General features: G+C 42.5%; 4 protein-coding genes across 7 annotated transcripts in view; 3 read left to right on the top strand and 1 right to left on the bottom strand.

Moving 5' to 3' along the window:
- Nucleotides 1-53,901, top strand: part of LOC109871607 (voltage-gated potassium channel subunit beta-1) — a 92,877-nt gene extending 38,976 nt beyond the window's left edge. The window contains exons 2-14 of the mRNA XM_031807304.1: nucleotides 14,109-14,152; nucleotides 15,986-16,023; nucleotides 17,147-17,226; nucleotides 19,308-19,352; nucleotides 19,998-20,042; nucleotides 21,590-21,633; nucleotides 26,734-26,820; nucleotides 46,442-46,527; nucleotides 46,864-46,984; nucleotides 47,155-47,249; nucleotides 47,343-47,463; nucleotides 47,585-47,673; nucleotides 48,438-53,901. Coding sequence (XP_031663164.1) covers nucleotides 14,109-14,152; nucleotides 15,986-16,023; nucleotides 17,147-17,226; nucleotides 19,308-19,352; nucleotides 19,998-20,042; nucleotides 21,590-21,633; nucleotides 26,734-26,820; nucleotides 46,442-46,527; nucleotides 46,864-46,984; nucleotides 47,155-47,249; nucleotides 47,343-47,463; nucleotides 47,585-47,673; nucleotides 48,438-48,533 — 991 coding nt within the window. The 3' untranslated portion in view covers nucleotides 48,534-53,901. The remainder of the gene's footprint in view (nucleotides 1-14,108; nucleotides 14,153-15,985; nucleotides 16,024-17,146; nucleotides 17,227-19,307; nucleotides 19,353-19,997; nucleotides 20,043-21,589; nucleotides 21,634-26,733; nucleotides 26,821-46,441; nucleotides 46,528-46,863; nucleotides 46,985-47,154; nucleotides 47,250-47,342; nucleotides 47,464-47,584; nucleotides 47,674-48,437) is intronic.
- A 22,704-nt stretch (nucleotides 53,902-76,605) lies between these two features.
- On the top strand, nucleotides 76,606-153,710 carry LOC109871921 (kelch-like protein 24). 2 transcript variants are annotated; one of them, XM_031806799.1, is made up of 9 exons: nucleotides 76,606-76,651; nucleotides 76,933-76,977; nucleotides 80,950-81,053; nucleotides 95,273-96,117; nucleotides 101,395-101,579; nucleotides 112,152-112,270; nucleotides 132,440-132,628; nucleotides 148,179-148,367; nucleotides 149,261-153,710. In XM_031806799.1, the coding sequence occupies exons 3-9, from the start codon at nucleotides 80,979-80,981 to the stop codon at nucleotides 149,462-149,464; spliced, it is 1,806 nt and encodes a 601-aa protein (XP_031662659.1). In that variant the 5' UTR covers nucleotides 76,606-76,651; nucleotides 76,933-76,977; nucleotides 80,950-80,978; the 3' UTR covers nucleotides 149,465-153,710. The 2 variants fall into 2 exon arrangements, with proteins under 2 accessions (XP_031662659.1, XP_031662658.1); XM_031806798.1 differs by lacking the exon at nucleotides 76,606-76,651 and having other exon boundaries at nucleotides 76,714-76,977.
- A 5,511-nt stretch (nucleotides 153,711-159,221) lies between these two features.
- Nucleotides 159,222-237,194, top strand: yeats2 (YEATS domain containing 2). Of its 3 annotated transcripts, XM_020462711.2 has the most exons (30): nucleotides 159,222-159,502; nucleotides 160,333-160,438; nucleotides 160,607-160,704; nucleotides 165,453-165,545; nucleotides 165,641-165,874; nucleotides 166,148-166,281; nucleotides 170,903-171,064; nucleotides 175,577-175,688; nucleotides 176,077-176,121; nucleotides 176,310-176,508; nucleotides 177,210-177,452; nucleotides 177,847-178,008; nucleotides 183,026-183,120; nucleotides 188,498-188,692; nucleotides 189,378-189,606; nucleotides 189,748-189,909; nucleotides 212,938-213,056; nucleotides 214,159-214,308; nucleotides 220,054-220,239; nucleotides 220,741-221,182; nucleotides 221,368-221,502; nucleotides 222,172-222,327; nucleotides 227,985-228,159; nucleotides 228,516-228,592; nucleotides 229,065-229,144; nucleotides 230,422-230,632; nucleotides 231,503-231,741; nucleotides 233,802-233,876; nucleotides 234,089-234,162; nucleotides 234,285-237,193. In XM_020462711.2, exons 2-30 carry the CDS (start codon nucleotides 160,339-160,341, stop codon nucleotides 234,391-234,393), a joined length of 4,491 nt encoding a protein of 1,496 aa, XP_020318300.1. In that variant the 5' UTR covers nucleotides 159,222-159,502; nucleotides 160,333-160,338; the 3' UTR covers nucleotides 234,394-237,193. The 3 variants fall into 3 exon arrangements, with proteins under 3 accessions (XP_020318300.1, XP_031662592.1, XP_031662593.1); XM_031806732.1 differs by lacking the exon at nucleotides 159,222-159,502 and having other exon boundaries at nucleotides 160,339-160,438; nucleotides 234,285-237,194; XM_031806733.1 differs by lacking the exons at nucleotides 159,222-159,502; nucleotides 222,172-222,327 and having other exon boundaries at nucleotides 160,339-160,438; nucleotides 234,285-237,194.
- Nucleotides 237,195-239,503: 2,309 nt separating this feature from the next.
- LOC109872271 (microtubule-associated protein 6 homolog) lies at nucleotides 239,504-247,059 on the bottom strand. Its single transcript, XM_020463450.2, has 3 exons — nucleotides 246,185-247,059; nucleotides 244,901-245,255; nucleotides 239,504-240,241 (listed from the first exon to the last, which is right to left on the bottom strand). The coding sequence occupies exons 1-3, from the start codon at nucleotides 246,712-246,714 to the stop codon at nucleotides 240,164-240,166; spliced, it is 963 nt and encodes a 320-aa protein (XP_020319039.1). The 5' UTR covers nucleotides 246,715-247,059; the 3' UTR covers nucleotides 239,504-240,163.
- Between the last annotated feature and the right edge of the window lie 41,299 nt (nucleotides 247,060-288,358).

The raw sequence follows: 288,358 nt of genomic DNA, 5'->3' as shown, positions 1-288,358 counted from the left end.
CCCCTTATACTGGCGTTTTCCCCTTTATACTGGCGTTTCCCCTTACACTGGCGTTTTCCCTTATACTGGCGTTTTCCCCTTATACTGGCGTTTTGCCTTATACTGGCATTTTCCCCTTATACTGGCGTTTTGCCCTTATACTGGCATTTTCCCCTTACACTGGCGTTTTCCCCCCTTACACTGGCGTTTTCCCCTTATACTGGCGTTTTCCCCTTACACTGGCGTTTTCCCCTTATACTGGCGTTTCCCCCTTATACTGGCGTTTTCCCTTATACTGGCGTTTTCCCTTATACTGGCGTTTTCCCCTTATACTGGCGTTTTCCCCTTACACTGGGGTTTTCCCCTTATACTGGTGTTTGTTTTGCCCTTATACTGGCGTTTTCCCCTTACACTGGCGTTTTCCCCTTATACTGGTGTTTTCCCCTTACACTGGCGTTTTGCCCGTACACAGGCGCATTCCATTATACTGGCGTTTTCCCCTTATAGTGGCGTTTTGCCCTTATACTGGCGTTTTCCCCTTAACTGGCATTTTCCCCTTTATACTGTCTTTTTTCCCCTTAACTGGCATTTTCCCCTTTATACTGTCTTTTTTCCCCTTACACTGGCGTTTTCCCATTATACTGGTGTTTTCCCCTTACACTGTCTTTTTTCCCCTTACACTGGCATTTTCCCATTATACTGGCGTTTTGCCCTTATACTGGCATTTTCCCCTTACACTGGCGTTTTCCCCCTTACACTGGCGTTTTCCCCCTTATACTGGCGTTTTCCCCTTATACTGGCGTTTTGCCCTTATACTGGCGTTTTCCCCCTTATACTGGCGTTTTCCCTTATACTGGCGTTTTCCCCTTATACTGGCGTTTTCCCCTTATACTGGCGTTTTGCCCTTATACTGGCGTTTTCCCCTTATACTGGCGTTTTCCCCTTATACTGGCGTTTTCCCCTTACACTGGCGTTTTCCCCTTATACTGGCGTTTTGCCCTTATACTGGCGTTTTCCCTTATACTGGCGTTTTCCCCTTACACTGGCGTTTTCCCTTATACTGGCGTTTTCCCCTTATACTGGCGTTTTCCCCTTATACTGGCGTTTTCCCCTTACACTGATGTTCTTCCCTTTATACTGGCGTTTTCCCCTTATACTGGCGTTTTCCCCTTATACTGGCGTTTTCCCCTTACACTGATGTTTTGCCCTTATACTGGCATTTTCCCCTTACACTGGCGTTTTCCCCTTATACTGGTGTTTTCCCCTTATACTGGCGTTTTGCCCGTACACAGGCGCATTCCATTATACTGGCGTTTTCCCCTTATAGTGGCGTTTTGCCCTTATACTGGCGTTTTCCCCTTATACTGGCGTTTTGCCCTTATACTGGCGTTTTCCCCTTATACTGCCGTTTAGCCCCTTATACTGGCGTTTTCCCTTATACTGGCGTTTTCCCCTTATACTGGCGTTTTTCCCTTATACTGGCGTTTTCCCTTATTACTGGCGTTTTCCCCTTATACTGGCGTTTTTCCCTTATACTGGCGTTTTCCCCTTATACTGGCGTTTTGCCCTTATGCTGGCGTTTTCCCCTTATACTGGCGTTTTCCCCTTATACTGGCGTTTTCCCCTTATACTGGCGTTTTGCCCTTATACTGGGCGTTTTCCCTTATACTGGCGTTTCCCCCTTATACTGGCGTTTTCCCCTTATACTGGCGTTTTCCCCTTACACTGGCGTTTTCCCTTATACTGGCGTTTTCCCCTTATACTGGCGTTTTGCCCTTATACTGGCATTTTCCCCTTATACTGGCGTTTTGCCCTTATACTGGCGTTTTCTCCCTTCTACTGGCTTTTTGCCCTTATACTGGCGTTTAGCCCTTATACTGGCGTTTTTCCCTTATACTGGCGTTTTCCCCTTATACTGGCGTTTTGCCCTTATACTGGCGTTTTCCCCTTATACTGGCGTTTTGCCCTTATACTGGCGTTTTCCACTTATACTGGCATTTTCCCCTTATACTGGCGTTTTCCCGTTATACTGGCGTTTTCCCCTTATACTGGCGTTTTGCCCTTATACTGATGTTTTTCCCCTTACACTGGCGTTTTCCCCTTATACTGGCGTTTTCCCCTTATACTGGCGTTTTGCCCTTATACTGCCGTTTTCCCCTTTATACTGCCGTTTTCCCCTTATACTGGTGTTTGTTTGCCCTTATACTGGCGTTTTCCCCTTACACTGGCATTTTCCCCTTATACTTGGCGTTTTGCCCTTAAACTGGCGTTTTCCCCTTATACTGGCGTTTTCCCCTTATACTGGCGTTTTCCCCCCTTACACTGGCGTTTTCCCCCTTATACTGGCGTTTTCCCCCTTATACTGGCGTTTTCCCCTTACACTGGAGTTTTCCCTTACACTGTCTTTTTTCCCCTTACACTGGCGTTTTCCCATTATACTGGCGTTTTCCCCTTAACTGGCATTTTCCCCTTTATACTGTCTTTTTTCCCCTTACACTGGCGTTTTCCCATTATACTGGTGTTTTCCCCTTACACTGTCTTTTTTCCCCTTACACTGGCATTTTCCCATTATACTGGCGTTTTGCCCTTATACTGGCATTTTCCCCTTACACTGGCGTTTCCCCCTTACACTGGCGTTTTCCCCTTATACTGGCGTTTTCCCCTTACACTGGCGTTTTCCCCTTATACTGGCGTTTCCCCCTTATACTGGCGTTTTCCCTTATACTGGCGTTTTCCCTTATACTGGCGTTTTCCCCCTTATACTGGCGTTTTCCCCTTACACTGGGGTTTTCCCCTTATACTGGTGTTTGTTTTGCCCTTATACTGGCGTTTTCCCCTTACACTGGCGTTTTCCCCTTATACTGGTGTTTTCCCCTTACACTGGCGTTATGCCCGTACACAGGCGCATTCCATTATACTGGCGTTTTCCCCTTATAGTGGCGTTTTGCCCTTATACTGGCGTTTTCCCCTTAACTGGCATTTTCCCCTTTATACTGTCTTTTTTTCCCCTTAACTGGCATTTTCCCCTTTATACTGTCTTTTTTCCCCTTACACTGGCGTTTTCCCATTATACTGGTGTTTTCCCCTTACACTGTCTTTTTTCCCCTTACACTGGCATTTTCCCATTATACTGGCGTTTTGCCCTTATACTGGCATTTTCCCCTTACACTGGCGTTTTCCCCCTTACACTGGCGTTTTCCCCCTTATACTGGCGTTTTGCCCTTATACTGGCGTTTTGCCCTTATACTGGCGTTTTCCCCCTTATACTGGCGTTTTCCCTTATACTGGCGTTTTCCCCTTATACTGGCGTTTTCCCCTTATACTGGCGTTTTGCCCTTATACTGGCGTTTTCCCCTTATACTGGCGTTTTCCCCTTATACTGGCGTTTTCCCCTTACACTGGCGTTTTCCCCTTATACTGGCGTTTTGCCCTTATACTGGCGTTTTCCCTTATACTGGCGTTTTCCCCTTATACTGGCGTTTTCCCCTTATACTGGCGTTTTCCCCTTACACTGGCGTTTTCCCTTATACTGGCGTTTTCCCCTTATCCTGGCGTTTTCCCCTTATACTGTCGTTTTCCCCTTACACTGATGTTCTTCCCCTTATACTGGCGTTTTCCCCTTATACTGGCGTTTTCCCCTTATACTGGCGTTTTCCCCTTACACTGATGTTTTTCCCCTTATACTGGCGTTTTCCCCCTTATACTGGCGTTTTCCCCTTACACTGGGGTTTTCCCCTTATACTGGTGTTTGTTTTGCCCTTATACTGGCATTTTCCCCTTACACTGGCGTTTTCCCCTTATACTGGTGTTTTCCCCTTATACTGGCGTTTTGCCCGTACACAGGCGCATTCCATTATACTGGCGTTTTCCCCTTATAGTGGCGTTTTGCCCTTATACTGGCGTTTTCCCCTTAACTGGCATTTTCCCCTTTATACTGTCTTTTTTCCCCTTACAGTGGCGTTTTCCCATTATACTGGTGTTTTCCCCTTACACTGTCTTTTTTCCCCTTACACTGGCATTTTCCCATTATACTGGCGTTTTGCCCTTATACTGGCATTTTCCCCTTACACTGGCGTTTTCCCCCTTACACTGGCGTTTTCCCATTATACTGGTGTTTTTCCCTTACACTGTCTTTTTTCCCCTTACACTGGCATTTTCCCATTATACTGGCGTTTTGCCCTTATACTGGCATTTTCCCCTTACACTGGCGTTTTCCCCCTTACACTGGCGTTTTCCCCTTATACTGGCGTTTTCCCCTTACACTGGCGTTTTCCCCTTATACTGGCGTTTCCCCCTTATACTGGCGTTTTCCCTTATACTGGCGTTTTCCCTTATACTGGCGTTTTCCCCCTTATACTGGCGTTTTCCCCTTACACTGGGGTTTTCCCCTTATACTGGTGTTTGTTTTGCCCTTATACTGGCGTTTTCCCCTTACACTGGCGTTTTCCCCTTATACTGGTGTTTTCCCCTTACACTGGCGTTATGCCCGTACACAGGCGCATTCCATTATACTGGCGTTTTCCCCTTATAGTGGCGTTTGCCCTTATACTGGCGTTTTCCCCTTAACTGGCATTTTCCCCTTTATACTGTCTTTTTTCCCCTTAACTGGCATTTTCCCCTTTATACTGTCTTTTTTCCCCTTACACTGGCGTTTTCCCATTATACTGGTGTTTTCCCCTTACACTGTCTTTTTTCCCCTTACACTGGCATTTTCCCATTATACTGGCGTTTTGCCCTTATACTGGCATTTTCCCCTTACACTGGCGTTTTCCCCCTTACACTGGCGTTTTCCCCCTTATACTGGCGTTTTGCCCTTATACTGGCGTTTTGCCCTTATACTGGCGTTTTCCCCCTTATACTGGCGTTTTCCCTTATACTGGCGTTTTCCCCTTATACTGGCGTTTTCCCCTTATACTGGCGTTTTGCCCTTATACTGGCGTTTTCCCCTTATACTGGCGTTTTCCCCTTATACTGGCGTTTTCCCCTTACACTGGCGTTTTCCCCTTATACTGGCGTTTTGCCCTTATACTGGCGTTTTCCCTTATACTGGCGTTTTCCCCTTATACTGGCGTTTTCCCCTTATACTGGCGTTTTCCCCTTACACTGGCGTTTTCCCTTATTCTGGCGTTTTCCCCTTATACTGGCATTTTCCCCTTATACTGGCGTTTTCCCCTTACACTGATGTTCTTCCCCTTATACTGGCGTTTTCCCCTTATACTGGCCTTTTCCCCTTATACTGGCGTTTTCCCCTTACACTGATGTTTTTCCCCTTATACTGGCGTTTTCCCCCTTATACTGGCGTTTTCCCCTTACACTGGGGTTTTCCCCTTATACTGGTGTTTGTTTTGCCCTTATACTGGCATTTTCCCCTTACACTGGCGTTTTCCCCTTATACTGGTGTTTTCCCCTTATACTGGCGTTTTGCCCGTACACAGGCGCATTCATTCCATTATACTGGCGTTTTCCCCTTATAGTGGCGTTTTGCCCTTATACTGGCGTTTTCCCCTTAACTGGCATTTTCCCCTTTATACTGTCTTTTTTCCCCTTACAGTGGCGTTTTCCCATTATACTGGTGTTTTCCCCTTACACTGTCTTTTTTCCCCTTACACTGGCATTTTCCCATTATACTGGCGTTTTGCCCTTATACTGGCATTTTCCCCTTACACTGGCGTTTTCCCCCTTACACTGGCGTTTTCCCCCTTATACTGGCGTTTTCCACTTATACTGGCGTTTTGCCCTTATACTGGCATTTTCCCCCTTATACTGGCGTTTCCCCTTATACTGGCGTTTTGCCCTTATACTGGCGTTTTCCCCCTTATACTGGCGTTTTGCCCTTATACTGGCGTTTTCCCCTTATACTGGCGTTTTCCCCTTATACTGCCGTTTAGCCCCTTATACTGGCGTTTTCCCTTATACTGGCGTTTTCCCCTTATACTGGCGTTTTTCCCTTATACTGGCGTTTTCCCCTTATACTGGCGTTTTGCCCTTATGCTGGCGTTTTCCCCTTATACTGGCGTTTTCCCCTTATACTGGCGTTTTCCCCTTATACTGGCGTTTTGCCCTTATACTGGCGTTTTCCCTTATACTGGCGTTTCCCCCTTATACTGGCGTTTTCCCCTTATACTGGCGTTTTCCCCTTACACTGGCGTTTTCCCTTATACTGGCGTTTTCCCCTTATACTGGCGTTTTGCCCTTATACTGGCATTTTCCCCTTATACTGGCGTTTTGCCCTTATACTGGCGTTTCTCCCTTCTACTGGCTTTTTGCCCTTATACTGGCGTTTAGCCCTTATACTGGCGTTTTTCCCTTATACTGGCGTTTTCCCCTTATACTGGCGTTTTCCCCTTATACTGGCGTTTTCCCCTTATACTGGCGTTTTGCCCTTATACTGGCGTTTTCCCCTTATACTGGCGTTTTGCCCTTATGCTGGCATTTTCCCCCAGAATGAGCCATTTATCATTCCATGCCTGGATGCCCCTCTGTATGTGTGAGTGAGTCTGAGTGTGCCTTTTTGTATGTCTGTGTTTCGTGCGTTACTGTTTGTGACTCTTGCGTATTCTGTGTGTGTGTGTGTGCATGCACCAGTGTGTGTGTGGTTGTATATCCTACTGTACTGATTTATCACTATTGGCCACTTTTACCATTTCACATCAGAGGCTCTCATAAACCTTCAATCACAGGAACTCCACTACTTACACCATTTAGTACAGTTTCCTACTCTGACTGGTAAATAGCACCAGGGTGATGTATTGGATAGGCCACTACACTTCAGGGTACCAGGGATGGACAGCTCAGTTCTTATTCGACAGACAGATAAACCAAATAGCCTGCCTCTATTGGCCAAAAACAGAATGCAATGCAATACTGCTGAATTGTGTGACCACTAACTTCTTAGAGGCAGAGACATACGTTTCCCATCATCTAAAAGTGTTAGTAAATCATGCATCATATATTTGTCTGCATTAGACTATACAAACCTATGTACACTACTGGACAAACATTTTTAGAACACCTACTCATTCAAGGGCTTTTCTTTATTTGTACTATTTTCTACGTTGTGAATAATAATGAAGACAAGTAGCTACCCTTTGTCTTGATGATAGCTTTGCACACTCTTGGCATTCTCTCAACCAGCTTCATGAGGTAGTCACCTGCAATGCATTTCAATTAACAGTAGTGCCTTGTTAAAAGTTTATTTGTGGAACTTCTTTCCTTAATGCGTTTGAACCAATCAGTTGTGTTGTGACTTTTTACAGAAGATAGCTTGATTTGGTAAAAGACCAAGTCCCTATTATGGCAAGAACAGCTCCATCATTACTTTAAGACATGAAAGTCAGTCAACATGTAAAATTTCAAGAACTTTGAAAGTTTCTTCAAGTGCAGTTTCAAAAACCATCCAGGGCTATGATGAAACTGGCTCTCATGAGGACCGCCACAGGAATGGAAGACCCAGAACTCTGCTGCAGAGGATACGTTCATTAGAGTTACCAGCCTTAGAAATTGCAGCCCAAATAAATGCTTCACAGAGTTCAATTAAAAGACACATCTCAACCTCAACTGTTCAGAAGGGACTGCGTGATTCAGGCCTTCATGGTCAAATTGCTGCAAAGAAACTACTACTAAAGGACACCAATAACAAAAAGAGACTTGCTTGGGCCAAGAAACATGAAAAATGGACATTAGACCGGTGGAAATTTGTCCTTTGGTCTGGAGTCCAAATTTTAGATTTTGGTACCAACCGCTCTGTCTTTATGAGATGTGTGGGTGAACGGATTATCTCCACATGTGTGTTTCCCCACCGTAAAGCATGGAGGAGGAGGTGTTATGGTGTGGGAGTGCTTTGCTGGTGACACTATCTGTGATTCATTTAGAATTCAAGGCACACTTAACCAGCATGGCTACCACAGCATTCTGGAGCGATACGCCATCCCATCTGGTTTGGGCTTAGTGGGACTATCATTTGTTTTTCAACAGGACAATGACCAAACACACCCCCAGGCTGTGTAAGGGCTATTTTTACCAAGAAGGAGAGTGATGGAGTGCTGCATCAGATGACCTGGCCTCCACAATCCCCTGACCTCAACCAAATTGAGATGATTTGGGATGAGTCGGACCGCAGAGTGAAGGAAAAGCAGCCAACAAGTGCTCAGCATATGTGGGAACTCCTTCAAGATTGTTGTAAAAGCATTCCAGGTGAAAGTTGGTTGAGAGAATGCCAAGAGTGTGAAAAGCTCTCATCAAGGCAAAAGGTTGCTATTTGAAGAATCTGCAATATATATACAATATATTTAGATTTGTTTAACACTTTTTTGCTTACTACATGATTCCATATGTGCTATTTCATAGTTTTGATGTATTCACTATTATTCTACAATGTAGAAAATAGAGAAAAAAAACTTGAATGAGTGGGTGTTCTAAATATTTTGATCGGTAGTGTATGTACAGTTGAAGTCGAAGGTTTACATACACGTAGGTCATTAAAACTTGTTTTTCAACCACTCCACAAATTTCTTGTTAATTAACAAACTATAGATTTGGCAAGTTGGGAAGGACATCTACTTTGTGCATGACAAAACACATTTAAAAAAAAATTGTTTACAGACAGGTTATTTCAGTTATAATTCACTGTATCACAATTCCAGTGGGTCAGAAGTTTACATACACTAAATTGACTGTGCCTTTAAACAGCTTAGAAAATTCCAGAAAATAATGTCATGGCTTTAGAAGCTTCTGATAGGCTAATTGACATAATTTGAGTCACTTGGAGGTGTACCTATGGATGTATTTCAAGGCCTACCTTCAAACTCAGTGCCTCTTTGCTGAAATCAGCCAAGACCTTGTAGAATTGTAGACCTCCACAAAAATTAAAAATTAAAATTTCCAAATGCCTGAAGGTACCACGTTCATCTGTACAAACAATAGTATGGAAGTATAAACACCATGGGACCATGCAGCCGTCATACCGCTCAGGAAGAAGGCGCATTCTGTCTTCTAGAGATGAACGTATTTTGGTGTGAAAAGTGCAAATCAATCCCAGAACAACAGCAAAGGACCTTGTGAAGATGCTGGAGGAAACAGGTACAAAAGTATCTATATCCACAGTAAAACGAGTCCTATATCGACATAACCTGAAAGGCCGCTCAGCAAGGAAGAAGCCACTGCTCTAAAACCACCATAAAAAAGCCAGACTACGGTTTGCAACTGCACATGGGAACAAAGATCATCCTTTTTGGAGAAATATCCTCTGATCTGATGAAACGAAAATCGAACTGTTGGCCATAATGACCATTGTTATGTTTGGAGGAAAAGGGGGAGGCTTGCAAGCCAAAGAACACCATCCCAACCGTGAAGCACCGGGGTGGCAGCATCATGTTGTGGGGGTGCTTTGCTGCAGGAGGGACTGGTGCACAAAATAGATGGCATCATGAGGGAGGGAAAATTATGTGGATATATTGAAGCAACATCTCAAGACATCAGTCAGGAAGTCAAAGCTTGGCCGCAAATGGGTCTTCCAAATGGACAATGACACCAAGCATACTTCCAATGTTGTGGCAAAATGGTTTAAGGAAAACAAAGTCAAGATTTTGGAGTGGCCATCACAAAGCCCAGACCTCAATCCCATAGAAGATTTGTGGGCAGAACTGAAAAAGCATGTGCGAGCAAGGAGGCCTACAAACCTGACTCAGTTATACTAGCTCTGGTAGAATAAATGGGCCAAGATTCACCCAACTTGTTGTGGGAAGCTTGTGGAAGGCTACCCAAAATGTTTGACCCAAGTTAAACAATTTAAAGGCAATGCTACCAAATACTAATTGAGTGAATGTAAACTTCTGACTCACTGAGAATGTGATAAATGAAAACTGAAATAAATCATTCTCTCTACTATTATTCTGACATTTCACATTTTTTAAATAAAGTGGTGATCCTTACTGGCCTTAGACAGGTCATTTTTACTAGCATTAAATGTCAGGAATTGTGAAAAACTGAGTTTAAATGTTTTTGTATGTCTTCAGCAAACCTATGTATTAAACACTAGCTCTATAATACAGTAAATTGCCCACCGATGTAATTAGTGACCAATTCCATACACAAGTTCCAAAGTGGCTGTGCTGAGTATGTGACCCATCTCCCTCCCCATTCAGTACCTTTGATGTCCAGTCAATTCCAGGGGTCCAGTATTAAAGTTTAATTGGGTCCCATAATATGCACAGATCATTTACTCACACACACATGGTATGCACGCACGCACACACGCAAGCACACAGACAGACACACACACACTGAGCCCTGTGGGGAACCAGCTGTCATTTCACATTTCACATGCACTAACGAAAGCATGCACACACGCACGCACACACACACTCACACACGCGTGCGTGCGCGCACACACACACACACTGACTGAACCCTGTGGGGGACCAGCTGTCATTTCACATTTCTCATTCTGTGTCATTTAGCGAAGTGTGTTTGATCTGCATAGACTTTTGGATTTTTAGATTCTCCCCTCTGTGACTATCTACATGTTGGACTCTCTCTCTCTCTCTTTTTCCCTTTCCCTTTCTCTTTCTCATTCCCTCTCATTCTCCCTCCCTCCTTCCCTCCCTCCCTCTCTCTCTCTCTCTCTCTCTCTCTCTCTCTCTCTCTCTCTCTCTCTCTCGCTCTCTCATTCTCGCTCTCATCCCCTATCACTCCAATTCCCTCCAATTCCCTCTGTACCAATTCCTTCCTCCATCTACTTCCTTCCTTCCCTCCCTCCCTCCCTCCCTCCCTCCCTCCCTCCCTCCCTCCCTCCCTCCCTCCCTCCCTCCCTCCCTCCCTCCCTCCCTCCCTCCCTCCCTCCCTCCCTCCCTCCCTCCCTCCCTCCCTCCCTCCCTCCCTCCCTCCCTCCCTCATTCTCTCATTCTCGCTCTCATCCCCTATCACTCCAATTCCCTCTGTACCAATTCCTTCCTCCATCTACTTGTCTGTCTCCCTCCCCTCTGTCTCTCTCCCTATTCTTCCTCACCCTCTTTTCTCGGTCCACCAAGTGTCAGTCAAGGCCAATTGCAGGCTATCCCTGAGCAACGGCCGCCGGCTTAGTTTATCATTTCCTCTCTCTGCTTCATAGCTTTTCTCTGGCAGCCCCTAATATCCCAACTTTCCCTCAAAGTTATTTTCCATAGTCTAAGTTTGATGAGATAGCTATGAAACAGCTTCTCAGGGATTCATTATATCTCTCCTGGAGTGTAAGTGGTGACTATTCCACTATTTTCAGGGTGTGATTTAATAAGTCTCACTAGATGTTAATTTGATCATCTATTTAAACAGAGGATGTGGGAATATGGGATAAAAATAGCGCTAGCGAGTAGCTATAGCGACATAGCAGCAGATGTTTATGTGGCGTGACAGGACGGTTTGTATGATTGGGGTGTCTTCATGTGGCTCATTTGACATTTCACTTTAAGGCTTTTTCCCATTTAGACATCCCCCATGCATAAGAAACTGTGTTTAATGTACTATATGTTTTGCATGTTGACTGTACTGAATGTGTTATACTATGTAAATGGCCTAGTCTAGAACAATTGTCTTCTGCAAAATAAACAGGCACACAGGCAAGCAGACAAGCACGCACGCATGCGCACCCACATACAAACAAACAAACAACTCTCAAGGTTAAATCTTCCCACTCCTCTCTCTCCACTTCTAGACTTGAGTAAAGTCTAATCTCTGGAATCATTGGTGTCTCCACCCCCTGCCCTGATGCCCCGTAGCTCGTTACATAACGAGAGACACCTTGCCTGAGTTCAGCCATTAGAGATTATAGCTACCTTCCCAAACGATGCACATATCTCTCGGTCTACAGGAAGAGCTCTGCAGGGTAATCTAGAACACTTTCAGATGTGATCCCAGGTGCACTTATCACTCTGCAGGATTTATTAGAAAGAAGTGATTTTTGAATGTGTATAAGAAGCTTCCCTAGTGGCACAGCAGTCTAAGGCACTGCACCACAGTGTTGCGGCGTCACTACAGCCTGGGGTTCCATAGGGCGGCCCACAATAGGCTCAGCGTTGTCCGGGTTAGGGGAGAGTTTGGCCGGGGGAGGCTTTACTTGGCTCATCGCACTCCAGTGACTCCTTGTGGCGGGCTGGGCGCCTGCAAGCTGATTTCAGTCAGCAGTTGAACAGTGTTCCCTCTGACAAATTGGTGCAGCTGGTTAAGCGAGTGGGTGTTAAGAAGTGCGGCTTGGGGGCCTCCTGAGTGGCGCAATGGTCTAAGGCATGACATCACAGTTTTGCCAGTGGTTGTGAGTGATTTAGCCTTATGTTGTACATGTCCAATTGTATTGGTCTGAAGTGATGTTTGATAGCATGGGGTTCGATTCAAATGGCCATGTCTTGCCCTGTAAGGCCCATTAGTTGTTTGCTTAGCCGTTAACAGTGTCATTAATGGTGTTGGTAGTCTTAATGGAGTATGGAGTCAGTGAAAACGTCTCTTTGCCTGAGAGCAGCGGCATATTTCTTACAGATAGACGTTGCTGCTTTCTCTGATTCAGGAATATGTAAGGACGTTTAGTCCTGCATTACAGTGAGTAATGGGGTGTGTGCGTGCATATTCATGCTAGTGTGTTTGTGTGCGTGCGTGCACATTCATGCTAGCGTGCATGAGTGTGTTTGTGTGCATGCGTGCACATTCATGCTAGCGTGCATGAGTGTGTTTGTGTGCGTGCGTGCACATTCATGCTAGCGTGCATGAGTGAAAATCAATGGCCTTGGGTTTTTCTCCAGTCGTTACTTATTTCTCCTACTCCATGAGAGGAACTCTATCTCTCTCTCTCTCGCTCCCTCTCTTTTTGTATTAGCGTGGATCAGCTAGGAGGAAATTGAGAATTAGCTTGGAATAAATTAGGCTTTAGAAGAGAGCCATAGATCAGAGGTATACTGTGAGAGAGTTAATGGTCAGGGGGACAGCAAGAAAGAGAGAGAGCGAGAGAGGGGGGGGGCGAGAGAGAGAGAGGGAGGGAGGGAGGGAGGGAGGGAGGGAGGGAGGGAGGGAGGGAGGGAGGGAGGGAGGGAGGGAGGGAGGGAGGGAGGGAGGGAGGGAGGGAGGGTAGAGAGAGAGAGAGAGAGATAAAGGTGAAAGTGTTTGCAATTGCAGTCGTATTAGAGTAATAAAATAGCACTGCAGTGGTGATGGTGGGAGATGCTACAGATAGTCGTGTTGTGTTCCTGAGGCAGACAATAACAATGTAATGTTTTAGGGTAGAATTGTCTGTTATCTCTGTTGTGTGTGCGAGATTGTGTGCATGTGAGCGTGCGTGCGTGCGTGCATGTGTGTATACTGTATGTGAGTAAGAGCTCCCGAGTGGCGCAGCAGTCTAAGGCACTGCATCTCAGTGCTCGAGGCGTCACTACAGACCCTGGTTCAATCCTGGGCGGCGTACAATTGGCACAGCATTGTCTGGGTTACGGGAGGTTTGCCGGGTGTAGAACACTATTGTAAAATAAAATAAAAATTTTAACTGACTTTCCTAGTTAAATTAAGGTTAAATTAAAAAAATATCTGTATGTATTTCTTTAAGTGTCTCATTTAGGGAAAAAAACATCTTAGACTGAAAAAAGATTGATGGCTTACTAAACAACAAAAAATAGTTATTGTTTTGTACAAAATCACACATATAATTTCAAACCCCACAGAGGTACAGTATGAAGTAATGAAACAAGTCCAACCCGAGAAAATCCAATGTGAGAGTGTAGTGTGTGATAGATGGGCTAAATCAACTCTCTTCTCCCAGTAATTTCTCTGATTCACGATTGGACCAGCGACAGAGGTGACCCCGTGTTCCAATGATTCTCCCTGATCAAATATGAGGAGGTCAATAGGTCACAATGAACCATTATTAAACGCTCCGGCAGCAACTACAATTGATTTTCAGTTCCTTTTCAATTGTTTGGTGCAAAACGGAGCAAATGGCTGCCAGTGAATTGTGTACATGTCTCATGTGTTTACATCCCATCTAATAGCATGCCATTGTTAGATTGTCAAGAGACAAGAGGATGTGTGTGTATGTGTGTGTGTGTGTTTCTAGTATCATGAACACGCAACACTAGTTTTCTTCATCTCAATAACATTATGGGATGTGTTTTCCACAGGAACCTGGGGAAATCAGGCCTGCGTGTTTCCTGTTTGGGCCTCGGTGAGTATGTTTAATTAGCATTAGTGACAAATCGCTAATGATTTGATTAGCATCCATGTGTAACCTCTGTATTCAGCTCAACTCTTTCCAGATACTAATGCTTCATTATGTCCTGTGTGTGTGTGTGTGTGTGTGTGTGTGTGTGTGTGTGTGTGTGTGTGTGTGTGTGTGTGTGTGTGTGTGTGTGTGTGTGTGTGTGTGTGTGTGTGTGTGTGTGTGTGTGTGTGTGTGTGTGTGTGTGTGTGTGTGTGACATAGATACAGAGAGGCAAAGTTTTGCATCTTCTATACTCTGAGTGTGGAGGGACAGTGTGCAGCTATTTACAGTAATTTAATCTTATTCTTGTTAATATTTAATCAGTGCTCCTGGTTTCAGAAAACAAGCTGCTCAATTATCACCCATATCTAATGCACACCAGGGGGTAAACTTTGATAGGATTGATTTAATTCATCTGCTTTATGAATACTTAAGCAACTATACCATACAGGGATTGGTTGTTTAGCAACAGAATCGACTAGTGCACAACTACGGGGCAAAACAGACAGAGCTTGCTTAGAAAAAGGAGCACATGTTGTCTCTCAAATACACTGTTGCAGTTGTTGTTTAGCTAGCTGCCGAATTTGAACCATATTAACATTGACATGAAATTAGTCAAAACACTTCAAAACGAGACATGGTATCAAGAACAAGAAAAAAATTAAACGAGCCACCTATGATTGCCCACATGGGAGCTTCTTGGCATTGTTGCTAGCTATTTGACCGTTCAGAATCATAACAAGCACGGCTTCTGGCCCCATTGATGCATACGCATCATTTTCATGATGTTGTCAGGCAACCCGACAGATAAACACTCTCTTTGTGCTTGTCTTCTGTGTGTGTGTGTGTGTGTGTGTGTGTGTGTGTGTGTGTGTGTGTGTGTGTGTGTGTGTGTGTGTGTGTGTGTGTGTGTGTGTGTGTGTGTGTGTTGTGTGTGCAGTAATAGTACAATATAAAGTCATCCTTGTGCTTTTGAGCAAGGCAAATAAGTCATACTCGCCTATTGCCTTGTACAGCAACTCTAATGACCCTGCTGAAACACTGAGGGGGTAATTGAGGGTAAAGGGAGAAGTCAACAAACAGTAAACACACAGTAACTGAATTATTTTGGGGTGATGCTAGGCAATTCTGACAAGGACAGAGGGGCTGTAGCTTTACCATGCAAAGACCGGGAGCAAAGTTAGCATCATAACACACACACACATGAAAGGACTCACACGTACACACACACACACACATGCAGCTCCACCCAGGGTGGGTTTAGCAGTGGTGAATCATGGGTAAGTATAGTCGAGGCCAGGGTTGTGACAGGAAGAGAAACAAGAGGAGGAGTACTGAACCTGCCAGAACTTATCCTACTGTGCCCTCTGACCTTTCACATTTTTTGTTAGATGTTGGATTTGAGAGTGTTAATCATATTTCTGTGTCCAAAGTTAGCAATTGGGTGACTTGTGGTGACACTTTCTATCACTATCAACATATAAGGGTTTAAAGTATAGATTAGAATGTTCCATTTTGGGTGACTTGTGGTGACACTTTCTATCACTATCAACATATAGGGGTTTAAAGTATAGATTAGAATGTTCCATTTTGGGTGACTTATGGTGACACTTTCTATCACTATCAACATATAGGGGTTTAAAGTATAGATTAGAATGTTCCATTTTGGGTGACTTGTGGTGACACTTTCTATCACTATCAACATATAGGGGTTTAAAGTATAGATTAGAATGTTCCATTTTGCACAAATGTTTTTTTTTGTTCCAGAATTATGACTTTGACATGTATTTTTCCTAGGTACTTGGGTAACGTTTGGAGGTCAGATTTCAGATGAGGTAAGTCAGGATTCAAATTACAAGCTATGCATGAGACCGTTAAAAGGAATTGCACCCACAACACTGGTGTTACCAGCGCAGCATTTCAACCAACTGAGCTATCCCGGACCCCTGGTTAGTGTGGTCGTCCCAAAACAGATCTCCTTCCCAGTCAGCTCCTGTTAGCACCAAGACCTCCTCTGCCTTATCACTCCCTCACCCTGATGCCTCTCAGATCCATGGGCCAAAACCCCAGAGGCTTTCTGGCTCACATGTGGACAGTTCACACACAGTTGAACAAACACACACACAAACATTTACATACATGACACATGCATACACGTGCATGCCATGCACACACACACACACACACACACACACACACACACACACACACACACACACACACACACACACACACACACACACACACACACACACACACACACACACACACACACACACACACTAGTGGAGTGAGGGCATTGAACTGTGACATTTGTCTACTGGAGACGCTGATACGGGTAGACTGCATTGTCCTTGTGAAAGTGGCCTGCAGGTACAAAAAGTAGAATGATGTTGACAAAGTTGACAAAGAAATTACAGGATGTTGATATTGTGTATTTTATGTATAGTAACAGGGAGATCCCACAGACTAGATAACAAGACAACATTCATTTAGCACCTAAAACATTGAAATAGTACAAAAAGGGATAGTTCACCCAAATGACACGTTGGTTTCCTTACCCTATAAGCAGTCTATGAACAACGTCTGACAACAATCCATGCTTTAGTTTAGTTTCCCTGTCACTGTTTCCACATGTTAACGTTTTAGCATTCATGGCACAAATCCCCACCAAAATGTATTTCTCTCATTTGTTTTTGCTGAATTCTACCCAGTACAATATATGCTATTTAGCAGATGATTTGATCTGAAAAGATTTACAGTCATGTGTGCATACATGCAGTCCAGGAATCAAACCCATTATTCTGGCGTTGCAAGTGCCCTTGCTCTACCAACTGAGCTACAGAGAACTGTTTCATTTTGAGTTTCAAAAATATTTTCTCTTGTTTTGTCTCTGCCGAATGCCTTTCAGCTGCCAGCTCTCTGTTCTCTCCTTGGTTGATATCTTGTGTTTCTCAGGTGGCTGAGCAGCTGATGACCATCGCCTACGAGAACGGGGTCAATCTCTTCGACACAGCCGAAGTTTACGCTGGGGGGAAGTGAGTGTGATCTGAATACCTATTACCTACCTCCCTGAAACCAGAGGACACGAACGGCTATTTTATTTGTTTAACCTTTATTTAACCAGGTAGGCTAGTTGAGAACAAGTTCTCATTTACAACTGCGACCTGGCCAAGATAAAGCAAAGCATTGTAGGGGTCAGCCAAGCTGACAGTGGTGTGAATCAACCATATGGAATGGGATTAGTTCTAAAGCAAGTAGGTTTACAGCGTGGGTGGATGCCAGACTGTTTGTGTATTCAACATAGTTGCCTTGCCAAGACAACGAGAATTCAGCTGAGGCTGAAACAAGCTGGCACCCACACTAGTACATTTACACTTCCATGCACACATGATTGAACGTAGTACAGGATGCATACAGGGTATATGGAGAGCATTGATAATGCAATGGTTCATTTGATCAAGTTCTAATAGTAGTTCCTGTTATACAGTATGAAACGTGCCATCTTCCCGAAACGTGCCATCTTCCCGAAACGTGCCATCTTCCCGAAACATGCCATCTTCCCGAAACGTGCCATCTTCCCGAAACGTGCCATCTTCCCGAAACGTGCCATCTTCCCGAAACGTGCCATCTTCCCGAAACGTGCCATCTTCCCGAAACGTGCCATCTTCCCGAAACGTGCCATCTTCCCGAAACGTGCCATCTTCCCGAAACGTGCCATCTTCCCGAAACCTGGCATCTTCCCGAAACATGCCATCTTCCCGAATGAGTTCTGACGCAGCGTTCTGGGGCTTCGGTTTCATCCTCAACTGAATTCCACAGTAATGGGTTGGTTGGATTTAGCAACAGATTGGAACGCTTTATCAATGCTCAAGCACTTTACATTGTAAAGTCACCTACCAATGTGTAGCACCACTAGCGTAGCACAGTTTCCCTGTGGTCCCGCTCTCCTCCAAAAAATCTAATGCGTCGGCCACTCACAAAGAACAGACAATCGCTGTCCATGGTTCTGAGATTTCGAGATCTATGCGGCTGCCTATCAGATTATGTTTTTATTTATTTAACTAGGCAAGTTGGTTAAGAACAAATTCTTATTTACAATGACTTCCTACCCCAGCCAAACCCTCACCCGGACGATGCTGGACCAATTGTGCGCCACCCTATGGGACTCTCAATCACAGCTGGTTGTGATACAGCCTGGAATCAGTGTCCATAGGGACGCCTCTAGCACTAAGATGCAGTGCCTTAGACCGCTGTGCCAGTCAGGTGCTAGTGCTTGTAGTAGCCTATGGATTTCCTTTAATGGATACATGTTTATTTGTATTTGGTCGCCATTTCCTCATGTTAAGCCTAATGTTGATGTTTCACGAAGCTATCTGCCTACGGTGTCGCAATGCTGTTATTCAGAATGCTGGCCTGCGGCAATAATGCACAGTATTTACTTGTTCAGTAATTAAAGGGGAAAATTCAAACATTGCAGATTGTAAAACAAATTGTCAATGCAACAGCATACTAATCAGTAACCAAAATATTTTTGGGACTATAGAACTGTCCTGTAGGCCAAAAGCCCACCTTAGCCGACTTCTGCTCTCGCGCAACTTTGAAATAAAGTCTGTGTTGCGTAAAACCAGTCCACTAGCCGCTGGGTCTCTGGCAGTCATCAGCTTGGTTTTCTGGGAGAGGAGGAGGAGAAGGAGGTCTTCACTAGTCACTATTCTCCAGGGGAGGAAGTAGAGGTGGAGCAAGGCCACTGTCATTGTCGGGCCCGGACAGTGAGTTCTCTGTCGGGACTGGGAGGTTGCTAGTGCTAGCTGATGCATAAGTATGACTACTAGCTTCCACCTGCGATGGTGTTTCATCAGTCGAGGATGATGTGGTAGCTTTGCTGATGTGGTTCCGTAATTTGGCGCTTGATCAGAAAAAGCTTATTTTGCAGCTTTCTGTGCACCACTTGGTCTTGGCCTTTTGTTTATTCACCTGCACCGCTGACAAACAGGCTACTTAAATGACAACTGTATTGTCTGTCTGTCTCAGCTACTACCATGTAGACACACACACACACACACACACACACACACACACACACGCCCTTAGAGTTAATCTCCCTGCTTTATTACAGAGCTGAGATAATCCTGGGGAACATCATCAAGAAAAAGTGCTGGAGGTATGTATCATCTTTAAACTGTGTGTATCTGACTGTCTGACTGAGAGAGAGAGAGAGAGAGAGAGAGAGACGGGGCCAGCTAACAAACGTTAATCTACCGTTAGTCTACCGTTAATCAAACCACAGATTTATCTCAATTCCATCACCAATATAACTCATCCACCCATCTGCTAAATAGGTCTGCAGCAGTAACCATGGCAATCAGAGGAAAGTTATGTGTTCTTGGCTATGCAAAGGCTGGTAGGCTGGTAGGCTGGTAGGTGGTCAGGCCTCAGCTATCAGCACATACTGATCTCATACATCTTTGCTGCTTCATTTTTCCAATCTACATTTCCAATCATAACGTCTTCACTCTCCAGTTCTTCAGTTCATGTCGGTTCACTGCCTCCGATTGAAACATTAAACAGCCAAGCGATGGGGATTTGACTTTACTTTGAGGAGATACACTGTATCCTATCAAAGTTCAGAGAACGTGTCCCAGAATACTTTTCTTCATACTTGAATACTATGTATAAAAAGCTGAAGGATCCATATTGTTGACTCCCCTACAGTATTAAGACATTACATAAGGCTATATTCATCAGGATGTCCATGTCTTTCCCTCTGTTTTGTCTGGCTGATCTCTCTCCCTTTGTCTTCATGTAGGAGGTCGAGTCTGGTGATCACCACCAAGCTCTACTGGGGAGGAAAGTAAGTATGTTCCTCCTCAGACATTCTGAGCACCACGCCAATGTGATTCTGAGGTGCGTGAAGTAGGAATAGATCTTTGAACGGTCTGTACTGAGGCTCTCCTATACCGTATACTGTCTGAATTCTGTCTGAGTTCTGTCTGAGATCTGTCTTGACAGAAGTTGAACAGGATCATCCATCAGTGAGCTCTAACCTGTTCATCTTCTCTTTATTAGACATATCCTGTCTATTTGAGGTTCCTAATGAGGATCTAGATAATTGGTCAGGTCGGAGTTCCTGCTACTGACTCTGCCGTGTCTGCAGGTTAAATCTCAACTAAAACTCTCTTCCTTTTACAGTGCACTAGAGCCACAAAGGGCTGGATTTGCACTATGATGAAGGAGGGTGTCTAAGATCTGTGCACATACTCAGGCCAAAAGTAGCGCAGAGAGAGAGAGAGAGGAGAGAGAGAGAGAGAGAGAGAGAGAGAGAGAGAGAGAGAGAGAGAGAGAGAGAGAGAGAGAGAGAGAGAGAGAGAGAGAGAGAGAGAGAGAGAGAGAGAGAGAGAGAGAGAGAGAGAGAGAGAGAGAGAGAGAGAGAGAGAGAGAGAGAGAGAGAGAGAGAGAGAGAGAGAGAGAGAGAGAGAGAGAGAGAGAGAGAGAGAGAGAGACAGAGAGAGAGACAGAGACAGAGACAGAGACAGAGAGAGAGAGAGAGACAGAGAGAGAGAGAGAGAGAGAGAGAGAGAGAGAGAGAGAGAGAGAGAGAGAGAGAGAGAGAGAGATGATTAACAACCAGCCTGGCAGTCTGTTTGGGGCCTGACGAGGCTCTCTGCATCTCTGAACAGACTCGCACACACAGCTGGGGGAGCCGATAACATAACAGAGAATAACACAGCCAGAGATCCAGGATGACTCAGCCCCACGCTACAGTTCTCTGTGTGCCTGGAATATCAGTCCCCAACTCTCAGAGCAAGAAAGAGAGTCTGTGTGGCTCTGTCAGTAGAGCATGTCAGTAGAGCATGTCACCACCAGGTTGTGGGTTTGAGTCCTGCTGGGGCCACCCATGTTAAAATATATTCAAGCGGTATTGTAAGTTCCTTTGCCTGAAAGTGTCTGTTAACTGGCATATATTATAAAAAGAGAGGGGGGGGGGGGGGGTGAGCATGAAGAAACAAATAAGGAGAGAAAGACAAAGAAAGGACTGAAGAAAGAGAGAAGATGGATAGTAATGGGGGAGGGCTGGGTAGATGAGGATGATGTTGCTGACGGTTTCTCATTGACTCAGACATCCACTATGATAATAGCATTTTTCAGTGCTGTCAGACCATAAACGTTGTTTTGTCGCTACCAACACTTCCCAGGGCCTGTTGTGTCTCTTGTCTATTCATCGATTTGTAGACAGCTCATTAGAGGCTTGTGGGACAAGTTCAATGCTCTAGTCACTGTAAATCTGTGCGTCTGTGTGTCTCTCTCTCTCTCTCTGTGTGTTTGTTTGTGCATGCACTGGTGTGTGCCCTTTTGTGTATACTTTTCTGTGTGTATATTTACTTCTGTGTTCTTTTCCAGAGCGGAGACAGAGAGAGGACTCAACAGAAAGCACATAATTGAAGGTAAAGTGGCTGATTTCCTCTCCTCCTCTTTCCTTATGTCTTGTCCTCCACATCACTCCATGCCCCGGTTCACCTCTATAATCCCCTCCTTTTCATATCCACATCACTTTTTATTTTCTCTCTTCTCCCTCTCTCTTGTGATTGATTGCTGCAAGAATGCTGTTCATTGACTACAGCTCAACACCATAGTACCCTCCAAACTCATCATTAAGCTTGAGACCCTGGGTCTCGACCCCGCCCTGTGCAACTGGGTCCTGGACTTCCTGACGGGCGCCCCCAGGTGGTGAAGGTAGGAAACAACATCTCCACTCCGCTGAATCTCAACATTGGGGCCCCACAAGGGTGCGTTCTCATCCCCCTCCTGTACTCCCTGTTCACTCACGACTGCGTGGCCATGCACGCCTTCAACTCAATCATCAAGTTTGCAGATGACACAACAGTAGTAGGCTTGATCACCAACAACGACGAGACAGTCTACAGGGAGGAGGACAGGGCCCTCGGAGTGTGGTGTCAGGAAAATAACCTCTCACTCAATGTCAGCAAAACAAAAGAGATGATCGTGGACTTCAGGAAACAGCAAAGGGAGCAGCCCCCTATCCACATCGAAGGGACAGCAGTGGAGAAGGTGGAAAGTTTTAAGTTCCTCGGGGTACATATCACCGACAAACTGAAATGGTCCACACAGACAGCGTGGTGAAGAAAGCGCAACAGCGCCTCTTCAAATCAAAATCAAATCAAATGTATTTATATAGCCCTTCGTACATCAGCTGATATCTCAAAGTGTTGTACAGAAACCCAGCCTAAAACCCCAACCAGCAAGCAATGCATGTGTAGAAGCACGGTGGCTAGGAAAAACTCCCTAGAAAGGCCAAAACCTAGGAAGAAACCTAGAGAGGAACCAGGCTATGTGGGGTGGCCAGTCCTCTTCTGGCTGTGCCGGGTGGAGATTGTAACAGAACATGGCCAAGATGTTCAAATGTTCATAAATAACCAGCATGGTCAAATAATAATAATCACAGGCAGAACAGTTGAAACTGGAGCAGCAGCACGGCCAGGTGAACTGGGGACAGCAAGGAGTCGTCATGTCAGTTAGTCCTGAGGCATGGTCCTAGGGCTCAGGTCCTCCGAGAGAGAGAAAGAAAGAGAGAAAGAGAGAATTAGAGAGAGCATACTTAAATTCACACAGGACACCGGATAGGACAGGAGAAGTACTCCAGATATAACAAACTGACTCTAGCCCCCCAACACATAAACTACTGCAGCATAAATACTGGAGGCTGAGACAGGAGCGGTCAGGAGACACTGTGGCCCCATCTGATATAACCCCACACACTTTGCCAAAGCACAGCCCCCACACCACTAGAGGGATATCTTCAACCACCAACTTCCCATCCTGAGACAAGGCCGAGTATAGCCCACAAAGATCTCCGCCACGGCACAACCCAAGTGGGGGTGTCAACCCAGACAGGAAGATCACATCAGTGACTCAACCCACTCAAGTGACGCACCCCTCCTAGGGACGGTATGAAAGAGCCATATAACAATGGGTAGGCAGACCATTCCAGACCATTCCATAAAAATTGAGCTCTCAACCTCAGGAGGCTGAGAAAATATGGCTTGTCACCGAAAACCCTCACTAACTTTTACAGGTGCACAATTGAGAGCATCCTGTCGGGCTGTATCACCGCCTGGTACGGCAACTGCACTGTCCACAACCGCAAGGCTCTCCAGAGGGTGGTGCGGTATGCACAACGCATCACCGGGGGCAAACTACCTGCCATCCAGGACACCCACAGCACCCGATGTCACCGGAAGGCAAAAAAGATCATCAAGGACAATAACCATCCGAACCACTGCCTGTTCACCCCGCTACCATCCAGAAGGCAAAGTCAGTACAGGTGCGTCAATGCTGGAACAGAGAGATTGAAAACAGCTTCTATCTCAAGGCTATCAGAATGTTAAACAGCCACCACTAGCACAGAGAGGTGGCTGCCTACCTACAGACTTGATACCATTGGCCACTTTAATAAATGGAACACTAACCACTTAATAATGTTTACATATCTCGCATTACTCATCTCATATATACAGTATATAATGGATATTGTATCCTTCACTATCTATTATTTACTATCTATTGCATCTTAGCTGCTCTGTCACTGCTAATCCATATATTTTATACTTCTTATCACATTCCTTTACTAGATTGTGTGTATTAGGTTTTGTTGTGAAATGGTTAGATACTGCTGCACTGTCGGATCTAGATGCATAAGCATTTCACTACATTCGCAATAACATCTGCTAACCATGGGCATGTGGCCAATACAATTGTATTTTATTTCCTCCTGTGTGCTCAGTTGAACTTAACCTCCTCTTTTGAAGTACCTGTATGTCTCTACTACCGTTCAGGGTCGGATGTCTCTGGGTCTTGAGTTGGTCCATTTGTAATATGACATGAGCACCCCTCTATCCATATCGTCCTGTAGTGTCCTCACCTGTTATCTTCTCTCCTAGCATCTCCTTTCCTCTCCTCTCCTCCCCTGTTATTTTCTGTCCTCTCCTAACCTTTCCTCTCCTCCCGTTATTTTCTGTCCTTTCCTCTCCTCTCCTCTCATGTTATTTTCTGTCCTCTCCTAACCTTTCCTCTCCTCCCCTGTTATTTTCTGTCCTTTCCTCTCCTCTCCTCCCCTGTTATTTTCTGTCCTTTCCTCTCCTCTCCTCTCATGTTATTTTCTGTCCTCTCCTAACCTTTCCTCTCCTCCCCTGTTATTTTCTGTCCTTTCCTCTCCTCTCCTCCCATGTTATTTTCTGTCCTTTCCTCTCCTCTCCTCCCCTGTTATTTTCTGTCCTTTCCTGTCCTCTCCTCCCGTTATTTTCTGTCCTTTCCTCTCCTCTCCTCCCCTGTTATTTTCTGTCCTTTCCTGTCCTCTCCTCCCGTTATTTTCTGTCCTTTCCTCTCCTCTCCTCCCATGTTATTTTCTGTCCTCTCCTAACCTTTCCTCTCCTCCCGTTATTTTCTGTCCTTTCCTCTCCTAACCTTTCCTCTCCTCTCCTCTCCTGTTATTTTCTGTCCTCTCCTAACCTTTCCTCTCCTCTCCTCCCATGTTATTTTCTGTCCTCTCCTAACCTTTCCTCTCCTCCCGTTATTTTCTGTCCTTTCCTCTCCTAACCTCTCCTCTCCTCTCCTGTTATTTTCTGTCCTCTCCTAACCTTTCCTCTCCTCTCCTGTTATTTTCTGTCCTCTCCTAACCTTTCCTCTCCTCTCCTGTTATTTTCTGTCCTCTCCTAACCTTTCCTCTCCTCTCCTCTCCTGTTATTTTCTGTCCTCTCCTAACCTTTCCTCTCCTCCCGTTATTTTCTGTCCTTTCCTTTCCTCTCCTCCCCTGTTATTTTCTGTCCTCTCCTTTCATCTCCCACCTTTCCATGTTTCCCCTTTCAGTCCCTCCAGTTTTTAGGGTATTACACATCTAAACCTGACACCCAGGTTACCCCCATCCGCACGCTACCCCAAACCAATTCCCTGATCCAGCCCAACAATGTCCCGTCCACAGCAGTGGCTGCACCTCCTGCAGCACTCTCATATAGTATTAACATTCATATCAGCTTCTAACTTTCCCCCCAAAGAAAAACAGAATCATATGTTTAGCATGAGAGATAAAGGATGGGGAGAAGGTGGGGGGGGGGACAGAGAGAGAGAGAGGGAGAGAGGAGAGAGAGGAAGAGAGCGGGCAAGATAAATTGAGAGAAAGTAAGAAAACTTAGGGAGGGAGAGAAAGAGAGCATAGCAAATTAGTTGGGCTCAGCTGTCCTGTCTGGAGGATAGATAACAATACTGAGGCACAGCGCCTGTGTCACCATAATGTGGTGGATGTCACCGCAGGCTAACTGATGAAGCACACGATTGGCTGAGAGACACAGTTGTTGGCAACCTATTTAAACTGTTGATGTGGATGTCACTGCTGGCCAATCGATGCAGCATCTGTCTAAAAGACACAGCTGTTCACAGCATTTTTTGAAGGGCATTGGCGGGTGTGGTGGTGTCACCTCAAGATAATCGATGTTGGGCCAAGAAAGACAGTTGATGACCGTATTCATATCTCTGAGTGATGTCTAAACTGGTTTCTATAGTAAAGAGTAGAGGACTAGTGAGGCAAACTGGTGTTGGACAGGGATGTTTTTTGGTGGTTTTATCTACTGATTGACAGGATATTTAAAGATATTTTTAAGCAGGACTTCGTTCATGACCTTGCTTGATTCCTCCTTTATCCAATATCCACCAATGGAATTAATTTGCTGTATTACCCTTCTATCCACGTCTCGCTAATCTCCACAAATAGAGGCACGTAGAGGCCTTAAGACTGCTTGATCAGTGCAAGTCGTGTGAGTGTGTGTGAGTCACTTCAAAATAGAGTCCCTTCAGAGTCTTATAAAAATCATGGCAGAGCAGGCTCAGATTAGTGTGTGTGTGCACGTGCACATGCGTGTGTGCGCGCATGTGTGTAATGCTCCTGGGATTACCGGGTTGTAGATGACAGGACATGGATTAAAATGTGTGAATGGTGACAGGGGAGAGCATGACTCCCTCACAGGATTAACTCTAAGGACTGGCATTCATCTGTCACAGAAATGTACACATGTATACACACACACACATGCACAGACACTCATACAGTATACATGTAAACACACTTTTACAAACACTCATATGTACACACTCAGGTACACACCGCCTTTCTTTTTCTGTCTTATTGTGTCCCATCCTCTCCTCTCTCCATCCTTTCATCCGTCTGCTCTCCTATTAGTTTTTGTGAATGGAGCTGAGCTGACAGACACAATACCTCATTCATCTCTACCCCTCATCCCTCTTCCCCTCTCCTCTCCTCTCCTCTCCTCTCCTCTCGGGATTCAAACAGCAAAGCCTTCATCTGACAGGATGAGAGAGACAGAGAAGGAAAGGTCTCCCTCACCTTCCCTCAGATCCTCTGCGTTCTGTAGCTGCAGGTTTCTAACAGGTGTTTACCTCTCTCTTTCATTTCCTTTTCTCTCTCTCACCCTCCCGCTCCCTCTCTACCCACCTCTCTCTCTCTCTCTCTCTCGCAGGTCTGAGGAGCTCTCTACAGAGGATGCAGCTGGAGTATGTGGATGTGGTGTTTGCCAACCGGCCCGACAGCAACACCCCCATGGAGGGTGAGTGACCACGGGGGAGAAGGGAGGGAGAGGATGACTCTCAGGGATGGGAATGATTGATGGTAGTTGTTGTTGGTTTACTTTGGCACTCGTTTGTTTCACATGCACACACAGTCATGTGCATCCACAAACACACACGCACATACACACAAACAAACAAACACAAATAAACACACTCACACAGGCATATACACACTGACCCCCCCCCACCACTCTGTGTTCAGTAAGTTTCAACAAGGCCTCTGTGTGTGTTGCTCCCCTCCCCTCCCCTCATTCTATTGGAACAGGATTAGAGTCCCCCTCGAGGGTAGCTGGTGTATTTTGGGGTTAGTCTCCATGGCGATAGAAGCCCTACTGTGCTCTCTCTTTCTTTTCCTCTTCTTTTATTTCTCTTTCTCTCATTTGTGTCTCTTTGCTCTTTTTTTTCTCTGCCTTTTCCTCGGCTTACTTACTTCCGCTCTTTCATGGCTCTCCTATAACAGAGTGGGTCACAACACTAACTTGCTAGTGATTTCTTGTCTCTAAACCCCTTCTCTCTCTCCATCACCCTCCTCTATTTCTTGAAGTGGATAGACAGCCCCTACTGTTCTCTCTAAGCTCGGATCCCTCTTACTCCCTCAGCCCAAAACAAGCCACCGGGGGTCCAGACTGTACACAACCTGAGCCTGTCACCCAGAGCTGCTGATGTCTGTCACACATGCCAATTGGCAGACATTTTCAAAGAAAGATTGCTAGATCGTCTTTGCCCCACGGCCAACAACAGACAATGTTGACTCTTCTGATGTGCCCATCACTACCAAATACGATACTGATTGGCCGATTGACAGACACAGAAAGCAAAGCAGATGGATAGATGGACAGACAGATGGACTGACAGACAGACACGCGCACACACACACACAAACTCTATCTCACACGCACACACCCAGCTGTGATCCTATCCCAGCTAACAATTTTAGGGAAAGTGAACGTTTTTGTAATGTTACCCAGATATTTGAGTGTCTAGTTTTCTGTTAGTTAGGAGAACATTGTATGCTAGCAAAAACCTCATGAGAACCTATTTAGTATGTCCTGGTGTTAGAGTAGAAATGTCCTTGAAGACAAACAGAGTACCAGAACGTGGTTGCCATGTTCTCAGAATATAACATATTCATGTTCTAGACACGTTTCATTGGAATGTTGCAAAAACAGTCCCGTGTGCAGCTTTCTGAGCGTTTGGACAATATTCTATCAACGTCCCACCAAACATAAACAGAACAGGGTTACCGTGTTCTCAGAATAAAATATGTTAATGTTCTAAATACGTTTCATGGGAACGTTGCATGAACATTTCTGTGTATCATTTGTCAGGACGTCACCTGATGGTCCCAAAGAAATGTTCTGCCCAAAATAAAAGGGTTTCATTACCCACCACCCGTTGTTACTGTTGCCGAGCCCATCAAGGCCATAATTGGTGAACCACTGATCTTTGGCATATATATATATATTTCTGTATCGTGGTCTAATGTTGATGGGTCATTTCACCCTGTTTTAATGTTACTCCTGATCAATAAAACTGTTTTTCTTGAGTACTTTTAACAGAGCTGAGATTCACTTCAAAGTACATTTCAAGCAGACGATGGAGAGATGTCCAGCTACATAGAATTAATAAGTACTAACAATTTATGAGAGGTAGTGGAAATGTGGTCATCAATCAATTATAAAGCTCCTCTCACATCAGCTGATGTCACATAGTGCTGTACAGAAACCCAGCCTAAAACCCCAAACAGCAAGCAATGCAGGTGTAGAAGCATGGTGGCAAGGAAAAACTCTCTAGAAAGGCCAGAACCTAGGAAGAAACGTAGAGAGGAACCAGGCTATGAGGGGTGTCCAGTCCTATTCTGGCTGTGCAGGGTGGAGATTATAACAGAACGTGGCCAAGATGTTCAAATGTTCATAAATGACCAGCATGGTCAAATAATAATAATCACAGTAGTTGTTGAGGGTGCAACAGGTCAGCACCTCATTGGTAAATGTCAGTTGGCTTTTCATAGCCGATCATTCAGAGTATGTCTACCGCTCCTGCTTTCTCTAGAGAGTTGAAAACAGCAGGTCTTGGACAAGTTAGTATGTCCGGTGAACAGGTCAAGGTTCCATAGTCGCAGGCAGAACAGTTGAAACTGGTGCAGCAGCACGACCAGGTGGACTGGGGAGTCATCAGGCCAGATAGTCCTGAGGCATGGTCCTAGGGCTCAGGTCCCCCGAGAGAGAGAGAGAAAGCAAAATATTATAGAATATTGTCCAAACGCTCAGAAATATATATATATATAAAATTAAAAGTGACATTAAAGTTTGGCTACATTTTCAAGCTCTTCTCTCATGTCAGTATAGGTCTGACCATCAACTGCAATTCGATATGTAGGCTTATTTTAATCATTTATCTACATTTACATATACTTGTTTTTTTCATAACAGAATAGCTGCGATATTTCGGTTTTCAAAGCAATTTAATTGGCTATTTTGGTTAATGGCCTTGTTGCCCTTGTAGATTGGGCATCTCTTGAAGGCCAATTGGCCTTTCCTCTAAAATCATGAAATTACAGGCCTGGTCCACACAAGACATGAAACAACATAACACAATACAGAACATTAATAGTCAGAACAGCTAAAGGTCAGAACTAAATACATTTTAAAGCAGCACACATAGCCTTCATATCAATATATCCACACAAAATATCTAGGTCCAATAGGGAATGTGCAGTGAGGTGTTGCTTTATCTGTATATTTAAACCAGGTTTGCTGTTCATTTGAGCAATATGAGATGAAATGGAGTTCCATGCAATAATAGCTCTATATAATACCGTACACTTTCTTGAATTTGTTCTAGATTTGGGGACTGTGAAAAGACCCCTGGTGGCATGTCTGGTGGGGAAGGTGTGTGTGTCAGAGCTGTATGTAAGTTGACTGCGCAAACAATTTGTAATGTTCCATACATTAATGGTTCTTGTAAAAATAAGAAGTGATGCAGTCAGTCTCTCAACTTTTAGCCAAGAGAGATTATTATTATGTATATTAGCCCTCTGATTACAATGAAGAGCAAGACATGCCCTGACATGCACAGCTGAACTAGGTCTTTCTTTTCAGCACTTGACAACATGACTGGATAATAGTACAAAGAAAACAAAACTAGAGCCTGGAGGACTTGCTTTTTGGAGTGTGGTGTCAAAGAATCTGAGCATCTCTTTATTATGGACAGACCTCCTTCCATCTTTACAACCATTGATTCTATATGTTAACCATGACAGTTTACAATTTAAGGTAACACCAAGTAATTTAGTATCCTTAACTTGTTCAACAGCAAGTGGCGCAGTGGTCTAAGGCACTGCAGCTTAGTGCTTGAGGTGTCACTATAGACACCCTGGTTTGATTCCAGGCTGTATCACAAGCAGCCATGATTGGGAGTCCCATAGGGCGGCGCACAATTGGCCCAGCGTCGTCCAGGTTTGGCTGGTGTAGGCTGTCATTGTAAATAAGAATTTGTTTTTAACTGACTTGCCTAGTTAAATAAAGGTTAAATTAATAAATAAAATAAAAAACAGCCACACCATACCAGATTCAGCTGAGATTTAGAGTTTAGGGAATGATTTGTACCAAATACAATGCTCTTAGTTTTAGAGATGTTCAGGACCAGTTTATTACTGGCCACCCATTCCAAAACTGACTGCAACTCCTTGTTAAGGGTTTCAGTAACTTCACTAGCTGTGAATTCCGACACGTATATGATTTAATCGTCAGCATACATGGACACACAGTCTTTGTTTAATGCCAGTGGCAGATCATTGGTAAAAATAAAAAAGGGTAGCAGGGCCTGGAGAGCTGCCCTGTGGTACACCACATCCTACATGTTTGACAATAGAGAAGTTCCCATTAAAGAAAACCGAGGTTATGGTCAATAATATCAAAGGCTGCTGATCCATTTCTTTCAACCAATCATCATCCATTTGTGTCAGTACATGTTGAGGGCTCTTTTCTATAAGCATGCTGAAAGTCTGTTGTCAATTTGTTTACAGAGAAAAGGCATTGTATTTGTTCAAACACAATTTATTCCAATAGTTTGCTGATAGCTGGAAACAAGCTGATAGGTCTGCTGTTAGAACCAGTAAAGTCCACTTTACCACTCTTGGGTAGCGGAATTACTTTGTCTTCCCTCCAGCCCTGAGGACAAACACCTTCCTCTAGATTCAGATTAAATGTATGACAGGCAGAAGTGGCCTTAATCGCTCACTGTTCCTGGTTGCCATTTCCTGCCTAAGTTTGCCCACTTTGCCAATAAAGTAATCATTAGAATAATTGGCAACATAAAATGGTTTTGTGATGAATACGCAATCTGATTTGATGAAAGGGTGGAGTTGAATTTGTCTTTCTCCCAATAATTTAATTTAAAATACTCCAAAGTTTTCATCCTTTATATCATTGATCTTGGCTTCGTTTATTTTATTTTTGTTGAGTTTAGTCACATAATTTCTTAAATCTGCAATAAATCAGCCACAGATGTGCAGCCAGACTTATTAGCCACTCCTTTTACCCCATCACGTTCAACCATAGTTTTTCAATTCCTCATTAACACATTAATATTTCTAAATGTGATTTTCTAACAGGTGCATGTTTATCAATAATTGGAAGAAGCAATTTCACAAATTAAACAAGTGCACCCGTCTGGATGCTCTTCATTAATCACATCAGACCAACAAATATTCTTTTGATCATCCCACATAAGAGCCAAAGCAAAAAAAGTGATCACTACATGTGGCTGATCTTGTTCCTGTCCTGGAGGTTGATTAATTAATTTTTTTTTTATCTATATTTTACTAGGCAAGTCAGTTAAGAACAAATTCTTATTTTCAATGACGGCCTAGGAACAGTGGGTTAACTGCCTGTTCAGGGGCAGAACGACAGATTTGTACCTTGTCAGCTCGGGGATTCGAACTTGCAACCTTTCGGTTACTAGTCCAACACTCTAACCACTAGGCTACCTTGCCGCCCTAATAACCTGAACCAGATTACAGTCACTGGTTACAGTGGGAAGCTTCCTTTGATGAAAACCAGTCAATATTGAGGTCCCAGGAAAGTTGACCTCTCTGTTAACATTGTTAGTTTTACTCTGGTTATTTAGAACGTAATGGACAACTAGGAAAAGCTCAAACCAAGTTTATTCACCCACTGGGTCAAACAGCTGCAAAGACAAAGACCTCTTTACACAAACACATATTTATACCCTCATTTAGGCAGAGTCTCATCCTTTTCTCTAAACACTACATTATTGTTGCTAGGCAGGAAGTTTAGTGATGTGGGTAATACACTGTGCCTTCTCCCTTCATGTGACCTGACCACAAACTAATCAACACCTCTCCACCCTTATCAGTGACCGCAACCATGTGATTCCCTTTACCCTTTTCAGGGCGCTGGCTCTTATACAACCTCCATTGACCCAACCATATACATTCCTCATACATGTCAAATCAAATCAAATTTATTTATATAGCCCTTCGTACATCAGCTGATATCTCAAAGTGCTGTACAGAAACCCAGCCTAAAACCCCAAACAGCAAGCAATGCAGGTGTAGAAGCACGGTGGCTAGGAAAAACTCCCTAGAAAGGCCAAAACCTAGGAAGAAACCTAGAGAGGAACCAGGCTATGTGGGGTGGCCAGTCCTCTTCTGGCTGTGCCGGGTGGAGATTATAACAGAACATGGCCAAGATGTTCAAATGTTCATAAATGACCAGCATGGTTGAATAATAATAAGGCAGAACAGTTGAAACTGGAGCAGCAGCATGGTCAGGTGGACTGAGGACAGCAAGGAGTCATCATGTCAGGTAGTCCTGGGGCATGTTCCTAGGGCTCAGGTCCTCCGAGAGAGAGAAAGAAAGAGAGAAGGAGAGAATTAGAGAACGCACACTTAGATTCACACAGGACACCGAATAGGACAGGAGAAGTACTCCAGATATAACAAACTGACCCTAGCCCACGACACATAAACTACTGCAGCATAAATACTGGAGGCTGAGACAGGAGGGGTCAGGAGACACTGTGGCCCCATCCGAGGACACCCCCAGACAGGGCCAAACAGGAAGGATATAACCCCACCCACTTTGCCAAAGCACAGCCCCCACACCACTAGAGGGATATCTTCAACCACCAACTTACCATCCTGAGACAAGGCTGAGTATAGCCCACAAAGATCTCCGCCATGGCACAACCCAAGGGGGGGCGCCAACCCAGACAGGATGACCACATCAGTGAATCAACCCACTCAGGTGACGCACCCCTTCCAGGGTGCAGGGTGTAACCATTAACTTCTAGTAAAGAAAGTATTTCAAACTAGAATTCAACAACATCACATACACTATCAAGCATTTCACACACATTATTTAGATACTGACTGTTAGCACTTGGTGGCCTATAGCAACACCCCAAAATAATAGGCTTTAGATGAGGCAGGTGAACCTGCAACCACAGCACTTCAATAACACTTGACATGAGATCTTCTCTAAGCATTACAAGAATATGTCTCCTAATATATATATAGAAACACCTCCCCCATAAGCATTCCTGTCTCTTCTATAGATGTTATATCCTTGTATTGCTACTGCTGTATCATTAAAGGAATTATCTAAATGAGTCTCAGAAATGGCTAATATATGAATGTTATCTGATGTTAGTAAGTTATTTCATTAACCTTATTTCTAAGGCTACATATATTAATATAGGCCTTTCCTGTGTAGCTTCTCAGAGATTGACATAATATGGAAAATAACAAACTAAGCAAGACAAAAAAATATAATTCCGTGGTCCATTAATCAGTTGGTGTGTGTGTGTGAGTCTGTGGGGTTGAATCTACGAACCCATAGGCTTGGCTCTCTCATCCCTTCCAGGCTTTTGGGAATGAGGGTGGGCACTGGCCTGTCATAGCAGATGTAAGCATTGTCCCCACGCGCTCTGGCAGCTTTCATGGACGGGATAAGTTATTTTCTCTTCTGGTGCACAGCTTCAGGATAATCCTCATTGAGGAAAATGTATGTTCCTCTCAAGTTGTTGGCTCTTTCCAGAACAGCTACCTTGTCCTTGAACATCAGGAACTTGATTGGCCTGGGCCTGGGCCTGTCACGTGGGCCGGTGGTGGGTTTTCCAATCCTGTGGGAATGCTCCACCTCAATCTTCCTGTGGTCCATCTTCCCTCACTTTGTTCTCAGACTCTGTCCAGGTCTTATGTGGAGATTCTGCAATTCCGTCCACAACAATGTTGTTCTGCCTTGATTGTCCCTCGAGATAATCTGATTTGTCCGTCATTGTTATCATGGATTCACATAATTAAAGTCCTCTCTCAATGACTTACAGATTGCTGTCATCTTGCCATTTTCCTGTTTAAACTCATCGAGCTGACTCTGGGAGAACTGCAAACCGTTCTTCGGGTCCTGGACCAGTCTGATCACGTCGTCCATTATTTTATTAGTTGACTCCACCAGTATTTGTACACAATTCTTGAAGATATTTTCTTGATGTTGTAACAACGGCTTATAGAAATATTTTTGTTTGTCTAAAATATCCCTCAACTGTGATAGACAGACACCACTATCCTCAAAGGTACTCCCACCGCCTTTGGTCTTTCTCATGGTAGCAACGTAGGCCACGCTGTTACTCTTCGCAGTTCCAGACAGGTCAGCTCGCAGGGAAGTTGGAAACAGCAACAAAAAGCAGGGATCACATGGAAACCATGGGTTTGATGTATTTTATACCATTCCACTTATTCCGCTTTAGCCATTACCACGAGCCTATCCACCCCAATTAAGGTACCACCAATCTTCTGTGATGTTAACATATTTTAATTATACTCCTGAATCACAATGATCAATAAATGTGTTTCTTGAGTGTACTTTTAACAGAGTTGAGATTTACTTCAAAGTGCGTTCACCCTATTTCTTACAGCCTTACACCTATAAAGTTGTTTCAGATTCACACAAGTACCTAGGGAGGAAGGGTTAGGCTTTTTTCAGTACTGGACAGGGCCTAACTATACCGACCCAATAAGCACATGTCCTAGAGATATCCTTTATTGGGACAGTGGTTATTGTGTTTGTCATTGGTGCTGATGGCCTGGATTTGAGACCCGCTAAGACAGGTGTGTCAAAGTCCTAACATGGAGGGCCTAGTGTCTGCTGTTTTATTTATTATTATTTGCAATTAAGATCAAGACAACCAGGCGAGAAGAGTTCCTTCCTAATTAGTGACCTTACTTCATCAATCAATTACAAGGGAGGAAGACACTCGGCCCTCTGTGGAATGAGTTTGAGAAACGAGCAAAGGGAATCACCCTCACATCTCACATTCTTATCAAAACATGTTAATGTCCAAGTTAAAATACCTATCTGATATAGTTCAAATGAGTTTTTCACTCAAATATGGGAATCTGTAGGATTTCTTCTTGAGCACGAATTTTGACCACTTTCCACATATTCAACTACAAAGAGGTTTTCCAATGCTCCGCTAAGAAGGGTACTCATTGGTAGATGGGTAAAACAAAAAAAAAGTAGACATTGAATATCCTTTTGAGCATGGTGAAGTTATTAATTACACTTTGGATGTTGTATCAATACACCCAGTCAGTACAAAGATACAGGCGTCCTTCCTAACTAAGTTAGAGAGGAAGGAAACTGCTCAGGGATTTCAACATGATGACTTTAAAACTTCGATTTGACAACATCCGGTGAAATGGCAGAGCACCAAATTCAAATAAACTTATTAGAAATATTTAACTTTCATAAAATCACAAGTGCAATACACCAAAATAAAGCTTAACTTCTTGTTAATCCAGACACCGTGTCAGATTTCAAAAAGGCTTTACGGCGAAAGCAAACCATGCGATTATCTGAGGACAACATCCCATCATACAAACACATGACAATCATATTTCAACCTGCCAGGTGTGACACAAAACTCAGAAATAACGATATAATTCATGCCTTACCCTTGAAGATCTTCTTCTGTTGGCACTCCAAAATGTCCCACAAACATCACAAATGGTTCTTTTGTTCTATAAATTCCATCGTTATATCCCCAAAATGTCCATTTATTTGGCACGCTTGATTCAGAAAAACACTGGTTCCAACTCGCCCAACATGGCTACAAAGTATCTAATAAGTTACCTGTAAACTTGGTCCAAACATTTCAAACAACTTTCCTAATCCAACTTTAGGTATTTTAAAACGTAAATAATTGAGACAATTTAAGATGGAATATATTGTGTTCAATAGCAGATAAAATTAAATTGGTCGCACGCCCCAAACAAAACAGTCAACTTGGCTCGACACTCAGAAAGGAAAGGGCTACTTCTTCATTATTCAAAAGAAAAACATCAAACATTTCTAAAGACTGTTGACATCTAGTGGAAGCCATAGGAACTGTAATCTAGATTCCCATAGAAAACCAATTGAAAACACAGTGAACTCAAAAAGAAAAATCCTGGATGGTTTGTCCTCCGGGTTTCGCCTGCCAAATAAGTTCTGTTATACACAGACATTATTTTAACAGTTTTAGAAACTTTAGAGTGTTTTCTATCCAAATCTACCAATTATATGCATATCCTAGCTTCTGGGCCTGAGTAACGGGCAGTTTACTTTGGGCACGCTTTTCATCCAGATGTGAAAATAGTGACCCCTATCCCAATGAAGTTAAACAGTTACAGAGTTTAATAGCTGTGACAGGAGAAAACTGAGGATGTATCAACAACGTTGTAGTTACTCTACAATACTAGCCTAATTGACAGAGTGAAAATTTGTACAGAATACAAGTATATTTTTTAAAATCCATCCTGTTTGCAACTAGGCACTATAGTAATATTGCAAAAAAGGTGGCAAAGCAATTCACTTTTGTTCTGAATACAAAGTGTTGTGTTTGGGGCAAATCCAATACGTTACACATTACTGAGTACCACTTTCCATATTTTCAAGCATAGTGGTGGCTGCATCACTTTATGGGTAGGCTTGCAATCATTAAGGACTGGGAGTATCATTTCAGCCCTTACATTTCTGAAATAAGTCAATCAAATCAATGATGAGAATAGTCAGATGAACTGATACCTGACATGAACACGGTGGCGTAGTGAGGTTGTGCGTTTAAATCCCAGGTGAGGACATGTTGAATATTAATGACGCTGTACATACACAATGTGACCATCTATTGTATGTCAAATATGTGTGTGAGTATCTCTACCCTTGCTAACAGACAACGAGCTATGAATGGATCCGTGGTTCACCAATCAGGGCATTGATTGGCTCGGCAACAGTAACAAGAAGTGATGTGTAAAGATTTTTTTCGGGGGGAGAGCAATTCTTTAGAACTATAAAGCGACGTCCTGACAATTGATACACATAAATGTTCCTGCAACGTTCCCATGAAACGTGTCTAGAACATGAATGGCTTATATTCTGAGAACACGACAACCATGTTCTGTGTATGTTTGGTGTGATGATGATGGATTATTTTCCTAACACAGGAAACTGTGCACATGCATATTCTTGCAATGTTCCCATGAAACATGTCTGTAACATGAATATCTTATGTTCTGAGAACATGATAACTATGTTCTGTGTATGTTTGGTGGGACGTAGATGGAATAATCTTCTTAGGCCCACAGAAAACTGGACAGATAAATGTTCTTGCAACGTTCCCATGAAACATGTCTAGAACATTAATATCTTATGTCCTGAGAACATGGCAACCATGGTCTGTGTATGTTTGGTGGGACATTGATGGAATATTCTCCTAACCCACAGAAACGGGACACATGAATGGTCTTGCAACGTTCCCGTGTGTAGAACATTCATATCTTAAGTGAGTTCATGGTAACCATGTTTTAGGTAAGTTCTATTTGACATTAAAGGGAATATTTTCTTGGAAATACTCCTAGCACATCCTGGGTCCGTTCCTATGAAAACATTAGTTAATGACCTATAGAGGGAAGGGAACATTCTCTAAAGTTGTGGGAACATTTTTTTGTTAGCTGGGTTACTACAGTACGTCCATTTTTGGACTTATAAAATGTTGATATGTACCCATTGATTCTTGAAGAATATAACTTAGAAATGCCCCATGAGTATAGTTCAACTGACTTGCTTCATCAGAACCCAAAATATAAGTATGTTTTACCCCAATGTTTGTAAACAAAGTAAATGTAAACCATGGTTAAAACTATAATTTTGTTATCATGGATGGTCAGTCCTTACATCCATAGCTCTGTCAAAGACAGTGCAGTATAAAGATAGAAACTGCTTCTCCAATAAAATCCCAGATCACACTCGTATGCCATGTCATGTCAATGTTGGCTAGCTAAGGTCATGCGCATCTGTTCTAACAGTTGCCTCACACCAAACTGCGCATATGCAGGGCATCAAATCAAAAGCACTTCTTCAATATATGAAAATGTTTTTGACAAAAATTAAAACGTGTCAGTTTGTCACTTTCACGAGGTTGGAGTAATCACATGTTCAGCTCTTTAAGATGTTGTCTCGAATCTGGGTTGTGCCTTTTAGATTTTGAGAAAATGAACAACAAATGAAGAATTTTTCACTTCTCTCATTGTCTTCTCAAACCCCAGCCTGGTCTGTTTGTTTTCACTTCTCTCATTGTCTTCTCAAACCCCAGCCTGGTCTGTTTGTTTTCACTTCTCTCATTGTCTTCTCCAACCCCAGCCTGGTCTGTTTGTTTTCACTTCTCTCATTGTCTTCTCCAACCCCAGCCTGGTCTGTTTGTTTTCACTTCTCTCATTGTCTTCTCAAACCCCAGCCTGGTCTGTTTGTTTTCACTTCTCTCATTGTCTTCTCCAACCCCAGCCTGGTCTGTTTGTTTTCACTTCTCTCATTGTCTTCTCCAACCCCAGCCTGGTCTGTTTGTTTTCACTTCTCTCATTGTCTTCTCAAACCCCAGCCTGGTCTGTTTGTTTTCACTTCTCTCATTGTCTTCTCCAACCCCAGCCTGGTCTGTTTGTTTTCACTTCTCTCATTGTCTTCTCCAACCCCAGCCTGGTCTGTTTGGCAAGCGTTTCCGGAATTCTTATGACGTTGCACCTCCAGTTTTAGAAACTCTGTGGGTCTGTCTATGAATTTGAGAGTGGTTGCAATTCTCCAGCCCCGTCCCTCAGTTTTTAGCAAAACAGTGGCAGCAAGAACACATTTAAAAAATGTTCAACTGCTGATTGCCTCTTTAAGAATTCATAGAATCTGATGAACAATGTACAGCTATCTCTTCCATTCTTTCTCCATTTCTCTCTTCCATCTCAGAACAGATGTATTGTTGTTCATGCCTGACATTTTCCCCTCTCCACTTCCCACCCGTTTCACCCACACACTCTGGCACTCTCCGCTGTTTGTAGGCTCACAGAATGAGTTGCTCATGAAAGGGAATCACTTTTTTTAATCACACTGACATAGGTTCATCTATCTTTTCCATCTCTCCCTGTTTTACATTTTGTTGTTCAGCATGATTGTAGTTATTTATGGAGAAATGCACCCAAACCCAATACATCCTGTTGCATTTCTTGATTAGACTACACATTTGTAAGGGTAAGGGGAAAGGGGGATACCTAGTCAGTTGTACAACTGAATGCATTCAACTGAAATGTGTCTTCCACATTTAACCCAACACCTCTGAATCAGAGACAGATTTTTACCTTGTCAGCTCTGGGTTTCAATCCAACAACCTTGTGGTTACTGGCCCAACGCTCTAACCACTAGGCTACCTGCCACACCGTAATTTTATCATTGAAGCTCTCTGTGTGAGATTTCACTTTTTTTTCTCTATATATATATATATGTATATACTGTACTGCATGTTGAGTTGTACTGTTATCATCTTACCAACGTTTTTTATTTTATTTTGTATAGCTACCAAATTGCACCGTTTGCCAAGCATATTTGCCCCTTGCGGGACATCTAAAGTATATGGAATTGAATTGAATGTTCTAGTTTCCTTACAATAGAGCTTCTGGTTAGTTAGACAACTTGAGTAGTAACATTTGATGTAGCAGAAGCCACCCGTAGTGGACCTTTGTCAGTTCTGTTTGTGCCTGAGGGTAGAGTGGTATTGCAGGGCCATTATGGTGTGAAGAGCCATACACAAACACTGTTTCAATGAGAGGAGAGAGGTTATTGAATTAGAGAGGGTCATAGGCAGCATTACAGAACTGACAAAGGTCCACTACGGGTGACTTCTGCTACATCAAATGTTATACTACTCTGATTAGAGCCTCTACAAGCTACCCACTGGGCACACGCACACCACACTATTTCAACATGTAAATGTGGGTCATATTTAGGAGAGACATCAATGAGATTGCAACCTTTTTTCACCAACTCTAAAAGTCAGCCAGAAGTTTGATGAATTCCTAATGTGTTATCACTATGCTTTCAGCCATCTAAATGGACAACCAAAGTCCGATCGAAAAACAAAGTCTGATTTCTTGTTTAGTTGTCATCTACAGTAAATGTATTATCACTGCGCTTTCAACCATTTTAAAAGACAACACAGTTTAAATGGGAATACAATGTCAGAATAGTTTTATTTTATACAACACAATGTTTGTGAGAAAGTTCCCACAGGGCACAAACTGGTTAATTAAATCAATGTTGTTTCAATGTATACTGAACAAAAATATAAACGCAACATGTTAAGCTTTGATCCTATGTTTCATGAGCAGAAATAAAAATTGCAAACATTTTCCATTTGCACAAAAAGCTTATTTTTCTCATTTTTTGTTGCACAAATTTGTTTACATCCCTGTTAGTGAGCATGTCTCCTTTGCCAAGATAATCAATCCACCTGACAGGTTTGGCATACCAAGAAGCTGAATAAACAGCATGATCATTACACAGGTGCACCTTGCGCTGGGGAAAATAAAAGGCAACTCTAAAATGTGAAGTTTTCTCACACAACACAATGCCACAGATGTCTCAAGTTTTGAGGGAGAGTGCAATTGGCATGCTGACGGAAGGAACACCCACTAGAGCTGTTGCCAGAGAATTCAATATACATTTCTCTACTGTAAGCCGTCGTCAAGGTCCTTAAAGAGAATTTGGCAGTACGTCCAACCGGCCTCACAACCACAGACCACATGTAACCACGCCAGCCAGCGTCCACATCCGGCTTCTTTTTTCTATATTTTATTTATTTAAACTTTATTTAACTAGGCAAGTCAGTTAAGAACAAATTCTTATTTACAGTGACGGCCTACCAAAAGGCAAAGAGGCCTCCTGTGGGGAAGGGGGCTGGGATTAAAAATAAAAATAAATAAAAAATATAGTACAAAACACACTTCACGACAAGAGAGACAACAGAACACTACATAAAGAGAGACAAAAGACAACAACATAGCATGGCAACAACACATGACAACACTGCATGGAAGCAACACAATGTGACAACAACATGGTAGCAACACAACATGGCAGCAGCACAAAACAGGGTGCAAACATTATTGGGCACAGACAACAGCACAAAGGGCAAGAAGGTAGAGACAATCAACAACAACAAAGCAGCCACAACTGTCAGTAAGAGTGTCCATGATTGAGTCTTTGAATGAAGAGATAGCGATAACTGTCCAGTTTGAGTGTTTGTTGCAGCTCGTTCCAGTCGCTAGCTGCAGTGAACTGAAAAGAGGAGCGATCCAGAGATGTGTGTGCTTTGGGAACCTTTAACAGAATGTGACTGGCAGAACGGGGGCTGTATGTGGAGGATGAGGGCTGCAGTAGATATCTCAGATAGGGGGGAATGAGGCATAAGAGGGTTTTATAAATAAGCATCAACCAGGATTAGGATTATAGAGTGCAGTGATGTGTCCTATAAGATGCATTGGTGGAAAATCTGATGGCCGAATGGTAAAGAACATCTAGCCGCTCGACAGCACCCTTACCTGCGGATCTATAAATGACATCTCCGTAATCTAGCGTGGGCAGGATGGTCATCTTAATCAGGGTTAGTTTGGCAGCTGGGGTGTAAAAGGAGCGATTACGATAGAGGAAACCAACTATTCTATATTTAACTTTAGCCTGCAGCTTTGATATGTGCTGAGAGAAGGACAGTGTACCGTCTAACCATACTTCTAAGTACTTGTATGAGGTGACTACCTCAAGCTCTAAACCCTCAGAGGCAGTAATCCCACCGGTGGGGAGAGGGGCATTCTTCTTACCAAACCACATGACCTTTGTTTTGGAGATGTTCAGAATAAGGTTAAGGGGCAGAGAAAGCTTGTTGGACACTAAGAAAGCTTTGTTGTAGCGCATTTAACACAGAATCCGGGGAGGGGCCTGCGGAGTATAAGACTATATCATCTGCATATAAATGGATGAGAGAGCATCCTACTACCTGAGCTATGTTGTTGATATAAATTGAGAAAAGCGTAGGATCGGGCCTTGGGGTACTCCCTTAGTGACAGGCAGTGGCTGAGACAGCAGATGTTCTGACCTTATACACTGCACTCTTTGAGAGAGCGATAGTTAGAAAACCAGGCCAAAGACCCCAAAGCCCCACAAGAATGGAATGGTCTACCGTATCAAAAGCTTTGGCCAAGTCAATAAAAACAGTTTCACATCATTGAGAACCTTTAAGTTTGCAGTGACACATCCATAACCTGAGCGGAAACCAGAAGACATACCAGAGAGAATACTATAGACATCAAGAAAGTTAGTCAGTTGATTATTGTTTTTTTGTTTTTGTTTTTTTCAACACTTTTGATAAACAGGGCAAAATAGAAATAGGCCTATAACAGTTAGGATCAGCTTGATCTCCCCCTTTAAAAAAGGATGAACCGTGGCTGCCTTCCAAGCAATGGGAACCTCCCCAGAATGGCTTGGTGATTATAGGGTCAGCAATCTTAAAAAAGAAAGGGTCTAAACCATCTGACCCAGATGTTTTTTGGGGGGTCAAGTTTATGGAGCTCCTTTAGCACCTCAGACTCTGTGACCGCCTGCAGGATTGTCTGATACCAGTCACCCGGACAGCTGATGAAACTGAGGAGTATTTCTGTCTGTAATAAAGCCCTGTTGTGGGGAAACATCCATTCTAATTGGCTGGGCCTGGTTCCCCAGTGGGTTGGCTTATGCCCAGTCATGTGAAATCCATACGTTAATATTTTTGTTCAGTAAAATTTGTCAAATTATTTTGATGTGGAATCTACGTGGAAAATACATAAGATTTGAGAAAAGTAATTTGTTTTGAGGGTAAAATGTCAACCAAAGGATTATGTTGTCATGGTAACCAATTTTCAACATAGACAAGCCTTGTATGAAATATATCAAATGTTTCCCTTTGAAACAACGTCAGATCTTCAATGTAATATTCACTATCAGAAAAAAACTGTCGGCTGGGCAAGACCACCTCCTGGAGAGCTATCCCTTTAGTCTCCCATCCAGAGTTTTAACATCATCCAGCCCTGCTTAGTTTTGATATTTGTCACTGACTATAACCATTGCGCTGTCATGAGAATGATTGCTGAGGAACCTCACCTTAAACTGTTACAGACCTATATCTATCCTATCCTGCCTTTCTAAAGTCAAGTTAACAAACAGATCACCTACCATTTTGAATCCCACTGTACCTTCTCCGCTACACAATTCTCCGAGCTGGTCATGGGTGGACCTCAGCCACGCTCAAGGTCCTAAACGATATCATAACCGCCATTGATAAAAGACAGTACTGTGCAGCCGTCTTCATCGACCTGGCAAAGGCTGTCGACTCTGTCAATCACCACATTCTTATCGGCAGACTCAATAGCCTTGGTTTCTCAAATGACTGCCTCGCCTGGTTCACCAACTACTTCTCAGATAAAGTTCAGTGTGTCAAATCGGAGGGCAGGTTTTCCGGACCTCTGGCAGTCTCTATAGGGGTGCCACAGGGTTATATTCTCGGGCCGTCTCTTTTCTCTGTTTACATCAATGATGTCGCTCTTGCTGCGGATGATTCTCTGATCCACCTCTACGCAGACGATACCATTATGTATACTTCTGGCCCTTCTTTGTACACTGTGTTAACAAACCTCCAGACAAGCTTCAATGCCAAACAACACTCCTTCCGTGGCCTCCAACTGCTCATAAATTCAAGTGAAACTAAATGCATGCTTTTCAATCGATCACTGCCCGCATCACTACTCTGGACAACTACAAATACCTAGGTGTCTGGTTAGGCTGTAAACTATCTTAAAGTTGGATTGGATTTGATTTAGCTCTATTCTTTAACTTAGATTTTTGGTGGAAATGGGGACTTAAAGCCAACATATCAATAATTAATTTGTAGACAAACTGGAATTAAAGCCAGGTTCAGTGGCACAGATGGAGCTATCCAAGCAGAAAAAACATCTCCTTCATGTCACGATCGTCGTATGAAGCGGACCAAAATGCAGCGTGGTATGTGTTCATGATGATTTTTTAATAAAAGAAAGCACTGAACACTGAATACAAACTATACAAAACAATATAACGACCGTGAAGCTATAATGAGAACTGTGCTGACACAAGCAACTAACATAGACAATCACCCACAAACAAACAGTGAAACCCAGGCTACCTAAGTATGATTCTCAATCAGAGACAACTAATGACACCTGCCTCTGATTGAGAACCATACTAGGCCGAAACATAGAAATCCCAAAATCATAGAAAAACAAACATAGACTGCCCACCCCAACTCACGCCCTGACCATTCTAAATAACGACAAAACAAAGGAAATAAAGGTCAGAACGTGACACTTCAAATGTTGATTTTGTTTGTGTTGACAACCTAGCACAATTCAACAACACACTAGCAATACGGTATATAGCCTATTAACTTGTCGACAACTTAACAAATGACAACAATTCACGTCTCCATCTTAACCAACAATACAAGCTAAATATATCAAATAATAGGATTAAGCCAGTGGCTCAGATCTAACTATCCAAGCAGTAGATACATCTCCATTAAATGTTCATATTTGGTTGTAAGACAGTAAATAGCGTAATGGTAAGGCTATCTTACAAGCTAATGTAACAGTATTTATTCATTTAAAAAATGAGTAACACATCCTTGGCCACAATTTGCGGTTACTGTAACAATAAATGTCTTCTTATGTAATCATAGAAAGTGTTCAAGTTCAGGGTCGCAGGTCTGTGGAAATCTTCACAGTTGCTTTTATAACCTACACAGAATCTCAGACGGCAATGATCACTTGCACCGTGTACTTGAATGTAATCTCAACTGCAATCCAGGTCATTTGGTTGTGCTATTAGATGAAGCACAGTGATAACACATTAAGTTGTTATAGAAATAAACAAAATATCTGTTACGGCTTTCTTCCGTCGAAGGAGAGTCGGACCAAAATGCAGCGTGGTTAGTTCGATACATGTTTAATGAATGAAAATACGAACAAATACAAAAACAACAAACGGAAATGTGAAAACCTAATACAGCCTATCTGGTGAATACAAACACACTGAGACAGGAACAATCACCCACAAACACACAGTGAAACACAGGCTACCTAAATATGGTTCCCAATCAGAGACAACGAGAATCACCTGACTCTGACTGAGAACCTCAGGCAGCCATAGACTATGCTTGACACCGCTACTCAGCCACAATCCCAATACCTACTAAAACCCCAATACCTACTAAAACCCCAATACCACAACACAACACAAAATAACCCCATGTCACACCCTGGCCTGACCAAAAGAAATACATAAACACAAAATACCAAGACCAGGGCGTGACAATATCTGACATTGTATTCCCATTTGATCTTTGTTTTGCTATTACATGGTTGAAAGCGCAGTGATAACACATTTAGCTGACAACTAAACCAAAAATCAGAATGAGATTTTCCATTGGAATGTGGTTGTGCTTTTAGATGGTTGGTCAACAAACTTTTAGGTCTTTTAGTGGTCTTTTTGAGAGGGTGAAAATAGGTTGGAATCTCATCTAACAAATATTACCCAATTCTCCACATTGAAATGACTTGGTGTGCCCAGTAGGATATTAAACAACAAAAGTCATTATTTGCCTTTAAGAAGATTGAACAGGATTTTAAGCACTTTCAAATTGCTAACACATTGTAGGAATTGGAATTCGTAACATATACAAATTTCAGGAATATTTTTGTATTTTATTTATTTACCAGAACGTTATTATAAAACATTATCGTGGACCCGTTTTGGCTTGTGAGCGCTACCTTCAAAACTACTGGCTGAAATGATACAAAGCCTTTATAATGCATCGTTTAGTAATGAGAAGTGATCTGTTGTAGGAGGAGGTGAGGCCCTCATATCTCACACCTGCTCCTTAACATTGGAGTGTCTTCATCGTATCAGTTTCCCTCTATGTATGTTCCACTTAAAACACAACCAGGCTTCCATTTACAGGTAAACGGACAATTCATGTATATTTTCAGGGGAACATCACTTTAAAACATAATGTATCTTATTTTGATATACTCTCCCAACTCCCTTTGTGCAGAAAGGGGCAGATGCCAACCTTCACCAATACCCACAACATCCCATTTGTCCAAAAAAGCCATGTTTCCCTCCTGTAGCTAGCAGGTGTTTGTTGTTTTTGTCTCTGCAGAGATTGTGAGGGCGATGACCCATGTGATCAACCAGGGTATGTCCATGTACTGGGGGACATCACGATGGTCTGCCATGGAGATCATGGTGAGTAGGAACACACTTCCTCACAACCTCACTATACATGGATTTCATACTCTAAATTTGCTGTTGACCTACTATCTAGATTCTGTCCACATAATTCACTAGCATGCTTGGGAAATGAATGCTTCTGAAGTCTGACATTAGGAAGTAAACAAACACTACAGGGGGTTGACAAGGTAAATGAAGTCTGAAAGTTCAGGTGATGTCTTGCAATATCAATGCTTTTGAAGATATTGAAGTTTGGTCTGACAAGAAATGCCAAGCTTTAAAAGATGAATGCAGTCAGTAAAGTTCAGATCCCACTTTCCTCACCATGTTTCTCATCCCTCATTCTTTTAGGAGGCGTACTCTGTGGCTAGGCAGTTTAACCTGATCCCTCCAGTGTGTGAGCAGGCCGAGTATAATTTCTTCCAGAGGGACAAGGTTGAGACACAGCTGCCTGAGCTCTATCACAAGATAGGCAAGTGACATCTATATTGGACTGTGCATGCTGTGGTCTTTGATATACCAGTCAATATTCCATGCCTCAAAAGGTAAACTGTAGATACCAGTTCTTTTGTCCTTCAGTACCATGGTCGTCTGATGAGTACCTTGCCTGTCATGTGGCCTGACTACCACGTGCCATTGCAGGTGTGGGTGTGGTATCCTGGTCGCCTCTAGCTTGTGGAATCATCACTGGGAAGTATGAGAATGGTATCCCAGAATGCTCCAGGGCCTCCATGAAGGTACTGCTCGTATCTTCTTGTCCCAACAACATCTGAGGGGTTTTATGAATGTCTGCTTGGTCCTCAGATCCTTCTCCATTCTCTCTCCTCCAGCCGTATGCCTGGTTGAAGGAGAAGATAGTGAGTGAGGATGGGAGGAAACAACAGGCCAAGCTGAAGGAGCTGACTACCATCTCTGAGAAGCTGGGTTGCACTCTGCCACAACTAGCCATCGGTAAGATATCGGTACAGACAGATAACCATGGTAAATGTAGAGGATTGCCCTATTTTGAGTCTTGGAAGGACTACCTCCACAAGGGACTTGTCCTGATTAACCTCTCTCTCTCTTTCTCTAGCCTGGTGCCTGAGGAATGAAGGAGTGAGCTCAGTGTTGCTGGGAACATCCAGCCCCATCCAGCTTGCAGAGAACCTGAGGGCCATGGAGGCAAGGAGCATCTCTCATATACTATCTACATTTAGGGGAGCAGGACCCCTTTGAAGAACACATTTCAAGCTTTAATATATAATAATAATAATAATAACAATAACAACAACACATGACATTTAGAACACACATTTATCCTCATCTGTGGATACAATTTTTACATATGAGTAATCCCAGGAATAAAATCAACTATCCTGGCATTGCAAACACCATTGTAACAGTTTTCTTCTGGTGAAAGAGAGGCAGACCAAAATGCAGCGTGGTTATTTTTGTACATCTTTAATAAAGATGAAAATACAACAATCTACAGAACAAGAAATGTGAAAAACTGAACCAGTCCTATCTGGTGCCACAAACACAAAGACAGGAACAATCACCCACAAAAACAGGCTACCTAAATATGGTTCCCAATCAGAGACAATGACTAACACCTGCCTCTGATTGAGAACCATTTCAGGCCAAACATAGAAATAGACAAACCAGACACACAACATAGAATGCCCACCCAGCTCACGTCCTGACCAACACTAAAACAAGGAAAACACACAGAACGATGGTCAGAACGTGACAACCATGCTCTACCAACTGAGCTAGACATGCTGTCTTAGTGACGACCAGGCCGGAACCTGGACCATGGATGTAGTAAATACATTTTTTTTAAATATATTATGTCATTTTTATTTTTATTTTTTTTACTATCTACTGCTATCAACTTTACAACTAACTGAATCAAATGTTTTCTTTCTCCTCTTCATATATTGTAGGTCATTCCAAAGATGACAGCAGGCATTGTCACAGAGATTGACCAAGTCTTGGGAAACCGACCGCACAGTAAGAAGGACTTTCATCAAGCACATTAGGATAGACCATTTTACAGAACTGTGATTGATAGGCCTAATCTGGACAAGATCTCATCAGTGGCACCTCCAGTGTGTGCCCAACCCTGCTCTTGTGTATGTGTGTGTGTTCTGCACAGCTCCTCCGCCTGCCTCGTCCGTATGAAGATCAGCCTGTACTCAATGTCGTTAACTGAGAGCTCTACTTGACAAAGCATGCATGCCACAGCTCTGCTACAGTGCAGACAGTTTAAACTTGCCTAAACAATCATTGTTATCAAGATGTGCTCATAAAAGAAAATCACACCATTTCTTGAATGGGGTCCATCTGTTTGTAAAAGTAGTCTTTCTCTTGATTTGAGAGCAACTTCCTCTGTCTCTGTAACATCAGAGGATAGTGTATAGTGCATCTCAAACAATAATTCATCCTCAGAGCCACCTATGAGCTTTAAAAGCATGTCTGTAATACATTTTTAGACATGCATGGATCAGGGGAGGTTAAACATAATTCCAAGCCACTAAATATCCCTTTGAGTATGGTCAAGTATGGTAATTCATCTCTGGATGGTGTATCATATCACCCAGACACTGCAAAGATCTGGCCACCCTTCCTAAATGTGCTGTGGCTGAGAATGGAAACTGCTCAGGGATATCACTATGAGGCTAAAGACGTACATGGATCAACAACATCCCATTCACTCCATATTACTGGCATGTATGACAAAGTAAAAAGAAGGAAGCCTGTGCTAAAAAAATCCATTCTAAATCATCCATCCAGTTTGCAACAAGGCCATTAAGTAATACTGCAATACATCATGGCAAAGAAATACACTTTTTGGACTAAATAAGGAAACAGGAAACGTTTGGGGCAAATCCAACGCAACACATCACAGAGTGAAAACCTCTGGATTTCCAAGTATTGTAGTGGCAGTATCATGTTATGGGTATGCATGTCACCGGCAATATCTGAGGAGTTTGTCCAGATCAAAATAAATATAAATGGAGCAAAGAAAATCTAACATTTTACAGGAAAACATGCCTCATTCCTCTGAAGACCTAACACTAGGATATAATTGTATTTTTCAGAGGGAAATTTATATGACTTTTAAGGCCAAAAACACTCCACAATGGCTTTCGAATAGATGTGTTCCTTAGTGGTCCAGTCTCAGTCCTGACTTGGCCTAAATCTGCTTTAAAATCAGAGACAAGATTTGAATCTTCCTATACATCAATAATTCCCAACCAAACTGACTGAGCTTGAGCAATTTTGACAAACACAATGTGTTTGAAACCCCTAAAACTTGTACAAAGTTGGGGGAATCTTATTCAAAATGAGTCATAGCAGTAACTGCTGCCAAAAGTGCATCCACCAAGAGCTATGCAATCAAGATATCTTTGCTTCTTATTTTTGAATCCGTTTAGACATTTTCTATGCATCTCCTTTCACTTTGAAAATGTGTGTTGATTGCCTAGATCAGCAGGAAAACAAAAATCCTATTTAATCCCATTTCAGATTTAAATTCAAGGCAGCAAAATCTGAAGACTGTACAAGCAGTGCGTAGGTTTTCACTAGGCACTGTACATGACTTAAGTGACAACGCATGCCAATATATCCTCCAAACACCGGCTTCGAGGACATTATCACTATCACTATTATCACATATTCCAGTAATGATTGACATATTTTCATAAAAATATATATTTGAATAATTTATTAATACTATTTCATCCTTCCACAAGATATAGTCCCGACACAAATTTAGAGTTGCTACCCAAGCCGGCTGGTCGTTCGTTCTATTGGTTCGGTTGCCAGAGACGCGACCCAGTCGTTCAGTCTTTTTGTTCTGTATCTATGGACGTGACCCAGTCGTTCGTTGTAAATGTTCCATTGCCATACTGGCTGGCACCGTTCTTATCCCTTGCTTGCTAGGTAGCCAACTACGGCTAACTTACAGTCACATCAAAAGTGCAGACAGAATAACAGCAAAGTAGCTGCATTTGCATTTGTTTAAGCTGTTTACATTTAATGACATTAAGTGACATTTAATTGGAAACATCCATAACAAGGAGCAAATGAGGCACGATTTTGCCTGGCATTGAAATTGTGCTCGCTCGTCAGGAAAATGTTGTTCAGAGGAGCTAACCAACAACACAGCTAACACAATGAAGCTGGAAAGACTGCAAACTAGCTGCACTTCGTTTCGTTTGACCGTTTTTCAATTGACATTTCTTTGTACATATACATAAATATTATTCCAGCTGATTCATGATTTCGACTGGCTGACATGCTGACCACACCACCCGCGTAGCGTGTGCGAGCTTTGCAAAATAAATCTACACATACATGTTATTCAATCATTGCATCCACACTGCTCGCACGCATCAACGAGCGTCTACGTAGCCAGGTGCTAAAATAGAACTTGGCTCTTTTTGTGATACTTGACGTGCTGTAAGTCCCGCCTTTCCCATTTCCTCATTGGTTTTTAGGAGCATATACACACGTGAGTGACTGAAAGATGAACTGAGGTCCACAATCCAGTCCAGTTGGTGCTGGTAATGCACCTTAAAGTTGGTGGTCAACCGCCAAAATCCAAAGAAGAAGACTGAAGGAGGAGAGATTACTAGAAACTAACTCAGTTTACCCTTTGATCTGTGGATTAATTGTTGGAGTAGAGGACCTTGTGCATTTCAGGTATAACAACAACCCAATGTTTATATCCCAGGACAAATTAGCTAGCAACAGCAAGCTAACTAGCTAAATTACCATAAATGTTTAATGCTTTAGGACCTGTCCCCAAATGAATATATTTGGTTCTGAGTTCAACATGCGTGTGATGGCACACACAGATGCATGTGCGCGAGCAGTGTGGTCAGCATGTAAGAATGTCTGTCTCGTCCCAGCTCCCGACACATTCATTACTATGGGACAGCTGGAGATCGAATTTGAATATTGAAACAATGTTGCAAATATTGGAGAGATAAACTGCAAGGTTTATATAAATCTCCGCTGTTGAAAACTAAATGTTAGTCTAAAAGAAATGTGAGAAAATGTCTAGATGCTTTTTATAGTGAAGATCAAGTTTATAAAGTGCCTGGCTGGGCTGATGAGACAGCGGATTGCGTAGTCAGATGGAACAGAGTAAATAATTGATTTAGCTGGTGGTAACTTGTGGAATAGACACTGGCTGGAATGCAGTTTTAACCAATCGGGATTAGACCCACCCATTGTATAAATGTCAACATTCTACGGCAGCCATGTTAGCACCTCATTAACATTGCATGGGGAATATTTAAATTAACTGAAGGTCTAGAATTAGAACAATATTCAAAAAAGTGTCCTAACTCTATATACAGTGGCAAGAAAAAGTATGTGAATCCTATGGAATGACCTGGATTCCTGCATAAATTGGTCATAAAATGCTATCTGATCTTCATCTAGGTCACAACAATAGACAAACGCCGTCTACTTAAACTAATAACACACAAACAATTATACGTTTTCATGTCTTTATTGAACACACCGTGTAAACATTCACAGTGCAGGGTGGAAAAGTATGTGAACCCTTGGATTTAATAACTGGTTGACCCTCCTTTGGCAGCAATAATCTCAACCAAACATGTTCTGTAGTTGCGGATCAGACCTGCACAACGGTCAGGAGGAATTTTGGACTATTCCTCTTTACAAAACTGTTTCAGTGTCTGGTGTGAACTGCTCTCGAGGTCATGCCACAGCATCTCAATGGGATTGAGGTCAGGACTCTGACTGGGCCACTCCAGAAGGCATATTTTCTTCTGTTGAAGCCATTCTGTTGTTGATTTACTTCTGTGTTTTGGGTCATTGTCCTGTCGCATCACCCAACTTTTGTTGAGCTTCAATTGCGGACAGATAGCCTAACATTCTCCTGCAAAATGTCTTGATAAACTTGGGAATTCATTTTTCTGTCGATGATAGCAAGCTGTCCAGGCTCTGAGGCAGGAAAGCAGCCCCAAACCATGATGATCCCTCCACCATACTTTACAGTGGGAATGAGGATTTGGTGTTGGTGTTGGTGTGCTGTGCCTTTTTTTCTCCACACATAGTGTTGTGTGTTCCTTCCAAACAACTCAACTGTAGTTTAATCTGTTCACAGAATATTTTGCCAGTAGCACTGTGGAACAGCCAGGTGCACCTTTGTAAACTTCAGACGTGCAGCAATGTTTTTTTGGACAGCAGTGGCTTCTTCCGTGGTATCCTCCCATGAACACCATTCTTGTTTAGTGTTTTATGTATCGTAAACTCGTCAACAGAGATGTTAGCATGTTCCATAGATTTCTGTAAGTCTTTAGCTGAAAATCTAGGATTCTTCTTAACCTCATTGAGCATTCTGTGCTTTCTTCTTGCAGTCATCTTTGCAGGACGGCCACTCCTAAGGAGTAGCAACAGTACTTGACTTTCTCCATTAATAGACCATTTGTCTTACCATGGACTGATGAACATCAAGGCTTTAAGAGTTACTTTTGTAACCCTTTCCAGGTTAATCTTAGGTCTTCTGAGATCTCTTTAGTTCGAGGCATGGTTCACATCAGGCAATGCTTCTTGTGAATAGCAAACCCACATTTTGCGAGTGTTTTTTATTGGGTAAGGCAGCTCTAAACCACATCCCCAATCTTGTCTCATTAATTATACTCCAGGTATAATATTAGCTGACTCCTGACTCCAATTAGCTTTTGGAGAAGTCATTAGCCTAGGGGTTCACATATTTTTCCAACCTACACTTTGAATGTTTAAATGATGTATTCAATATAGACAAGAAAATTACAATAATTTGTGTGTTAATAGTTTAAGCACACTGTTTGTGACCAATTTGATGACCAATTGATGCAGAAATCCAGGTAGTTCCAAAGGGTTCACATACTTTTTCTTGCCACTGTACATGGCTCTGGGTACACACAGCTGTCCTGCATTCTGTAGAAGCCAAAGTGAACCCTCTCTCTATCCATCCTGCTGACTTCTGTAGACTACAGTAGCACATTTTGAGGAAAAACTATTGGACTGTGTTCCTGTTTTCAAAGTGATTGACAGTGGCATACACTCATTATCTCTACTGTCCATGATGGTCAGTCATGGCTGAGCCCTTCCTACCCTACGACCTGAGTGCTTTCCCAGCCCTGCATTGTTGATGTGATAATGAACTCTCTGGTACATGATGACATCTTGAGGTGTTTTTTGCATCATGATGCTAAAATACCAACAGAGGTGTGTGTGTTGGGTTGAATATTTCAAATTCAAAACATTTGTAATGACTGATAACTCATTCACTTTTTTCAATGATGGACAGCAGAACACACTATTGGAATACTATTTTCATAGCATCTTCCCATTTCTCTCGATTGTCTCTTCTGCTGATAGATATTGAACTCATGTACATAGTTTTATCATTGTGTAAACAGCATTACCCACAAAGCACGTACAGAAACATTAAAACATATATATTAATATATATATATATATATATATATATATATATATATATATATTTATTTTTACCCCATTTTTGTCCACAATTTCGATCTTGTCACATCGCTGCAACTCCCCAACCTGCTTGGGAGGCGAAGGTCGAGTCCTCTGAAACATGACCCATCAAACCACGAGAAGCATTTTCATTTTGTCCAAGCTATTAGCTGTGCCCTTTATCATTGCAGCAGGGGTAAAACTGAATACAATGTCTGTTCAAATGTAAAATTGTATAATGAGATTTGGTTAGTGTTTGAGTTTTCAGTGAAGACTGTATTTGTTATTGTTGTTGTTAATTTGTACATATATGAATAAATATCCAGTGTGAACAATGGTATTCTCTGTTCAGAAAACACCTCATATTAAGCAGCACTGTAAATATGTAATCATTTTTTAAAGTAAAAGACAAGTTTCCAGGACTAAGGAACATGATTCATATTTGTGAAATTAATGGTCAGAGTAGCATTGATGACTTTATTGGGAAAATGTTTGTCTAAAGTTGAGGATGTAGGCTACCAATTTCATTATGTAGCTTTTTCCACCAGAACGCAGAAGTCAATAAGATATCTAAATTGTCTCGATGTTCTATCTGAACAACATTAAACCTTTTATTGATTTCAAAGGAATATTAACTTTTGCTCTGATGCACACAATGCACTGATTCATCACTTTCACCAATGCACTGTTTGGTACCTCTGCCAAAGCCGGTTTTGTCTGGAAGGGATACAGCTTCTGTCAAAATGGACTTTTCGTAGAAGGTATTGGAGAACCACACTCTCTATCAGGAGAGTTCTCATCTGTATTATTTGTAGCCGTCTATTTACCACCACAGACTGATGCAGGGACTAAGACCACTCTCAACCAACTCTATGAGGCCATAAGCAGACAAGAAAATGCTCCTCCAGACGCGGCCGGAAGTGGCTGGGGCCTTTAATGCAGGCAAACTTAAAGCAGTTTTTTAGAGGTACCCAGTGTCACGGCTTCATTGCTCCAGACCACCGCAAGGGGGAGTTAGAGCACTCATTATGCATTTGGGTCCCAAGTTTTTTTTATATGACCAATCATAGTGGGTCCAATGATGAATTTGACGAAGCTGGTGACTTTCTTCAGCAAAGATGGCTGACAAAACATTACGGTGGAAGCAAATGTAAGTAGTTCTAACGTCATAACCAGTCAAGCAAAAGATTTACAAATGAGAGGAATATGTTAGTTAATGTAGAGACAAACGTTTGTGCATATTCTTCTGTCATAAAGTTAATTTACGAAAATCGCTATTAAGCAGGTTAACTTGACTAGCTAACATTAGTTAGTCAGAAAAAAAATAAGTAAACATGTTTGGTGTTCACCAAAAGGCATGTGGGAGACTCCCCTAACATATGGAAGAAGGTACTCTGGTCAGATAAGACATAATGTTGCTTTTTGGCCATCAAGGACAACGCTATGTCTGCTGCAAACCCAACACCTCTCATCACCCTGAGAATAACATGATGTTTTTCATTGGCAGGGACTGGGAAACTGGACAGGGAAATTCTTGAGGGAAACCTGTTTCAGTCTTCCAGAGATTTGAGACTGGGGTGGAGATTCACCTTCCAGCAGGACAATGACCCTAAGCATACTGCTAAAGCAACACTTAAGTGGTTTAAGGAGAAACATTTAATATTGACTATGAAACAAATAGGTCATGGCCTGCTTCATGTTGCCATGAAAGAAAGTTAGATAAATTCAACTGAAAATGGCAAGAACAGGCGTTCGTAGCCAAATGTTTTTGGTTAGCTTGAGAATAATAATTGCATTATTTATCATTCTACTTTATGTATGTATCTATGTCACATTGTAGAATGTTATGAACCACCACTGCATCGTAGGAGCTAACTACTAGCTATGTAGAAGTTGGACGGAAGAACGCCCAGTGCTGCTTACCTGAGATGTCATCATCACACAGTCTTTTGCAGGTGTCCGCTATGACTTCCTTTGTGTCGGAAAGAAAGGCTGAACAGTATTGTTGTAGCCAAACTGACACTCAAAAAATTGACAAAATGGAGGGTGGTTGAAAGCAAATTTTTTGTTTTCAAATACATTTTTTGTTCTCTAAATATTTTGGGGGAATAAAATGCATAAAATGCATAAAATGCATAATGCACACTATTACAAAATATTTGAATGCAACAACTTCTTTTTTAAAAACTTTGAAGCCTCATTTTTGCTTTCAGAACAATTTGATTGAAAATAAAAAAGTTTTGCTCTCGACAAAAAGACATCCATTTGAAGCAAGTTGGGGAGGGGGGATAATAGCTGAACAATAGACTATTCAACCTTTACTAAAGAATAGTCCAATAGCCTGAGCTTGGTGTGAAAACCCCCCCGTCCTATCACAGACCAGATTTGGGTCCCAATGCACTGCTGTGTCTCTAGCTGACAATGAATGGGCAATATAAACCAAATAATAAACTGATAATTGTGCAGACTTCAAATGAAACAAGCAGGGAGCAGGTTTCGAACCCTTAACCTTCTTGCCCGGATGTCCAGCGCGCTATCGACTGTGCACCAAAAGCATGCTCAAGCCACAGAGTCGATAGAGCGCATCTTTTTTCAAATAAGTTACCTTACACGTTATGTTGACTGACAATTTGATTACTACTCTGTCCTTACGAACCAAATAGTATATCATTACAGCAGTATGTACCGGTATGTTAGCTATCTATCTAACATTAGTAGTTTTACATCAAACTTGCCAGTATATTAACTATAGGCTATCTAACTAACGACCCAACGTTTATTGACTTGATTATTCCCGCCATTCTTAGCTTAGCTAAATGGTATAGTCGTTGAGCGTTCTCAATGGACATTCTGGTGCATTCATAAATTCGCTCTGTCTCTCTACTCGGATTTCAGAGCACTCTCGTCTGAGTACCAGAGCAGAATAATGAATTTAAGAGTGCTCAACACCTGTTGAATATGGCGGTGTCAGTAAACGTCGGCAAAAAAAGCGTAATTAAATTGTTTCCAGCAGCACAGTTAGTCACCAACGCTCTGGTTAACACAGAAACGGCCTAACTAGCTCTGCTAGGGTGTGTAAAATGGTCAGAGTTGTCTCATTTGTGTCTGGAAGTAGCTAGCAAGCTAGCCAATGTTAGCTTGGGCGCTTGACCGCCGTTGTAAGGCTAGAACGCTCATATCAACTCCTCTACCCGAACATCCAGTGTGCGCTCCAAGAGCGAGAAGGTCTGAATTTAACCAGAGGGTTTTTTGTTTTTCATGGAATAGAAACACCATAATATTAATCAAATTAATTAAGCAAGTACCAGTCAAAAGTTTAGACACACCTACTCATTCCAGGATTTTCTATATTTTTACATTATATAATAATAGTGAAGACATCACAACTATGAAATAACACATCAGTTAAGAACACATTCTTATTTACAAGGACAGTCTACTCCTTCCTCCCTGTTATCAAAATGCTTCTCAAAGATGTCATCTGGTGGTCAAACTAGCAACAAATTCAATTAACAGAAAAAATGGCTAACAAATCGATAACATGCCACAAAATGCTGCAGCAGCCCGTAAGGTGTGCCGCAGTATGACACAACTTTTAAAGGAGGAAGCACTGTAGCAGACGAGCTAAATGCCTTTTATACTCTCTTCGAGTCAAGCAACTCTGAAGCATGCACGAGAGCACCAGCTGTTCTGGATGACTGTGATAACGCTCTCGGTAGCCGATGTGAGCAAGACCTTTAAACAGGTCAACATTCACAAAGCCCCCACGTGGGGCCAGATGGATTACCAGGACGTGTATTCAAAGCATGCGTGGACCATTTGGCAAGTGTCTTCACTGACATTTTCAACCTCTCCCTGACCGAGTCTGTTATACCTACATGTTTCAAGCAGACCACCATAGCCCCTGTGCACAAGGAAGCGAAGGTAACCTGCCTGAATGATTTCCGCCCCGTAGCACTCACGTCGGCAGCCATGAAGTGCTTTGAAAGGCTGGTAATGGCTCACTACAACACAATCATGCCAGAAACCCTAGACCCACTCCAAATCGCATACCGCCCCAACAGGTCCACAGATGACGCAATCTCAATCACACTCCACACTGCCCTTTCCCACCTGGACAAAAGGAACACCTATGTGAGAATGCTGTTCATTGACTACAGATCAGCATTCAACACCATAGTGCCCACAAAGCTCATCAGTAAGCTAAGGACCCTGGGACTAAACATCTCCCTCTGCAACTGAATCCTGGACTTCCTGACGGGCTGCCCCCAGGTGGTAAGGGTAGGCAACAACACGTCTGCCATGCTGATCCTCAACTCTGGGGCCCCTCAGAGGTTTGTACTTTGTCCCCTCCTGTACTCCCCGTGTCCAGTCGAAGCAGGGCGGGCACCTCCCTTCCCCTCTGTATTAAACCCCAGGGGGCGGTGGTATGTGGGAAACCCCAGCAGCTGAGGGATGGTCTGCTGAGAACCCAAAGACACCTTTGGAGGACTCAAGAACTAGCAGTGTTCCCCCCTCCTCTCCTTCCCAGTCTGCAGAGCACCAGAGCCCTCACAACACTGTGAGCAACCAAATGGAAAGGAACTGTCCTCTGGTAGGACAGAGTGGTATCTAATATACATTTTCATCTTTATCATAGTTATGAGTTCTGCACCCTTCATTGTATTTTGAGGTAATGGCTGAGGGAAACGAGACTCATTTTATGGACCTTTTGGATATAATAAGCTAAAGTAGCTTTTGTAGCTTTTTGTAGCTGTGTCCATATGCTGTAGTGGGCTCCCTAATGTAGCTCTATTGAATTGTCCTCAGTCAGTCTTTGGTCCCTACAGGATGTCACCTTCCTGATGCCTGCCTTCAATGAGTGTTCCTGTGGCTCGGAGAATGGTGCCAGTCCTCTACCCCATCATCCAAGGGGTGGGTTTCTACACACAGGCTCGTCCAGCCCCTCCACTAGCAACACGGTTGACTCTTCTAGTTCACTTTCTCTCTTCATTGTAGAGCAGTGTTCTTTCTCTCTTTGTTATAGGGGGCCGTAGTGTGTACAGGCTTTTGTTCCAGCCTAGCACTAACACACCTGATTCAGCTAATCAACAATTCATCAAGAAAGACTGATTGTCCCAGTTGTGTTAGTGCTGGGCTGGCACAAACGCCTGCACACACTGTCTCTCCAGAACCAGGAGTGAGGAACACTCACTGTTGTAGAGATTAACAATGTGTGTGTAGTGCCAGGGACACAAGGCATCTGAACCTCTATTGGTTTAGCATCAAGATTAGCACCTGGGATGGGATGCATCCTGTAATCCAATTTGGCGCTTTCCACTCCATGAAAACAAACACTGTTGGAGGGCAGCCAGCTTTGGGTGTTTGTCAGACTCCATATTTCCTACATCTCTAGTAGACAGAGCAGTAAGTGTCTGTTCCTCTCCATCTCACTCCTTCCAGACCCCTGTAGATGCTCTCGTCGTCCTAACCCTGTCCTAGAATGGTCACTCATCGCAGTCACACACTCCCAATGGGAAGCAAACTTCAGCAGGGAAAAGTTTGGCTCTCACTCATCACTAACTTTTCTGATGTTTCCCGTGCTCATGTTATTCATGATATCCATTTCCTTTTTGCATAGTCAAAGTGTGATCATCCTTCATACACACCAAAATGAACCTACCCTCCAAACCATTCTTCCTGATTTCAATTGTTGTGCTGATCACATCGCTGATTCTTCTTCATGGTGTCTCAAATCCCCAAATCACTTGTACTTTTATGTAATCAAAGTATGGCTGCCAAAGAACAATTCAATAGGGATTGTGCTTGTTATTCAAATAATGACTTTTTTTTTCTAGAACCCACCTCTCTACTGGCTGGTGACGTGGCCATGGCACAGCAGGCAGGACTGGGAAGAAACAGCTCCACTGGAAAGGGCAAGATCTTTACTGGGACCAGTACAAGAATGGAGCAGCAGGGCAGCACTCCCTCCACCATGGGCCCTTCTGATGTTACCTCCACACCCATGGTCAGGTGAGTCACCTCGTTACCTGTGGGCAAGTTAGTTCAGTCCCGAAATAACCACATAGCGTGGGTGCGTCATGCTCCCTTTGGTTTTCATACTGATTTTCATTTCCACTTTGGCTAGTAAATGGTACTGATACCTCCCACATATTAATCAAATACCAAATAAAATATAACGATAAATCAGCAGGTGTGAGGCCCTCAAGTAGGCGAATTGCATGTCTAATACAATCTTTGTAGATCTAAGTAAAGATCAATTGTAGGGGCTAAGGGTTGATATGGGACTAGGCCTAACTTTCTCAGTGTTTCTGTAGGGGCAGAGGGTTGATATTGGAAGGGGCCTAACTAGGTCTCTCCACAAGGCTGATGAAACTACAGAGCTGTAGAGGCTAGGTGGAAATATGGAACTGAGCTTAACTGTGCCTAGGGGTGAGGGGTTGATATGGGATGGTACCTAACTAGGTGTCTCTCCACAGGGCTGATGATAACGACACTACAGAGCTGATGGAGGAGGCAGCCCAGGTGGTCCTGTGTCCCAGGGGGCTGAGACACTCTACCTGTCACCCACTGACCCACGGGTGGGACCAGGTCTTAATGAAAAGTACATTTTACAGTGTTTTGGCCAGACAAGAAATATGATTTTGAAATCTTAAAATGTTATTAGGTCGATTGAGAGTCGTGTAGTAAATTCACATTCACTAAATATTTTCCTCTGAGAATGGAGTGGAAGTATAGAGATGCCTCGTGTTGGGGGACATGCTGATAATGACGAGTTCCTACTATACCTCAGATGATACCACCAAGCTCCTGCACACCCCTTCCCCGGGCTTGGTCCGACCCGCTTTTGAGTTTTTTCTCCTCCCTCCAGAGGTGCAGTGTGACATCCGTAGGGCTGAGCTCCATGGGGGCAGGTGTGTGTTTGGTGTGTGGCTGAGAAGGCCTGGCCAGCAGGATGCCATGTTGCATCATAGTGACATCTACAGCAACAGTGCTTCACTACAGGATGCATCCGCACTTAGTCTGGTAGAGGTCATACAGTATACAGACAATGGAAATTCCTGATTGATCTGGAAAAAAACTAGTTTTTATTAAATAAACAGGTAGTTGAAATATTTTTATTTCCAGTAAACATATGAGAGTATTCCACTTTGTAAAACAAACAATGACTCAGTAATTCATGCCTTCTGGGAATTGTATAAAGTCTAAAAGTTATCGGCAGAGTTAGGGCTGTGGCGGTCATGACATTTTGGCAGCCGGTGATTGTCAAGCAAATAACTAACTAACTAACTAATAAGTAATTGACCGTTAATTAACATAAACCAAATTCTCCTGGCTTCCACACATCCACTGATGCAGACCTTTGGAACATCTACATTTTAAAAAGTCTAATAAACCCATGTCATATAGCCTACACCTTCAAATAAATGCATTATTTGTTTTAGGTCTAAAGAAACATGTCGTGACTTTACTTTCATTAATCTGATGACTGCTATTTATCGAATCAACTAACTATGTTTAATTGTTACCTGGTTAAATTAATCAGGTAACAATTAACTCATTAGGAATTTGGGGCACCATGAGAGCAGTTGTTTAAAGTGTTACCGCCTCCCGAATTAAACTCTAAAGGTCTTTACCCATAACATCCATAAAACAGTCAACATATTAATAATAACCTCTTATCAAATCATAATTCTGAACAGTCGTGACCTCCCGCATCTGCAAAAAACAGCAATACTTATGATTCAGTACTACACAAATTGGTTTAATAATTTATTTCCTAGCTAACTAAATAATAACACAGGATAAACATACACACTTAATACATTAGAAACAGGTCCCTAGCGGACTGACAAGAATATGGCTGCTTCTTACACAATGACATGGAGAGAGAGATTGGGAGAGAGACTTATCGTTGATACATTTTAGAAACTATTCTCACCTTAATCATATACTTTGCACACAAACCACCACCCGTTTGAAATAAGAAATCATTCATGTGTATTTACATGTGAATGTCTTTGTCCGTTGTGTAGTCCTGAACAGAACTACAGAGTTCACTTTGTTCCTGAAGCTGCTTATTTGAAGATAGGCTAGCCTGCCGTGTCGATAGTTCACCTTTTGGTTATTAGAGTAGCGTACTATGGTGATTTGAGAAGAGTAGTTGAATGGTCCCACTTAAATTCACCTTTCTAGATACTTCAGTTAGGACAGCTACTCAGCCGTACCAGTGATTGTCTGAGAGGGGAGTTTTCTTCTCCACCTCTTGTTGGTATTCAGGGTTCAAACCACTTTACACAGCTGCAGCCTTGAGATGTTCTGGTCTATGAGATTCAGAGTTCAACCACTTTAGACGTGCGCTGCAACTCCCTGTCTTTCCTGGTCTAAATGTTAATTTCTTTACAAATCCTTTTATGCACTCTGGTCGACAGGGACGGTTCTGTCAGGCTAACATGCTCTCTGACCTCACTCTGGGTGTGGCTACTTACTATGCAAAGTTTATAGTAAACAATTATCTCTTATGGTGCCTAAAATCACTTTACTATCTTAACAAAAATACTTTCTGATGTTAGTATTGAAATATTGTTCCAGTATTCACTCTTTGAACGTGTTAGTCTGTTAACAAAGACCATTCCTTTGGTTAACACTGGAGTCTTCTTCTGCTTTAATTTACAACAGGGCATGAATTGTCATCCCGGCCCAGTTCCCTCCTCCTCCTCCTCTCTGTGGGTGAAAGGGGTCTGGTTGAGTTATTCATTGCAAACCTGATCTGACCCATTTGGATCCTCACAGGACAGTCATGACACATGATATGAAGAAAATGTAGTCTATTTCAGAAGAACAGAATGTCATACTCTGAGTTGTCCTTCTGTTAGGTCCTGATCTGGCAATGCCATATGGCTGTGGGCTACACTAGTTCATTTAGCGAGATTTGCTTCGATTTCCGTGGCGTCATTTTATATTATTTTATAGTATGAAGAATACAATTGAACAAGGCTGAATAAAATCTAAATCATATTTTCTCCAGGTGATTTGAGGGACTGCGCACATGCGGCTATTCAGTATTGAGCGGTTAACAAAGAAATAGGTACTCCTATTTAATTTAGAGTTGTCACGTGTGCTCCCTCTCCGGCCTCTAGGTCATCAGGCTGCTCGTTAGGGCACACACCTGTCACCAGCGGTACGTGCATAATGACACTCACCTGGTCGCCATCACCTCCTTGATTACCTGCCCTTTATATGTCACTCCCTTTGGTTTCTTCCCCAGTCGTCATTGTCTGCTTTGTTGCTTTTGCACAGGCTGTACACACTTGAGAGACACATCAGTCTCTCATTCACAATTTGACAAGCACTTAATGATGCCTTGAATTTCCCGGCGGCATCCCCTTTATGTGGAGGTAATGCCCTCAACAACAAAAAATCCATGCCTTTTGCGGCTAGTGGCCGTTGTGCCCCTGGGCTAAATATGATAATTATAATTCCCTTCTCCCTGAGTGCTGCGTACTCCGAAATACCTCTCACTCACATGGCTCTCCATCATGTGATTGGGTCTTTCTCACAGGCTGATTGCGTCCTTGTCCAATTCCGAGGTGCATATTGAAGATGTTGGAAGAACTGTCCACATTTGCTTTTTGTCAGCCAACAAGATGAGTAGGCCTAACAAACAGCAAAAGCACAAGCCTATATCAATCTACTATCCCCATAGTACAAAAGTTGACCTATTCTATTTCTGTGCCAGAAATAAATATTCCAAACATACTCTGGAACAGTTGTGGGATCCGATAGATCCCAAATGAATACAACGACTAGCATCACATTTTTTTTTTGATGCAGTGTTGATAAACTATTAGGCTATTTCTTCACATAAACACAGCAATGCACACAGAGCAGTAGGCTATAAGCGCGAATGTTCCGTGAGCGTAAAAAAAACATTATCAGAAATTTGATCATGCGGGTAATGCTTTTATTATGAGGTGCATTTTTATGGTGAAATCATACTTGCTTATGTCTGCCAGTTAGGCTCTACACCCTTGTAAAGCTCATTTAAAGAAGTTATTTGGCCACATTAGTTGTGATACCTACCTTATCAAAACATATAGGCCTATGGGCTAGGCTGCATGAGGTGTGCAACTATAATTAGAAAAAGTAGCCAAAAAAAGGCATTGCTTCTTGCCTTACGCTGGGCATCATTCACAAGTGATAATATATAGTTCATAAGTTATGGGCTGATATTGTTACCCATCAGACTATTTTTGATTTTGTCTTTACATATACTAAATAATGTGTGAAATGTATTTCATTTAGAATGGACCATTATCATGCACCTGTTTCGAAACTGGGGCAGTGGAAAAAATACATGGAATCTATGCACTTAAATAGCAAATGGAGAACACTTTTCCCGTGGTTAATGTTCATACCAGCCAGGTAGGCCATGCTACTCTTGTTAAGAAAAGCAATGTGCTTAATATTAGGAAAGTTGAGAAATAAATATAGTAGGCCAATCCTATAGAAAGATGATGGGATCCTCCTCAATTTAGTAGAAGCCATCACTATGTTTTCTCACACAATTGCATAGCCTATAGAAATGTTGCGCAACATTATCTCATGGGCTCTCATTAAGTGTTTGGTTAGATTTTTGATGACATTTGCATTGATGTCAGAGTGGTTAGAGGGACAATAGAGTGCGGAGTACCAGGCAGTTAGCAAGTATGGTAGGCTACTAAATGACCAACAGTAGCATCAGAGCTTGGAGAAGCCTAGTTACCGTGAGTAAACAGTCACATGGAATTTGACTACCTTCATGACTCATGACTGCCAGTTTGGCAGTAATACGGTCACCGTAACAGACCTAAGTGGAGTTAGAAAGTTAGGTGTCAGAACTTCTACAATGTAAATGTACTTTTAATCCATTTGTCTGCATATTTCAAGGCATGAGTGAGATACCCAATGGGTTGGACGATACTTTTCTCATCAATCTTGAAAAAACGTGTACTTAAGCTGGAAATCAACCATCCTCCATCGTTAACACAATGGAAAGGAATAGCATGCTTTATCATCTAAATGTTGAAAGTGTGTGGGCAATGGAGAAAAACAAACAAAGTGGTGCAGTTTGAGGCCATGTGGCGGAGAGTGATACGGTAGCTGGAGACTGAGGTTGAGCAAGCAGGTGGGTCTGGGCAGGGGTGATGTTTGTGTGCATCTGTATGTTGCCATGTTAATGTTTTGTATTGTAAAAAAATGACATAAACATAAAATCGTACAAAAAAATAAGAGTATTCCACTATTGAAATGTATAATATATTTGTATATTTTCACACACTCGACCATGGAGGTCAGACACAGCGGGGTCGGGGAGGTGTTGCACTCCATGGTGGACCTGGAGCACTCCCGTGTGTGCTAGGGCCAGTTCTCAGAGGAATACCAGCAACTCCACTCCATGGGGAAAGAGGCCTTCGGCTTCGTGTGGCAGGCCTGCAGACTCTCAGACGGACAGAAGGTGAGACTGACAATGTGCTTCTCTTTTACTAGTAAAGTTAAAGATGGACAGTACTCACGCATGTTGTGGGTACTGTAACATCATGTCAGTCCAGAGGAGACAGTGTTTTCTATACAGTACCAGTCAAAAGTTTAAACACACCTGCTCATCCCAGGGTTTTTCTTTATTGTTTTACTATTTTCTACATTATAGAATAATATTGAAGACATCAAAGCTATTAAATAACACATATGAATCATGTAGTAAAGTGTAAAACAAATCAAAATATATTTGAGATTTGAGATTCTTCAAAGTAGTCCCCCTTTGCCTTGATGACAGCTTTGCACACTCTTGGCATTCTCTCAACCTGCTTCATGAGGTTGACCTGGAATGCATTTCAATTAACAGGTTTGCCTTGTTAAAAGATCATTTGTGGGATTTCTTTCCTTTGAGCCAATCAGTTGTGTTGGTATACAGAAGATATGTCACGCCCTGACCTTAGACATCCTTTTTATACCTCTATTTTGGTTTGGTCAGGGCGTGAGTTGGGGTGGGCATTCGATGTTTTGTGTTTCTAAGATTTTCTATTTCTATGTTTTGGCCGGGTATGGTTCTCAATCAGTGACAGCTGTCTATCGTTGTCTTTGATTGGGAACCATACTTACTGTAGGTACCCTTTTTCCCCACCTGTGTTTGTGGGAAGTTAACTTTGTTTGATGGCACATAGCCTTGAGCTTCACGGTTTGTTTTGTATGGTTTATTGTTTGTTGTTGGCGTCATTCGTAAATAAAGCAAAATGTACGCTTAACCACGTTGCACCTTGGTCCTCATCCTTCAACAACCGTGACAAGATAGCCCTATTTGGCAAAAGACCAAGTCCATATTATGGCACGAACAGCTCAAATAATCAAAGAGAAATGACAGTCCATCATTACTTTAAGATATGAAGGTCAGTCGATGCGGAACATTTCTTCAAGTGCAGTCGCAGAAATCATCAAGCGCAATGATGAAACTGGCTCTCATGAGGACCGCCACAGTAAAGAAAGACCCAGATTTATCTCTGCTGCAGAGGATAAGATCCTTAGAGTTACCAGCCTCAGAAATTGCAGCCCAAATAAATGCTTCACAGAGTTCAAGTAACATACACATCTCTACATAAACTGTTCAGAGGAGACTGCGTGAATCAAGCCTTCATGTTCAAATTGCTGCAAAGAAACCACTACTAAAGGACACCAATAAGAAGAAAATACTTGCTTGGGCCAAGAAACACGAGCAATGGACATTAGACTGGTGGAAATCTGTCCTTTGGTCTTATGAGTCCAAATTTCAGATTTTTGGTTTCAACGGCCATGCATTTTTGAGACGCAGAGTAGGTGAACTGATGATCTCTACATGTGTTGCTCCCACCGTGAAGCATTGAGGGGAAGGTGTGATGGTGCTTTTCTGGTGACACTGTCTGTGATTCATTTAGAATTCAAGGCACACTTAACCAGCATGGCTACCACAGCAAACTGCAGCGATACGCCATCCCATCTGGTTTACGCTTAGTGGGACTATCATTTGTTTTTCAACAGGACACTGACCCAACACACCTCCAGGCTGTGTAAGGGCTGATTGACCAAGAAGGAGAGTGATGGAGTGATGCATCAGATGACCTGGCCTCCACAATCACCTGACCTCAACCAAATTGAGATGGTTTGGGATGAGTTGCACCACAGAGTTAAGTAAAAGCAGCCAACAAGTGCTCAGCATATGTGGGAAGTCATTCAAGACTGTTGGAAAATAATTTTGGGTAAAGCTGGTTGAGAGAATGCCAAGAGTGTGCAAAGCTGTCATCGGGGTAAAGGGTGGCTACTTTGAAGAATCTCAAATATAACAGATATTTTGATTTGTTGATACTTTTTTTGGTTACTACATGATTCCATGTTATTTCATCATTTTGATGTCTTCACTATTATTCTACAATGTAGAAAATAGTCAAATAAAGAAAAAACCTGGAATGAGTAGGTGTGTCCAAAGTTTAGAATGTTACTGTATATATGTATATATAATAATGACATTTTACAACATGTTTAGTGTGTGCCACCCTTGTGTGTGTGTGTGTGTGTGTCCGCTGTTCCTCAGTTTTTAAAATCTGATTTTACTGCTTGCATGAGTTACTTGATGTGGAGAAGAGTTCCATGTAGTCATGGTTTTATGTAGTACTGTGTGCCTCGCACAGTCTGTTCTGGACTTGCCACCAGAGGTCTCTTCACAGTCTATTTATTGTGGGGTATGCATTAGTGTCTGAGCTGTGTACTAGTAGTTTAAACAGACAGCGCGGTGCATTCAATATTTTCAATCCTTCTTACAAATACAAGTGGTGATGAAATCAATGTCTCCTCTACTTTGAGCCAGGAGAGCTTGACATGCATATTATTAATGCTAGCTCTCCATGTACATTTAAGGGCCAGCCGTGCTGTCATGATCTGGGTCCATTGTTATTTTCCTAAGTTCATCTTTGTGGTACCTGACCACATGATTGGACAGTAGTCCAGGTCCCACAATCATTTATTATCAATTTCTCTAATTTCTCAGGTGGTGATGGTGAAGTTCATCAGGGAGGGCAGGATAGTGAGTGACTGCTTGGTAGATGACCCCGTGCTGGGCCGTGTCTGCCAGGAGATCGCCATACTCACCCACCTACAACACCACAACATTGTCAAGGTAAAGAGGCAACATTTTAAAGGACTAGAGGGGATCACAACTTTTCTCTCATCCTCTTTGTGTTTTTCCTTCTCATTTCATACTTGCTTCTGTGGTAACCAACATCTACAAACACAAAATAACACAAACCTTATACACTAAAAACACAGATCGAAAATACTCTTTTCCCTTCGTTTATCAGTTCACCCTCTTTATCTCTATACATCTGTCTGTTTCTAGGTGTGGGAGGTGTTTGAGAACGAGAGTTACTTCCAGATGGTGATGGAAAAGCATGGAGAGGGCCTTCAGACAGGTAAGGGACAGGAGAGGGAGACATTCTCTCTGGTTGACAATCTCAGGAAGAATGGGTGCTTTAATCTCTTGGCACCTGAGTGTAGAAAGGAAACTGTGAATTATGGGCACAAAAATATAAGTGCTAATGATGGGTATTGTGTGAAATGCCATCTCTTTATCTCTCCTCTCTTTCTTTCTCTCCCGTTCTCTCTCCGGTTGGTGGCAGCAGTGGCGTATCTGAGGAACAAAGGCATCTTCCACAGGGACATAAAGGATAAGAACATCATCATCAACACAGAGTTCCACATCAGACTTATTGACTTTGGCTCTGCCACCCTGCTAGCACCAGGGAAGTATTTCTACACCTTCTGTGGCACACTGGAGGACTGCTCCCCAGAGGAACTGTAGGGCGTAAATACATACAGTTGAAGTCGGAAGTTTACATACACCAAAGCCAAATACATTTAAACTCAGTGTTTCACCATTCCTGACATTTAATCCTAGTAAGAATTCCCTGTCTTAGGTCAGTCAGAATCACCACTTTATTTTAAGAATATAAAATGTCAAAATAATAGTAGAGAGAATTATTTATTTCAGCTTTATTTCTTTCATCACATTCACAGTGGGTCAGAAGTTTACATACAGTCAATTAGTATTTGGTAGCATTGCCTTCAAATTGTTTAACTTGTTTCGGGTAGCCTTCCACAAGCTTCCCACAATAAGTTGGGTGAATTTTGGTCCATTCCTGGTGTAACTGAATCAGGATTGTACGCCTCCTTGCTCGCACACGCTTTTTCAGTTCTGCCCACAAATGTTCTATAGGATTGATGGCCACTCCAATAACTTGACTTTGTTGTCCTTAAGCCATTTTGCCACAACTTTGGAAGTATGCTTGGGGTCATTGTCCATTTGGAAGACCTATTTGCGACAAAGCTTTAACTTTCTCAAGACACCTGGTGTCTTGAGATGTTGCTTCAATATATCTGCATAATTTTCCTCCCTCATGATGCCATCTATTTTGTGAAGTGCACCAGTCCCTCCTGCAGCAAAGCACCCCCACAACATGATGCTGCCACCCCCGTGCTTCATGGTTGGGATGGTGTTCTTCGGCTTGCAAGCCTCCCCCTTTTCCTCCAAACATAACGATGGTCATTATGGCCAAACAGTTCTATTTTTGTTTCATCAGACCAGAGGACATTTCTCCAAAAAGTCCCCATGTGCAGTTGCAAACCATAGTCTGGCTTTTTTATGGCGGTTTTGGAGCAGTGACTTCTTCCTTGCTGAACGGCCATTCAGGTTATGTCGCTATAGGACTCGTATTACTGTGGATATAGATACTTTTGTACCCGTTTCCTTCAGCATCTTCACAAGGTCCTTTGCTGTTGGTCTGGGATTGATTTGCACTTTTCACACCAAAGTACCTTCATCTCTAGGAGACAGGCGTCTCCTCCTGAGTGGTATGTCGGCTGCATTGTCCCATGGTGTTTATACTTGCATACTATTGTTTGTACAGATGAACGTGGTACCTTCAGGCGTTTGGAAATTGCTTCCAAGGATGAACCAGACTTGTGGAGGTCTACCATTTCTTTCTTATTTTCCACCATAATTTGCAAATAAATTCATAAAAAATCCTGCAATGTGATTTTCTGGATTTCTTTTCTCCTTTTGTCTGTCATAGTTGAAGTGTACCTATGAGGAAAATTACAGGCCTCTCATCTTTTTAAGTGGGAGAACTTGCACAATTGGTGGCTGACTAAATACTTTTTTGCCCCAATGTATGTCTTGAGGTCGATATCAATTCTTACTGACAAACGGCAGTCAGACTCATTCTGAACAGTTTTCAGTCTACCAAGGTAAACCCACCAGAGGGGGACCGCTACGATGATCCACAAACCAGGACATCCCGTGTTCATTTTTATGGTGGGTTGTAACTTGCAGAATCCTTCCAAGGTTAAACCCACCAGAGGGGGACTGTCATGATACACGTGAGGATGCAAGGGCTCAAATCAGCTTGGCAATGGTTGTCAATAGCCAGGCCCTTTCTCAACCACAGAAGAGGAGAGGGGGGGCTGGGCCGGTTTCTGTCACCTCACAGCCGGTCGTAAATTAAACAGGAGACAACTACAATTGAAATCGGAAGTTTACATACACCTTAGCCAAATAGATTTAAACTCAGTTTTTCACAATTCCTGACATTTAATCCTAGTAAAAATGCCCTGTCTTAGGTTATTTTAAGAATGTGAAATGGCAGAATAATAGTAGAGAGAATTGTATATTTCAGCTTTTATTTATTTGATCACATTCCCAGTGGGTCAGAAGTTTACATACACTCAATTAGTATTTGGTATGTGGCAGACCAGGGGGTTTGGTCAAGACGTTTACACAGATCAGACACTGACAGAGTAGGATTAGCTCAATTTCCAGGGTGTTTATTTAAATAATAAATAAAAAAAGAAAAGGATAGGTCTCCCCCATGAGACTCTCTCCGGGATACCGTCTTCTTGGCTCCGGGTTTTGCTGTATCCTGTCGGGATCAAAACTGCACTCACTCCTGTTACCTCTGTAACCGTCCCCAACTATACAGTCTTTGCTGTTGTTCTGGGATTGATTTGCACTTTTCACACCAAAGTACCTTCATCTCTAGGAGACAGAACGCGTCTCCTTCCTGAGCGGTATGACGGCTGCGTGGTCCCATTGTGTTTATACTTGTGTACTATTGTTTGTACAGATGAACATGGTACCTTCAGGCGTTTGGAAATTGCTCCCAAGGATGAACCAGCCTTGTGGAGGTCTACAATTTGGCTGATTTCTATTGATTTTCTCATGGTGTCAAGAAAAGAGGCACTGAGTTTGAAGGTAGGCCTTGAAATACATCCACAGGTACACCTCTAATTGACTCAGATGATGTCAATTAGCCTATCAGAAGCTTCTAAAGCCATGACATCATTTTCTGGAATTTTCCAAGCTGTTTAAAGCCACAGTCAACTTAGTTTCTGACCCAATGGAATTGTGATACAGTGAATTATAAGTGAAATAATCTGTCTGTAAACAATTGTTGGAAATATTACTTGTGTCTTGCACAAAATAGATGTCCTACCTGACTTGCCGAAACTATAGTCTGTTAACAAGAAATGTGTGGAGTGGTTGAAAAACGAGTTTTAATGACTCCAACCTAAGTGTATGTAAACTTCCGACTTCACCTGTATCTCTTGGCTCTCTACTATCAACTAATGGAATGTCTTTGTCCCCAGAATACTTGTGCCAGCCCAAAACTCTAATGGGGAATGTGGGAAATGGTCAGTGGGTAGATGTAGAAAACTATTGTCATATTGTTCGTCATTTTTGATGTTATTAAAAACTGTATATACCACATATTGTAATTTAGGAAGGAAACCCTGTTTAACTGTCAAGTTCTCATCCAATCTGATTTGAATAATGATGAAGAAGAATGATGAAAGTATGCTTTTAAAGATAGGAATGTGATTTTGGTTTTCTTTGCACATTAAGTAGCAACGCCCCGAGCGAGGTCAGAAAGCTTGTCAGCTTGATGGAACCGCCCTTTTTGACCAGAGTGCTTAAAAGGACTGGCTAAGAATGAACATATCAGACCAGACCTCTTCCTGTTTTTCCCATGCTGGTGCTGCAGGCACTACTGCCACCATGATGCCCTGGACCTCCCTAGTGGTGTCATGCCCTAGAGAGAGGTTTTATTGCTCTATTTGGTTAGGTCAGGGTGTGATTTGGGGTGGGCATTCTATGTTTTTTATTTCTATGTTTTGGGCAGGTATGGTTCTCAATCAGGGACAGCTGTCTATCGTTGTCTCTGATTGGGAATCATACTTAGGCAGCCTGTTTTGCCACCTTAGGTTGTGGGATGTTGTTTCTTGTTAGCTCTGTAAAGCCTACAGAACGTGACGGTCGGTAATATTTTGTTGGTTTGTTTAGTGTTCTGAGAAAATAAAGAATCATGACCACGTACCAAGCTGCACCTTGGTCTACCTCGTACAACGAAAGTTACAAGTGGTGTGTAACATTTTCCTAGTGCTGCCCAAAGCTCTGGCACCGTACCTGTATGGCCTCAGGTACAGAGACCTGTGTGGGGCCCTGTTGTCCTTCTATGGACTGATGTGTCCACGGATGTCTCACCTGTCATGTGACAATTGAATGAAGGGGGCTATGGGAGCAAAAAGGACTGTAAGGTCCTTGAATAATTGGGAAATATTTGGTTGAGACGTTGATCGATGAGAGTGCAACCGACAGGTAACCAAATTAAAGGAAACTTTTGAGTAAATGAGGGATACAAAGTATATTGAAAGCAGGTGCTTCCACACAGGTTTGGTTCCTGAGTTAATTAAGCAATTGATCATCATGCTTAGGGGTCATTTATTTCCAGTTGCCCATTATTTTGGCTCCATGAAGAGATCTCTGTGACTTTAAAAGAGGGAGCAGAGGGGGTTTAAAGAGTGTGTCTGTGTATGACTCAATCTGGAGACAGCGTTTTCCACAACCATCAGCAAAATTCAAAATGATGGAATTTCTTCCGGAAGACTGGTGTCACATCCCTCCAATAGCGTTCCAGACACTTGAAGAATCAATGATGAGACACATTGAAGCTGTTCTGGTGGCTCATGGGGGCCTGTATATATTAATCCACTCAAAAAACTACCAAAAGTTAATTGAATTTGCAGTGTGTTATCACTATGCTTTCAATCATCTAAAAGCGCAATTACATTTATTTGGAAAAACAATGTACTGCTTGGGTAGTTCCATCTGAGCCACTGGCTTAATCCCGCTCTCTAACCTGTATTTTTGGTTGAGTCGGAGTCTTGAATTCAACATACAATTTGTTAACTTGTTGACAAGTTAATAGGCTATTTATTGTATTTCAAAAGTGATATTGGATTGTGTTTGGTTGTCAACGCAACCAAATATCAACATTTGAAGGAGGCGTATCTTCTGCTTGTATAGTTCCACCTCTGCCAGGGGCTTTAAATCCAGTTGGTCTAAAAATGTATAATTGATATGTTGTATTCAAGTCTCCATCTCAACCAAAAATCTAACTTAAAGAATAAGACTAAATCAAATCGAACTTTAAATGCACTTTTTAAATTACATTTGATTTAGTCCTATTCTTTAACTTCAATTTTTGGTAAAGATGGAGATGTGAATCCAACATATAAATTATTGCTTCAGAAGAGGAGGATGAGGCTCCCTCCCAGAATGGATTTACATTGATCTGGTTTGGCAGTCAGGGAGACCAAAGGGTAACTGTAGATAGATAGATATATACTCTAGCAGGAGGTGCTGACCAACCTATTATTTTTTTCTGATAGTGGATATAACGTTCAAGACCTGACGTTGTTTTAAAGGTACAAATGCAACATATTTAATATAAGGTTTGTCTATGTTGAAATTTGGTGACCATGATTACATAATCATGTGGTTGAAATTTGGTGACCATGATTACATAATCATGTGGTTGAAATTTGGTGACCATCATTACATAATCATGTGGTTGAAATTTCACCCCCTAAACAACAGTTGACTCAAAATCCAATGTATCTTCGATGTAGATTCCACATCACAGCACATATTTGAAAATGTCTAAACCCATCCACTTTCCAACGGGGCTATACATTTGGGCTATACAATGAGTATCCTCGTTTCGCTGCCAAAAATAAAATGAAACCACATCACGTTGACAAATTATGATGAAACAATGATGAAACCTAAATATTCTGATATAACTTTTTATTTTGTAGAAAGATAAGCTTGAAATGGTGATGGTCTAATCGATTTAACAAACTAAAAGACATATCTAAGTTTAGCTTTTAAAGTGAACCATAAAATGAGTGCTTATTTCTGGTTGCTCATCAAAGTTGGCCGGCTAAATCATTGACTCTGCTTTGTATTATGTCCCTCAGATAGTCAACAACATCTGGAATCCACATCTGTTGCAGGATGTTAAAGGTGTAGTACCACAGATCATGTGTATGTGACTACCTACTTATCTACTGTATCAACCATCATGTCAGTCTAAACTAAAGGCAAAATGTTTTTTTAGAAAATCATTTCATCAAGAATGCATGTGCACTGAATATCCACTAGAGGGTAATGGTGTTTCAAAACAGGCTTTTGACTTATGATGACACATTGCATCGACAGGTTGGGACAAAACATTGAAAATGGGCCAGAGACCCAAAAACAGAAGTGATTCAGAGACGTGAGGAAGTAGCTCTCTAAGTATAGCTCTCCTTATCCGAGTAGTATTGTACAACATAATAATGCAGCTATGAAATTATGCCATGATCCATTTAACCCCTCCCCTTGTCCTTTGTGGAGAGCTGCAGCAGCATGTTTTCCACCATTCTACCCAAATGCCCCATATCGGGTTACACCTGAAAAACATACCCTTTGTTTACCCCATGCCTGAAAGTTCCAAGTATCTTCATTGCTTTTATGTAGATTTACAATTATACATACCTTGCAAGTCAAAGGTTTAGACTCCTACTCATGTTTCTTCATTTGTACTATTTTCTACATTGTAGAATAATAGTGAAGACATCAAAACTATGAAATAACACATATGGAATCATGTAGTAACCAAAAAAGTGTTAAAGAAATCTAAATATATTTTATATATAGCCACCCTTTGTGTTGATGACAGCTTTGCACACTCTTCGTATTCTCTCAACCAGCTTCACCCGGAATGCTTTTACAACAGTCTTGAAGGAGTTCCCATGCATACTGAGCCCTCGTTGGCTACTTTTCCTTCACTCTGCGGTCCAACTCATTCCAAACCATCTCAATTGGGTTGAGGTTGGGGGATTGTAGAGGCCAGGTCATCTGATGTAGCACTCTATCACTCTCCTTCTTGGCCAAATAGCCGTACACAGCCTGGGGGTGTGTTTTGGGTCAGTGGCCTGTTGAAAAACAATGATAGTCCCACTAAGAGCAAACCAGATGGAATGGTGTATCGCTGCAGAATGCTGTGGTAACCATGCTGGTTAAGTGTGCCTAAAATTCTCAAGAAATCACCGACAGTGTCACCAGCAAAGCACCCCCACACCATCACACCTCCTCCTCCTTGCTTCACGGTGGGAACCAAACATGCAGAGATCATCACTTCACCTACTCGTCTCTCAAAGACACGGTGGTTGGAATCAAAAATCTTGAATTTGGACTCATCAGACCAAAGGACAGATTTCCACCGGCCTAATGTCCATTACTCGTGTTTCTTGGCCCAAGCAAGTCTCTTCTTATTATTGGTGTCCTTTAGTAGTGGTTTCTTTGCAGCAATTCGACCATGAAGGCCTGATTCATGCAGTCTCCTCTGAACAGTTGATGTTGAGATGTGTCTGTTACTTGAACTCTGTGACGCATTTATATGGGCTGAAATCTGAGGCTGGTAACTCTAATGAACATATCCTCTGCAGCAGAGGTAACTCTGGGTCTTCCTTTCCTGTGGCGGTCCTCATGAGAGCCAGTTTCATCATAGCACTTGATGGTTTTTGCGACTGCACTTGAATATTCAAAGTTCTTTACATTTTCCTGACCTTCATATTTTAAAGTAATGATGGACTGTTGTTTCTCTAACCTTCTTTCCATAATAAGGACCATTTTTAAAAACTAAATAAGGCTATCTTCTGTATACCACCCACTACCTTTTCACAACACAACTGATTGGATCAAATGCATTAAGAAGGAAAGAAATTACACACATTAGCTTTTATCAAGGCACACCTGTTAGTTGAAATGCATTCCATGTGACTACCTCATGAAGCTGGTTGAGAAAATGCCAAGAGTGTGCAAAGCTGTCATCAAGGCAAAGGGTGGCTACTTTGAAGAATCTCAAATCTCAATCTCTGATAGGATATAACACAACTATGTTATTGACCAGAGTGGGATTGTAAATCAAGTAAATTGTTATTTTTCAATTAAACTTTAAAACTCTTTGTCAGCATTCAGCAATATGGAAAGTTACTGAAGTATGTCTGATTTATAATTTACTAGTCTCCCAACTCATGCGCATACGTGACTCAATGAATAATCATTAGGCCTAGATTACTATTAGGCAATATCCTGTACATGATTACTCAATCGGTGTTGACAACAAAGTTTCAAGGGTTTTTGTGAGAAAGTGGACAACGTCAGGGGAGTGTTTGCAAACAAAGACCAGCCACGTGGAGGACAAAGGTACGTTGGGAAGTGCTGTTTCTGATTCCACAACTGAAATACACTACCCATAAGCACCAATATTCCTAGTTGACTAGGTCGGCATATCCCGAGGATGTGACATGTATCTCGGTGTGATGTTTACACTTTGTTACAGTTCTTTGTCTCGAGCATAATAAATCATGATGTCTGGGGCATAGATACATATATATTTTTGTATAAGAAACATTGCCATCATACCATTTTTGGATCAAGAATTTTCGGATCAACATTTTCAGAACTTTTTTCTTGTTTTTTTTCAGCACTCGAAATAGCCGAGGCGGCTCATACGAAAACTCCAGGATAAGGTAAGGTCTTTAGTCCTAACGTACTGTAAAAATAGTATTTAATACTTTACGTGTATTTCAATACGTTCTAGTATTCAATTGTGGCACTGTATAGTCGTATCCTGTTTAAGTGAATTTGGTGTGCCTTTGTTGAGCTAAGCATAATTAAGCACCGTTCAAGGTTGACGAGAAGAGGTCATCGACAATAAAAACAAAAGCTACCAGATAGGCTAATGTATAATTTATGAGATTATAATGCCTGCCATAAAGAGAACTCACGGGGTTTGAACTTTTTTGCAGTTGTTATTGTGCTTATGGCTACATGCATTTTATTAAAAACGATTTGACATTCACGTTCCATTAATTGCTGCATCAATATTGACATTTAATCATTATAATGGTCGATTCCACGATGCATAATATGTCAACCCTGATCAGAATTTCATCTGCTCAAAGATTTTGTGATTTGCTGGGGGGGGGGGGGGGGGGGGGGGGCTCGCAATGTATTATTGAGATTTCGAATAGTAGAATTCATCAGGTGCAACTTCGATATCTGGTTGTGCATCAGCTATTTTTCCCTTATGTCAGTCACTGACAGCTACTCAATTAGCCATTTCAGCTAACAATTTTTAGATTGGTAGTTAGTCCAGCCAGCAATCAATTTAAACTTGTAGTAATCATGGCCAAAATACGGACTGGCACCCAAGACACATGCCCAGGGTCCCTGACCTCCAGGGGGCCCCATTGATTTTGTTAGTCATTCTCACTCAGATATCATATTAACATGGCATAAGTCATGGCAAAATGTGTAGAATTTCAGGAAAGTAGCTTTAAAACTGCAAAAATGTATCTTCGCAGCATGGCAAAATGTGTAGAATTGCAGGAAATGTACTTTAAAACTCATGTTTCTCTCCGAAGTCAAGAGGGGGGGTCCACTAAAATGTTTTGTTTGCGAGGTGCCCTCCCCCCAACCAAATCCCGCTTAGGGCCCCCAAAAGGCTAGAGCCACTGGCAAAACCTGACTTTCTTTGTGTTGCTTGATTAGAAGGAGGTGCTACGGACAATGATAAGCACACGCTAACAGGTTCCGCTTGTGCGTCTGGCTGTGTGTGCCAGGTTAAATATAGCCTGGAGGGAGAATGGCCTAATTTATCAGTAAAGCCAGACGCATTCGCTTTATGAACGACCTCTGTCCAGTACGTGCTCATGGAGGGACGGGGCACATGCTGGTGCCTCCAAGACAATGCAAGCAAATGTCAACTTCTTTATCTTTACGAGAAAGCAGTTGTTATGAAGGATTCCATTTTTAGAAGTAATTAAACGTGTATGGTTTGAGATCGTCAGCATAGGATAACCCACGCCTGTGGGTGTGTGTGCGTGCCTTCCTGTGTTCCCGTTCCACTTTTACCATCTTACCAATGTCAGAAAACATTAGACAAAATGTGTGAGTTGATGAACAGACATGGTATACTTTATACCCGTTTAATATCCCTCCGCCTTGCCACTCTGTGGAGGTGAACAAAATATACTTCAGAAGAGGAGGACGAGGCTCCCTCCCAGAATGGATTGACATTGATCTGGTTTGGCAGTCAGTCTTTCCGTTCGGCCCACGCAGTTAGATGATCACCGCTGAAAAGACTGTAGGCCTGGTTTTAACCGGCTTCACAGATAGCTAGCCCACTGTTGAAAACATGATGACGTGATGCCTGTCTTTCCTTCACCTGGTTTCTTTCACAACAAACGCAATTGACATTTGGGGTGGGCCCCGCTACCGTTGCACAACAACCTCTCTCTCTCTATAGTCTCTGTGATTATGGCCTTGTCAACTGTTGCACTAAGGGGCACAACTGCTTCAGTACAGAGCCAGAGGAAGGGTTTAGGAGATATTTGAAAATGTCTAAACCCGTCCACTTTCCAACGGGGCTATACATTTGGGCTATACAACGAGTAGCCTCGTTTCGCTGCCAAAAATAAAATGAAACCATCTAGTATTAAGCGAAATAAGAATGTCAAATGTCAAATTCTGGTAGCCTAGTCAAATAATGAACATCCGATCACATTAACCGTTACTCTCTCGCGGGAATTCCACTAATGGTCCGTATGTAGCCAACGTGTTGGTATCTGTACTGATGGCGCAATAGCCATGACAGGGAGACACAGTGGAGTGGTAACACACGTGCAAGCAGTTGCTCCCTATGCCACTTGGGTACACTGCAGCATCCACGAGAGGCTCTCGCTGTAAAGTGAATGCCTGACAGCTTGAAAGATGTTTTGGACACTACCTTAGAAATGGTTGAATTTGTTAAAGCAAGGTTCCTAAACTCTTGTGTATTTTCTGCACTATGCACTGATATGGGCTGCGACAATGTAACGCTTTTACAACATACAGAAATGTGCTGGTTATCAAGGGGCAAAGTATTGACACTTTTTTTTTTAATAGAGAGACGAGCTTAAAGTTTTCTTTACTGACCATAATTTTCACTTGTCTTACCGCTTGCATGATGACTAGTTTCTCACACAACTGGTCTATCTGGGTGATGTTTTTCTCGCCTGAATGATCTGAATCTAAGATTACAGGGACTCTCCGCAACTACATTCAATGGGCGGGACAAAATTGAGGCTATGATTAAGAAGTTGGAGTTCTTCTCTGTCTGCATTAATAAGGACAACACACAGGTCTTTCCATCATTGTATGATTTTTGTGTGTCCAAATGAACTCAAGCTTACGGACAATGTCAAATGTGATATAGCGAAGCACCTGAGTGAGTTGGGTGTGCAATCCCGGATGACACAAACAACTTGATCCATTATCCCTTCCATGCCCTGCCTCCAGTCCACTTACCGATATCTGAACAAGAGAGCCTCATCGAAATTGCAACAAGCGGTTCTGTGAAAATTTAATTTAATCAGAAGCCACTGCCAGATTTCTGGATTGGGCTGCGCTCTGAGTATCCTGCTTTGGCAAATCGTGCTGTTAAGACACTGATGCCCTTTGCAACCATGTGCCTATGTGAGAGTGGATCCTCGGCCCTCACTAGCATGAACTAAATACAGGCACAGACTGTGTGTGGAAAATGATTTAAGACAGACTGTCTCCAATACAACCCAGCAATGCAGAGTTATGTGCATCCTTTCAAGAACACCCTTCTCATTAACCTGTGGTGAGTTATTCACCATTTTCGATGAACAAATACGGTTTTATATGTAAGATGGCTAAATAAAGAGCAAAATGATTGATTATTATTATATTATTATTTGTGCCCTGGTCCTATAAGAGCTCTTTGTCACTTCTTATGAGCCGGGTTGTGACAAAAACTCACACTCGTTCTTATGTTTAATACATTTATTGTACAGTGTGTGTGGGGGAGGCTTACAATGATGACAAAAAAACAACATTTGAGAGTGCGCTGACCCTGGTGCTGGAGGGGGTGCGCAGCTGGAGGTTGAATGTTTGAAGGGGTTCAGAACTATAAAAAGTTTGAGAACCACTGCTCTATTGTGATGCAAGATACTGTATATCTCTACCCTGAAGGCTTTGGAATTGTTTGTTCAACTCTTCTCCTCACTTCTTCTTCTCACTGAAGCGCAAAATAGGTTGTTTCCCTTATGACTCCTTTATATCTACTGCCTCTGTTGTGTACTTCTTTTCTCCAATTCATCACAGCAACAATGGTTCAAGTTAAGTAGTTAAGCTTAAGTTCATGTAGCTTGTATAACTTGATTTATACTTATATATTGTACGATTTGATCTCGAGTTACGCAGGCTTAAAACACATCTATAACACATGTATAATCAGATCTACAGTTCTATAGGGTATAACGCAAAACATATAAGCTGATTTACACTTATATAGGCTTATAACATTCTCTCTCTCTCTATAATGTATCGGGTATAATCTGATTTAAACATACAGGCCTGTAAAACCTGTAAATAGTAGCTTGAGCCACACATTCATTTACCAATTTATAAATGATTTTTTGTCTTTCTTCCAGGTATCCGGTAGTTCTACAGAGCAGCAGCCATGGTGTTGATCCTGGGCAGACGGCTGAACAGGGAGGACTCTGGGACCCGGGACTCCCCCGCTGTCAAACGAAAGGTGCACACCAAACCCACCCATTTCATCAGAATTCAGAGTACATCTTAGCTGTTTATTTTGTCCAAAAATTTAAACATTATACTGAAATTATACTGCGGTGCATTTGTGTTGATTTTAAATCCAATGTGAAGCAATCATTCCCCAGTGGCAAATAAAAACATAATAAAACATAATAAAAACAATAAAACATAATAAAAACACAATAAAAACATAATAAAAACATAGTAAAACATAATAAAAAATAATAAAACATAATAAAAACAATAAAACATAATAAAAACAATAAAACATAATAAAAACATAATAAAACATAATAAAACATAATAAACATAATAAAAACAATAAAACATAATAAAAACATAATAAAAACATAGTAAAACATTTAAAAATAATAATAATATAATAAAAACATAATAAAACAATAAAACATAATAAAAACAATAAAACATAATAAAAACATAATAAAAACATAGTAAAACATAATAAAAATAATAAAAACATAAAAAACATAATAAAAACAATAAAACATAATAAAACATAATAAAAACATAGTAAAACATAATAAAAAATAATAAAAACATAATAAAACATAATAAAAACAATAAACATAATAAAAACAATAAAACATAATAAAAACATAGTAAAACATAATAAAAAAATATAAAACATAATAAAACATAATAAAAACAATAAAACATAATAAAAACATAATAAAAACATAGTAAAACATAATAAAAACAATAAACATAATAAAAACAATAAAACATAATAAAAAACATAGTAAAACATACTAAAAACATAGTAAAACATAATAAAAACATAGTAAAACATAAAAAACAAATAAACATAATGAAAACATAGTAAAACATAATCAAAACCATAGTAAAACATAATAAAAAATAATAAAACATAATAAAAACAATAAAACATAATAAAAACAATAAAACATAATAAAAACATAATAAAAACATAATAAAACATAATAAAACATAATAAAAACAATAAAACATAATAAAAACATAATAAAAACATAGTAAAACATTAAAAAATAAACAAATAATAATAAAAACATAATAAAAACAATAAAACATAATAAAAACAATAAAACATAATAAAAACATAATAAAAACATAGTAAAACATAATAAAAACAATAAAACATAATAAAAACAATAAAACATAATAAAAACATAGTAAAACATAATAAAAACATAGTAAAACATAATAAAAACAATAAAACATAATAAAAACAATAAAACATAATAAAAACAATAAAACATAATAAAAACATAATAAAAACATAGTAAAACATAATAAAAAATAATAAAAACATAATAAAACATAATAAAAACAATAAAACATAATAAAAACATAATAAAAACATAGTAAAACATAAAACATAGTAAATCCAGTGTGTTCATCTTGTCTTGAAAAGCAATTAGAAGTGCAATGTGAAGCAATCATTCCCCAGTGGCAAATAAAAACATAGTAAAAACATAATAAAAACATAGTAAAACATAATAAAACATAATAAAAACATAGTAAAACATAGTAAAACATAATGAAAACTAGTAAAAACATAATAAAAAACAATAAACATAATAAAAACATAGTAAACATAATAAAAACATAATGAAAACATAGTAAAACATATTAAACATAGTAAAACATAATAAAAACATAATGAAAACATAGTAAAACAATAAAAACAATAAAACATAATAAAAACAAGTAAAGACAATAAAAACATAGTAAAACATAAAGAAAAACAATAAAACATAAATGAAAACATAGTAAAACATAATAAAACATAGTAAAACATAGAAACATAGTAAAACATAATAAAACAATAAAAAATAATAAAAACAATAACAAAAACAATAACATAATAAACATACTCAAACATAGTAAAACATAATAAAAATAATAAAAACCTATAAAACATAATAAAAACAATAAAACATAATAAAAACAATAAACATAATAAAAACATANAAACATAGTAAAACATAATAAAAACAATAAAACATAATGAAAACAATAACAAAAACATAGTTTAAAACATAATAAAAAAAATAAAACATAACAAAAACATAGTAAAACATAATAAAAACATAGTAAAACATAATAAAAAAACATAGTAAAACATAATATAAAAACATAGTAAAAACATAATAAAAACATAGTAAAACATATAAAAAACATTGTAAAACATAATAAAACATAGTAAAACATAATAAAAACATAGTAAAACATAATAAAAACATAGTAAAAACATAATAAAAACATAGTAAAACATAATAAAAACAATAAAACATAATAAAAACAAGTAAAACATAATAAAAAATAATAAAAACATAATAAAACATAATAAAAACAATAAAACATAATAAAACATAATAAAAAACATAGTAAAACATAAAACATAGTAAATCCAGTGTGTTCATCTTGTCTTGAAAAGCAATTAGAAGTGCAATGTGAAGCAATCATTCCCCAGTGGCAAATAAAAACATAGTAAAAAAATAATAAAAACATAGTAAAACATAATAAAACATAATAAAAACATAGTAAAACAGTAGTAAACATAATGAAAACATAGTAAAACATAATAAAAACAATAAAACATAATAAAAACATAGTAAAACATAATAAAAACATAATGAAAACATAGTAAAACATATTAAAACATAGTAAAACATAATAAAAACATAATGAAAACATAGTAAAACATAATAAAACAATAAACATAATAAAAAACATAGTAAAACATAATAAAAACATAGTAAAACATAAGAAAAACAATAAAACATAATGAAAACATAGTAAAAACATAATAAAAAACATAGTTAAAACATAAGAAACATAGTAAACATAAATAAAAAAACAATAAAACATAATAAAAACAAATACAAAATTTAATAAAAATAACAAACTATTAACAAATAAATTAAACATAAAAAATAATAAAAACATAATAAAACATAATAAAAACAATAAAAATAATAAAAAACAATAAACATAATAAAAACATAATAAAAACATAGTAAAACATAATAAAAATAATAAACATAATAAAAACATAATAAAACATAATAAAAACAATAAAACATAATAAAAACACAATAAAAACATAATAAAACATAGAAAACAAAAAAAATAATAAAACATAATAAAAACAATAAAACATAATAAAAACAATAAAACATAATAAAAACATAATAAAACATAATAAAACATAATAAACATAATAAAAACAATAAAACATAATAAACACTATAAAAACATAGTAAAACATTAAAATAAAAAATTATAATAATAAAAACATAATAAAACCAATAAAACATAATAAAAACAATAAAACATAATAAAAACATAATAAAACATAGTAAAACATAATAAAAAATAATAAAAACATAATAAAACATAATAAAAACAATAAAACATAATAAAACATAATAAAAACATAGTAAAACATAATAAAAATATACAAACATAATAAAACATAATAAAAACAATAAAACATAATAAAAACAATAAAACATAATAAAAACATAATAAACACATAGTAAAACATAATAAAAATAATAAAAACATAATATAAAACATAATAAAACAATAAAACATAATAAAACATAATAAAACATAGTAAAACATAATAAAAACAATAAAACATATAAAAACAATAAAACATAATAAAAACATAGTAAAACATAATAAAACATAGTAAAACATAATAAAAACATAGTAAAACATAATAAAAACAATAAAACATAATAAAAACAATAAAACATAATAAAAACAATAAAACATAATAAAAACATAATAAAAACATAATAAAAACAATAAAACATAATAAAAACATAATAAAAACATAGTAAAACATAAAACATAGTAAATCCAGTGTGTTCATCTTGTCTTGAAAAGCAATTAGAAGTGCAATGTGAAGCAATCATTCCCCAGTGGCAATATAAAAACATAGTAAAAACATAATAAAAACTAGTAAAACATAATAAAACATATAAAAACATAGTAAAACATAATGAAAACATAGTAAACTGATAAAACAATAAAACATAATAAAAACATAGTAAAACATAATAAAAACATAATGAAAAACATAGTAAAACATATTAAAACATAGTAAACATAATAAAAACATAATGAAACATAGTAAAACTAATAAAAACAATAAAACATAATAAAAACATAGTAAAACATAATAAAAACATAGTAAAACATAAGAAAAACAATAAAACATAATGAAAACATAGTAAAACATAATAAAAACATAGTAAAACATAAGAAACATAGTAAAACATAATAAAACAATAAACATAATGAAAACAATAACAAAAACATAGTAAAACATAATAAAAACAATAAAACATAACAAAAACATAGTAAAACATAATAAAAACATAGTAAAACATAATAAAAAACATAGTAAACATATATAAAAACATAGTAAAACATAATAAAAACATAGTAAAACATAATAAAAACATTGTAAAACATAATAAAACATAGTAAAACATAATAAAAACATAGTAAAACATAATAAAAACATAGTAAAACATAATAAAAACATAGTAAAACATAATAAAAACAATAAAACATAATAAAAACATAGTAAAACATAATAAAAAATAATAAAAACATAATAAAACATAATAAAAACAATAAAACATAATAAAAACATAATAAAAACATAGTAAAACATAAAACATAGTAAATCCAGTGTGTTCATCTTGTCTTGAAAAGCAATTAGAAGTGCAATGTGAAGCAATCATTCCCCAGTGGCAAATAAAAACATAGTAAAAACATAATAAAAACATAGTAAAACATAATAAAACATAATAAAAACATAGTAAAACATAGTAAAACATAATGAAAACATAGTAAAACATAATAAAAACAATAAAACATAATAAAAACATAGTAAAACATAATAAAAACATAATGAAAACATAGTAAAACATATTAAAACATAGTAAAACATAATAAAAACATAATGAAAACATAGTAAAACATAATAAAAACAATAAAACATAATAAAAACATAGTAAAACATAATAAAAACATAGTAAAAATAAGAAAAACAATAAAACATAATGAAAACATAGTAAAACATAATAAAAACATAGTAAAACATAAGAAACATAGTAAAACATAATAAAAACAATAAAACATAATAAAAACAATAACAAAAACAATAAAACATAATAAAAACATACTAAAAACATAGTAAAACATAATAAAAAATAATAAAAACATAATAAAACATAATAAAAACAATAAAACATAATAAAAACAATAAAACATAATAAAAACATAAATGAAAACATAGTAAACATAATAAAAAATAAAACATAATAAAAACATAGTAAAACATAATAAAAACATAGTAAAAACATAAGAAAACAATAAAACATAATGAAAACATAGTAAAACATAATAAAAATAGTAAAAACATAAGAAACATAGTAAACATAATTAAAACATAAAACATAATAAAAACAATAACAAAAACAATAAACATAATAAAACCATACTAAAAACATAGTAAAACATAATAAAAATAATAAAAACATAATAAACATAATAAAAACAATAAAACATAATAAAAACAATAAAACATAATAAAACATAGTAAAACATAATAAAAAATAATAAAACATAATAAAAACATAATAAACTAATAAACAATAAAACATAATAAAACACAATAAAAACATATAAAAACATAGTAAAACATAATAAAAAAGAATAAAACATAATAAAAACTAAACATATAAAACAATAAAACATAATAAAACATAATAAAAACAGAATAAAACATAATAAAACATAATAAAAACAATAAAACATAATAAAAACATAATAAAACATAGTAAAACATAAAAAAAAAAAAAATTATAATAATAAAAAACATAATAAAAACAATAACACATAAATAAAAACAATAAAAACAATATAAAAACATAATAAAAACATAGTAAAACATAATAAAAAAATAATAAAACATAATAAAACATAATAAAAACAATAAAACATAATAAAAACATAATAAAAACATAGTAAAACATAATAAAAATAATACCAAACATAATACAACCGATATAAAAACAATAAAACATCATAAAACAATAAAACATAATAAAAACATAATAACAACATAGTAAACATAATAAAAAATAATAAAAACATATAAAAACAGAATAAAAACAATAAAACATAATAAAAACATAAATAAAACACATAGTAAAACTAATACATATAATAAAAACAATAAACATAATAAAAACATAGTAAAACATAATAAAAACATAGTAAAACATAATAAAAACATAGTAAAACATAATAAAACAATAAAACATAATAAAAACAATAAAAACATAATAAAAACATAAAAACATAATAAAAACATAATAAAAACATAATAAAAACAATAAAACATAATAAAAACATAATAAAAACATAGTAAAACATAAACATAGTAAATCCAGTGTGTTCATCTTGTCTTGAAAAGCAATTAGAAGTGCAATGTGAAGCAATCATTCCCCAGTGGCAAATAAAAACATAGTAAAACATAATAAAAAATAGTAAAACATAATAAAACATAATAAAAACATAGTAAAACATAATGAAAACATAGTAAAACATGATAAAAACAATAAAACATAATAAAAACATAGTAAAACATAATAAAAACATAATGAAAACATAGTAAAAACATATTAAAACATAGTAAAACATAATAAAAACATAATGAAAACATAGTAAAACATATAAAAACAATAAAACATAATAAAAACATAGTAAAACATAATAAAAACATAGTAAAACATAAGAAAAACAATAAAACATAATGAAAACATAGTAAAACATAATAAAAACATAGTAAAACATAAGAAACATAGTAAAACATAATAAAAACAATAAAACATAATGAAAACAATAACAAAAACATAGTAAAACATAATAAAAACAATAAAACATAACAAAAACATAGTAAAACATAATAAAAACATAGTAAAACATAATAAAAAAACATAGTAAAACATAATATAAAAACATAGTAAAACATAATAAAAACATAGTAAAACATAATAAAAACATTGTAAAACATAATAAAACATAGTAAAACATAATAAAAACATAGTAAAACATAATAAAAACATAGTAAAACATAATAAAAACATAGTAAAACATAATAAAAACAATAAAACATAATAAAAACATAGTAAAACATAATAAAAAATAATAAAAACATAATAAAAAATAATAAAAACAATAAACATAATAAAAACATAATAAAAACATAGTAAAACATAAAACATAGTAATCCAGTGTGTTCATCTTGTCTTGAAAAGCATTAGAAGTGCAATGTGAAGCAATCATTCCCCAGTGGCAAATAAAAACATAGTAAAAACATAATAAAAACATAGTAAACATAATAAAACATAATAAAAACATAGTAAAACATAGTAAAAACATAATGAAAACATAGTAAAACATAATAAAAACAATAAAACATAATAAAAACATAGTAAAACATAATAAAAAACATAATGAAAACATAGTAAACATATTAAAACATAGTAAAACATATAAAAAACATAATGAAAACATAGTAAAACATAATAAAAACAATAAAACATAATAAAAACATAGTAAACATAATAAAAACATAGTAAAACATAAGAAAAACAATAAAACATAATGAAAACATAGTAAACATAATAAAAACATAGTAAAACATAAGAAACATAGTAAAACATAATAAAACAATAAAACATAATAAAAACAATAACAAAAACAATAAAACATAATAAAAAACATACTAAAAACCATAGTAAAACATAATAAAACATAATAAAAACATAATAAAACATAATAAAAACAATAAAACATAATAAAAACAATAAAACATAATAAAAACATAATAAAAACATAGTAAAACATAAAAAAAATAATAAACATAATAAAAACATAATAAACATAATAAAAACAATAAAACATAATAATAAACACAATAAAACATAATAAAAACATAGTAAAACATATAAAAATAATAAAAATAATAAAAACAATAAAACATAATAAAAACAATAAAACATAATAAAACATAATAAAAACAATAATAAACATAATAAAACATATAAAAAACAATAAAACATAATAAAACATAATAAAAACTAGTAAAACATAAAAGAAAAAAAATTATAATAATAAAAACATAATAAAACAATAAACATAATAAAAACAATAAACATAATAAAAACATAATAAAACATAGTAAAAACCATAATAAAAAATAATAAAACCATAATAAAACATAATAAAACAATAAAACATAATAAAACATAATAAAAACATAGTAAAACATAATAAAAAATAATACAACATAATAACAACATAATAAAACCAATAAAACATAATAAAACAATAAAACATAATAAAAACATAATAAAAACATAGTAAAACATAATAAAAAAAATATAAAAACATAATAAACATAATAAAAACAATAAAACATAATAAAACATAATAAAAACATAGTACAACATAATAAAACAATAAACATAATAAAAACAATAAAACATAATAAAAACATAGTAAAACATAATAAAAACATAGTAAAACATAATAAAACATAGTAAAACATAATAAAAACAATAAAAGCATATAAAACAATAAAACATAATAAAACAATAAAACATAATAAAAACATAATAAAAACATAATAAAACAATAAAACATAATAAAAACATAATAAAAACATAGTAAAACATAAAACATAGTAAATCCAGTGTGTTCATCTTGTCTTGAAAAGCAATTAGAAGTGCAATGTGAAGCAATCATTCCCCAGTGGCAAATAAAAACATAGTAAAAACATAATAAAAACATAGTAAAACATAATAAAACATAATAAAAACATAGTAAAACATAATGAAAACATAGTAAAACATGATAAAAACAATAAACATAATAAAAACATAGTAAAACATAATAAAAAATAATGAAAACATAGTAAAACATATTAAAACATAGTAAAACATAATAAAAACATAATGAAAACATAGTAAACATAATAAAACAATAAAACATAATAAAAACATAGTAAAACATAATAAAACTAGTAAAACATAAGAAAAACAATAAAACATAATGAAAACATAGTAAAAACATAATAAAAACATAGTAAAACATAAGAAAACATAGTAAACATAATAAAAACAATAAAACATAATGAAAACAATAACAAAAACATAGTAAAACATAATAAAACAATAAACATAACAAAACATAGTAAACATAATAAAAACATAGTAAAACATAATAAAAAAAAATAGTAAAACATAATATAAAAACATAGTAAAACATAATAAAACATAGTAAAACATAATAAAACATTGTAAAACATAATAACAACATAGTAAAACATAATAAAACATAGTAAAAACATAATAAAAACATAGTAAAACATAATAAAAACATAGTAAACATAATAAAAACAATAAACATAATAAAAACATAGTAAACATAATAAAAAATAATAAAAACATAATAAAACATAATAAAAACAATAAAACATAATAAAACATAATAAAAACATAGTAAAACATAAAACATAGTAAATCCAGTGTGTTCACTGTCTTGAAAAGCAATTAGAAGTGCAATGTGAAGCAATCATTCCCCAGTGGCAAATAAAAACATAGTAAAAACATAATAAAAACATAGTAAACATAATAAAACATAATAAAACATAGTTAAAAACCATAGTAAAACATAATGAAAACATAGTAAAACATAATAAAACAATAAAACATAATAAAAACATAGTAAAACATAATAAAAACATAATGAAAAACATAGTAAAACATATTAAAACATAGTAAAACATAATAAAAACATAATGAAAACATAGTAAAACATAATAAAAACAATAAAACATAATAAAAACATAGTAAAACATAATAAAAACATAGTAAAAACATAAGAAAAACAATAAAACATAATGAAAACATAGTAAAACATAATAAAAACATAGTAAAACATAAGAAACATAGTAAAACATAATAAAAACAATAAAACATAATAAAAACAATAACAAAAACAATAAAACATAATAAAAACATACTAAAAACATAGTAAAACATAATAAAAAATAATAAAAACATAATAAAACATAATAAAAACAATAAAACATAATAAAAACAATAAAACATAATAAAAACATAATAAAAACATAGTAAAACATAATAAAAAATAATAAAACATAATAAAAACATAATAAAACATAATAAAAACAATAAAACATAATAAAAACACAATAAAAACATAATAAAAACATAGTAAAACATAATAAAAAATAATAAAACATAATAAAAACAATAAAACATAATAAAAACAATAAAACATAATAAAAACATAATAAAAACATAATAAAACATAATAAAACATAATAAAAACAATAAAACATAATAAAAACATAATAAAAACATAGTAAAACATAGAAATAAAAAATTATAATAATAAAAACATAATAAAAACAATAAAACATAATAAAAACAATAAAACATAATAAAACATAATAAAAACATAGTAAAACATAATAAAAAATAATAAAAACATAATAAAACATAATAAAACAATAAAACATAATAAAAACATAATAAAAACATAGTAAAACATAATAAAAAATAATAAAAACATAATAAAACATAATAAAAACAATAAACATAATAAAAACAATAAAACATAATAAAAACATAATAAAAACATAGTAAAACATAATAAAAAATAATAAAACATAATAAAACATAATAAAAACAATAAAACATAATAAAAACATAATAAAAACATAGTAAAACATAATAAAAACAATAAAACATAATAAAAACAATAAAACATAATAAAAACATAGTAAAACATAATAAAAACATAATAAAACATAATAAAACATAATAAAAACAATAAAACATAATAAAAACATAATAAAAACATAGTAAAACATAGAAATAAAAAAATTATAATAATAAAAACATAATAAAAACAATAAACATAATAAAAACAATAAACATAATAAAAACATAATAAAAACATAGTAAAACATAATAAAAAATAATAAAACATAATAAAACATAATAAAAACAATAAAACATAATAAAAACATAATAAAACATAGTAAAACATAATAAAAAATAATAAAAACATAATAAAACATAATAAAAACAATAAAACATAATAAAAACAATAAAACATAATAAAAACATAATAAAACATAGTAAAACATAATAAAAAATAATAAAACATAATAAAACATAATAAAAACAATAAAACATAATAAAAACATAATAAAAACATAGTAAAACATAATAAAAACAATAAAACATAATAAAAACAATAAAACATAATAAAAACATAGTAAAACATAATAAAAACATAGTAAAACATAATAAAAACATAGTAAAACATAATAAAAACAATAAAACATAATAAAAACAATAAAACATAATAAAAACAATAAAACATAATAAAAACATAATAAAACATAATAAAAACAATAAAACATAATAAAAACATAATAAAAACATAGTAAAACATAAAACATAGTAAATCCAGTGTGTTCATCTTGTCTTGAAAAGCAATTAGAAGTGCAATGTGAAGCAATCATTCCCCAGTGGCAAATAAAAACATAGTAAAAACATAATAAAAACATAGTAAAACATAATAAAACATAATAAAAACATAGTAAACATAATGAAAACATAGTAAAACATGATAAAAACAATAAAACATAATAAAAACATAGTAAACATAATAAAAACATAATGAAAACATAGTAAAACATATTAAAACATAGTAAAACATAATAAAAACATAATGAAAACATAGTAAAACATAATAAAAACAATAAAACATAATAAAAACATAGTAAAACATAATAAAAACATAGTAAAACATAAGAAAAACAATAAAACATAATGAAAACATAGTAAAACATAATAAAAACATAGTAAAACATAAGAAACATAGTAAAACATAATAAAAACAATAAAACATAATGAAAACAATAACAAAAACATAGTAAAACATAATAAAAACAATAAAACATAACAAAAACATAGTTAAAACATAATAAAAACATAGTAAAACATAATAAAAAAACATAGTAAAACATAATATAAAAAACATAGTAAAACATAATAAAAACATAGTAAAACATAATAAAAACATTGTAAAACATAATAAAACATAGTAAAACATAATAAAAACATAGTAAAACATAATAAAAACATAGTAAAACATAATAAAAACATAGTAAACATAATAAAAACAATAAAACATAATAAAAACATAGTAAAACATAGTAAAACATAATAAAAACATAGTAAAACATAATGAAAAAACATAGTAAAACATAGTAAAACATAGTAAAACATAATAAAACATAGTAAACATAATAAAAACATAGTAAAACATAATAAAAACATAGTAAAACATAGTAAAACATATAAAACATAGTAAAACATAGTAAAACATAATAAAACATAGTAAAACATAATAAAACATAGTAAAACATAATGAAAAAACATAGTAAAACATAGTAAAACATAATAAAAAATAATAAAAACATAATAAAACATAATAAAAACAATAAAACATAATAAAAACATAGTAAAACATAATAAAAAATAATAAAAACATAATAAAACATAATAAAAACAATAAAACATAATAAAAACAATAAAACATAATAAAAACATAATAAAAACATAGTAAAACATAATAAAAAATAATAAAAACATAATAAAACATAATAAAACAATAAAACATAATAAAAACATAATAAAAACATAGTAAAACATAATAAAAACAATAAAACATAATAAAAACAATAAACATAATAAAAACATAATAAAAACATAGTAAAACATAATAAAAAATAATAAAACATAATAAAACATAATAAAAACAATAAAACATAATAAAAACATAATAAAAACATAGTAAAACATAAAACATAGTAAATCCAGTGTGTTCATCTTGTCTTGAAAAGCAATTAGAAGTGCAATGTGAAGCAATCATTCCCCAGTGGCAAATAAAAACATAGTAAAAACATAATAAAAACATAGTAAAACATAATAAAACATAATAAAAACATAGTAAAACATAATAAAAACAATAAAACATAATAAAAACATAGTAAAACATAATAAAAACATAGTAAAACATAAGAAAAACAATAAAACATAATGAAAACATAGTAAAACATAATAAAAACATAGTAAAACATAAGAAACATAGTAAAACATAATAAAAACATAGTAAAACATAATAAAAACATAGTAAAACATAAGAAAAACAATAAAACATAATGAAAACATAGTAAAACATAATAAAAACATAGTAAAACATAAGAAAAACAATAAAACATAATGAAAACAATAACAAAAACATAGTAAAACATAATAAAAAAACATAGTAAAACATAGTAAAACATTGTAAAACATTATAAAAACAATAAAACATAATAAAAACATAGTAAAACATAATAAAACATAGTAAAACATAATAAAACATAGTAAAACATAATAAAAAAACATAGTAAAACATAATAAAACATAGTAAAACATAATAAAAACATAGTAAAACATAATAAAACATAGTAAAACATAATAAAACATAGTAAAACATAATAAAAACATAGTAAAACATAATAAAACATAGTAAAACATAATAAAAACATAGTAAAACATAATAAAACATAGTAAAACATAATAAAACATAGTAAAACATAATAAAAAAACATAGTAAAACATAATAAAAACATAGTAAAACATAATAAAAAACATAGTAAAACATAATAAAAACATAGTAAAACATAATAAAAACATAGTAAAACATAATAAAACATAGTAAAACATTATAAAAACAATAAAACATAATACAAACATAGTAAAACATAATGAAAAAACATTGTAAATACATAGTAAAACATAATAAAACATAGTAAAACATAATAAAAACATAGTAAAACATAATAAAAACATAGTAAAACATAATGAAACATAGTAAAACATAATTGGCCTAGTAGCTAAACACACAGTTACATTCCCCCTTCCCCACCCCCTTAGTTTACTAGTCAATGCAGGAACACCACTTTGGACCATAAAATCAAACTCATCATCACAATTTTTCTCCTTCCCCAAGGTGTTCGAGGTGGACTCCAAGACGCTGACCGGTAATGAAGTGCTTGACTTCTCCTCCGGCTCCTCCCACTCAGAGGCCATTTTGCAGGTGTTCAATGAGTTCCGCGACAGCCGCCTCTTCACCGACGTGGTCATCAGCGTGCAGGGCCGCGAGTTCCCCTGCCACCGCGCTGTGCTCTCTGCCTGCTCCTCCTACTTCCGCGCTATGTTCTGCAACGACCACCGTGAGTCACGCGAGATGCTGGTGGAGATCAATGGCATTCTGGCCGAGGCCATGGACTCCTTCCTCAGCTACGTCTACACGGGCCGCGCCAAGATCACCACCGACAACGTGCAGTTCCTATTCGAGACCTCCAGCCTCTTCCAGATCTCCCCGCTGCGTGAAGCCTGTGCCAAGTTCCTAGAAGACCAACTAGACCCTTGCAACTGCTTGGGCATCCAGCGCTTCGCAGATGCCCACTCTCTGAAACAGCTAGCCAGCCGCTGCCGCTCGTACGCCCTGGCCAGCTTCCCTGATGTGGCCCAACACGAGGAGTTCCTGGACCTGAGGAGGGACGAGCTGGAGGAGTACATCTGCAGTGACGAACTGGCCATCGGGAAGGAGGAGGTAGTGTTTGAGGCAGTGATGCGCTGGGTGTACCACAGTGTGGAGCCCCGGAGGCCCGTGCTTAAAGAACTGTTACACCATGTCCGTCTGCCCCTGCTGCACCCCAACTACTTTGTCCAGACAGTGGAAGGAGATCAGATCATCCAGACAGCTCCAGAGTGCTACCAGCTCCTCCACGAGGCCCGACGGTACCACGTACTGGGCAACGAGATGATGTCACCCAGAACCCGCCCACGCAGGTATAGTGCAGGGGATGCTGGGAGGTGTAGTTCAGAGGGATCCACCTTAGTCACTCTCTTCTATTCAATTCCCTCAATTTTCCCCCAAGGATAAATTAATATGGAACATCTTTTGGGACCGAATGTTCTGATACATCGAAGTAGGGCTCGTTATCTGTATTGTGTATGTTTCTCTGGAGTGGTGCTGTGTTGTGCATTCAAATCAAGTCACATTTTATTTGTGACAGGGGCTGAATACAACATTACTCTGAAATGTTTACTTACAAGCCCTTTCCCAACAATGCAGAGTTAGAAACTACCACCAAAGAAAAGGAAATAGTATCACAATAAAATAACAATAACGAGGCTATATACAAGGAATACCGGCACCAAGTCACTTTGCAGGGATACAAGGTACAGTGCCTTGCGAAAGTATTCGGCCCCCTTGAACTTTGCGACCTTTTGCCACATTTCAGGCTTCAAACATTAAGATATAAAACTGTATTTTTTTGTGAAGAATCAACAACAAGTGGGACACAATCATGAAGTGGAACGACATTTATTGGATATTTCAAACTTTTTTAACAAATCAAAAACTGAAAAATTGGGCGTGCAAAATTATTCAGCCCCTTTACTTTCAGTGCAGCAAACTCTCTCCAGAAGTTCAGTGAGGATCTCTGAATGATCCAATGTTGACCTAAATGACTAATGATGATTAATACAATCCACCTGTGTGTAATCAAGTCTCCGTATAAATGCACCTGCACTGTGATAGTCTCAGAGGTCCGTTAAAAGCGCAGAGAGCATCATGAAGAACAAGGAACACACCAGGCAGGTCCGAGATACTGTTGTGAAGAAGCTTAAAGCCGGATTTGGATACAAAAAGATTTCCCAAGCTTTAAACATCCCAAGGAGCACTGTGTAAGCGATAATATTGAAATGGAAGGAGTATCAGACCACTGCAAATCTACCAAGACCTGGCCGTCCCTCTAAACTTTCAGCTCATACAAGGAGAAGACTGATCAGAGATGCAGCCAAGAGGCCCATGATCACTCTGGATGAACTGCAGAGATCTACAGCTGAGGTGGGAGACTCTGTCCATAGGACAACAATCAGTCGTATATTGCACAAATCTGGCCTTTATGGAAGAGTGGCAAGAAGAAATCCATTTCTTAAAGATATCCATAAAAAGTGTTGTTTAAAGTTTGCCACAAGCCACCTGGGAGACACACCAAACATGTGGAAGAAGGTGCTTTGGTCAGATGAAACCAAAATTGAACGTAAAAGCAACACAGCTCATCATCCTGAACACACCATCCCCACTGTCAAACATGGTGGTGGCAGCATCATGGTTTGGGCCTGCTTTTCTTCAGCAGGGACAGGGAAGATGGTTAAAATTGATGGGAAGATGGATGGAGCCAAATACAGGACCATTCTGGAAGAACCTGATGGAGTCTGCAAAAGACCTGAGACTGGGACGGAGATTTGTCTTCCAATAAGACAATGATCCAAAACATAAAGCAAAATCTACAATGGAATGGTTCAAAAATAAACATATCCAGGTGTTAGAATGGCCAAGTCAAAGTCCAGACCTGAATCCAATCGAGAATCTGTGGAAAGAACTGAAAACTGCTGTTCACAAATGCTCTCCATCCAACCTCACTGAGCTCGAGCTGTTTTGCAAGGAGGAATGGGAAAAAATGTCAGTCTCTCGATGTGCAAAACTGATAGAGACATACCCCAAGCGACTTACAGCTGTAATCGCAGCAAAAGGTGGTGCTACAAAGTATTAATTTAAGGGGGCTGAATAATTTTGCACGCCCAATTTTTCAGTTTTTGATTTGTTAAAAAAGTTTGAAATATCCAATAAATGTCGTTCCACTTCATGATTGTGTCCCACTTGTTGTTGATTCTTCACAAAAAAATACAGTTTTATATCTTTATGTTTGAAGCCTGAAATGTGGCAAAAGGTCGCAAAGTTCAAGGGGGCCGAATACTTTCGGAAGGCACTGTAGTTGAGGTAATGGATGTCATATGTACATGTAGGTCGGGGTAAAGTGACATTGTTGTTGCTCTGTGTAGTGTTTCTGTGTTGTTGTTGTATTTCTCCACAGCGTCTAGTGTTTAGTTTATTTGTTATTTGGCATATATGCTGAAACAGGAAGTGTTGTGACTGTGTACGGTACAGTTCCAGATCTATTTTCTTCCTCGCCAGAGAGCTGGAAAGCAGATTATGAGTCATTTCTATTTCCTCTTGGCTTGTCACTTATCTGACATTCATTTTATGGAGATTAACTCGGATCCCAAAGTATTAGAAATGTCTGTTTGCAAACGAAAACACCTGCCGTTTATCTTAGCTTTACTCTTAGTTCGGTCAAATAACCACCCACCTTTTCTTCTGTGAGGGAGAGAGAGAGAGAGATGAGACCGAGAGAGAGGTGAGGTAGAATGTCAGTGCCCGCTGTTCACTGTTTTCTCCTCCACACTAGACGGTTTGTTCATGAACTCATAACCCTTTGCTTGTGTGTTATTGTGCAGACAGAGACTCATTTAGTTTGTTCTGTAGTCCCATTTTGAAATGGAAATGTGTCATGAGGTGGAAAGCCATACACATTCCGGTTTGCTGACAGAATAGGTAGGTTGCAAGCATTCGTAGCCTGAACCACATGTGCGTTGGATCTTGTTTTAATAGCAGAAGTGAAGCAGTGTGTCACATACAGTCCTGTTTATTGTAATGTTGTTTGTTTGTGTACAATATACTGTAGATAGGTTCATGTGAGTGTGTGTGCCTCTGAGTTCATCCATATCATTTTCCATTGCTCTTAAAAAGCAACCTAGATACATACAGTATCTGCTGTTTAGACACCACTGGTTTAAACAGTGCTGTTCTCTTGTCTATGGAGTTAAGTATTATTTGACTCTGGGTGTCAGTTAGCTAGCCGGGAGGTGACGTGTCTCTCTCAGGCGTACCGTGTCAGTATCCAGGCAGATCACAACAGACCAGACATAGAGCCTCCTGTATGTTTGTCTTTGTCTGTGTGTGTAGCCTCGGGGGCCACAGGTTTCAGCTCCTGCCAACAGATGCATGCCATCTCCATTCTCCATTCTCCACCCTCCAAACCCCAAAATGGTCCCCATGGGGAAAGTCTGGGGGTCTGACTGCCCTCTATTGATCTCTCACATACATGTGTCTGACCTGAGCTAATCTTTACCAGACAGGTGGGGAATGTAGGACAATATAGGCTAATATAGGCAAAAGTGCACAAAACACGTTGTTAACTAGCATGTCATTGAGTTTGATTTCAAGTTAGCTTAGCATTTCATCCAGGTGGGGATGTTTTGAAGTTTAATTATAAAGATGAATGTTTCTTTGACAGTACCGTGCAGTTGAAGGGGATCATGCTATAGCCCTGGCATACACTTTCCAAACAGGCCCGATTGGGAAGCATTTGGATGTATTATTGAGGTCATTGATATTCAGTGGAGTAGAGCCTTTAGTAGGTAAATTCTATTCTTAAGAAGACTGTGCATTTTGCCAGGTAGACAAATACAATCATGTCAAGTATTACACATTACACGTTGTGAATTACCAATCTAAAGCTGTGCAGCATACTGCCTTCTCTCGTTCACTTTAGTCATGAATCAAAACTGACTCGCCTGTATTGTGGTGTTGCTGGGTTGTGTCTTGTTGCTGTCTCATTTTTCCACTATTACCTGTAGAGGTCGACCGATCATGATTTTTCAACGCCGATGCCGATACCGATTATTGGAGGACCAAGAAAGCCGATACCGATTATTCGGCCGATTTTTATTTATTTATTTGTAATAATGCCAATTACAACAATACTGAATGAACACTTATTTTAACTTAATATAATACATCAATAATATCAATTTAGCCTCAAGTAAATAATGAAACATGTTCAATTTGGTTTAAATAATGCAAAAACAAAGTGTTGGAGAAGAAAGTAAAAGTGCAATATGTGCTATGTAAGAAAGCTAACGTTTCAGTTCCTTGCTCAGAACCTGAGAACATATGAAAGCTGGTGGTTCCTTTTAACATGAATCTTCAATATTCCCAGGTAAGAAGTTTTAGGTTGTAGTTATTATTGGACTATTTCCCTCTATACCATTTGTATTTCATGAACCTTTGACTATTGGATGTTCTTATAGGCACTTTAGTATTGCCAGTGTAACAGTATAGCTTCCGTCCCTCTCCTCGCTCCTCCCTGGGCTCGAACCAGCAACACAACGACAACAGCCACCATCGAAGCAACGTTACCCATGCAGAGCAAGGGGAACAACTACTGGAAGGCTCAGAGCGAGTGACGTTTGAAACGCTATTAGCGCGCTAACTAGCTAGCCATTTCACTTCGGTTACACCAGCCTCATCTCGGGAGTTGATAGGCTTGAAGTTATAAACAGCGCAATGCTTGACGCACAACGAAGAGCTGCTGGCAAAGCGCACGGAAGTGCTGTTTGAATGAATGTTTACGCGCCTGCTTCTGCCTACCACCGCTTAGTCAGATAATTAGATACTTGTATGCTTGTATGCTCAGTCAAATTATATGCAACGCAGGACACACTAGATAATATCTAGGAATATCATCAACCATGTGTAGTTAACTAGTGATTATGATTGATTGTTTTTTACAAGATACGTTTAATGCTAGCTAGCAACTTACCTTGGCTTACTGCATTCGCGTAACAGGCAGTCTCCTTGTGGAGAGCAACGAGAGAGGCAGGTCATATTGCGTTGGACTAGTTTAACTGTAAGGTTGCAAGATTGGATCCCCCAAGCTGACAAGGTGAAAATCTGTCGTTCTGCCCCTGAACGAGGCAGTTAACCCACCGTTCCTAGGCAGTCATTGAAAATAAGAATGTGTTCTTAACTGACTTGCCTAGTTAAATAAAGGTATAAAAATAAAAAATACATTTAAAAAAAATGTTATTAAAATTATAATTTTAATCGGCAAATCAGCGCCCAAAAAATACCAATTTCCGATTGTTATGAAAACTTGAAATCGTCGCTAATTAATCGGCCATTCCGATTGATCGGTCGATCTCTAATTACCTGTATTGTGTATGTTCATCTGGAGTGGTGCTGTGTTGTGTATTGTTGCTCTGTGTAGTGTTTCTGTGTTGACTTATTTCTCCACAGCAACTAGTGTTTTGTTTATTTGTTATTTTGTTGTGTCTTGTCACTGTGCTGTTGTTTTATTACTGCCCCACCTCACCTGTATTGTGACCTTTTCTTTCCCTCTCCTATTATTGTTCTCTCTCTCTCCCTCTCTGCAGGTCTACAGGCTTCTCAGAGGTGATCGTGGTGGTGGGGGGCTGTGAGAGGGTGGGGGGGTTCAACCTGCCTTACACAGAGTGTTACGACCCTGTGACAGGAGAGTGGAAGTCCCTGGCCAAGCTCCCAGAGTTCACCAAGTCAGAGTACGCCGTCTGTGCCCTCCGCAACGACATCCTGGTCTCAGGTGAGCTCCTCACCCTTTGCTTGCCACCCTAAGGAGAGATCAACACGGATTAGTCATGGAAGAATGTCATATTGATTATTTAAAAAATGAATAGGTTATGTCATGACAGAGATCAGGAAGTACTTACTCCAATTGGTAAATTAGTATTAACCCTCTTTCATTGTTTAACTAGAAATACTGGTTAAGTCTGTACCATATAGCTGTCACTTAATCAGTTGTCTTGAAAATAAACGAGACGAGGAAAGGAACCACTTAACACTATTGGAGGAAAGGAGACTATAGCTCTATTAAGGGAAGAACTCTATTAAAGCCTATTAATACGCAGCCTTAAGAGTACCTCAGCTATGTGGTCCCTCACTGTGGAGTAAAGGAAAGGGAGTAATGTGATGGTCGTTTGCCACGTATTTGTTATACCCCAGCCCGTTTGAAAAAGAGGAAAATGTAAGAGCAACATCTGGACACACTCTGCAGGCGTGGTGCCCAGGGAGGCCCTTATTGGCCAGCTCACTCATCTCTTCCCATTGGCCAAGAGCCAGGGTCACATGGCTCTTTGCTCTTTATAGCTTTCAAGGATAAAGTTGCTTCTACAGTTTGATCTATGGTCAGTTTAAAATGTTTCCTCTAATGGTTGAGGTTAGTGTTTAGGGAAGGTTAGCTGATCCTAGATCTGTGTCAGTGGGCAACTTCTACCCAGAGTGTTTATAGCCTTTTGACCGGGCTGATTAATGCTGGGAGAAGTGTGCTGCCAAGTTTGGCACAAAATACCCTTTTTAAAGCCTCACTGGACCCAAATTGAACAGGGCAGCGGTATAATAACGTCATCTACACTCCCTAATGAAAACAGCATGGGTACTATTGAAATACCATACCCCGCTCGAATTAGCTGTAAACAAACATTTAAACATATATTTTGTCATGACAGCTAACACATTAGAGGAGTTGGCTCCAAACTGATCTGAAACTATAGGCTAATAAAGAACCATCATCACAGAAACATAGAAATCTATCCAACTTTGACAAAGGTTGTATTGGGTTTAATGTACATTGTGGGGTTTACATCATAGCATTGGTGCTAATTGGGATTGTTTTTGCTCAAAAGCAATTAATTAGCCTCAGATAACAAACATGCTAAAAGTACAAATCTGCCAAAGTACAGGGAGAAAAGAGACAAAGAATGAAAAGAGAGATCAACGGTTCATTTTATTGGACTCCTGAGTGACATGTTTTGTATGATAGGAAGATGTATGCAGTATCAAATGTCGACAGATAGCAACGTTAGCAATGACATGTGTGGAAGAACAGGGGAATGTGGCTCAGAATCAGCATCACACACAGCATCAACCCTAAACATGACCCTGGCCATGACTGTCTTTCCCACAGTGACTGCATACTTGAGCTCACAACACTCACTATCAATGATCAATATGACCAAACGGTTCACCTCTCCACTCACCATTGTGGGAATCCATACTTGAGCTGGTGTCAGTGGGACATTTGGGTGGCCATTTGACCACGTTAACCAGACCAACCATGTTTTGTATGATAGGAATATAACATTTCTTAGCTGAATTTGGCTGTATTCTCCCTGATTATATGAATGTATACTGTATGAAAAGTCGACAGTTAGCCACGTTTATCTGAAGCTGCTTGGTCTGTTAGCATAGCTGCTATCAAGCTGGCTAGGCTTCCTTGACAGCTTGAACACAGCCCGCGATATGGTTAACCCTTGTGGCTGGGACTGCGGATTGTTCTGGGCTTGTGGCTGTTTAAATCACTGCTGTTGTCCATCTGCCCTGCGACCTGTCCTGGTTTGAGCTGCATGGAGTACCAGCAGTAGCCAACGTTGCTACCATGCTGTCAAAAGCTAATGAAGAGGACAGTGTTTCTCTATCACAGGTGCGTGATCTTTTAAATCAACAAAAATATGTCTAAAAGCAGTTGTCACAGCAACAGGAAAATAGCTTCAAGAGCTTTATCCAAATAATTGTCCATTCAACTAACAAAAGAATGGACGATCTGACCAGAGATGTCCAGTACCTTAACAACAGTTTGTAGTTCTACCAGGAAGAGGTGGATGTCCTGAAAGAGGCTTGCAGCAAGATGACAACAAACTGTAAGTCTGTGAGAGATGACATCAGCAAAGTCTGTTAATCATTATTAACAATGACTGGGAAAACAGATGATCTATTCTAGAGGGACAGTCCAGATGGAATAATATTGTTGTGGATGGCATACCAGAGTCTCTACATGTCAACTGGACAGAGTCTGAGGTGAAATTGAGAAATATTATCACAGAAAAGCTGCAGACGGATCATAGGAAGATTGAGGTGGAGCACGCCCACGGGACTGGAAAACCTGTAACTAGCCCAGGTGGCTGGAAAACCTGTAACCAGCCCAGCTGACTGGAAAACCTGTAACCAGCCCAGGTGACAGACCCAGGCCAATAGTGGTCAAGTTCCTAAGGTTCAAGGATAAGATGGCTGCTCTGAAGAGAGCCAAGAACTTGAGAGGAACCAACATCTTCCTCAACAAGGACTACTCGTAAGCTGTGTGCCAGAGGCAAAAAATAACGGCCAGAGTAATTGTCAACCCTCCATCCCAAAAATCTGGGAGAAGTGAGAGGGCTACATCACACACACACACACACACACACACACACACACACACACACACTGTGCACCAACTGACACTCACAAGTGCCTGATTGACTGACTTTATCGTCCGAAAAAAGTTATTTTCATGCTTTTTTATTTATTCTTATATTATGTCTATCTCTGATAAGTTACCCAGGAAAGGGCTAAAAATAGCCCATATTAATATACTGTATGTAGCCTTAGAAATACGGTTAATGAAATCAATAACTTCCTAACAACAGATAACATTCATATACAGTTGAAGACGGAAGTTTACATACACCTTAGCCAAATACATTTAAACTCAGTTTTTCACAATTACTAACATTTATTCCTAGTAAAAAATCCCTGTCTTAGGTCATTTAGGATCACCACTTTATTTAAAAATGTGAAATGTCAGAATAATAGTAGAGAGAATGATTTCTTTCAGCTTTTATTTCTTTCATCACATTCCCAGTGGGTCAGTAGTTTGATATAAACTCAATTAGTATTTGGTAGGATTGCTTTTAAATTGTTTAACTTGGGTCAAATGTTTTGGATAGCCTTCCACAAGCTTCCCACAATACGTTGGGTGAAGTATGGCCCATTCCTCCTGACAGGGGTGGTGTAACTGGGATTGATTTGCAATTTTCACACCAAAGTACGTTCATCTCTAGGAGACAGAACGTATCTCTTCCTGAGTCAGTATGACGGCTGCGTGGTCCCAATGTGTTTATACTTGCGTACTATTGTTTGTACAGATGAACATGGTACCTTTTGGCTTTTGGAAATTGCTCCCAAGGATGAACCAGACTTGAACCAATTTTTTTTCTCAGGTCTTGGCTGATTTCTTTTGATTTTCCCATGATGTCAAGCATTGGGGCACCTAGTTTGAAGGTAGTCCTTGAAATACATCCACAGGTACACCTTCAATTGACTCGAATTGTTAATTAGCCTATCAGAAGCTTCTAAAGCCATGACATAATTTTCTAGAATCTTCCAAGCTGTTTGAAGGCCCAGTCAACTTATTTTATGTAAACTTCTGACCCACTGGAATTATGATACAGTGAAATAATCTGTCTGTAAACAATTGTTGGAAAAATGACTTGTGTCATGCACAAAGTAGATGTCCTAACCAACTTGCCAAAACTATAGTTTGTTAACAAGAAATGTGTAAAGTTGGTTGAAAAATGAGTTTTAATGACTCCAACCTTAGTGTATGTAAACTTCCGCCTTTAACTGTATAAGCCCTCTCTGAGACCCACTTAGATACTTCCTTTGATGATACAGCAGTAGCAATACAAGGATATAACATCTACAGAAGAGACGGGAATGGGAACATTTTTGCTTGTCATTTAGAGTTTTGTAAAGTTAGTGTGGGTGAGGTGGACAAATTATTGTTGTCCATCAATAATGAGAAACCACCTGGTATTGACAACTTAGATGGAAAGCTACTGAGGATGGTAGCAGACTATATTCCCACTATCTTTCATCTGGATATGGATGAATGTTTTTGTCCTCAGATCTGGAGGGAAGACAAAGTCATGCCACGACCCAAGAATGGTAAAGCACCCTTTACTGGTTCTAACAGCCGACCAATAGGCTTGTTGCCGATTCTTAGAAAACTTTGGGGAAAAAACTAATTAATTGCTATTTATCTGTAAACAAATTAATAACATACTTTACCTGCATTGCTTGCTGTTTGGGATTATAGGCTGGTGTCATGACGTTGGCCTGGGGGTAAGTTTATGACAGTCATAAATACCTCTTCCCCCTTTTTCCTCTCTCTACCCTACTGATGTGACATTTGAAAACCCCTTGGTTAACATAGAGAATCTGGGAACATCAGAAGGTGGGGGGAAATGAACTATATTCTGGTAATCTAACCAATTGAACATATGCGGTGGTACTTACTGAAAATGATGTCAGTTCGGTTGTCATCTGAGACAATGATAGGATGTCATCAATGATAGGATGACATAAACTCTACAGTGGAAAGTCTACACCAGAGTTATCGGATTCACATGGAATTGTTGTTCAATTTAAATGTTTGAATATAAAATGATTGGTGACGAGATTAAATGTAATTTTAGATGCCAAATGAGAGATTTGGGCTCTGCTCAGTCAGTGGCTGTGAAGAGACATGGGTTATACAACTTTTCAAACACACCCTTCTCGCTCCACTATATAAAGCCTTGACGAAAATGTAACCTCCTGTTCCGAGGATGTGAGGACAACGGTCCGATGTCAGAATGGTTCAGATAATAACTACAGAACGAAGCCAACCTCAGCGTGAGCTTTGGTTGCGAATGGTATGAACTTTGAACTCTTATTCACTACAGAAGTGATACCTCCTAGCCGTTGAGTTAGCAACAGCAGCTGCAAACGTAGGCTAGGAAAGAACAGACAGAGTATTCCGTCTACCACACAACGACGTTACTACAACGTATTCAATTTACCACCAGAGACATTCTTCAAAGGTCTCGGTTGGGCAACACGGCCTTCCATCTACCACCAACCTACCGATGCGCAGCTCAGAGTAAATATTCATTGCATTTTCCTTTTCCAAATGGGCGGTAATTTAGAATGCATAAGATACTGTATTTACGATAGCACAGCTTCGCCCTTTGTTCCTCAGTCTTCCCGCTCTTTCACTCAAACCCAGCCCCTTTTCTTTTGTGTAACCAACTGTCATATCTGTTCCGCCCGCTAGGGACAATTTCCTTTATGACTTAATTTGTAATCCAGATATAATTCATTCTGTGTTTATGTAATTCTGTGTGATTAGTTAAGTATTTAGTAAATAAATATTTAACCCAATTTTGTATTGCTGATTCAACTTGTTAGCCAGGGTTCGTTTACAAGGTTTACAAGAATTTACAACTTTCAGATGAGACTGAATTAAGGTGACCATTAATATTGACTGCTATTGATGTAAAATATTACTAGGTCTTTAAGAGTTTATTCGGAAGATAACAGCTCTATAAATATTATTTTGTGGTGCCTCTAGTTAATTACATTTTCATGATTAGCTCAATCAGGTAATATTAATTACGGAGAAAGGATTTTATAGAATAGCATGTCGTATCACTTAATCCGGCATAGCCAAAGACACGACACTGGGTTTCTGTACCGCACTTTGTGACATCAGCTGATGTAAGAAGGGCTTTATAAATACATTTGATTGACTTTCAGCATGCTTGATAACAACACAAATGACAGGACTGACACAAATGATTGCTGAATGGTTGAAAGAAAGAAATAACAATAAGATTGTGGGAGCGGTATTGATAGATTTTAGTGGTGCTTTTGATGTTATTGACCATAACTAGTTATTGGCTTTCAAACTCTGCCATATCACAGAAGCCTGTGTGTCTATGTATGCTAATGATTCAACATTATACACGTAAGCAACCACGTCTAGTGAAATCACTGCAACCCTAAACAAAAAGTTTACGTCTGTTTTAGAATGGATGGCCAGTAATAAACTAATCCTGAACATCTCTAAAACTAAAAGCATTGTATTTGGTACAAGTTTTCCCTAAGTTCTAAACCTCCACTAAATCTGATAGTGAATAATGTGGCTGTTGAGCATGTTGAGGAGACTAAATTACTTGGTGTTACGTTGGATACAAAAACTTTCATGGTAAAAACACATTGATTAAATGGTTAAAAAGATGGGGAGAGGTCTGTCCGTGATAAAGAGATGCTCTGGTGTTTTGGCACCCCACTCCACAAAACAAGTCCTGCAGTGCCAAGTTTGATCTTATCTTGATTACTGCCCAGTCATATGCTCAGGTGCTGCAAAGATGGGCCTAGAAAAACGTGTTCTTCACTGTAATCGGAGGGATAATATCAATAGTATCCATGCCGGTCTCTCTTGGCTAAAAGTAAAGGAGAGACTGATTGCATGGAACTACCTTTCATCTCGGATTGCTCAAGTGAACAGCAAACCTGGCTTTAAAAAACCTGTAAAAACCTTAAATGTAAGAGCAACACCTCATGGCACAACACCTCTTCCCTATTTGACGTATTTGATGAAGCTCCCGACAAACAGTTATTGTGCTGACGTTAATTCCTGAGGCAGTTTGGAATTCGTTAGTGAATGTTGCATCCTAGGACAGACAATTTTTACACGCTACGTGCTTCCGCACTCGGCAGTCCTGTTCTGTGAGCTTGTTTGGCCTACCACTTCACGGCTGAGCCGTTGTTGCTCCTAGACGTTTCCACTTCACAATAACAGCACTTATAGTTGACGTGGGCAGTTCTAGCAGGGCAGAAACTTGACAAACTGACTTGTTGGAAAGGTGGCATCCTATGACTGTGCCATGTTGAAAGTTACTGAGCTCTTCAGTAAGGCCATTCTACTGCCAATGATTGTCTATGGAGATTGCATGGCTGTGTGCTCAATTGTATATACCTGTCAGTAATGGGTGTTGCTGAAATAGCCAAATCCACAAATTGGAAGGGGTGTACACATAGTTTTGTACATATAGTGTATATACATGTAGGTAGGGGTAAAAGTGACTAGGCAATCAGGATAGATAATGAACAGAGTAGTGTGTGTGTCAGTGTAGTATGTGTGAGTTTGTGGGTAGAGTCCAGTGAGTATGTATAGAGCCAGTGCAAAAACAAGGTCAGTCAATGCAAATAGTCTGGGTAGCCATTTGATTAAGACAGGTTACCGTGGCGATGTTAGGCACAGGGGCTATGGTGGTCCGCTTGAAACAAGTAGGTATTACAGACTGGGTCAGGGAGAGGTTTAAAATGTCAGGCTGGTCCGCGCATGCGCTGAGTACGCGTCCTGGTAATTCACCTGGCCCTGCGGCCTTGTGAATGTTAACTTCGGCTAAGGAGAGCAGGATTACATAGTTGTCCGGAACATCTGGTGCTCTCATGCATGGTTCAGTGTTTAGGGCATTTCATCTTGTAGGCTCGCGTCACAGGGAAGCTCGCGGCTGGGTTCCCCTTTGTAATCCGCGATAGTCTGTAAACGCTGACACATCCGATGAGCATCAGAGCCGGTGTTGTGGGATTTGATCTTTGTCCTGTATTAATGCCAGAAGCTGTTTTCAATCATAGGAAATGGAGGAAACATTATGTACAAAAAAAGTTCAGATCAGCGCAAAAATGACAAAATAGCGCAAATTGTCATGAGCCCGTAAAACGGTTGCTATTCACTCCAGTTCCATTCTTTTCTTGATGCCCCTCTCCTTGACATTTCCTAAGGGGTATTTTTGGCGTGCAAGTTTGTTCCTCTCTACGATCTCATGATTAGGAGTATGTGACCAACACTTGCTTCCTGTGAGAACAGACCTGGTTTGAAAGGCTTATGAGTAGGTTCAATGTCATGAAGTATTTAAGGCTTTTTTTGTCTAGAAAACTGGTTCTTGTCATATGCTTTGTTTGTTTTTTGGAGACCGATAGGGGCCTATAGGGTAGTCATCAATACCTTGTGTTCTGAATGACAGACAGACACAACTATTAGAGGGTTATACAATAGTCCCATACCACTACCCACCAATAAAAAGTAACAATGGCTGTGTACTATTACTGATAACATGACTTCTTGTGTCCTTTCCTTAATCTTCACCTAAAATATGTGGCAGGTGGCAGCCACATATTATTATGTTTCAGACATAATTTTCACATATAGGAGGGATTTATCTCAATGGACATATGAACATAACTAGTTAACTGTCTTGGCGAGTCCCAAAAGATACCAACACATTTGTTTTTGCTGGCCAGCCTTGTATATGTTGCTGTTTACTGGAGTACACAGCCACCCTTTCTTAATTATGGTTAAACACCCATTCTAAGCCCAACAGACGGATTCAGAAATCATTTAATATTGTTGTTAGACGATAAGCCCAACTATTATACTATGTTAAGTCCTTTTATTAAATCAGCTGCTCCTCCTGTCAGTTGGGGCATCTCAGTTTAGAACTGGAGGGGGGAAATGTAGATGGGACTTCTGATCTTTTAAAGCTTAGCAATTAGTTTAAAAGCAATTATATTTTATGTATCATATATTGTAATTAAGACACATGATTATGCTATTGGATATGTTTTTATGTCACAATATGACTTATCTCCTGGTTTACTTGCTTATTGTTGTTCATCTTGTTGTTGTGTGATTTTGTTGATGCTGAGTCTGGCTAATATGCATGGCCATACTGGTAAGTCTTTTTTCCTGCACTCTCTCTCAACATAGCCTCCCAAACACTGAACCATCTATTTGTTTAGAAGGATGATTCTGAAGAGGGTTTCTTTCTTGGACACTCAGCATTCATGTCAATCTCCCAACATCTTCATGTTACTTCAGAGGGAACTAATGTACAGTACTTTACTGCTTCTAAGTTAAAGTTTGCACCTCTCTTCCTTAAAATATATACATTTTCCTGGTGTTTTTACGGCTTTATTCTATAGCCCTTTGTTTCTCTCTTGTGTTAGCAAAAAAGTAGTGTTTGTTCAGTGCCGTGTCTTGGTTTCTCTCTTGTGTTAGCAAAAAAGTAGTGTTTGTTCAGTGCCGTGTCTTGGTTTCTCTCTTGTGTTAGCAAAAAAGTAGTGTTTGTTCAGTGCCGTGTCTTGGTTTTTCGCAAGGATCAGTGGGGCCTTTTGATTGACTCAGGCTGAGAGAGAGAGAGAGAGAGAGGGAGGGAGAGAGGGAGGGAGGGAGAGAGAGATATGTCTGTAACCTGGTTGCCTTAATAGCTACACTGTTGTTGTTCCTTCTCACTGAGGAGAATATAAAAAAAGAAATTCTTAAACCGGGAGTGGGTAGAGACCGGCAGTAGGGGAAATAATCAGACTGCTGCTTTATAGAAAATGAAGATATCCTGTTTCTCATTTAAAGTCTTGTGCTAGGCAGGGGTATGCATGTGCTATACGTATGTGCTGTGTTTGAAGGCCCTGTAAAAAGTCAGGTTGCGCGTGGTTGTGTCATGCATGTGGTGTTTGTAAGCACCTGTAAAGAGCCATGGTGCTTGTGTGTTCGTGACATACGTGTGTGTTGTTTGCTCCGTGTCGAAGTACACTTTGATCAGCAGGATTGCCCATAAAGCCTAGCTCAAACCTTTCGCTCAGATAAGACAGTGAGTATGTGTACATGCACACATTGCACAGTAATACTTTTTATATTAAACTGGCAGTAGGCAGATGATTCACAAAACACCTGGTTTTCTGAGCAATCTTTTTAATTCTTAGGACATGTTAACACCTTAAATGGCAGTATTTTTGATCTGCACGTGTTAGCACCAGCTGAGTGAGCCTCCTGAATGTTTGCATCTTAGAAGTAGTTTATATGTCGGAATCAAATGCGCTTCCCAAAAATAACATGCTCGCTGTGGTCGAACATACATATTGATTTGCAATTTTTTCTTGCATTTATCAGAGTGCCGTCAGGTAGCTTGTGTTCATGTAAACATAATTATTAGGGAAATCATTCTTGCAGAGCATGTAAACGTTTAAATCAAATGATTATATTAATCTGACTATCCACAATAATCGGGTTTATTCTGTGCATGTAACCGTACTTAGTGTCAGCTGTGCCTTACTAAATGTGGCCTTGACATTTCAACCCAAATACATAACCCATTCACAATTTGGATGTTGCTCAAGATCAACTTATTCTATTTATGAAGAAATGTCTTTATTAGATGAAATTGGTTTGAATTGGAACCAAGGGCTTATTTTGGGGTAGATACAGGCTTTGTTTTTTGGGCTATTGCTGTGTGTCAATACAATTACATTTGAGATTAGTGAAAACAACCAAAGACAATGACAAGTTAGCTAAAAAACACTGGTGTAGACGGTTCGGTAAACTACACTCACGTGTTGAGTAACTTTGCCTAACACTCTGGCTAGCTCTCAGAGTTAATGCCTAGGCTTGAGTTCAGTGGGCTAACATCATCCTAAGTCACTCAGTGTCAAGGCTAACGGTGTTGTGTGTGTTTTCCAGGGGGCCGTATCAACGGCAGAGATGTGTGGATGTACAACTCTCAGCTCAACCTATGGATCCGAGTTGCTTCACTCAACAAAGGACGCTGGAGACACAAGATGGTGGTCCTACTGGGGAAGGTAAGCAGATCACTGTTCAGACACCCCGTTATTTCATCATCTTCGTCTTTATCTAATTATATATACAGTGCCTTGCAAAAGTATTCAGACCCCTTGGATTTTGTCACAATTTATTGTTACAAGGTGGAATTTAAATGGATTGAATTGTCAGTTTTTGTCAACAATCTACACAAAATACTCTAACGTCAAGGTGGACCAAAAAATATATGTTTTTCTTTTTATAAGATGAATAAAAATGAACTAATAACTAAAATATAGTTGATCATGCGCTGGTGCGTATTCAGCTCCCTGAGTCCATACATAAACACATTTTGGCATCCATTCCAGCTGTGAGTGTTTCTGGGTAAGTCTCTAAGAGCTTTACACACCTTGATTGTGCAATATTTGCCTATTATTCTTCTCAAAATTCTTCAAGCTCTGTCAAGTTGGTTGTTGATCATGGCTAGACAGCCATTCTCAAGTCTCAAGTCTATTTCAAGCAGATTTAAGTAAAAACTGTAACTTGGCCACTTAGGAACATTCAATATCTTCTTTGTGAGCAACTCCAGTGTAGAATTGGCCTTGTGTTGGAAGTTATTGTCCTACTGAAAGGTGAATTCCTCTGTGTCTGGTGTAAAGCAGACTGAAGCATGTTTTGTTCTAGGTTTTTGCCTGTGTATCCCTTTGCCCTGTTTTTTGCAGTATTGCTTTATTGCCTTGTTGCATACAATATGCATGTTTTGGAATATTTTGTGTTTTCACTCTGTCATTTAAGTCATTATCGTGAAGTCACAATGTTGTTGATCCATCCTAAGTTCTCTCCCATCACAGCCATTGAACTCCGTAGCTGGTTAAAATCACCATTGGCCTCGTGGTAACGTTCCTGAGCAGTTTCATTCCTCTCCTGCAGCTCAGTTCAGAAGGACGACTGTATCTTTGAGGTGTCTGGGTGGTTAAATACATAATACACAGCATAATTATTAACTAGACCATGATTAAAGAGATATTCAATGTCTGTGTCAGGTATACTACCTCTCCGGCGCTCGAGGCCACCAGGCTGCTCATTATTACGCGCACCTGTCACCATCGTTACGCGCACCAGCGCATGATCAGACTCACCTGGACTCTATCGCCTGCCTGATTACCTTCCCTACATATGACACTCCCTTTGGTTCTTTCCCCAGGCGTTATTGTTTCTGTTCCAGTGTTCATGTCTGTACGCTACCTGTGTTTCTTGTTTTGTTATATGTACATTTATTTGTTAAATACACTCCCTGAACTTGCTTCCCGACTCTCAGCGTACACGCTAATCTGATTTGTGATTGTTACCTATCACTGCCCTTATTTAGGAGGCTTTCGAAAAGCTCCCTGCTCTTTGTAGTTGAATCTGTGCTTGAAATTCAATACTTGACTAAGGGATCTTACAGATGTTGTATGTATCTGGGACAGAGGAAGGGTTAGTCATTTAAAATTCATGTCAACAGACTGAGTCCATGTGATTTGTTAAGCCAAATTTGACTCCTGAACTAATTTAGGCTTGCCTAAACATAGGGCCTGAATACTTATACAATAAATATATTTTAGTTATGAAATGTTTTATTAATCTTCCACTTTGAGTATATTATTGACAAAATTATTATTGACAAAAAGACAATTAAAACCATGTTAATCCCACTTTGTAACACAATAAAATGTGAAGAACTCCAAGGGGTCTGAATGCTTTTGCAAGGCACTGTACATTATCTATCTCAATGCTGGACAAAGTAAGCAGGTGATCTCCCTTTACAGATCTTTGATCAGACACCCATTACTTCTCTTCCTGTTTATCTACAGTGTCTTCAGAAAGTATTCATATCCCTTGACTTGTTCCACATTTTGATGTGTTACAGAGTCCACATTTTGTTGTGTTACAGATTCCACATTTTGTTGTGTTACAGATTCCACATTTTGTTGTGTTACAGATTCCACATTTTGTTGTGTTACAGATTCCACATTTTGTTGTGTTACAGATTCCACATTTTGTTGTGTTACAGATTCCACATTTTGTTGTGTTACAGATTCCACATTTTGTTGTGTTATATATATTTTTCTCTCTCTCTACACACAATACCCCATAATGACAAAGTGAAAACGTGTTTTGCAATTGTTTGCTAGACAGCGATTCTCAACTCTTGCCATAGATTTTCAATCCGATTTAAGTCAAAACTGTAACTATGCCACTCAGGGACATTCAATGTCGTCTTGGTCAGCAACTCCAATGTATATTTGGCCTTGTGTTGTTGTCCTGCTGAAAGGTGAATATGTCTCCTAGTGTCTGTTGGAAAGCAGACTGAAATAGATTATCTCTATTCCGTTTCCTTTTATCCTAAAAACAGTTTTACATTAGTGGCTTATTGCAAACAGGAGAGGCATGTTGCATGTTTTGGACTATTTTTATTCTGTACAGGCTTCCTTCTTTTCACTCTGTCATTTAGGTTAGTATTGTGGAGTAACTACTGTCCTAACACCGCCATTAAACTCACCATTGGCCTCATGGTGAAATCCCTGAGCAATTTCCCTCCTCGCCGAAAGTGTCTGGGTGTACTTATACCCCATCCAAAGTGTAATTAACAACTTCACCATACTAAAATGGGTATTTTTTTTAACCCGTTTACCAGTAGGTGCACTTCTTTGCGAGGTAGTGGAAAACCTACCAGGTCTTTGTGGTTGAATCTGTGTTTGAAATTCACTGCTCGACTGAGGGACCTTACAGATAATTGTATGTGTGCGGTACAGAGATGAGGTAGTGTGGTGGCATTTTTCTGCTTTACCAAATGAGGAGAGAGTTACAAACTTCACACACCAGTCAGAGTTACACTTAAACTACATATTTTTAATAAGAGCTTTGCAATAGCCTTTTTGACTTTCAATGATGCGCTATCTCTAATGAACCATTGAAGTACCAACAGAAAAGTACAAAGATCTTTTATAGCCAAGATACACCCCTCTCAACTTACATGACGAATCACAGGATCTTAGGAACAGTTCACGAAGGTTAAGATTTGTATGAAAGATAGCTATAAAACATACCAGACAGTTACTGCTGTGTCAACAGTTCTCATTGTAAAGACCTGTGTCTGGCCCTCCTACTCCAAACTGGAACCCGTCTCATCCTGGTACGGTATAGCACAATAACATTACCTCATGTTATCTGGAATGCTCTTTAGGCTTTATTACCCAAAGACATCGTAAATCTCCTCTGTCAGTGCTATCTCAGAGGCCCATCCTCATTGGAACACACACACAATACTCTATTCTGTCGATTGTAGCAACTATTATTGTCACGCCTTGGTCTTAGTATTTTGTGTTTTCTTTAATTATTTGTTCAGGCCAGGGTGTGACATGGGTTAATGTGTTGTCGTATTGGGGTTTTTGTAGGCATTGGGATTGTGGCTGATTAGGGGTGTGTCTAGCGTAGGCTTGGCTGCCTGAGGCAGTTCTCAATCAGAGTCAGGTGATTCTCGTGGTCTCTGATTGGGAACCGTATTTAGGTAGCCTGAGTTTCACTTTGTATTTCGTGGGTGATTGTTCCTGTCTTTGTGTAGTGTTCACCAGATAGACTGTATTAGGTTTCACGTTCCGTTTGTTGTTTTGTATTCTATAGTTAGTTCATGTACCGTCTTTTCTTCATTAAAGACATGAGTAACCACCACGCTGCATTTCGGTCCTCTCTTTCGACAAACGAAGAACGCCGTTACAATTCTAATGTAATACAAGCATTGTAACATAATCTTTATAACACCATCTTGCAATTTTCCACGACAGTAGTCATTCTAAAGTCAAGTTTAACACTATTATTGCAAGTAGGGTTGCAAAGGGTCGGAAACCTTCCGGTAAATTTCAGATAAAGTTCTTTACCGCAACTGGTCCTTGTAAATTGTTTTTTAAATTTCTATTGGAAGGACTTAATCATTTGCATTTATGTCTACTTATGATAAGGTTTATGTTTCTGTCTCCATATGATGTGGTAAATATATCCAATGCAAAAAAACATATTTAAATTATATGAATATTAATTTGCATATATTTCAGTTAATTCACATATATTCCCGTTAATTGCCCACGGAAAGTTTCCACCTCCTGAATATTCCCCAAAATGAGCAACCCAAATTGCAAGCTACAGCTAAAGTTGGAAGTTTACATACACTTAGGTTGGAGTCATTAAAACTAGTTTTTCAACCACTCCACAAATTTCATGTTAACAAACTATAGTTTTGGCAAGTCAGTTAGGATATCTACTTTGTTCATGACACGAGTAATTTTTCCAACAATTGTTTACAGACAATTGTTTATTTCACTTGTAATTCATTGTATCATAATTCCAGTGGGTCAGAAGTTTACATGCACTAAGTTGACTGAGCCTTTAAACAGCTTGGAAAATTCCAGAAAATAATGTCAATGCTTTAGAAGCTTCTGATAGGCTAACTGATATCATTTGAGTTAATTGGAGGTGTACCTGTGGATTTATTTCAAGGCCTACCTTCAAACTCTGTGCCTCTTTGCTTGACATCATGGGAAAATCAAAAGAAATCAGCCAAGACCTCAGAAAAATAATGTCGACCTCCACGTGTCTGGGTCATCCTTGGGAGCAATTTCCAAACGCCTGACGGTATCACGTTCATCTGTACAAACAATAGTATGCAAGTATAAACACCATGGGACCACGCAGCCGTCATACCACTCAGGAGGGGACGTGTTCTGTCTCCTAGAGATGAACATATTTGGTGCGAAAAGTGCAAATCAATCCCAGAACAACAGCAAAGGACCTTGTGAAGATACTGGAGGAAACAGGTACAAAAGTATCAATATCCACAGTAAAACGAGTCCTATATCGACATAACCTGAAAGGCCGTTCGGCAAGGAAGACGTAATTTCTCCAAAACCGCCATAAAAAGCCAGACTACGGTTTGCAACTGCACATGGGGACAAAGATCGTACTTTTTGGAGAAATGTCCTCTGGTCTGATGAAACAAAATTATAACTGTTTGGCCATAATGACCATCGTTATGTTTGGAGGAAAAAGGGGGAGTCTTGCAAGCCGAAGAACACCATCCCAAACATGTGATACAGTGAATTATAAGTGAAATAATCTGTCTGTAAACAATTGTTGGAAAAATTACTTGTGTCATGAATAAAGTAGATGTCCTAACTGACTTGCCAAAGCTATAGTTTGTTAACAAGAAGTTTGTGGAGTTGTTGAAAAAAATTGTTTTAATGACTCCAACCTTTGTGTATAACTGTGTTATAGTAGAATGAGGAAGAGTGGATACACAGTAGTTCTCCATATCCTAGATGTGATATGACATTGGTCAGCAGCAGACAGAGAATATAAGTTAGTCATGAATTCCTCCAGTGTTTTTCATTGGTGTCCCCTCCCCCTATTCTCTTTAGAAATGGTATCATCAATCCACACTGTTGAACTTTTAGAGTCTAGTTTTCCATCTCTGCCTTCTGGCTAATAATGCCATCATGTGATTAGCATCTCATGCTTCCCCCGGTTTCCTCAGGATCTACAAACCCCCACTTAAACTTAAACTCAATCTTCCTGTAGCCAGAGGGCCAGCCTAATATACAGATATGGAAATTCCCCTTTTATCTCATATAGAGGCCGGTTATGTCATATAGTTATGAAACCATAAAATCATTCAGCCTTTATAGATGGTTGAACTGTTGGCTTTGCAAAATCATCTTTCTGCCAATTCCGCTGTTATTTATTGAGCTCAGGGTGGGGTAGGTTACTTTCAAAAAGTATTCCATTGCAGTTACTAGTTACCTGTCCAAAATTGTAACTTTTAGATTACCCAAACTCAGTAACGTACTCTGGTAACATGAAATTACTTTTAGATGACTTTCCTCTTAAGAGGCATCAGAAATAGACCTAAAGGATCCATCAAACACATTTGGTGTGTCAACATAGTGGTTGCTGACTTGTGGTCAGACACGCTCAGGTGGAACAAATTAAATGGTATCCATGGTATCCAATTGGAAGTTAGAGTCTTGTCTCGTCGCTGCAACTCCCATACGGACTCGGGAGATGCGAAGGTCGAGAACCGTGCATCCTCCAACCAACAGGTACTTTTGTACCTGTTTCCTCCAGTATCTTCACAAGGTCCTTTGCTGTTGTTCTGGGATTGATTTGCACTTTTCGCACCAAATATGTTCATCTCTAGGAGACAGAACACGTCCCCTCCTGAGTGGTATGACGGCTGCGTGGTCCCATGGTGTTTATACTTGCATACTATTGTTTGTACAGATGAACGTGATACCGTCAGGCGTTTGGAAATTGCTCCCAAGGATGACCCAGACACGTGGAGGTCGACATTATTTTTCTGAGGTCTTGGCTGATTTCTTTTGATTTTCCCATGATGTCAAGCAAAGAGGCACAGAGTTTGAAGGTAGGCCTTGAAATAAATCCACAGGTACACCTCCAATTAACTCAAATGATATCAGTTAGCCTATCAGAAGCTTCTAAAGCATTGACATTATTTTCTGGAATTTTCCAAGCTGTTTAAAGGCTCAGTCAACTTAGTGCATGTAAACTTCTGACCCACTGGAATTATGATACAATGAATTACAAGTGAAATAAACAATTGTCTGTAAACAATTGTTGGAAAAATTACTCGTGTCATGAACAAAGTAGATATCCTAACTGACTTGCCAAAACTATAGTTTGTTAACATGAAATTTGTGGAGTGGTTGAAAAACTAGTTTTAATGACTCCAACCTAAGTGTATGTAAACTTCCAACTTTAGCTGTAGCTTGCAATTTGGGTTGCTCATTTTGGGGAATATTCAGGAGGTGGAAACTTTCCGTGGGCAATTAACGGGAATATATGTGAATTAACTGTCATATCACATCTAGGATATGGAGAACTACTGTGTATCCACTCTTCCTCATTCTACTATAACACAGTTATACACAAAGGTTGGAGTCATTAAAACAATTTTTTTCAACAACTCCACAAACTTCTTGTTAACAAACTATAGCTTTGGCAAGTCAGTTAGGACATCTACTTTATTCATGACACAAGTAATTTTTCCAACAATTGTTTACAGACAGATTATTTCACTTATAATTCACTGTATCACATGTTTGGGATACACTTAACCCGGAGGCCAGCCACACCAATATGTTGGAGGAAACACTGTACACCTGACGACCGTGTCAGCGTGCATTCGCCCAGCCCGCCACAGGAGTCACTAGAGCGCGATGGGACAAGGACATCCCTGCCGTCCAAACCCTCCCCTAATCCGGACAACGCTGGACCAATTGTGCACCGACCCATGGGTCTCCCTGTCGCGGCTGGCGACAGAGCCTGGACTCGAACCAGGATCTCTAGTGGCACAGCTAGTGCTGCGATGTAGTGCCTAAGACCACTGCGCCACTCGGGAGGCCCGGAACAAATTTAGACTTGCACATTTTTTCAATGCTGAATTGAATGTCAAAATAGAATGGTGTTTTAATATATTTTTATCGTTAACATCCTTTCTGAATTTAAAAGTAATCCAAGAAGTAATCATATAGTTTTTCAAAAGTATCTGTAATCTGATTGCAGTATGTTTTGCTTGAAAAGTAACTGATAACAGTTTGTTTGTAATCAGATTACATGCAACTGATTCCTAAGCCTAACTACCGTATTTGGTCCCATCCAATTATATTTCACCATGGTTGTGTCCAAAAGACCCATACTAGCGTACTACATACTTAAACTGCATACTCATTTCGGCGTTTGATCTAGTAGAATTCACTCATCTTTCCTGACTCACGTGCACGGCAACAGCTGAAAATCAGATAAATTGACGCGCTGTACCAAAATGAACGAGTGACGGGAGTGTAACGGCATTCTTCGTTTGTTGAGAGAGAGTCGGACCGAAATGCAGCGTGGTGGTTAATCATGATCTTTAATAAAGAAAACGGCGATACATGAAATAACTAAATAAATACGAAAACAACAAACGGAACGTGAAACCTAATACAGCCTATCTGGTGAACACTACACAGAGACAGGAACAATCACCCACAAAAGACAAAGCGAACTCAGGCTACCTAAATACGATTCCCAATCAGAGGCAACGAGAATCACCTGACAGCTGATTGAGAACCGCCTCAGGCAGCCAAGCCTATACAACACCCCTAATCAGCCGCGATCCCAAATACAACAACCCCCAATACGAAATACAACACGTAAACCCCTGTCACACCCTGGCCTGACCAAATATATAACGAAAACACAAAACACTAAGACCAAGGCGTGACAGAACCCCCCCCCCCCCCCCTCGGGACGTGGACCCCACGTGGACCCCACTTCATTAATGTCCTCGTTCCTCCCCTTCGCGTCCTGGGATAATCCACCCTCGCCGCCGACCATGGCCTAATAGTCCTCACCCAGAACCCCACAGAACTAAGGAGCAGCTCGTGACTGAGGGGCATCTCGGGACTGAGGGGCAGCTCGGGACTGAGGGGCAGCTCGGACTGAGGCAGCTCGGGACTGAGGCAGCTCGGGACTGAGGGGCAGCCCGGAACTGAGGGGCAGCCCGGAACTGAGGGGCAGCCCGGAACTGAGGGGAAGCCCAGTACTGAGAGGAAGCCCAGTACTGAGAGGAAGCCCAGTACTGAGAGGAAGCCCAGTACTGAGATGAAGCTCAGGTAGGTAGTAAGCTCCGGTAGATCCTGGCTGGCTGGCGGATCTGGAAGATTCAGGTTGACTAGCAGATCTGGAAGATTCTGGTTGACTGGCGGATCTAGCTGCTCTAAGCAGACTGACATCTCTGGCTGCTTCATGGAGACTGACAGCTCTGACTGCTCCATGCAGGCTGACAGCACCCTGCAGACTGACAGCTCCCTGCAGACTGGCAGCTCCTTACAGACTGACAGCTCTGACTGCTCCATGCAGGCTGACAGCTCCTTGCAGACTGACAGCTCCTTGCAGACTGGCAGCTCCTTGCAGACTGGCAGCTCCTTGCAGACTGACAGCTCCTTGCAGACTGACAGCTCCCTGCAGACTGACAGCTCTGACTGCTCCATGCAGGCTGACAGCTCCTTGCAGACTGACAGCTCCTTGCAGACTGGCAGCTCCTTGCAGACTGGCAGCTCCTTGCAGACTGACAGCTCTGGCTGCTTCATGCAGACTGGCAGCTCCTTGCAGACTGGCAGCTCCTTGCAGACTGGCAGCTCCTTGCAGACTGGCAGCTCCTTGCAGACTGACAGTTCTGACTGCTCCATGCAGGCTGACAGCTCCTTGCAGACTGGCAGCTCCTTGCAGACTGATAGCTCCTTGCAGACTGACCGCTCCCTGCAGACTGACAGCTCCTTGCAGACTGACAGCTCCTTGCAGACTGACAGCTCTTTGCAGACTGACAGATCTGGCTGCTTCATGCAGACTGACAGCTCCTTGCAGACTGGCAGCTCCTTGCAGACTGGCAGCTCCTTGCAGACTGACAGCTCCTTGCAGACTGATAGCTCCCTGCAGACTGGCAGTTCCTTGCAGACTGGCAGCTCCTTGCAGACTGGCAGCTCCTTGCAGACTGGCAGCTCCCTGCAGACTGGCAGCTCTTTGCAGACTGACAGCTCCATGCAGACTGGCAGCTCAGGCTGCTTCAAACAGGCAGGAGGCTCCGGCAGCGCTGTTGAGAGAGAAGGCTCTGATAGCGCTGAACAGGCGGGAGACTCCGACAGCGCAGGAGGGAAGGAAGGCTCTGGCTGTGCTGAACAGGCGGGAGACTCCGACAGAGCAGGAGAGGCGAGGCGCACTGTAGGCCTGATGCGTGGTGCGGGCACTGGTGATACTGGAGCGAGGACACGCACAGGAAGCCTGGTGCGGGGAGCTGCTGCCGGAGGGCTGGAGTGTGGAGGTGGCACAGGATGTGCAAGGCTAGGGATGTGCACAGGAGGCCTGGTGCGTGAGGCTGGCACCAACTTCACCAGCCGACTAACACGCACCTCAGGACGAGTATGGAGCGCTAACTCAGGTGCCATCAAATCCCCGACACGATCCGTCGGACGAATATGATATCTATAGCACCAAGCTAGCAACTCCCTCATTACTCTCCACTCCACTTTCCCCATTAACTCCTTCACAGTCTCTGCTTCGCTCACCTCTAACACCGGCTCTGGTTCTGGTCTCCTCCTTGGCTCCTCACGATAAACAAGGAGAGTTGGCTCAGGTCCATCTCCTGACTCAGCCACTCTCCCTCTGAGCCCCCCCCCAAAACATTTTTTGGGGTGACTCTCGGGTTTCGCTCTGCGCCGCCGTGTCTGTTTCTCCAACTCCATTCGCCTATAGCCTTCTTCGCACTGTTCCAGCGAATCCCATGCGGGCTCCTGCACTCTCTCTGGGTCGGCCGCCCACCTGTCGATTTCTTCCCACGTCGTATACTCCATAACGTCCTCCTTTAGCTTTTCCTGCGGTCGCTGCCTGTTACCACGCTGCTCGGTCCGTGTGTGGTGGGTGATTCTGTAACGGCGTTCTTCGTTTGTTGAGAGAGAGTCGGACCGAAATGCAAGCGTGGTGGTTAATCATGATCTTTAATAAAAAAAGTGACGGTACATGAAATAACGATAAATACGAAAACAACAAACGGAACGTGAAACCTAATACAGCCTATCTGGTGAACACTACACAGAGACAGGAACAATCACCCACAAAAGACAAAGCGAACTCAGGCTACCTAAATACGGTTCCCAATCAGAGGCAACGAGAATCACCTGACAGCTGATTGAGAACCGCCTCAGGCAGCCAAGCCTATACAATCAGCCGCGATCCCAAATACAACAAACCCCAATACGAAATACAACACGTAAACCCCTGTCACACCCTGGCCTGACCAAATATATAACGAAAACACAAAACACTAAGACCAAGGCGTGACAGGGAGTCAATGCAATCGCGCATTAGATGATGCATACGGAGGACTGTTTTTGAAATTAGTATGCTAGTATGGGAATTCGAACTCAACCCATGTCTCCGCCCCATCTTAAACCATGATCATTACTTGCATCTTGACAATGTGTGGTGAATTGGAGTGAAACAAATGTACTGTAGTGTAGTGTTTCCTATTTATTAGTATTTGTTTTCTTCTGTACCCAGTGGTTTTCACAAGCAAAGATGTAATTGGATCAGACTGTAACTGGAATACTGACTTATTCTCACCACTATCCTCCTATTATACAGAACTAGAAATGCCAAACTCAATGGAAACCATATCAAACCTGTTGTTTTTACCATATTCTGATGCCTGTGTATTTTATAGTTGTATTTTATTGCTCTGGTGTGCCCGTTTAGCTGTGGTGTGTGTGTGTGTGTGTGTGTGTGTGTGTGTGTGTGTGTGTGGGGGGGGGGGGGGGGGGGGGGGGGAAGCTGGTTACTTCATTGTGTTGTGGTAAGGCAGGCCTATAGGGTATAGTCAAGATTAGACCAATGCAGGCTGGCCATAATCAGGCCCTGTACGTGCCAGAGAAAGTATGTTTTGAGCCATCGATGCAAATCACAACATACTGCTGTGTCATGCTGTTACTGACTGTCTTCATTTTGTCATTAGACTGTCAACTTTAATAATACCAGGTAATAACAGCATGGATGCTATTAAGAATAATATTAAGGAACACATTGTTACACAAGTGGTGAGCATTTGTTTTGGTTAATGATGGTCTTTAAAATGTACTAATAAATGCTATGAAATGAAGATAGACTTTATAGTTTTAGGGGAAGGTAAACATTAGGTAGCAAAGCTACAATTACATCTGTTGAAATACATTGCATTCAGAAAGTATTCAGACCCCTTGACTTTTTCCACATTATGTTATTCTAAAATAAACATAAACATAAAAATGTTTTCCCTCATCAATCTACACACAATACCCCATAATGACAAAAAAAGGTTTTTAGAAATGAAAAACTGAAATATGACATTTACTTAAGTATTCAGATTAGACCATTTAGTCAGTACTTTGTTGAAGCACCTTTGGCAGCGATTACAGCCTCGAGTCTTCTTGGGTATGAAGTCTTCTTCTGTAGATCCTCTCGAGCTCTGTCAGGTTGGATGGGGAGCGTCGCTGTATAACTTTCTTTAGTTCTCTCCAAAGATTTTTGATCGGGTTCAAGTCCGGGCTTGGCTTGGTCACTCAAGGACATTCAGAGACTTGTCCCAAAGCCACTCCTGCTTTGTCTTGGCTGTGTGCTTAGTGTCATTGTCCTGTTGGAAGGTGAAACTTTGCCCCAGTCTGAGGTCCTGAGTGCTCTGGAGCAGTTTTTCAAACCACATGCTGTTGTCATTTGCATATTCCAGTGAAAGCATGTCAACAGAGATGTCACGGTATGTGCATCCGCAAACAGCTGTGTGTGTATTAGTGCTGAGCGATTATCCGAAATATCAGTTTTTTTTACAGTACCACTTTGAACACCTACTCATTCAAGGATTTTTCTTAATTTTGTATTATTTTCTACATTGTAGAATAATAGTGAAGACATCGATACTATGAAGTAACACATATGGAATCATGTAGTAACCAAAAAAGTGTTACACAAATCAAAACATATTTTAAATTTGAAATTCTTCAAAATAGCCACCGTTTGCCTTGATGACAGCTTTGCACACTCTTGGCATTCTCTCAACCAGCTTCATTAGGAATGATTTTCCAACAGTCTTGAAGGAGTTCCCACATATGCTGAGCACTTGTTGGCTGCTTTTCCTTAACTCTGCGGTCCAACTCACCCCAAACTATCTCAATTGGGAAGCATAGAATCTACTAGAATGTCATTGTAAGTAGCATTAAGATTTCCCTTCACTGGAACTAAAGGGCCTAGCCTAAACCATGAAAAACAGCCCCAGGCCATTATTCCTCCACCACCAAACTTAACAGTTAGCACTATGCATTGGGGCAGGTAGCGTTCTCCTGGCATCCATCAAACTTACCATTTGGCGGCTGATCCGTTGTTGCTCCTACATGTTTCCACTTCACAATAACAGCACTTAGATGACCCCGGCAGCTTTAGCAGCGCAGAAATGTTAAAAACTGACTAGTAGGAATGGTGACATCCTATGACAGTGCCACGTTGAAAGTCACAGAGCTCTACAATACGGGCCATTCTACAGCCAATGTTTCCTATGGAGATTGCATGGCTGTGTGCTTGGTTTTATACACCGGTCAGCAACGGGTTTGGCTGAAATAGCCAAATCCACAAATCCAAGGGGTGTCCACATACTTTTGTGTATATATAGTCCATATCTACCTGAAAATCCATGATCTAATTGATTGACTGTTGGCATTCAGCAGTCATAAAAGTATACCTTATTTACTTTGAAGAACTACTGAAATTGTGAATTTGTCAGACAGCATAGGCACAGCTCTAAAACGATGAGATGATTACTTGGAATTAAATAATGAAGTCATCAAATATAACAAAATGATATCAAGTTAAAAAATAATAAAATAGCTGACACCATTCAATATTGTTTCAGATAGAACCTTAGAACTCTAAGTTATCAAGTTATTCTTGTGAAACCATTAAAGCCACAATATGTAACTTCTTGGGCGACCCAAACAAATTCACATCGAAAGTTGAGTTATAGATATTTTATTCTCATCGAAAGCAAGTCTAAGAGGGGTAGATCAAATCAAATAGGATTTGACACATGCACCAAATACCACAGGTGTAGACATTACAGTGAAATGCTTACTTACCAGCCCTTAACCAACAATGCTTTAAGAAGTTTTAAGAAAGTGTTAAGTAATTAAAAAATAAATAAATCTAACAAATAATTATATACAGGGGGTGCCGGTACAGAGTCATGTGCGGGGGCACTGGTTAGTTGAGGTAATTGAGGTAATATGTACATGTAGGTAGAGTTATTAAAGTGTCTATGCATAGTTAATAAACAGATAGTAGTAGCAGCAGTGTAAAGGGGGGGGGGGCAATGCAAATAGTCTGGGTAGCCCTTTGATTAGCTGTCTCATGGCTAGGGGGTAGAAGCTGTTAAGAAGCCTTTGGACCTAGACTTGGCGCTCCGGTACAGCTTGCCGTGCGGTAGCAGAGAGAACAGTCTATGACTAGGGTGGCTTCCTCCGACACCGCCTGGAATAGAGGTCCTGGATGGCAGGAAGCTTGGCCCCAGTGATATACTGGGCCGTATGCACTACCCTCTGTAGTGCCTTGCGGTTGGAGGCTGAGCAGTTGCCATACCAGGCAGTGATGCAACCCGCCAGGATGCTCTCGATAGTGCAGCTGTAGAACCTTTTGAGGATCTGAAGACCCATGCCAAATCTTTTCAGTATCCTGAGGGGTAATAGGATTTCTCGTGCCCTCTTCACAACTGTCTTAGTGTGTTTAGACCATTCTAGTTTGTTGGTGATGTGGACACCAAGGAACTTGAAGCTCTCAACCTGCTCAACTACATCCCTGTCGATGAGAATGGGGGTTTGCTCAGTCCTCCTTTTCCTGTAGTCCACAATCGTCTCCGTTGTCTTGATCATGTTGAGGGAGAGTTTGTTGTCCTGGCACTACACGGCCAGGTCTTTGACCTCCTCCCTATAGGCTGTCTCATCGTTGATGGTGACCAGGCCTTCCACTGTTTTGTCATCGGCATACTTGATGATGGTGTTGGAGTCGTGCCTGAGGGACCCTCGTGTTGAGGAGCAGCGTGGCAGATGTGTTGTTACCTACTCTTACCACCTGGGTTAGGCCTGCCAGGAAGTCCAGGATCCAGTTGCAGAGGGAGGTGTTTAGTCCTTAGCTTAGTGATTAGCTTTGAGGGCACTATGGTGTTGAACGCTGAACTGTAGTCAATGAATAGCATTCTCACATAGGTGTTTCTTTTGTCCAGGTGGGAAAGGGCAGTGTTGAGTTAAAGAGATTGCATCATTTGTGGATCTGTTGGGGCGGTATGCAAATTGGAGTGGGTCTAGGGTTTCTGGGATAATATTGTTGATGTGAGCCATGACCAACCTTTCAAGGCACTTCATGGCTACAGACATGAGTGCTACGGGTCAGTAGTCATTTAGGCAGGTTACCTTAGTGTTCTTGGGTACAGGGACTATGGTGGTCTGCTTGAAACATGTTGCTATTAGACTCAGTCAGGGACAGGTTTAAAATTTCAGTGAAGACACTTGACATTTGGTCAGCACATGCTCCGAGTACACATCCTGGATATCCGTCTGGCCCTGTTTAAAGGTCTTACTCACAGCTCATCAGCTGCGGAGAGCGTGATCACACAGTTGTCCAGAACAGCTGATGCTCTCATGCATGTTTCAGTGCTACTTGCCTCGAAGCCAGCATAGAAGTAATTTAGCTGTTACTGGGCAGCTCGCGGCTATGCTTCCCTTTGTAAGTCTGTAATATTTTGCAAGCCCTGCCACGTCCAACAAGCATTGGAACCGGTGTAGTACGTTTCAATCATAGTCCTGTATTGAAGCTTTGCCTGTTTCATGGTTCGTCAAAGGGCATAGCGGGATTTCTTATAAGCTTCCGGGAAGCGGCAGCTCTAGCCATTAGCTCAGTGCGGATGTTGCCTGTAATCCATGGCTTCTGGTTGGGGTACGTACGGTCACTGTGGGGACGACGTAATTGAGGCACTTATTGATGAAGCCAGTGACTCATCGATGCCATCGGAAGAATCCCCGGAACATATTCCAGTCTGTGCTAGCAAAACAGTCCTTTAGCTTAGCATCTGCTTCATCTGACCACTTTCTTATTGACCGAGTCACTGTGGCATGTCAAGAAGCTGTTTAAACAGCATGATCATTACACAGGTGCACCTTGTGTTGGGACAATAAAAGGCCACTCTAAATGTGAAGATTTGTCATACCACTCAATGCCACAGATGTCTCAAGTTTTAACGGGAGGGTCTTGACCTGACTGCAGTTTGGCATTGTATCTGACTTCAGTGGGCAAATGCTCACCTTTGATGGCCACTGGCACGCTGGAGAAGTGTGTTCTTCATTGATGAATCCCGGTTTCAACTGTACTGGGCAGATGTCGGTGTTGTGAACAGAGTGCCCCATGGTGGCGGTGGGGTTATGATATGGACAGGCATAAGCTACGGACAACAAACACAATGCATTTTATCGGTTGCAATTTGAATGCACAGAGGAACAGTGATGAGATCCTGAGGCCCATTGTCGTGCCATTCTTCGGCCCCCATCACCTCTGTACATTAATTCCTGGAAGCTGCAAAAGCCCCAGTTCTTCCAAGGTATGTCACCTATTGAGCATTTTTGGGATGCTCTGGATTCGTCAACACTCCACCTGATCAACTCTATGCAAAGGAGATGTGTGAGGCAAATGATTGTCACACCAGATACTGACTGGTTTTCTGATCCACACCCATACCTTTTTTAAGGTATCTATGGCCAACAGATGCATATCAGTATTCCCAATCGACTGATTTCCTTATATGAACTGTAACTCAGTATAATCTATGAAATTGTTGCATGTTGCGTTTTATGTTTTTGTTCTGTGTACATACTATATATCTTCTGTGAGTCATATCTGTTGCATTTCTTTAAGGAGATTATGTGAGATGGAGGGGAAACAGGGGTGTTTGCTATGCAAATAGCTAGGTGTCCGGTCTGCTTCCCTCTCATTTCTCTTTCCCGCTCTCTGCCTCCTCCCCCATCTCTTTGTCCTTTATTTGTCTCCCGCTTACCTTTCTGTTTCTCTAGAAGTGTCTAGTTCAATTCAATTTTATTTAACGGCTTTTTTGTCATAGGAAACATTTGTTAACACTGCCAAAGCAAGTGAAGTAGATAATAAACAAAAGTGAAATAAACAATAAAAATGAACAGTAAACATTACACTCACAGAAGTTCCAAAAGAATAAAGACATTTCAAATGTCATATTATGTCTATATACAGTGTTGTAACGATGTGCAAATAGTTCAATTTCAAAAGGGAAAATAAAAATGGATTGTATTTACAATGGTATTTACAATGGTGTTTGTTCTTCACTGGTTGCCTTTTGCTTGCGGCAACAGGTCTCAAATCTTGCTTGCTGGGATTGTCACACTGTGGTATTTCACCCAGTAGATATGGGAGTTTATCAAAATTGGGTTTGTTTTTCAAATTCTTTGTGGATCTGTCTGATCTGAGGGAAATATGTGTCTCTAATATGGTCATATATTTGGCAGCTCAGTTTCCACCTCATTTTGTGGGCAGTGTTCACATAGCCTGTCTTCTTTTGATAGCCAGGTCTGCCTACGGCGGCCTCTCACAATAACAAGTCTCTGTCTCTTTCCTTTATTCCTATTTCTCTCTTCCTCTCTACCTCCACCCCCCCTCGTCCTCCCTCGCGATCTCCCTCCCTCTCTACCTGCTCACCTGCCTATGTAGAAGAGAGGCAGGAACAGCCAAGAGGCAACAGGTTGCATAAGAGACGTGTTGATGTGTTTGTATATCAGTTGAACCAGTCACTGTCTGCTCTGTCTCTCTGGCACCCATCCAGATCCTTCAGTTTTTCCTCTACCTTCCTGAATTTATATGCTTTGAACCCATTAACATCAACCGCCAGGGGACTGTCAAGTTTTAGTCAAATACTACATGGAAAATCTTATTTACCATTGACAATTCTTTCTATTCAGCAGTTCAAAAAGAACCGTTTTGAAATGTGTATTTTTTGCTATTGGATTAAATGGTAGTTAAAATGACTAAATGGTGAGCCCATCATTATCTGATGTATTGTTGACTAAACAATGTTCTCATGCTATTTCACGGAAAACTGCGATTATACATGAATGACTCGGGTGAAAGATATGTGAAACCCAATGAATTCGCATTCAAAGGTTCTGAACATGAAATGAGTTTAAATCAGCCATCCATTCCAGAACGGAATTTGGAAATTGGATGTATGTGTGAATGTGCATGCGCGTGCATACGCGGTGTAGTGTGATTGAGTTGAAGAGCTAGTTCATCTGATGTGATTACTGTCTGCTATGTCTTTCATATATTACCTGTGACACACACAGAAATATGAGTGTTATGGTGCCAGTTGTAATAAAGTCATATATAGTTGGTTTCTCAAATGACTGCCTCGCCTGGTTCACCAACTACTCTCAGACAGAGTTTAGTGTGTCAAATCGGAGGGCCTGTTGTCCGGACCTCTGGCAGTCTCTATAGGGGTACCACAGGGTTCAATTCTCAGGCCGACTCTTTTCTCTGTATACATCAATGATGTCGCTCTTGCTGCTGGTGATTCTCTGATCCACCTCTACGCAGACGATACCATTCTGTATACTTCTGGTCCTTCTTTGGACACTGTGTTAACTAACCTCCAGATGAGCTTCAATGCCATACAACTCTCCTTCCGTGGCCTCCAACTGCTCTTAAATGCAAGTAAAACTAAATGCATGCTTTTCAACCGATCACTGCCTGCATCTGCCCCCCATCTAGCATCACTACTCTGGACGCTTCTGACTTAGAATATGTGGACAACTACAAATACCTAGGTGTCTGGTTAGACTATAAACTCTCTTTCCAGACTCACATTAAGCATCTCCAATCCAAAATGAAATCAAGAATCAGCTTTCTGTTTCGCAACAAAGCATCCTTCACTCATGCTGCCAAACATACCCTCGTAAAAACTGACTATCCTTGACTTCGGCGATGTCATTTACAAAATAGCCTCCACACTCTACTCAGCTAATTGGATGCAGTCTATCACAGTGTCATGCGTTTTGTTACCAAAGCCCCATATACTACCCACCACTACGACCTGTATGCTCTCGTTGGCTGGCTCTCGTTGGCTGGCCCTCGCTTCATATTCTTCGCCAAACCCACTGGCTCCAGGTCATCTATAAGTCTTTGCTAGGTAAAGCCCAGCCTTATCTTAGCTCACTGGTCACCATAACAGCACACACCCGTAGCACTCACTCCAGCAGGAATATTTCACTGGTCATCCCCAAAGCCATTTCCTCGTCTGGCTCCTTTCCTTCCAGTTCTCTGCTGCCAATGACTGGAACGAAATGCAAAAATCACTGAAGCTGGAGACCCATATCTCCCTCACTAACTTTAAGTATCAGCTGTCAGAGCAGCTTACAGATCATTGCACCGGGACATAGCCTATCTGTAAATAGCCCCGCCCAACTACCTTATCCCCATACTGTTATTTATTTTGTTGTGCCTTTGCACCCCAGTATCTCTACTTGCACATTCATCTTCTGCACATCTATCGCTCCAGTGTTAATGCTAAATTGTAAATTCGCCACTATGGCCTATTTATTGCTTTACCTCCCTAATCTTACTTCATTTGCACACATTGTATATAGACTTTTCTATTGTGTTATTGGACTGTACGTTTGTTTATTCCATGTGTAACTCTGTGTTGTTGTTGATGTCGCACTGCTTTGCTTTATCTTGGCCAGGCCGCAGTTGTAAATGAGAACTTGTTCTCAACTGGCCTACCTGGTTAAATAAAGTATTTTTTTTTTTTTAAAGCATGAATTAGGTCATCTTATACCGTTTACTGGATTGACTGGTTCTACCTCAAGATGCAGGAACTGGTATACACACATGGAACAGTGGCTTCTTGTAGACAAACCTGTCTCTATGCCACAGACAAAGGCACTGTGCATGCATGGGTGCGTGTGTTCGTATGTGTCATACAGTACCAGTAACCAAAGAAGTGTTAAACAAATATAAACAAAATATACGATATATTTGAGATCCTTCAAAGTAGCCACCCTTTGCCTTGTTGCACACTCTTGTCATTCTCTCAACCCGCTTCATGAGGTAGTCACCTGGAATGCATTTCAATGAAGGTCAATTAACTTATAACAAGGCACACATGTTAATTGAAATGCGTTCCAGGTGACTACCTCATGAAGCTGGTTGAGAGAATGCCAAGAGTGTGCAAAGCTGTAATCAAGGCAAAGGGTGGCCATTTGAAGAATCTCAAATATAAAATATGTTTTGATTTGTTTAACACTTTTTTGGTTACTGCGTGATTCCATATGCGTTTATTCATAGTTCTGATTTCTTCACTATTATTCTACAATCTAGAAAATAGTAAAATAAAGAAAAACCCTTGAATGAGTAGGATTTTGTGTGTGCACAGGTTGAGCACTCTTGGCAGGGGAATTCAGAGGTGTTTGTGCATTGTAGCCAATGCCAAGCGAATCAATATTGTTCTAACCACTGTGATTATATGTGTGTTCTCTGTACAGGTCTATGCAGTGGGAGGGTATGACGGTCAGAGTCGTCTGAGCAGTGTGGAGTGCTATGACTCCTTCTCTAACCGCTGGACAGAGGTGGCTCCCATGAAGGAGGCGGTCAGTTCTCCGGCCGTGTCCAGCTGTGCTGGGAAGCTCTTTGTCATCGGGGGAGGGCCAGATGACAACACTTGCTCTGATAAGGTGGGTAGACCCATAGGGTACACCATACACATGGATAACTGGCTAAGATGCACCTTAAACTTTCGTAGATACACCACACACGTTAGATAATCATGGATAATATAAAAGGTTTGATACACACCATACCTTTTAGATATCAACCTATAAATCTATACCTCCGCTGTACCCGCACCCCACCATACCCCTGTCTGCGCATTATGCCCTGAATATATTCTACCATGCCCAGAAACCTGCTCCTCTTATTCTCTGTCCCCAACGCTCTAGGCGACCAGTTTTGATAGCCTTTAGCCGCACCCTCATACTACTCCTTCTCTGTTCCGTGGGTGATGTGGAGGTAAACTCAGGCCCCCCATGATCCAAGATGGCGTAGCAGTAGCAGTAAGTCGTCCTGTCGTGTCCCTTGTATATATCGTTTCTTTTTCTTTTTTTACATATTTTTCTTCGCATATCTCTTTAAAAACACTTTGCTAAACCTAAGCTTCCAAATACTCTCCTGCAACCCGCCTCACCAATGTAGCTATTTTTCCTAAAGTATTTATATTTACTTCGGAACCGGAACCCCTCAACTGAAGCTAGCCAGCTAACCACCAGCTATGCTAGCGGTCTTCAGCTAACCGGTCATCAGCTAACCTTTAGCTCGGAAAGCTCTCGCCAGTTCGAACAACGCGACTCTAACCAGAGCATAACGGACCTATTTATTTTTCATCCCCGGATTCCCACCGCAAACTGAAAATTTTTCAGCTGGATCTTCACAACTAGCTATCTAGCTAAACCGCAACCCCGGATGATTACTCCTGGCTAGCGTTTCCACCCACTTAGCTTGAAGCTAGCCCGGCCAGAGCACCTATGCTACCACCGTAGCATACTCCTGGGCTACAATACCCGGGCCCACGACCGGTCTATCGATGTCACCGCATGAATCGAATAAACAGACTCACCCCATCGCGACGTCCCCCAAAGGCTAACTCTCTAGCCCTCGCTATCTCCCTGCTTGCTAATTCGGCCTGCTAACTGCTAGCTTGTCTAGCTCCGGTCCACTAACTGCTACCTTGTTTAGCCCGGGCCTACGAACTGTTAGCTTGTTAGCACAGGCCTGCTAACCGTCTGAATCGCCGCGCCCCAAACACTCACTGGACCCATATTTACTTTCTATCTCTTTTTGATTTTTAATTTGTTTATACCTTCCGGAAACCTGCCTCACCCAATGTGATACGGAATCGCTATTATTTTTAATTTTTAGAACACACTCAAGAACCTCCAGAAGCTAACCAGCTAACTAGCTACAAGCTATTTAGTCATTGTTAGTTTTTTTTAACCTGGATAACACTCGCCAGTCCAGCTTCTCTGCCCCATCCACCGCTGCCCCATGGACACTGATCTCTTGGCTACATAGCTGATGCACACTGGACTGTCCATTAATCACGGTACTCCATTCTGCTTGTTTGTTTTATCTGTTGGCCCCGTTGCCTAGTCAACGCCATTTTACCTGCTGTTGTTGTGCTAGCTGATTAGCTGTTGTTGTCTCACCTACTGTTTTAGCTAGCTTTCCCAATTCAACACCTGTGATTACTGTATGCCTCGCTGTATGCCTCTCTCAAATGTCAATATGCCTTGTATACTGTTGTTCAGGTTAGTTATCATTGTTTTAGTTCACAATGGAGCCCCTAGTTCCACTCTTCATACCCCTGATAACTCCTTTGTCTCACCTCCCACACATGCGGTGACCTCACCCATTACAACCAGCATGTCCAGAGATACAACCTCTCTCATCATCACCCAGTGCCTGGGCTTACCTCCACTGTACCCGCACCCCACCATACCCCTGTCTGCGCATTATGCCCTGAATATATTCTACCATGCCCAGAAACCTGCTCCTCTTATTCTCTGTCCCCAACGCTCTAGGCGACCAGTTTTGATAGCCTTTAGCCGCACCCTCATACTACTCCTTCTCTGTTCCGCGGGTGATGTGGAGGTAAACCCAGGCCCTGCATGTCCCCAGGCACCCTCATTTGTTGACTTCTGTGATCGAAAAAGCCTTGGTTTCATGCATGTCAACATCAGAAGCCTCCTCCCTAAGTTTGTTTTACTCACTGCTTTAGCACACTCTGCTAACCCTGATGTCCTTGCTGTGTCTGAATCCTGGCTCAGCAAGGCCACCAAAAATTCAGAGATTTCCATACCCAACTATAACATCTTCCGTCAAGATAGAACTGCCAAAGGGGGAGGAGTTGCAGTCTACTGCAGAGATAGCCTGCAAAGTAATGTCATACTTTCCAGGTCCATACCCAAACAGTTCGAACTACTAATTTAGAAAATTACTCTCTCCAGAAATAAGTCTCTCACTGTTGCCGCCTGCTACCGACCCCCCTCAGCTCCCAACTGTGCCCTGGACACCATTTGTGAATTGATCGCCCCCCATCTAGCTTCAGAGTTTGTTCTGTTAGGTGACCTAAACTGGGATATGCTTAACACCCCGGCAGTCCTACAATCTAAGCTAGATGCCCTCAATCTCACACAAATCATCAAGGAACCCACCAGGTACAACCCTAACTCTGTAAACAAGGGCACCCTCATAGATGTCATCCTGACCAACTGGCCCTCCAAATGCACCTCCGCTGTCTTCAACCAGGATCTCAGCGATCACTGCCTCATTGCCTGTATCCGCTACGGAGCCGCAGTCAAACGACCACCCCTCATCACTGTCAAACGCTCCCTAAAACACTTCTGTGAGCAGGCCTTTCTAATCGACCTGGCCCGGGTATCCTGGATGGACATTGACCTCATCCCGTCAGTTGAGGATGCCTGGTCATTCTTTAAAAGTAACTTCCTCACCATTTTAGATAAGCATGCTCCGTTCAAAAAATGCAGAACTAAGAACAGATACAGCCCTTGGTTCACTCCAGACCTGACTGCCCTCGACCAGCACAAAAACATCCTGTGGCGGACTGCAATAGCATCGAATAGTCCCCGTGATATGCAACTGTTCAGGGAAGTCAGGAACCAATACACGCAGTCAGTCAGGAAAGCTAAGGCCAGCTTCTTCAGGCAGAAGTTTGCATCCTGTAGCTCCAACTCCAAAAAGTTCTGGGACACTGAAGTCCATGGAGAACAAGAGCACCTCCTCCCAGCTGCCCACTGCACTGAGGCTAGGTAACACGGTCACCACCGATAAATCCATGATTATCGAAAACTTCAATAAGCATTTCTCAACGGCTGGCCATGCCTTCCGCCTGGCTACTCCAACCTCGGCCAACAGCGCCGCCCCCCCCCCCGCAGCTCCTCGCCCAAGCCTCTCCAGGTTCTCCTTTACCCAAATCCAGATAGCAGATGTTCTGAAAGAGCTGCAAAACCTGGACCCGTACAAATCAGCTGGGCTTGACAATCTGGACCCTCTATTTCTGAAACTATCCGCCGCCCTATTACCAGCCTGTTCAACCTCTCTTTCATATCGTCTGAGATCCCCAAGGATTGGAAACCTGCCGCAGTCATCCCCCTCTTCAAAGGGGGAGACACCCTGGACCCAAACTGTTACAGACCTATATCCATCCTGCCCTGCCTATCTAAGGTCTTCGAAAGCCAAGTCAACAAACAGGTCACTGACCATCTCGAATCCCACCGTACCTTCTCCGCTGTGCAATCTGGTTTCGGAGCCGGTCACGGGTGCACCTCAGCCACACTCAAGGTACTAAACGATATCATAACCGCCATCGATAAAAGACAGTACTGTGCAGCCGTCTTCATCGACCTTGCCAAGGCTTTCGACTCTGTCAATCACCATATTCTTATCGGCAGACTCAGTAGCCTCGGTTTTTTGGATGACTGCCTTGCCTGGTTCACCAATTACTTTGCAGACAGAGTTCAGTGTGTCAAATCGGAGGGCATGCTGTCCGGTCCTCTGGCAGTCTCTATGGGGGTGCCACAGGGTTCAATTCTCGGGCCGACTCTTTTCTCTGTATATATCAATGATGCTGCTCTTGCTGCGGGCGATTCCCTGATCCACCTCTACGCAGACGACACCATTCTATATACTTTCGGCCCGTCATTGGACACTGTGCTATCTAACCTCCAAACGAGCTTCAATGCCATACAACACTCCTTCCGTGGCCTCCAACTGCTCTTAAACGCTAGTAAAACCAAATGCATGCTTTTCAACCGATCGCTGCATGCACCCGCATGCCCGACTAGCATCACCACCCTGGATGGTTCCGACCTTGAATATGTGGACATCTATAAGTACCTAGGTGTCTGGCTAGACTGCAAACTCTCCTTCCAGACTCATATCAAACATCTCCAATCAAAAATCAAATCAAGAGTCGGCTTTCTATTCCGCAACAAAGCCTCCTTCACTCACGCCGCCAAGCTTACCCTAGTAAAACTGACTATCCTACCGATCCTCGACTTCGGCGATGTCATCTACAAAATGGCTTCCAACACTCTACTCAGCAAACTGGATGCAGTCTATCACAGTGCCATCCGTTTTGTCACTAAAGCACCTTATACCACCCACCACTGCGACTTGTATGCTCTAGTCGGCTGGCCCTCGCTACATATTCGTCGCCAGTCCCACTGGCTCCAGGTCATCTACAAGTCCATGCTAGGTAAAACTCTGCCTTATCTCAGTTCACTGGTCACGATGGCAACACCCATCCGTAGCACGCGCTCCAGCAGGTGTATCTCACTGATCATCCCTAAAGCCAACACCTCATTTGGCCGCCTTTCGTTCCAGTACTCTGCTGCCTGTGACTGGAACGAATTGCAAAAATCGCTGAAGTTGGAGACTTTTATCTCCCTCACCAACTTCAAACATCAGCTATCTGAGCAGCTAACCGATCGCTGCAGCTGTACATAGTCTATTGGTAAATAGCCCACCCATTTTCACCTACCTCATCCCCATACTGTTTTTATTTATTTACTTTTCTGCTCTTTTGCACACCAATATCTCTACCTGTACATGACCGTCTGATCATTTATCACTCCAGTGTTAATCTGCAAAATTGTAATTATTCGCCTACCTCCTCATGCCTTTTGCACACATTGTATATAGACTCCCCCTTTTTTTTCTACTGTGTTACTGACTTGTTAATTGTTTACTCCATGTGTAACTCTGTGTTGTCTGTTCACACTGCTATGCTTTATCTTGGCCAGGTCGCAGTTGCAAATGAGAACTTGTTCTCAACTAGCCTACCTGGTTAAAAAAATGTGAATTTAAAAAAAAAAAAAAAAAAAAAAAAAAAAAATCATAGTAATGAATGAATGTTATTGACTTACCTTTACTGTCCTTATTTGTCATTCAAGAGGAAATTCTTTCCACAGTTCATAACAGTTACGCTTATACAGTACATCAACAACCCTCTGTCTCCACCATCACCACCCCTCCCCTTATACATTCATAACAGTAAACAGGGAATTTGATTTTGGAATCAAGTACTTGTGAGATTTGCGCCTACGCTACACCTCGGTCCAATAACACTGTCTAATAACCCAGACTGACATTACAACACAAGGGTTGAATAAGGTGGAGGTTTATTCAGATCAAGTACAGCGAGTGATACCAGAGTCAGATGAGTTATACCATGTTTTCCATGTTAAAATAGGCAATATTTTAAAGAGGTTTAATGAGATACCTTTTATAGTTCATCAGTTGTCATTGGAGGTGTTGTGACATCCGACAGAGAGCAATATCACCACACCTCCCCATAGTTGGAGGGAGGACGGAGGACTAGGGAATGGCCCTATAGCTGGATGGAGGACTAGGCAAGGTATATCACCACACCTCCCCATAGTTGGAGGGAGGACGGAGGACTAGGGAATGGCCCTATAGCTGGAGGGAGGATGGAGGACTAGGCAAGGTATATCACCACACCTCCCCATAGTTGGAGGGAGGATGGAGGACTAGGGAATGGCCCTATAGCTGGAGGGAGGATGGAGGACTAGGCAAGGTATATCACCACACCTCCCCATAGTTGGAGGGAGGACGGAGGACTAGGGAATGGCCCTATAGCTGGAGGGAGGATGGAGGACTAGGCAAGGTATATCACCACACCTCCCCATAGTTGGAGGGAGGACGGAGGACTAGGGAATGGCCCTATAGCTGGAGGGAGGATGGAGGACTAGGCAAGGTATGTCACCACACCTCCCCATAGTTGGATGGATGACGGAGGACTAGGGAATGGCCCTATAGCTGGATGGAGGACTAGGCAAGGTATATCACCACACCTACCTATAGTTAGAGAGAGGACGGGGTCTTGGGAATGGCCCTATAGCTGGAGGGAGGATGGAGGACTAGGCAAGGTATATCACCACACCTACCTATAGCTAGATGGAGGACTAGTGAAGGGCCAAGACAACAGTGGTGGTCATAATGGATCAAATCCAATCAAAATGTTTTGGTCACATACACATGGTTAGCAGAAATGCTTGTTATTCTAGTTCCGACAGTGCAGTAATATCTAACAAGTAATCTAAAAATTCCCCAACAACTAACTAATACACACAAATTTAAAGTGGTGAATGAGAATATGTACATATAAGTATATGGATGAGCGATGGCCAAGCAGCATAGGCAAGGTGCAATAGATGGTATAAAATACAGTATATACAGTTGAAGTCGGAAGTTTACATACACTAATGTTGTAGTCATTAAAACTCGTTTTTCAACCACTCCACAAATTTCTTGTTAACAAACTATAGTTTTGGCAAGTCGGTTAGGACATCTACTTTGTGCATGACACAATAAATGTGTTCAACAATTGTTTGCAGACAGATTATTTCACTTATAATTCACTGTATCACAATTCCAGCGGGTCAGAAGTTTACATAAACTAAATTGACTGTGCCTTTAAACAGCTTGGAAAATTCCAGAAAATGTCATGGCTTTAGAAGTTTCTGATAGGCTAATGACATCATTCGAGTCAATTGGAGGTGTACCTGTGGATATATTTCAAGGCCTACCTTCAAACTCAGTGCCTCTTTGCTTGACATCATGGGAAAATCAAAAGAAATCAGCCAAGCCCTCAGAAGAAAATGGTAGACCTCCACAAGTCTGGTTCCTCATTGGGATAAATTTCCAAATTCCTGATGGTACCACGTTCATCTGTACAAACAATAGTATGCAAGTATAAACACCATGGGACCACGCAGCTGTCATTCCGCTCAGGAAGGAGACGCGTTCGGTCTCCTAGAGATGAATGTATTTGATGCGAAAAGTTTAAATCAATCCCAGAACAACAGCAAAGGACCTTGTGAAGATGCGGGAGGAAACAGGTACAAAAGTATCTATATCCACAGTAAAAACGAGTCCTATATCGACATAAGCTGAAAGGCCACTCAGCAAGGAAGAAGCCACTGCTCCAAAACCGCCATAAAAAAGTCAGACTACGGTTTGCCACTGCACATAGGGACAACGATCATACTTTTTGGAGAAATGTCCTCTGGTCTGATGAAACAAAAATAGAACTGATTGGCCATAATGACCATCGTTATGTTTGGGGTAGGCTTGCCAGCCGAAGAACACCATCCCAACCGTAAAGCACGGGGGTGGCAGCATCATGTTGTGAGGGTGCTTTGCTGCAGGAGCGACTGGTGCTCTTCACAAATAGATGGCTTAGGAAAATGACGGTAGATGGTAGATGGTAGGAAAATGACAAATTTTGTGGATATATTGAAGCAACATCTCAAGACATCAGTCAGGAAGTTAAAGCTTGGTTGCAAATGGGTCTTCCAAATGGACAATGACCCCAAGCATACTTCCAAAGTTGTGGAAAAATGGATTATGGACAACAAAGTCAAGCTATTGGAATAGCCACCACAAAGCCCTGACCTCAATCCCATAGAACATTTAACATTTGTGGGCAGAACTGGAAGAGCGTGTGCGAGCAAGGAGGCCTACAAACCTGACTCCGTTACACCAGCTCTGTCAGGAGGAATGGGCCAAAATTCACCCAACGTGACCTAAGACAGGGAAATTTTACTAGGATTAAATGTCCGGAATTGTGAAATACTGGTTTAAATGTATTTGGCTTAGGTGTATGTAAGCTTCCGACTTCAACTGTACATTTGATATGGGTAATGTAAGATATGTAAACATTATTAAAGTGGAATCATTTAAATTGGAATTGTTTAAAGTGACTAGTGATCCATTTATTAAAGTGTCCAGTGATTGTAGGCAGCAGCCTGTCTGAGTTAGTGATTGCTGTTAAGCAGTCTGGTGGCCTTGAAATAGAAGCTGTTTTTCAGTCTCTCGGTCCCAGCTTTGATGCACCTGTACTGACCTCGCCTTCTGGATGATAGCGGTGTGAACAGGCAGTGGCTCGGGTGGTTGTTGTCCTTGATGATCTTTTTGGCCTTCCTGTGACATCGGGTGGTGTAGGTGTCATGGAGGGCAGGTGGTTTGCCCCCGGTGATGCGTTGTGCAGACCTCTGGAGACCCTCTGGAGAGCCTTGCAGTTGAGAGCGGTGCAGTTGCCGTACCAGGCTGTGATTCAGCCTGATGGGATGCTCTCGATTGTGCATCTGTAGAAGTTTGTCAGGGTTTTGGGTGACAAGTCAAATTTCTTCAGCCTCCTTAGCTTGAAGAGGCGCTGTTGCGCCTTCTTCACCACACTGTCTGTGTGGGTGGACCATTTCAATTTGTCTGTGATGTGTACACCCAGGAACTTAAAACTTTCCACCTTCTCCACTGCTATCTCTTCCATGTGGATAGTGGAGTGCTTCCTCTGCTGTTTCCTGAAGTCCCAGATCATCTCCTTTGTTTTGACGATGTTTAGTGAGCACAGAATACAGTGAAGTTAAACAATATTAGTGATATTATGTCTTGAATATTCCCCATTTTAGCCTATACTATTAGAAATGTGTGGGGCGTTATTTAAAGGAGAAGCTTTAAGTTTGAGGACACACAAAGACTGAAATTATTGGTGGCAGGCATTTGCCAGAGGATAAAAAATTAGAGCCTTAGAAGTTAGTCAATACAGAATAGTGTGGTTTGAGATGCTGTTAAATTAGACAGTAGTCTTGAACATACATTTTACTGTATATCAAATTTACAGAGAGCAGACAGGGCTTTCCACAGACATGCAGGATGCTGTGTTTATCTACTGTAAGGAACACCCCCTATGGAGACTCCAGACAGCCTTTGTTGGTTAGGTGGCTGGAGCCTGGATGTAAACTGAACTCAAAATCTAGGACAATCATATCTCCTGGAATTAGAGTGGCAGTAGGGTTTCTCTATTCTCTTCTTTGAACCACTGGTGGTGTCTGATACATGCACACAGACACAGACAACAAAGGCTGCAGTGTCTCTGTCTCTGAATCTGTCTCAGGTAGCACAGGGGTCACACTTGGGCTGGGTTCTAATTGTTGAATAGCTTTATATCTCATTATCCTATGCATTCCCAGCAAACATGTCCACATTGGCACAATGTTTGCCTATGTAGGCTGCCAATATTGGGCCAATGCGCCTTTGTTCATCGACTCCACGTAGGCATTGAGTGTGGCCCAGTTTTGCCCAGTGTTGGCAGCCCATATTAGGTGAAGACAGCCCTCACTTTGCCTGAACAAAGCTTTTCCCAGCAAACATACCCACATTGGCCCAATGCGGACCAAAATATTGGCCCCATGTAGGCTGCCCACATTGGGCCGATGCTCTTTTTCTATTTAATATGAATGTATTTATTTATATAATTTATTCATTGCAATTTAGTTCAATGCATAAATTGCATAGTTTTCAAGCCTTAAAGTTATATAAGGAACATGATACATTGTATCAGAAATACAACCAAGTTGTTACTATCCTACATATGTTTTTACAAAAGTGTATTTGGGTGATATTTATCATATACAGTGCATTCGGAAAGTATTCAGACTCCTTGACTTAAAAACATCCCCACAGCATAATGCTGCCACCCCCATGCTTCACCGTAGGGATGGTGCCAGGTTTCCTCCAGACATGATGCTTGGCACTCAGGCCAAAGAATTCAATCTTGGTTTTTTTCAGACCAGAGGATCTTGTTTCTCATGGTCTGAGAGTCCTTTAGGTGCCTTTTGGCAAAGTCCAAGCGGGCTGTCATGTACCTTTTACTGAGGAGTGGCTTCCATCTGGCCACTCTACCATGAAGGCATTTGGTTGAGTGCTGCAGTGGTGGTTGCCCTTCTGGAAGCTTCTCCCATCTCCACAGAGAAACTCTGGAGCTCTGTCAGAGTGTCCATTGGGATCTTGGTCACCTCTCTGACCAAGGCCCTTCCCCCCCCCTGATTGCTCAGTTTGGCCGGGCGGCCAGCTCTCTAGAAAGAGTCTTGGTGGTTCCAAACTTCTTCTTGATGGAGGCCACTGTGTTCTTGAGGACCTTCAATGCTGCAGAATTTGTTGGTACCCTTCCCCAGATCTGTGCCTCGACACTATCCTCTATGGACAATTCCTTCAACCTCATGGCTTGGTTTTTGCTCTGACATCCACTGTCAACTGTGGGACCTTTATATAGACTGGTGTGTGTCTTTCCAAATCATGTCCAATCAATTGAATTTACCACAGGTGGACTCCAATCAAGTTGTAGAAACATCTCGAAATTGAGCTCAGGTGCATCCTATTTCCATTGATCATCCTTATCAATGGAAACAGGATGCACCTGAGCTCAATTTCGAGTCTCATAGGAAAGGGTCTGAATACTTACAGTACCAGTCAAATGTTTGGACACACCTACTCATTCAAGGGTTCTTCTTTATTTTGTACTATTTTCTACATTGTAGAATAACATTGAAGACATCAGAACTATGAAATAACACATGTGGAATCTTGTAGTAACCAAGTAGTCACCTAGAATGCATTTCAATTAACAGGTGTGTCTTGTTAAAATTGTTAGAAGTTAATTTGTGGAATTTCTTTCCTTATTGCGTTTGAGCCAGTCAGTTGTGTTGTGACAAGGTAGAGGTGGTATACAGAAGATAGCCCTATTTGGTAAAAGACCAAGTCCATATTATGGCAAGAACAGCTCAAATAAGCAAAGAGAAACGACAATCCATCATTACTTTAAAACATGGTCAGTCATTCTAGAAAAGTTTAAGAACTTTGAAAGTTTCCTCAAGTGCAGTCGCAAAAACCATCAAGCGCTATGATGAAACTGGCTCTCATGAGGACCGCCACAGGAAAGGAAAACCCAGAGTTATCTCTGCTGCAGAGGATAAGTTCATTAGAGTTACCAGCCTCAGAAATTGCAGCCCAAAGAAATGCTTCACAGAGTTCAAGTAACAGACACATCTCAACATCAACTGTTCAGAGGAAACTGTGTGAATCAGGCCTTCATGATCGAATTGCTGCAAAGAAACCACTACTAAAGGACACAAATGAAAGGAAGAGACTTGCTTGCGATTTTTGGTTTAAACCGCCGTGTCTGTGAGACGCAGAGTAGGTGAATGGATGATTTCCACATGTGTGGTTCCCACCGTGAAGCATGGAGGTGGTGGTATGATGGTGCTTTTCTGGTGACCCTGTCGGTGTGTCCAAACTTTTGACTGGTACTGTATGTATGTAAGGTATTTCTGTTTTTGTTCTTTAATACATTTGCAAAAATGTCTAAAAACCTGTTTTCACTTTGTCATTATGGGATATTGTGTGTAGATTGCTGAGGATTGTTTTTATTTAATCCGTTTTAGAATAACGTAACAAAATGTGGAAAAAGTCAAATGGTGTGAATACTTTCCGAAGGCACTGTACACTGTATACATCACATGTGACCCGTAATAAGACTCTCCGGTTAATGTGATGAAAGTCACATCTATGTGTGATGACCTGAGGTGGTGGGCCGGGTACAATAGAGAATTTCTGAGAGGATTTCTGAGAGGATGAAAAGATGTCCTTGAATACAGTGTCACAGAGATCATGCATCCATATACAGTAGATGGCATCAATGTTCTCCTTGTCGGACAAGTTTTAGATAGATACCAAACATGGCTGCAGTAGTATTACATATTCCAATAATCAGTCCGCTTGATACTGTAACAGAAAGACATTTTGGCCCCTCTGCAGGGTCAGGGCTGACTAGCCCCTACAAGTATTTTGTTGGGCCATTTGAGATGGGGCCAGAGGTGACAGACAGCACATAGTTCAGGGCTGAGCCTACAAAGAAAAACTGTTTAATTTCTCATATGTCAAATGCACTTATTTAAGTATGTTTAAAGACTTCATCATTGGTAGTGTACAAGATTTAAAAAAATGTTTTTACATCACACAAGACTTGAACTGGAATGACACTCTAAGTGACGGTTGCACAAAACGAACTGTATGCAAACCCAAATATTCTAATGAGCCCCCACTTCCAGCTGGGCTTGGTGTGCGCTAGCCTGTGTTGGGCTTGCTGTGGGCTAGTCCCTGTTGGGCTTGGTATGGGCTGGCCTGTTTTGCTATGGTGTGCGCTTGCCTGTGTTGGGCAGGGGTGGCCTAGCCTGTGTTAGGAAGCGTGTAGGCTAGCCCATGTTGGGCTGATGTGGCATTGTTGTGGACTAACCCATCTTGGGCTGGTATGGGCTTGGTGTGGGCTAGCCTGTGCCCACCTTTCCAATCTGAATACCCACATGGGGCCAATGGGGTCATGTTTTCTGAGGCCCTTCCTATTCCCCTATGTGTCATTTTCTAGTTTTCTTTGTCTCCTTGCCTATTTTACAGTCACCTCTTCACCTCTCTGTCTCTATGGAGGTCTGTGTAGGAGCGTAGGAGCCAAGTGTTTTAGCACCTGCTCAGTTTGTGACCATGAGAGATGAAGGCCAGAGACCAACTCATTAGAGAGCTGGCCGGAGAGACAAATGAAGAACCCCAAGCCCAGGGGATCCCACCCCCTCTGAGCACCCTCCCTGTCAGCCCCCCTGATAGCCCTCCTGACAATGCCCCCACACCCACTGAAGACATACACAAGTCACAGATTGTACTCCTTTTGTACTCAAACAGGAAATATATACAAGAAAATTAACTTTTTCCCAAACACACTGTCACTAAACTCTGGTGTCCAAACACCCAGCACACCCTAGACCTTCTGTGTGGGGACAACCTAGGGTCACTCAGCCACATAATAATACACACAGGCACAAATGACCTGAGAGCATAGCAGGAAAGGGTGGCCACAGCACTCAAGGGAGTGATTGAAAAAGCTTATTCTACGTTCCCCCATGGACAAGTGGTTATCTCCACCCTGCTACCACGAAAAGACTTCCACCCTGATACCATACAGCGGGTAAACGCAGGTATTTCCTGTGACTGTGCCTCAAAACCAAATGTTTACCTGGCCCACCACTACACCCTGGACTAGAACAGCCTTTATGATCAGGCCCACCTATAGGCAGCAGTGCCCACCACTCCACCCTGGACTTGAACAGCCTCTATGACCAGATCCACCTATAGGCAGCAGTGCCCACCACTCCACCCTGGACTAGAACAGCCTTTAGGACCAGGTCCACCCTGGACTAGAACAGCCTTTATAACCAGGTCCACCTATAGGCAGCAGTGCCCACCACTCCACCCTGGACTTGAACAGCCTTTAGGACCAGGTCCACCTATAGGCAGCAGTGCCCACCACTCCACCCTGGACTAGAACAGCCTTTAGGACCAGGTCCACCTATAGGCAGCAGTGCCCACCACTCCACCCTGGACTTGAACAGCCTTTAGGACCAGGTCCACCTATAGGCGGCAGTGCCCACCTTCGCCAAGACCCTAAAGGACATCACCCATCAACCGCAGCCCCAACACTTCACACAGAAGCAACGGATCAACAGACACCCTGCCCAGACCAGCGGAACCACAGCACCACCAGCCACACCAGCCACACCCCCACCCCAACCACTCAAACCCCCCCCCCCCCAAACCAACCATGCCCAAACCCCTTATAGGCTCCCTCAGATCAGACCTATGCCCTTCCTGCCCACCCCATGCCCCCCACACCCGCAAAGAGGGCCTCAACATGAAAGTCACACATAAGCCCAGGCCGTGAGTAGGCATACAGTCCCAACCCCCATGCGTACACTAGCCCAAGCCAATGGCAAGTACCAGCTGCTCAGCAGGCTCTGCTCACAGTTACTGGTCTGAGGTCAAGCCATACAACTAACAACATTGGAAACTTTTTGGAACACAAAGCCTTCACCATCTCATCCTGGCCTGAGGTCATCTGCCTTTGGCCTAAAGAGCAGGAACTTGGACTTCTCCAAAGAAATTAGAAATACAGACATTGCCATGCTACAGGAAACATGGTATAGAGGAGATGGATCCACTGGTTGCCCTCTAGGTTACAGAGAGGTAGTCCCATCCACCAAACTACCAGGTGTGAAACAGGGAAGGGACAAATGCATTTCAGCATTTAAGTCAAATAAAAAACATGAGCTGGCGCACACCCAGAGAAAATGATTTTATGTTGAGGTGCTGACTAACAGGGAATAAACTATAAGCTACAACAATACAGAGAGTCGGCACAGTGATGCCGAAACGTTGGTGATTTACCCAATAAATGACTGGGAGTTTATATATAGAGTGTGCGACTCTCTTTATTTTTATAGCATTTAAATTAACCCAGGGATTTACACTGAGTGTACAAAACATTAGGAACACCTTCCTAATATTGAGTTGCACCCCCCTTTTGCCCTCAGAACAGCCTCAATTTGTCTGCATGAACTACAAGGTGTCGAAAGCGTTCCACAGGGATATGCTGGCCCATGTTGACTCCAATGCTTCTCACAGTTGTGTCAAATTGTCTGGATGCCCTTTGGGTTGTTGACCGTTCTTGGTATACATGAAAAAGGGAAAGGAGAGCCGCACACTCTAGGAGCTCAGATGCAATAATTGAATAACCAACGTTTCGACAGACAAGCTGTCTTCATCAGGGTATAATGACCATTCTTGATGAAAAACCCAGCAGCGACACACTCAAAGCGGTGCACATGGCACCTATTACCATACCCCGTTCAAAGGCACCTATTACCATACCCCGTTCAAAGGTGCCTATTACCATACCTCGTTCAAAGGCACCTATTACCATACCCCGTTCAAAGGTGCCTATTACCATACCCCGTTCAAAGGCACCTATTACCATACCCCATTCAAAGGCACCTATTACCATACCCCGTTCAAAGGCACCTATTACCATACCCCGTTCAAAGGCACCTATTACCATACCCCGTTCAAAGGCACCTATTACCATACCCTGTTCAAAGGCACCTATTACCATACCCCGTTCAAAGGCACTTTTGTCTTGCCCATTCACCCTCTGAATGGCACACATAAACAATCCATGTCTCAATTCTCTCAAGGCTTAAAAATCCTTCTTTAACCAGTCTCCTCCCCTTCATCTACACTGATTGAAGTATATAAAACAGGGGACATCAATAAGGGATCACCTGGTCAGTCTATGTCAGGGAAAGAGCAGTGTATAAATCTGTTTCTTAGTGTTTCACCAAGACAATAAATGTTGTATGTTGTAAATGTTGTCCAATTATCCTTTCAAAGCTATATTTCATACCACACTTTTTCATACCAAAAATAATCAATCAATCATTAATCACTCAATCCACGTGATCTCTCTAGGTCCAGTGCTATGATCCAGAGGCAGACACCTGGGCGCTAAGGGCAAGCATCCCCATCGCTAAGCGCTGCATCACGGCGGTCTCCCTGAACAACCTGATCTATGTGTCAGGTGGTCTAACCAAGTCTATCTTCTGCTACGACCCTGCGGAGGACTACTGGATGCACGTGGTGCACACCTTCAGCAAACAGGTAAGGATTTCATTTATGGCACAGAGACACTGGAAATTCTGTTTCATTTCGACTTCAGAGCTGCTATGAGGGTTTGCGCGTAACAATGGTCTATGAAAACAAATACAATGTTGACCTTACATCCTAACTGGAGCTTTTTGATTTCACAAAAATAAGTTGTTTTTGTTTTGTCAAGCCCCTGATAAGTCAACCGTGGTGAGGCATATTTCGCTGACTCTCTCGCTCTCTCTCGCTCTCTCTCTCTGTCTCTTGCTCTCTCTTGCTCTCTCCTTTCCCTCTCGCTCGCTCGCTCACTCTCTCTCTCTCTCTCTCTCGCTCTCTCTCTCTCTGTCTCTCTCTCTCTCTCTGTCTCTCTCTCTGTCTCTCTCTCTTGCTCTCTCTCTCTCTGTCTCTCTCCTTTCCCTCTCGCTCGCTCACTCTCTCTCTCTCTCTCTCTCTCTCTCTCTCTCCTTTCCCTCTCTTTCTCTCTCTCTCTCTCTCTCTCTCTCTCTCTCTCTCTCTCTCTCTCTGTCTCTCTCTCTCTTGCTCTCTCCTTTCCCTCTCGCTCACTCTCTCTCCTTTCTCTCTCTCTCTCTCTCTCTCTCCTTTCCCTCTCTTTCTCTCTCTCTCTCTCTCTCTCTCTCTCTCTCTCTCTCTCTCTCTCTCTCTCCTCTCTCTCTCTCTCTCTCTCTCTCTCTCTCTCTCTCTCTCTCTTCTCTCTTCTCTCTCCTTTCCCTCTCTTTCTCTCTCTCTCTCTCTCTCTCTCTCTCTCTCTCTCTCTCTCTCTCTCTCTCTCTCTCTCTCTCTCTCTCTCTCTTGCTCTCTCCTTTCCCTCTCGCTCACTCTCTCTCCTTTCCCTCTCTCTCTCTCTCTCTCTCTCTCTCTCCTCTCTCTCTCTCTCTCTCTCTCTCCAGGAGAGCTGTGGAATGTCGGTGTGTAATGGGAAGATCTTCATCCTGGGTGGGCGGGGTGAGAACGGCGAGGCCTCTGACTCCATCCTGTGTTACGACCCGGCAACGGGCATCATCACCGGCGTGGCGGCCATGCCTCGCCCCATCTCTTACCACGGCTGTGTCACCATCCATCGTTACAACGAGAAGTTCCACCACCGGCCCTGACCCCACAAACACACACACAAACACACAGGCTTGTACATAAACATGCTTTAAAAGACATTCACTCACACAAAAAGATTCTTCAGACACGCGCTCTCTAAAAAGGGTGCAGATAGACATGCACACACTGTCAACCCTTTTTTTCCCTCTCAAGCAACTAATTTAGAAATTCAGACCACAGCCCCAGTTTCAGTTTCACTTGTTTCCTTATTGTCCCATGAAGCAACACTCTGGTGCTGGTATTGTGGTATTCCTGCTATGCTACTCCTGATCCATCTATGCCTGCCAGTTGACTTTGTTAGGGTGGTTGTTCAATGGAAAACCAAACCATAGACTGGCTGGTATGCCTCCAGACACCACTATGTCTGTGTTTAGATAGAGCCTTCATGGAGCCTGTGACAGGATCAGATCAGAGCAGGCAGACATGCGCCAGGGTTGTGGCGGTCATGACATTTTGTCGGCCGGTGATTTTCAAGCAAATAACTGCCGGTGTCATGGTAATTAACCGTTAATTAACATAAACACATTTAGCATCTCCTGGCTTCCACTCATAGCCTACAAGCCACTGATGCAGATCCATTTAATATGGCCTACATCTTCACAATTAATCCATAATTTATTTTAGACAGGTCTAAAGAAACATGATATGAAGAAACCACCACTCTCAAAAGGGACCGCAAATGTGATTATGATTGTAATGCTTTATTATCTTCCCCAAACTTGGAACTCACAAGCAGCCTATGTATGTCAGTTATTCTCCACACCGGTTGTAAAGGGGATTCATGTGCTTCATTCTAAGAAGTTATAGGACCACTTGAGTTGTAATACTAACCTTATCAAAACATATAGCCCTATGGGCTAGGCTACATGAGGTGTGATACTAACCTTATCAAAACATATAGGCCTATGGGCTAGGCTACATTAGGTGTGCGACTATGATTTGAAAAAGTCGCCAAAAAAGGCATACACTGTTTCCTGTCTTACTGGACACACTGGGCATCATTCACAAGTGATAATACACCATTCACAAGTGATAATATTGTTATCAGACTATTCTTAATTTGTTATCAGACTATTCTTAATTTTTGTCTTTACTGTACATATACTAAATAATATATGTGTGAAATTAGTTTTGATTTTGAATGAACCATTATCATACACTTGTCTCAGAATAGGGGCAGGGGAAAAATATGTGTCATCTATGCAGTTAAATAGCGAATGGAGGACTCTTTTCCCCTGGTTAATTTTCATGCCTGCCAGGTAGGCTGTACTCCTGTTGTAAAGATAAGCATTGTGCTTAATATTAGGAAGGTTGAGAAATACATTTAGTAGGCCTAGTCTATAGAAAACTGATGGAAGCCTCCTCTTTTTAGTAGAAGCCATCACTCTGTTTTCTCACACAATTGCATAGCCTATAGAAATTATGCGAAACGTCAGCTCATGGTCTCTCATGAAGTGTTTGATTTGATTTTCCGATCACATTTGCATTGATGTTAGAGTGATTATAGGGACAATAGAGTGCTGAGTACCAGGCAGTTAGCAAGTTTGGTAGGCTACTAATGACCACCAGCAGCATCAGGGCGCAGTTTTGGAGAAGCCTAGTTACCGTGACTAAACAGTCACGTGTAATTTGACTGCGGTCATGACTTGTGAACAGCGGTAATATGGTCACTGTAACAGCCCTAGACATGCCTAGCAGCAGTGTGTAGGCCACATGCATTCTTGTGCCAGTAGCAGCTCCTCATCTCCTCTTCCTAAGAACCAGAGATAGTCTATATCTGCACATCAAAGAGCACAATCTTTGATGGACAGATAGGGAGTCGTGATAGTGGATGAAACAAAGTGTTGCTTTTAGAGATTATCTCCTTAATCTTCAGGTGTTCAGGTGGACAAGTACTGACAGATAGTGAATTGTGATAGTGAACAGGAAAGCTTTGATTCAGACTTTGAGAGAAATTCATAGGAATCTGCCACTGAATGACAAGGGGTGGTACAGTAATTCTTAGAACCCCGTTTTAAAAGGCAATATGCATTCCAACCATCTTAAAATGGCCTCCTCTTTCTTCGTAACCACTTGATAGTATCATGGAAATTGGAACAGTATCATGGAATGTATCAAGCACCTGGATGCCAGAGGGTAGGAATGTGGTTCCATGACTTCAATTTTATATGTCGTTAAGCAGTGATTGTTTGGTATAAAACAAAACAAGCTGGCCTATGCTTATCCAAAAACAGAGGCCATGTCCAAATAGAACGAAACGTCTTATTTTCATTGTCTTCTTTTGTCTCATTGCCACTCATTTCAAATGACATTCATTTTAGGAAGCTACCTCCTGCTGTGGTCTGAACTCTGATTCCGCTGACTCCTATTTCCTTTTCCTGTTAGAGGTTCCCTTACTTACTCTTTCCATATCATCTCTTTCCTCTTCTCATATCCTACCTCTTATCACTGACACTTTCATCATAATTCCCTTGAATCTTTGCTATACACACACACACGCACACACACACTGATTTTTTTGTTGTTGTTCAATTTATTAAATTATATTTGTCTTTCTAACTTTGGATATGTGTGCTGATTGTATACCTTGTGCTTGGTGGTGTGGTTGTTGCTACATAGAGTTTAGATAGTTGGTTTGGATGTTGGGTGTGTGGGTGATTTAGTCAATATCAGCAGGGCCGTTTTCTAGCATTTTGGGGGCCCAAAGCGAGATTTGGTTTGCAGAGAGCAAATGTTGCATTGTTAAAGCAAATTTCATGCAGTTCTACACATTTTGCCATGGGTTGGGGGCCCAATAGCGGCCGCTTATGTCGCGTGTGCCAAGAAACAGCACTAGATATCAGATGCCTTAGTAGATGAAATCTCAAAGACTGTTATAAGTGAGTGGTATATTGGGTGATTGTTATTATATGTAAACCAGTTATAGCTTTATATCATAACAGTCTGTTTACTATTGTGCTGCTTACCCAGTGGCCTTGCCTCATATATGCAAATTCTATAGAACTCTGTGCCATACATAGACAATGGCACCTCTCACCTGTATACTCATACAATGTATAGCTCATGTACACAATGTAGCTCGGGGTAACCATGGAAACCTCCAGGTGTGTGTGCCGTGGGCTTTACCGAGCTGACACCTGTGTATTAACTCATAGGATATGATTGAGTGGTAATTGTAAGTCTTGATTCTGGTCAGTAACGACTTTTGTGTCGTTAGAATAAGAGATGAATTGCTGTGAATTGATGTATTGCTGTGATACGGTGACGTTGAGGCCTTCTCTTTGCCACATTTTTATTCAAATGTTCTGTCATCCTTGTTTGCATGTGGTTTGTGTCTTTTTGCAGTTTTTTTTGTATCTGAGAGCCCCAATTGTGCACTTTTACTATTATATCACAATGTAAATATGTATTTTCTTTTATTACTGTATCAGTAAATGCTATTTGCTTTCATGTGACGTATGTGAGTGGGGTGAATGGAGCCTGTCAGCGCCTCGTACTGGTCTGCCTGTAATATGTAATATACTATAATATGTCAGATCAAGATCAACACAGGGAGAGAAAGAGGGGGAGGGGGTAGAGGAACATGCACTACGTTATTGGGTCAAGGGTAAGGAACTGTTTTGTTTCTCAATGATGTTTTTACTAAATAAATCCAAATGAAAGAAAATGTGAGGCATGTTGGTTTAATCTGCATTCCAGTGCTTTGTTGAGCGAGAGAGACTTGTTGTTTCTTGTTGTGGTGGCGAATGCTGGGATTGTGTGTGTTGTTGATGAGTGATGCTTGTTTTTGACAGTCTACCACAGGTAAGTCGTCTGCTCTATATTGGATGACTCTCAAGGGGAGAAGTGATTGAAGGATGTAAATGCAGAGTTAGGCATTTGGCCCAGATCAAATCCCTAAGGTGATGTTTTGAACTTGCTTTCATGGGAACCCTGGATTTGAGCTATGGATATTGATGAATTTGTATAGCCTACAGTACTTGTGTACAAGATGAGGGCTAGTTCCACCTAGAGAATGCAATCCTTTGTGCCTGGAATAAGACAATATTGGATTAAAATCTGTCTTTCTGATATTAAAGAAACAACATTACATTAAAGTATGTATGATGTGATATTCAAATCTCTCTTTCGCCTTGGTTCTTCTGTTTCTTCTGAAAATTAGCGTGGACTGTCTGAGCTATAGTATGTCGGACTGTAATTGCTGGCTTGTGTAAATGAAGCATCAATAAAGTTATTCTCTATACTGAACGTGGTGTGCAGTTCTTATATGACATATTGCAATACAATACAGTGGGGCAAAAAGGTATTTAGTCAGGCACCAATTGTGCAAGTTCTCCCACTTAAAAAGATGAGAGAGGTCTGTAATTTTCATCATAGGTACACTTCAACTATGACAGACAAAATGAGAAAAAAAATCCAGAAAATCACATTGTAGGATTTTTTATGAATTTATTTGCAAATTATGGTGGAAAATAAGTATTTGGTCACCTACAAACAAGCAAGATTTCTGGCTCTCACAGACCTGTAACTTCTTCTTTAAGAGGCTCCTCTGTCCTCCACTCGTTACCTGTATTAATGGCACCTGTTTGAACTTGTTATCAGTTTAAAAGACACCTGTCCACAACCTCAAACAGTCACACTCCAAACTCCACTATGGCCAAGACCAAAGAGCTGTCAAAGGACACCAGAAACAAAATTGTAGACCTGCACCAGGCTGGGAAGACTGAATCTGCAATAGGTAAGCAGCTTGGTTTGAAGAAATCAACTGTGGGAGCAATTATTAGGAAATGGAAGACATACAAGACCACTGATAATCTCCCTCGATCTGGGGCTCCACGCAAGATCTCGCCCCGTGGGGTCAAAATGATCACAAGAACGGTGAGCAAAAATCCCAGAATTACAAGGGGGGACCTAGTGAATGACCTGCAGAGAGCTGGGACCAAAGTAACAAAGCCTACCATCAGTAACACACTACGCCGCAAAGGACTCAAATCCTGCAGTGCCAGACGTGTCCCCCTGCTTAAGCCAGTACATGTCCAGGCCCGTCGGAAGTTTGCTAGAGTGCATTTGGATGATCCAGAAGGAGATTGGAAGAATGTCTTATGGTCAGATGAAACCAAAATGTAACTTTTTGGTAAAAACTCGTCGTGTTTGGAGGACAAAGAATTCTGAGTTGCATCCAAAGAACACCATACCTACTGTGAAGCATGGGGGTGGAAACATCATGCTTTGGGGCTGTTTTTCTGCCAGGACGACTGATCCGTATAAAGGAAAGAATGAATGGGGCCATGTATCGTGAGATTTTGAGTGAAAACCTCCTTCCATCAGCAAGGGCATTGAAGATGAAACGTGGCTGGGTCTTTCAGCATGACAATGATCCCAAACACACCGCCTGGGCAACGAAGGAGTGGCTTCGTAAGAAGCATTTCAAGGTCCTGGAGTGGCCTAGCCAGTCTCCAGATCTCAACCCCATAGAAAATCTTTGGAGGGAGTTGAAAGTCCGTGTTGCCCAGCAACAGCCCCAAAACATCACTGCTCTAGAGGAGATCTGCATGGAGGAATGGGCCAAAATACCAGCAACAGTGTGTGAAAACCTTGTGAAGACTTACAGAAAACGTTTGACCTCTGTCATTGCCAACAAAGAGTATATAACAAAGTATTGAGAAACTTTTGTTATTGACCAAATACTTATTTTCCACCATAATTTGCAAATAAATTCATTAAAAATCCTACAATGTGATTTGTCTGTCATAGTTGAAGTGTACCTATGATGAAAATTACAGGCCTCTCACACTTTTTAAGTGGGAGAACTTGCACAATTGGTGGCTGACTAGATACTTTTTTGCCCCACTGTATAACATAACATAGTTTAAAAAACATCAGTGGCAGCAATACTATGGTATAGTGCAAATGTAGTAGATAAAACAACCCATACATGTTGGAAGTGTGAAACTATGCTGTCTTATAAGCACAGTGATCAGAATAATGTAAAGATATTTACCTGCCTGCCACCCCCACTTACCTACAGACTGGAGCAGAGGAATTACACTAGTATTAAACACTATACAGGCTATTACAGTGGTGTTTACCTGTCAATCATCTAAGGGAAGTTGCCTAGGGGAGAAGTTACACGGAAATGCCTTATCACATTTCAATCACATTATGACAGCAAAATACAGTGCATTTGGAAAGCATTCAGACTGCTTGACTCTTTACACATTGTGTTACGTTACTGCTATAATGTTTCAGGTAAGTCCCAGATGCAGGAACGTCGAACTAACAACAGTTTATCCGACAGGTCAAGGGTAGGCAGGGGTCAGTAATCCAGATAGGTGGGGTACAGGTAGAGGACGGCAGGCTCAGGTTGGCAGAGGTCAGTAATCCAGATAGGTGGGGTACAGGTAGAGGACGGCAGGCTCAGGGTAGGCAGAGTTCAGTAATCCAGATAGGTGGGGTACAGGTAGAGGACGGCAGGCTCAGGGTATGCAGAGGTCAGTAATCCAGATAGGTGGGGTACAGGTAGAGGACGGCAGGCTCAGGGTAGGCAGAGTTCAGTAATCCAGATAGGTGGGGTACAGGTAGAGCACGGCAGGCTCAGGGTAGGCAGAGTTCAGTAATCCAGATAGGTGGGGTACAGGTAGAGGACGGCAGGCTCAGGGTAGGCAGAGGTCAGTAATCCAGACAGGTGGGTTAAAGGTAGAGGACGGCAGGCAGGCTCAGGGTAGGCAGAGTTCAGTTATCCAGATAGGTGGGTTAAAGATACAGGACGGCAGGCAGGCTCAGGGTAGGCAGAGGTCAGTAATCCAGACAGGTGGGGTACAGGTAGAGGACGGCAGGCAGACTCAGGCTCAGGGCAGGCAGAAAAACCGGGAAAACAGGAACAATCGAGAGACAGGAACAGAGGGAAAAACACTGGTAGGCTTGACGAAACAAGTCAAACTGGCAACAGATAAACAGAGAACACAGGTATAAATGCACAGGGGATAATGGGGAAGATGGGCAACACCTGGAGGGGGGTGGAGACAATCACAAATACAGGTGAAACAGATCAGGGTGTGACAACGGCCTTATTCTAAAATGGAATAAATAATAGTTTTTACTCATCAATCTACACACATTACCCCATAATGACAGAGCGAAAACAGGTTTTTAGAAATCTTTGCAAATGTATTACAAATAAAAACATAAATGTTACTTACATAAGTATTCAGACCCTGCATCCTGTTTCCATTGATTGTCTTGGTGTTTCTACAACTTCACTGGAGACCACCTGTGGTAAAGTGAATTGATTGAAAAATAAAAAGAGAGCTGCACACTCTAGGAGCTCAGATGCAATAATTGAATAACCTAATAACCAATGTTTTGACAGACAAGCTGTCTTCATCAGAGTATAGACAGCTTGTCTGTCGAAACGTTGGTTAGAGATTGTTAAATTATTGCGTCTGAGCTTCTAGAGTGTGCGTCTCTCCTTATCTTTTTCAAGTATTCTACTCCGCTAGCCAGCACTTCACCGTAACAGGTGTGTGTTTTTTTCGCCTCCAAATTCAATTGATTGGACATGATTTGGAAAGGCACACACCTGTCTCTATAAGTTGACAGTGCATTTCCGAGCAAAACCAATCCATGAGGTCAAAATAATTGTCTGTAGAGCTCCGAGACAGGATTCTGTTGATGCACAGATCTGGGGAGAACCTGATGGTCACCCTGACAGAGCTCCAGAGTTCCTCTGTGAAGATAGGAGAACCTTCCAGAAGGACAACCATCTATGCAGCACTCCACCAACCAGGCCTTTATGCTAGAGTGGCCAGACGGAAGCCAATCGTCAGTAAAAGGCACATGATAGCCCACTTTGAGTTTGCCAAAAGGCACCTAAAGGACTCTCAGACCATAAGAAACAAGAATCTCTGGTCTGATGAAACCAAGATTGAACTCTTTGGCCTGAATGCCAAGCGTCACATCTGGAGGAAACCTGGCACCATCCCTACAGTGAAGCATGGGGGTGGCAGCATCATGCTGTGCGGGTGTTTTTCAGTGTCAGGGACTGGGAGACTAGTCAGGATCGGGGAAAGATTAAATTAGCAAAGTACAGAGAGATTCATGATGAAAACCTACTCCAGAGCGCTCAGGACCTCAGACTGGGGCGAAGGTTCACCTTCCAAACGGACAATGACCCTAAGCACACAGCCAAGACAATGCAGGAGTGGCTTCGGGACAAGTCTCTGAATGTCCTTGAGTGGCCCATCCAGAGCCCGTACTTGAACCTGATCGAACATCTCTGGAGAGACCTGAAAATAGCTATGCAGCAACGCTCCCCATCCAACATGACAGAGCTTGAGAGGTTCTGAAGAGAAGAATGGAGAAACTCCCCAAATACAGGTGTGCCAAGCTTGAAGCGTCATAACCAAGAAGACTCAAGGCTGTAATCGCTGACAAAGGTGCTTCAACAAAGTACAAAGTAAAGGGTCTGAATATTTATGTAAATGTGATATTTCAGTCTTTATTTTTTATAATAAAAAATAAAAAACTATTTTTTCTTTTTCTTTATGGGGCATTGCTTGTAGATTGGTGAGAGAAAAAAATGAACTATTTAATCCATTTTAGAATAAGGCTGTAACGTAACAAAATGTGGAAAAGCTGAAGGGGTCTGAATACTTTCCAAATGCACTGTACATCTGAAAACAACTAAACAACAACAAGGATGCTAAATACACCAATATTCTGGAGAATAATTCCACTACTTTGGAAAATGTTTATTGTGGCTTCATACTTTATTCATGGGTTTCTGGTTTGTTCTTGGCAATTTCACATAGGCTACACATGTGAACGCATATGTTGCTAAACCAAGATGATGTTTCACTTAACGGATGTTTACTCTCATGGGGAACCATCTGTTGTGCTGGCAGTCTGGTGGTTGGCTGTGGATCTGTTGGGGCAGTGTGCGAATTGGAGTGGGTCCAGGGTGTCTAAGATTATGGTGTTGATGTGTGTCATGACGAGCCTTTCGAAGCACTTCATAATTACAGATCACAGATAGTCATTTAGGCAGGTTACCTTGGAGTTATTGGGAACAAGGACAATAGTGGCAGTTTGAAACATGTTGGGATTACAGATGATTATTATTTAAGATAAGCATACCACTATTGCCCAGGATTCAATTCCTTTTATGTTTATTCTAATGTTGAGGCATTACATCAAAACCTCAGACATTTTTAAAAACAGTGTCTCAAAGGTTTATGAAGATCAATTTGTATCTATGACATCTTTACAATTAACCTGACTGTGTGATCTAATAAATTCAGTCTGTGATGCAGACATTTGGCACCAGTTTGCGATTCTTCTCACATCTCATCTCACCCACATGCACTGTTTCAGGGCATATTTATACAATATGGTTAGGGTTACTGTACCAAACAGATGTGGAACAAGCCAGATTGTTTTCTATTTGATATACAAATAAATCAAGTAGGATATGGTCTTGACATTAGAAACCCTTGGCCACTGTATTGTGTGTTTACAAACTATTTGAAGTGGGTAAAGCTGACTGCGTCTTTTGAGGGAAAGCAAAGGGCCAACAAGAAAAGTAAAGATTTTTCAATAACTTCTTGATTGTGTGTGATGTGTTTTATGACATTAGTTACATTATTTCCCTATTTCTTCAGTTTGAAGTTAAATTATTATAAGGATACTGTACAGTGTAAGGCAGGTCACTGTATTCAGTGCAGTCTGGATTATGATTCTGTTTTCTAGTGCCCCCCTCTGGTTCATCGCAGGAATCGCAAGGCCCAACTGTTTGCAGGCGAATGCCATGGGGCTAGCTCGAGACTCTACAAACCAAGCAAAACATTAACAAACATAGATAGCTAGCTTTGAATGAAAACTCACTTTATATAGCAACGTCCGCAGAAAAGTAATTATTAAACTACAGAAGCGGGCGTATCGGCTTGCTTGCAAACAGAATCACAACACACGTTCAGCTAGCTAGTTAGCCTGCTAGCAACTTTCTCCAGCACGCCTCCCAGTTCCTGCACCACGAGCGTGAGGTAGGGTAAACTGTCGAACATTGGGGTATGTTGTGAGAGTGGGTAAACTATTCCAATATAATGTTATCGTAATGGCTAAATGTACCATAGATGACTGCATTGTCAAGTTTGGTAGCAAAGTGTTTTCACAAATCACTGGTGTACCACGAAACAATGCTAGCTAGCTGCTCGCTAATAACGTCGTTACTGTAGTTCAAAGGCCTTTCTAGACATCAGGGTCGAGTAGCAGAGTGATCCGACATGCTCCATGTTATGCTAGCTAGCATTTAGCACCTACATAGCTATGCTTAATGCTACATTTTTGCATAGATCTCCAGTTAGATGGCTGGCTAGCTAGTTAGCTAGCTAACTAGCTAGATATATGCTACATTAGAACATCTAGCTAGCAACTGTACATATAATTTAGCAAAGGTAAAAATCTATAACCATTCAATAGAATGCCATGTTTTGTGGGGTTTGTTGTTGGAAACGGGCAATGTTTTTTATTTTCTGTTAGCACTTATTCCCCTTTTGACATATTATGCTAGCTAACATGCTAGGCTAGCAGGTGCAGTGATTTCATACATTATTGTTTGTGAACTGCACAAATACCATGTAGGGAAATGTAATAAACTTATAACAAGCTAGGTTGTTATTTGATTACCTGGAATAATATTGAGAACTCAGCAATTGTTGCTGCTACAAGATAAAAAGCTTACTGCCAGCATCTTCTCCATTTTAGTTAGTGATAAATATATCTAGCATATATCATAGAGCAAGCAACAGGGACATGGTTACCAGAGCACAGCGGTTGAATTTACACATTGCCGTTGTCTATCTCTATCTCTCAGTCAATCATGTCGGGCATCAAGAGGAAGATTGAAGACAAGGACCCAGACTATGAAGACATCTCACAGGTTCAGGAGAACAAGCGACACAAAGTAGTGGAACAAAATGGTAAGACTAGAAGTTCTACAACCCATGCTATTGTACTATTAAAGCCTTCCTGTACTTGTGAACTTAGGCTGTATGGACAATTGCTGGTTCACAGTATCTTTAGGATGATGCTAACATGTGACCTAGCTCACTCTGTCTGCGTTTTCATACTTTTTTGAAACTTGCCAGCGAGGGAAGCTACGGTGCAGAAGATTGAGGCCATTATCAAAGACCAGTTCTCTTTGGAGATGAAGAACAAAGAACATGAGATCGAAGTGATCGGACAGGTAACTGTTAACCTCATCTACTGAATGAGTATCATGTCACCATACATGAATCATATCAGAACCATGAGGGTACAAAAGTACAAACACCTTAAATGCATGCAAAGACAAACACTCTGTTTTCATGTTTATTACCTTTAATTGTGTGTAATTACAATGTACAATATAGAGCTGGGATGATAAACCAAAAATTACTGACACCGAAATCACCTTCACTTTACCAAAGCATTTTGCTCAGTAATTTACAGTGATTTTGCTGTCCAACGTTCCTGTAGATTGTTCCACAACCATAATTTGGTCAACATTAATAGCCTATGCATTATGCTGATTCCTGCTATGAAATTATCTGCCTGTCCCTGTTTTGGCTGCTGTGTGAGCAAGCCACTCTCACTTCCTCTCCCCACTGTGCGCACCGAGGAGGAGGGAGAGATGCGTTGGGAAAAATAAATTTTTCAAGGCAACTACTGTTCTAGTTAGAGAGAGTAGAGGCACAGCTTTCTGTGAGTATATCATGTACAGTTGAAGTCGGAAGTTTACATACATCTTAGCCAAATACATTTAAACTCCGTTTTTCACAATTCCGGACATTTTAATCCTAGTAAAAATTCCCTGTCTTAGGTCAGTTAGGATCACCACTTTATTTTAAGAATGTGAAATGTCAGAATAATAGGAGAGAGAATTATTTATTTCAGCTTTTATTTATTTAATCACATTCCCAGTGGGTCAGAAGTTTACATACACTCAATTAGTATTTGGTAGCATTGCCTTGAAATTGTTTAACTTGGGTCAAATGTTTTGGGTAGCCTTCCACAAGCTTCCCACAATAAGTTGGGTGAATTTTGGCACATTCCTCCTGACAGAGCTGATGTCACTGAGTCAGGTTTGTAGGCCTCCTTGCTCGCACACGCTCTTTCAGTTCTGCCCACACATTTTCTATAGGATTGAGGTCAGGGCTTTGTGATGGCCACTCCAATACCTTGACTTTGTTGTCCTTAAGCCATTTTGGAAGTATGCTTTGGGTCATTGTCCATTTGGAAGACCCATTTGCGACCAAGCTTTAACTTCCATAACATAATTTTCCTACCTCATGATGCCATTATTTTGTGAAGTGCACCAGTCCCTCCTGCAGCAAAGCACCCCCACAACATGATGCTGCCACCCCCGTGCTTCACGGTTGGGATGGTGTTCTTCGGCTTGCAAGCCTCCCCCTTTTTCCTCCAAACATAACGATGGACATTATGGCCAAACATTTCTATTTTTGTTTCATCAGAGGACATTTCTCCAAAAAGTACAATCTTTGTCCCCATGTGCAGTTGCAAACCGTAGTCTGGCTTTTTTATGCCGGTTTTGGAGCAGTGGCTTCTTCCTTGCTGAGCAGCCATTCAGGTTATGTCGATATAGGAGTCGTTTTACTGTGGATATAGATACGTTTGTACCTGTTTCCTCCAGCATCTTCACAAGGTCCTTTGCTGTTGTTCTGGGATTGATTTGCACATTTCGCACCAAAGTACGTTCATCTCTAGGAGACAAAACACGTCTCCTTCCTGAGCGGAATGACGGCTGTGTGGTCCCATGGTGTTTATACTTGCGTACTATTGTTTGTACAAATGAACGTGGTACCTTCAGGTGTTTGGAAATTGCTCCCGAGGATGAACCAGACTTGTGGAGGTCTACCATTTGTTTTCTGAGGTCTTGACTGATTTCTTTTGATTTTCCCATGATGTCAAGCAAAGAGGCACTGAGGTTGAAGGTAGGCCTTGAAATACATCCACAGGTACACTTCCAATTGACTCAAATGATGTCAATTAGCCTATCAGAAGCTTCTAAAGCCATGCTATCATTTTCTGGAATTTTCCAAGCTGTTTAAAGGCACAGTCAACTTAGTGTATGTAAACTTCTGACCCACTGGTATTGTGATACAGTGAATTATAAGTGAAATAACCTGTCTGTAAACAATTGTTGGAAAAATTACTTGTGTCTTGCACAAAGTAGATGTTTTAACCGACTTGCCAGAACTATAGTTTGTTAACAAAACATTTGTGGAGTGGTTAAAAAACTAGTTTTAATGACTACAACCTAAGTGTATGTAAACTTCTGACTTCAACTGTATTTCTCACCTGTTAATATTGAGTTCATGGTACTAGGGTTGGGTGATGTCAACCTTTGTCCTATCGTGATTATGTACCCTTAAAACATAGTGATATATAATAATAATTATGGTAATAATAATACATTGGACTAATATAGTACTTTTCAAGGACCCAAAGTCACTTTACAATTTTAGAAATGAGAAAGAAAAAACAAAATAGGAGTCAAAACTAAACATGACTAAACAATACATGAATATAGAGAGGGGTGGACTCAAAGAGGGGAAAGAGTGTGTTGTGTTAGTGTATGGGGAGGGTTGGGATTTGGATATGAACCCAGTATGGGGTTAGGATACCATCCCGGTTTAGGGTAAGGGTTTGGTTAGGGTGCTGCTCAGTATGGTGAAGAGAGGAGTGTATTTTTGGGGGGGAGGATTAAGGGTATACGGTGCACTTGAAAAGTATTCAGACCCCTTCACTTTTTCCACATTTTGTTTCCTTACAGCCTTATTCTAAAATGGATTAAATCAAACATTTTCCTTATCAGTCTACACACAATACCCCATAATGACATGAAAAAAGCACATTTATTGAAATAGGCTACAGCAAATAGGAATAGGCAAATGACTCACAATGTCACTTGTGCGCTGCGAGACTCAGTCAAGTTCAAATCCACATTTTCTTTGTAAACAACAGGTAGCCTAACAGTGAAATGCTCTCTCACGGGCCATTCTCAACAATGCAGAGAGAAAAATATAGAAAATAATACACAATGAGTAACGATCACATCACAGTGTCGTCACCATCGACGATGGCTGTCAATCATTGTCGATAGACAATGTTATTGTAATATCGGCCAACCCTACATGGTGCCACTTTACTACCTGAGTAGGCTATGTAGCATGGTGTTGATACGCCTGCGGAGCTGATCAGAGCATGCCATTTGTCGATAATAGGCCTACATCAGTTAGGCCCAGTGCTTGAAAGTTTTTGTCAGACATTGTATTTATTGATAGATGAATCAATTAGCTTACATGGCTATCTAGCAACAAGATCATATTTCGAGTAATCAACCTATCTAAAGAGTTCCCACTTCCTCAGGTGGTGAATAATAGGTGTAGCCTAGGTCAATATGCACAAAGATGTCGAACAATTCATCTCCGCAGAGCCAGAAATAAGTTGGATCATTTTGGATCCTGTTTAGACAGGTTGCACATCCAAATATCAATAATGTTTTTCCTGGATATGTTAGATGCAATAGCTTACCTTTTGAGTCATAGGCTACCATCTCAGTAGTCTTACTTGGCACTGGAAAAAAATTGTCTAGACCCCTGCCGCTAATGCAAAGTAGTAACTGTCCATAAAAAATAGTGTGTTGTATTTGTTGGTATCGAGCAAAATAGTTACATTTATTGCGATATGAATTTTTGTCCATATCTCCCAGCTCTAATACAATACTACTTTATTGTCCATATGTTACAGAGAACAATGGAAATGTGTCTTCTCCGTTCTTAACACCCTCAGACAGCACACATCACACATACAGTTGAGACGAGCGCATGGTCAAGCTGCAGTGCAGCGCCCCTGGATGGAGAGCAGGTTGTGCAGCTAAGGGCCTTGCTCAAGGGCAGCAGCCATCCATTTGCCAGATCAATTCCACCCTTTTTCCAAGGCCCGGCCTAGGAATCAAACCGGTCACCTTTCGGCTACAGATCCAACTCCTTAGCCGCTTGGCTACTTACATGTTTAAACTGTAGGAGAAAGGTTAATTAAACGTTTAAACTGTAGGAGAAAGGTTAATTAAACGTTTATACTGCAGGAGAAAGGTTAATTAAACGTTTATACTGCAGGAGAAAGGTTAATTAAACGTTTATACTGCAGGAGAAAGGTTAATTAAACGTTTATACTGCAGGAGAAAGGTTAATTAAACGTTTATACTGCAGGAGAAAGGTTAATTAAACGTTTATACTGCAGGAGAAAGGTTAATTAAACGTTTATACTGCAGGAGAAAGGTTAATTAAACGTTTATACTGCAGGAGAAAGGTTAATTAAACGTTTATACTGCAGGAGAAAGGTTAATTAAACGTTTATACTGCAGGAGAAAGGTTAATTACACGTTTATACTGCAGGAGAAAGGTTAATTAAACGTTTATACTGCAGGAGAAAGGTTAATTAAACGTTTATACTGCAGGAGAAAGGTTAATTAAACGTTTATACTGCAGGAGAAAGGTTAATTAAACGTTTATACTGTAGGAGAAAGGTTAATTAAACGTTTATACTGCAGGAGAAAGGTTAATTAAACGTTTAAACTGCAGGAGAAAGGATAATTAAACGTTTATACTGTAGGAGAAAGGTTAATTAAAAGTTTATACTGCAGGAGAAAGGTTAATTAAACGTTTATACTGCAGGAGAAAGGTTAATTAAACGTTTATACTGCAGGAGAAAGGTTAATTAAACGTTTATACTGCAGGAGAAAGGTTAATTAAATGTTTATACTGCAGGAGAAAGGTTAATTAAACGTTTATACTGCAGGAGAAAGGTTAATTAAACGTTTATACTGCAGGAGAAAGGTTAATTAAACGTTTATACTGCAGGAGAAAGGTTAATTAAACGTTTATACTGCAGGAGAAGGTTTCAGTGTTGCTGTTCATTTGTCTGTTACAGCGTCTGAATGAGGCCAGGCGAATGATGGACAAGCTCAGAGCCTGTATCGTGGCCAATTACTATGCCAACGCTGGGGTGCCCAAGCTCCAAGAGGTAAGGTTGTTTTAAGTCTAATTTCTTATTTGTACCCACTTTGTATTCAACAACTATAAATCCTACAACTTCCTCTCCTTTCCTACGTTTACCAGCAGGCATCCAAGAGCGACCCGGCGGTGCTGAACCACCCGGCCATCAAGCGTTTCCTGGAGTCACCCTCCCGCTCCTCCTCCCCTCTCAACCAGGGCTCGGACGCCCACTCCCTGGGGCCCTCGGAGTCTGAGTCCCTGTCCCAACAGGGTGAGGGGCCGGATAGGGACGGGGAGGGGGCCTGGAGAGAGGACAGGGGCAGGCAGGAGCGCAGGCCGGGCCGCAACACAGGGAAGGTGAGTGGACTCTGAAGTGGCTTCCTCCCCCCGTCTCCTTTCCTTCATCTGTACTGATCTGAAAACCCTATAAGCAAATTGCATTCACCCATCCTGTCTTTTCAGACCTATGCAGATGAGGCAAAGGAGCTGAAGAGAGGGAGCACTGTAGATTATTGAGACGCACCCTTGGGAAGGCAGTCATATGATGACCCTCATGATTATTACTGCAGAGGTAAAAGGCTTCTGATACACCATCTAACATTAATACTATGACTGTCTCCTTTGTTGTAGGACACGTTTGGCGTCCCGTCGTCAGGTGTGCTGTCGTCAGACGGGGGGGAGCAGAGGGTGACCTACCACACTACAGGAGATGAGGCTTCCAGGCTCTACATAAAGAAGACCATCGTGGTGGGAAATGTCTCCAAGTACGTGAATGACATTATCAATGAGTGTTTCACTTTTTTTACTCAGTAGAATCTGAGAGTTTTTCAAGGCAGTTCTTTTTTTTGACACAGTGAATTTTCTAAATCATTTCACAATGTTTCTAGTCCTTTGTGACAGATACAGGAAGACATGAACAACAGCAGTGTGTTGCAATCCCTTGTTATACAGTTGCAGGGTTGCAAACTCATCACTTTTAGGCAAACTTTTCCGTTTGGATGTCTAAATAGGTCATCCACATGAATCGTGTAGATCCGTAAAAAAGTGCGCACACCCAAGACTGTATCGCCCATTGACCAATCAGAGAGACACGTGAGCAGATTTTCTCCCGTGTCATCACTAAATAAAGTGGTGTATATTTCTGATATCCACGTTCATGACTGATCACAGAATGCATCACTACGCGGTCTACAAATACCAGTGTAGAGCGTGATGTCAGATATTTCATATCAGAATGAGTGCTTCAACCAATATAAGGTGTGACAACTGTGAGCAGCCATCCACATCCCCTAACCAGCCATAACCCTACTCAGCTGCTTCTCTCAGTCTGTTCTTTCTGCACATCTCCCATCAGTTTTAATGTTATTTAGCTGTGAGCAGCCATCCACATCCCCTAACCAGCCATAACCCTACTCAGCTGCTTCTCTCAGTCTGTTCTTTCTGCACATCTCCATCAGTTTTAATGTTATTTAGCTGTGAGCAGCCATCCACATCCCCTAACCAGCCATAACCCTACTCAGCTGCTTCTCTCAGTCTGTTCTTTCTGCACATCTCCATCAGTTTTAATGTTATTTAGCTGTGAGCAGCCATCCACATCCCCTAACCAGCCATAACCCTACTCAGCTGCTTCTCTCAGTCTGTTCTTTCTGCACATCTCCATCAGTTTTAATGTTAATTAGCCGTGATTGCACGCTGCGGTGTACAGACAGCGTTTTCTGTTGTTACATTTGTTTTATTATTGGAGCGGCTCGCAGCAGGAGGGAGGTGGATACGTACCTTTTACTTTATCCTGTAGGAACAAGCCAGTCGGACTAGGCAGAATGCCACTGCTATAGAGGAAAAACAGTGACAGCCATGACCTTTACCCTGTAGGAACAAGCCAGTCGGACTAGGCAGAATGCCACTGCTATAGAGGAAAAACAGTGACAGCCATGACCTTTACCCTGTAGGAACAAGCCAGTCGGACTAGGCAGAATGCCACTGCTATAGAGGAAAAACAGTGACAGCCATGACCTTTACCCTGTAGGAACAAGCCAGTCGGACTAGGCAGAATGCCACTGCTATAGAGGAAAAACAGTGACAGCCATGACCTTTACCCTGTAGGAACAAGCCAGTCGGACTAGGCAGAATGCCACTGCTATAGAGGAAAAACAGTGACAGCCATGACCTTTACCCTGTAGGAACAAGCCAGTCGGACTAGGCAGAATGCCACTGCTATAGAGGAAAAACAGTGACGGCCATGACCTTTACCCTGTAGGAACAAGCCAGTCGGACTAGGCAGAATGCCACTGCTATAGAGGAAAAACAGTGACAGCCATGACCTTTACCCTGTAGGAACAAGCCAGTCGGACTAGGCAGAATGCCACTGCTATAGAGGAAAAACAGTGACAGCCATGACCTTTACCCTGTAGGAACAAGCCAGTCGGACTAGGCAGAATGCCACTGCTATAGAGGAAAAACAGTGACTGCCATGACCTTTACCCTGTAGGAACAAGCCAGTTGGACTAGGCAGAATGCCACTGCGATAGAGGAAAAACAGTGACAGCCATGACCTTTACCCTGTAGGAACAAGCCAGTCGGACTAGGCAGAATGCCACTGCCATAGAGGAAAAACAGTGACAGCCATGACCTTTACCCTGTAGGAACAAGCCAGTTGGACTAGGCAGAATGCCACTGCGATAGAGGAAAAACAGTGACAGCCATGACCTTTACCCTGTAGGAACAAGCCAGTCGGACTAGGCAGAATGCCACTGCTATAGAGGAAAAACAGTGACAGCCATGACCTTTACCCTGTAGGAACAAGCCAGTTGGACTAGGCAGAATGCCACTGCTATAGAGGAAAAACAGTGACAGCCATGACCTTTACCCTGTAGGAACAAGCCAGTCGGACTAGGCAGAATGCCACTGCTATAGAGGAAAAACAGTGACAGCCATGACCTTTACCCTGTAGGAACAAGCCAGTCGGACTAGGCAGAATGCCACTGCTATAGAGGAAAAACAGTGACAGCCATGACCTTTACCCTGTAGGAACAAGCCAGTCGGACTAGGCAGAATGCCACTGCTATAGAGGAAAAACAGTGACAGCCATGACCTTTACCCTGTAGGAACAAGCCAGTCGGACTAGGCAGAATGCCACTGCTATAGAGGAAAAACAGTGACAGCCATGACCTTTACATCACTGAAAACCACACGTTTCTAACCCAAACCAGCGGAGCTACCTTCTCCCCTTTCTACCGCCAATTGGCGCACATTTTATATACTTTTATAAACCCTGTCGCTGGCCGTTTAAAACTACTTGAGGGTCGCACGTTTTTGGTTTGATAGCAAACAACCTTGTTTAGTCATGTTACCTGGCTAGCTAGCTAACAACATGGTACCAATTGGCTATGCACAAATTTGGATGGCACAGGAAAAGCTGAAAAGGGATATATAGCCAACTCAAGGAGATGCTTCAAATGTAGGATACATATATATGCCGTGTCAATGTAATTGAGCTACATTTAAAAAATATTTTTCTGTTCCTTAAATTCTGTTTGGTGCTTAACTTTTGGGGACATTGTGTGTGTGTGTGTGAGAGGGAATGAGAGAGTGGTGTGTGTGTGAGAGAGGAAGAGGATGTGTGTGAGTGAGGGAGGGAGGGAGTGTGTGGCTATGTGTGTGAGTTGTCTGAAGAGTAGGCTAACGATGGTTTCATATAGGCCCAGTGTGTAGGCCTTTGGATGAAAGCATTTTATACAGTAAAATGCAGTAAAAAGTGTGAGGGGCAGCGGCAGACCCTGTGGTATCACGATACTACTCGCTTGGCCTGGTAGCACATTGTTTGTAAAATGTTGGTATTGTCACCATCCGACTCTGAAAATAGGCACATTTTCAGTTTGCAGTTTACAGATTTTTTTGTGTGTGTCCATGCAGGAAAATAGTGTTACCTTTTTGGGCCCTCACCAGTTTACATCCCTGCAGTTGAGTTTCTCAGTAGGAGGTCAGCACACCTTGTTTTTGTTCCCTCCCATCACAGTGAGCAGTTGGGTAACTGGGTGCCTGTCATGCAAGCCCAGACTTGATACAGAACTCCTGATCACTGACATGTTTTCTCCCTGGATCACAAGCCTGTGTTTAGGGGTTACAGGGAGACACTCGACTAGAACACAACAAGTAGGCTGTGACGTGTGTCATAACGGTGACATGAAACAGTAATTATTACTTATGTCTCTTGACTTAACAAAGTAGCTAGGCTCCCTATCTGTAAAAGCTTCATCATGTACTAGCACCTTACTTTACTCTATGAAATGTATTTCAAATGTTAGCTATATACACTACTGTTTAAAAGTTTGGGGTCACTTAGAAATGTCCTTGTTTTTGAAAGAAAAGCACATTTTTTGTCAATTAAAATAACATCAAATTGATCAGAAATACATTGTAGACATTGTTATTGTTGTAAGTGACTATTGTAGCTGGAAACATCAGATTTTTAATGGAATATCTACATAGGTGTACAGAGGCCCATTATCAGCAACCATCACACCTGTTTTCCAATGGCACGTTGTGTTAGCTAATCCAAGTTGATCATGTTTACACGGTAGTGTATATATGTATATATACGTGCTAATTAAGTCTTTAAAGGTTTAAGTGCACTTGTTGTTTTAATAAAAGCTGTTTTATTTTCACATATGCCGGCAGGGTTCCTGGTTGCACTGCATAGTATTTAGACGCATTTGCGAGTAAAATTGTTGCACTGTAGAGCCCTGGATAGGTTCAGTGAAATGTGTTGTTTTACAGGGTCAGCCAGAGTAGGCGCCACTGGAGAAAATGTGGGTTAATGCCTTGCTCAAGGGCACATCGATAGATTTTTCACCTTGTCGTCTCGGGTAATCGAACCATTGACTTTCCATTACTGGCCCAACGCTCTAACCGCGAGGCTACATGCCGCCCAGGGAGTAGAGAGAACTCTGTCTGAGCTCCAGCTTGTCTTTCTATCTCCTCCTTTCCCCCCGCGAGGCAGCTCCCTCTCTTTGCCACTCTCCCCTCCCCTCCATCTGTCAATCCGAGGTAAACAAACAGAACCGGGGCACAGTGACCGACAGCACTTCTAGACAGCCTTTCCTGCATACCTGTCTCTCTGATTCTTTCTTGCCCTCTTTGTTTTCTCATAGTTTTTTATTCTCTACATTTCTCTCTTTCTCTCGCTCTTTCTCCCCTTATCTTTCCTTCTTCTTCCCCTTCTCCCCACCTTCCTTGCTTTCTCTCGATATCTTTGGTGGTCCTGCAGTATGTGGCTCTGTTGGTAAGAGTGTGACACTAGTAATGCCAGGGTCCTGGGACCACATATTCCTACCTAAAAACGTCTGCTAAATGGCTGAAATATATTATCTCCCTCCTGTCTCCCAGGTATATCCCTCCTGATAAGCGGGAGGAGAATGACCAGTCCACCCATAAGTGGATGGTGTACGTCAGAGGCTCCAGAAGAGAGCCCAGCATCGACCACTTTGTCAAGAAAGTCTGGTTCTTCCTGCACCCCAGCTACAAGCCCAATGACCTGGTGGAAGTCAGGTATGTTTGTGTGTGCGCAAGTGTCTGTACTTTGGAGGTAGTGCTCGTCTTGTTATTGAATAGATCACTGGGGTGTTGTTTTTAAATGCAGGCCTCAGGCAACAGCAGACAGATTCAGACTCTCTGTGCAACGTGTTTTGATCTGATGAGCTACGACAGGGATGGGTAACTTTGATGGGGTGGGGGCAACAAAACATCTGAACTCATCATGAGGGGCAGCAGTGGCATGTGGGTCTGTGTACCCACATCCATACCCACACATGCAGTCAGAGCTGGCCCCAAAGCAAAAACATTTTGGGGGCCCCCCTCCACCTTGCGGGCAAAATATTTTAGCAGAGTGAGTCAGCAGAGTGAGTTAATTTCCTGCAATTCTACACATTTTGCCATGGGTTGTAGAGAATATTTTGCCGTTTTAAAGCAAATATGCTGCAATTCTACACATTTTGCCATGGGGTGTAGAGAATATTTTGCAGTTTTAAAGCAAATATGCTGCAATTTTACACATTTTCCCATGGTGCGGAGAGAAGATTTAGTAATTTTATAACACATTTCCTGCAATTCTACACGTTGCCCTAATACAGTGGGCAAAAAAGTATTTAGTCAGCCACCAATTGTGCAAGTTCTCCCACTTAAAAAGATGAGAGAGGCCTGTAATTTTCATCATAGGTGCACTTAAACTATGACAGACAAAATGAGAAAAGAAATCCAGAAAATCACATTGCAGGATTTTTAATGAATTTATTTGCAAATTATGGGGGAAAATAAGTATTTGGTCACCTACAAACAAGCAAGATTTCTGGCTCTCACAGACCTGTAACTTCTTCTTTAAGAGGCTCCTCTGTCCTCCACTCGTTACCTGTATTAATGGCACCTGTTTGAACTTGTTATCAGTATAAAAGACACCTGTCCACAACCTCAAACAGTCACACTCCACTATGGCCAAGACCAAAGAGCTGTCAAAGGACACCAGAAACAAAATTGTAGACCTGCACCAGGCTGGGAAGACTGAATCTGCAATAGGTAAGCAGCTTGGTTTGAAGAAATCAACTGTGGGAGCAATTATTAGGATATGATAACAGCGGTCCAGGCTTTCCAGAAGAAATTCTGAGCTTTTTAAGTGAGAACTTGTTCACTTCCCCAATCTTTTTGTGCAAATGCTGGGAGACAAAGATGTTCCCAACCATGTTGATTTCATCCAGAAGCTGATGGAGAACTTCAAGGCTCGCTTTGATGACATCACTGTTGGAAGAGAACTGCTGCTGCTCACCCAGATGCCCTTCTTGGTTGTCAGAAGAAGAATAAACTGACTTTCTGATGGGTAGATGTTGCGTCACTGCAAATGGAGTTGATTGAGCTGCAATAAAACGTGTCTTTGAAGGAGCAGGCTGGTGGTTGTGACCCTGTCACTTTCTGGGGAATGATGGTGCCTGCAGCTGATGTCCCTGTTCTCAAGCAACTGGCACTATACATCCTGACCATGTTTTGCACCACATACAACTGTGAATCAGCCTTCTCCACAATTAACTTTATTAAAAACAAATATCGCACCGGACTCACCAATGAACACCTGCACTATTTGTGCCATAATTCAAAGCATTGGCAGGAGACAGAAAGTGTCATTTCTCTCATTAATGCAGGGCAAGGCCCAGAGTGATTTATACATGAATATTGCATGGCCCACAGTGACCTTCTGTGCATTCAGATTATTATTTTTGTTCAACTCTCAAATTGGTCTTATGTAGAAGACATTGGATTTTTACATTGGATAAAAGTAGAGCTACAAAATGGTATATCATACACTACAGTTGAGGAACAATGGGAAAGTAATTTTGCTTTGAAAGTTGATCAACTTGTAAACTCACTTTTGTGGAAATGGCCTTAGATTGTTTTGTTTCTACTATTGGAGAGCCCTTCTTTGTCTACACCCATTCAACATCGTTCACACCCTCTTAAGCTTTAGCCCCACCCATCTCTTTAAAGGCTGATCTGAATGTACTAACACCAGTCAAGCACCCAAGCTAACTTACTAGCTATTATCAGACATCTAATTGAGAGAGAACAGCTCACTGAACAATATTCGCCCTAGCAGAGGTGGTTATGCTGTTATGTTATCCAGAGTGTTGGTGACTGCAACTGTGCTGTCAGATTCTCCGTCATAAATTCAGAGCGCACACCGGATGCTCTGGCCAATGTGTAGGGTTGATCCGAATGTTCTGACCTCACAACGGCAGTCAAGCACCCAAGCTAACTGGTTAACATTGGCTAGCTACTTCCAGACACAGAATGAGAGAACACCCCACTCTGACCATTTTACTCGCCCTATCAGAGCTGGTTAGGCTGTTTTCATGTTATCTAGAGCATTGGTGACTGTAACTGTGCTGCTGGCAAAAATGTAATTACGTTTTTTTTGCCAACGTTTACTGTAGCTATCTAGACAGCTAGACTATCTTAACTGTATACATCATTCATGGTTGGATGCCATGGTTGTCCGTTTAAAGATGTAACCCAGGGACTGGTGTTTTCTCCATCTCCAGAAAGTGGAGAGCAACACTTGTGAAGTTTTAACACCATACATTAAAAACAATAGCCACGTTAGACAGGATTACCTAGACATACTGACCAGCTCAAATAGACAGAAGCGTGTTATATTGCAGACCATTATCTCAGCCAATCATGGCTAGCGGGAAGGTTGTTGGCTGCATCTTTGGCTCAACCAACTAGGCTCATAATTTAACAATTTTATTCGTATTTATAGATGGCATTTTATATAACAACGTGTTTGCTATGTTGTAGATGACTGTTTGTTACTACGCTGTACGACAGTGCTGATAAAAGACATCCGGACCATTGCCACCTAGGAAATGTTTGTCTCTGGACCTTCTCAAATAGTACTTATAGCAGGCCTAGCCAACATATAAAGGCCTATTCGCTAACCAGAAAAGAAAGTTGGCGGATAATCATATTTTTGGGGTCTAGGTCTGGTTGTCCATTCGGGGCCAGCTTTTTGGACCCAAGAAGAACCGAGTGTATACCTTGATAAAGGCGTCAGCAAGCTTCAGCTCGGCTAGGCGAACCGAACGTGTGCTCGCATACTCGCCTAAAAAACTTTAGCTTGAAAACTGAAAAGGCCACTAGTGCTGTTTGTCCATTTTGAGACGCCGTAGCCAAATAGTCTTCTAAATAGACCGAATGAATCTACGTTAACTCAAGAAATCTCCTTTTCATTTTGACGTTTTTGCAGAGGAGATCTTAGTCCCATGATTTTACATCTAAATAACATATTTGGTGCAGTATTTCTCAATGAAAAAATGTGCATGAAAACGACTCGTCTCTCATTTAATGACAACAAAGACTTTACTGAATAATCCCTACTGTTGACCAATCACCGGCTTCCGACTTTGGCTTGCATCAAGACATTTATTTGTGCCCGAACAGTCGAAAAACCCCTTGGCGAAGTCCAAAACAAGCAAAAACACAACAAAATGTCTTCATCGTACTGTATATGCACAAACTCTTCTGGACTGTTCTGCTGGGAATGTCTTAATTAACACTCCCATCGTAGTAATCAAACTGAAATGCCTTGGAGTAATAGTGCCCCATGCGACATGAGACAATGCAGACACACCTTTCAGCCAGCCCACAGGCGTTAGGTCAAGTTGCCCCAAGACACTGCTCTAAGACCAGCTTGCCCTTTGGGATTTGTGGTGGGAAAGCTGATCCTAGACCTGTGCCTAAGGGCAACTTCTGCACAGAGCCCCCTGACACATCTGAAACATACTTTAGTTCCTATGATTTGTGTGAGCAGTATGAGTCAGAAATGGAGTTAACAGTACACATGAGTTATGACTAACCGTGCTGACACACCCTTTACCTACAGACAGTGTAATCACTCAGAAAACGAATATCTAATACCTCAGAATACTTAGAGCCCTGACACGGCATGCAGGTTGATCCTGCTTTACATCCCCATTCTGAATCAGAGTATCAGTCAGTGTTTAAAAAAAATCCTCAGCCCTCTGGCTGTTTTTAGCTGACAAGACACAGTCTGTAACCCCGATAGATGCATCCCGACTGACTGACTGAGCAGAGGATTCAAACTTACTGAACCCCACAGAGCTGTAGCTCAAGCTCTATGCTGATTCTAACACATCCAAGGTCTTCAAGTGTGGGAATAAAACACAAGCGGACACACTGTCAGCTCAGGCTCTGGGCCACAAGGATGAGAACCGCAGGCTTCAAAGAGAGAGGAGATGAGAGAGAAAGCCTCCCGCTCATTGAATTTGGGGTAGAATGTCTACAAAGAACAATGAGTCAAGAGTATAGGGGGTGATGGGATACCTTCTCTGTCTGGCTGTATTTAATACTTAAAGGGGTAGTTATGATGTTGTTTTCATGGATGATGTTTATTCTCAACCATGGTGTCTGTGTGTGTGTGTCATAAAGTATTCAAAATGTGTTTGTCCCTGATCCAAGTGTGTGTGTTTTCATGACTCTAAATGTGTCTGTTGTTAGTGAGCCTCCGTTCCACCTGACACGTCGAGGCTGGGGGGAGTTCCCTGTCCGCATCCAGATCCACTTCAAAGACCCCCGCAACAAACGCATAGACATCATACACCACCTTAAGGTCCGATTGTAGATTCATTACAGCTTTATTTGCACTGTAAACGCATGTTTCGTTCACAGAGGAGCACTTCTGTCTTTCTGCGTCTTCCACTCTCTGTCTCTCTGCGTCACTCTGTCTTCCACTTTCTGTCTCTCTGCGTCACCCTGTCTTCCTCTCTCTGTCTCTCTCTGTCTTCCTCAAAAGAGGACTCTTGGATGCCAATTAAGTGTAGTGGTTCTTTAAAGTTGTATTAGTCTAGCTACTTGAGAATGTTCTAAAGGTTTCTCACAGGCTTCTTAAGTGAGATTCACTGATATGGTTTCTTATTTTTTTACTGTTATTTTGTTACTCAGTCATTCTCTTTCTCTATATAAAAGTGCATAATAAATCCTACTGTCTCTCCCTATAGCTCGACAGAACTTACACAGGCCTGCAGACACTGGGGGCAGAAACAGTAAGTCTGTTATTCATTTACTGTGTTCAAACTTCTCTATCAAGTCTACTAGCAAGACACCTGTCTTACATTTCATGGGACCATAGCTCCAGCATTGATCTCAAACTTAACTCGTTGTGTTGAATACACCGTTTGTTTTGTTTTTTTACCACTGTGACCGTTGACCCTTGAACTTACTTTCCTCTCAGGTGGTGGATGTCGAGCTCCACAGGAACTCCCTGGGGGACGACTATGTGCTCTCTTCCTCCTCCCACGCCCACCACCACCAGCGTGAAGCCAGCCCCTCGTCCCCATCCTTCCTGCCCCAAACCCCAGGTCCTCTCTCTGGCCGCTGCAGCTCTCCACTCCCCCTCTCACAGGACAACCACCCCACCACCGCAGAGAAAGGTGAGATACATGAGAGGTTATATACATTCAAGTCCCCTTTTTACTCACCTGTTCTATCAGCTAAGAATGTGAATGAGACTTTTAACTCCACACCAGGGTTTCACAAACTGGGTCCTGCCATATACCACCCCATATACCACCCCTGGGTCCTGCCATATACCACCCTAGGACACAGTCCTAGGGTCCCCCCTGGGTGCACGGTTTGGTTTTTGCCCTAGCACTACACCGCTGTTTCAAATAATCAGAGCATGAGGATGAGTTGGTTATTTGAATCAGCTGTGTAGTGCTAGGGCGAAAACCAAACCGTGCACCCAGGGGGGACCCTAGGACTGTGTTTAGGAAACCCTGGTCTATATCATAGAAGATTCAAAGAAGGTCCGAACACACTGTGCACTGCAGAACATGGAGCTGTTTCCATTGGAATTATGTCAATTTCTCCTTTTCAGTGAATCACGACCTGTCCAAGTGTGCCATGATTTTCTACAATTTCTCTTTTTTGTTTCTTTAAATCCTTTCCTCTGCAGGCCTATAGTGAATTATTAATGACTGGACTGAGAAATAATCTCTCTCTGCCTATCTCTCTGTGCCAGGATGAGGATAATTATAATGAAGATTATGCCTAGAGTGGATTTGAATGGTTATCATCGTCCTCACTCCTCTCTCTCCCTTTCTTTCTCTTTATTATCTTCCCCTCCGTCCAGGTCTGCCCGTCAAAACCGAGACTGGGAGGTCTGGGGTGTACAGCGCGCCCCCCTCGGCTTCGGAACGCACCCCATCCCGTCCTAAAGTCACAGAGAAGATCACACTGGGTTCCCATGGCAACTCGGCCTTCCAGCCAATCACGGCCAGCTGTAAGATCGTCCCCCAGGGACAGTTGCCCAGCCCCTCCGAGTCCCCCGGGAAATCCTTTCAGCCAATCACCATGAGCTGTAAGATTGTGTCAGGTAACTACCTCCCAATGGGATCTGGCTGTACTGGAGTGGGGGGAGGGAAGGGGTTGTGAGTTGATTAATAATTCAATGGTGTTATTTAGATTTTAGTTTTCATAGTCAGTCAGACCCACTCTTAGTGTCAGTGGAGACATTTGTTTGATTTGTTTCGTTATTCCCCCCAACATTAAGAAACTATAGGCCAATCTCAGTTTTTAAACACCGTCTCTTTTAAGATTGAAAAGGTTTTGAATTTCAAAAGTGAGGCACAAGCACATTAAGGAAATCTTTAAATCGATTTTTGTTCATGGGCTTTTTTTTAAGATACAGAGCTTTAGAAAAATGCATGTTTTAAAGTGAATATCTTTATAATGAGCATGTTGTTTGTGATTTTGTTTTGATCCCAAAGGTTCGCCCATCTCCACACCCAGCCATTCGCCCCTCCCCCGTATCCACACCTCCACCCCGGTACACACCAAACAGGGCTCCTCCGTACTCAACAACCCTTACATCATTGTCGACAAGCCCGGCCAGGTCATCGGCATGGCAGCGAACTCTGGCGCCTCCACAGGTACGCTACTGCTCCGCTCGACAGCTCCACTCTTGCCCCTAGATTCTAGACACTGATCTAAGAACAGTTTTGCTGGTTTTCCCTAATGGTTAAAGTTATGATTTGGGTTAGGTTTTTGGGTTAGCTCCTGCAGCACAATGTGAGGATGTACTGTAGACTGTGCCTCCCACACAGCAGATGATAATGGTGTTGTAGGCTCTCCTCGGCCACTGTAGGGCCAACGTTCCCCTCCCACACACCACCGTTACAAACATCCCAAGGCTGAATCTAGTGCACTCTTACTTCTCTCCTCTCCTCTGATAAACCTCCACAGTTGACTATATTCTCTAAGCCTGAACCCTTTCAGTTGTCTCCTCTCTCTCTCCCTCCTTCTGTCTCTCTCTCCATAAACCATGACTTGATGCTGCAGCTTTTTGATGGTGTGAGAGGGGCTTCCATTGTGACAGGAACTACTGCTGTACTGCTGTGTTCAGCTTTTTGATGGTATGAGAGGGGCTTCCATTGTGACAGGAACTACTGCTGTGTTCCGTGGCTCAGTGTCCAGGACAGATTACTGGACAGTGCAGGGGGGGGGGGGGGTTCGACATTCAGAGGTGTGTGTGCTGGTGAGTCAGATTGCTATTTATAGCCCTCGCAGGTATAGCCCTCGCAGCGTGGGAGGCTGTGTGTGAGATTGAGGAATTATTTTGGGTTTGTGTATACCAGTAACTTTGATGGGGGTGGTGGCCACAAAAGAAATCTGAACTCATCATGAGGGGCTGCAGTGCGTACCCACATGCAGACCCACACATGCAGTCAGAGCCCATCGATAGCCTTTTGGGGTCCCTAAGTGAAATTAGTATGGGGCAGAGAGAAAAATGTGCAGTTTTACAGCAAATGTTCTGCAATTCTACACATTTTGCCATAGGTGGAGAGAAATGTTTGCAGTTTTTAATATGGTGTCTGAGTGAGAGTGACGAACAAAATCACTGGGCGACCCTCGGTCGGGAATTCGACCATGATTACTACGAGTTGAAATCGCTGTTTAGAGGAACTTACCAATCTAAAACAAAGTTAGCTGACATGGGCTGTTTGAGTGACTGACATAACAAGAGCAAAACTGCTGATGCACAACCTAAGTTGGAAATAGCACCTTGTGTATTCTACAGTAAATTGAGACCCTGACTGAGTTCCAAAAATATATATATACAGTACCAGTCAAAAGTTTGAACACACCTACTCATTCAAGGGTTTCCCTTTATTTGTACTATTTTCTACATTGTAGAATAATAGTGAAGACATAAACTATGAAGTAACACACATGGAATTATGTAGTAACCAAAAAGTGTTAAACAAATCAAAACATATTTTATAAACTCAGCAAAAAAGAAACGTCCCTTTTTCAGGACCCTTTCTTTCAAGATCATTTGTAAAAATCCAAATAACTTCACAGATCTTTATTGTAAAGGGTTTAAACACTGTTTCCAGTGCTTGTTCAATGAACCATAAACTATTAATAAACATGCACCTGTGGGACGGCCGTTAAGACACTAACAGCTTACAGACGGTAGGCAATGAAGGTCACAGTTATGAAAACTTAGGACACTAAAGAGGCCTTTTTACTGACTCTGAAAAACACCAAAAGAAAGATCCCCAGGGTCCCTGCTCATCTGCGTGAACGTGCCTTAGGCATGATGCAAGGAGGCATGAGGACTGCAGATGTGGCCAGGGCAATAAATTCCAATGTCCGTACTGTGAGATGCCCAAGACAGCGCTACAGGGAGACAGGACGGACAGCTGATCGTGCTCGCAGTGGCAGACCACGTGTAACAGGATCGGTACATCCAAACATCCCACCTGCAGGACAGGTACAGGATGGCAACAACAACTGTCCGAGTTACACCAGGAACGCACAATTCCTCCATCAGTGCTCAGACTGTCCGCAATAGGCTGAGAGAGGCTGGACTGAGGGCTTGTAGGCCTGTTGTAAGGCAGGTCCTCACCAGACATCACCGGCAACAACGTCGTCTTTGGACACAAACAGGACTGGCAAAAAGTGCTCTTCACTGACAAGTTTTGTCTCACCAGGGATGATGGTCGGATTCGCAATTATCGTCCAACGAATGAGTGTTTCACCTAGGCCTGTACTCTGGAGCAGGATCGTTTTGGAGGTGGAGGGTCCGTCATTGTCTGGTGCGGTGTGTCACAGCATCATCGGACTGAGCTTGTTGTCATTGCAGGCAATCTCAACACTGTGTGTTACAGGGAAGACCTCCTCCTCCCTCATGTGGTACCCTTCCTACAGTCTCATCCTGACATGACCCTCCAGCATGACAATGCCACCAGCCATATTGCTCATTCTGTGCGTGATTTCCTGCAGGACAGGAATGTCAGTGTTCTGACATGGCCAGCAAAGAGCCCGGATCTCAATCCCATTAAGCACGTCTGGGACCTGTTGGATCGGAGGGTGCCTTGGTGGATGAGCGGGGTAACATCTCACAGCAAGAACTGGCAAATACTGACTGGCAGATACTGACTGTTACTTTTGATTTTGACCCCCCCCCCCTTTGTTCAGGGACACATTATTCCATTTCTGTTAGTCACATATCTGTGGAACTTGTTCAGTTCATGTCTCAGTTGTTGAATCTTGTTATGTTCAGACAAATATGTACACATGTTAAGTTTGCTGAAAATAACGCAGTTGACAGTGAGAGGACGTTTCTTTTTTTGCTGGGTTTATTTAAGAATCTTCAAAGTAGCCACCCTTTGCCTTGATGACAGCTTTGCACACTCACACCCAAACCATCTCAATTGGGTTGAGGTCGGGAGATTGTGGGGCCCAGGTCATCTAATGGATGGTGTATCGCTGCAGAATGCTGTGGTAGCCATGCTGGTTAAAAAAATCACAGACAGTATCACCAGCAAAGAACCCCTACACCATAACACCTCCTCCTCCATGCTTTACGGTGGGAAATACACATGCGGAGATCATCTGTTTACCCACACCGCGTCTCACAAAGACACAGCGGTTGGAACCAAAAATCTTCATCAGACCGAAGAACAGATTTCCACCTGTCTAATGTCCATTGCTCGAGTTTCTTGGCCCAAGCAAGTCTCTTCTTCTTATTGGTGTCCTTGATTCACGCAGTCTTCTCAGAACAGTTGATGTTGATATTTTTCTGTTACTTAAACACTGTAGCATTTATTTGGGCTGCACTTTCTGAGGCTGGTAACTCTAATGAACTTATCCTCTGCAGCAGAGGTGACTCTGGGTCTTCCTTTCCTGTGGCGGTCCTCATGAGAGCCAGTTTCATCATAGCGGTTTTTGCGACTGCACTTGAAGAAACTTTCAAAGTTCTTGTAATTTTCCAGATTGACTGACCTTCATGTTTTAAAGTAATGATGACTGTCGTTTCTCTTTGCTTATTTGAGCTGTTCTTTCCATAATATGGACTTAGTCTTTTATCAAATAAGGCTGTCTTCTATATACCACCCTATCTTGTCACAACACAACTGATTGGCTCAAACGCATTAAGAAGGAAAGAAATTCCACAAATTAACTTAAGGCACACCTGTTTACTGAAATGCATTCCAGGTAACTATCTCATGAAACTGGTTGAGAGAATAACAAGAGTGTGCTACGCTGTCATCAAGGCAAAGGGTGGCTCACCTTGGTTTCACCAGACCAGAGAATCTTCTTTAGAAGAGTTTGCCAAGAGTCCTTTAGACCTCTTGGCAAACTCCAAGCAGGATGTTGTGCATTTTACTGATGAGTTGCTTCCCTCTGGCCACTCTACCATAAAGGCCTGATTGGTGGAGAGGTGCAGAGATGTTTGTCCTTCTGGAAGGTTCTCCCATCTCCACAGAGGAACTCTGGTGCTCTGTCAGAGTGACCATTGGGTTCTTGGTCTCCTCCCTGACCAAGGCCCTTCTCCCCCGATTGTTCAGTTTGGCTGGGCGGCGAGCTCTAGGAAGATGGAGGCCACTGTGTTCTTGGGGACCTTCAATTCTGCAGAATTTTTTAGGTACCCTTCCTCAGATCTATGCCTCAACACAATCCTTTCTCGGAGCTCTACGGACAATTCCTTCAACCTCATGGCTTGGTTTTTTTCTCTGACTCTGTGGGACCTTAATATAGACAGGTGTGTGCCTTTCCAAATCATGTCCAATCAATTGAATTTACCACAGGTGGACTCCAATCAACTTGTAGAACCATCTCATGGATGATCAGTGGAAACAGGATGCACCTGAGCTCAATTTCGAGTCTCAAAATGGTCTGAATACTTATGTAAATATGTTTTTCCTGTTTTTTTTTTTTTTTTTATCTAAGAAATCTAAAAACCTGTTTTCACTTTGTCATTATGGGGTATTGTGTGTAGGTTGATGAGGGAAAAAAATATGTAATCCATTTTAGAATGAGGTTGTAACTTAACAAAATGTGTAAAAAGTAATCGGGTCTGAATTCTTTCCGAATGCATTGTATATATTTTTTGTTTTTGTAATTTGATCCGGGGCTTACATTATTTTGTGCACAGGGCTGCCAGTTGCCCATCCCTGGTGTATACTGACTAGTCTACGCTTCATTGTAAATTCAATTACAGAATGTGTGTGTTGGCATTTGGCCGTTCAATGTATCAGTGTCAGTCTCAAGTGGAGCACAGTGAAATCACATTCTCCCACTGCTGTACTTCAGCGCTTTGTAGCTACCATTCACATTCCAGTCATGTGCTCTGCTCTCCCACACAGCCTCTCCCATATCCCATACATCCACCAACGCTTAGTTTCAACTGATCCAGGGCGGGCGGAGGGGTTTAAAGTGCTCCAGGTTATTTCAAGCTGATGTTGGAGTTTGAGCTGATTCACTTAGTTTTCCTTAGTTTCTCTTTTTCTCTCAATAGCTTAGTTTTAGTGCTGTAACCCACCTTAAGCTTTTGAATTCAATATCACTGTGAACCTGACAGATGTCATTACCAGGACCCAGTCTCAGGCAGTGACCAAAATACATTTAGATAATTGATTGATGGTTTCTGTCTTACAGGAAGTCCCACAGCCAAGCAGTCGGTTGCGGCCCAGGGGACTCGCTCTCCGGCCCCCAAGGTTCATACAGGCAGCTTCCTGTCCTCAGGGGTCAAGGTGAGTTACACAGAGCTGACATAGACAATGGCTGGGTCACCACGGTAAAATATTCAGGAAAAGCGTTTAATATCCAGGGCCCGATTTCCCAAAAGCATCTTATGGCTAAGTTCATTGTTAGAACGTTCACAGGAGCATTGTTAAATCTCAGAACTGTTTACCGAAACCATTGTTATTAACGTTGCACTTGAAAACACGCGTAATCTAACACCTGCCTCAGACAACTCATAGAACAGCTAAGTGAGTCATTAGATGCTTATTTGTGCTTGACATTATACACAGATAAACAGAATCACACTAGCTGTGTTTGAATACTCATACTAACCGCACTAACTGTGCAATTTGTGAGTTGAATTGAGTATATAGTATGGTTATTGGTCATAGTATGGATATAGTTAGTATGACAAAAGTTCTTGGATGTCCTACTAAATTCGCCAAAATATGAAGTATATACCTAGAGGACACTATTTCCCTACTTTAGGGCCCATATGCAGTTCTTCAGGAAAAGGGCGTGGCTTCACATCGTTTTCAGATTTGGCGGAAATATGCAGACAAAGTACAACGAGAGCGGATACAAGTTCATTGCTTTAACTAATTATGACAAATGTTGAACAATGTAATAAAGTAATGACTTTTCAAATAAGTTACCTTACAGCATATGTTGGTTGACAATTTGTTAACTACGCTGTCCTTACGAACCACATAGCATATCATTACAGCAGTATGTACCGGTATGTTAGCTAGCTACTTATATATCAAACTTGCCAGTATATTAACTATAGGCTATCTAACTAACGACCCAACGTTGATTGACTTGGTTATTCCCGTCATTCTTAGCTTAGCTAAATGGTATAGTCGTGTGCGTTCTCAATGGGTGCTTTCGTAAATTCAGTCTGGTCATCTACTCGGATTTCAGAGCACTCTCGTCTGAGGACCAGAGCACAGAATAATGAATTTAAGAGCGCTCAACACCCGTTGAATATGGCCAGTGTCAGTAAACGTCTGCAAAAAGCGTAATTAAATTGTTGCCAGCAGCACAGTTAGTCACCAACGCCCTAGATAACATGAAAACAGCCTAACCAGCTCTGCTAGGGCGAGTAAAATGGTCAGAGTCTTCCCATTTGTGTCTAGCAAGCTAGCCGACGTTAGCTTGGGTGCTTGACTGCCGTTGTAATGTCAGAACGCTCAAATCAACCCTACTCCTCGGCCCGAGCGTCCAGTGTGCGCTCCGAGAACTACACGCTCTGAATTTACAAACGGACCATCTGACAACACTCTGAATTTACAAACGGACCATCTGACAACACTCTGAATTTACAAACGGACCATCTGACAACGCTCTGAATTTACAAGCGGACCATCTGACAACGCTCTGAATTTACGAGTGCACTCTGGCACTCAGATTTGAATTTAAGAACACACCCAAAGTCGTAAAATATCTAACTAGTCATTTGTTACGCTAGCAAGAGGTTGCATAGCAACAGCATCAACTTCCGGTAGACGGGTAAAGGGCTAGTACGCTCAACTGAAGGATACTGTTAATTTACAGTATACTAAAATGAACTAATAGTATGTAGTATATACTCATTAAGTATGTAGAATACAATATGTTAGTATGGGTATTCGAACACAGCTACTGAGTGCCTTTATCACGGTAATGGCCCGCCCCTTAATGGGGCAGCTGAACATTCTGGACATTTTTGTCTCATCTAATGACTCAAATATTTGGGGGTTACTAATACGACTAGGATTATCATCAACTAGCAGGGTTACTAATGACTAGGATTATCATCAACTAGCAGGGTTACTGATATGACTAGGATTATCATCAACTAGCAGGGTTACTAATGACTAGGATTATCATCAACTAGCAGGGTTACTGATATGACTAGGATTATCATCAACTAGCAGGGTTACTAATATGACTAGGATTATCATCAACTAGCAGGGTTACTGATATGACTAGGATTATCATCAACTAGCAGGGTTACTAATGACTAGGATTATCATCAACTAGCAGGGTTACTAATATGACTAGGATTATCATCAACTAGCATGGGTTGGTTACTAATATGACTAGGATTATCATCAACTAGCAGGGTTACTAATATGACTAGGGTTGTCATCAACTAGCAGGGTTACTAATATGACTAGGATTATCATCAAATAGCAGTGCTGAAGCGCATTGTGTTTACAAATGGTCTGTCCTCGGTTGCAACACACTACCGAGGTCCAAACTGCCTCTGGAAGCAACGCCAGCACAATAACTGTTTGTTGGGATCTTCATAAAATGGTTTTTCATGGCCAGCAGCCACACACTAGCTTGAGATCACCATGCGCAATGCCAAGCGTCGGCTGGAGTGGGATAAAGCTACCTGCCCCAATGCATAGTGCCAACTGTAAAGTTTGGTGGAGGAGGAATAATGGTCTTGGGCTGTTTTTCATGGCTCTTGCTAGGCCCCTTAGTTCCAGTGAAGAGAAATCTTAACGCTACAGCAATACAACGATTCTATTCTTCCAACTTTGTGGCAACAGTTTGGGGAAGGCCCTGTCCTGTTTTAGCATGACAATGCCCCTGTAAACAGAAATGTTTGCAGAGATCAGTGTGGAAAAACCTGACTGGCCTGCACAGAGCCCTGATCTCAACCCCATCTAACACCTTTGGGATGAATTGGAGCGCCGACTGCGAGCCAGGCCTAAACGCCCAACAACAAGTGTCCAAACTCACTAATACTCTTGTGGCTGAATGGAACCAAGTCCCCACAGCAGTGTTCCAACATCTAGTGGATGCCTTCCCAGAAGAGTGGAGGCTGTTATAGCAGGAAAGGGGGGCCCAACGTCATATTAATGCCTATGATTTTGGACTGTGATGTTTGACAGTCCAAATGCCTATGAGTCTGAGAGTGGTTACATTTCTCCAGCCCCAACCCCTTAGCTTTTTACCCACGTGGTGGGATATGCCTTGTTATTATTTCAACTGCAGATTGCCCCTTTCCATTTTAAACCCTGAATACACAGGAGTCTTCCATGAATGACTTTGATCACCAAAGTCTTAACCTGTCATGAGTACTTTTCATAGAACTCTTTCAGACCTAACAGTGTTGAGCTTCCAGGAGATTTATGTCAGAGCCAACCCAGCAGTCTATGTGGTATAGTGACTTCCTGTCTCTGTAGATACTTCCTCACTTGAACAACACTCTCTCTCTCGCTCTCTTTCTCGCTCTCGCTCTGTGTATTATTAATAGTGTGCCACTCTGCCAGGGTGCTATCTTCAGCAGCTGTAGGCAGCCACTTGGCAAGACATTTAACTGGGACATCATTCTAAAAGGGAATTGCATTGCAGAGGGAATAACTGCAAGGTTCTATATCTAAACACACGTGTTTGTTTTGCTCTCCTTGTGGGGACCAAACAATTGATTCCCATTAAAAAATTATACTTCCCCTAACCCCTAAATGTAACCCTTAACCTAACTTAAACCTAACCCTAATTGTTTCCCTAACCCCTAAATGTAACCCTTAACCTAACTTAAACCTAACCCTAATTGTTTCCCTAACCCCTAAATGTAACCCTTAACCTAACTTAAACCTAACCCTAATTGTTTCCCTAACCCCTAAATGTAACCCTTAACCTAACTTAAACCTAACCCTAATTGTATCCCTCACCCCTAAATGTAACCCTTAACCTAACTTAAACCTAACCCTAATTGTTTCCCTAACTCCTAAATGTAACCCTTAACCTAACTTAAACCTAACCCTAATTGTATCCCTAACTCCTAAGCCTAAAATAGCCTTTTTCCTTGTGGGGACCCACAGGTCTGAATGTTCCTTGTACTATCCTTTTGAGGTCTTCTGGTCCCCACAAGGATAGTAAAACCCCCAAAAAACACACAGAGATGGTGTCAAACCCCTGTAATAAAATCAACCCACTCCCCAAACTCCACAGATGATGAAACCCAATTTCAGGGCAAATTAATTCCGACAGTACTGTAGGCAGGAACGCGGTGCTGCTGTGATACTCGGCATCAAACCTGAACCCACAGCACTGTTTCTTTCTCTGCTGGGCAGCACCAAGCCTTCTCTCTCTGCGGGGGCTGAAAATAAAGCAGGGTCCTTTGTGATCTGTCAGTCGCTGTTATTAAAACCAATGCCTAATCACAACAATGATATTGACTTATTGTATTAACTAACCAATGGTGAGTGCTCACTCTTTTTTGCTTTGCTGTTTTTTTCTAGCCTGTTTCGAAGGGGACAGAATTTTAATACCTCTTGACTTATTCCACATTTTGTTCTGTTTACAGCCTGAATTCAAAGTGGGTTAAAAAAGTCTCTAAGTGCTTTCCACACCTGTTTTGTGCAGCATTTGTCCATTTATTCTTTTTTTTAAATGCGTCAAACTATGAAATTGGTTCTTGATCATTGTTAGACAACCATTTTCAGATCTTGCAATAGTTGTAGTACATATACAGTACCAGTCAAAAGTTTGGACACACCTACTCATTCAAGGGTTTTTCTTTATTTTTACTATATTCTACATTGTAGAATAATAGTGACTACATCACAACTATGAAATAACACATATGGAATCATGTAATAACCAAAAAAGTGTTAAACAAATCCAAATATATTTTATATTAGAGATTCTTCAAAGTAGCCACCCTTTCTGCAATGTTTGTGATTCACCCACAGTCATTTAACTCTGTATCTGTCTTAAAGTCACCATTGGCCTCATGGTGAAATCCCTGAGTGGTTTCCTTCCTCTGCGGCAACTGAGTTAGGACCCCTGTATCTTTGTAGTGACTGCTTGTATTGATACACCATCAATACACCATTTCATAACTTCACCATGCTCAAAGAGATATTCAATGTCTGCTTTATTTTGACCTATATTCCAATAGGTGCCCTTTGTGAGGCGTTGGACAACCTTCCTGGTCTTTGTGGTTTGAATCTGTGTTTGAAATTCACTGCTCGACTGAGCGACTTTTAAAGATAATTGTATGTGTGGGGTACAGATGAGGTAGTCATTCAAAAATCATGTTAAACACTATTACTGCATTATTGAGTCCATGCAACTTATGTGGCTTGTTTAGCAAATGTGTACTCATTAACTTATTTAGGCTTGCCACAACAAAGGGAATGAATTGACTCAAGACATTTCAGCATTAATTTGTGAAAAATTAGTAAAAACCATAATTCCACTTTGACTTTATGGGGTATTGTGTGTGTAGGCTAGTGACAAAAAATCTAAGTTGTATCCATTTTGAAATTCAGGCTGTAACACAACAAAATGCGGAGAAGTCAAGGGGTGTGAATAATTTTTAAAAGGTTGCTTCTAGCACTGGTAGTCCTTGTGGTAATGTTCTTTCTCTGACTTCTGCAGGTCATTATCAAGCAGGAGCCGGGGGAGGTTCCCACTCAGCACCAGCAGCAGATGGTTTCCTCGGTAACGGCAGCCCAGCAGACCGCCGCCGCAGCAACGCAGCAATTTGTCGCAGTGAAGGGAGGTCACGTGATCTCCATGTCGCCACAGAAACAGACAGGAGGGGCCAGCGGGGCAGGGGCCCCACCCAGCAAGGTGTCAGACACACACACGGACACATACACACACACACTTGAACTTCTAGTCATGGCTCATCCTATGTAACTACTGCTATACACACCTTTTCTATTCACATACTGTCTATACGCACCACTTAAATACATATATTTATGTTCCAGACTCTGGGTCGGAAGAATTCCTGGAATTCTATCCATTTTGCCATGTGGTTTTGTACTGTATATTTAAATACTGTATTCTCGACATAGCTCATTCTAATATTTCTACTACTGTACATTGCATTTAATGATACTGTTTATACTCACCGCAAATGTATAATATAATAGCTCACTCTGTATCTACTGCTGTACATATCATTCTTAGTATATCTAGTGTAAATTCACCCTGTGTAGATACGTGTAGATTGCATTTAGATTACTCTAACAGTGCTATTTGGGTTGTTAATTGGATTCATACCGACATTTATTGATTTATACATTTTTTGTATTTTGTTTATGTACTTGTTTGATATTGTACTGCTTTGTTAGGCTCAAATAACATAATCATTTATTTGCACCCGCTTTAACATCTGCTAAAATGTGTACGTGAACAATAAGCATCATTTTGATTTGACATGCACACACACACACAGCCAGTGAGCACGGTATCAGAGAGCAAAGGCTTTGAACTGTAAAACTACATTTCCAATGTTCCCCTTCTCCAGGTTCTGGGTATCCCTGCCCTCCAGGCAGCGGTGAAGCAGGTGGCCATCAGCAGCGGACAGATCCTGGTCGCCAAGGGCAACCCCTCCGTTTCCAAGGTGATTGGCGGGAAGCAGGTGGTCGCCCAGGGGGTCGCCAAGGCCATCGTCAGCGGAGCGGCTGGTAGCATCGTGGGTCAGCAGGTTGTTGCTAAGGCAACGGGGGCCGCAGGGGGAACAGGAAAGAGCGGAGGTGAGGGTCACTTCACTTTTGTTCGTTCACACACATATAAACATTGGGAAAAGGTGCCTGTTTATTTGAGACATGCAGACACGTAAACACAAACAAACACTCTTGACAGATAAACTCTCTGCCCCCTCTCTCTCTCCACAGTGATGGCTACCCTCCAGCTGCCAGCCAACAACCTGGCCAACCTTGCCAACCTGCCCCCGGGCACCAAGCTGTACCTCACCACCAACAGCAAGAACCCATCAGGGAAGGGCAAGCTGCTTCTCATTCCCCAGGGAGCCATCCTCAGAGCTTCCAACTCAGCAGGTAACACACACACACACCTCATTATCCTCACCAACTCCTCTCCTTTCATTTCCTATTTTCTTCTTCCTCTCCAACCCCATCCTTGTATCCAATCCAGTTTGTCACATAAACAAACTGACTAGTGAATATGCCATGGGGTTTTTCACCTCTTTGGTGTATGAATGCAGGTATATTTAGGTGTTTATGTCTGTATAGGATAGCAGTCTCTAGATCAGGGTTTTCCAACCCTGTAGGTTTTCACTCCATCCCCAGTTGTAACTGGTTCAGCTGATCAACCAGTTTATTATTAGAATCAGGTGCGCTAGATTACGGTTGGAGTGAAAACCTAAAGGATGGTAGCTCTCCAGGAACAGGGTTGAACCTACAGGATAGTAGCTCTCCAGGAACAGGGTTGGAGTGAACCTACAGGATGGTAGCTCTCCAGGAACACGGTTGAACTTATAGGATAGTAGCTCTCCAGGAACAGGGTTGGAGTGAACCTACAGGATGGTAGCTCTCCAGGAACAGGGTTGGAGTGAACCTACAGGATGGTAGCTCTCCAGGAACAGGGTTGGAGTGAACCTACAGGATAGTAGCTCTCCGGGAACACGGTTGAACCTACAGGATGGTAGCTCTCCAGGAACAGGGTTGAACCTACAGGATGGTAGCTCTCCAGGAACAGGGTTGGAGTGAACCTATAGCATGGTAGCTCTCCAGGAACAGGGTTGGAGTGAACCTACAGGAAGGTAGCTCTCCAGGAACAGGGTTGAACCTACAGGATAGTAGCTCTCCAGGAACAGGGTTGAACCTATAGGATGGTAGCTCTCCAGGAACAGGGTTGAACCTACAGGATAATAGCTCTCCAGGAACAGGGTTGCACCTACAGGATGGTAGCTCTCCAGGAACATGGTTGGAGTGAACCTTCAGGATGGTAGCTCTCCAGGAACAGGGTTGGAGTGAACCTACAGGATGGTAGCTCTCCAGGAAAAGGGTTGGAGTAAACCTACAGGATGGTTGCTCTCAAGGAACAGGGTTGAACCTACAGGATAGTAGCTCTCCAGGAACAGGGTTGGAGTGAACCTACAGGATGGTAGATCTCCAGGAAAACGGTTGAACCTACAGGATGGTAGCTCTCCAGGAAAAAGGTTGAACCTACAGGATGGTAGCTCTCCAGGAACAGGGTTGGAGAGCCCTGCTCTAGGTGTATCATGCTGAAGCATGTCTCTCTGTGTCCAGGTGTATTATGCTGAAGCATGTCTCTCTGTGTCCAGGAACAGGGTTGGAGAGCCCTGCTCTAGGTGTATTATGCTGAAGCATGTCTCTCTGTGTCCAGGTGTATTATGCTGAAGCATGTCTCTCTGTGTCTAGGACCAGGGTTGGAGAGCCCTGCTCTAGGCGTATTATGCTGAAGCATTTCTCTCTGTGTCCAGGAACAGGGTTGGAGAGCCCTGCTCTAGGTGTATCATGCTGAAGCATGTCTCTCTGTGTCCAGGAACAGGGTTGGAGAGCCCTGCTCTAGGTGTATTATGCTGAATCATGTCTCTCTGTGTCCAGGTGTATTATGCTGAAGCATGTCTCTCTGTGTCCAGGTGTATTATGCTGAAGCATGTCTCTCTGTGTCCAGGAACAGGGTTGGAGAGCCCTGCTCTAGGTGTATCATGCTGAAGCATGTCTCTCTGTGTCCAGGAACAGGGTTGGAGAGCCCTGCTCTAGGTGTATTATGCTGAATCATGTCTCTCTGTGTCCAGGTGTATTATGCTGAAGCATGTCTCTCTGTGTCCAGGTGTATTATGCTGAAGCATGTCTCTCTGTGTCCAGGAACAGGGTTGGAGAGCCCTGCTCTAGGTGTATTATGCTGAAGCATGTCTCTCTGTGTCCAGGAACAGGGTTGGAGAGCCCTGCTCTAGGTGTATTATGCTGAATCATGTCTCTCTGTGTCCAGGTGTATTATGCTGAAGCATGTCTCTCTGTGTCCAGGTGTATTATGCTGAAGCATGTCTCTCTGTGTCCAGGTGTATGATGCTGAAGCATGTCTCTCTGTGTCCAGGAACAGGGTTGGAGAGCCCTGCTCTAGGCGTATTATGCTGAAGCATTTCTCTCTGTGTCCAGGAACAGGGTTGGAGAGCCCTGCTCTAGGTGTATCATGCTGAAGCATGTCTCTCTGTGTCCAGGAACAGGGTTGGAGAGCCCTGCTCTAGGTGTATTATGCTGAATCATGTCTCTCTGTGTCCAGGTGTATTATGCTGAAGCATGTCTCTCTGTGTCCAGGTGTATTATGCTGAAGCATGTCTCTCTGTGTCCAGGAACAGGGTTGGAGAGCCATGCTCTAGGTGTATTATGCTGAAGTATGTCTCTCTGTGTCCAGGAACAGGGTTGGAGAGCCCTGCTCTAGGTGTATTATGCTGAAGCATGTCTCTCTGTGTCCAGGAACAGGGTTGGAGAGCCCTGCTCTAGGTGTATTATGCTGAAGCATGTCTCTCTGTGTCCAGGAACAGGGTTGGAGAGCCCTGCTCTAGGTGTATTATGCTGAAGCATGTCTCTCTGTGTCCAGGAACAGGGTTGGAGAGCCCTGCTCTAGGCGTATTATGCTGAAGCATTTCTCTCTGTGTCCAGGAACAGGGTTGGAGAGCCCTGCTCTAGGTGTATCATGCTGAAGCATGTCTCTCTGTGTCCAGGAACAGGGTTGGAGAGCCCTGCTCTAGGTGTATTATGCTGAATCATGTCTCTCTGTGTCCAGGTGTATTATGCTGAAGCATGTCTCTCTGTGTCCAGGTGTATTATGCTGAAGCATGTCTCTCTGTGTCCAGGAACAGGGTTGGAGAGCCCTGCTCTAGGTGTATTATGCTGAAGCATGTCTCTCTGTGTCCAGGAACAGGGATGGAGAACCCTGCTCTAGGTGTATCATGCTGAAGCATGTCTCTCTGTGTCCAGGTATATTATGCTGAAGCATGTCTCTCTGTGTCCAGGAAAAGGGTTGGAGAGCCCTGCTCTAGGTGTATTATGCTGAAGCATGTCTCTCTGTGTCTAGGACCAGGGTTGGAGAGCCCTGCTCTAGGCGTATTATGCTGAAGCATTTCTCTCTGTGTCCAGGAACAGTGTTGGAGAGCCCTGCTCTAGGTGTATCATGCTGAAGCATGTCTCTCTGTGTCCAGGAACAGGGTTGGAGAGCCCTGCTCTAGGTGTATTATGCTGAAGCATGTCTCTCTGTGTCCAGGAACAGGGTTGGAGAGCCCTGCTCTAGGTGTATTATGCTGAAGCATGTCTCTCTGTGTCCAGGAACAGGGTTGGAGAGCCCTGCTCTAGGTGTATTATGCTGAAGCATGTCTCTCTGTGTCCAGGAACAGGGTTGGAGAGCCCTGCTCTAGGTGTATTATGCTGAAGCATGTCTCTGTGTCCAGGAACAGGGTTGGAGAGCCCTGCTCTAGGTGTATTATGCTGAATCATGTTCTCTGTGTCCAGGTGTATTATGCTGAAGCATGTCTCTCTGTGTCCAGGTGTATTATGCTGAAGCATGTCTCTCTGTGTCCAGGTGTATTATGCTGAAGCATGTCTCTCTGTGTCCAGGAACAGGGTTGGAGAGCCCTGCTCTAGGCGTATTATGCTGAAGCATTTCTCTCTGTGTCCAGGAACAGGGTTGGAGAGCCCTGCTCTAGGTGTATCATGCTGAAGCATGTCTCTCTGTGTCCAGGAACAGGGTTGGAGAGCCCTGCTCTAGGTGTATTATGCTGAATCATGTCTCTCTGTGTCCAGGTGTATTATGCTGAAGCATGTCTCTCTGTGTCCAGGTGTATTATGCTGAAGCATGTCTCTCTGTGTCCAGGAACAGGGTTGGAGAGCCCTGCTCTAGGTGTATTATGCTGAAGCATGTCTCTCTGTGTCCAGGTATATTATGCTGAAACATGTCTCTCTGTGTCCAGGAAAAGGGTTGGAGAGCCCTGCTCTAGGTGTATTATGCTGAAGCATGTCTCTCTGTGTCTAGGACCAGGGTTGGAGAGCCCTGCTCTAGGCGTATTATGCTGAAGCATTTCTCTCTGTGTCCAGGAACAGTGTTGGAGAGCCCTGCTCTAGGTGTATCATGCTGAAGCATGTCTCTCTGTGTCCAGGAACAGGGTTGGAGAGCCCTGCTCTAGGTGTATTATGCTGAAGCATGTCTCTCTGTGTCCAGGAACAGGGTTGGAGAGCCCTGCTCTAGGTGTATTATGCTGAAGCATGTCTCTCTGTGTCCAGGAACAGGGTTGGAGAGCCCTGCTCTAGGTGTATTATGCTGAAGCATGTCTCTGTGTCCAGGAACAGGGTTGGAGAGCCCTGCTCTAGGTGTATTATGCTGAATCGTGTTCTCTGTGTCCAGGTGTATTATGCTGAAGCATGTCTCTCTGTGTCCAGGTGTATTATGCTGAAGCATGTCTCTCTGTGTCCAGGTGTATTATGCTGAAGCATGTCTCTCTGTGTCCAGGAACAGGGTTGGAGAGCCCTGCTCTAGGTGTATTATGCTGAAGCATCTCTCTCTGTGTCCAGGAACAGGGTTGGAGAGCCCTGCTCTAGGTGTATTATGCTGAAGCATGTCTCTCTGTGTCCAGGAACAGGGTTGGAGAGCCCTGCTCTAGGTGTATTATGCTGAAGCATGTCTCTCTGTGTCCAGGAACAGGGTTGGAGAGTCCTGCTCTAGGTGTATTATGCTGAAGCATGTCTCTCTGTGTCCAGGAACAGGGTTGGAGAGCCCTGCTCTAGGTGTATTATGCTGAAGCATGTCTCTCTGTGTCCAGGAACAGGGTTGGAGAGCCCTGCTCTAGGTGTATTATGCTGAAGCATGTCTCTCTGTGTCCAGGAACAGGGTTGGAGAGCCCTGCTCTAGGTGTATTATGCTGAAGCATGTCTCTGTGTCCAGGAACAGGGTTGGAGAGCCCTGCTCTAGGTGTATTATGCTGAATCATGTCTCTCTGTGTCCAGGTGTATTATGCTGAAGCATGTCTCTCTGTGTCCAGGTGTATTATGCTGAAGCATGTCTCTCTGTGTCCAGGTGTATTATGCTGAAGCATGTCTCTCTGTGTCCAGGAACAGGGTTGGAGAGCCCTGCTCTAGGTGTATTATGCTGAAGCATCTCTCTCTGTGTCCAGGAACAGGGTTGGAGAGCCCTGCTCTAGGTGTATTATGCTGAAGCATGTCTCTCTGTGTCCAGGAACAGGGTTGGAGAGCCCTGCTCTAGGTGTATCATGCTGAAGCATGTCTCTCTGTGTCCAGGTATATTATGCTGAAGCATGTCTCTCTGTGTCTAGGACCAGGGTTGGAGAGCCCTGCTCTAGGCGTATTATGCTGAAGCATTTCTCTCTGTGTCCAGGAACAGTGTTGGAGAGCCCTGCTCTAGGTGTATCATGCTGAAGCATGTCTCTCTGTGTCCAGGAACAGGGTTGGAGAGCCCTGCTCTAGGTGTATTATGCTGAAGCATGTCTCTCTGTGTCCAGGAACAGGGTTGGAGAGCCCTGCTCTAGGTGTATTATGCTGAAGCATGTCTCTCTGTGTCCAGGAACAGGGTTGGAGAGCCCTGCTCTAGGTGTATTATGCTGAAGCATGTCTCTGTGTCCAGGAACAGGGTTGGAGAGCCCTGCTCTAGGTGTATTATGCTGAATCATGTTCTCTGTGTCCAGGTGTATTATGCTGAAGCATGTCTCTCTGTGTCCAGGTGTATTATGCTGAAGCATGTCTCTCTGTGTCCAGGTGTATTATGCTGAAGCATGTCTCTCTGTGTCCAGGTGTATTATGCTGAAGCATGTCTCTCTGTGTCCAGGAACAGGGTTTTTGAGCCCTGCTCTAGGTGTATTATGCTGAAGTATGTCTCTCTGTGTCCAGGAACAGGGTTGGAGAGCCCTGCTCTAGGTGTATTATGCTGAAGCATGTCTCTCTGTGTCCAGGAACAGGGTTGGAGAGCCCTGCTCTAGGTGTATTATGCTGAAGCATGTCTCTCTGTGTCCAGGAACAGGGTTGGAGAGCCCTGCTCTAGGTGTATTATGCTGAAGCATGTCTCTCTGTGTCCAGGAACAGGGTTGGAGAGCCCTGCTCTAGGCGTATTATGCTGAAGCATTTCTCTCTGTGTCCAGGAACAGGGTTGGAGAGCCCTGCTCTAGGTGTATCATGCTGAAGCATGTCTCTCTGTGTCCAGGAACAGGGTTGGAGAGCCCTGCTCTAGGTGTATTATGCTGAATCATGTCTCTCTGTGTCCAGGTGTATTATGCTGAAGCATGTCTCTCTGTGTCCAGGTGTATTATGCTGAAGCATGTCTCTCTGTGTCCAGGAACAGGGTTGGAGAGCCCTGCTCTAGGTGTATTATGCTGAAGCATGTCTCTCTGTGTCCAGGAACAGGGATGGAGAGCCCTGCTCTAGGTGTATCATGCTGAAGCATGTCTCTCTGTGTCCAGGTATATTATGCTGAAGCATGTCTCTCTGTGTCCAGGAAAAGGGTTGGAGAGCCCTGCTCTAGGTGTATTATGCTGAAGCATGTCTCTCTGTGTCTAGGACCAGGGTTGGAGAGCCCTGCTCTAGGCGTATTATGCTGAAGCATTTCTCTCTGTGTCCAGGAACAGTGTTGGAGAGCCCTGCTCTAGGTGTATCATGCTGAAGCATGTCTCTCTGTGTCCAGGAACAGGGTTGGAGAGCCCTGCTCTAGGTGTATTATGCTGAAGCATGTCTCTCTGTGTCCAGGAACAGGGTTGGAGAGCCCTGCTCTAGGTGTATTATGCTGAAGCATGTCTCTCTGTGTCCAGGAACAGGGTTGGAGAGCCCTGCTCTAGGTGTATTATGCTGAAGCATGTCTCTGTGTCCAGGAACAGGGTTGGAGAGCCCTGCTCTAGGTGTATTATGCTGAATCATGGTCTCTGTGTCCAGGTGTATTATGCTGAAGCATGTCTCTCTGTGTCCAGGTGTATTATGCTGAAGCATGTCTCTCTGTGTCCAGGTGTATTATGCTGAAGCATGTCTCTCTGTGTCCAGGAACAGGGTTGGAGAGACCTGCTCTAGGTGTATTATGCTGAAGCATCTCTCTCTGTGTCCAGGAACAGGGTTGGAGAGCCCTGCTCTAGGTGTATTATGCTGAAGCATGTCTCTCTGTGTCCAGGAACAGGGTTGGAGAGCCCTGCTCTAGGTGTATTATGCTGAAGCATGTCTCTCTGTGTCCAGGAACAGGGTTGGAGAGTCCTGCTCTAGGTGTATTATGCTGAAGCATGTCTCTCTGTGTCCAGGAACAGGGTTGGAGAGCCCTGCTCTAGGTGTATTATGCTGAAGCATGTCTCTCTGTGTCCAGGAACAGGGTTGGAGAGCCCTGCTCTAGGTGTATTATGCTGAAGCATGTCTCTCTGTGTCCAGGAACAGGGTTGGAGAGCCCTGCTCTAGGTGTATTATGCTGAAGCATGTCTCTGTGTCCAGGAACAGGGTTGGAGAGCCCTGCTCTAGGTGTATTATGCTGAATCATGTCTCTCTGTGTCCAGGTGTATTATGCTGAAGCATGTCTCTCTGTGTCCAGGTGTATTATGCTGAAGCATGTCTCTCTGTGTCCAGGTGTATTATGCTGAAGCATGTCTCTCTGTGTCCAGGAACAGGGTTGGAGAGCCCTGCTCTAGGTGTATTATGCTGAAGCATCTCTCTCTGTGTCCAGGAACAGGGTTGGAGAGCCCTGCTCTAGGTGTATTATGCTGAAGCATGTCTCTCTGTGTCCAGGAACAGGGTTGGAGAGCCCTGCTCTAGGTGTATCATGCTGAAGCATGTCTCTCTGTGTCCAGGTATATTATGCTGAAGCATGTCTCTCTGTGTCCAGGAAAAGGGTTGGAGAGCCCTGCTCTAGGTGTATTATGCTGAAGCATGTCTCTCTGTGTCTAGGACCAGGGTTGGAGAGCCCTGCTCTAGGCGTATTATGCTGAAGCATTTCTCTCTGTGTCCAGGAACAGTGTTGGAGAGCCCTGCTCTAGGTGTATCATGCTGAAGCATGTCTCTCTGTGTCCAGGAACAGGGTTGGAGAGCCCTGCTCTAGGTGTATTATGCTGAAGCATGTCTCTCTGTGTCCAGGAACAGGGTTGGAGAGCCCTGCTCTAGGTGTATTATGCTGAAGCATGTCTCTCTGTGTCCAGGAACAGGGTTGGAGTGCCCTGCTCTAGGTGTATTATGCTGAAGCATGTCTCTGTGTCCAGGAACAGGGTTGGAGAGCCCTGCTCTAGGTGTATTATGCTGAATCATGTTCTCTGTGTCCAGGTGTATTATGCTGAATCATGTCTCTCTGTGTCCAGGTGTATTATGCTGAAGCATGTCTCTCTGTGTCCAGGTGTATTATGCTGAAGCATGTCTCTCTGTGTCCAGGAACAGGGTTGGAGAGCCCTGCTCTAGGTGTATTATGCTGAAGCATCTCTCTCTGTGTCCAGGAACAGGGTTGGAGAGCCCTGCTCTAGGTGTATTATGCTGAAGCATGTCTCTCTGTGTCCAGGAACAGGGTTGGAGAGCCCTGCTCTAGGTGTATTATGCTGAAGCATGTCTCTCTGTGTCCAGGAACAGGGTTGGAGAGTCCTGCTCTAGGTGTATTATGCTGAAGCATGTCTCTCTGTGTCCAGGAACAGGGTTGGAGAGCCCTGCTCTAGGTGTATTATGCTGAAGCATGTCTCTCTGTGTCCAGGAACAGGGTTGGAGAGCCCTGCTCTAGGTGTATTATGCTGAAGCATGTCTCTCTGTGTCCAGGAACAGGGTTGGAGAGCCCTGCTCTAGGTGTATTATGCTGAAGCATGTCTCTGTGTCCAGGAACAGGGTTGGAGAGCCCTGCTCTAGGTGTATTATGCTGAATCATGTCTCTCTGTGTCCAGGTGTATTATGCTGAAGCATGTCTCTCTGTGTCCAGGTGTATTATGCTGAAGCATGTCTCTCTGTGTCCAGGTGTATTATGCTGAAGCATGTCTCTCTGTGTCCAGGAACAGGGTTGGAGAGCCCTGCTCTAGGTGTATTATGCTGAAGCATCTCTCTCTGTGTCCAGGAACAGGGTTGGAGAGCCCTGCTCTAGGTGTATTATGCTGAAGCATGTCTCTCTGTGTCCAGGAACAGGGTTGGAGAGCCCTGCTCTAGGTGTATTATGCTGACTCATGTCTCTCTGTGTCCAGGGACAGGGTTGGAGAGCCCTGCTCTAGGTGTATTATGCTGAAGCATGTCTCTCTGTGTCCAGGAACAGGGTTGGAGAGCCCTGCTCTAGGTGTATTATGCTGACTCATGTCTCTCTGTGTCCAGGAATAGGGTTGGAGAGCCCTGCTCTAGGCGTATTATGCTGAAGCATTTCTCTCTGTGTCCAGGAACAGGGTTGGAGAGCCCTGCTCTAGGTGTATCATGCAGAAACATGTCTCTCTGTGTCCAGGTGTATTATGCTGAAGCATGTCTCTCTGTGTCCAGGAACAGGGTTGGAGAGTCCTGCTCTAGGTGTATTATGCTGAAGCATTTCTCTCTGTGTCCAGGAACAAGGTTGGAGAGCCCTGCTCTAGGCGTATTATGCTGAAGCAAGTCTCTCTGTGTCCAGGTGTATTATGCTGAAGCATGTCTCTGTGTCCAGGAACAGGGTTGGAGAGCCCTGCTCTAGGTGTATTATGCTGAATCATGTCTCTCTGTGTCCAGGTGTATTATGCTGAAGCATGTCTCTCTGTGTCCAGGTGTATTATGCTGAAGCATGTCTCTCTGTGTCCAGGTGTATTATGCTGAAGCATGTCTCTCTGTGTCCAGGTGTATTATGCTGAAGCATGTCTCTCTGTGTCCAGGTGTATTATGCTGAAGCATGTCTCTCTGTGTCCAGGAACAGGGTTGGAGAGCCCTGCTCTAGGTGTATTATGCTGAAGCATCTCTCTCTGTGTCCAGGAACAGGGTTGGAGAGCCCTGCTCTAGGTGTATTATGCTGAAGCATGTCTCTCTGTGTCCAGGAACAGGGTTGGAGAGCCCTGCTCTAGGTGTATCATGCTGAAGCATGTCTCTCTGTGTCCAGGTATATTATGCTGAAGCATGTCTCTCTGTGTCCAGGAAAAGGGTTGGAGAGCCCTGCTCTAGGTGTATTATGCTGAAGCATGTCTCTCTGTGTCTAGGACCAGGGTTGGAGAGCCCTGCTCTAGGCGTATTATGCTGAAGCATTTCTCTCTGTGTCCAGGAACAGTGTTGGAGAGCCCTGCTCTAGGTGTATCATGCTGAAGCATGTCTCTCTGTGTCCAGGAACAGGGTTGGAGAGCCCTGCTCTAGGTGTATTATGCTGAAGCATGTCTCTCTGTGTCCAGGAACAGGGTTGGAGAGCCCTGCTCTAGGTGTATTATGCTGAAGCATGTCTCTCTGTGTCCAGGAACAGGGTTGGAGAGCCCTGCTCTAGGTGTATTATGCTGAAGCATGTCTCTGTGTCCAGGAACAGGGTTGGAGAGCCCTGCTCTAGGTGTATTATGCTGAATCATGTTCTCTGTGTCCAGGTGTATTATGCTGAATCATGTCTCTCTGTGTCCAGGTGTATTATGCTGAAGCATGTCTCTCTGTGTCCAGGTGTATTATGCTGAAGCATGTCTCTCTGTGTCCAGGAACAGGGTTGGAGAGCCCTGCTCTAGGTGTATTATGCTGAAGCATCTCTCTCTGTGTCCAGGAACAGGGTTGGAGAGCCCTGCTCTAGGTGTATTATGCTGAAGCATGTCTCTCTGTGTCCAGGAACAGGGTTGGAGAGCCCTGCTCTAGGTGTATTATGCTGAAGCATGTCTCTCTGTGTCCAGGAACAGGGTTGGAGAGTCCTGCTCTAGGTGTATTATGCTGAAGCATGTCTCTCTGTGTCCAGGAACAGGGTTGGAGAGCCCTGCTCTAGGTGTATTATGCTGAAGCATGTCTCTCTGTGTCCAGGAACAGGGTTGGAGAGCCCTGCTCTAGGTGTATTATGCTGAAGCATGTCTCTCTGTGTCCAGGAACAGGGTTGGAGAGCCCTGCTCTAGGTGTATTATGCTGAAGCATGTCTCTGTGTCCAGGAACAGGGTTGGAGAGCCCTGCTCTAGGTGTATTATGCTGAATCATGTCTCTCTGTGTCCAGGTGTATTATGCTGAAGCATGTCTCTCTGTGTCCAGGTGTATTATGCTGAAGCATGTCTCTCTGTGTCCAGGTGTATTATGCTGAAGCATGTCTCTCTGTGTCCAGGAACAGGGTTGGAGAGCCCTGCTCTAGGTGTATTATGCTGAAGCATCTCTCTCTGTGTCCAGGAACAGGGTTGGAGAGCCCTGCTCTAGGTGTATTATGCTGAAGCATGTCTCTCTGTGTCCAGGAACAGGGTTGGAGAGCCCTGCTCTAGGTGTATTATGCTGACTCATGTCTCTCTGTGTCCAGGAACAGGGTTGGAGAGCCCTGCTCTAGGTGTATTATGCTGAAGCATGTCTCTCTGTGTCCAGGAACAGGGTTGGAGAGCCCTGCTCTAGGTGTATTATGCTGACTCATGTCTCTCTGTGTCCAGGAATAGGGTTGGAGAGCCCTGCTCTAGGCGTATTATGCTGAAGCATTTCTCTCTGTGTCCAGGAACAGGGTTGGAGAGCCCTGCTCTAGGTGTATCATGCAGAAACATGTCTCTCTGTGTCCAGGTGTATTATGCTGAAGCATGTCTCTCTGTGTCCAGGAACAGGGTTGGAGAGTCCTGCTCTAGGTGTATTATGCTGAAGCATTTCTCTCTGTGTCCAGGAACAAGGTTGGAGAGCCCTGCTCTAGGCGTATTATGCTGAAGCAAGTCTCTCTGTGTCCAGGTGTATTATGCTGAAGCATGTCTCTGTGTCCAGGAACAGGGTTGGAGAGCCCTGCTCTAGGTGTATTATGCTGAATCATGTCTCTCTGTGTCCAGGTGTATTATGCTGAAGCATGTCTCTCTGTGTCCAGGTGTATTATGCTGAAGCATGTCTCTCTGTGTCCAGGTGTATTATGCTGAAGCATGTCTCTCTGTGTCCAGGTGTATTATGCTGAAGCATGTCTCTCTGTGTCCAGGTGTATTATGCTGAAGCATGTCTCTCTGTGTCCAGGAACAGGGTTGGAGAGCCCTGCTCTAGGTGTATTATGCTGAAGCATCTCTCTCTGTGTCCAGGAACAGGGTTGGAGAGCCCTGCTCTAGGTGTATTATGCTGAAGCATGTCTCTCTGTGTCCAGGAACAGGGTTGGAGAGCCCTGCTCTAGGTGTATCATGCTGAAGCATGTCTCTCTGTGTCCAGGTATATTATGCTGAAGCATGTCTCTCTGTGTCCAGGAAAAGGGTTGGAGAGCCCTGCTCTAGGTGTATTATGCTGAAGCATGTCTCTCTGTGTCTAGGACCAGGGTTGGAGAGCCCTGCTCTAGGCGTATTATGCTGAAGCATTTCTCTCTGTGTCCAGGAACAGTGTTGGAGAGCCCTGCTCTAGGTGTATCATGCTGAAGCATGTCTCTCTGTGTCCAGGAACAGGGTTGGAGAGCCCTGCTCTAGGTGTATTATGCTGATGCATGTCTCTCTGTGTCCAGGAGCAGGGTTGGAGAGCCCTGCTCTAGGTGTATTACGCTGAAGCATGTCTCTCTGTGTCCAGGAACAGGGTTGGAGAGCCCTGCTCTAGGTGTATTATGCTGAAGCATGTCTCTGTGTCCAGGAACAGGGTTGGAGAGCCCTGCTCTAGGTGTATTATGCTGAATCATGTTCTCTGTGTCCAGGTGTATTATGCTGAATCATGTCTCTCTGTGTCCAGGTGTATTATGCTGAAGCATGTCTCTCTGTGTCCAGGTGTATTATGCTGAAGCATGTCTCTCTGTGTCCAGGAACAGGGTTGGAGAGCCCTGCTCTAGGTGTATTATGCTGAAGCATCTCTCTCTGTGTCCAGGAACAGGGTTGGAGAGCCCTGCTCTAGGTGTATTATGCTGAAGCATGTCTCTCTGTGTCCAGGAACAGGGTTGGAGAGCCCTGCTCTAGGTGTATTATGCTGAAGCATGTCTCTCTGTGTCCAGGAACAGGGTTGGAGAGTCCTGCTCTAGGTGTATTATGCTGAAGCATGTCTCTCTGTGTCCAGGAACAGGGTTGGAGAGCCCTGCTCTAGGTGTATTATGCTGAAGCATGTCTCTCTGTGTCCAGGAACAGGGTTGGAGAGCCCTGCTCTAGGTGTATTATGCTGAAGCATGTCTCTCTGTGTCCAGGAACAGGGTTGGAGAGCCCTGCTCTAGGTGTATTATGCTGAAGCATGTATCTGTGTCCAGGAACAGGGTTGGAGAGCCCTGCTCTAGGTGTATTATGCTGAATCATGTCTCTCTGTGTCCAGGTGTATTATGCTGAAGCATGTCTCTCTGTGTCCAGGTGTATTATGCTGAAGCATGTCTCTCTGTGTCCAGGTGTATTATGCTGAAGCATGTCTCTCTGTGTCCAGGAACAGGGTTGGAGAGCCCTGCTCTAGGTGTATTATGCTGAAGCATCTCTCTCTGTGTCCAGGAACAGGGTTGGAGAGCCCTGCTCTAGGTGTATTATGCTGAAGCATGTCTCTCTGTGTCCAGGAACAGGGTTGGAGAGCCCTGCTCTAGGTGTATTATGCTGACTCATGTCTCTCTGTGTCCAGGAACAGGGTTGGAGAGCCCTGCTCTAGGTGTATTATGCTGAAGCATGTCTCTCTGTGTCCAGGAACAGGGTTGGAGAGCCCTGCTCTAGGTGTATTATGCTGACTCATGTCTCTCTGTGTCCAGGAATAGGGTTGGAGAGCCCTGCTCTAGGCGTATTATGCTGAAGCATTTCTCTCTGTGTCCAGGAACAGGGTTGGAGAGCCCTGCTCTAGGTGTATCATGCAGAAACATGTCTCTCTGTGTCCAGGTGTATTATGCTGAAGCATGTCTCTCTGTGTCCAGGAACAGGGTTGGAGAGTCCTGCTCTAGGTGTATTATGCTGAAGCATTTCTCTCTGTGTCCAGGAACAAGGTTGGAGAGCCCTGCTCTAGGCGTATTATGCTGAAGCAAGTCTCTCTGTGTCCAGGTGTATTATGCTGAAGCATGTCTCTGTGTCCAGGAACAGGGTTGGAGAGCCCTGCTCTAGGTGTATTATGCTGAATCATGTCTCTCTGTGTCCAGGTGTATTATGCTGAAGCATGTCTCTCTGTGTCCAGGTGTATTATGCTGAAGCATGTCTCTCTGTGTCCAGGTGTATTATGCTGAAGCATGTCTCTCTGTGTCCAGGAACAGGGTTGGAGAGCCCTGCTCTAGGTGTATTATGCTGAAGCATGTCTCTCTGTGTCCAGGAACAGGGTTGGAGAGCCCTGCTCTAGGTGCATTATGCTGAAGCATGTCTCTCTGTGTCCAGGAACAGGGTTGGAGAGCCCTGCTCTAGGTGTATTATGCTGAAGCATGTCTCTCTGTGTCCAGGAACAGGGTTGGAGAGCCCTGCTCTAGGTGTATTATGCTGACTCATGTCTCTCTGTGTCCAGGAACAGGGTTGGAGAGCCCTGCTCTAGGTGTATTATGCTGAAGCATTTCTCTCTGTGTCCAGGAACAGGGTTGGAGAGCCCTGCTCTAGGCGTATTATGCTGAAGCATTTCTCTCTGTGTCCAGGAACAGGGTTGGAGAGCCCTGCTCTAGGTGTATCATGCTGAAGCATGTCTCTCTGTGTCCAGGAACAGGGTTGGAGAGCCCTGCTCTAGGTGTATTATGCTGAATCATGTCTCTCTGTGTCCAGGTGTATTATGCTGAAGCATGTCTCTCTGTGTCCAGGTGTATTATGCTGAAGCATGTCTCTCTGTGTCCAGGAACAGGGTTGGAGAGCCCTGCTCTAGGTGTATTATGCTGAAGTATGTCTCTCTGTGTCCAGGAACAGGGTTGGAGAGCCCTGCTCTAGGTGTATTATGCTGAAGCATGTCTCTGTGTCCAGGTGTATTATGCTGAAGCATGTCTCTCTGTGTCCAGAACAGGGTTGGAGAGCCCTGCTCTAGGTGTATTATGCTGAAGCATGTCTCTCTGTGTCCAGGAACAGGGTTGGAGAGCCCTGCTCTAGGTGTATTATGCTGAAGCATGTCTCTGTGTCCAGGTGTATTATGCTGAAGCATGTCTCTGTGTCCAGGAACAGGGTTGGAGAGCCCTGCTCTAGATGTATTATGCTGAAGCATTTCTCTCTGTGTCCAGGAACAGGGTTGGAGAGCCCTGCTCTAGGCGTATTATGCTGAAGCATGTCTCTCTGTGTCCAGGTGTATTATGCTGAAGCATGTCTCTGTGTCCAGGAACAGGGTTGGAGAGCCCTGCTCTAGGTGTATCATGCTGAAGCATGTCTCTCTGTGTCCAGGTGTATTATGCTGAAGCATGTCTCTCTGTGTCCAGGAACAGGGTTGGAGAGCCCTGCTCTAGGTGTATTATGCTGAAGCATGTCTCTCTGTGTCCAGGTGTATTATGCTGAAGCATGTCTCTCTGTGTCTAGGACCAGGGTTGGAGAGCCCTGCTCTAGGCGTATTATGCTGAAGCATTTCTCTCTGTGTCCAGGAACAGGGTTGGAGAGCCCTGCTCTAGGTGTATCATGCTGAAGCATGTCTCTCTGTGTCCAGGAACAGGGTTGGAGAGCCCTGCTCTAGGTGTATTATGCTGAATCATGTCTCTCTGTTTCCAGGTGTATTATGCTGAAGCATGTCTCTCTGTGTCCAGGTGTATTATGCTGAAGCATGTCTCTCTGTGTCCAGGAACAGGGTTGGAGAGCCCTGCTCTAGGTGTATTATGCTGAAGCATGTCTCTCTGTGTCCAGGAACAGGGTTGGAGAGCCCTGCTCTAGGTGTATTATGCTGAAGCATGTCTCTCTGTGTCCAGGAACAGGGTTGGAGAGCCCTGCTCTAGGTGTATTATGCTGAAGCATGTCTCTCTGTGTCCAGGAACAGGGTTGGAGAGCCCTGCTCTAGGCGTATTATGCTGAAGCATTTCTCTCTGTGTCCAGGAACAGGGTTGGAGAGCCCTGCTCTAGGTGTATCATGCTGAAGCATGTCTCTCTGTGTCCAGGAACAGGGTTGGAGAGCCCTGCTCTAGGTGTATTATGCTGAATCATGTCTCTCTGTGCCCAGGTGTATTATGCTGAAGCATGTCTCTCTGTGTCCAGGTGTATTATGCTGAAGCATGTCTCTCTGTGTCCAGGAACAGGGTTGGAGAGCCCTGCTCTAGGTGTATTATGCTGAAGCATGTCTCTCTGTGTCCAGGTGTATTATGCTGAAGCATGTCTCTCTGTGTCCAGGTGTATTATGCTGAAGCATGTCTCTCTGTGTCCAGGAACAGGGTTGGAGAGCCCTGCTCTAGGTGTATTATGCTGAAGTATGTCTCTCTGTGTCCAGGAACAGGGTTGGAGAGCCCTGCTCTAGGTGTATTATGCTGAAGCATGTCTCTCTGTGTCCAGGAACAAGGTTGGAGAGCCCTGCTCTAGGCGTATTATGCTGAAGCAAGTCTCTCTGTGTCCAGGTGTATTATGCTGAAGCATGTCTCTGTGTCCAGGAACAGGGTTGGAGAGCCCTGCTCTAGGTGTATTATGCTGAATCATGTCTCTCTGTGTCCAGGTGTATTATGCTGAAGCATGTCTCTCTGTGTCCAGGTGTATTATGCTGAAGCATGTCTCTCTGTGTCCAGGTGTATTATGCTGAAGCATGTCTCTCTTTGTCCAGGAACAGGGTTGGAGAGCCCTGCTCTAGGTGTATTATGCTGAAGTATGTCTCTCTGTGTCCAGGAACAGGGTTGGAGAGCCCTGCTCTAGGTGTATTATGCTGAAGCATGTCTCTCTGTGTCCAGGAACAGGGTTGGAGAGCCCTGCTCTAGGTGTATTATGCTGAAGCATGTCTCTCTGTGTCCAGGAACAGGGTTGGAGAGCCCTGCTCTAGGTGTATTATGCTGAAGCATGTCTCTCTGTGTCCAGGAACAGGGTTGGAGAGCCCTGCTCTAGGTGTATTATGTTGACTCATGTCTCTCTGTGTCCAGGAACAGGGTTGGAGAGCCCTGCTCTAGGTGTATTATGCTGAAGCATTTCTCTCTGTGTCCAGGAACAGGGTTGGAGAGCCCTGCTCTAGGCGTATTATGCTGAAGCATTTCTCTCTGTGTCCAGGAACAGGGTTGGAGAGCCCTGCTCTAGGTGTATCATGCTGAAGCATGTCTCTCTGTGTCCAGGAACAGGGTTGGAGAGCCCTGCTCTAGGTGTATTATGCTGAATCATGTCTCTCTGTGTCCAGGTGTATTATGCTGAAGCATGTCTCTCTGTGTCCAGGTGTATTATGCTGAAGCATGTCTCTCTGTGTCCAGGAACAGGGTTGGAGAGCCCTGCTCTAGGTGTATTATGCTGAAGTATGTCTCTCTGTGTCCAGGAACAGGGTTGGAGAGCCCTGCTCTAGGTGTATTATGCTGAAGCATGTCTCTGTGTCCAGGTGTATTATGCTGAAGCATGTCTCTCTGTGTCCAGAACAGGGTTGGAGAGCCCTGCTCTAGGTGTATTATGCTGAAGCATGTCTCTCTGTGTCCAGGAACAGGGTTGGAGAGCCCTGCTCTAGGTGTATTATGCTGAAGCATGTCTCTGTGTCCAGGTGTATTATGCTGAAGCATGTCTCTGTGTCCAGGAACAGGGTTGGAGAGCCCTGCTCTAGATGTATTATGCTGAAGCATTTCTCTCTGTGTCCAGGAACAGGGTTGGAGAGCCCTGCTCTAGGCGTATTATGCTGAAGCATGTCTCTCTGTGTCCAGGTGTATTATGCTGAAGCATGTCTCTGTGTCCAGGAACAGGGTTGGAGAGCCCTGCTCTAGGTGTATCATGCTGAAGCATGTCTCTCTGTGTCCAGGTGTATTATGCTGAAGCATGTCTCTCTGTGTCCAGGAACAGGGTTGGAGAGCCCTGCTCTAGGTGTATTATGCTGAAGCATGTCTCTCTGTGTCCAGGTGTATTATGCTGAAGCATGTCTCTCTGTGTCTAGGACCAGGGTTGGAGAGCCCTGCTCTAGGCGTATTATGCTGAAGCATTTCTCTCTGTGTCCAGGAACAGGGTTGGAGAGCCCTGCTCTAGGTGTATCATGCTGAAGCATGTCTCTCTGTGTCCAGGAACAGGGTTGGAGAGCCCTGCTCTAGGTGTATTATGCTGAATCATGTCTCTCTGTTTCCAGGTGTATTATGCTGAAGCATGTCTCTCTGTGTCCAGGTGTATTATGCTGAAGCATGTCTCTCTGTGTCCAGGAACAGGGTTGGAGAGCCCTGCTCTAGGTGTATTATGCTGAAGCATGTCTCTCTGTGTCCAGGAACAGGGTTGGAGAGCCCTGCTCTAGGTGTATTATGCTGAAGCATGTCTCTCTGTGTCCAGGAACAGGGTTGGAGAGCCCTGCTCTAGGTGTATTATGCTGAAGCATGTCTCTCTGTGTCCAGGAACAGGGTTGGAGAGCCCTGCTCTAGGCGTATTATGCTGAAGCATTTCTCTCTGTGTCCAGGAACAGGGTTGGAGAGCCCTGCTCTAGGTGTATCATGCTGAAGCATGTCTCTCTGTGTCCAGGAACAGGGTTGGAGAGCCCTGCTCTAGGTGTATTATGCTGAATCATGTCTCTCTGTGCCCAGGTGTATTATGCTGAAGCATGTCTCTCTGTGTCCAGGTGTATTATGCTGAAGCATGTCTCTCTGTGTCCAGGAACAGGGTTGGAGAGCCCTGCTCTAGGTGTATTATGCTGAAGCATGTCTCTCTGTGTCCAGGTGTATTATGCTGAAGCATGTCTCTCTGTGTCCAGGTGTATTATGCTGAAGCATGTCTCTCTGTGTCCAGGAACAGGGTTGGAGAGCCCTGCTCTAGGTGTATTATGCTGAAGTATGTCTCTCTGTGTCCAGGAACAGGGTTGGAGAGCCCTGCTCTAGGTGTATTATGCTGAAGCATGTCTCTCTGTGTCCAGGAACAGGGTTGGAGAGCCCTGCTCTAGGTGTATTATGCTGAAGCATGTCTCTCTGTGTCCAGGAACAGGGTTGGAGAGCCCTGCTCTAGGTGTATTATGCTGAAGCATGTCTCTCTGTGTCCAGGAACAGGGTTGGAGAGCCCTGCTCTAGGCGTATTATGCTGAAGCATTTCTCTCTGTGTCCAGGAACAGGGTTGGAGAGCCCTGCTCTAGGTGTATCATGCTGAAGCATGTCTCTCTGTGTCCAGGAACAGGGTTGGAGAGCCCTGCTCTAGGTGTATTATGCTGAATCATGTCTCTCTGTTTCCAGGTGTATTATGCTGAAGCATGTCTCTCTGTGTCCAGGTGTATTATGCTGAAGCATGTCTCTCTGTTTCCACGAACAGGGTTGGAGAGCCCTGCTCTAGGTGTATTATGCTGAAGCATGTATCTCTGTGTCCAGGAACAGGGTTGGAGAGCCCTGCTCTAGGTGTATCATGCTGAAGCATGTCTCTCTGTGTCCAGGAAAAGGGTTGGAGAGCCCTGCTCTAGGTGTATTATGCTGAAGCATGTCTCTCTGTGTCTAGGACCAGGGTTGGAGAGCCCTGCTCTAGGCGTATTATGCTGAAGCATTTCTCTCTGTGTCCAGGAACAGTGTTGGAGAGCCCTGCTCTAGGTGTATCATGCTGAAGCATGTCTCTCTGTGTCCAGGAACAGGGTTGGAGAGCCCTGCTCTAGGTGTATTATGCTGAAGCATGTCTCTCTGTGTCCAGGAACAGGGTTGGAGAGCCCTGCTCTAGGTGTATTATGCTGAAGCATGTCTCTCTGTGTCCAGGAACAGGGTTGGAGAGCCCTGCTCTAGGTGTATTATGCTGAAGCATGTCTCTGTGTCCAGGAACAGGGTTGGAGAGCCCTGCTCTAGGTGTATTATGCTGAATCATGTCTCTCTGTGTCCAGGTGTATTATGCTGAAGCATGTCTCTCTGTGTCCAGGTGTATTATGCTGAAGCATGTCTCTCTGTGTCCAGGTGTATTATGCTGAAGCATGTCTCTCTGTGTCCAGGAACAGGGTTGGAGAGCCCTGCTCTAGGTGTATTATGCTGAAGCATCTCTCTCTGTGTCCAGGAACAGGGTTGGAGAGCCCTGCTCTAGGTGTATTATGCTGAAGCATGTCTCTGTGTCCAGGTGTATTATGCTGAAGCATGTCTCTGTGTCCAGGAACAGGGTTGGAGAGCCCTGCTCTAGATGTATTATGCTGAAGCATTTCTCTCTGTGTCCAGGAACAGGGTTGGAGAGCCCTGCTCTAGGCGTATTATGCTGAAGCATGTCTCTCTGTGTCCAGGTGTATTATGCTGAAGCATGTCTCTGTGTCCAGGAACAGGGTTGGAGAGCCCTGCTCTAGGTGTATCATGCTGAAGCATGTCTCTCTGTGTCCAGGTGTATTATGCTGAAGCATGTCTCTCTGTGTCTAGGACCAGGGTTGGAGAGCCCTGCTCTAGGCGTATTATGCTGAAGCATTTCTCTCTGTGTCCAGGAACAGGGTTGGAGAGCCCTGCTCTAGGTGTATCATGCTGAAGCATGTCTCTCTGTGTCCAGGAACAGGGTTGGAGAGCCCTGCTCTAGGTGTATTATGCTGAATCATGTCTCTCTGTTTCCAGGTGTATTATGCTGAAGCATGTCTCTCTGTGTCCAGGTGTATTATGCTGAAGCATGTCTCTCTGTGTCCAGGAACAGGGTTGGAGAGCCCTGCTCTAGGTGTATTATGCTGAAGCATGTCTCTCTGTGTCCAGGAACAGGGTTGGAGAGCCCTGCTCTAGGTGTATTATGCTGAAGCATGTCTCTCTGTGTCCAGGAACAGGGTTGGAGAGCCCTGCTCTAGGTGTATTATGCTGAAGCATGTCTCTCTGTGTCCAGGAACAGGGTTGGAGAGCCCTGCTCTAGGCGTATTATGCTGAAGCATTTCTCTCTGTGTCCAGGAACAGGGTTGGAGAGCCCTGCTCTAGGTGTATCATGCTGAAGCATGTCTCTCTGTGTCCAGGAACAGGGTTGGAGAGCCCTGCTCTAGGTGTATTATGCTGAATCATGTCTCTCTGTGCCCAGGTGTATTATGCTGAAGCATGTCTCTCTGTGTCCAGGTGTATTATGCTGAAGCATGTCTCTCTGTGTCCAGGAACAGGGTTGGAGAGCCCTGCTCTAGGTGTATTATGCTGAAGCATGTCTCTCTGTGTCCAGGTGTATTATGCTGAAGCATGTCTCTCTGTGTCCAGGTGTATTATGCTGAAGCATGTCTCTCTGTGTCCAGGAACAGGGTTGGAGAGCCCTGCTCTAGGTGTATTATGCTGAAGTATGTCTCTCTGTGTCCAGGAACAGGGTTGGAGAGCCCTGCTCTAGGTGTATTATGCTGAAGCATGTCTCTCTGTGTCCAGGAACAGGGTTGGAGAGCCCTGCTCTAGGTGTATTATGCTGAAGCATGTCTCTCTGTGTCCAGGAACAGGGTTGGAGAGCCCTGCTCTAGGTGTATTATGCTGAAGCATGTCTCTCTGTGTCCAGGAACAGGGTTGGAGAGCCCTGCTCTAGGCGTATTATGCTGAAGCATTTCTCTCTGTGTCCAGGAACAGGGTTGGAGAGCCCTGCTCTAGGTGTATCATGCTGAAGCATGTCTCTCTGTGTCCAGGAACAGGGTTGGAGAGCCCTGCTCTAGGTGTATTATGCTGAATCATGTCTCTCTGTTTCCAGGTGTATTATGCTGAAGCATGTCTCTCTGTGTCCAGGTGTATTATGCTGAAGCATGTCTCTCTGTTTCCACGAACAGGGTTGGAGAGCCCTGCTCTAGGTGTATTATGCTGAAGCATGTCTCTCTGTGTCCAGGAACAGGGTTGGAGAGCCCTGCTCTAGGTGTATCATGCTGAAGCATGTCTCTCTGTGTCCAGGAAAAGGGTTGGAGAGCCCTGCTCTAGGTGTATTATGCTGAAGCATGTCTCTCTGTGTCTAGGACCAGGGTTGGATAGCCCTGCTCTAGGCGTATTATGCTGAAGCATTTCTCTCTGTGTTCAGGAACAGTGTTGGAGAGCCCTGCTCTAGGTGTATCATGCTGAAGCATGTCTCTCTGTGTCCAGGAACAGGGTTGGAGAGCCCTGCTCTAGGTGTATTATGCTGAAGCATGTCTCTCTGTGTCCAGGAACAGGGTTGGAGAGCCCTGCTCTAGGTGTATTATGCTGAAGCATGTCTCTCTGTGTCCAGGAACAGGGTTGGAGAGCCCTGCTCTAGGTGTATTATGCTGAAGCATGTCTCTGTGTCCAGGAACAGGGTTGGAGAGCCCTGCTCTAGGTGTATTATGCTGAAGCATGTCTCTCTGTGTCCAGGAACAGGGTTGGAGAGCCCTGCTCTAGGTGTATTATGCTGAAGCATGTCTCTCTGTGTCCAGGAACAGGGTTGGAGAGCCCTGCTCTAGGTGTATTATGCTGAAGCATGTCTCTCTGTGTCCAGGTGTATTATGCTGAAGCATTTCTCTCTGTGTCCAGGAACAGGGTTGGAGAGCCCTGCTCTAGGTGTATTATGCTGACTCATGTCTCTCTGTGTCCAGGAACAGGGTTGGAGAGCCCTGCTCTAGGCGTATTATGCTGAAGCATGTCTCTCTATATTTCCATCTCTGTCCATGTGGCCGCACTCATTTGCAGTGAGCAAATAGTATTTTGGAGCATTCGTCCGTAGGCCTACCGCTGTGTGCACATTGCTGCTCTTAAAATGTGAAAAGATGATAGTTTATCATAATTTTAAGCCAAACATTCAGATCTGTTCCATCAGCCTTAATAATTGATACGGCGTATACCTCCACTACACTACTTTGATACACATTGTGGGGATTCAGAAGTGAGGATACGCAATTCCCGCTGAGAAATAAGATATAAAGTATGTTGAAAAGATAATGGACCTATACATTTTTTATTAATCTTTGAGAACTAACCAAAATAAAAGCTAGACATCCAGGGAGATTTGACAATAACCAAAACAAGGAATTTAGCAGTATAAAGCATTAGCCATGGCAAAATGCATGGAATTGCAGGGAATTAGCTTAATTTTCTCTCAGCTGCATGGCAAAATGTGTAGAATTACAGGAAATGTTCTCTATAGCCGGGCCGTCCGTGCCCACCAGCTAAACCCTTTTTATGTTGTATTATGCTGAACCATGTCTCTCTCTGTGTGTATGTGTGTGCAGGTCAGCAGTCCCAGGGCAGCACCTCTACAGGCTCTGGCTCCCAGACCCCCACCTCCTCATCCAGCAGCCTGCCCTCTAACCTCTCCTACACATCATACATCCTCAAACAGACCCCACAGGTACACATACAGGCGCGCACACACACACACACACTGATAATCACATCTTCTCAATCTCTCTCTGTTCACTCTTGTATCCTCTTCGATTAATCTTCGAGTGAAACAAGCTGCTGTCTTTCATGTCTTATTCTTGTGGAGAGTCTCATGTCGTGCTCAGAGTAGAATAAAAGTACTCTCTTCAGTCTCTCAAATCCATCACACCTGTTCATTTTAAAGACTACTTGCTAGCAGGTTTTTTTCTTGGTAAAGAATACATTTTTGCTGTTTTGTCTTCATGAAGGCTGGGATTTTCATTTTGTAAAGTCTGTCTTTTAGTATTCCGGTAATGATTATTTGAAGACTTTTCCCTTTATAAAGTACATTCTCTGTGGGTAATTTACTTTAGTAAAGCCTATCTTTAGCATTTCAGTAGTGATCGAGCCTGCTGCTTCCTATATCCCTGAAGTAGATTCATTCATTATCGAGCCATTGATCCAGCTCTTAACTCTAGAACAATATCGTCTCCAACAACTCCTAATGAAGTATGTGCGTCCTCTCTTCCTCCCACCTGAAAACCTAAATCTGGGGCAGAGATCATTTCATGTCACCGCTCGCTGTTCTCACTCTCACGTCAGTCCAACCTTTGCCATCAGTGTGCCTGCAGAGAGTACGGACACATTTAGACATCCTCTTCCTTTCCACTGTTCCACTGGTCGGTGGCAGCAAATTCATGTGACCAACCACACACATACTCATGCACACATTTGTGAGTGTTTGTGTACACAAACGCACACACCCCTCCTCCATCCTTAAACAGCCTAACTAAAGAAATCGCCCGCCCCTGTTATCTTCCTCCCTAACTGCTGCCTAAATGTGCCAAAGAGGATGTTCAAATTTATCAACCACAATGTGCCACCCATTCATCCCACCAACCCTTATTACCAAACTGTTGAATAAACCAATTAATAAACAACAAATACATGTTACCAACCCCCTCCATTCTTCTAAACTCTTCAAGAAAAGCTCTAACAAAAACTCTCAGATGGTATTGTAAAACCCATTGCTGTTGATATTATCTTTTAGTGTCGTATCGACCAAGCTGTTTCTGATTGATCTTTTCCAGGGCACGTTTCTGGTTGGCCAGCCAGCGTCGCAGGGCGTGGGGAAACAGGGCGCGGCCAGTTCCACAGGTCACGTAGTGTCGTCCCCTGCGACCGTCAGCCAGCAGGCCATCCGGGTCACAGCGGGTCAGAAGGCTGCCATCCTGGCTCAGGTCAGTACTGTCTAGACACAAAATGGTGGAGAGGTATAGCCTGTCCACCATAGCCATAGTTACTTACACTATAGCCATAGTTACTTCTGGGAAGATGCTGTTAATGAGCTATGTTGTTTATTTATGAGCTGAATATCAACTGTCAGCTGTAAAGAGTGCTCAACCCCTCACACTGCTGATTGCTGTGCAGAGACACATGTGTTCTAATAAGGCCAGTCACTGCGCAAAAAAAAATCCTAAATTCAGTCTCGGGGAAAAGACAACAGTTTTGATCACAATTATTGAAAAGAGCAGTAGGTATCCCACTTTTAAGTGCTGTTAGATTTCTTTATCAACTGAAATGTTTGCGCAATTGGCATCGTTTTTACAATCTCTGTGTCTGGCATGACAATATAAAAGATTACTGCGGGTAGCGCGTCGGCCAATCGAAAGCATAAACTTGCCAGTATATATTTTTTTAGGACAATAAACAAGCAACAATGATATTTAGAGTCTGTGATCTAGCTAACGATTAGCCCTTTGTGGTAAACAATGCAGAGGAGCAACCCCATGCTTCAGCCAAGTAGCCACCATGCTGCATCAGACAGGTGATGATGCTAATTGCTAAAATAGCACACCTGCCTGATACCAACCATGTACAGGGCCTAAAGATATTGCCTTTCATCTTAATGGGCTCATTTCTGGAGATCGATGTCCGAGCCCCCGCGGAAATATAATTAGCATAATACACGAATCCCCATAGAATTAAGCTAGAGATATCCTTTTTTTAAGCGTCTCAGTCCAGCGCGTCTGCCTATGTCGCACTTCCCGGATCTGCGGTGAAAGATGACAGAGCTAGAGCGGTGTTTGTCAGACCATGAGACATCTCAAAAATTGGTCTTCTCACAAAGTTGTCTGTAGCGTCCGAATGGTTTGGCCTCCAAACTACTCTCACGAACACAATAGGGTTCTCCGTTTTGTTCTATGACCCCCACAAGCGTTTTGGGACTCTGAAGTCGGTACAGGCGATCTGCCAATTTCTGTCTGTAGCGTTTGAGCTACACACTGACCCCTCTGTGGAAAGGTGAGACTCTCTCTCAAACATGTACAGTACCAGTCAATAGTTTGGACACACCTATTCATTCAAGGGCTTTTCTTTATTTTTACTATTTTCTACATTGTAGAATAGTAGTGAAGACATCAAAACGATGAAATAACACACATGGAATCATGTAGTAACCCAAAAAAGTGTTAAACAAATCCAAATATATTTTATATTTGAGATTCTTCAAAGTAGCCACCCTTTGCCTTGATGACAGCTTTGCACACTCTTGGCATTCCCTGATTCTTTGCTAATTTATTTTTCAACTCTGTTGTAGTCCACCTGTGGTAAATTCAATTGATTGGACATGATTTGGAAAGGCACACACCTGTCTATATAAGGTCCCACAGTTGACAGCGCACGTCAGAGCAAAAACCAAGCCATGAGGTCGAAAAGATTGTCCTTAGAGCTCCGAGACAGGATTTTGTTGAGGCACAGATCTGGGGAGAAGTACCATAAAGTATGTTGGCAGCGTTGAAGGTCCACTAGGTCCCCTCCATCATTCTTCAATGGAAGAAGTTTGAAACCACCAAGACTCTTCCTAGAGCTGGCCGCCCGGCAAAACTGAGCAATCGGGGGAGAAGTGCCTTAGTCAGGGAGGTAACCAAGAACCCGATGGTCACTCTGACAGAGCTCCAGAGTTCCTCTGTGGAGACCCTTCCAGATGCAGCTCTCCACCAATCAGGCCTTTATGGTGGAGTGGCCAGAGGGAAGCCACTCCTCAGTAAAAAGCACATGACAGCCCGCTTGGGAGTTTGCCAAAAGGCACCTAAGGACTCTCAGACCATGAGAAACAAGATTCTCTGGTCTGGTAAAAGGTTGAACTCTTTGTCATGAATGCCAAGCGTCACGTCTAGAGGAAACCTGGCACCATCCCTACTGTGAAGCATGGTGATGGTAGCATCATGTTTTGGGGATGTTTTTCAGCAGCAGGGACTGGGAGACTAGTCAGGATCAAGAGAAAGATGAACAGAGCGAAGTACAGAGAGATCCTTGATGAAAATCTGCTCCAGAGCGCTCAGGACCTCAGACTGGGGCGACGGTTCACCTTCCAACAGAACAACGAGCCTAAACACACAGCCAAGACAACGCATGAGTGTCTCTAAACAAGTCTCTGATTGTCCTTGAGTGGCCCAGCCTGACAGAGCTTGAGAGGATCTGCTGAGAGGAATGGGAGAAACTCCCCAGAAACTTGTCATAACCAAGACAATTAATCCCTGCCGAAGGTGCTTCAACAAAGTACTGAGTAAAGGGTCTGAATACTTAGTTAAATGTGACATTTCAGTTTTACTCTTTGTCATTATGGGGTATGGTGTGTAGATTGATGAGGGGGAAAATAACAAGTTAAATACGTATTGCCTCAATACTTATTGCCTCAGCTATTCGTTTGTAAAAAAAAATGTCTAAAAACACAACACTTATATGGTATTGTGTGTATGTCAGTGACAAAACAAATCTCAATGGAATCCATTTTGAATTCAGGCTGTAACACAACAAAGTGTGGAATAAGTCAGTGGTGTGAATTCTTTCTGAAGGCACTGTATATGTCATCATTGAGAGGGGCGACGGATTTTTTTTTGCATTTTATGGTTAGCTATGATATAAGGTACTCGCCCAGACTGCATTTGAAGCATGAAATAACGGCAGACTCTGGCAACTTTTTGTGAGTTGCAGTGGGTACACAGTACACACACAGATACACACTGCCTTGTTGTATCTAGGTCACACCATGCATGTTCTGGGGGATAAATCTATAGCCAGCCAACTTTTCTATATCCGTCTATCCTCACACAGGCACAAACACACTGTAGCACAACATTGGTGCACTAAAGGCATTATTATACCATCATAGTAATGGTCATTTAATCTAGTAGCTTCAAGAGGATATAAAGGCAGTGATTTAAGCCATAATTTGCATAGATATAGAACACTATACCGTGTAATTAAATGTGTGTTTCTCCAGTAGGTATCCTAAAAATAAATGGGACTCATTGAGTGGGCTTTAAAAAGGCATTTCACAAGGGAGTTCTTGTGTGTTTTCCTATGTGTGTGTGTGTGTGTGTGTGTTGTCTGATTTTTTGTTTGCCCTGACTATATGATTAGTGCTAATAATTATGCCTTTGGCAGACGTCTGAGCTTTAACTTTGGCTAATTATTTCTCTCTCTGTCTCTCTTTCTGTGTCTCCCTCCGTTTAATTGCAAACATTCTCTCATCCTCTCCTCTGCCAGTATATTTTATCATTGCCGTGGTATGAATTGATTAAGCTATTTAGTATGGAGTCAGACAGTAGTTATGTCCTCCATGGATATATAGTTTAACTTCTCTTTCTCCTTTTATGGATTAGTCCTAATTCAAAACAGCAGGTGCAAATACTACTAAACTGAGCTAGTAATTGCTAGTGCCTTTTCAGAGGCCAACCGTGAGGGCTGTGACAGTGATTGAATAACCCTCTAACTGACGGTTATGGATGAAGACAGTGAAAATAAAACAACCATCAACACCGTTTTAATAGGCCTCCATTGATTGTAGGTTCATGTAGATAAACTTGACCTAATAACAGGAGTGTTTACTAATGATTATAAGAGCTTGTTTTGCTAACTTCATCCGTCTACTAAACGTACTCCATCTCCTCTTTCCAACTTTCCTTTGATGCTCCAGCAGCTAATCTGCTAGATGTGCGGGGGGGTAGAGCGCTATAGGCTACGGCACTTCGGTAATCAAATCTTTGATGTGTGGACTTTTTAAAATGTAAATATAAACCAATGCACATTTGCTTGCTGGTAAATAAGTACATCGGCGTTCTTTAAATAAAAAAAAAAGCTTGGATGTGTCTGACTTCATTAATTATTCAACAGCAGTCGACAAGGTTGTTCTGGCTCTGAGGCCTATAATGCGCTAATATTGTATCAAGTAGACAATGCGCCTTAGGCGGGACCAACACAAATTGCCGCCCTCCTATCCCCGCAAAGTAGAATAGTAGCCTTGGCTATACAGTATCGGCCCGCAATGCACTATTATGAATGACCGTGTGGTGGTCTACCGTTTGTAAAACAGGCATTTTACCGCTAATCCCTTTCATTTGGTTGCATTTCTGTTAATGCATGTATTAATTACAGCAATTTACCATTCTCATTCTCGGAGCGGAAACAGTGTTCACAACTTGTTAACGCTTGTGAGAAACAAGTTTGGGTTCATTTCATACCATAATTTATGCTCTCCATGTGAGCAATGACCATGTGTCTGCTGTTGACGGAGCACGCGCCCCTGAGAATGCATAGAAATACCGGCTTCTCGCGAATGTCAAATGTAGGAAAGTGCCCAGCTGGGCTTGTCATTCATTTTATCAGTCAACAAAGTCTTTATTTATTATCTTAGTATTTGATCATCCTCTCCCCCCCATTTGTTTCTATTTTAATGATTGTCAATTTCATTTTCATACTATAGCATAGCTGTCCCCTTCATACTTTCCTAGTCAATTCATTATCTCCTACTTTTGGAAAGCCTCAAGTTAGGCCCTGTTTTTTTCCATATGTTTTAAGGAAAGAAGTAAGATCTGCTCTTATGTCTGACATACACTGATGTATTTGATTGGGGTTGCTTTTACCGGCAGTGTGTGTGTGTGTGAGTTGGCTGATTCTCTCTGTAGGCCTATATGTCCATTCAGAAAGTTTGCTAAATGAACCTGTCTGGATCTCTTTAATAAGAATGTGATCTCGTTGAAGAATATATGCCGCTGCCATCGATTGACCGCAGCCTCAGGGTTTGTGATAATAATGAAATGTCATGATGTCAACAGTGTAATGGCTTGTTCAACTATGTACTAAGAAGCATATCTACCGACAGTATTGGGTGAGAGACAGCTGTATTAGTGTGTGTGTGAGACTATCAGTCTAGGACAGTGTGTTTGTGCTCGCGCCAATCCGTGCTGCTGTTAGCTAGAGGAGAAGAGTCTGACACTGTTACCGTTCACTCTCTTTCAGCTTACATAACCACAATAGCCATTTTCACCTCTCTCCCAAATGACCCTCCTGTCCTGAGCTCCTCCCTCTGTTCCCTTGGCCTGCCTGCCTGGGTATTCACATCATGTGGCGTCATAATACTGGGGCTCAATGCTCTAAATTCTCTGGATTCTATTACAAAAGGTTTTGAGTGCATGCTAGAGCTTTGTGTCGGGTGTGTTTGGTCACACTAAGTGCAGTTCGTTGGAGGACATATCTGCCTCATGTGGGTCAGTCAGAAACATCAGAGAAACACGGTGTAGATGACATAGATCTCTCTCAATGTAGAGCAGGAATACTTGTGGAATTTACTATTGAACGATTGTCTCTTTTTTATTTTATTTTATTTTACCTTTATTTAACCAGGCAAGTCAGTTAAGAACAAATTCTTATTTTCAATGACGGCTTAGGAACAGTGGGTTAACTACCTGTTCAGGGGCAGAACGACAGATTTGTACCTTGTCAGCTCGGGCGTCCAACGATCTAACCACTAGGCTACCCTGCCGCCTCTAATTAGGCATTGTCTATTTTCTGCATAAGCATTGATAATATTGTCCTTCACCTTTTCCTATATGCTATACAGGGCATTTCCTGTAAGTTATAACTTTATTGATTCTTGATTCTTATATCTAATTTATTTGTGTGGACTGTATGTTGATTGACAGGCGCTGGGCGGGTCCCAGGTGAAGCTGTCTGATGGCTCAGTGAAGACGGTAAGCACGGCGACAGCGGCCCACCTGTCCAAGCCGGCCACGACCATGCTTAGGATGACGGGCGGAGTCATCACAGCCACTAGCTCCACCCCCAGCGCTGTCTCCACCGCCGCTGCCACGGCAACTGCCAGTCAACCGGTGAGTGGGAGGAGTTTGGGGTTACCTCTGAATAGACCCTGTATTAGAACAAGATTATCTGGTCCTTTATGGAACCAAGAAGCTTCTCTTCCTGATCCCCATTTTGAAACTCCGCTCTTCCAGAACTGTTCATTAGAATCTTAGCGTCTTGCCAGAGAGAAATGTGTTCCATTTTTTCAGCTAGAACTCCCTAAACCCAATGGCCTAGCTTTATCAGTCCGCCTCTTCATTTCAATGAATGGGATTTATCATTGAAGGGGAGCACAGGGCTGTGGACCCTAACATATTATGAAAGAGTTATGAAACTAGAAAGGTGTATTACCCATAGTTTGTATCATTCTTTCTCTCTAAAAAAGTTGTTTTTCTCAGTGTATTTATTTCATACACAGACTGAAACCATGTGGTGATATTTCGGGCAATAAAACTGTGTGAATCTGTCTGTTTGTGTCTGTGTAACTACATCTTCACGAATGCCAGCTGTTTGTGGTTGTATGGTTCAAGGTAGCGGAGGTGTCCGTTCAGGCCAAACCTGTATCCCACGCTGTCCTGGTGGCAGCCAACCAGGCAGCAGTCATCAACGCCGCAAAGAACGCCAGCGCCGCTAACGCCGTGACCATGGCAAGGAACACCACGGCTGCCATTACCATGGCAAAGAAATCCACGGCAACCTCCGTTACCATGGCAAAGAGCGCCGCCGGTTTGGTAACCATGCAGAAGGGCGCCACGGCGCCAACTGTCACCTTGGCAAAGGGTCCCACTACCTCTGGCACCGTTGTTACCGTTGCTAAGAGCATTACCAACATGCACGTCATCAGCATGGCCAAAGGGGCGGGTTCTATGGTAGTGGGTGTGCCCAAGAGCGCCAGCACGTCATTGGTCAGTGCGGCATCGCTGTTCAGTGGGATGGTGGCAGGGGGAGGAAAGACTGCTGCTACCCTATCAGGTAGGAAGAGAATTTCTCTTATGTTGTTTGAGAGAGTGGATTGCTGCTATTTTGGGACAGGTCTTTTTTCTCAGTAGGATCACCTGTGTAAAAACAAAGCATAGATTTAAAATAAATAGATACTTTAAGTGGCCAAATGCCCCATCCAGGCTAAGAGTTGTCTCCTGTGCTCTGGTCTTGTCCAGGTATGCTGAAGATCCACTCTGGCGGGTCCAGCTCCCAGCAGACGGTGCTGACCGTCCCTGCCAACCAGCCCAAACAACTGGGGGTGGGCACGGGCACAGGAGGTGTACAGACCATACACATGCCCGTCAACAGAGGTAAGTCAGTCCATCCATGGTAAATTATTCCATAATATAGTAATCAATCCATCAGACAATCCAGCGTTTTTCCTGACATGTATTTTTCAGACAGTGACACAAAGGCCCAAGCAGCATATGACTCTTCTACAGAGTATCTGACATCTATTGAAATCAATAGAAAACCAGGTAGACAGACTTTCACAGCACCCGCTGAGGACTAGAGAGCAGAAGTCTGTGTGCTGTGCGATTCTACTTATTCCCCAGATCCAGACAAAGTACATGATGTGGGCAGGGCCTGGGAGACGGAGATATGCACTTCGGTGGGCTGGGGGGGCAGGTGTGTTGCGATATTAAAACTCCTCGCACACAGACACACACACACACAGTGCACCTGGGCTTTGAATGAACTGGCTCACACACTGTGTACTGAGGAAAAGGTCTAGCCATCAGCTGAGCTCCAGGCCTACATGTGTGAATATAGAGGTTTTGGTGCGAAGTCATGAGAGCCAGAAAAGCAGTCACCTTCACAGCTAAAGTCACTGTTTTATTCATTATACAATCAGTATTAATGTGTGAGTTTGTTCTTGTTGTCCCCTCGTGTGTGTGTGTGTGTGTGTGTGTGTGTGTGTGTGTGTGTGTGTGTGTGTGTGTGTGTGTGTGTGTGTGTGTGCGTGTGCGTGTGTGTAGTAGTCCAGTCCAGCTATGTGTCTAAAGGGCCAGCTCCCAGTAGTAGTTCCACTCCCTCCCCTGGAGCAGGAGTGGCTGCAGCTGGATTCTCCCCCAGTCCTGCTGCTGCTGCCCAGGCCTCGCCTTCCCCCTCCCTCACCCTGCCCCTGGCCCAAGGTGAGAGGAGCACCATTCGCCTCCCTCTCTCTTGCCTCTCCTTCAACATCCTCCTGTCCCTCCTTCATTCCTCTCTGTGGGTGGCCCTCCCTTAATGTTTCGGCTAGGCGAGCCGAACAAGTTTTCTCGCATACTCCCGTAAAAGACCTTCGCTTGAAAAACGAGAAAAAAGTGGCAATACTTCTGTTTGTCCATTTTGAGACGCCGTAGCCAGCATACACTCAGAATTAATCTAAGATGACTCAAGAAATCTGTCATGAATTTTGACGTTTTTGTCGAGGAGATCTTAGTAACGCAATTTTGCAATTGACTAGGATGTTTAGTGTAGTATTTCTCAAGTGAAAAAATGTGCATGCTGGCGAGTCGTCTCAGGCACTTTTATTTTTATTTGATTTCACTTTTATTTAACAAGTCAGTTAAGAACAAATTCTTATTTACAATGACAGACTACCAGAAGGCCTCCTGCGTGGACGGGGGCTGGGGTTAATAATAAATAAAATGATAAATATAGGACAAAACACACGTCACGACAAGAGAGACAACACTACATAAATAGAGACCTAAGATGACAACATAGCAAGGCAGCAACACATGACAACACAGCATGGTAGCAACACATGACAACACAGCATGGTAGCAACACATGACCACAACATGGCAGCAGCACGACATGGTAGCAACACAAAACGTGGTACAAACATTATTGGGCACAGACAACAGCACAAAGGGCAAGAAGGTAAGAGACAACAATACATCACACAAAGCAGCCACAACTGTCAGTAAGTGTCCATGATTGAGTCTTTGAATGAAGAGATTGAGATTAAACTGTCCAGTTTGAGTGTTTGTTGCAGCTCGTTCCAGTCGCTAGCTGCAGCGAACTGAAAAGAGGAGCGATCCAGGGATGTGTGTGCTTTGGGGACCTTTAACAGAATGTGACTGGCAGAATGGGTGTTGTATGTTGAGGATGAGGGCTGCAGTAGATATCTCAGATAGCGGGAGTGAGGCCTAAGAGAGTTTTATAATAAGCATCAACAAGTGGATCTTGCGACTGGTATACAGAGATGACCAGTATAGAGTAGAGGTCGACCGATTATGATTTTTAAACCGATTATTGGAGGACCAAAACAGCCGGTACCGATTAATCGGCCAATGTTTTATTTATTTATTTGTAATAATGACAATTACAACAATACTGAATGAACACTTATTTTAACTTAATATAATACATCAATAATATCAATTTAGCCTCAAGTAAATAACGCAACGTTCAATTTGGTTTAAAAAAGCAAAAACAAAGTGTTGGAGAAGAAAGTAAAAGTGCAATATGTGCTATGTAAGAAAGCTAACGTTTCAGTTCCTTGCTGTTCCTTGTTACATTAGCCTCATCTCGGGAGTTGATAGGCTTGAAGTCATAAACAGCGCAATGCTTGACGCACAACGAAGAGCTGCTGGCAAAACGCACTAAAGTGCTGTTTGAATGAATGTTTACGCGCCTGCTTCTGCCTACCACCGCTCAGTCAGATACTTAGATACTTGTATGCTTGTATGCTCGGTCAGATTATATGCAATTGCAGGACACGCTAGATAATATCTAGTAATATCATCAACCATGTGTAGTTAACTAGTGATTATGATTAATAGTTTTTTATAAGATAAGTTTAATGCTAGCTAGCAACTTAACTTGGCTTACTGCATTTGCATAACAGGCAGTCTCCTTGTGGAGAGCAACGAGAGAGAGGCAGGTCATTATTGCGTTGGACTAGTTAACTGTAAGGTTGCAAGATTGGATCCCCCGAGCTGACAAGGTGAAAATCTGTCGTTCTGCCCCTGAACAAGGCAGTTAATCCACCGTTCCTAGGCCATCATTGAAAATAAGAATGTGTTCTTAACTGACTTGCCTAGTTAAATAAAGGTACAAAAATATATATATATATTTTTTAATGGGCAAATCGGCGCCCAAAAATACAGATTTCCGAATGTTATGAAAACTTGACATCGGCCCTAATTAATCAGCCATTCCGATTAATCGGTCGACCTCTAGTATAGAGTGCAGTGATGTCTCCTATAAGGAGCATTGGTGGCAAATCTGATGGCCGAATGGTAAAGAACATCTAGCCGCTCGAGAGCACCCTTACCTGCCGATCTATAACTTACGTCTCCGTAATCTTCTGAATCAAGGTTAGTTTGGCAGCTGGGGTGAAAGAGGAGTGATTACGATATAGGGAACCAAGTCTATGTTTAACTTAGCCTGAAGCTTTGATATGTGCTGAGAGAAGGACAGTGTACTGTCTAGCCATACTCCCAAGTACTTGTATGAGGTGACTACCTCAAGCTCTAAACCCTCAGAGGTAGTGATCACACCGGAGAGGGGCATTCTTCTTACCAAACCACATGCCCTTTGTTTTGGAGGTGTTCAGAACAAGATTAAGAGTAGAGAAAGCTTGTTGGACTCTAAGAAGGCTTTGTTGTAGAGCGTTTAACACAAAATCCAGGGAGGGGCCAGCTGAGTATAAGACTGTATAATCTGCATATAAATGGATGAGAGCACATCCTACTGCCTGAGCTATGTTGTTGATGTAAATTGAGAAGAGCGTGGGGCCTAGGATCGAGCCTTGGGGTACACCCTTGGTGACAGGCATTGGCTGAGACTGCAGATGTTCTGACATTATACACTGCACTCTTTGAGGGAGAGGTAGTTAGCAAACCAGGCCAAAGACCCCTGAGACACCAATACTCGTCCCACAAGAATGGAGTGGTCTTCCGTATCAAAAGTTTGGCCAATTCAATAAAAGTAGCAGCACAACATTGCTTAGAATCAAGGGCAATAGTGACATCATTGAGAACCTTTAAGGTTGCAGTGACACATCCGTAAACTGAGCAGAAACCAGATTGCATACCAGAGAGAATACTATAGACATCAAGAAAGCCAGTCATTTGATTATTGACAAGTTTTTCCAGCACTTTTGATAAACGGGGCAAAATAGAAGACCTATAACAGTAAGGATCAGCTTGATCTCCCCCTTTAAATAAAGGACGAACAGTGGCTGCCTTCCAAGCAATGGGAACCTACACAGAGAGGAGAGACAGGTTTAAAAGGTCAGAGAGAGGCTTGGTGATGTCAGGGGCAGTAACTTTAAAGAAGAAAGGGACTCTAAACCATCTGACCCAGATGTTTTTTGGGGGTCAAGTTTAAGGAGCTCCTTTAGCACCTCAGACTCAGTGACCGCCTGCAGGGAGAAACTTTGTAGCGGGGCAGGGGAAAAGAAGGAGAAGCATTGGGGATAGTCGCATTAGAAGGGGTTGTAGATGAGGAAATGTTGGATGGGCAAGGAGGCATGGCTGAGTCAAATAGAAATCCTGACTTAATGAAGTGGTGATTAAAGAGCTCAGCCATGTGCTTCTTGTCGGTAACAACCACATCATCAATTTAAAGGGACATGGGCAGCTGTGAGGAGGAGGGTTTATTCTCCAGGTCTTTAACCATTTTCCAGAACCCCATGGGGTTAGACCCACAGAGAGAGAACTGCTCCTTAAAGTAACTAACTTTGGCCTTCCGGATAGCCTGAGTGCACTTATTTCTCATTTGCCTGAACAAGACTCAGCTGTATGCGAGCCTTTCGCCAAATGCGATTCTTGAGGTGGTGTAACTCTGCAAAAAAACGGTCGAACCAGGGCTTGAACCTGTTTTTAATTTTCTTTGTGGGGACATGTTTGTTAACAATACCACTGAAAATATGAAAAAAATAAGGTCCAAGCGTCTTCGACAGAGGGGATCAAGCTGATTCTATACCAAGTTACAGAGGCCAGGTCATGAAGGAAGGCTTGATCATTAAAAACATTTAGCAAGCGTCTATGACAAATCAGGACAGGTAATTTCACTGAGCAGCCATTAAGAACAGAGGCTGTAAAGCAGTGATTTCTGAAGTCATTACAGAAAACACCAGACCGATACCTATCAAGATTATTTGTGAGGATAACATTGAGGAGAGTAGCCTTTTCTGGGTGTTTGGAGTCATACCTCGTGGGATTGGTAATAATCTGAGAAAGATTTAGGGAGTCCCATTGCTTTAGGACTTTGTCAGGTGGTTTAAGCATGTCCAAATTGGGGCTGGCAACAGTAGATGGGCCAGGGTGTACATTCACATTTCAGGATATCATTAACAATCAAGGCACGGCAGAGGACAGGGAGAGCTCTGCAGTGTTGGTTTATGACATTTGAATGTGCATTAGATGGCAACAAGATCATATTGAACTGCAATTTCATCAGGTAACATGAATACAAAGCCAGCGAGAGGTGGTTAGAATGGGATGGGAGGCCAAAAGTCTGTGTAACCAATAGAGAGTCAGAGTCCCAGGTGTGGAAACAAACACAGTCTTTCCCACGGTTGGGTGAACATGAAAGTTCATAGTCAACAAAGCATGCAGGAGTCATGGGGCAACTAGCAAAATGCACGAGAAAAAATATATATAACGACTTGGGGACATCCATTGTAAGTTTATAGTCACTCGCCACAGCAGTGCCTGTGTGCTTGAGGTGAGCGAAAGCTCGGGAGAGAGGGGGGAGTGTGGTGGGGGTACCTGTACCAGACAGGTGGAGACATGCCAGGGCAGACGGTGAACAGAGAGGGGGGAGTGCAGTGGGGGTACCTGTACCAAACAGGAGGAGACAACCAGGGCAGACAGTGAACAGATCACCAGGTGGAATCCAAGCAGCAGGCAACAGTAATAGGTGTCACACCCACTTCGGATAATCTTTTATTTCCGGAGGCAGATTTATTGTAGAAAATGCCAGTGGATGGTCACTGAACATTTTTCAAAGGTCTCTGGATTTGGGTGGGGTAGCCTGTGAGACTCCTGCCATTTGTTGGGCTCAAAGGCTTCAACACCTCTCACTTCACACCTCAGTTCTACTTGAAGTCATACCTGGTCTTTCTCAGTTCCAGGTTGGATGGTGTCCTCTGGTCTCTGCTGTTCGTTTGCCAGAGAACCCTCTGTATAGCTTGGAAAAATGAATCTTTGGTAGTAGTAATCCTTCCAGGTAATTTTGTCCAAAATTAGGTTGTAGGTTTGGAGTTTTGATCTGGAGTGAAGGTCATGCTGTGGAGGGTAGCATCTTGTATGTCCCCGCCGAAAAATCCAAGTTTATCTAACTCCAAATCTATCTTTTTGTATAAAAAAAACATGTTGAAAAATGCGATAGCTCACATGCAGCTATGTCTCTCCCTCCCTTCCTTTTACTTCATTGACTAATCCCTACTGTTGACCAATCGGCAACGAGGGGTCGTAGACTTCGGCTTGCCGAAGAACCCTTGCCAAAGTCCAAAACGAACAAAAACGTCACAAAATGTTGTCATAAATGGTTAAATAAAGGTTAAATAGAAATAAATAAAAAATGATATACACACAAGCTGTTACAAGCGGTTTCGGCTGGGAAGAGCCCGGTCGCCCCTTAGCCTTCCCTTCTCTTTCCTCCACACATTCAGCTCTCCATCTCTCCTTTTCACCTCACGTTTCTACCACTTAACAATTCCCCCACTTTTTACACTTCCACTCTCTCCCCCTTCTTCCTCATACCCCGGTCCTTGTAAAGGTTGCATTTAGTCTTGTTTGTATTTTGAGCCCCATCACGTTCTCTGTATCTCCCGTCTCCTCTACAGTGAAGACAGAGCCAGGAGTCTGTACACCCGTCTCTGCTACACCTGCCCCGTCGCCCCCTGTAACAGCCCCTGTTGCCTTCTCCACCCATGTAGCTGCTCCTCCCACTGCCTTCGCCTCGGTCAAACTGGAGCAGGGGGCCGACACCAGCTCACACCAGCACGTCGAGGTCATCAAGTAAGGACAACTCGGGTGCAATATGAGTTATTTCAAAGGGGTCCCAGGAGAACCTGAACTAAGCTAATTCCACATCAGTAACACTATAAATGGCGTTGGCCGTTGGCTAACAAGTAAGGACTACTTAGATATATCTCAGACAAAACAGTATATGCTATGAAAAGGACGGGCTATTGGCGAACAACGAAGCACCAAACTGTTAGCATAGCAGCACTAGCATTGTTCTACACCACAGAAGCAAAGTGGGCTATTGGATGTGGATGGTTTGGGCACTACACCCAGACCTATGGGTTTGCTTGAGAGTCTGTTGGTGTCTTGCGTGTGGTAATGTGTTTGTGCCTCTCCTGGCTCCTCAGCACGGAACACATAGAAACCCTCATGCAGCTGCTCACTGCCGTGGTGAAGAAATCCCCCCTCATCGTACCAGAGAAGAGTAAGCTCCCTTCCTCATTTTCTTTGTTCTCACTCCTGATTCTCTTTACATCCATTCTTCTTAGACCAGGTGGCATGTAAATAAAGCTCGAGTGAGACGGATGGGATGTTAAACCGGTGTCCTGACTCTGTGGTCATTACAAATCCCATGCCACTTATCGCAAGACTAGGGGTGTTAAAAGTCCCAACCTGCTCCCATTTCTCATTCTTAATTGGCGTATCACTCCTCACCTCTCCACCATGCTATCTAATGTGTGGTGAGCGTTCGGGCACATAATGGTCATCGGTGCATCACCCGAGTGGTTGCCACACATTGGTGGTGGATGAGGTGAGTTTCCCCCTTACGATGTAAAGTGCTTTGAGTGCCTTAGTTGGTAGAATTGCGCTATATAAATCCAATCTCCTTAGTATTATTATTATGTAGATAGTGTATGCTGTGTGTTGTCTGGTTAATATTGTGTTGTATTGTTCAGCCGAGGACTCCCATCCGTTCTGTGCAGTGTCTACTGAGCAGTATTACTCCTGGAACATTGGGAAACGCAGGGCAGCAGAGGTAAAGATTGTTTGTTTGTGTTGTTGGCTGTGTGTTTGTTAGTCTGGCTGTACAACATGTGTAAACATGTCAGTGTTCATTAGTGTTGTTTATGCGTGTGTTTACACGTGACTTTGACTCTGCATATTTTCTGCTAACCTCATGTCTCCCTGTCCAGTCGGATTCTTCTCTCTCTCTATTTTTGCCCCGTCATCATCCTCCTCTTTCATCTCTACAAAATACACACACACGTTTACCCCAGATGCTGCCTAGAGCCCCTGTAAACCCATTATCTATGGAGACAGTCTAGACTGGTTTTCTTCTCTCTATCTGACAGTCAGTCTCTCAGACAGCAGTGTTCTATGCTGCCTGCCCCAGAGCCCAGACTTATTCTACCCAGGAAAATAGTATGATGATTATGAGGTTAATGGTCCACCCGAGGCTTACTACTGACTCTGTTATGGTAACTCATATTTCCTATGAACTCATAAAGGAGGTTCAGAGGGAGTAATGCCCGAAGACACCCTGGAGAGGGCTGGCTCTGTGCTATCTAGCTAAAATCCAATTTGTTAAAATCCTCTGTTTAGTCCATATCAACAGACTCCATGTGATTAATATGCTAAATAATATTTGAGTGCCAGGTGCTGAAAGAGAATAAAGGGAGATTTCTGAGAATTGTGAGGAATCAGAGCTGTCATTCGTCTATTAATTGTATTGTACTGTATTGTCTTCTGACCCATGTTTTACATTGTGATTGTCATTAATAAAGACATTAGGAAAGAAAAAAGCAAACAGAGCTATGTCCATTATAATGTGCAAAGTGTGTTGACTGTTTTGTATTTACTATGTATATACACGTAACTGCCAAAATAAAGGAAACACCATCATAAAGTGTCTTAATAGGACGTTGGGCCACCACAAACCAGAACAGCTTCAATGCATCTTGGCATAGGTTCTACAAGTATCTGGAACTCTACTGGAGTGATGTGACACCATTCTTCCTCGAAATTCCATTATTTGGTGTTTTATTTGATGGAAAACTCTCTCAGGTACCGCTCCAGAATCTCCCATAAGTGTTCAATTGGGTTAATATCTATTGACTTGCTCAGCATTTTTATACATGACCCTAAGCATGATGGGATGTCAATTGCATAATTAACCCAGGAACCACATCTGTTTGGAAACTTTCAAACTTTTTGTATCCCTCATTTACACAAGTTTTTCCATTATTTTGGCAAGTACCTGTGTGTTGATTTGAGTGCACTTGAAATAAAGTTGATATGGTTGTCTCATTGTAGCTCCAGCGTGCGGTAGCAGTGAAGCGTGTGGTCCAGGATGTATTGGAGCGCTGCCCCCGTCTGCAGGCCCTCACCCCCCCTAAGACCAGAGAGGTGGTCCAGTGGTGCCGACAGAGAGGCTACACACCCCCGGACCCCGAGCCCCTACGCAGCAGCAGGCCTGACGAAGGAACCATAGAGGACATCCTCACACAGATAGACAACGAACCAGGTAGAGTGTGGGTGGGGGAAGGTGAAGAGGGCTGTTGTGTGTGTGAGAGAGAGAGACAGAGACAGAGACAGAGACAGAGAGAGAGCATGCCTCTAACTCTATTATGTGGCATTTTGTAACCTTTTTCAATGTACTGTGTTATTAGTGCTAGTATGCAGGCCTGCCTGGTATTCACAGGCAGTCCTAATTAATTCTGCCTATTGTTCCTGTTCCTGCGTGGAGGAAAAAGGAGGCCTCTAGCCTGAAGAGTCACACACCAGGCTGAGAGCCCGAACAGCCAAGCTCTGTTCTTTGCTCTGATTGCTATGGCCCAAATGCACACACTCTTTGGCTCTCTCTCTTTCATACACTCTCTCTACCTCACTCACTCTCACTGTCTTTCTCTGCATGTCTAAATACAAAGTTAGGAACAGATGTGCTCAGCCTTCACACCTGTTTAAAGCTCTCACCTGTTTAAAGCTCTCACCTGTTAGCCTATTTTCGGACGGTTATTTTCAAGATGTAATTCATATAAAGAGCAAGGAAGTTTTTATTTACGGTACACCAAAGTTGTTTATTTACATTTCTCTAAATTGTCCATTTATCTTGATTCAACCTCTGTCCTTCAACTCCTTCTATGGAGTACAGAGCAATATACACTGTGTACAAAATGACTGACCAGGTGAAAGCTATGATCCCTTATTCAATCAGTGTGGATGAAGGGAGGGAGAATACATTTTTTTATCTGAGAGACAACAATTGAGACATGGATTGTGTATCTGTGCCGTCCAGAGGGTGTACGGATAGAGAAAATAGATTGAGAACATTCTCGGTTTTTGGAACCTCTACCTTTGTGTGTGTGTTAACTTGTGTGTATACATCATTGTCTAGAGTGCCCCTCTACCCTGGGTAGCTGTGAGGAGTTGGTCCAGCGGTTGGAGCAGCTGCAGACCCTGCTGAAGACTGAGCCAGAGGATGATGATGATGATGAAGTCCTAGACATCATCAGTGTGACCCCGCCCTCTCAGAAGTTAAAGGTCAAAGAAGAGGAACAGGAAACGGACCCCGAGCCCAAGTACTTCCTGGCCCCATGCCCCTCGGCCCAGTTTGTCAGCGAAACAGCCCAACAGGTGAGGAGCTACATTGCCTTGCATAAGTATTCACCTCCCTTGGCGTTTTTCCTATATTGTTGCATTACAACCTGCAATTTAAATAGATTTTTATTTGGATTTCATGTAATGGACATACACAAAATTGTCCAAATTTGTGAAGTAAATTGAAAAAAATAACTTCTTTAAAAAAAAAAACTGGTGCGTGCATATGTATTCACCCCCTTTGCTATGAAGCCCCTAAATAAGATCTGGTACAACCAATTACCTTCAGAAGTCATATAATTAATTAGATAAAGTCCACATGTGTGCAATCTAAGTGTCACATGATCTGTCACATGATCTCAGTATATATACACCTGTTCTGAAAGGCCCCAGAGTCTGCAACACCACAAATCAAGGGGCACCACCAAGCAAGTGGCACCATGAAGATCAATGAGCTCTCCAAACAGGTCAGGGACAAAGTTGTGGAGAACTACAGATCAGGGTTGGGTTATAGAAAAATATCAGAAACTTTGAACATCCCACAGAGCACCATTAAATCCATTATTAAAAATGGAAAGAATATGGCACCACAACAAACCTGCCAAGAGAGGCCCCCAACCAAAACTGACGGACCAGGCAAGGAGGGCATTAATCAGAGAGGCAGCAAAGAGACCAAGGACTACCCTGAAGGAGCTGCAAAGCTCCACAGCGGAGATTGGAGTATCTGTCTATAGGACCACTTTAAGCCGTACACTCCACAGAGCTGGGCTTTACTGAAGTGGCATTGCTTAGAGAAAAAAATAGGCAAACGTGTTTGCCAAAAGGCATGTGGGAGAGTCCCCAAACATATGCAAGAAGGTACTCTGGGTCAGATGAGACTAAAATGGAGCTTTTTAGCCATCAAGGAAAACGCTATGTCTGGCGCAAACCCAACACCTCTCATCACCCTGAGAACGCCATCCCCACATTGAAGCATGGTGGTGGAAGCATGCTGTGGGGATGTTTTTCATTGGGAGGGACTGGGAAACTGGTCAGAAGGAATGATGGATGGTGCTAAATACAGGGAAATTCCTGACTGAAACCTGTTTCAGTCTTCCAGAGATTTGAGACTTGGACAGAGGTTCACATTCCAGTAGGACAATGACCCTAAGCATACTGCTAAAACAACACTCGAGTGGTTTAAAGGGAAACATTTAAATGTCTTGGAATGACCTAGTTTACATATGTGAAAGCCCAGACCTCAATCCAATTTAGAATCTGTGGTATGACTTAAAGATTGCATGTACACCAGCAGGAAGCCATCCAACTTGAAGGAGCTGGAGCAGTTTTGCCTTAAAGAATGGGCAAAAATCCCAGTGGCGCGATGTACCAAACTTATAGAGACATATCCCAAGAGACTTGCAGCTGTAATTGCTGCAAAAGGTGGCACTACAAAGTATTGACTTTGGGGGGGGTGAGTAGTTATGCACGCTCAAGTTTTCCGTTTTTTTGTAGAGCAATAAAAAATATTTTGCATCTTCAAAGTGGTAGGCATGTTTTGTAAATCAAATGATACAACCCCCCCAAAAAATCTATTTTCATTCCAGGTTGTAAAAGGCAACAAAATAGGAAAATTGCCAAGGGGGGTGAATACTTTTGCAAGGCACTGTATCTGGTCAGCACCGACAAATAAGGGCGTTGGTCGAAGTTGACCCTTACTTAGGATTGCACAACTTTGATCCTCCATGGCCACAGTGTGTGCTGGCTTTTCTTCTTGCCATATAAGTATACCGATTTAGACCTGGGAGGAAACCAAGTATGTGCACTTTGCAGTGAAATACAATCCTCAGTGGACAATTGTCCTTTGCAGACTAGAGGTTGGCTATGAAAGTTGATAAGCACCTAAAAATCGGCAGCTTTCGCAGCGCTGTATTAAGATGCTAGAGGATTGTGGGATGAGGATAAGCCTGGAAAAAGAGTGTAAAAATATACACTCATAGCATCAGCACAACTGTGTAAAGTATCTTCTGGTAACAAGACACAGCATCTCCTAACTTAAGTCTCACTCCTTCGCTCTCCCTTCTCCCCTAACCCTCTCCTTTCTCCATCTCTCTCAGATTGGCGTGGCCTTTCAGCAGGTGGAGGTGGAGAAGAATGTTTTTGCTCCAGTGATCGAGGCCATGATTCTCAAGGTTAGTTACTCCGGATGCCTCAAACACAAGAGAGCATAATGAACAATGAGAATGAAAGCCGGCCTCACCTAAAGATAGGCATCATTCACGAGATTGACAATACATTTTTCCTATGTCCCTCTGTGCACCAGTCTTTGTTCTTGTTCTGATATAAGATGTTCTGTGATGTTGTGTAGATTGTAGGTTATGATAAGTGTTTCTGTCTTCTGTAGGCGACAGAACAGTTTGCTAGTGACATCCTGAGAGAAGCTCTGGCTGGAGCCCACGTAAAATCCCACCAGAACAGGTGAGACAACCTCATTTTCCCATTGCACACTGAGCTGGTATACTAACCACTGAGAATGTATTATATTTGTCCCTATTAAATACACTATTAGGTCAATGAATATCTTCCTGATGTGTCCTCAGGGCTCCCAGAGAGATCACAGCCATAAACATTCACCAGGCGTCCAGCAGCATCCCCACATGTGACTTCCTCACCAACACGCACATGGGCTACATGACCAAGGAGGACTGATTACACACAACCTTATACACAACCTAACTAAGAACAACGGCCACTCAGACTGAGAGAGATACATGCACACTAGCTACTAGGGCTGGGAATTACCAGGGACCTCACGATACAATATTTATCATGATACTTACGCGCCGATACGATATGTATTGCGATTCTCACAATTCTATATGTATTGCAATTCAATACTGTGATTTCATTGCGATTTGATGTTCCAAACATATTGCTCACCATATGTCTGCTGCCGAGGGACAGGAGAGAGCCATGAGAACGAGTTTTTAGCATGGAAATAAAAGTGATGAAAACAAATTGGCTCCCTATTTAAAAAGAAAATGAAGAACAAACTCTGAAGGAAAAATGCTAAGAGTTTTGGTGCAGGTTACAGACAGCTAATTGTCAAAACGATACGATATATCATCAGAAATAATGTCCCAATATGTAACTGTGTCGATATTTCCCCCATCACTACTGGCTACTCACATCAGTCTCACTAGCTGAGAGACGGGCAGTAAGAGCTGCAGAACGAGCATATGGACCTGCCTCTGGGGTTAAACTGAACTGTCGGGCCTGCAGAAGAACACAACAGAGAAACAGTCCGAGCGCTGCAGGAATGCTCCGACCTTCCCTGGAAGACCATCTCACCAACCGACATTTTAAACCATTAGTCAGCTACTTTTCATATCTCAGTATCATAAAGTAGAATCAAGAACACAGACAACACCAAACACCTGGGTGGAATTCAGGACTCCACAACCTTCTGAACATTAAGATATGACATGATCTCTAAACCCTTAGCAGAGTCCAAAACGTGTACATTTCCTCCAATAGTTCTAGAATACTGGACCGTTGGCTTTCATCGTTTTCCAATTATCAGCGCTGCTCAGGCTATTTCTCCAACCGTCGCCACGTTCAAATGAATAGCGGGAGCCATGTTGGTCGGGAATTTGGGGGAGGTGCGCAGTCAGGCTGTGCATCCCCTGCGGATGGTGGTCGTAGATCCAGATGCGGCACAGTGGGCCGCAGGACTATCGCGTCTCTGCGTCTGTGGACTCTGAATTAGCTTTATATTGTTATGGGGTCCCCACTCCCCTGACATTTTAGTGATAGAAAATGGGGTCCCCGTTGGTATACCGTTGCTTTACTCTATATGACGACAGATCAGTATATCTGTTCTACTCAATAAACAGTATTTATATAACGCTGTGCCCTACTGAATGCGACCCCGGGGATCAATCATAACATACCTGGCTTAACCGTTTCTTTCATAATCTGTTTGTATAACTGGTTTACCGGACAGTCAGACTAATGTACTGTATCCACTGACTTAATCACAGCTGGGCTCAGTCTGGTCCCTTTAAAGCACCACACAATGTGAGATAAACCTTTTATTGAACATTGTGGGTCTTAAACATTGTCGAATGCTTCAAAATAGATGTCTATGGGACAGTGTGTCTGGTGTCCTCTCTCTCACCTTGTAACAGGATTATGTGTGAATCAAATGGTTGAATTTTTCTCTCAAATGGCCACAACAATGCACGCCACTAGGCCAAATATGTGCTTTGATTGAAACTAAAAACATGTAGGCTGTGCTAGTTTGTTAACGCCATCTGCTCGAGAATTTGCTCGCTGGCCTAATTCAAAGCAACAGTGTAGGTTCCTTTGAAATTGTACCCTTATAACTCAAGAAGATGTAAATGCATATCCTCATGAAACTCCGTTGAGATCAAATGGTCGGGGTGCAAATGCCGCATAGAAGTGTCACCAGTAAAACTTGAAGAATTAACAGTCTTAATACCATTGTACTCTTCTGGGAAACAGTGTTCTTTTCATTCAGACAATTCAAGATTTAGAAATCAGAATGCAATTGGTTCAATTCTTTTCCATGAGGGATTTGTCCTGAATTGACTGAGTTGAACTGGAACAGGGCCCAATCCTGACTGTTGTGTTTGTGTCTAGACTGTTCTCAAGTGTCACATATCAGCCTGATCACAGATCTGTGTGTGTTTCAGCCGACTAAGCATGTATGCAATGACAACAATAGCCAGAGAAGTTGAGCTGAACATGCACATACAGATCTGGGACCAGGCTAGATGGATATGTCAATGAAGGAGTGCTATAACTTGAAGTGTTGGACAGTAGGGATGGAGGGGCCACATCTGTGTGAGTCCAAGGTTAACGTTGTGTTTTTTACTTGGTCCACTCCCCTCTGGAGTAGGGTTGACCGTCAGTTGTTGGTAAAGTGCATTTGTAATGTTATGTTTTCGATACAGTATGTATGTCCCTACCACTATGACTGTGTATTTGTGTACATTGTGTGTATGACTGACTCCAGTTTTTGTTTGTTCACTTCATATCAAGCCCCGCTACCAGCAAAGTCATTACTATGGTGTGTTAGAATGTGTTTGTGTGCATTATTTATGTTTTTTGTGTTAGTGTGTGTGTGTTGGGGTAAATGTGGTGTGAATATGGGTGTACTGTGTACCTGTATACGAGAGTGAGAGAAAGTTAAGGTGAATTAATGAAAATATCTTTGAATATGATGCATTTTGGATGTTGTGTGTACATGGTTGTTGGTGGACATTTAGCTTGTGTAGGAGTGAAGATGATAGGTGTTATGTTTCAGTATGAATCTGGTAAGTGTGTGGTGTGCTCACTCTAAACTGAGTGGTCACCTTGCCCGTTTGACCAAACTTTATGTATTGTAGAAATAATATCAATTGACCATTATATTTTCATTTTCCAGTGCACACCAAAAATATGATCAATATTCTTGTATTAAAATGGAAAACTTGTTTATAAAACTGTGGTTGTTTTTGAAGTGACTTAGCGTCTTGTTATCCCCCCTCCGCCCCAGGATGCCCTTTCCCGATTCCCTCACTCCCTCTTCCTCCCTCTATCTCTCTTTCTCTGAGAGCTTCTTCACACTTTTCAAAAAAATACAGTCGGCTACTCATATTACTCAAATGTAAACTTGCCTACTTGCTACATCTCACCCGCTTCCTCTGGAAGTAGAGCAGGACACTCGTCCGACCATTGCCGCCCTTGAAACAGGCCAGAGTAAACAGAATTGCTTCGTTGAGCCAACATTCCGACAGTATAAATGGTAATAGCAGAGCAATGTTTTTGAAGCAGCTGAAATGCATTGACATTTTTAGCTGAAATTGCAGTAACAGCCCGTTCCATTCATTTTCTAATAATAATCATATTTAGCGGATGCTTTAATCCAAAGTTCCATCCAGCTATGCATGCATATGATATCATACGGTTGGCCCCAGTTGGAATCAAACTCATAGCCCTTGGCGCTGCAAGTGCCATGGTCTACCAACTGGGCCACATTTTCTCCACCTCTCCCTCTCTCCTTTTAGCACAGCCTGTGTGATAGGGCTGCAGTAGATTTTGAGAGATTACAGGGTGCTGGACTGAGGAGGCTTTGGTGGGATGGTAGAATCAGATGGCAGTACTTTACATTCTCAGTGTGGCTCAACTCCCATGCCTCGCTCCCTTTTTTTATACACGAAAGGATCTGGTTCATTGAGGGATTAAACTCTTTAAGTAGTGGCCTTCTTTGACCCTCAAATATCACTTACTATTCTAGAAGCCAGAAACACAAAGGCACAGGTCACTGACAGAGCCCACCTTTGGACACATCAGAGCCAGTATTTTTTTAGATACCTAGGCAGGGATAGAGACAGCTAGGTTTCCATGTACTAGCCAGAATGACCCGACATGCAAACATCAGAGAGAGCCATGTTTGTCAACAGATGCTCCTTGTTATCATATTCTGTGATGGTATCAGAGCTGTGTGACATAATATGGTCATGTTCAGCATCGCAGCATTTGTTCCAATAGTGTTTTGCTCATTACTCTTAGATCAGGTTAGATTATATATTTAACTAGGCAAGTCAGTTAAAGAACATATTCTTATCCACAACGAAGGCCTAGGAACAGTGGGTTAACTACCTTGTTCAGGGGCAGAATGACCGCTTTTTACCTTGTCAGCTCGGGGATTCGATCTAGTAACCTTTCGGTTATTGGCCCAACGCTCTGACCACCTAGGCTAGATTAGAATAGATTGGGTTTGGTTTCTGTAAAATTTGGTTACTGTAAGGTTTGGTTACTGTAAGGTTAGGGCTGGGATAAAGGGACTGATCTGAAAAAGGGGTTATGCATCTGATCCTGTGGACCTTGTGTATAATTTCCAACAGGCTCCGTTAAACGAATAGATTGAAAAAACAGGTACCGAATTCAGTCATACAATGTACTGTAGTATTATGTGTTGTGTTGTTTCATTCTGTGGATCATGTTGATGGACCAGGGAAATTAGTCATTATTGCTTCCGATTTAGTTGCTGTGAGCATAGATTTTGTCATGAACTGCTTGTGCATGCAAAACCACACACACCTCATGGTGCTCCTCCACTGTTGTAAGATGTTACATAAAAGGGGAACAAAGAAAACATGGTGTGCCACTCGAGGGCTCCCGAGGGGCGCAGCAGTCTAAGGCAGTGCTCGAGGTGTCACTACATACCCTGGTTCAATCCTGGGCTGTATCACAACCGGCCTTGATGGGAGTCCCATAGGGTGGCGCACAATCTAACCCCCTCATGTTCACCCTGTTGGATAATGTGTCTAACCCCCTCATGTTCACCCTGTTGGATAATGTGTCTAACCCCCTCATGTTCACCCTGTTGGATAATGTGTCTAACCCCCTCATGTTCACCCTGTTGGATAATGTGTCTAACCCCCTCATGTTCACCCTGTTGGATAATGTGTCTAACCCCCTCATGTTCACCCTGTTGGATAATGTGTCTAACCCCCTCATGTTCACCCTGTTGGATAATGTGTCTAACCCCCTCATGTTCACCCTGTTGGATATTGGTTCACTATCTTAAGAATGAATCTGGTTTGTATTCATAAGGCATCTCCAGAGTAGGAGTGCTGATCTGCTTTGAGATCATGATGAGTGAGATTATATGGGGGATCCCAGATCAGCACTCCTACTCTGAGATGCTTTATGAATACGGCTCCTGATCAAATAAAACAGTTCACCATATAGATACTGTAGATATAAGATGGGTGTAGCAGAAACATCCACATCAATTGGACAAACAGAAGGTAAGAACCTAATATTCTTTTATTGTAATATACTGTACATTATATCATATTTCACTTTTATTTTCTGAAGCAGATTTACAAAATGAACGTATACACCAGAAACAACTATTTTCTCAATAGTTACCTACCAGTAATTGAATAGAAATGAAATAATTTTTGTTTTTTGTTTCCGTTAACAAAAATCAACACCCTTTCTGGACAAAGTGTAGTGTGAGCATACATTTCTTGTCATTTCAATAGATCCAACAGTATGTACAAAAATGATGTATTAACTTAAATCATTCCAAGTCAACAGGTGCATTACACATACCTGTACATACAGTACACACAAACACACATTACAGAGCAGCCGTGTTCTCTTGGAGTGTCTAACGGCAAAAAAGATTTCAAAGTAGTTGGTTTCATGCAAATTACATTTTCATAGCAATAGAACAGAATTGTAAAATGATTTATCTTGTTTTATGACATCTAGTTTCTCATTCACTCTCATCTCTGATTTACTATACTGGACGGTAAGCTAACTTTTCCTTTCTGGTTACATTAAAAAGATGTACATTCCTTTGCATAGATTTTGTTATAGTGTGGAATGGACAGAGAACATTCCCTAATTGGTTCTTTGGACTCCCCGTAACCAGTAGAAGGATTTGGAGAGTCTGTCATATGTTGAAGATTCTGGATCCGCTTTGAAAAACCGCAGAGGGGTTGGGAGAGAGCTTAGTCCTAACCAACTGCTCCTGCAAAAAGACAAACAACACATGGGTTATTCAAAGATGATCACAAGCAATGCAGGTCTTGTGCTGTTCAGATAGGATATGTGATATACACTCAGAGGCCAGTTTATTAGGTACACCACCCTGTTCACGAAAATGGTTCGCTCATACAGTGAGTCATGTGGCCATGGCTTGCTATATAAAGCAGGCATAGAGGCATTCAGTTACTGTTCGATTGAACATTAGAATAGGCCAAACAAATTACTTAAGCGACTTTGAGCGTGGTATGATCGTCGGTGACTGGCGCGCCGGTTCCAGTATCTCAGAAACGGCCGGCCTCCTGGGCTTTTCCTGCACAACAGTGTCTAGGGTTTACAGAGAACGGGGCGACCAACAAAACACATCCAGTCAGCGGCAGTCCTGTGGACGAAACCAGCTCATTGATGGGAGAGGTTGAAGGAGAATGTCAAGAAACCTGCAAGCTAACAGGCGGGCCACCAACAGACAAATAATGACGCATTACAACAGTGGTGTGCAGAACGGCATCTCGGAACGCACAACTCTTTGGTTCTTGTCATGGATGGGCTATTGCAGCAGACGACCACACTGGGTTCCACTCATATCAGCCAAAATCAAGAAGAAGCGGCTCCAGTGGGCACGCGGTCCCCAACACTGGACAATTGAGGAGTGGAAAAAACAATGCCTGGTCCAACGAATCCCGGTTCCTGTTGCGTCATGCTGATGGCAGAGTCAGGATTTGCCGTAAACAGCATGACTCCATGGACCCACCCTGCCTGGTGTCAACGGTACAGGCTGGTGGCGGTGGTTTAATAGTGTGCGGAATGTTTTCCTAGCACACATTAAGTCCCTTAATACCAACTGAGCAATTTTTGAACGCCACACCTTGTGAAATTCACCCCCCCCGAACAATTCAGGCTGTTCTGGAGGCAAAGGGGGATCTGGCCGGTACTAGATGGGTGTACCAAATAAACTGGGCACTGATGGTACGATAATATGAGAGGTGACTTGTTTGGTTGTGCAGTCATAGTGCATCAGCCCTCCTGTCAGTGGACTGGTAGACATAATTAATCACAGGAAATGCTACTGATGCTATTTTCTGAAAGAACATCCAGCCGGAACCTACATGAATGGAACTTCACTCAACCCTGAAATGAAGTATGCATGCTGCATCCATCAAGTAGCGTGTTCCAGGCTTGATATGATGATTAGATATGGATCTGCCTGTTCCAATGTAGCTGATTGGTAGTGGTACAATGGCCAAACGGAAGGTTTGTTTGGCAGAGTCGTAGTCTGTGTTCTCAGTAGCAGTCTCTTCAGCCAATGACAAATAGGATATGACTACTACTGTATTTGCTGGATGTGAGGCTGTGTCTGTACGTGAAATTTGTCAAACTTCAGCTTCGAAGTGTGTGCTTCAGTCTGTTTGCATATGTGTTTGTGTATCTGTGTGTATGTTCACCTCCTCCCACACACACTCTTTTCCACTCAGTATAGCAGCCAGGTCTGCCTCTCTCCTAAATGAGATTCACGCTGAAATGACTGCAAGCCACTGCATCGCATCACACTGGCAAAATGGCAAATAATCCCTTATTGCTCACTTTATCACTCTCTCTTCCTCTCACCCTTTCCATCCCTCGCTCTCCCTCCCTCCCTTGATATAACCCTGCTGGTTTGGCTCATGACAGTGGCTGTTGTCAGACACATCGTGGGAAAAGGGAAAAGTTCCAATTCAACCGAACAGGGGAACAGGAAAGAGAGAGAAAAAAGAGGAGCGGGTCTGGAGGGAGGGAGGGCGAAAGGAGAGATGATGAGAGTGAGGAAAGGGGTGCAAAGGGAGGTGATTTGCAGGATGCTTTGTGTCTTCACAGTTTGATCCTCTCTTTATGCAGCCCATTGTAAACCACATCCCCATTTCTCCCCTGTTTATCTGTTTCGGTACAAAGTGGGAAAAAACTCTTTATGTCACATTTAAAAGCTGAGGCAATGTTCTCCATCAGTGCTAAAAACAAGATTCTTAATGTCTCATGGGAGAAAACACTCTCAGTAGACGCATTGATGGGAACAGAATTTTAGGTCTAGGTGTTTACCAGAAACATTCATGGAGCACTCAGAAAGCTTGCATGTGTTTCAGAAATACATGGCTTGTAGCCTCTTTCTTAACTGTAAGGGTACTGCTAATTTGAAAAATATATATATACATTTTTAATCACTCCCTCTCATAATCAAGTTTATTGATTTTGGTTCCAGAAGCATAATGAGGACGACAGTATTAATTCCCTTGATGGGTGGGTGAATGCTATGAAAGCGGATCAACTTCTCAGAGGTTTATCAGCACACACTGTAATGGTACTAACCGCTCACTACCTGTATGCATGGCTCTGTGCACTATGCTCTAGTGTTGCCCGCATCCCCGGGGAAACGTTACACAGCTGTGCTTTTGTCTATCCATGACCTTGACGAGTCAATGAAAAATGTTTCCATTGACCCATCATGTCGATGGACAATACCCCGAGGTCTGTGTGTGTGTGTGGTCAGATGGCTTAGTGGGTTGGGGTGTCAATAATGACTTGGCAGTGTGTGGGGACTGGGACCGGAATATTTAATATAGATCCAATGGCTTTTGCGTCGTGTTGGCAGATTGCTCGGTGACCGATAAAAAGGATGGAGCACTAGGTCGTTGTTTGGGGTTAGAGGGGAGGTATTACTGAAGTAGAAGTTGATTGATGGGTTAGGGGGTGTACAGAGGGGGTGTCCAATATGATGACAATAGCCTGTAGTTGGTATCTGATGTCTACTTTTCTGGGCAGGAGATGGGGTTAAATCCTCTGCACCCAATTTGTACAACAGCTCTTACATCGTAGCCTACTGTGGTGTTGTACCTTTCCCTGCATGGACCCTGAACACACACACATCTCACCCTGTTTTCTGGGCCATGGTTATTAATAGACTATGACCTAGAGATGACATGTCTCATATTAAATCCTGTGGCCTGTCAAACACTGTTGGACTGGCCTTCTACAACACAGGTCCACCCAATCAGATTGAACAGAAAAACAAGTGTTCTTTTATTTTTATGCTCTCTACTTGTCAGTGTTCCAAACGGGACATTATTTGTCTTTTTCCCTAAACGTGCAAACGGCATCAGATAGAATGAATAGCAAGCGGCGTACTGGAATGACATTCAGTCTCATGGGATGGGTGGCCAACAATAACTAACTGAAAGCCACACCCCCCACAAGTGCATTGAGGCATATGTCACTGTGCTTGTACAGCTATATGCACCATGCCACTGCCCACTTCATTTGTTCATTTAGTGAATAAAACAGCTCACAATCCACTACCTTTATCACAGTCAACACACCTAGACTTTTTTGCTTTAATTAGTATTAAAAATGCAAAATGTTCTCTCAGCCTCATCGCAAAATGTGTAACATAGCATGAGATTATCTATAAAACTGCACATTTTCCTCTCTCCCCTATAGCAAAATATGTCAAATTGCAGGAAATTAGCTTAAAACAGCAACAATTTCTCTCACCCACATGGCAAAATGTGGAGAACAGCATGAGATTAGCTATAAAACTGCAAATGTTTCTCTTTGCCCCATGGCAAGATGTGTAGAATTGCAGGAAGTTAGCTGTTTTGTCTGGCTACGCTACTGCTACAACAGAAAGACTATACACTAAAACATGTTCTCCCATGTGATTGGCCAAAAATATGTTTATTTCAACTTGTTATTAAATTGACAACTGAAACATTCCTAGCAAGCAGTGTGCAGGAGTTTCTTCTTTCTCTAATCTCTCTGGCATAGATGACAACGAGTGAAAGCGGAAAAGCCGAGTAAGTCCAGCCCGGCCCGTTCTCCCCTACTCTCCGCTGGCAGATGGCACAGAGGAGCGTGGGCGGGGGGGTGCCACTAAACCCCTGGAGATTCCCCAAAGAGTTCCACTCCCTGTCACGCTAGGATCAAAACAGGAGAAGAATTATAGTACTGCTCTTTCTCTCTCTTGTCTATATGCATTTCAATCTCTGTCCGTCCCCCCCACTCCCTCCCTCTCTCCACACCTGAACCCACTTTGACACACCATCTCAGTGATTGAGTCTCCATATCCAATTGACCAGATGTCTGAATATGATTGACTTTCTTTTCTCCTCATATAACGCCTGTTCTAACCAGGTCAATGTCATAAGCCTGGCCATGTTCTGGTGTTACATAATCATCCGAAACAGCTGGGTCACTTTGAGCAGATTTAGGACAGCACGGGATGCTGCATCACCTAATTTACTCCCCTTGACTGCAATGTATTGAGAAAAACATTAGCTACTGTGACATTTTACCTTTCTGCAAAAACGTGTCAGGATGACCTTTTCAGGCTAATAATGGGCTGCTCTTAGAGATGCCTCCACTCCACTGGGAACACCTGGTACCTAGCTGGAACAATAGCTATATCCCAAACCATCTTTACCCTATATTCCCCATCCAGTATGTCTTTCACGTGCCTTTACCTTTAGCCAGAAATAGTACTATCTATGGAATAGGAAATCATCAGAGATGTATACAATGACTTCTGTAGGACGAGACACTACCACTTTGCTCACATCAAGGATTCGGCCTGAAACACCCTGAAACACACTGTGAAACACAAAAACAGGAGTCCTCTAACCTCTCCCATGGTTCCTATACTGAGGTCAGGTCTCTCTGGCAGGCTGCTCTGCTGGAGGCTGGCGGTGGTGGTGATAGGGGTGGTAGTGGCTATGGAGTAGGGCTGGAGTGGGGTTACGGTGTTTTGGGGGACGGTGGGGGTCAGCAGGTCAGCAGTGGAGGTGCTGGGAGTATGGTCCCTCTGGTGAAGCTCTGTGTGTCTGAAAGCCTCCCCACCTCCGTTGTAGGCGGCTTGGTAGCTGGTCTCATTAGGGAGGTGGGAGACCCCCGATCCGGGACTGGCATACGGGGCAGGGGGGCGTTGTTTCCTGGTGGTCTTCGCTGGTCTTGCCCCCGTCCACGGCCTGTACTCCTGTCTACGAGGAGGAGAGGATGGAAGGGTAAGAGAGCGCTCACGGTCTGCAAAAGTAGTTTTATTTTACAAACACTGCAAACATTTGGCCTTTAGCTTTTTGCTCTTTAAACTGTAGGCTATTTAACATAGAACATTTAGCAATCGAACCAACCAAATGATGAAGGAACCAATCAGAGAGCAAGGTAAGGCCTAATGACAGGTTTATCATTGAATGGTAATGACATGATTGGGGCTACAGCAGAGTGGGTAGAGGGGCTCAGGTGGGTTCTGTTAATGGGGCAAACGTTTTCAGTTTAGTGCATCTAGGGAATGAGGATGGTGGCATGCTGTCATCAAATAAATACAAAACAGTATTATTCAAAGTTAGCTGCCGCATCGGATTATCATTACATCAGGATCTCAGGCAGAATAGCTTCAATTTGTTTTTTTAATGGATTTAAAAAATAAAAAAGTGTGTCCAACATGGGAGGGTATAACAAGTGTGTGAGTTTCTGAATAATCGAAAGCGTTTTGCTGTGTTTCTACTTCAGCAACAGCCAATTTTACAGATTAAAGATATTGATTATTTCTGTAGCATGACACGTAATGTATCCAATTTCTTTCGCGCAAACATACACACACACACACGGAACACAAAGACCTAGCCTGATAGCAATTTCCGTTGAAAAGGGTATTACATGATTATGCATACTGCAGATTAGATTCAGGACAATGCCCCACTGTACATAATCCAACCAAATGATTTAACGAATTTCAGCGCGTGCATCATTAGCTAATAAATTAAAGCAAACTTGAAGCACACGAATGGAATCGTTATGTTTGAGCGCAATGGGTTATCAATGTTTTTTTTAGTGAGTGAAGAGCTCCAGGTGCTGAAATGAAAGATACACAGCGGTTCTGAAAGAACATCGTCAGAGTGATGGAACCTACCTGTAAGAGCTTTTGGCGGTTACCGTCCCCTGCTCCCCCCACCTCTGTCTGCCCCGCTCCTCTCTCTCCCCCATGTCCCCTCTAGTCTGGCTCGCATTGGGGTTACTGTTCACGGGGCTATCCGAACCATCTTCACCTCCTTTTCCGACATTGCTAATCCAGGGGAAATTCTCCTTCTTCGGAATAGGCCAGGGTTTGTAATCCTGCTTGTACTGGGTGACAGTGGAGAAAGGCACACCGGTTTGTTGGTAGTCCTCCTGGGGTTTGAAGTTGGGCTCCCTCCGGCCCCTCAATGACCTCTGGGTCCCCGGGGCATCTCCCGGTGTCTGGGGGGATCCGCGATGTTCCGTGGTGGAATAGTTGTGCCTCAGAACCCGGTCCGTCGGTACCTGCCTGGTGACGGATTGTACCTCTTGGTCGGTGATGTCCGAGTAGTTCTGTATGGTCAGTGGCACTGAAAGATCGGATTTATCAAACTGGTTCCAGAACCGAGCCAGACAGCACACTCTGCTTATGCACGGCCAAGCCATGGCGATTTGGTTCGAAAAAAAAAAAGGTCTAATCAAAGAAAAGGGGGAAAAAATTAAATAAAATAAGGAAAATTGAAAAAAAAAGATATATATATTTATCAAACGTTAGCTACATTCAGAAGTGCCGCCGTGTATATGCGCCCATTCCTGCAAACCTTCGCCAGCGTGCTGTCTCCACGCCACCGCTCTGGAATGCCAAGATGGGAGCGGAGCCGCTCGTAAACTGTCATTGCACATTCTTCTCACGTGGTACTGAAGGCTTCGAGTTGATGCAGAGAAATCTATAGCAAATGATTCATCTGAAGTCCAACAGAGAGAAAGGCTTTGCGATTGCTATTCAGGTCAAGTTAGTTATTCCATTACAAATTCAGCAATAATATGTTATTCTCTGTCATTCCAAAACTGCATCAAACATAATGGGCCCATCATGCACAACCCATTATTAGCCAAGTAATCAAACTCATGGTAGCCTATGCTCTCTGAACATAAATCTGAAACTGACATTAGGCTGAGGCTATATGGTCTAAACTTGAAGTATAAAAATAATAATTGAGAGGTGAATCACATCATGGCTCTGACAAGGCTTTATAAGGAGTAATTGCAGTCATCTGCTTGTGTGAAACCCTCCACATGGTTGCCATGAGACGGCTCTTGCTCATGTTGCCTCTGGTTACCACAGGTAAATAAACTGTTGACTCTATACTCTGGTAGTTGTCATATTTTCCCAGATAAACGCATTCATGTAATAAACCAGGGAAGCTTGAAGATCCAGTCAATTAACCAATTATACTAAACAAAAATAGAAAGGCAACATGCAACAATGTCAAAGCTTTTGCTGAGTTACAGTTCATATAAGGAAATCAGTCAATTGAAATAAATTAATTAGGCCCTAATCTATGGATTGACTGGGCAGCGGTGCAGCCATGGGTGGGCATGGGAGGGCATAGGTCAAACCAATCCGAATACATTTTTCAAATCACATGTTATTTGTCACATGCACCGAATACAATAGGTGTTTATTTACCTTACCGTGAAATGCTTAATTACTAGCCTTTAACCAACAATGCAGTTCAAAATCGGTTTTCCCCACAAAAGGGCTTTCTTAAAGACAGAAATACTCCTCAGCACCCTACCTCCCCCCTCTGACAACCCTGCAGACGAAGAAGCTGTGGGGCAGGTTGGACCTACTGCCAAATTCTCTAAAACGACATTGGTAGAGAAATTAACATTCAGGTCTCTGGCAGTTCTCTGGTTGACATTCCTGCAGTCAGCATGCGAATTAGATGCTCCCTCAAAACTTGAGAAATCTGTGGCATTGTGTTGCGTGACAAAACTGCACAGTTTAGAGTGGCCTTTTATTTTACTCAAAACAAGGTACACCTATGTAATTGTTTTATTTAACTAGGCAAGTCAGTTCCAAACAAACTCTTATTTTCAATGGCGGCCTAGGAACAGTGGGTTGACTGCCTGTTCAGGGGCAGAACGACAGATTTGTACCTTGTCAGCTCGGGGATTTGAACTTGCAACCTTCCGGTTGCTAGTCCACTGCTCTAACCACTAGGCTACCCTGCCTCCCCATTATTTTCTTTTCAATGATCATGCTGTTTAATTAGCTTCATGATATGCTACACCTGTCAGGTGGATGGATTATCTTGGCAAAGGAGAAATGCTCACTAACAGGGATGTAAACACATTTGTGCACAACATTTTTGATAAATACTATTTTTGTGCGTTTGGAACATTTCTGGTATCTTTTATTTCAGCCCATGAAACATGGGACCAGCATCACACGTTTATATTTTTGTTCAGTGTAGCTATAGAAAACCCAATTCATTCTTGTTTCTTGTGATCAGGCTACCTCTCAGCATTCTGTCCAGAGATTTAAAAAAAATCATGACTGAATTGCTTATAAAACGAAACTACCCAGTAAATAAGTCTCTAGATAAACTTGAAGATGGAGAGATGTGTTTTTTTTGTGTCAATTATAGATGGCGTGCTGGCATGGGAGGAAGGGAGCTTAACAGAGGTCCTAAAAACCGGAAATGCGTTACCTCTGGGTCATTAAGCCATTCCTATGTGACAAATGAATAGGGAAATATTGGGGTTTTGGGATGAACACTGAAAATACAGCCCATTATCATTCTGACAACGTCATCCTGGCAAGTTTTTGTAAAAAGGTCTAATGTCAGAGTAGCTGATATTTTTCTGAATACGTTGCAGTCAATGGGAAAAGAGGAGTGTCACAGGGTTGATTCTTATGTCAATACATAGCAGTCAATGGGAAAGATTAGTGTCACAGGGTTGATGGATAAGGTAATACATCGCATTCAATGGGGTAAGATTAGCTTCACTGTATGGACGCATAGAAAAAGGCATCACATACATGATACCCTAAACTCTCTTTCTCCCTGCTCTCTCTCTCTCTTTCCCCCACCCCTCTCTCCACTTTCCCATCTCCACAGACATGGTGCATAAGTCAATACATTGCATTCAAGGCAAAAAAGTTTGTGACAGAGCTGAAATGGGTAAGTTGATGAAATACTCAGACAGACATATCCACACACAGATAGACAGTAAGAGTTGAGGGTTCAGCCAGGAGGTGATATGAAGCTTGGGTTAGGGTTAGAGTTGAGGCTAGGTTTAGGGTTCAGCCGGGATGTGATATGAAGCTTGGGTTAGGGTTTGTGTTGAGGCTAGGTTTAGGGTTCAGCCGGGATGTGATATGAAGCTTGTGTTAGGGTTCGTGTTGAGGCTAGGTTTAGGGTTCAGCCGGGATGTGATATGAAGCTTGAGTTAGGGTTAGAGTTGAGGCTAGGTTTAGGGTTCAGCCGGGATGTGATATGAAGCTTGGGTTAGGGTTAGAGTTGAGGCTAGGTTTAGGGTTCAGCCGGGATGTGTACATAAAGCTAGGGTTAGGGTTCGTGTTGAGGCTAGGTTTAGGGTTCAGCCGGGATGTGATATGAAGCTTGGGTTAGGGTTCGTGTTGAGGCTAGGTTTAGGGTTCAGCCGGGATGTGATATGAAGCTTGTGTTAGGGTTAGAGTTGAGGCTAGGTTTAGGGTTCAGCTGGGATGTGTACATAAAGCTAGGGTTAGGGTTCGTGTTGAGGCTAGGTTTAGGGTTCAGCCGGGATGTGATATGAAGCTTGTGTTAGGGTTAGAGTTGAGGCTAGGTTTAGGGTTCAGCCGGGATGTGATATGAAGCTTGAGTTAGGGTTAGAGTTGAAGCTAGGTTTAGGGTTCAGCCGGGATGTGATATGAAGCTTGGGTTAGGGTTAGAGTTGAAACTAGGTTTAGGGTTCAGCCGGGATGTGATATGAAGCTTGTGTTAGGGTTAGGGTTGAGGCTAGGTTTAGGGTTCAGCCGGGATGTGGACATAAAGCTAGGGTTAGGTCCTCAACCTTAGACATAATCCTAACCTTAACGCAATTAACAATTATTTTATGTGCCCCTCCCCCACCACATGGAAGAAAGGTAGGCCTCACTTGAAGCCTGAATTAGTGCTTTTGAGTGACATCGGCAGAAGGGTTGAGTCAACATGTGGAAATGAAGTGAGGATGTTAGGGTCAGGGTTAGAGTTAGGGTTGAGCTGGGAGTTTATATGAAGCTAAAATTAGGTTTATGCTGAGAGAAAGAGTTGAGCTGGGAGTGGACATGAAGCTAGGGTTAGAGTTAGGGCTTCAACCCTAGACATAACCCTAGCCTTAATCCAACTAACAAGTCATTAATGTGCCCCTCCCCCACTACATGACAGAAAGGTGGCCTCACTTGAAGCTTGACCTATAGTTAATACTTTTGAGCGACACTGGCAGAATGGTTGAGGCTAGTTGTGATTGGTTGTGCGCAACCATGACGAAGCGTCCTTGCACACAACCAACTGTAACCTCATAGGGATGCCCTGTGTTGAGGTTCAGCTTCTTGTGGCAACAAGAAGTGTCTTAATTCATCCTCAACATGGTCCTTCATTCTCTCCCTGTAGTTACACAAAACAACTGTCTCCCATCCTCTGTTGATTGGCCAAATCTGAACATAAAAACTCAGGGCATCGTTGAAGAGTGTCCCCAGGAAGCCGTACATTGAATTTCAGCTTCCTTTGATTACAGGAAGTGAAGTAATTGGGGGTCATAGGGGCAGTTTGGAAGTTTAAAATAGTTTAGGGGGAAAGAGAGAGAGAAAATGGGGAGAGTAAGGGGGGGAGGGTGAAGGAGGGATGTGAGAGAGAGGGGAGGGAAACAGATGAGAGAAAGGGGAGGGGGAGAGGAGGGTAGAGAGGGAGAATGGAGGGGGAAGAAGGAGAGAGAGAGAAGAGGGAGAGTGAGGGAGGGGGAAAGAGGGGAGATAGAGAAGGAGAGGGTGAAGGAGAGAGGAGGGAGAGGGAGCGAGAGAAATTAGAGGAGGGTGAGGCATGGAAAGAAGGAGGGAGAGAGAATGGAGGTGTGAAGAGGGAGAGAGAGAAGGGGGAGAGTGAGTGAAAGGGAGAGAGAAAGGGATAGGGTGAAGGAGGTACAGGGAGAGAGAGAAGGGAGAGGGAAAGGGATAGGGTGAAGGAGGTACAGGGAGAGAGAGAAGGGAGAGAGAAAGGGATAGGGTGAAGGAGGTACAGGGAGAGAGAGAAGGGAGAGGGAAAGGGATAGGGTGAAGGAGGTACAGGGAGAGAGAGAAGGGAGAGGGAAAGGGATAGGGTGAAGGAGGTACAGGGAGAGAGAGAAGGGAGAGGGAAAGGGGTAGGGTGAAGGAGGTACATGGAGAGAGAGAAGGGAGAGGGATAGGGTGAAGGAGGTACATGGAGAGAGAGAAGGGAGAGGGAAAGGGATAGGGTGAAGGAGGTACAGGGAGAGAGAGAAAAGGGAGAGGGAAAGGGATAGGGTGAAGGAGGTACAGGGAGAGAGAGAAGGGAGAGGGAAAGGGATAGGGTGAAGGAGGTACAGGGAGAGAGAGAAGGGAGAGGGAAAGGGATAGGGTGAAGGAGGTACAGGGAGAGAGAGAAGGGAGAGGGAAAGGGATAGGGTGAAGGAGGTACAGGGAGAGAGAAAGGGATAGGGTGAAGGAGGTACAGGGAGAGAGAGAAGGGAGAGGGAAAGGGATAGGGTGAAGGAGGTACAGGGAGAGAGAGAAGGGAGAGGGAAAGAGAGTTGAGCGGAGGTGGAGGGAGGGAGGGAAGAAGGAGGGGAAGAGAATGGTGGGGGAGGAGGGGGAGGGAGAGTGAGAGAGGGTGAGAGCGAAATGGACATTGTGAGAGAGGGTGGAGGGGGTGAAATAAGGTTGGGAGAGAGAAGAGAATGAGGGGGGATAAAGAGACGGTAGAGAGTGAAGGAGAGACAGACATGAGCTGAATGAGAAAAACATCAACCCTGTGAAACTCATATTTTTATATTTTTATATAAAAAAAGTACCCAATTTTCATACTTGAGTAAAAGTTTAGATACCTTAATAGAAAGTTGCTCAAGTAAAAGTGAAAGTCATCCAGTAAAATACTACTTGAGAAGAAGTCTAAAAGTATTTGGTTTAAGTATCAAAAGTAAATTGAATTGCTAAAATATACTTAAGTAATCAAAAGTGAAATAATGAATCATTTCAAATTCCTTTTATTAAGCAAAGTGGACGGCACCATGTTCTTGTTTTTAAAATGCATGGATAGCCTGGGACACACCAACACTCATTTACAAAAGATGCATCTCTGTTGAGTGAGTCTGCCAGAGCATAGGCAGTAGGGATGACCACGTGTTCTCTTGATAAGTACGTGAATTTCACAATGTTCTTGTTCTGCTAAGCATTCAAAATGTATGGAGTACTTTGGGTTGTCAGGGAAAATGTACGGAGTAAATAGTACAATATTTTCTTTAGGAATGTAGTGAAGTAAAAATAAAAGTGGTCAAACATATAAATAGTAAAGTACAGATACCCAAAAAAACAACTTAAGTAGTACTTTAAAATAGTTGTACTTAACACCACTGTTGACTGCAATGTATTGAGATATGAGTCAACCCTGTGACACTCACCATTGCTTATTGACTACAATATATTGAAAAAAATGTAAACCCTGTCATCTTTTCCTATTGGCTGCCAATGTATTGAGAAAAACAACCCTGTGACACTCATATTTTGCTATTGACTGCAATGTACAGTTGAAGTCGGAAGTTTACATACACTTAGGTTGGAGTCATTAAAACTTGTTTTTCAACCACTCCGCAAATGTCTTGTTAACAAACTATAGTTTTGGCAAGTCGGTTAGGACATCTACTTTGTGCATGACACAAGTCCTTTTTCCAACAATTGTTTACACACAGATTATTTCACTTATAATTCACTGTATCACAATTGCAGTGGGTCAGAAGTATACATACACTAAGTTAACTGTGCCTTTGAAACCTGTTAGGGATGATGCGAATTTTCGCGGCTTTTTGTAAAAAAAATTGACATTTTGGGTATACAATGACGGATTTAATCGGGAAAAAGACCCAATTGTGATGTTTATGGGACATATAGGAGTGCCAACAAAGAAGCTCGTCAAAGGTAATGAATGTTTTATATTTTATTTCTGCGTTTTGTGTAGCGCCGGCTACCGCTAAATCTTTTGTTTAGGTTTCGTTCAGGTATTTCGGGGGTGCATGCTATCAGATAATAGCTTCTCATGCTTTCGCCGAAAAGCATTTTACAAATCTGACATGTTGGCTAGATTCACGAGTGTAGCTTTAATTGAGTACCTTGCATGTGTGTTTTAATGAAAGTTTGAGTTTTATCGAGTACTACAGGTGGCGCTCTGAAATTTCACGGATTTTGGTTCCTGTACAGGAACCAAATTCCGCATCATCCTTAAGAGGTTTTTAAACAGCTTGGAAAATTCCAGAAAATGTCATGGTTTTAGAAGCTTCTGATTGGTTAATTGACATCATCTGAGTCAATTGGATGTGTACCTATGGATGTATTTCAAGGCCTACTTTCAAACTCAGTGCCTCTGCTTGACATCATGAGAAAATCAAAAGAAATAATCCAAGACCTCAAAAAGAAATGGTAGACCTCCCATGGCTCATCCTTGGGCGCAATTTTCAAACGCTTGAAGGTACCATGATCATCTGTACAAACAATAGTGCGCAAGTATAAACACCATGGGACAACGCAGCCGTCATACCGCTCAGGAAGGAGATGCATTCTGTCTCCTAGAGATGAACGTACTTTCGTGCAAAAAGTGCAAATCAATCCCAGAACAACCACAAAGGACCTTGTGAAGATACTGGAGGAAACAGGTACAAAGTATCTATATCCACAGTAAAACAAGTCTTATATCGATATAACTTAAAAAGCCGCTCAGCAAGGAAGAAGCCACTGCTCCAAAACCGTCATAAAAAAGCCAGACTACGGTCTGCAACTGCACATGGGGACAAAGATCGTACTATTTGGAGAAATGTCCTCTTGCCTGATGAAACAAAAATATAACTGTTTGGCCATAATGACCACTGTTATGTTTGGTGGAAAAAGGGGGAGGCTTGCAAGCCGAAGTACACCATCCCAACCGTGAAGCACGGGGGTGGCAGCATCATGTGTGGGGGTGCTTTGCTGCACGAGGGACTGGTGCACTTCACAAAATAGATGGCATCATGATGTAGGACAATTATGTGGATATATTGAAGCAACACCTCAAGACATCAGTCAGGAAGTTAAAGCTTGGTCGCAAATGGGTCTTCCAAATGGACAATGACCCCAAGCATACTTCCAAAGTTGTGGCAAAATGGCTTAAGGACAACAAAGTCAGGGTATTGGAGTGGCCATCACAAAGCCATGAACTGAAAAAGCGTGTGCGAACAAGGAGGCCTACAAAACAGACTCAGTTACACCAGCTCTGTCAGGAGGAATGGGCCAAAATTCACCAAACGTATTGTGGGAAGCTTGTGGAAGGCTACCCGAAACAGTTGACACAAGTTAAACAATTTAAAGGCAATGCTACCAAATACTAATTGAGTGTACTAAATACTAATGTCAACTTCTGACCCACTGGGAATGTGATGAAAGAAATAAAAGCTGAACTAAATAATTGTCTCTCCTATTATTCTGACATTTCACATTCTTAAAATAAAGTGGTGATGATCCTAAGTGACCTAAAACAGGGAATTTTTATCAGGATTAAATGTCAGGAATTGTGAAAAACGGAGTTTAAATGTATTTGGATAAGGTGTATGTAAACCTCCGACTTGAATTGTATATACAGTGGGGCAAAAAAGTATTTAGTCAGCCACCAATTGTGCAAGTTCTCCCACTTAAATAGATGAGAGAGGCCTGTAATTTCCATCATAGGTACACTTCAACTATGACAGACCAAATTAGAAAAAAATATCCAGAAAATCACATTGTAGGATTTTTTACGAATTTATTTGCAAATTATGGTGGAAAATAAGTATTTGGTCAATAACAAAAGTGTATCTCAATACTTTGTTATATACCCTTTGTTGGCAATGACAGAGGTCAAACCGTTTTCTGTAAGTTTTCACACAGTGTCACCAACAAAGCACCATCACACCTCCTCCTCCATGCTTCACGGTGGGAACCACACATGCAGAGATCATCCGTTCACCTACTCTGAATATCACAAAGACACAGCGGTTGGAACCAAAAATCTTCATCAGACTCATCAGACTGAAGAACAGATTTCCACCAGTCTAATGTCCATTGCTCGTGTTTCTTCTTCTTATTGATGTCCTTTAGTAGTGGTTTCTTTGCAGCAATTCGACCATGAAGGCCTGATTCACGCAGTCTCCTCTGAAAAGTTGATGTTGAGATGTGTCTGTTACTTGAACTCTGTGAAGCATTTATTTGGGCTGCAATTTCTGAGGCTGGTAACTCTAATGAACTTATCCTCTGCAGCAGAGATAACTCTGGGTCTTCCTTTCCTGTGGCGGTCCTCATGAGAGCCAATTTCATCATAACGCTTGATGGTTTCTGCGACCACACTTTCAAAGTTCTTGAAATGTTCCAAATTGACTGACCTTCATGTCTTAAAGTAATGATGGACTGTTGTTTCTCTTTGCTTATTTGAGCTGTTCTTGCCATAATATGGACTTGGTCTTTACCAAATAGGGCTATCTTCTGTATACCACCCCTACCTTGTCACAACACAACTGATTGGCTCAAACGCATTAAGAAGGAAAGAAGGAAATTCTACAAAGGAACTTTTAATTGCATTCCAGGTGACTACCACATGAAGCTGGTTGAGATAATGCCAAGAGTGTGCAAAGCTGTCAAGGCAAGGGTGACTACTTTGAAGAATGTCAAATATAAAATATATTTGGATTTGTTTAACACTTTTTTTGGTTACCAAATTATTCCATGTGTGTTATTTCATAGTGTTGATGTCTTCACTACTATTCTACAATGTAGAAAATAGTCAAAAAATAAATACAAAAACTTGAATGAGTAGGTGTGTCCAATCTGTTGACTGTTACTGTAGATGACAGCATTTCACACCACGCGACCAAAACAAACATCTACACACATGCAAGAGGCGTTTCTCACTCTACACAAAACATGGATTTATTATCTTTCTGAATGTGCTATGGTTTTTGGAGAACCATCTGCAACTGGGCATGGACATTTATAAGACACACTTTTTACAGAATCTAGAACAAAGAAAGTATCGCCAAGGACTGGTTAGTTGGAAAATTGATTGCGAGGCTTTCCATTAGACAATCTGTAATGTGTATGGAGCATCACATATCTCGTTAACCATTTTCTTTAAGCAATGACTTTTCTGGCCACTCTTCCATAAAGCCCAGCTCTATGGACAGATACTACAATCTCCACTGTGGAGTTTTGCAGCTCCTTCAGGGTTGTCCTTGGTCTCTTTGCTGCCTCTCTGATTAATGCCCTCTTTGCCTGGTCCGTGAGTTTTGGTCGGCGGCCCTATTTTGGCAGGTTTGTCGTGTTGCCATATTCTTTCCATTTTTTTTATGGATTCAATGGTGCTCCATGGGATGTTTAAAGTTTCAGATATTTTTTATAACCCAACCCTGATCTGTACTTCTCCAAAACTTTGGCCCTGACCTGTTTGGAGAGCTCCTTGGTCTTCATGGTGCCTCTTGCTTAGTGGTTTAGCAGACTCTGGGGCCTTTCAGAACAGGTGTATATATACTGAGATCATGTGACAGATCATGTGACACTTAGATTGCACACAGGTGGACTTTATTGAACTAATTATGTGACTTCTGAAGGTAATTGGTTGCACCAGATCTTATTTAGGGACTTCATAGCACGCACCACTTTTCAGTAAAAAAATTTTTTTTGTGTATGTCCATTACATGAAATCCAAATGAAAATCAATTTAAATTACAGGTTGTAATGCAACAAAACAGGAAAAACGCCAAGGTGGGTGAATACTTTTGCAAGGCACTGATTGAAGAGCTCTTCCCGCGTCTGTCACAGCTGATCCGGCAGGCGATGCTAGGGGACAGGGTGGGATTGGTGGATTTCCCAGGGCCTTCTGACAGGCCCGAGGCTGGCCAGAACTGCATGGTGTCTGGGTTCGGTCTAACCAGAGAAGGGACTCCTCTTACATGGGCTGCTGAGGGCTGCTAACTTCACCTACAGGACACAGTAACAGCTCCTATGAAGGAATTATCACACACATGATGTTCTGTTCCGGGGACCAGGGCTGGCCCTGGGCATAAGCGACATAAGCAACCGCTTAGAGCCACACATATTATTTTAGCAACTCAGTCACGGTCTCAACTTACTGTTGAGAGTTTGAATAGTTTGATACATAAGGTGCAATTTGAAATGTGGTTTTGCATCAGCAGTTTTTATCTCTTATGTCAGTCACTGACAGTCACTCAAATAAATTGGTAAGTTAGTCTAGCCAGCTATCTAAACATGGTTGAATTATAGACCGTGGGGTCTCCCATAGATTTTGTTAGTCACTCACTCAGATATCAAATTAACATGGCAAAAGTGGTAGCAGAATGTGTGGAGGTCTCCCTCTGCTGGGAGAAATTAGAACTTGCTACTCAAAACATCAAATTGCCACTACTTTTTAAATTTTTTACATTGAACCTTTATTTAATCAGGTAAGGCCCATTGAGGTTAGAAACCACTTTTGCGAGGGTGACCTGGTAAGAAGACAAAACAGAGAAAATAGCAGCGTGTCCATAAAACATCACTGAAAAATACAGAATACACACAAAAGACAGAGTCACGGGTTACAAATACATGTGTCAATGGCCCATGAGAGGGATGGACTGATTGAGACAAGGTTGGAAATACATGTGTCAATGGCCCATGAGAGGGATGGACTGATTGAGACAAGGTTGGAAATACATGTGTCAATGGCCCATGAGAGGGATGGACTGATTGAGACAAGGTTGGAAATACATGTGTCAATGGCCCATGAGAGGGATGGACTGATTGAGACAAGGTTGGAAATACATGTGTCAATGGCCCATGAGAAGGATGGACTGATTGAGACAAGGTTGGAAATCTTTCTTCCACTTAATCACCTACAGATTAGCAACATGACTAGAGAAAAAAAAAGTATATAATTTTAAACTATTCTTTCTTCGCTGGGGTGACTGGTGTTACCGTGCTGTTGGAGGTGGTGTCCTGTAGTGTGGGCTGTCAGATGGTCCAGTTCCCAGGGTTCTATACAGCCGTCACACAATAACTGGACTGTGTACACACTGTCATCAACTCGAACAAGCGTCTGAAGAAGAAGATGAAAAGTGGTAGACTTCAGTTGAATACCTCAGACGAACATGGGGTAACTGAATGGATTGTGAAAGATGGGGCACACACACACAAATGCACACACAGGTTTGTATGTTTATATAGTAGATACTATAGTGGCCTTATAATTTTTTTATTAGAAATCACTGATTTATATTTACAAGTGAAAAAAAACATTGTTCATCGATTTAAGTAAGGAGAACAAACTTGATATAAACAGAGTCGGTTAATATAAGTGCTGACAAAACTCCAAAAACCAAAATATCCAAAATAACAAAAGTGGGAACAAAACCCACACACCAACACATACTAGAACAATCACATACAATCAAACAATCTCCGACAAGGACATGAGGGGAAACAGAGGGTTAAACACACAACATGTAATGGTGATGGGATTGGAACCAGGTGTGAAGGAAGACAAGACTAAACCAATGGAAAATGAAAAATGGATCAGTGATGGCTAGAATGTCGGTGATGTCGACCACCGAACACCGCCCGAACAAGGAGAGGGACCAACTTCGGCGGAAGTCGTGACAGGTTGAGTTCCTGTCTGACTACATTCCAGACAGATGCCAACTCTTGCAACGCCCGGGTTGGTATTTAACCTAATCCGCTAACCACATCAGATGACATAGAAATCTGATGCCCGACTACACAGCCGATAACATGGCACACAACCATTGTTGATGCAATGCAAAGCCTGCACAGGTAGTCGGGCAGGAACTCAACCATAGTGTATTACCCAGCTGAGAGGTGACGTTATTAGCCTTGACCCACAAACCCCAGGTAGCCACCCTCATCCATTACGACCCCAACGTCCCTAATATAGCACTCTTCTGTCCGCACAGGGTCACACTGCATGGATGTGTACACAAAATATTACAACATTAAGCTACAAGGAAACAAACCAACACTGAATCTCATAATGCTTTTCAGAAAGTTCAGATCAATTTCAAATAGAAGGACCAATCAATCAATCAAATAACCAGTCAATCAATCATGGCGATGTTTAATAAATCCCTATTGGAAGAAAACAGACAGGGAGACGTAGTGGCATCTAGTTGACTTGCAGGGAAGTGGTCCTTCATACTGTGTATTCAGGAAAGAGGGAAAAGGTTCCCCTCCACTCCATTGGCCAAGACACTACCAGCTTCATCTACCACCTAAGATAGGAACACATATGTCGCCAATGTCCGCATTTTGTATCAAAAAGTGGCAACTTTATTGCATTCCCATTGATTACTTGTTGATGGTCTAGCACACATCACATGAATGAATGAATGAATGAATGAATGACTTTGATCACCTCCAACACTGTTTCTGTGCCACAGACACACTGTGGTTGGTCGACTGCACCTACCTGCATATCATACGCTGGTGAAGCCTTCCCGAAAGACCCGGCTTTGATCTTTGTGCCCTTAAAGGTACCTGCTATCAATACCTGGAAGTGAAATGACAGAGTAGCTAAGACACCATTCTTCTTGTGCAACATTTTAAAACATGTCTTGCAGGGCTCTCTAGTGGTAAAATTCAGTGCCTGCAGATCTGAAGTAATACATTTCCCTAAGATGTGCTGACATCAAAGAGGTAATGTAAGGGAATAATAATAATACCATATGGTGTATGAACACACATACAAACACACACACACACACACACACACACACACACACACACACACACACACACACACACACACACACACACACACACACACACACACACACACACACACACACACACACACACACACACACACACACACACACACACACACACACACACACACACACACCTCTAGTACAGTATGACTGTTGAGGCGGGGCATTGTATGGATGAAGACACCCAGGGAGCGTAGACACTGCTCCAGGCAGACTTGGCCCAGCATGTATCTGACATGTTCCACAGGACATCCCTCTCCGTCAGGCCCGACCAGTACCTCCACACAGACAGGAGAGAGGGAGGGAAGGAGGGTGATAGAGACAAACCTCAATTAGGGTTCATTTAAATGGGTTTTAGTCCAAAGCCATTAGTGCCAGTGCAATCTAAGTTCAACCCATCTTATGGTTGTGTTCTGGTTGTGGTTGGGTATTGGCTGTAGTTAAAGTTATGGTTATGATTATGATGGAGGGACTACCTTCCGTTGACAGTGAGACCTATCCCATAACTGCTGCGGCTGTGTTGGGTCATCTTAGGTGACCCTGTGGTCCCACTGGTGAAGAAGATGGGCATAGGGTCATATTTGCGAGTCTCCACACACACATGGTCGCTAGACGCATTTCTATGGCGAGACAAAGTTATTTTAAGTTGGGACGAAATGCTGATAGTAACAAGCAATTAAAGGAGTAGATCAACCAATAGATCAGACAAAGTGAATTGGAGCCATTACGATAAAACTCTCAGTATCATTACCTCACCAGATCTCCAAATGTCATCCATCCCTCTCTCTTAGTGGGGGACACCAGCAGTTTGTGCTGCAGGCTGGAGCACTGAGAGGCCACGGCAGGGAGGCCAGGGACTCGTCTGTGATAACACAGCCGGTGGAGGATGACCCTGGTTGTCAGCTGAGAGGTGCATGGTAGCAGGACTGTACCTGTGAGGGGACAAAACTATGGTCTTAGGGACTTGTAATAAGTACAGACAAATAAAGAAGCGGAGACATGAAACAATCAGATCATACCAGCAATTTAAAGTAAAAGTGTTTTTCTTACAAAGCTTAAACATAGTATTGTATTGCACCAAAACTGCATAACTGTTTCTTTGCAACACATCTCAAAACATTTCCTGTACAATCAATACCATGCATTTGGACCACAATGGTCCTATCAACGTACTCTTGTACTCTGTTCAATAATATTGATCTATTAGATCTTTCCCAGCTCACCTGTTCTGAGATGGACCACATTGATGAGGCACCCTCTGGGACCTTGGGTAGTACCAGAAACACCGTGTCCTGCTGGTTGAGACCACAGACTCCTGAAATAATTAAAGAACGCTCCTGAAAGAACAATTATCATGTAATTTTGGTTAATCTGAAACTGTGAATTAATGCCTTCTGCCAATATGAATGATATGTAAGTTCTCCTACCTAAGGCCATCATGATGATGTTGTCATAACACTGACATAATAACGCATGTCATTAGGAGTTCAAAAACAACTGTTATAACACCTATGTCAGATTCAAAATCAAGTGTTAAAATTGGTTCATTCCTCCATAACAACTTATATTCATGCTAGGGAAGTTGTAGGCTAGATGAGAAGGCATCCTGTACCTTTTATTATGTACCTTATGTACCTTTGCCCACACATCAAGCACATATCACATATTTTGCAAAGTTGAAGTTCACAGGTACGTAAAAAGGTATATATATATTTTTTGTAAATTAACAATTGTGAGTATGAAATTTGGCCAAAAGAATAATGAAATTGTTTATTTTTATTTTTTATGTTTTTATCGAAGGTAAATAATCCAAGCAGTACATCTCTCCATAATAGGGTAAAACCTTCAGAATTATGATGAATTATAAATCTACAGATATGAGCAATAAAATGATTCCATTAAGGCATGACATAAGGCATGACATACAACATCCTGCGGAAACAAGGCACGCATAGCTCTATTGTTGTTGTACGGACATCTTTCCTACTGGTGAGTCAACAGGGGTAATGGAAGGTAAGTTCTTAGTGTCAGGTCTTGACATGTTCCTCAATAATAATGCAACACCTGAGTGAATGGCTTTTAAAACGATTGCAAAATCTTTAGGTGTTACAGGGATGTTGTTGAGTGATAATTAAGATCGTTGTAACGGCGTTCTTCGTTTGTCGAAAGAGAGTCGGACCGAAATGCAGCGTGGTGGTTACTCATGTCTTTAATGAAGAAAAGTGACGATACATGAAATAACTATAATAAATACAAAACAACAAACGGAACATGAAACCTAATTACAGCCTATCTGGTGAAACTACACAGAGACAGGAACAATCACCCACGAAATACAAAGCGAACTCAGGCTACCTAAATACGGTTCCCAATCAGAGGCAACGAGAAGCACCTGACTGCTGATTGAGAACCGCCTAAGGCAGCCAAGCCTACACTCGACACACCCCTAATCAACCACAATCCCAATGCCTACAAAAAAAAACAATACGACAACACAATAACCCATGTCACACCCTGGCCTGAACAAATAATTAAAGAAAACACAAAATACTAAGACCAAGGCGTGACAGAACCCCCCCCCCCCAAGGTGCGGACTCCCGGACGCACCTCAAAACCATAGGGAGGGTCCGGGTGGGCGTCTATCCATGGTGGCGGCTCCGGCTCGGGACGTGGACCCCACTCCATAAATGTCATAGTTCCTCCCCTTCGCGTCCTGGGATAATCCACCCTCGGCGCCGACCATGGCCTAATAGTCCTCACCCAGAACCCCACAGAACTGAGGAGCAGCTCGTGACTGAGGGGCATCTCGGGACTGAGGGGCAGCTCGGGACTGAGGGGCAGCTCGGGACTGAGGGGCAGCCCGGAACTGAGGGGCAGCCCGGAACTGAGGGGCAGCCCGGAACTGAGGGGAAGCCCAGTACTGAGAGGAAGCCCAGTACTGAGAGGAAGCCCAGTACTGAGAGGAAGCCCAGTACTGAGATGAAGCTCAGGTAGGTAGTAGGCTCCGGTAGATCCTGGCTGGCTGGCGGATCTGGAAGATTCAGGTTGACTAGCAGATCTGGAAGATTCTGGTTGACTGGCGTATCTAGCTGCTCTATGCAGACTGACAGCTCTGACTGCTCCATGCAGGCTGACAGCTCCCTGCAGACTGGCAGCTCTTTGCAGACTGACAGCTCTGACTGCTCCATGCAGGCTGACAGCTCCTTGCAGACTGACAGCTCCTTGCAGACTGGCAGCTCCTTGCAGACTGACAGCTATGACTGCTCCATGCAGGCTGACAGCTCCTTGCAGACTGGCAGCTCCTTGCAGACTGGCAGCTCCTTGCAGACTGGCAGCTCCTTGCAGACTGGCAGCTCCTTGCAGACTGGCAGCTCCTTGCAGACTGACAGCTCTGGCTGCTTCATGCAGACTGACAGCTCCTTACAGACTGGCAGCTCCTGGCAGACTGACAGCTCCTTGCAGACTGACAGCTCCTTGCAGACTGACAGCTCCCTGCAGACTGGCAGCTCCTTGCAGGCTGGCAGCTCCTTGCAGACTGGCAGCTCCCCGCAGACTGGCAGCTCCTTGCAGACTGGCAGCTCCTTGCAGACTGGCAGCTCCTTGCAGACTGACAGCTCCTTGCAGACTGACAGCTCCTTGCAGACTGACAGCTCCTTACAGACTGACAGCTCCTTGCAGACTGACAGCTCCCTGCAGACTGGCAGCTCTGACTGCTCCATGCAGGCTGACAGCTCCTTGCAGACTGACAGCCCCTTGCAGACTGACAGCTCTGGCTGCTTCATGCAGACTGACAGCTCTGACTGCTCCATGCAGGCTGACAGCACCTTGCAGACTGGCAGCTCCTTGCAGACTGACAGCTCTGGCTGCTCCATGCAGGCTGACAGCACCCTGCAGACTGGCAGCTCCTTGCAGACTGACAGCTCCATGCAGACTGACAGCTCCCTGCAGACTGGCGGCTCTTTGCAGACTGACAGCTCCTTGCAGACTGACAGCTCCTTGCAGACTGACATCTCTGGCTGCTTCATGCAGACTGACAGCTCTAACTGCTCCATGCAGGCTGACAGCACCCTGCAGACTGGCAGCTCAGGCTGCTTCAAACAGGCAGGAGGCTCCGGCAGCGCTGTAGAGAAGGAAGGCTCTGATAGCGCTGAACAGGCGGGAGACTCCGACAGCGCAGGAGGGAAGGAAGGCTCTGGCTGTGCTGAACAGGCGGGAGACTTCGACAGAGCAGGAGAGGCGAGGCGCACTGTAGGCCTGATGCGTGGTGCGGGCACTGGTGATAGGACCGTGCAGGCGCACTGGAGCTCTTGAGCACAGAGCCTGCCCAAGCTTACCTGGCTCGATGCCCACTCTAGCCCGGCCAATAGGAAGGGCTGGTATGAACCGTACCGGGCTATGCACCCGCACGCTCACTAGCATAACACGGTGCCTACCCGGTCTCTTTAGCCCCCCGGTAAGCACAGGGAGTTTGCGCAGGTCTCCTACCTGGCATAGCCATACTCCCTGTAAGCCCCCCCCCAATACATTTTTGGGGCCGACTCTCAGGCTTCCATCCGCGTCGCCGTGCTGCCTCCTCATACCAGCGCCTGTCTGCTTTAGCCGCCTCTAGTTCTTCCTTGGGACGGCGATATTCTCCAGGCTGAGCCCAGGGTCCTTTTCCGTCCAGTTCCTCCTCCCATGTCCAATACTCCAAGTGATGCAGCCTCTCCCACTGCAACTGCTCTTCACGATTAGCAGGGAGAGTTGGCTCAGGTCTGACACCCGACTCAGCCACTCTCCCTCTGAGCCCCCCCCCAATACATTTTTGGAGGTGCTTTTCGGGTTTCCTTGCCAACCGTGTTCCCTCGTATCGTCGACTCTTATCTCCGGCTGCCTCTGCTCTCCTCAGTGCTTCCACCTGTTCCCATGGGAGGCGATCTCTTCCAGCCAGTATCTCCTCCCAAGTGTAACAACCTTTGCCATCCAATACGTCTTCCCATGTCCATTCCTCCTTTCGCTTTTCCTGCGGTCGCTGCCTGTTTCCTGTTTCCATTCTGTAACGGCGTTCTTCGTTTGTCGAAAGAGAGTCGGACCGAAATGCAGCATGGTGGTTACTCATGTCTTTAATGAAGAAAAGTGACGATACATGAAATAACTATAATAAATACAAAACAACAAACGGAACATGAAACCTAATTACAGCCTATTTTTTTGTATTTTTTAATCGAGACATCTTTAATAACGATGAAAACGAACAATACAAAAACAACAAACGGAATAGTGAAAACCTAATACAGCCTGTCTTTTTTAAATTTTTATAAAAAATAATTTATTACCTTCAATACCATTCATTCTTTACAACTCATAATTTTCATACTTACTCCAACAATGGTATTTTAATTTAACTAAACAAAACAAAAAACCCAAACAAAACCTCAGGGGAGCATCTTCCCTCCCCGTCACCCTACAAACTACCTTTCCCTATCTCCCCGTCGCTAATCTATCCCCTTACAAATCTAAATGACACCCAGCCCTAAACCCCCCTTCCACCTCTCCCGAGCAGCATGCTGCCCCCACTTCCTCTCCTCCCTCTTCATCCTCCCCCTCAAATCTCCTTCCACCCTCCTCACTATCCCTTCCACCCCCCAATCTCTCCCTGTCTTCACCATGTTCTGCCTGGCTTCCCACAGCCCCCGTTTAAAGAGACTCATGAGAAGCCAGAGCAGAAACCTGTCCCTATCCGTCCCTCTCGCTCTCCCTACACCTCTCTCTAACCTGGCCCACGTCAATACAAAATCCCCCCTTACCAAACCTAACAACACCCGTGCCCTAGCCCATACTACTCCGGCAAAGGCACAGTCCCAAAAGACATGGCGCACAGTCTCCTCCCTGCCACAAGAGGATCTTGGACAGGTGGGGGATTGCACCAAACTATACCGGTACATGATGGAACGTACCGGCAAGCACTTATGGAGGCTCAACCAATTCAGGTCCTTGAGCCTGTTGTCCAGACCCCGTGCCTGCACTCCCTCCCAGACCACTTCCGAGATGCCCACTACAGGCACCGGACTCCCTGCCTTTCTGACCTCCTCGTACAGGTGCCTGTGATCTAAACCTACTCGGGCAACTTCAACCTCAGGGTGTGCACGCAGCCACTTGGCCGCATGACCAAAGTGCCACGGCAGCTGTTCCGCCCGAGGACCCGTGTTAGACCACACCATTACGCTTCTCGCCTGATACGAGAAGAACACCCGCAGGAGGTAACCGGACGGGTGTATCACTGGATGAGCAAGCTCCGTTAACAAGAAAGAAACAAAAATTGCGTCCAGCTTGAGGGGGAAATGTGGTACCCCCCTACCTCCCTCCCCGATGGGACAGAGCATGCATGCCCTGGCGACCCACTCGCACCTGCCACTCCACATGAACTGAAACACAAGCCTCACTAGAGGCCTCCTCAGACAAGCCGGCAATGGGTAGATGTACGCCAAATACAAAAGAGACGGCAACACATCCACCTTTAGGACCAGGACTTTGCCCATAAAAGACAAATACCTAGCCTTCCACATTGCTAGCTTCCTCTGTACCACTGCGATACGCATGTTCCAGTTTAGCGTCGCTGAGCCGGAGGTCTCAAAATGGACCCCGAGAATCCTCAGGGACTCTCACAGAGAGATACCCCCCCGGGCACATCCGTTCTACCGCGCCATCTACCGAAAAACTTGACGGAAGACTTTGCATGGTTCAGAACCGCTCCCGACGCTCGGGTGAAATCCCCAAAGATGGCAAGGGACCTTGTCAGGCACGAGTCCTTGCACAGCAGCAAGGAAGTGTCGTCGGCGTACTGCGTCATCTTAACACGCAGCCCACCACTTCCAGGGATCAACAAGCCTTCCACCCCTGTGTCTGCCCTAATGGCAGCCCCCAGAGGCTCCATGTACAGAACGAAGAGGAGAGCCGAGAGTGGGCACCCCTGCCTGACCCCAGACGAGAGGTCAAAAACGTCACCCAAGTGACTATTTACACTAACTCGGCACCCCGCTCCGACATATAATGTACGAATCCATCCTATGAACTTCTCCCCAAATCCTAATCGACCTAACACTCTGAATAAAAAGGATCTATTCACGCGATCAAAGGCTTTCGCCTGATCTAGCGCTGCTACCATTAAAGGCAGTCCTCTATCTTCAACCCAAGCGATGGAGTCCCTGATTAACTGTAGGTTCCATCTAATAGAGCGGCCCTCTACCCCGCACGTCTGATCCTCATGAACGACGTAGGGAAGGGCTGTGCGCAACCGGTCTGCTAAAACCTTTGCAAGTAGCTTGTAATCTACGCACAGCATGGTCAATGGCCGCCAGTTGCCAAGGTCTGTTACTTCCCCCTTCTTATATAAAAGTGACAGCACAACAACAGCCATTGATCCCCCCCGGGACCCCCGTCTCAAGGATGGCCTTCAAGACTTCGAGGACCACTGGTCCAAGTATACCCCAAAACTTGAGATAAAACTCAGCCGGCAGCCCATCCATCCCAGGCACCTTCCCTTTTCCCATCCTCCTAAGAGCGCTCTCAACCTCTTCTAGTGAAATCTGGGCCTCCATCACTTCTCTAATGTCCTCCGGCAACCGCCTGGACAAGTGTTCTAAAAACACATTTCCCTGCTCTACATCTATTTCCCTTTCCTTAAATAAACCTTGGAAATGATCAGTTGTCACCCTGACCATATCCACTGGTTCTCTAACTATACTACCATTTTCTTCCCTAACGCCATGCATTACCTTCCTACTCTGTCTGGCCCTAACCGACTTAAAGAACATAGCGGAACAAGTCTCATTGTGTTCTAGAAAGCCACTATGCGCACGCTCCAGGAAAGCTCGAGCCTTCCGCTCCTGCAACTCCCTGAGCTGCGCCTTTAGGGTAGCGGATCTCTCCCAGTCAAACGACCCGCCGAGGTTGCCTGCCTCATACTCGAGTTCAATTAACCTTTGGATACGATCCACCTCCCTCCTCTCCTCCCTTTTTTCCTCTTGCAATACCCTATTATAAAAGCCCTAATCCTCACCTTAACTAATTCCCACCACTCTAACACCCCCTCGCACATGGACCGGAGGCCTTCAAGCCTCCAAAAGAAATCATAAAACCCGTCAACAAAAGCCCGCTCCTCCAGCATATCCCGATCTAACTTCCAGTACCCCCTACCAAAGAGGCAGACTGGCGACCCCACCTGCAGGAGCACCCCGTCGTGATCCGAAAAGAAAACAGGCAACAGCCGCCCAGACAACTTACCCAAAGACCTGGGTACAAAAATATAGTCGAGCCTCCGCTCAACCCCCCTGGAGTTGCGCCATATAGGACCGGCCATTTTCGGAGTAGTGTGCAGACCACCATCAACCAGACCATGGCAAGCCATTAGCCTGGTAATGGCGCCTGCACTGCTACCCCCCCCCTATTCCTAAATCTGTATTAAAATCCCCCCCTATCACTAATTTCCTATTTGTGACACACAGGGGCGTCAGACAGTCCACCATCTCCCTCCTGTCTGCCACCACCTGTGGCCCATACACCACCACTAATCTAAATTTACAATCCCTTATCGTGACATCCACCCCTATAACCCTCCCCTGCATTACCACAAAAGAATCCTCCACTTTTACCTCCCTGTGCCCACACAAAATCCCTACCCCAGATGAGTGCACCCCCCCAATACCCCAAACCGACTCCCCCTTGTCCCACTCCCTCTTAAACCTACTAACATCCCCTCCATCCCTCAGGTGAACCTCCTGTAAAAAACAAAAATCAAACCCCACACCCTCCAAATAACTAAAAACCGCCCTCCTCTTAACAAAATCCCTTAAACCCCTTACATTTAAAGTAACAAAAGTAAAATTAGACCCCATGAAAGAATCAAATAAAAACATGTAATACACTCAAATTCTAAACCCAGACAGAAAAAAACTAAAACAGGAGACTCACCCGATGCTCCCCTGCTCCATATCTACCGGTGAAAACACCATCCGTACTCCCGACATCCCCCCCTCTTCCTCCATCTCACCAACCCAGGATGCAGGAATAGTGTTTGGCTCCGGGGTGCCCTGCACCCTGGGTCTACCCCACAATCCTCCCCCTCCCCAGTGCTGCAGCTGGATTGGAAAAAAATCGGGGAGGCTGAGTCCACAATCGATCATAATCTTGATGTGATTGGCCTGACTGAAACATGGCTTAAGCCTGATGAATTTACTGTTTTAAATGAGGCCTCACCTCCTGGCTACACTAGTGACCATATCCCCCGTGCATCCCGCAAAGGCGGAGGTGTTGCTAACATTTACGATAGCAAATTTCAATTTACAAAAAAAAAAAAGACATTTTCATCTTTTGAGCTTCTAGTCATGAAATCTATGCAGCCTACTCAATCACTTTTTATAGCTACTGTTTACAGGCCTCCTGGGCCATATACAGCGTTTCTCACTGAGTTTCCTGAATTCCTATCGGACCTTGTAGTCATAGCAGATAATATTCTAATCTTTGGTGACTTTAATATTCACATGGAAAAGTCCACAGACCCACTCCAAAAGGCTTTCGGAGCCATCATCGACTCAGTGGGTTTTGTCCAACATGTCTCTGGACCCACTCACTGTCACAGTCATACGCTGGACCTAGTTTTGTCCCATGGAATAAATGTGGTGGATCTTAATGTTTTTCCTCATAATCCTGGACTATCGGACCACCATTTTATTACGTTTGCAATTGCAACAAATAATCTGCTTAGACCCCAACCAAGGAACATCAAAAGTCGTGCTATAAATTCACAGACAACACAAAGATTCCTTGATGCCCTTCCAGACTCCCTCTGCCTACCCAAGGACGCCAGAGGACAAAAATCAGTTAACCACCTAACTGAGGATCTCAATCTAACCTTGCGCAATACCCTAGATGCAGTTGCACCCCTAAAAACTAAAAAAATGTCTCCTAAGAAACTAGCTCCCTGGTACACAGAAAATACCCGAGCTCTGAAGCAAGCTTCCAGAAAATTGGAACGGAAATGGCGCCACACCAAACTGGAAGTCTTCCGACTAGCTTGGAAGGACGGTACCGTGCAGTACCGTAGAGCCCTTACTGCTGCTCGATCATCCTATTTTTCTAACTTAATTGAGGAAAATAAGAACAATCCGAAATTCCTTTATAATACTGTCGCAAAGCTAACTAAAAAGCAGCATTACCCAAGAGAGGATGACTTTCACTTTAGCAGTGATAAATTCATGAACTTCTTTGAGGAAAAGATTATGATTATTAGAAAGCAAATTACGGACTCCTCTTTAAACCTGCGTATTCCTCCAAACCTCAGTTGTCCTGAGTCTGCACAACTCTGCCAGGACCTAGGATCAAGAGAGACGCTCAAGTGTTTTAGTACTATATCTCTTGACACAATGATGAAAATAATCATGGCCTCTAAACCTTCAAGCTGCATACTGGACCCTATTCCAACTATACTGAAAGAGCTGCTTCCTGTGCTTGGCCCTCCTATGTTGAACAAAATAAACGGCTCTCTATCCACTGGATGTGTACCAAACTCACTAAAAGTGGCAGTAATAAAGCCTCTCTTGAAAAAGCCAAACCTTGACCCAGAAAATATAAAAAACTATCGGCGTATATCGAATCTTCCATTCCTCTCAAAAATTTGAGAGAAGGCTGTTGCGCAGCAACTCACTGCCTTCCTGAAGACAAACAATGTATACGAAATGCTTCAGTCTGGTTTTAGACCCCATCATAGCACTGAGACGGCACTTGTGAAGGTGGTAAATGACATTTTAATGGCATCGGACCGAGGCTCTGCATCTGTCCTCGTGCTCCTAGACCTTAGTGCTGCTTTTGATACCATCGATCACCACATTCTTTTGGAGAGATTGGAAACCCAAATTGGTCTACACGGACATGTTCTGGCCTGGTTTAGATCTTATCTGTCGGAAAGATATCAGTTTGTCTCTATGAATGGTTTGTCCTCTGACAAATCAACTGTAAATTTCGGTGTTCCTCAAGGTTCCGTTTTAGGACCACTATTGTTTTCACTATATATTTTACCTCTTGGGGATGTTATTCGAAAACATAATGTAAACTTTCACTGCTATGCGGATGACACACAGCTGTACATTTCAATGAAACATGGTGAAGCCCCAAAATTGCCCTCGCTAGAAGCATGTGTTTCAGACATAAGGAAGTGGATGGCTGCAAACTTTCTACTATTAAACTCGGACAAAACAGAGATGCTTGTTCTAGGTCCCAAGAAACAAAGAGATCTTCTGTTGAATCTTAATGGTTGTACAGTCGTCTCAAATAAAACTGTGAAGGACCTCGGCGTTACTCTGGACCCTGATCTCTCTTTTGAAGAACATATCAAGACCATTTCGAGGACAGCTTTTTTCCATCTACGTAACATTGCAAAAATCAGAAACTTTCTGTCCAAAAATGATGCAGAAAAATTAATCCATGCTTTTGTCACTTCTAGGTTAGACTACTGCAATGCTCTATTTTCCGGCTACCCGGATAAAGCACTAAATAAACTTCAGTTAGTGCTAAATACGGCTGCTAGAATCCTGACTAGAACCAAAAAATTTGATCATATTACTCCAGTGCTAGCCTCTCTACACTGGCTTCCTGTCAAAGCAAGGGCTGATTTCAAGGTTTTATGCTAACCTACAAAGCATTACATGTGCTTGCTCCTACCTATCTCTCTGATTTGGTCCTGCCGTACATACCTACACGTACGCTACGGTCACAAGACGCAGGCCTCCTAATTGTCCCTAGAATTTCTAAGCAAACAGCTGGAGGCAGGGCTTTCTCCTATAGAGCTCCATTTTTATGGAACGGTCTGCCTACCCATGTCAGAGACTCAAACTCGGTCTCAACCTTTAAGTCTTTACTGAAGACTCATCTCTTCAGTGGGTCATATGATTGAGTGTAGTCTGGCCCAGGAGTGGGAAGGTGAACGGAAAGGCTCTGGAGCAACGAACCGCCCTTGCTGTCTCTGCCTGGCCGGTTCCCCTCTTTCCACTGGGATTCTCTGCCTCTAACCCTATTACAGGGGCTGAGTCACTGGCTTGCTGGGGCTCTCTCATGCCGTCCCTGGAGGGGGTGCGTCACCTGAGTGGGTTGATTCACTGTTGTGGTCATCCTGTCTGGGTTGGCGCCCCCCCCCCCCCCTTGGGTTGTGCCGTGGCGGAGATCTTTGTGGGCTATACTCAGCCTTGTCTCAGGATGGTAAGTTGGTGGTTGAAGATATCCCTCTAGTGGTGTGGGGGCTGTGCTTTGGCAAAGTGGGTGGGGTTATATCCTTCCTGTTTGGCCCTGTCCGGGGGTGTCCTCGGATGGGGCCACAGTGTCTCCTGACCCCTCCTGTCTCAGCCTCCAGTATTTATGCTGCAGTAGTTTATGTGTCGGGGGGCTGGGGTCAGTTTGTTATATCTGGAGTACTTCTCCTGTCCTATTCGGTGTCCTGTGTGAATCTAAGTGTGCGTTCTCTAATTCTCTCCTTCTCTCTTTCTTTCTCTCTCTCGGAGGACCTGAGCCCTAGGACCATGCCCCAGGACTACCTGACATGATGACTCCTTGCTGTCCCCAGTCCACCTGGCCATGCTGCTGCTCCAGTTTCAACTTCCACCTGACTGTGCTGCTGCTCTAGTTTCAACTGTTCTGCCTTATTATTATTCGACCATGCTGGTCATTTATGAACATTTGAACATCTTGGCCATGTTCTGTTATAATCTCCACCCGGCACAGCCAGAAGAGGACTGGCCACCCCACATAGCCTGGTTCCTCTCTAGGTTTCTTCCTAGGTATTGGCCTTTCTAGGGAGTTTTTCCTAACCACCGTGCTTCTACACCTGCATTGCTTGCTGTTTGGGGTTTTAGGCTGGGTTTCTGTACAGCACTTTGAGATATCAGCTGATGTACGAAGGGCTATATAAATAAATTTGATTTGATTTGATTTGATTTGAGTCCCCAAACAAAAAACTCCCCACCTCCTCCTGTACCCAGTCCTGAGTCTTGTTAGGTGTGTCCCCACCCAACAGAGGTTGAGGGCCTGGGGAAACCAGCAGCAACCCAGAGGTTTCTCCCACCCACATCACTCTCTTGGCCATCCCCTCCCTCTCACTGTCGGCCAATCGCACCCTCCTCTTCATTCTCTTCTTTGGTGATGGCGGCAGTGGAGAGATACCACCCTACCCCCCACCAGCTCCTCCACCATACCCCTCATCTCTTCCACCAGGGCACTTTCCCCCCAGTCCACTTGCTCTTCCACCGTCTCCTTCTCCAACACTCCTCCCTCGCTTTCTTCTCTCTCATGCTCCTCCACTCGGTTGCCTTCTTCCGCCGCTTTTCCTGGTTCTCCTACTCCCGTGCCTTCCGTTTCCTTCTCTCTTCCATCTGCTGCTTCTTCCTCCTCCTCCTTCCTTGCGGCCTTCCCCTCTGGACCTGTACTCTGGTCATGAGGCTTGCTTCCTTCCCCTCCTCTTCTTCCCCCATCCCCCGCTCCTGCTCCCCCCCCAGCCGCAGACGCATATGACCTCTGACGAGCTGGGCACCCCCGCCACAGGTGTGCTGACGAGCCACACCCGTGGCACGCCTTAGGCTTGTCACAATCCTTCGCCTCGTGTTCCTCAGATCCACAAAATCTGCATTTTCTTGCGAATATGTGGCCGTAGGCCATACAGCGCCTGCAAAATGGGGGGTGACGTGCATAAAACAACGTCCCCCTGTCAGCCCCTAGGGAGAACATAGCAGGAGGATGGAGGTAGCCACCATGTCCCTTTGGGTCCTCTCTGAGGAGGGCCTGGAAGCCTCTCCTCCCATTCCAAAACCCAAGGGAGTCTTTGAGGTGCCTTGCTGAGGAGACGTTATCCATGTATCTCCCCAGAAAGGCCCTCACCTCTTCATCCTTAACGTATGGGTTGTAAATGTTGACAGTTACAACCCTGAAGTTATTCTTCGCCAGGCTTGTTATTTCATAGTGGCTCATCGGCTTCTCGCCTCCCACTGCTCTTGCCCTTCTCAGGATATCATCGTGTTTCTCCTCTTTATATAGTGCCACGTCGTATGCTCCCTCCAACGAGTTGCCTTGGAAACAAAACACGTCCTTCACCGTCAGCTTTAGAATCCCCATCAATATTATCCTTCCAAAAGTTTCCCGTCCTAAAGGCTCCAACTCCTTTTCCTTCCAAGCAAAACGAATCGTGTTGGCCAGCCCAATCCCAGGGGCCGACCGTGTTGATGTATTTAGCACCATCTCCGCAAGGAGAATGGCGCTCGTTCTCTTCTCTTCCAAAACAATGAAAAAAGAAAATCCAAAGTGACTGAGCCTATCTGGTGCAAACTAACACAGAGACAGGAACAATCACCCACGAAATACAAAGCGAACTCAGGCTACCTAAATACAGTTCCCAATCAGAGGCAACGAGAAGCACCTGACTGCTGATTGAGAACTGCCTCAGGCAGCCAAGCCTATACAACACCCCTAATCAACCACAATCCCAATGCCTACAAAAAAAAACAATACGACAACACAATAACCCATGTCACACCCTGGCCTGAACAAATAATTAAAGAAAACACAAAATACTAAGACCAAGGCGTGACAATCGTCTGCATTTACAAGGTGTTTCACCAATAGGATAATATTTCCCAATTAAATATGTCCCAATTATTCCAGATATAATATATGTACAGAGAGAAAATATGCTAATAAATTAAGGACCATGACAAGATAACCTGCCGTTGAAAAGCAGAGAGTTTCACTGGAACTTGGCCAATCTTATAATTGCAAAAGAACACGAAGTTAAGGCCACCAAAATTAGAGAAGACTTGATGAGGAATAAGGTTGCACATAGAAGAGGGTCTTCTTGGAATGGTTTTATCCAATTCATCTTAAAAGTATAATTTAAGGTAGAAAAGTCAGGAAAATGAAGCCCCCACCCATAATCATGTGTTCATTACAACAGTTTTCCTAATGTAATGGGTACAGTTTTTCCACAAAAAAAGTTCAAAAGCATCTGGTCTACAGTTAAATAGCATCTGATCTACAGTTAAAAAGCATCTGGTCTACAGTTAAAAAGCATCTGGTCTACAGTTAAAAAGCATCTGTTCTACAGTTAAAAAGCATCTGGTCTACAGTTAAAAAGCATCTGGTCTGCAGTTATAAAGCATCTGGTCTGCAGTTAAAAAGCATCTGTTCTACAGTTAAAAAGCATCTGGTCTACAGTTAAAAAGCATCTGGTCTACAGTTAAAAAGCATCTGTTCTACAGTTAAAAAGCATCTGATCTACAGTCATAAAGCATCTGGTCTACAGTTAAAAAGCATCTGTTCTACAGTTAAAAAGCATCTGGTCTGCAGTTAAAAAGCATCTGGTCTACAGTTAAAAAGCATCTGGTCTGCAGTTAAAAAGCATCTGGTCTACAGTTAAAAAGCATCTGTTCTACAGTTAAAAAGCATCTGTTCTACAGTTATAAAGCATCTGGTCTGCAGTTAAAAAGCATCTGGTCTACAGTTAAAAAGCATCTGGTCTACAGTTAAAAAGCATCTGTTCTACAGTTAAAAAGCATCTGGTCTGCAGTTAAAAAGCATCTGATCTACAGTTAAAAAGCATCTGGGCTGCAGTTAAAAAGCATCTGGTCTACAGTTAAAAAGCCACTCCTCAGTTAAAGGCATGACAGCCCGCTCAGAGTTTGCCAACAAGCACCTAAAAGACTGTCAGACCATGAGAAACAAGATTCTCTGGACTGATGAAACCAAGATTGAACTCTTTGGCCTGAATGCCAAGCATCACGTCTGGAGGAAACCTGGCACCATCCGTACGGCGAAGCATGGTGGTGGCAGCATCATGCTGTGCGGATGTTTTTCAGCGGCTGTGACTAGTCATGACAGAGGGAAAGATGAACGGCGCAAAGTACAGAGAGATCCTTGATGAAAACTTGCTCCAGAGCACTCAGGACCTCAGACTGGGGTGAATGTTCACCTTCCGAACAGGACAACAACCCTAAGCACACAGCCAAGACAATGCAGGAGTGACTTCGGGCCAAGTCTCTGAATGTCCTTGAGTTGCCCAGCAAGAGCCCGGACTTGAACACGATTGAACGTCTCTGGAGTGACCTGAAGATAGCTGTGCAGATACCCTCTGCAGATAAGAATGGGAGAATCTCCCCAAATACCAGTTTTCCAAGCTTGAGTCCAAGAAGACTCGAGGCTGTAATTGCTGCCAAAGGTCCTTCAACAAAGTACAGAGTCAAGGGTCTGAATACTTATGTAAATGTGATATTTGAGTTTGGTATTTTGTTTTTTTGTTGTTAACATTTCTAAAAACCTGTTTTTGCTTTGTCGTTATTGGGTGTTGTGTGTAGATTGATGAGGGGGAAACATTTTTAATCCATTTTAGAGTAAGGCTGAAAAGTAACAAAATGTGGGAAATGTCAAGGGGTCTGAATACTTTACGAAGGCGCTGTATCTCTTTGCTTATTTTACTATCAATATATAAAGATAATGCAGCATATGTTAGTCTAGAGATACCCTCAGCCTTGGTTATTAGGACTCTTCCTTTTAAAGATACTGTAAGTCCAACTGTAGCCATTGATTTAGCTTCTTCTTGGGTTAACATTTAGGAAGACTAGATTTTTTTATCCATGGTAAAGGTTATGCCTAAATATGTAAGTTCTTCTTTCAGTGAAATACCACAATATGAGGGTGTCACAGAATCTTTGACTGCCATGAGTTCGCATTTATTCATGTTAAAACAGAATCCTTTCCCTAAGCATCTGGTCTATCACATTGATCGATATGGGAATCGACTAGAGTCTTTCAGAAAAAGTGTAGCATTGTAAACCAGCTGGCTTATAATCATTTATTTACCAGCTATGGAAATACCTTCTACAGGACTATTATTAGTAGATTATGTAAGAAGTTGGGTGACTAATAAAAACAGATATAGTGAGATAGGGCAACACTGCCTAATTCCTCTCAAATCTAGGTGAAGTGCTAGGTTTCAGTTTCAGCTGTTACCATTCGTATAGGGTCTTAATAGACCTACAGAAAAAGTCCCCGAAATGACTTAAGGGAGTAAGAAGAGGAACTGTGTCTACTGTGTCCAATGCATTATAGAAAATAAACTAAAATATACAGCTATCCTCAGTTATTAGGTCTTATTATTAGGTCAAGTATGACTAATACTATTCTGATATGGTTAGAGATATGTCTGTCTCATCAATGATTGCGTCCAGGACTTCTTTAATTATCTTTGACACTAGTAAGGTTAATATCTTATAATCATTATTAAGACTAATTCTACGTCAGTTATTGATGAGAAGCCAGGATGTTTTTGGCTTAGGGATCCGTGTTAATAAACATTAATTCGTTGTAGGAGGGAGAACATTGTTTTTAATACTCTCTAGAACTACTTCAAGTAGGAGGGGAGCTACTTGTTCAGAGAATAACTGATACAATTCACTGAAAAGTTCAGTGACTTTCAACATGGCATTGTCTTAGGATGCCACCTTTCCAACAAGTCAGTTTGTCAAATTTCTGCCCTACTGGATTTGCCCCGGTCAACTCTAAGTGCTGTTATTGTGAAGTGGAAATGTCTAGAAGCAACGGCTCAGCCGTGAAGTGGTAGGCCACACAAGCTTGCAGAATGGGACCGCCGAGTGCTGAAGCGCGTAGCACGTAAAAATGATCTGCCCTTGTTTGCAACACTCACTACCGAGTTCCAAACTGCCTCTGGAAGCAAGGTCAGCACAATAAGTGTTCGTCGGGAGCTTCATGAACTGGGTTTCCATAAGGCTAAGATCACCATACACAATGCCAAGAGTCAGATGGAGTGGTGGAATGCTCGCCTCCGTTGTACTCTGGAGCAGTGGAAACATGTTCTCTGGAGTGAGGAGTCATGCTTCACCATCTGGCAGTCTGACGGACGAATCCGGGTTCGTGGATGGCAGGAGAATGCTACCTACCTGAATACATAGTGCCAACTGTAAAGTTTGGTGGATGAGGAATAATGGTCTGCGGCTGTTTTTCATGGTTCAGGCTAGGCCCTTAGTTCCAGTGAAGGGAAATCTTAACGCTACAGCATACAATGACATTCTAGTAGATTCGGTGCTTCCAACTTTGCGTCAACAGTGTGGGGAAAGTTCTTTCCTGTTTTAGCATGACAATGCACCCGTGCACGAAGCGAGGTCCATACAGAAATGGTTTGTCGAGATCGGTGTGGAAGAGCTTGACTGGTCATCGAACAGGCCAGGCCTAATCGAGCAGGTGTACACATACTTTTGGTCATGTAGTGTATTAATATGTCATGTAGCAACTAATATGTTTCAGAACACATTTTAGAGTAATCTGATGCTACAGAAAGTAATGGTTATAGCCTATGAAATATATATTTTGCTGTCCAAAATATTAGGCTACTGTGCAAATTAGATGGAACTCAAGTGCTGTTACATCTGTCACAATGTAAAAAAATAAAACAATTATTTGTTGTTTTACACATAAAAACAGGATGCTTGCTTGCACAGTGAATGCAATGGGATTGCAAATGGTCATGTGATTGCAAACAGAGTGGAAATTATTAAAAGGGAAAACATTTGTCCAATCTACTCCATACGGGAAACAAGCCTGGTGCCCAAATTGATGAAGTATGTAGCGCAGCTGAGAGTCGAGTGTGGAGTGGAATGGATTCGGTTCAGTCAGTTGTCCTGATGAGCTCTTCCCAGCTACCAATTTTTTAACGGGCTGGCTAGCTGGCAACAACATCATCATGGCACTAGTTAAAACATGTAATATAAAGTGATGTGTATTTTAATGGGCAAGGGAGAAATAACTTGTAGTATTGGTAACCAACTGGATGTCAGCAATTGGCTAACCGTAACAAGCCAGTGTGAATGACCAGCACAACGGTGTTGTATCGGGGTGCTTTGCCGATGTGAGTTGCATCCCAATAGGCAGCAGTTGCTTCCCACCGGGCATCTGTCAGCTATCACATTTAGCAGGCGGTAGCTAACGTGGAAAATTTGTTCCATCCCACTTGATTTTATTTGTGTGATAGCAACCTACATGAGAAATAACTTGTAATATTGGTAGTAACCATCTGAATGTCACATGGTACAGTCTACTGCTCAATGGGGAAACTGACAACTGACGCTGCAAACTGACAACACAACAACACCGGGCACGGTGCCCTTCGTTCCCGCTTGCTGTAGTAAGGAGGGGGAATTAGCTATATAGTGTAACCACTATCAGGCCAGGGTACAGCTAAAGCACATTTATTGCAGGCTAGTGATTTTCACTGAAATGTACAACTATGGCATTGAAGTCAGACAAGTTGAGACTTCTGAAGTTTCTAGCCACAAGGACAAACTAGCTAGCTGGAAAGGTATCATCAGGACCACTGACTGAACTCGACTCTCGCTGCGCGACATATGTCATAACCGACTCAGATAGCTGTGATGATGACCTGCTCTTGGGCATTCAACTCGGGAATCCAACTGGCACTTTAATGACCAGTATGATGACACGCCCAACATGGTGAGGGAAGTGCCAACCAGTGTTGTGGACCCATTCAGCTTCAATGCTAAGGATGGGTCAGAAGAGTCATTCCAAGGCTCTGACTAACTATGCGCTGTCCTGCGGTCTTAGCTAGGCTGGAGCTCTCAAGCCACGGCCTCTGCCACTAACCCTTTATTTAAGAATGCTGGCACCTATACCGTTTGGTGTGCCACCTTCACCGGCTTTTCTTATGGAGCTTCTGAGATGCTGGGCCATCCCACATGTTCTTGCCCACCAAGGCAAGGATAGTAGGATGCTATCTGCCATGCGCAACGCAAAACAACATGGGTTGGACCATATGCCTATGCATAGCAGAGCTGAAGCTCTGAAGGATGACGCCTGCTTCCCCAGACCTCAGTGCAGGGCCACTGATGACCTACTGTGACAGGCTTATTACACAGTGGACTGCATTGGGAAAGTTCTCCACTTTCACAGACGGTCAACATCTGGCCAGGCATACCAGTTTGCCTTCCAAAGCCAGACATACCCAGTTTGCCTTCCAAAGCCAGGCATACCAGTTTGCCTTCCAAAGCCAGACATACCAGTTTGCCTTCCAAAGCCAGGCATACCAGTTTGCCTTCCAAAGCCAGGCATACCAGTTTGCCTTCCAAAGCCAGGCATGCCAGTTTGCCTTCCAAAGCCAGGCATGCCAGTTTGCCTTCCAAAGCCAGGCATACCAGTTTGCCTTCCAAAGCTAGGCATGCCAGTTTGCCTTCCAAAGCCAGGCATACCAGTTTGCCGTATTACCCTTTGGCCTCTCCTTGGCTCCTCGTGTCTTCACAAGATGCACGAGTGCAGCCCTGAGCTTACAATTATTTAATAATCTTTCATATAATAATAATAATAATAACTACCTCTACGACTGGCTCATCTGCATCCCCTCTCGCGCACTGGGGTCTTACCGTGAACAACTAAAAGAGCAACTTCACTCCAAGCCAAAAGGTCACTTTTACTGGCATGACTCTGAACTCCCACATCATAAAGGTGTGCAGCATTCTTCTGCAACAATTCCAGTTAAACACATTGGTGAAAGTACAAACATTCCCACAACTGATGGGCATGCTTGTGGTGGCCTCCACAGTGACACAGCCTGCTGGCATTTGTTACATTTTGGCAGATGCTCTTATCCAAAGCCACGTACAGTTGTGAGTGCTTATATTTTCTTCTCGTACTGGTCCCCCATTGGAATCAAACCCACAATCCTGGCATTGCAAGCACCATGCTCTAGCTACCTGAGCCACACAGGACTGCTGCTTGGAACCCAAGAGGGACAGAAACACCTCAATCTGAGTGACAAGGGCATGCTACTCTACTCTGCAGCTGTGGAGAAAGAGAATCTACCTGACTACAGGTATCCCTTTCGGATCAATTCCGTCAAGGCAGGAAGTAGTGATGACCGATGCTTCACTAACAGGCTGGAGAGCCGTGTAGCAACACAGGATTGTACGTGGAGAGTGGTGCCCCCGCTTGGCAGTTTACCTAGCCCTGAAACACTTTCTGCCTGTTCCCAAACATAAACATGTCCTGATACGATCAGACAATACATTGACAGTGTTTCACATCAACCATCAAGTGGGATTGAGGTCTGTACGGTCCCTACAGGTGGCCCAACAACTCCTGACATGGCCTCCCTATGAGCTGTCCATCTCCCAGGCTAGTTGAACGAGGTGGCAGATTTCTTGTCATAAGAGGAACTGCCCTGGGAGAATGGAGACATCACCCACAAGTAGTGCCGATGATATGGCAGCGGTTCGGAATGGCACTTGGAAATGTTCGTCTCAGAGCAAACATCCCACTTCTCCCTCTGGTTCTCTGAAGGCCTGCTGTATGCATTGATTGTGAAGATAGCGCTGCAGTTGATAGCTGGTGTCCTATGGGCTCCTGATCAAGCCTGCTATTTAGTTTTTCTTTACTCTGATCGTAACGTTTTTTGTACATAATATTTCCAACATGATTTCCTATGACCGAAAACAGCTTCTGATCATCAGATCAGTGATTCCTAACCTCAATGTAGATGGAGATATATACTTCAAATAGTCGGCCGCTGTGGATGTACTTCCTATTCCAGACCAGGCCCTAATCCCCAGGACTCGAAAGAGGAGGAAATGGAGCAAGGGAGGCAAACGAGTGAGCTCTCTGGCGAGACTACGACGGCTCTACCCTCCATTCTGTTGGCGAACGTACAATCGCTAGAGCAAAAACTAGATGAGCTCTGTTCTTTAATGTCTTATGTTTCTCTGAGTCGTGGCTGAACATGGACATGGATAATATACATCTAGCTGTTTTTTTTAGCATCTTCAAGACCGAATGGTAGCTTAAGGTTAAGGGGAAGGTATGTGTCTCTTTGTTAATAAAAGCTGGTGTGTGATCTGTAATGTTAACGAAGCTTTGAGGTTTTGCTCGCCTGAGTTAGAATACCTCATGATAAGCTGCAGACCATACTATTTACTATTTTTCATAGCTGTCTATTTATCACCACAAACCGATACTGGCACTAAGACCACACTCAACAAGCTGTATAGGGCCATAAAATGTGGCCCTATACAAATGCTCCTAGTGGACGGTGATTTTAATGCAGGGAAACTGAAATCTGTACTCCACATTCAGAAATGCATACAAAGCTCTCCATCGCCCTATATTTGGAAAATCAGACCATAACTTTATTCTTGCTTACAAGCAAAAACTCAAACAGGAAGTACCAGTGACACGCTCAATACAGAAGTGGTCCGATGAAGCGGATGCTAAGCTACAGGATGCCAGCACAATCTGGAATATGTTTAGGGATTAATCCGATAACATTGAGGAGTTTACCACATCAGTCTCTGGATTCATTAATAGTTGCATCGACGACATCATCCCCACAATGACCGTACGTACATATTCCAACCAGAAGCAATGGATTACAGGCAACATCCTCACTGAACCGTCAATACACCAATACAGGACTAAGATCGAATTCTACTATGCCGGCTCTGACTCTTGTCGGGTGAGAAACGGTTTGCAAACTATCATGGATTCCAAAGGGAAACAAAGCCGTGAGCTGCCCAGTGACGCGTGCCTACCAGACAAGCTAAATTCCTTCTATGCTCGCTTCCTGACGCCCTCACGCAGGTGGTGAGGATAGGCAACAACAAATCTGCCACGCTGATTCTGCCAGAACCATGCTGGTCCCAGGGGGACATCTTTCTATCCTTTAAAAAAAATCTATTCTCTCTTCAACCCTCCTCCCACCATCATTCTTTCTACCTCTCTATCCCTCCCTCCTTCATCCATACTCTCCCTCCCAAGTCCCTCCACTCCCCTCTCTTTCTACCTCTACCTCCCAGTCCTTCCACTCCCCCTCTCTCTACCCTCACAGTCCCTACACTCCCCCTCTCTCGACCTCTCCCCCAGTCCCTCCACTCCACTCCCACCCTCTCTCTACCTCTCCCCCCAGTCCCTCCACTCTACTGCCCCAGTCCCCCCACTCCCTCCAAGCTGATTCTCAACACGGGGGCCCCTCTTAGATGAGTGCTCAGTCCACTCCCGTGCTCCCTGTTCACCCAATGAATGATTGGCCGAGCATAACTCCAACACCATCATTAAGCTTGCTGACTATGGTGGTGGCCTGATCACAGACGACGATGATAGGGAGGAGGTCAGTGACCTGGCAGTGTGGTGCCAGAGCAACAACCTCTCCCTCAATGTCAGCAAGAAACAGGAGCTTCAAATTCCTTGTTGTCCACCTCACTAAAGAATCATCATGGTCCACACACACCAAAACAGTCCTGAAGAAGGCACAACAATGATGCCTTCCCAATCAGGAGCCAGAAAAGATTTGGCATGGGCCCTCAGGTACTCAAAAAGGTATACAGCTGCACCATTGAGAGCATCTTGATTGGCTGCATCTCCGCTTGGTATGGCAACTGCTTGGAATCCGACTGCAAGGCGCTAAGGGGGTTCCTTGTTGCGCTAAGGGGGTTCCATATGGCCAAGTACATCACTGGGGCTGAGCTTCCTGACATCCAGGATCTCTATACCAGGTAGTATCAGAGGAAGGCCCTAAAAATGGTCAAATACTCCAGCCATAGTCATAGACTGTTCTCTCTTCTCGCGCATGGCAATCGATACCGATGGACCAAATCTGGAATCAACAGGACCCTGAACAGATTCTACCCCCAAGTTGTAAGACTTCTAAATAGTTACAGTTGAAGTCGGCAGTTTACATACACTTAGATTGGAGTCATTAAAACTTGTTTTTCAACCACTACACACATTTATTTTTTACAAACTATAGCTACTATTTCTACTTTGTGCATGACACAAGTAATTTTTCCTACAATTGTTTACAGACAGATTATTTCACTTATAATTCACTGTATCACAATTCCAGTGGGTCAGAAGTTTACATACACTAAGTTGACTGTGCCTTTAAACAGCTTGGAAAATTCCAGACAATTATGTCATGGCTTTAGAAGCTTCTGATAGGCTAATTGACATCATTTAAGTCAATTGGAGGTGTAACTATTTCAAGGCCTACCTTCAAACTCTGCCTTTTTGCTTGACATCATGGGAAAATCAAACGTAATCAGTCTGGTTCATCATTGGGAGCAATTTCCAAACGCCTGAAGGTATCACGTTCATCTGTGGGACTGGTGCCCTTCACAAATAGATGGCAGCATGAGGGAGGGAAATTCAGTGGATATATTAATGCAACATCTCAAGACATCAATCATGAAGTTAAAGCTTGGTTGCAAATGGACCTTCCAAATGGACAATGACCCCCAAGCATACTTCCAAATTTGTGGCAAAATGGCTTAAGGACAACAAAAACAAAGGTATTGGAGTGGCCATCACAAAGGCATGACCTCAATCCCGTAGAAAATTTGTGGGCAGAACTGAAAACATGTGTGCGAGCAAGAAAGTCTACAAATCTGACTCTGTGACACCAGCTCTGTCAGGAGGAATGGGCCAAAATTCATCCAACTTATTGTGGGAAGCTTGTGGAAGGCTACCTGAAACGTTTAACCCAAGTTTAACAATTTAAAGACAATGCTACCAAATACTAATTGAGTGTATGTAAACTTCTGACCCACTGGGAATGTGATGAAAGAAATAAAAGCTGAAATAAATAATTCGCTCTCCTATTATTCTGACATTTCACATTCTTAAAATAAAGTACATTTTTACTAGGATTAAATGTCAGGAATTGTGAAAAACTGAGTTTAAATGTATTGGGCCTAGGTGTATGTCAACTTCAACTCTAGATAGATAGTTAACCAATAGCTACCCAGACTATCTGCATTAAACTCTTTTGACTCATCACATACGCTTCTACTACTGTTCATCTATCCTATTGTCCATTACCTATTCCTTCCCTATTCCTACCTCTACGTTCTACCTCAATTCCCTTGTACCCCTGCACATCGACTCGGTACTGGTACTCTGTGTACATAGCAAAGGTATATACACAGTGGTGCAGCGGTTTAAGGAGCTGCATCTTAGTATTAGTGGCATCACTACAGATACCCTGGTTCAAATCTAGGCTGTGTCACAACCAACTGTGGGAGTCCCATAGGGTGGTGCACAATTGGCACAGCATCGTCGGTGGCCGGTGTTGGTTGTCATTTGAGTTTGTTCTTAACTGACTTGCCTTAGTTAAACTCAATGTGTTATTATTTCTCTCTTTTTTCTGTAAGGAAGCATTTCACTGTTAGTCTACACCTGTTGTTTACCAAGTATGTGACAAATGACCTTTTATTTGATTTGGTGGTTACTGACTTAATTACATTAGTATAGGCTAAAGTACCAAAATCCTTAAACAAAGCATTCCTATGTCAGAAATGTATGAACTTTTATTGAAAAAGTATTCATTTCAGCAAAGAAAGAAAGGCACACAACTCCAGAGGACAAACATAGGTGGGTGTTTCATAATTATTATTTCTTTCAACTATTGTGCTAGATTCCACAAAGCCTGGTCTCGGTTCCACTACGTTGGTGAAGTTCTTCCGAAACTTCCTTCACCATGGAATGGAGTTTAGTCCGCTAGACAGACAACTAACTACTTGTATTCCACATTTTAGCAATACCAGAGCTTGCAATATTGGGTTAAATTAGCTTATTGGGTTACATTAGCTTTTTGAGTTTAGGGGTGTGTGACTAAATCTATCAATTGAACCACTTTTGCAGTAAAATATTTTACACAACCATTAAACACACATTGCATAAATGGGAGACATTAATGATGTGAAGAAACATGGTTGTGTTTTGCTCTACCTCGAGTAGGAGTATCTAAAAAATCTGGGGCCCTTGCCACTAGCCGATCTGTCATCAACTCAGCAATGTCACTCACAGTCACAACATACTAGTGACTGGCAGTACATGTCATGTTCCTTTTTATACAGGAAAGATGTTTTAATTACTATATATTGAGTATATCATCCGTTGTAGTGAGTGACAGCGTAGTAATGGAGTATCCGCCCGACCATAACTCCAGGCATAAAGACCTGGACTACTGGGATGAGAGATGCAAGACAGAGCAGTCTTTTGTTTCAGTCTCCAAGTTACAGAATCTACTGGAGCAACACGCCTGAGAATGTCATCCTTGTGCTTGGTATGTGTTTTGTGCTTACTTGCTTAGCTATAGCTACTTGACATAATTTCTGAAGAAATATTGAGCCTTAGACATATTGCACAAATGAAATATTTCTGTCATCATTTGGTAATGTTGATGAAAAGAGTGGATAGGGACTGTTTGAGTTTTGGCTCTACAGCTAACATGACAGAGCACAAGATGTCGCTGTAAGACAACTTTTGAAAATGTCCATGTTCAGGTTGCTCATAATATAATTATCCCAACCCTGCAAGTTTTTCAGCGCCTGATTAGGAAATTCTACACGAGTGATTGAAAGAATTTGTAGAGATGTATAAGCAGGTTTTGTAGCTTTTTAGTGCAATGGATCAATTTGAGCTACAAACATTCAGCACACACCTTTCACTGATACCGGCAACAGACTGATAGCTGTGGTAGCCTACGCTGCCTATTATTTGAATGCAAGTGTTAACAGCATGAATTCATTAAAAAAATATATATCTATATATTATTCTTTGCTATCCTACAGACACCCTACCCAAGCCCATGTGGCTATCTATCCCAGTTGTGAAAACATTTCCTTGTGGAATACTACAGAATGTTTATGTTGACAAAGGTGTTCAACATGCTTGCCTTATTTTGATGGAATATCCCTCAGAAAACGCCCTGAATCATTTTATCCCAGTGCAGAGGATTCCAAAGTCAACCTTGCTGATATTTGTGTTTCTCTGGCTTAAAGTGTTGCACTGTAGTTACAGTGACCATGCATGGGCCTAGGGGGCACTGTTGCTACAGTGATCTGTTGTCACTGCGCTACTGTAGGTTCCTTGTATGCACAGCAGCACTCTTGGTTGGGAGGGTGTGATGTTGAAAATGAGCATCAGGAAACGACAGGGGCTTTCTGGAATATGATGGGGGTAAGACCAGTGTCGTCAAGGGACTATGATAGGGTAAGACCAGTGTCGTCATGAGCTAGGCACCCGGCACGCACTCCTCCATGGAAAACTGTCGTCTTTCACGCAACACTGGGAGAGAAATTTCCCTCAGGTCAAACAGGTTCATTTAGATCTGATATCAAATCGCCTCTCTGCTCATACAGTGGTATGGTGTTGACTACAGTGCTGAGAAAACGTTTGTGAACCCTTCTGTATTTCTGCATAAATTTGACCTAAAATGCGAACAGATTTTCATCTAAGTCCTTATAATAGATAAAGTGAACCTGATTAAACAATTAAGACAAAAACAAGTTATTTATTGAGCAAATTGATCCAACATTCAATTTCTTTGTCCGAAACAGTATGCAAACCTATAGCTTGACCAGCTCAATTAAATCAAATCAAATTTTATTTGTCACATGCGCCGAATACACCACCTTACAGCTTACTTACAAGCCCTTAGTCAACAATGCAGTTTTAAGAAAATCCCTAAAAAAGTAAGTCATAAGAATAACAAATAATTAAACAGCAGCAGTAAAATAACAATAGCGGGGCAATATACAGGGGGTACCAGTACAGAGTCAATGTGGAGGCTATATACAGGTGGTACCGGTACAGAGTCAATGTGGAGGCTATATACAGGGGGTACCGGTACAGAGTCAATGTGGAGGCTATATACAGGGTATTACGGTACAGAGTCAATGTGGAGGCTATATACAGGGGGGTACTGGTACAGAGTCAATGTGGAGGCTATATACAGGTGGTACCGGTACAGAGTCAATGTGGAGGCTATATACAGGGGTATTACGGTACAGAGTCAATGTGGAGGCTATATACAGGGTATTACGGTACAGAGTCAATGTGGAGGCTATATACAGGGTATTACGGTACAGAGTCAATGTGGAGGCTATATACAGGGTATTACGGTACAGAGTCAATGTGGAGGCTATATACAGGGGGGTACCGGTACAGAGTCAATGTGGAGGCTATATACAGGGTATTACGGTACAGAGTCAATGTGGAGGCTATATACAGGGTATTACGGTACAGAGTCAATGTGGAGGCTATATACAGGGGGGTACTGTACAGAGTCAATGTGGAGGCTATATACAGGGTATTACGGTACAGAGTCAATGTGGAGGCTATATACAGGGGTACCGGTACAGAGTCAATGTGGAGGCTATATACAGGGTATTACGGTTCAGAGTCAATGTGGAGG

The sequence above is a fragment of the Oncorhynchus kisutch genome, linkage group LG27 (assembly GCF_002021735.2).
Source record: "Oncorhynchus kisutch isolate 150728-3 linkage group LG27, Okis_V2, whole genome shotgun sequence".
Taxonomy (NCBI): Eukaryota; Metazoa; Chordata; class Actinopteri; order Salmoniformes; family Salmonidae; genus Oncorhynchus; species Oncorhynchus kisutch.
This window is presented reverse-complemented; position numbering and strand designations above follow the sequence as displayed.

Excerpts from the sequence above, each read along its gene's own strand:
- LOC109871921 (XM_031806799.1), top strand. The coding sequence starts at position 80,979 with ATGGTGTTGATCCTGGGCAGACGGCTGAACAGGGAGGACTCTGGGACC. Across the intron at positions 81,054-95,272 it reads CCCCCGCTGTCAAACGAAAG|GTGTTCGAGGTGGACTCCAA; the intron begins GTGCACACCAAA and ends TCCTTCCCCAAG. Across the intron at positions 132,629-148,178 it reads ACAACACTTGCTCTGATAAG|GTCCAGTGCTATGATCCAGA; the intron begins GTGGGTAGACCC and ends TGATCTCTCTAG.
- yeats2 (XM_031806732.1), top strand. The coding sequence starts at position 160,339 with ATGTCGGGCATCAAGAGGAAGATTGAAGACAAGGACCCAGACTATGAA. Across the intron at positions 165,875-166,147 it reads CGGGCCGCAACACAGGGAAG|GACACGTTTGGCGTCCCGTC; the intron begins GTGAGTGGACTC and ends CCTTTGTTGTAG. Across the intron at positions 171,065-175,576 it reads AATGACCTGGTGGAAGTCAG|TGAGCCTCCGTTCCACCTGA; the intron begins GTATGTTTGTGT and ends GTCTGTTGTTAG.
- LOC109872271 (XM_020463450.2), bottom strand. The coding sequence starts at position 246,714 with ATGGCTTGGCCGTGCATAAGCAGAGTGTGCTGTCTGGCTCGGTTCTGG. Across the intron at positions 245,256-246,184 it reads ACCGCCAAAAGCTCTTACAG|ACAGGAGTACAGGCCGTGGA; the intron begins GTAGGTTCCATC and ends TCCTCCTCGTAG. Across the intron at positions 240,242-244,900 it reads GTATAGGAACCATGGGAGAG|GAGCAGTTGGTTAGGACTAA; the intron begins GTTAGAGGACTC and ends GTCTTTTTGCAG.